The sequence below is a fragment of the Chrysemys picta genome, chromosome 6 (genome assembly GCF_011386835.1).
Source record: "Chrysemys picta bellii isolate R12L10 chromosome 6, ASM1138683v2, whole genome shotgun sequence".
In the NCBI taxonomy this organism is placed as follows: domain Eukaryota; kingdom Metazoa; phylum Chordata; order Testudines; family Emydidae; genus Chrysemys; species Chrysemys picta.
Genome location: NC_088796.1, coordinates 106,725,973 through 107,014,330, shown reverse-complemented (window position 1 = coordinate 107,014,330; position 288,358 = coordinate 106,725,973). Strand labels below are relative to the sequence as shown.

At 42.0% G+C, this 288,358-nt stretch overlaps 2 protein-coding genes and 2 long non-coding RNA genes across 17 annotated transcripts; 3 read left to right on the top strand and 1 right to left on the bottom strand.

Annotated features, from left to right (window-relative positions):
• The first annotated feature begins 45,071 nt into the window (after positions 1-45,071).
• TYRP1 (tyrosinase related protein 1) lies at positions 45,072-130,086 on the top strand. 6 transcript variants are annotated; one of them, XM_065549565.1, is made up of 8 exons: positions 45,072-45,545; positions 112,278-112,742; positions 115,115-115,437; positions 117,713-117,917; positions 119,002-119,169; positions 123,934-124,113; positions 125,841-125,987; positions 126,571-130,086. In XM_065549565.1, the coding sequence occupies exons 2-8, from the start codon at positions 112,361-112,363 to the stop codon at positions 126,774-126,776; spliced, it is 1,611 nt and encodes a 536-aa protein (XP_065405637.1). In that variant the 5' UTR covers positions 45,072-45,545; positions 112,278-112,360; the 3' UTR covers positions 126,777-130,086. The 6 variants fall into 6 exon arrangements, with proteins under 6 accessions (XP_065405637.1, XP_065405635.1, XP_065405636.1 ...); XM_065549563.1 differs by lacking the exon at positions 45,072-45,545 and adding an exon at positions 50,409-50,859; XM_065549564.1 differs by lacking the exon at positions 45,072-45,545 and adding an exon at positions 50,409-50,879.
• Positions 130,087-132,411: 2,325 nt separating this feature from the next.
• LOC135972254 (uncharacterized) lies at positions 132,412-153,633 on the bottom strand. The gene is made up of 2 exons (XR_010588675.1): positions 153,499-153,633; positions 132,412-138,131 (listed from the first exon to the last, which is right to left on the bottom strand). It is a non-coding gene; the product is annotated as an uncharacterized LOC135972254 (long non-coding RNA).
• On the top strand, positions 151,504-185,280 carry LURAP1L (leucine rich adaptor protein 1 like). Its single transcript, XM_005295198.4, has 2 exons — positions 151,504-157,381; positions 184,551-185,280. Exons 1-2 carry the CDS (start codon positions 157,148-157,150, stop codon positions 184,926-184,928), a joined length of 612 nt encoding a protein of 203 aa, XP_005295255.2. The 5' UTR covers positions 151,504-157,147; the 3' UTR covers positions 184,929-185,280.
• Positions 185,281-210,621: 25,341 nt separating this feature from the next.
• LOC101947216 (uncharacterized) lies at positions 210,622-281,217 on the top strand. 9 transcript variants are annotated; one of them, XR_010588669.1, is made up of 7 exons: positions 210,622-210,752; positions 250,456-250,570; positions 269,230-269,283; positions 269,801-269,865; positions 271,525-271,610; positions 277,647-277,740; positions 278,201-281,217. It is a non-coding gene; the product is annotated as an uncharacterized LOC101947216 (long non-coding RNA). The 9 variants fall into 9 exon arrangements; XR_010588670.1 differs by lacking the exon at positions 210,622-210,752 and adding an exon at positions 229,849-229,945; XR_010588666.1 differs by lacking the exon at positions 210,622-210,752 and adding an exon at positions 240,612-240,709.
• The last annotated feature ends 7,141 nt before the right edge of the window (positions 281,218-288,358 follow it).

The window sequence follows — 288,358 nt, the reverse complement described above, 5'->3', positions numbered from 1 at the left end:
CAGTCAATAGGTTCCAGTGCATAGGCAGAAATTGAGATTGAGTTTCACCTGCTTATAACTCCCAAAACTACTGATTTGGAAGAAGGGGGGGGGGGAAAGAATTCTAATGTATTTTTATTTATGGTTGATCCCTTACTTAGAACATTTAAGGAAATGAAGCCTGTAAAATATTAATAAAACATTTCAATAAATGGAGAAATACACTCTGTACATGGCGATTAAAGGCCTGTTTTCACTTTCATCCTGTTTTTCTCTCCAGTTGTTAAAGAGATGACAGAAACAGCAGCTGCAAAAAAAAGAGAGAGGTAGCAAATCTTTTTCACAAATATACAATTTAAAACTGGACAGACATATTGATATCAAGCAAAAAGATGAAAGGGTCAGTTAAACAAAGACATTCAAATAAAGGAAATATGAGAAGGAAACAAAAGGGGAATGTAATCCACAAACAATTTTCAAAAGCAATGTTAACCAGGAAAAGAACAGTTAGTAATAAACCTGATTGTATTTAGAATCTTTCATACAACCATATTTCATTATATTATAATTTTTTTACATATTTAGGGCCAGACTGTGCCAATATTATTCACATTGAGCAATAGATTACTCCTCACATGATCCAGTTCATTTAAATGAGTCAATTTGAGATGTACAATACTACTAACGAGGCAGTATGGCAGAATCCAGGATGAAATCTTTCCCAATGAAGTCATGGGAGTCTTGTCATTGGTTTTTAATAGGGCCCAGATTTTACTCAAGTCTTTAATATTAGAGTTACAGTAATATATTATGATAATTTTGAATAAAGTTGGTCTTTTTTTGGATGACTGAACTGTTTTCCCATTGCAAAATAGGGTTTAGTTAAAAATGAAATTTATCATGGGGAAAATGTCATTTTTGAAGCGTTTTTTCTTTATTTTTGATGGAAAATGTCTCAGTTGTAGGGTTTTTTTTAGTTTTCAAAAAACAACTTTTTTTTAAAGTTCTGAATTTTCTTTTTTGCCCCCCACTTCACCCCTCCCCCCCCCAGTTTTTTCCTTTTTCTCTTTGTCCCTGAGTGAAATGAAAAAAAAAATCCAGGGATTTTTTTTCCATATTTTCCTTTCCCCATTTCCCTTTTTCCACTTTGTAACTTTCAATATTTCTCCAACTTTCAAAATGTTACAAAAGGGAAAAAGGAAAACTGAAACACTAACTTTGCCACTCTGTAAATTTTCCGAAGTTGGAGAAATGTTGAAGTTACAAAAGAGGGAGGAGAGGAAACAGGAAAAGAAAATGTGAAAATAAGAACAAATCAAAACTACCACCAAAAAAAAAAAAAAAAACAGACATCATCATCTAGAATGAGGGGGAGAAAGAGGGGTAAAACAAGGTTGAATTTCAAATTATTTTGGTTTTCAAAAAAATAACTGATATACAAAAAATTCATTTCAAATTCAAACAAAAATTTCAATTCAAATCTAACTGACAAAATTTTGTTTTGAAATTTGCCAAGGAAAATATTTAAAAAATCATGAATTAAAATGTTTAATTCTAATTTTTTTGGGGGGGGTGGCAAAAGAACAGGTTTTACAACCCCCTCTAATTTTGAGTAAGCTGGCCTGATATTCCTTTCATTTACACTAAGTAAATGAGAAATAATTCAGGTAAAGGAAGATCTCCCTCTTTTTCCTCAGGTATAAATGACTGCACAAGATGCAAGGAATCATTAGGATCTGAGGCCCAATACATTCATTTTGGTTTCATTTATTTTCATCTTTTCTGGTGGCAGCTTTTTGACATCTACGGGACATCTAGTGACAGATATTCTTATCTAAGTTTGTGTGTTATAGACAGGTTGTGAGGAGGCATAGCCTTGGGCAGCAAGGAGATAATTTCAGGAGACAGATTATAAATTTTCAAAAATTCTTTATCAGTCTCCAGTTCCAATATTTACTGGAATAAACAGAATATTTTTTTCTTACTCCTTTTAACCAGAGATTTGAATTGATTATGAAAGATTGTAAGCTCTATGGGGTAGGGACTATCTCTTATTGTGTGTATGTACAACACCTAGCACAATGATGTCCTCATCTCTAGGCACTACTGTAATACTACTATACTAATAATAATAATCGATAAAGTTCCAGGGCCTGATAGTCCCCTCAGTGATAATATACCAGTACAAGTCTTAGATTCAGTGGAGTTACTCCTGATTTATACTGGCACAACTGAGTAGCAAATCAAGCCTTTGTTTTTAAGTACAGCTGGTCAGAATTCAAAATTTCCTGAGGAATGGAAATTCTGACACTTTAAGATTTCCTCTTGTCCCATATAGGAATGAAAAAAGCCAGAACTTTGACTTGCCCTTTGAAATTTTGTTTTGGAAATATTGAAATGACTTTTCAAAATGTTTCATTTAGACAAAGTTGAAGTGCTTTGTTTCAACTTCATTGTGTTGGCTTTAATTTAGTAATATAATGTCAACATGATAAAGTCAAACAAGAAACTTTGATTTCATCAAAAGAAATGTTTGAATAATTATTCATTAAAAATTACAGTAAAGTCAATAGGTTCCCACAAAATGTATGTTTAGTCAAATTACCATTTTCTGAGGGAAAATTGTTGCAATGGAAAACTTTTTGACCAGCTCTATATCTAGATAATAAAGTAACTATTTAGGTACTGCATTTCATGCTTAAGTGTCCAGCAGTACATACAGGAGGAATCAAATCTTTTTGAATGAACAGTGGATACTGTTAAAAACCCAACATTTATTGATCTAGAGCAGGGGTGGGCAAACTTTTTGGTTTGAGGGCCGCATCGGGTTTCGTAAATTGTATGGAGGGCCGGTTAGGGGACGGGGTCGTGGCCTAGCTCCCACCTCCTATCTCTCCTATCTGCACCCCCCCCAGGTCTCCTGCCCCATCCACACAGCCCCCGCTCCCTGTCCCCTGACCGCCCCCGGACCCCCACCATCCTATCCAACCCCTCCTCTCATTCCTGACAGCCCCCCCCCGGGATGCTTCCCCATCCAACCACCCCTTCTCCCTGTCCCCTGACTGCCCATGTCCCCATTCAACCCCCTGTTCTTCCCCAACCATCCTGACCCCTATCCACACCCCCACCCCCTGACCACTCCCCAAACTCCCCTGCCCTCTAGCCAACCCCCCCTGCTCTGTGCCCCCTTACTGCGCTGCCTGGAGCACCAGTGGCTAGCAGCACTACAGCCGCACTGCACGGCTGGAGACAGGCCATGCTGCCACCGCCCCCACTCAGCACAGAGACTGGGTCAGGCCAGGAGCTGCCCTAGGAGCTCACAGCCCCGCCACCCAGAGCATTGCACCGGTGGCGGAGTGAGCGAGCTGAGGCTGCGGGGGAGGGGGAACAGCAGGGGAGGGGCCAGGGGCTCAGGGGCTGGGAAGGATGGTCCCACGGGCTGTAGTTTGCCCACCTCTGATCTAGAGACACTGTGGAGTGGCATATGTTGAGTTTTAGTGATGCCCATACGGTATATGTGACATCTCTAAGGGAAGGTCTTTACTGCAGAGTTAAGTTAGGCTAACTCAAAAGTGTAGATAACTCATGTCAAGTGAAAGCAACCCCAGTGTGAAATAACCCTGGAGTTGCTCTGCCTACACTGGTGCTGTACTCACTCATGTGTGGCACTTAGGCCTGGGATATCCCCCCAGAAATCTCTTTGTGCTGCAGTGAGCTGAGCTACGCTATTAAATCTTTACCAATGAATTGTGGGAGAACTCATCTGTGCTTTCTGGGCACACAAGGGGGATTGTGGAAAGGCACTAATGGTGCTCAAATGGAGCTAGTCTGCATCCCTACTGTGGAGTAGTTGTTAAAAACGAATAAGTTGTGCTCTCACCAGCTGTAGCCTACGACCCTTTCTCAGGCCAGCTACCTCAAGTTACAAGCACTACCACACTCAAGTTAAGGATTTTTGGGTGGATGGGAGTTCATTTAGGAGCAATAATTGAGCTATAACTTGAATTAACTTAGCACCGAAGACAAGTCAAGCTGACCCATAGTTCTGATTAATGTACTACAAGTAAAGATATTGGGCCACAGACTCAGCCCCAAGTCTGGCCCCTTTGCCATAAAGGGGCAGCTGAGGGTGCCCTGTGACTCTCAAGTGGTGTACAGCTGACTATGCCAGTCCTCTCATCTCCATCCAGGGGGCATGTCAAGGGCATGATAAACATAGGGCAGTGTGCAGTGGTTTCTATAGAAGATACAGTTGGTACATTTTAGAACTTAGAGAAGTCCCTCCTCTACTCCCATGCAGCTGAGGATTGAGCCCATTTTTTTTAAAGAGCTATACATATAAATTAAATTAGTGAAACAGAAGCGTAAGGTAGGCATTCACATATCTAATCAGAGAACGTATGTATATCAAAGAGCATGCTGGCTAGTGATCTCAGGAGTATGAGATCGAATTGTTTCATGAAGTTAATGCTCTCATTTTGTGTTCTTAAAGACCCTGATGTTAGGATTAGAGTGCAGCAGACTTGGAAAAGGATTAGCCTTGATCAATACTACCAGAGCATGGGGAAGATTGGTTCAGTGATTAATTTCATGTTAGGCTCATGGGAACAAAACAGCTGAGTACATTTGTCTCCATAATCCCTTTTCCCAAACGTAATTACAAATGGAATTGATCAACTTATGTGTTTCTAGTGAAGCAGAAGTAGACCTATTAGAATTGCTGGGTATATAATAACTTAGTACAGATCATCAGTTCTCAGTGTAGAGGGAACAGGATATTAGAATCCTGTTTTAAAAGAAAACATGATTTTTCCCCTTAAGCTTCTCCTTAACCGTCATCTTGGACAACTTGATAGTTTCTAAAATATTTATATCTGTCATTTAACAAGTATAGTCAATAGCAATAAAATGTCAAGTTGTATTGATAGAGTTAAGAGGAAGGAGTTAAACAGTTACACTTTTGATAGGCTCAGCCTCAGTCAGTCTACCAGTGAACAGGATTTTGTTTTTAATGTGGATATACATGTGATATAACAGTGTAGCCAGTCACCTTGCAAGAACATAACAAAAGTTGTAACTATTTGAGTTGTGTTAATTACCTAGCTCTGGAAGGAAAACAACAGACAAAGTCTAACCTATTGTTTACAATGACGCAGACCTTGACCACTTCCCAACAGGATTGCAATTCAGAAACCTAGCAGATGTTGGCAGCAGCACCAAATCCAATGATTACTTTCCCCAGCAGGAGTCAAACTGGCATTGAAAAGTAAAGGTTAGCACACCAGCTCTATTACTTGCACACTAGGCCACTACCCAGGACATTTTGAGGCCATGGGTTTTGCACAACTTGGAGAAAAAGTTGCTGTAGAAACTACAATGGAAAACAAAAATATTAAAGACAAAAGGCTGCATTCTGCCCTCAGTTTAATCCAGAGTTGCTCCACTGTCTTTGGAGAATCTATTCTGGATGTATCTTGGTGTAACTGAAGGAAGAATCTGATTCTAAAAGTTAAAATGACAGCAAGACAAAGAATCCTATTTCCCCCCCCTTCCTCCCCCCCCCCCCCCCCGATTATTCTCCTTTCTTTGCTTATGAGTGGAGCTGACTTGATTCATGAATGTATTCAGTGACAGCACTGAATCTGGAGAAAGTCTAATGCCACTAATGAAAGGGTGTTGAGTGACCACGAGTGGAGTGACTTATCTGTTACATTCATAGACCCTCAAAAGCTTGTGTCATGACTCCATGACACACAAAGACGTGTTTGTATGTATTCAACACACAGGACAGTTTGCAGGAGAACTATCGGCTGAGGGCACAACTCAGTGAGATCAGAGGAACTTCCACTTGGGAGACAGTCCTTTTTAGTATATGTTGGATAACAGACCACCTCAAAATTTAATTGGATCACCATTGAGTCAATGCCTTTACCTCACCAGTGTCCAAAGGACCTATTATTAACATAGTGCAAGGTCTCTGTAGCAAAGCATGAATTTTTTATTCACTGTTTTTCCAGGAAACTGTCCCCCTTTCTCACAGACAAGAAGTTAGCTACCTTTTCCTCACCTCCAAGTTGCACTGTTCCAGCTCTCTACCTCAGGCTGAATGCAAGAACCATGAAAAAGAATGAAGATAGGTCTTAGTGCATAGAGCAAGCATCTCAAAAGCAACAATGTCACACTTGTGCTTTGCAAACTCCACTGGCTCTTCGTCACAGAGAACAGATTTCAGAGTCCTGCTTTTAATCCTTGATAGATAGGACCCTAGCTACTTCAGGGACTGCTTCACCTTCTGCAATTTCCCAAAATTGCAGATGTTCCATCAGGACACGGAGCAGGAAAGACCCATATTTTGACTGTCTGGTTCTTTGGGCAGGATATTTTCAGTAGTAGGACTCTGACTTTGCAAGAAAAGATTAGATTAAGTCCAGACTTGGAAAAAATGTTTAGATCTACATCTAAAGATACCTTTTCTAGACAGATTCCTAGGAAGAGCAGGCTTGGATAAAAATAAAGCCAGCCATAATTTAATTCAATCACCCCTATATTCTGCAGAACAGAAATAATTAATACATTTTCCCATAAATTCTTATAATTTTGCTCTGATTAGATACAGAGATGATGGGTACTTCTAGGGCACTTAAGATCGATAATCTTGCTGGGTTTCTACTGATCTAACTAAAGTTCCTGGAAGGAGATCTTGTTCTAATGACTTATTTATTAACATTTATACTAAAAATATGAAAAGAAGGTTTAAAACACGCCTTTTCAAAGCTTTAAATGTTTTTAAGCAAAGTATATTAAAAAATATGAAAAGAAGGTTTAAAACACCCCTTTTCAAAGCTTTAAATGTTTTTAAGCAAAGTATATTAAAAATATGGTTGTACAAACAAGGATAAAGCCGGTAATATCTCCTCTATCACAAGACCAGAAACTGAACAATCAAAAATGAAAATTAAACATAAGCAATATCAACCATCCCACCCACATGTACCAGTCCTCAGTACACTCCTCCCATCCAAAAACCCAGTAATAGATGGTCTTTGCAACACTTGCAAACTCCAATGGGAAGCCAGTAGGCAGCCTGTGCAGATGCATGATGACTTATACCCATGGTGAGATACAGATCTTAATGAGTGGGCTGCTATATTCTGCACTAGATTCACTTTCTGAATGGATTTAATGATTTAATTTAATTTGTTACTATTGTGGGACATAAGCATCTCCTTCACCTCATCCGGCTCAGCATTTCCCCCTCTGGTAGTGTTGGGGAGGAGCTGGAGTAAATCAGTCCCAGTCCAGAGCATTTTTATTCTTCACTCGGATTTATTTTTTTGATATTTTTTATACAGTGGGTCTCAGGGTAAGCTCAAGCTGTACTCTTCAGCCAAACAGAAGAAACAAACATAGCACAAAAGTCTCCCTGGGGGACTGCCTTGTGATGCTGGTTTCTGAGTGCCACTCCTTTCCAAACACTCCATTAGTTTGGTTGCTTCCTCCATAGGGAGGAGAACAGCCATCCACTCAGGAGCAGCCTCTTGTCTATGCTACCACTACCCTAGCTGTAGCTTGCCTCTCATCTCTCCTCCTCTCGTTCTCTCTCTCTCTCTCTCTCACCAGAAGAGAGGGGGTGTGTTGTTTTTTTTTAAAGGTCACAGGCAGCCCTTAATTGCACTCCGGTGTACTCAGTCATGACCTGAGGAAACCTCTTTTCAGCTCACAGAGAAAAGGGTCTTTACCATTCTAGGGCTGATATACCTGTCTTTTACCACTCTCTTGTAGCTGTCTGGCCTGACTTAGTTGCAATATGTATATATATTAAAAAAAAATGTATGCCTACAAGTATCTGATAATTAAATGGAACATCATAAACTAGCCAAAGAAAAACACAATTTTATGAAGACATTACAGTTAGACCTGATTAATTAAGATATCTGGCCACTATAATCGCACCACTGGAAGAAGAGACCAATCTTACGCTTTCTAGGGATAACGCAATGATTGATAATCTTGATATTTTTTCCTTTTCTGAATCCAGGCAAAACTGGCTCTGTATACTTCTTTTTTTTTTTAACAACCTTGAAATACTGAGTAGAATCTAAACCGAGTGAAGAAAGAGTGAGATTATTTGAAATCTCTCTGGAACTTGGAAACTTTGTTACTCTGAAATACTCAGTTTGCCTTCTAAAATGGGTTGTTTACAAAAGGGAAAAAAAGAGGGCATTCTTCTTGTATTCTTGTATTTCCATCTGCACCTTGAAGAGAAAGAAATCTGTTTCCAACTAAAGGAAGAAGATTAACTCTTTGATCTATATTGGATGAAAGGCAAATTGTCTGGTTCTAGTTTTCTGGTTTGGAGATCAAGTTTGATTTGTATAAGCAGATAAAACATCTATTGCCCACCCAAATTAGTCAAATCTGTGAGATCTCTCTAACCAGGCCCTACAACCCTTCCCCACAACTTTAACTCACTCTACACAATCCCCTCCCTCCAACAGCCACAGATTCTTCTACCTAGTGTGATGTCTTCTCAGAGGAGGAGAGCAGGATCTGCTGTCTAGAGAAGGTACAAAGCCCTCGACCTTCCAGCCTCCAGCGTTGTAGGGCTCTTCTTTTGGGATGACCAGAAGCCTGCCCCTTATGCTGTAGTTGGGTCTGTATAGGCGATAGTCTGATACCATTTCATCAAAATCTATAGTGATAATATATAGCACTTATAATGTTCAGAGTTATACAGATATTAACTAATCTCAGTTCACTCAGATCGTATCTTTCTGACAGAACTGAATAGCCTATTCACTGCTCTGAGTTATTGTTACAGTAAACCCCCCATTGGATCCCACTCTTCTGCCATTTAATGTGACATACAAGGAGAGCTCACTCCAGGGTGCACAATTAGCTTCACTGCAAAGCTGGATAGCTTTGCTGGCCAGTGGAGAGTGGGGATAAGGTAGGGCCCAGACCACAGCTCTACCTCATCTGCATTTGAGGTGGGTAGTGTCCTAAGTAGCAGTTGTAGGATGAAAAGGGGGGAGGGTTAGTTTGTTACAGATTGTTGTAATAAGCCATAAGTGCATTGTCTTTATCAAAACCATGATTTTAGTATCCAGAAAAGTTATGAATTTAAGTTCCCAGACTTATTTTTTGAAAGTGTTGTGCAGGTTTCTTTTGCAGATGAGGACTCAGAGGTCAGATATGGAGTGACCGTTTTGTGAAAAGTGTTCTCTCACGGTGATAGGGTGTTTTTGTCTTTTATCATTTTTCTGTGTGAGTGCATTTGAGAAAACTGAAGTTAATTGCACTGACTTTCATCTGATTTTCATGTTTGTAATAAACACTGATAAATTCCTGGAGAATTTTAAACAAAATCAAAATTGAAACCAAAGGGCCTTAGCCATAAACCTCTAAAAATCACCATTTGCACATGCTCAGTGGAAGTTTGTTAGAGACTGGCATTAAATTCTCCAAAGATTCTGTCTGCATTGAGAATTCCTTTAGCCCAGGACAACAAGCACTTATTAGGGCTTTTGCTGCAATTGATCTTCCTGGCTACCATTGTGGCACTAGACACCAGAATTGAGAGCATCTCTCACCTGTGAGCACTTGAGAGCATAGAGAAGAAGGGGGAAATGGCCTGACTTGAATGCAGAGAAGTGCAGAGAGGGACAGGGCAAGCCAGGTGTTCAGGGAATGAATCCAGATTATGGATTAATAAAGCTATTAGCTATAGGACCCCTGCCACATTTCTTGCAAATGTTGGGAAAACATATTGTCAATAAGGCAGGGGACTGAAAAAAGAGCAAGTACAGGCTCATGATTAAGGCAGTTGAATGCTGCTCTGGAGAATTTGATTCTATCACAGCATTCCTATGTGATTCTAGGTAGACCACTTAAACCAAACTTTTCAGAGGTGGTTGCCAATTGGGTGTTCCTCATTTTCTGGGTGCCTGACTTGAGCTACTTGGTGTCTGATTTGCAGAAGCACTGAGCACTCACACCTGCAACTGAAGTCAGTGGGAGCTGGGCTTTGTATATGCAAAATATTACATACATTTTAAGTACTCTAAAAGAATTAGAACCTAGGTGTTAGGTTGCAAAATCCAAAACTAGTGGATACTCCTGACAATTCTGGCCTCAGTTCCTCATTTGTAAAATGAGAATAGTAATACATCTTACATCTCAGAGGGGTGTTGTGAAGATACATTCATTAATGTGTGTGAAACACTCCGATACTGTGGAGATGAGCACCACAGTAAAACCAATGAGGATATTAATAATTTTGTAATCAGTGCAAGATTTGGATGATGTGTAGGAAATAAGGCCTGGGGCCACACATTTAGTGATGAGGATAAAAGAAATACTGAACAGGTACCTCTTCAGTAAGCACCATCTACCCTGTGCACTGAATGAGGCAGGGTTCCTGGGGAAAGTAGTATGGGATCATGTAATTCAAGACCATATTATAATGCAGGGGTCGGCAACGTTCGGCACGCGGCTCGCCAGGGTAAGCACCCTGGCGGGCCGGGCCAGTTTTATTTACCTGTTGACGCGGCAGGTTCGGCCGATCGCCGCCCCCACTGGCCGCGGTTCGCTGTCCCAGGCCAATGGGGGCGGCAAGAAGCGGCGCGGGCGAGCAATGTGCTGGCTGCGGCTTCTAGCCACCCCATTGGCCTGGGACAGCGAACCACGGCCAGTGGGGGCGGTGATCGGCCGAACCTGCCGCGTCAACAGGTAAATTAAACTGGCCCGGCCCGCCAGGGTGCTTACCCAGGCGAGCCGCGTGCCGAACGTTGCCGACCCCTGTTATAATGCATACACACAAAGAGACATAAGTAAGGTTGCAAAGGCAATCTTAATTCTGGCTTTTGAGTGCTTGACTTTGCAACCCTGACATTCTCTTAATGTAGGGTGGGCTTGGGATTTTTGGGTTTTTTTTGGGGTGGTGGGGTTACTTTTTTTTTTAGTACGTACTATATATTTAATTTCATACATTTACACAGCAATGAAACTCATGGCACATTTGTTAAAGGACAGAGGGTTGTTTATTTTTTCTATTGTACTTATGTACAGACCCTTCAATTGCTTTGTATGGAAAGCAATGCTTGCTGTATACATATTTTTTGCCTTAATATTGATGAAATAGTAGTGAAATTTTAATTGCTACCATCCTCATTCACTTTCCCCACTTTGACATGCTTTCAGTGTGTGCTTATTATCTGACACACAAAAAAAACCCTTTAAAAGGATACTTTTTATTTCTACCCAAACAGCCTGAAAATAACAGTGCCAAATGGTAATGTAAGCCCAAGAAATAATCAACATTTCAATTCTGAGTTCCTGATAACTTTGCCAACAAGGCTCCCAACACATCAGAATGAAAATATTCAAGTGAAAGCACTTTGTGCAGCTAAAACAAATTGCTTTATATATTTGTTAAGCTTTTGTCATCTTTAATTCTTGTGGTCAAATGTTTTTCTCCAGCACACAGTCACACTCTGTTTTGACAAGCTGCCTAGCAGGTGCTTTCTCCATTCCAGGGATAATTATTTCAGCTAGGATTTCATTGTAACTGAAATACAGCAGATTTTCTCCTTTTCTGCTCTGTGTGTTTGTGTGTGTGTGTGTGTGTGTGTGTGTTCTACTTTCTCAAAGAGACACTGAAGTGAAAATTTGTAGAAGTTTCTTTTCATTAGCAAAATGTGACCTTACAGTAGGTGAACCAGATGAAAAGAAAACCCAAATATGGAGGAAAACACATGCAGCAGACTCTAGCTGGAACAGAGCTAGTCACCTGATCTTTCTCTATTAAATTATCTCAAAAAGTTATATAGCATTCAGCATCCCTCTTCTGTGACACTCATACATGCAGATTAAGGACCTGCTCCAAAGCTCCTTGAAGTCTGAAGAATGACTCCCATAAATTTCAATGGATGTTGGATAGTCCCAAATTGCTTTAAGTAGTCTCTTTATATGTAAGCAGAGTCAGGATGAGCTCTACCCTGACATCTGGTGGTGAATTATGGCGAGTGTGGAAAAGAACTCCAGGGGCTGATCTTGTTTGTATAGGCACACCCACCTGCCTGGCATGAGACAACAGCAACTGATAGTGGTTACTTTGGATGGGGTGGGATCCCCAGTTTCTCTGTTATTGGGGCAGGAGGAATAAAGTGATACTCTGATTAGGTGAATCAAAGAAAATTAAACTGTTTTATGACAGAGGGTCTCACTATCACCTAAGTAGCTCTCGCTAGACAAGGGACATGGGTTCCACAACCCAGTGAATTGAGAGAGGAGGGGGACAGGTATTTGTATCTGATGGTATGGGCCCCACCTTTGAGGGCCTGAAACACCCATTGCACCATCTCCTCTCTCCACTGTTGAATGTCAGAGCTAACTTTGATTCCATTAAGAGTCTAATTACAGGCTGCTGAGCTGAATTCACTTTGGGCCAATGGTGCACCAGCACTGGGGCTCCCCTGCTATGAGTTGAAATCACAAAAGAGCTAAAGTTATTAAGAGCTGAGATCACTAAGTGCTGTGTTAACTAGTGGGGGAGCCTGAAGCTATGTTGCTAAGCGGCTGGCGGAGCAGTTTGTGGGGATGGCTGGAGAAGCGGCGGGGAACCTTGCGGGGATGGTTGGAGTGGCCCAAGGAACGATGAGCAGAGCCGTTTGTCAGGGCGGCTGGAGTGGCTCACAGGTCGGTGACCAGAGCGGAGTAGCTCGTAGAGCAGAGCAGTTCATGGGACGGCAGGAAGTGGACTGGCTTGTGGTGAAGGCTGCGGCAGAACCCCACGGAGAGACGGCCAGTCAGTCTCGAATCACGTAAGGTGCCCCTTAACACCCTGCATGCCCCCTTTTACTCTGGGGCTGCACTGACCAGGGACAGAGACTTTGGGGATTGTTGGACTTTGGGGACTCTGGGTGATTTTTGGGTCGCTGGATTCAAGAACCAAAGGGAAAGGACACGGCCCAATTTGCTGGGGTGGGTCTTTTGCTCATGGTTTGTTATGAATCCTGTTTGTGGTGTTTTTCCAATTTAATGCTGATGTCGTTTACCTCATGTTGTTAAACACTTTCTGCTACACTCAGACTCCGTGCTTCTGAGAGGGGAAGTATTGCCTCTTAGTGGCGCCCAGGGGGTGGTATGTAATTGTCCCAGGTCACTGGGTCGGGGCTCAAACCGGTTTTGCATTGTGTTATTGAAATGGAACCCCTAGATATAGAACCCGGCCCTTGTTGCTGCCAACTTAGATGGGCAGAAGGGTTACATATATAATGGCTCTATGTTGTTTAAAGGCCTCAATTCAGCCTACTTCCATTTGTCTGTGCACAGTTTTGCACATGCTGACCCAAAGTTTTATGCACTTTTTGAGTTCTGACACCTGCAAGTATATTGGAACCATTCGAGCAGCCATCTACTGGAAGTAAATGACCCCACATAGAAATGATAGTGCTAGAAGAGTGCAAGTGCACATATCTGTGCATTCACAAGTGGATGCTGAGTTGATGCCCCTTTGGCCCAAACATTTCTTTCATCATGCAATGCTTTAAAAGCATAGTATAGATAGCGTCACAAAGCAATGGCAGTCTTTTCAGAACTCAGGAGTTCTTGAGAGAGCTCTCTTCCTGTACAGCTACCACAACTCTCACTGTCTGGAAGCCAGAAGTTAGTTCTGCCCCCTTTCTCAACTCTCCGGGGGAGAAAGGCAGTTGAGTCTCATGCCAGTCCTTAGCATCTCTACAGAGATGGTCACAAAAGGTGCCCAATGTAGTGTTACATTGTATGTTTGAAAGCTGCCAGCTGAGAATGACAGTGTATAGGCAACTGTACAGCCATCAGAAGGAAGCAACAGTTGGTCACTGGTGAGCTGGATTTGAAGCAGTGACCTAGAGAAATAAACTCTACTATTTTTATTAAGCCTCATCATAATATATGTATTTACCCCAAAAAGAAAGTAGTTGACATACAGAATCTGTTAGAGAAGTTTGTCAGTAAACGTATCCAGTAGGTTAATGCTGATGGGCGAATAGAGAAAAATTAAAAACATAAAATTATCATTGGCATGTATTGCAAGACACCAAAGGCTGATTTCAGTCACTTTTGTAGATTATACTCTTCTACTGCTGCTTCGTTTCCATCTTTAAAAGGTCCTTGCTCTCTCTCTCTCTTTTTTTTTTTTTATACCTAGTTTAAAGTCAGACTAGACTGTTCCTTTGTTGGATTAAGCAAACTTTGAATTAAATCTGCCTTCTGTCTAGGCTACAGTTCAGTTAGCCACTGTGTAAATTATTTTTGAATTCATGAATGGAAATCAGGACATACTGTCACTGTATTATCTTCTTTACTTTAAGGACATGGCTATAAGCTGGTTATTTAGGAACTCCAGTGAGTAGATCTGACAACACTATAATTGATTGAGATAATAAAAACCTTACAAAAAAGCAGGAATCACTTTTGGGGAGAATTTACCTTTTCTGAAGGGTTTTGCTAGTATGCTAAGTTGGCAACTGTGCTTTTCATGACATAACTGAACAAGAGATATACAATCTCTTTCAGAGCATATAGTTACAAAAGATTAAGATGTTAGGCTGCAGGCTACAACAAATTGAACATATTGAATTTTGATTGCCGCCTAATGCTATCATAGGACTGTTCTGTTGCATTAAAAGTAAAAACAACCTTAGGACTGTACAAAATGTTGAATAAATTCAACAAAAGAGGTCCATTGTAGCTGTGGGTATTTTATTATTTTTCAACCTGGACAAATAATTCACCGTGCAAATGCAAACAATTATTTTATATTATAGATCACTAGACATACTGACCTAACCCTGGGAAACAGCACACAGCTGGAGTAAGAGGTTGTATGATAGTGAACTTCTTTTTGGTGCTGAGTGCAAGAAATCCTCTCTCCTGGCCATGGATCAGTTTTGAGTCATGGCTGTGACGTTGTGCAGTCTATATGGTTTTATAAAAACTTGATAATAAGTCAATATAATGTAACTGAGATAGTTTTAGAGAAAATACGGTAATAAGTGAATGTAAGTAACTGGGATATGCCTCATGCAAAAGGTCTCTTGTAAGGTATCATTACAAAGCTTATAATCTACTGAGTGTGATCATCTGATTTGTATAAATGTACCACTCTTGTATCTAAAACTAGAAATATAAAATGTAACTCTGAGGGCCTATTGTAATTGTGTAAAGTGTGGACCATTAATGATGGTTTGGAATCTTGATGACTCCCATTGTCTGCAGATGGCTGTATTTACCTGTGAGTCTTCCTGTATATGTGTGTGCTGGCAAGTGAGTAATGAAGTCTTGCAGTGACATGTGATCATGTCACCTGAACTGGAATCCATCTTTAACCTGGTGCTTTTCCAGTGAGGGGGGGTGGAAACCCAGAGAGACAAAGAGTTCCCGCCTTATGCAAAAGATATATAAAGGGGGGGAAGAGAAGAGAGAAAAGGAGAAGCCATCATGAAGAATCCCCTAGCTACCACCTGAGCTGCAACAAGAGCTGTACCAGGGGAAAGAATTGTGCCCAGGCTTGGAAGGTGTCCAGTCTGAGAAAAACTTACTGAAACATCTCTGAGGGTGAGATTATCTGTATTTAGTTTGATTAGGCATAGATTTGCGCATTTTATTTTATTTTGCTTGGTGACTTACTTTGTTCTGTCTGTTACTACTTTGAACCACTTAAATCCTACTTTCTGTATTTAATAAAATCACTTTCTATTTAGTAATTCACTCAGAGTATGTATTAATACCTGGGGGAGCAAACAACTGTGCATATCTCTCTATCAGTGTTATAGAGGGTGAACAATTTATGAGTTTGCCCTGCATAAGCTTTATACAGGGTAAAACAGATTTATTTGGGTTTAGACCCCATTGGGAGTTGAGCATCTGAGTGCTAAAGACAAGCGCACTTCTGTACGCTGTTTTCAGGTAACTTGCAGCTTTGGGACAGGAGATTCAGACCCTGGATCTGTGTCTGGAGCCAGACGGGAGTGTCTGGCTCAGCAAGACAGGGTGCTGGAGTCCTGAGCTGGCAGGGAAAGCAGAAGCAGGGGTAGTCTTTGCACATCGGGTGGCAGCTCCCAAGGGGGTTTCTGTGATCCAACCCGTCACAATGGCATTGTGCTCAGTTATATATACTGTAGTATTATTATTTATTTATTTATTTATTATTTATTTTATTATATTAGGTTTGTGTATGTCAGCATCATCAGCCTGGCAAATCCCAAAGGGAGACTGGCCTCCTTGCAGATTGAGTGCCACCTGATCGATTTCTAGGTAGGCTGGATATTCAATTTATGTCCATCAGCAGCAATCTTATTGTGCCACCAAAGCTTTTGGGCCCCAGACATGTAGCAACATTCCTTAGTCATTAGACACTCACTAGCATTCATTGATTTTTCCATTAAAGCCACTGAAACTAAACCAGTCCTGATGGAGGTGGTTGCTATGTTCACATACCCCCATTTCTAATTTTGTCCTGCAACTTACTATGGAGCAGCTGATGAAGATGACAAGAACTGAAAATGTTAATCCAGTGTTCTTCAGCCTTCCCCAATGCCCATGTTTCACTTCCATGCAATAAAATTGGTATAACCATGATTCTATCCATCTGCCGCTTTGCGGCAAGCTTGATGTCATGACATCCCCACAAAAGCCACTAAGGAGGTCAAATTAAGGCAGCAGCTGCTGATAGGAGTGTTCATATCTTTCAAGCATCCTCCAGCACCATCCATGATGCTGCCGAAATATTTGACAGTTTCCACTTGCTCAGTGCTCCATCTGGACAGGTTAATACTGAGCTGGTTGTAAACTGGAGCTGGATGCTTGATGGTAAAGGCCAGTGGCTTAATTTTAGCCAAAGGAATAATTAGAGCAATGCACGCGCCTTCTTTCTTGACCAGATCAACCATCAGCTGCAGTGATTCTCCGAACTGTAGTTGAGATCTTGAAGGAGACTGGTGTTCAGCTCAACACCACCGACAGCTGCCTTCTCAAGCATATCCATCAACCCATCAATGCAGATATTGAAAACTGATGGTGACAGAATGGAAAAACAGGTGCGTTTCTAGCTCTCATGGTTGTGAATAAAAGCTGGAAAACATGAACTGAGTGTAACTATTGCAGTGATATTGCCAGAGTCTTCAGGCAAACTGAGACAATAGCTCTGGGAAGTGTGAAATGCACCTTGTATTGCTCTGGGGTCCCCACTGATATTTGCCCAACAAGGCTGTGTGTGGCAGGAGGAGAACAGCACAGCAGGTTCTACTCTCTCACCCAAGATTCACCTCAGCTGCTGAGCTAAGTACAAGGGGGCCCCCTCCCTGGAAGTCCTTCTCTGGCTTAGGGAGGGAACCCTTGCAGGCCAGGGGGCAGAACCACAGGGCAGTCCACATCATGGTGTGCCTAGGTGACCAAATGGCTTTATTCCAGCCCTACTCATAATAATTAGATCCCAGTTGTTGAAGGGAAAATTTCCCTGAGATCAGTATTTCTTGTTCTCTGACAATTTTTGGAAAGAGGACAGGTGAGGTGGGAGCTGAACGAACTGCTATTCTGTTCACTGGCAGGAAGTGGGGGAGGCAGTGAAGCAGGCCCTGATCAACTGGACTTTTCACTGGCTGGATGTCTCCACTTCCTCTCCCTGTGAAAAATATAGCAGCTCAACCCATTCCGTCCTCATTCTTCCCCTATCTAAAAACCCTAAGATACTTCTCCACTTCTTGGAGGGAAGGGATGTGGTAGGGGACCAGAACTACAGCAGCAACAAGGACCTCTTTGGGGAAGCAGCAATGATGCCATATTGAAAGCTAGGGCCTTGCAGTGGGGATGGGGCCACCACCAGAAATGGACTGGGGATAGCCATCATCCCTCCCTTTTTCAACCCTTCTCTGCACTCTTTCTAGTGCTCTTCAAGAAGCCTGGGTATGAACCCTGTCCACAAATTCCAAAGACCAACATGAGCCGTTCAGGGCAATGTCCATGTCCCTTCCTCCCTGCCCTTAGCGTATGTGTAACAGATTACAAAATTGGTTAAATTAATTACCACAGTGAGAAACTGTCTTAAAAGTAGATTTGAAACTTAAAAAAATCATTTTAATCTTTCCATAATAGTTCAACGGACAACAAAATATGGGTGTTCCATCTTTTGACTACTTGTCACACATTCCAATTACTTTGTGTCACACACTGGTGATTTTGAAGGTTGAAAGGTATACGCTTAACATTTGCCCCGATATGTGGGCTTGGCCAAACTATTCTTGACACAAGGTGTGGAGGTAAAGGTGGCTTTACTCCAAGCTATCTATAACCCCAAGGAGCCCTTCTAGTAAATGGGAATTGACAGATCCCAGAGACACTCTGGTCATGCAGCCATTGTCATATAGGGAATGACTGGGAAAGGGGCAAGAAAGGGTAACGTAAGTGCACCACATCAGCTCGGACTCTATGTAAGGCTCTACATCACCTGGGATTCCTCCTACAATGGGCTACTCATCACATAGCTGGTTTTACAGCTCTAAGTGACAAACGGACTATAGTCCAGGAGAGAATCTTACTCTTTATTTCTAATAAAAGTCAAAACATTTTCCTTGAGTTTCTCATTTCCTCACAATGCTCAATTACTCTCACTAAAACTTGTTTGAGAGCTGTTTTAAAACAAACTCTCAAAAATGTTTTTTACTGATTTTATTCCCTTCAATTCCAAATTTGTCAAAGTCTTAATATTTTTAAAATGTTAACCTGTTCTATTTTTTGATATCTTGTTCAGTACTTGGCATCTTCAATTCTTCTCTTGCCTATTGACAGATTTACCTGAATGCCATTGTAATTAGTGTCATGGGAACTTTGCTGTTTCTTGTACATACATACAAGCTTTCTACAACCCTTCTTATTCACTTTGTCCAAGTTCTCACTCTGTGAAGTTTAGGTTGAGTTTCAGGTTCTAATGAACTCCAAAAATGTAGTAATACTCAGTCATGACAGTGCAGTTTTGCCTGGTTTCAGGTTTAAACTGGGTGAAACCATCCAATTTCTTTGCTTTCTAAAACCATAGATCAGGCCTATTTCATTTACAACACAGCCAGGTGTAATTAAAACTCCCCCCTGATTCACTAAATACAATAGATTCTGGTCCAGTTTGGAGTTTACAATTAAATTCAAATCTGAAGAAATCATCTCAGGATTGAGGTTTCACTAGAAGTCAATACAATTTCTAATGGAAGTAATGACAGGTTTCAGAGTAGCAGCCGTGTTAGTCTGTATCCACAAGTACTCCAGTTCTTCTTTTTAATGGAAGTAAGAGTTTGGAAGGATCCTAAATATAGAGCAGGTTAAGGTTTACTTTGTGTAGTGAGTGACATAAGACAACTTTGTTTTTCTGTTCATCTTTAAAACTTTTGTTCACTCAGTAATAAATTATGGTACAATTTCATCCTACACAAAGGATTTTTTTTAAAGTGGCTTATATGCTATAGGAACATAATGTAGGTCCTGACCCCACTGTTTTGCTAAGCTGCACCATTCTCATTAACGTGAACACACATCTTGATGTTCTACACAACATCCATTCATCCATAGATTTTACCCATTTTTTTCTTCAGTGAATTTTTGTCTTGGTTTTTGTTACATTTATTCACAGTTGACCCAGTGTTTTAGATGCTGTACAAGAGTCAAAAATCCTAGACATCCCAGGGATTTGAATGACTAGTATAATGCCTGTGTAAAAGATGAGAAACAGAAGGATATTGTTGAACCTATAAAAAGGATGGCATTTTGCCTGGCTCTGAGAAGCCCTGTTCAATATTGAAGTTTTGCAGCTTTCAATCCTTTGATTTGTGAGCAAGAGTGTATCACATCTTGACCATTATGGAACCATAAAAGTCCCCTATCACTTCCCATCCCATTTTATTTTAGAAAAAAGTTAACTCTTTACCTGTTCTACTTTTTTCTGGGGATTGGACATTTTTCAGTATCCTGAAGGGAAGTTTTATGGGAAAGAATCTATTTTTGTCAAATATTTCTAAAGACATTTATACAACAGCTGTCATCTCAAAGCATCCTAAAAACATTTATGGCCAAGATTTCAAAACTGGTAGCCTGAAGTTAGCCTCTTAAGCACAAATTTAGGCACCTAAATAAGGCATCTGGTTTTCGGAGGTACTGGGCATTCTAAAATTTCTGTTGATGTCAGCATTTCAGAGAAACCGCACTCCAGCAAAGCACATAAGCATATAAATATCTTTAAGCTTGTGAAAAGACCCATATCCAGCAATGAGATTGCTTGCTGCCTAGAATAGTCTTCAGGAAGCATTTTAAGTTGTTAGCAGCAGTCATTAGCTTTCAATAGTGCCAAAATATACTAGGCTCTAACTGTGGAAGGCACATGCTCTACCTACCACAAGAGCATCTCTTTAGGACTACAAACTAGAGATGGGATTTTCAGAATCACTCAATACATCTGTCACATAGCGCCTCTGTTGCTACCCAGTGAACTGCACTGCCTGCCTGGTTCAGATAGTTTCATAGTCACAAACATACACCAGGTTATCTTTCACCAAGGTGTGTATTTATTCCTTTCTTAGATAGTACCACCATACAATGCAGGTGTACAGCAAGGATAGGTTTCCCTACAGTCCTGGGCACTAATAGCTACACTTAGAAATCCAATACATTTGGATTTAGGTGCCTTAGTACCAGCTGGGGGACCCATTTTGGAACAGAAGAAACTCAGGCACTCATGTTTGAGAACTCGAAATTGGGGCTCAAGTGTTTTGCTCCTTAGGTGTTTTTGGTTTTTTTTTTTTTTTTAACTGTAACTAGTCTAATGAATCTGTTCAGCTAGGTTGCTTTGAAAACCAACCCTTCTGTATAGCAGTTGCTTGTGTATTGAATACACTCAACTGGGAAACACCTATAACTCCTTTGAAATATTACTCCATGCATCAAGGAATGAGCTTGGGCAGGATATATATTTTTAAGGCCTTTCCTCCCCAAAATGGGAGCAGACAGTCCAGATGACACAATGAAGTGCTGCATAGTGTTGTGCCTGTCTTCTAGTTCAAATCAGAGCTGTAGTGAGCTGTTCAGGCAGGCACAAAGACTCTGATGAGCAAGGCCTTCCAAAATTGTAAGTTCACTGTTATTCCAGGATAAGATTCCCCCAGCTGCCTGTGTGGTCATTGGAAAGTCTATAAAATACACAGCTAGTGGGAAATCCAAAATATTACAAGCAGAAGAGCCTGTAAGCTGTAGCCCTTATTTTAGCTCAGTAAGGACCTCAGGACTTGGTTCATATAAGCGAGGTATAGAAAGGTGAGGGGAAAATACATGCCAGGTGGTTGAATCTTGTGCTCTGGTTTTATCTCCAGTAGCAATGCTTGTTGGGGTCATTACACATCCTGGCATTAGAATTTATAAATCATGCAAAAGGAAAAATATATTTGCAACTGCAGTTTTTCTTGTACACAAGTGGGGGCCTGGTTGAGATCCTTTTTAAGATGTAACCCCCACAATTCAGTTCAATGTGTCAAACAATTAGGAAAACTCCCAAATCTTACCTTGGATTTTAGGTTGGACAAATGGAAAATTTCAGCTCTAGATCTTTCTCTCTCTCTCTCTCTCTCTCTCTCTCTCACACACACACAAGTTCCAGGGCTGTTTTATTGTGGGCTTTGGTTTAGGCCCATTTCCAATACTGGGCACTTGACACTTTCATATTATTGAGAGAGAAAAAACAATTATTTGTTTTGTCAAGGATCCGTCTGAAACTAAGGCCTGGTCTACACTACGAGTTTAGGTCGAATTTAGCAGCGTTAAATCGAATTAAGCCTGGACACGTTCTTACGGCTAAGTCCCTTTTTTCGACTTAAAGGGCCCTTTAAATCGGTTTCTTTACTCCACCTCCAATGAGGGGATTAGCGATAAAATCGGCCTTAGCGGGTTGGAATTGGGGTAGTGTGAACGGAATTCGACGTTAATGGCCTCCGGGAGCTTTCCCACAGTGCTTCATTGTGACCGCTCTGGACAGCACTCTCAACTCAGATGCACTGACCAGGTAGACAGGAAAAGCCCTGTGAACGTTTGAATTTCATTTCCTGTTTGCCCAGCGTGGAGAGCACAGGTGACCACGCAGAGCTCATCAGCACAGGTAACCATGATGGAGTCCCAGGATCACAAAAGAGCTCCAGAATGGACAGAACGGGAGGTACGGGATCTGCTCACCATATGGGGAGATGAATCAGTGCTAGCTGAACTCCGTACCAGTAAACGAAATGCCAAAATATTAGAAAAGGTCTCAAAGGCCATGAAGGACAAAGGCCATAACAGGGATGCACAGCAGTGCCGTGTGAAGATTAAGGAGCTAAGGCAAGACTACCACAAAGCCAGAGAGGCAAACGGAAGGTCCGGGGCAGAGCTGCAAACATGCCGCTTCTATGCGGAGCTGCATGCCATGCTAGGGCGTGCAGCCACCACTACCCCAACCGTGTGCTTTGACTCCTTCAATGGAGAAACATACACAGGGAAGAGGGTTCGGGGTACGAGGAAGATGAGGATGAAGATAATGTAGATAGCTCACAGCAGCAAGGAAGTGGAGAAACCGGTTTCCCCAACAGCCAGGATATGTTTATCACCCTGGACCTGGAACCAGTAATCCCCGAACTCACCCAAGGCGTGCTCCTAGATGCTGAGGGCACACAGGGGACCTCTGGTGAGTGTACCTTTGTAAATATTACACATGGTTTAAAAGCAAGCGTGTTTAATGATTAATGATTAATTTGCCCTGGCAATCGCGGCCAGTACAGCTACTTGAAAAGTCTGTTAATATGTATGGGGATGGAGCGGAAATCCTCCAGGGACATCTCCAGAAAGCTCTCCTTCATGTACTCCAAAAGCCTTGCAAAAGGTTTCTGGGGAGGGCTGCCTTATCCCGTTCACCATGGTGGGACACTTTACCACGCCAGGCCAGTAACACGTAGTCTGGAATCATTGCATAACAAAGCATGGCAGCGTATGGTCCCGGTGTTTGCTGGCATGCAGACAACATCCATTCCTTATCGCTCTTCGTTATCCTCAGGAGAGTGATATCATTCACGGTCACCTGGTTGAAATGGGGCAATTTTATTAAGGGGACATTCAGAGGTGCCCGTTCCTGCTCTGCTGAACAGAAATGTTCCCCGCTGTTAGCCACGCGGTGGGGGGAGGGGTGAAGTGATCATCCCAGAGAATTGGGTGTGTGGGGGAGGGGAGTTAGTTGGGTTTGTGATGCACGTTAACCCAGAAACCGCAGCCCCTCCTTTTACATTGCAAACCCATTTTAAATGGCCAACCCAACGGGAAATGAAGGCGCTACTGTTTGAAACCATTCCCACATGTTAAGGAGGTTAAAAAAGCCAAAAGACTGTGGCTTACCATGGCTGCCTGCAAGCCGAAATCTGTTGCCTGGCACTGCGTGAGTGATCTCTCACACCAAACCGGCAGGCCCTCAATATAAGAGGAAAAATGCGACCTTGTAACGAAAGCACATGTGCTGTGTAATGTGAACAGCAAAAATTAACTTGAAAGAGTGTACCCATTGTTCTCTAAAATGTGTCTTTTTTTAACCACCTCTCCCTTCTCCTCCACCAGCTGCAAATGTTTCTCCTTCACAGAGGCTAGTGAAGATTAGAAGGAGAAAACGGCGGACTCAGGATGATATGTTCTCGGAGCTCCAGATGTCCTCCCACGCTGACAGAGCACAGCAGAATGCGTGGAGGCAATCAATGTCAGACTACAGAAAAGCACAATATGAATGAGAGGAGAGGTGGCAGGCTGAATCGCGGGATGAACAGAGCAAGTGGTGGGCTGAAGATGATAGGTGGCGTCAGCTTGCAGACAGGCAAGAGTCGATGCTCCGGCTGCTGGAGCATCAAACTGATATGCTCCAGCATATGGTTGAGCTGCAGGAAAGGCAGCAGGAGCAGAGACCGCCGCTACAGCTCCTGTGTAACCAACAGCCCTCCTCCCCAAGTTCCATAGCCTCCTCACCCAGATGCCCAAGAACACGGTGGGGGGGCCTCCGGCCACCCAGTCACTCCACCCCAGATGATTGCCCGAGCATCAGAAGGCTGGCCTTCAATAAGAGTTGAAGTTTTAAACTGCAGTGTGTCCTTTTCCTTCCCTCCTCCCCCACCCATCCCGGTCTACCTTGGCAATTATCCCCCTAGTTGTGTGATGAATTAATAAAGAATGCATGAATGTGAAGTAACAATGACTTTATTGCCTCTGCAGGCGGTGCTCAAGGGGGGGGGTTGGTTTACAGGGAAGTAGAGTGAACTGGGTTGGGGGGGGGACGGAGGGTTCATCAAGGAGAAACAAACAGAAGTTTCACACCGTAGCCTGGCCAGTCACAAAACTCATTTTCAAAGCTTCTCTGATGCGCACCGCGCCCTGCTGTGCTCTTCTAACCGCCCTGGTGTCTGGCTGCGCGTAATCATCGGCCAGGCGATTTGCCTCAACCTTCCACCCCGCCATAAATGTCTCCCCCTTACTCTCACAGATATTGTGGAGCGCACAGCAAGCAGCAATAACAATGGGGATATTCTTTTCGCTGAGGTCTGAGCGAGTCAGTAAGCTGCACCAGCGCGCTTTTAAACATCCAAATGCACATTCCATCACCATTTGGCACTTGCTCAGCCTGTAGTTGAACAGGTCCTGAGTACTGTCCAGGCTGCCTGTGTACGGCTTCATGAGCCATGGCATTAAGGGGTAGGCTGGGTCCCCAAGGATAACTATAGGCATTTCAACATCCCCAACTGTTATTTTCTGGTCCGGGAAGAAAGTCCCTTCCTCCAGCTTTCAAAACAGACCAGAGTGCCTGAAGACGCGAGCATCATGTACCTTTTCTGGCCATCCCATGTTGATGTTGGTGAAACGTCCCTTGTGATCCACCAGGACTTGCAGCAACATTGAAAAGTACCCCTTGCGGTTTATGTACTCGGTGGCTTGGTGCTCCGGTGACAAGATAGGGATATGGGTTCCGTCTATCGCCCCACCACAGTTTGGGAATCCCATTGCAGCAAAGCCATCCACTATGGCCTGCACGTTTCCCAGAGTCACTACCCTTGATATCACCAGGTCTTTGATTGCCCTGGCAACTTGGATCACAGCAGCCCCCACAGTAGATTTGCCCACTCCAAATTGATTCCTGACTGACCGGTAGCTGTCTGGCGTTGCAAGCTTCCACAGGGCTATCGCCACTTGCTTCTCAACTGTGAGGGCTGCTCTCATCCTGGTATTCTGGCGCTTCAGGGCAGGGGAAAGCAAGTCACAAAGTTCCATGAAAGTGCCCTTACGCATGCGAAAGTTTCGCAGCCACTGGGAATCGTCCCACACCTGCAACACGATGTGGTCCCACCAGTCTGTGCTTGTTTCCTGGGCCCAGAATCGGCATTCCACGGCATGAACCTGCCCCAGTAACACCATGATTTGCACATTGCTGGGGCCTATGCCTTGTGAGAGGTCTATGTCCATGTCAATTTCCTCATCACTCTCGTCGCCGTGCTGCAATCGCCTCCTCGTCTGGTCCTGGTTTTGCTTTGGCATGTCCTGGCTCTGCATATACTCCAGGACAATGCGCGTGGTGTTCATAGTGCTCATAATTGCCGCGGTGATCTGAGCGGGCTCCATGATCCCAGGGCTATGGCGTCTGGTCTGAAAAAAGGCACGAAACTAGTATCTGACGGAGGGAGGGAGGGAGGGGCGAGTGACGACATGGTGTACAGGTACAGGGAATTAAAATCAACAAAGGTGGCTGTGCCTCAGGGAGAAACACAAACAACTGTCACACAGAATGGCCCCCCTAAAGATTGAACTCAAAACCCTGGGTTTAGCAGACCGTTGATTTCACGGAGGGGGGGGGAAGCAAATGAATACAGAACAAATCTATTTTTTACATCTTAAACTGGCAGACGACGGTGCAGCATGACTGATAGCCCTCGGCATCTTCTGGGTGCTTGGCAGAAAATACTGGGTGCTTGGCAGAAAATAGCATTCTACGACTGATAGTCATCATCATCATTGGGAAGTCAGTACGACAACGACGGATACCAGTCGTAATATACCATCTTCTACCAAAAGGCAAGGGGCTGCTGCTGTGTAACAATGCAGCCCCACGTCTGCCAGCACCCAGATCGCCGATGAAGGCTACCAGTCATACTGCACCGTCTACTGCCAAAAGGCAATTAGCTGCTGCTGCTGTGTAGCAATGCAGTAGCACGTCTGCCGGCACCCAGATGACATATGGTGAAAGTGAGCTGAGCTGAGCGGGCTCCATGCTTGGCGTGGTATGTTGTCTGCACAGGTAACCCAGGTAAAAAGGCGCGAATTGATTGTCTGCCGTTGCTCTGATGGAGGGAGAGGGGCCTGATGATATGTACCCAGAACCCCCCGCGACACTGTTTTGCATCATTCAGGCATTGGGATCTCAACCCAGAATTCCAATGGGCAGCGGAGACTGCAGGAACTGTGGGATAGCTACCCATAGTGCAATGCTCTGGAAGTCAACACTAGCCTCGGTACTGTGGACGCGGTCCGCCAACTTAATGCACTTAGAGCATTTTATGTAGGGACACACACAATCGGCTGTATACAACCAATTTCTATAAAACCGCCTTCTATAAATTCGACCTAATTTCGTAGTGTAGACATACCCTTAATAAACTAGAGGGGATGCCTCCTGACTGTTGTTCAATAGAAGAAATTGGTTGCTAAAACATTTGTCTCGTTAGATAGCATTCATATTACCTGATATATCAATAAATCACCCAGATTATGAAATAGACACTTTTACCAATATGTCATGAACATTTGTGAATTGCTTTTAGTGTTTTAGGGCCTGACCCAAAGTCAACGGAAAGACTTTAGGGGTATTATTCCTTTTTTCCCTCCAGTTATGTTTTCTGAAGCTGGCATGTTCCTGCTCTTTGTGATCCAGCTGTGATGATAATACTTTCCCATCTCACAAGAATGTTGAGAGACTTTATTAATAAATGATTTTAAAGAGCTTTGAGAATCTTGGATGAAAGGTGCTGTATTCATATAAGTAGTAATATATATGTTTTTCACAGTACAAAATGAGACCTTGTAAAAGACAAAACCATGGAAGGTTATATTTGAGAGAAAGAGAATAATGAAATTTGAAGGCTTGCTGTCCTTAGCACAGAGTCATGTAAGTTTGATTTCAGTAACATATGAGAAGACACTAAACATTAACATGGAAAAACCACTATGTGTAAAGAGTAAAGAATATTTGGTATATACATGCATGTGTGTACACAGTAGATGTAATGTGGCAGATAAAATCTATTCCAGAAGTATTCGTGCTGCTTTGATACTATATGAACTGGCTGCCTCTAATGCAGGATTAATGAATAGATTCATAGATTTTTTTCTTTTCTTTTTTTTTAAAGCCTGAAGAAACCATTAGACCATCTAGTCTGGCCTCCTGTATAATACAGGCCATAACATTTCACAGAGGTTTTCCTGCATTGAACGGAAGAACTTGTGTTTGGCTAATGCATACATTTCAGAAAGGCATGCAGTCCTGATATGAAGACAAAGAGAGATCAAGAATCCACTGTTTGATCCAGTGGTTAAACACCCTCACTTTTAAAGTTGTGCATCTTCTTTCCAATTGGAATGTGTCTGGCTTCAATTTCCAGCCATTTGGTTCTTGTTATGCCTTTCTCTGGTAGATTACAGAGCCCTTTATTATTCAGTATTTTCTCCCCATGAAGGTACTTATATAATTGCATCACCTCTTAATTTTTTTTTTATTTTTTTTTGGACACACTAAACAGATTGAGCTCTTTAAGTCCCTTAAGAAATTTTCTCCAGTCCTTGCCTCATTTTGTGGCTTTTTTATGCACTCTTTTCAATATTTCAAAATGTTGACACCAGAACTGGACACAGTATTTTAGTATGTCTTACCAATGCCATATGCAATACCACCTCCCCGCACTTTCTCACTACTCCCCTGTTTATTCAGCCAAGGAGTTCATTAACCCTTTTGCTTCTGCGTTGCATTAAGAGTTCATGCTGAGTTGCTTGTCCACTATGACCCCTAAGTCCTTTTCAGAGTCACTGTTGTCCAGGATATAGTACCCCTTTCTGTATTTATGGCCTAAATTCTTTTTTTCATATATATATATATAATAATATAATGACCTTGCATTAAGCTGTATGAAAATGCATTTTATTTGAATGAGACAATTTCACCAATCTAGGTCACTCTGTATCAAGGCTCAATCCTCATCATTATTTGCCACTCTACCAATCTTTGTGTCATCAGCAAATTTTGTCATCAATGATTTTACACTTACTTCCAGATCATTGATAAAAATATTGAATAGCATCAGCCCTACTTCCAGTCCCAATAGAACTCCACTAAAAACACCCCCATTCAATGATAATGTTGAGCTCTGTCAATTAGCCAGTTCTTAATCCATTTAACATGTTCTTTATTGATACTGTATTAATCAGATAATTGATATTAAATCAAATGCCTTACAAAAGCCTATTGTATCTATGCAGTAACGTTCATCAACCTAATTTGTAATCTCATTAAAAATTAAATCAGGTTTGTTTGACAAGACCTATTTTCTATAAATCCATGTTGTCTGGCATTAATTATATTTCCATGCTTTAATTCTGTATTAGATTTTCCATTATTTTGCCTGGAATTGATATCAGATTAGCTGACCTATAATTACCCAGGTCATCCCACTGCCACATTTTTTTAATATTAGCACAACATTAGCACTCTTCTAATGTTCCCAGCATTCCATGATTTATTAAAACATAACATCAGGAGGCCAGAGATCTCCTCAGCCAATTCTTTTCAGACTCTTGTGTGCAAATTATCCAGGCCTGCTGATTTAAACATATTTATCCCTAGTAATGGCTGTTTGATAGCCTCCTTAGTTACTAATGGACTGGAAAGTAGTTCATCATTTGATGTGAATACATCATCCTGCTTCTTCCCAAATACAGAACACACACATTTTTTTTCTGCCTTTTCTGAATGACTATTAATAATTTTACTGTCTCCATCTAGTAATGGACATATACCAGTGATGGGATTTCTTTTGCTCTTGATGTATTTAAACTTTTTCTAATTGCCCTGAGCCCCGCTAGCCATGGATTTTTCCACAGATGCCCGTAGCTTCAGGAAATTAGCCCTGATTGGGGCTGTTTGCCTTTATTAAATGTAATGAGGTAAAGATCACTGGTCCCTAGGCAACCACAAGCTTTGAAACTTTAGTAGCAGAGAGAGAGACACACACACCAACAACAACTGATTGGGGCTGTCCTCTGTTTGCCCTTAATGAATGTAATCAGGTCAAGATCACTGGTCCCTAGGCAACCACAAACTTCCAGTCCAGGGATCAGTCATCACAAATAGACTTACCTCATGTTGGATGCAACACCTTTGTGTTAATACCTAATTATGATTCAGTATATCCTTACATACATGCCAGCTATCAAATATATTTGGTATTTTAATAGCCAGATGGGATGTCCCTGGGTTTATGTTTACTGTTTTAACACAAAGCTTCTAACCTCTGTTTTGCATACCTTTCTGTGACTTCAGTTTTCCTTGATCAGATATAAATCAAATGTGCAGTTTCTCATATATACAAGATGTACAACAAAATTCACATACCACCAATAACACCATTGTTTAAAACTAGGAAGAGGGGAGTTTCTTATAGCCAACTTTTAATCTATGAGGCCTGGGACTTTTTAGTTAGCTAATTAGTTATCATTTGTGGTATAAACTTTGATTCAAATATTGCCCATCAATAAGGATAATGAACTATAAAAGAGCTTAGTCTTCCTGTGAATGTGTGGGTCAGCCTGTGAAGAATGGCTACAAGGGCCCTAAAGAGTTGGGTGGTCTTGTCACCTGAAACATTACCTAGGACTTCTTGTAACTTTCCACTGTAAGAGAAGAGGGGTCAAACTAGGAAACAAAGGATTCCCGCCTTATGCAAATCCTATTTAAGAGTGGGGAGTGAGGTAATCCAGGTTGTCAGAGCTCCCCTGCTACCCTACCCAAGATGACTGTTGGGAGAAAGAACTAGGCTCAGGCTAGAAGGGCATCTGGCCTGTGAAGAACATTATTAGAACCACATTTAGGGTGAGAACTCACATTTTAACCAGTTTCTTTAGTGTATTAAACTTAGTTGGTGTGCTATGTTTTATTTTCTTAGTAATCTGCCTTGTTCTGTCTGCTACCTCCTTGACTAATTAAAGTACACCTGTTATAGTTAATAAATTTATTTCTGGTTTATAATACAACCCAACTTATGTGATTTCTAACTGGGGTGGCAAGAAATTGTACGTTCCCTCTTCCACATTGAGGGAAGAGGCAAATGTAATATCTTTGGGTCTGTACTCCAAGGAAGGTGGACATCTGAGTGCTGGAGCAAGTCCCTTAAGCTGAGTCTTCCCAGAGCTGATCTGAAGCTGGGTGTGGCCCTGCCAGTGTGTATGTTAGAGGAGGTTTTAAGAGCCTGGCTCAGCAAGACAGGTAAAAGGGGGGGTCAAGCTGGCAGAACAGGTAGACTTAGTGGTATCTCAGCACATCAGGTGACTTCTAAGGGGTCCAAACCGTCACAGTTGTAACTGGAAAAACTTTTGTAGCAAACTGTGTGAGTTAAATTTTGGGAGGTATCTAGAACTCTAAGCAGACACTAAAAAAATCACCAAAAAATGAATAAAATAAGACACAACTTAAGCTTCTGAGAGCACAGTTTTTTTCCTCGTTCAGTATGTACTGAACTTTGAACATAGTTACAAAACCCAGATCACATGGAGACTTCTTACAAAATAAAGGTTCAATATAAAACAAAAAGCAGCACAGCGTCATACACTGGGAAGGGTAAATAAGAGTTTGAGTATAAAACTAATATTATATTATGCAACCAAGAGAGGGTTGGTATACAATTTAGCGAGTGACCTTATCATGTTGGTGGCTGTTCTGTAAATAATAGGTCTACTCCTGATTTTGCTGATGAGAATGTCAAAATTCCAGTTTACTTCACTGAGAACCGGATTTGGCCCATTGTGCTTGTGCCACAATATGTCCAGTGAAATGAGGCTTTGCTACTTACCAAGGGTTTGATTCTTGTTCTCCGCTGTGACTTGTAAATGAGGCACAGCCAGAACCTTGGGCTTTTTTATTTCTAGGGGGATAAGATGCCTTTTTATCTTTGTCTTTTGCAAAAATGTATTTTAGTAATTGAGTGGCCATTTTGTTGCAGTCATTTATAATTGGTTAAATTAAGGAAATTTCATATTATATAGTTAAAGGATGGCGATTCCTCGTCTGGTCTGTTTGCAGTGTATTAGCTTGTTTTTGTTTGCTTGCTTGAATTGAGAAGAAGATTGTAATTCTTTGAGTATGGGCATTTGGGGGCATTCTTCTCCATAAAGAGGGCTGAGTTCAAAGACTACGACATAGGCCCCAGGCCTCCTCTTGTAACTCTTGACTAGAAGTAACTTGTAGGCAGACAGAACTCTAGGTCTGATAGTCATCTTTATGCTTGCAGTTCCAACACCTGATGCAATAAGACTCCTCACATTTATAAAGTTACATACATTTGTATAGGATCATAATGCATAGAAAGCCAAATTAAGGTTGCATGGACAACATTAATTCTGGTATTTCCTAACTTTGGAGTGCTTGACTCTGTAAGCTTAACATTCATACTGGTTTTTGCATGTAATTTAAAAAATACAGGAGGCTGGGGGGAGAAAGTATATACTTAAGATGTCCTAGCTCTTCTGCACAGGCTTACTTTTAACTAGAGAAATGTGTTTTGGAGACAGATTCACAACCAGTGACAATCAAGATAGTTCCAGTGACTTAAATGGAGTTACACTGATTTGCACCAGTGGAGAATCTGGCCCTATACTTTTTTAGGACTAGATCTTGTTCCCACTAAAGTCAATGAAGCAGAATCATTCCCTTGTTGTTTAAAATGGAATTACCCTTGAAAAATATCATGGGCTTAAATGACAGAGAAACAATATTTGTGAAGTTGAACTAATTTTGCAATTCCCTCCCTACCCCCCCCCAATGAGAAGTTTCTAAAATCAACCCCATCAATTTAAAACATCAACTTTTCTTATTTAACAACATCTTAAGCATGCAACCTTATATTACTTATCAGTGTTCTTCAATTAAAAAAAAGTTAGTAACTTTCAGTTTATAAAGGAGCAATGAACAGAAAATATCAACTAATTCCATATGCTAAATATTAGAATTGTTGACTGAAAGTTTTTGAGCAGAAAATAACATTTCTAAGTAAGAGGCTGTGAAATTTTGCAGTATTATTTTCACACCTAAAGTGTTGTTTTGTTCATGCAGAGGCAGCAATGAATTGGAAAACAGAGACAACAAAAACTTACACTTTTTTTTTTTATTTTAAGCCTTAAGCTAATTTACCACACTGAGTGATTAATGTTTTAATCAGGATTCCGAAGTTTCAGAATTAATCACTTCATCAACTGATTATAGCATATTTAAGGGAGGTAAAATTGTTACAAATAAAAAATGTTTCAGTGATCATGAAATAGAACTGAGATAAATAACTTTGCAGTAAGTTTGGTTTCTAAGGGCAAAATTTTACCAATTAGTTGATTCTTATCTTTAATTACCCATTTTCTGCATTTGATCAGGGTTAGCACAGTGTTGACTAAACTGACTATCACAAACAACTATGCTTAGAGTGCAGACTGGGTTTGTGGGAGGGATTTGCAGCTGAGCACTTTAGAAACACTTGATCACTGCTTACCATATATCAAAACATCTCTCTGGGGCTAGACTTGAATACATCCTTTTTCAGCTAGCAGAGCCGGAAAAGATTATTTGGGGGGGGATATCTTCCAGGACTATCCCCTGCACCATTCCCTCTAACATATTGCCCCATCTACTCCACTGTGCAAAGAAAGTGCATCCCCACTTCTATTCCTTTTGCCTAATCACCCTCAAGACTAGAAATCTTTTCCCTAATGCCTGCATTTCCTTCCCTTAGCTTCAGGCTTCCTGTCCTTCAATCTTCAGAGACAGTGAATATTTGTTTTCCTTAATTTGCAGTGTTACCTTGAAAATAGTTATAGACTGTGATCACGTTCTCCACGCAAACCCTGAGTTTTCTCTTTTCTTGTCAACATAAATCCTTTTGTATTTTCTATTGAATTTTTCTATTTTTTTTCTGAAGAAGTGGGACCGCTAAACCCTGAGGATGGAGTGGAGGTTAAGGATAATCTAGGCATGGCCCAATATCTAAACAAATACTTTGCCTCAGTCTTTAATGAGGAGCTTAGGGATAATGGTAGGATGACAAATAGGAATGAGGATATGGAGGTAGATATTACCACATCCGAGGTAGAAGCCAAATTCGAACAGTTTAATGGGACGAAATCAGGGGGCCCAGAAATCTTAATCCAAGAATATTAAAGGAACTGGCACATGAAATTACAAGCCCATTAGCAAGAATTTTTAAAGAATCTGTAAATTCAGGGGTTGTACTGTATGACTGGAGAATTGCTAACATAGTTCCTATCTTTAAGAAAGGGGAAAAAAAGTGATCTGGGCAACTACACGCCTGTCAGTTTGACATCTGTAGTATGCAAGGTCTTGGAAAAAATTTTGAAGGAAAAAGTAGTCAAGGACATTGAGGTCAATGGTAATTGGGACAAAATACAACATGGTTTTACAAAAGGTAGATCGTGCCAAACCAGCCTGATCTCCTTCTTTGAGAAGATAACAGATTTTTTTAGACAAAGGAAATGCAGTGGATCTAATTTACCTCGATTTCAGTTAAGCATTTGATATGGTTCCACATGGGGAATTATTAGCTAAATTGGAAAAGATGGGGATCAATATGAAAGTTGGATAAGGAACTAATTAAAGGGGAGACTACAACGGGTCGTACTGAAAGGTGAATTGTCAGGCTGGAGGGAGGTTACTAGTGGAGTTCCTCAGGGATCGGGTTTGGGATCAATCTTATTTAATCTTTTTATTACTGACCTTGGTACAAAAAGTGGGAATGTGCTAATAAAGACACAATGCTGGGAGGTATTGCCAATACAGAGAAGGACCAGGATATCATACAGGAAGATATGGATGGCCTTGTAAACTGGAGTAATAGTAACAGGATGAAATTTAATAGTGAAAAGTGCAAGGTCATGCATTTAGTGATTAATAATAACATGAACTATTGTTTTAAGCTGGGGAGGCATCAGTTGGAAGTAAGAGAGGAGGAGAAGGACCTCGGAGTATTGGTTGATCACAGGATGACTATGAGCTGCCAATGTGATATGGCCATGAAAAAAGCTAATGCGGTCTTGGGATGCATCAGGCGAGGTATTTCCAGTAGAGATAAGGAGGTGTTAGTACCGTTATACAAGGCACTGGTGAGACCTCATCTGGAATACTGTGTGCAGTTTTGGTCTCCCATGTTTAAGAAGGATGAATTCAAACTGGAACAGGTTCAGAGAAGGGCTACTAGGATGATCCGAGGAATGGAAAACCTGTCATATGAAAGGAGACTCAAAGAGCTTGGCTTGTTTAACCTAAGCAAAAGAAAGCTGAGGGGAGATATGATTGCTCTCTATAAATATATCAGAGGAATACATTCCAGGGAGGAAGAGGAATTATTTAAGCTCAGTACCAATGTGGACACAAGAACAGATGGATATAAACTGGCTATCAGGAAGTTTAGACTTGAAATTAGATGAAGGTTTCTAACCATCAGAGGAGTGAAGTTCTGGAACAGCCTTCCAAGGGGAGTAGTGGGGGCAAAAGACATATCTAGCTTCAAGGCTAAACTTGATAAGTTTATGGAGGGGATGGTATAATGGGATAGCCTAATTTTGGCAATTAATTGGTGTTTGTCTACTGGCAGTAAATATGCCCAATGGCTTGTGATGGGATGTTAGATGGGATGGGATCTGAGTTACTATAGATAATTCTTTCCTGGGTGTCTGGCTGGTGAGTCATGCCCACATGCTCAGGGTTTAGCTGATCACCATATTTGGGGTCGGGAAGGAATTTTCCCCCAGGGCAGATTGGCAGAAGCCCTAGGGGGTTTTCCCCTTCCTCTGCAGCGTGGGGCACGGGTCACTTGCTGGAAGATTCTCTGCACCTTGACGTCTTTAAATCATGATTTGAGGACTTCAATGGTTCAGACACAGGTTTGATACAGGAGTGGGTGGGTGAGATTCTGTGGCCTGCATTGTGCAGGTGGTCAGACTAGATGGTCCCTTCTGACCTTAAAGTCTATGATTCTATGATACTATATGTTCCATTCTATGTATCTGATGAAGTGGGTTTTAACCCATGAAAGCTTATCCTCAAATAAATTTGTTAGTCTCTAAGGTGCCACAAGTACTCCTGTTCTTTCTGCAGATACAGACTAACACGGCTGCTACCCTGAAAGTTGCCAAACTGTTTCCATTATAAATCTCTGTCCTCTCAATCCTACAATTTTACTAAACATTTAACATTTGGGGTGAAATGTCCCATGCTTGATCTCTTCTGGGAGGTGGTAGTTTTTTGTTTGTTTGTTTGCTTTTGTTTTTTTTAAATGAGGAAGAAAGGAAGAAATACATATTTTCCTATTTTAAGAAATTATAATTATACGGTTTTATGACATAGCTACCGCAAAATGAAACAAAACTCTTAAATTTTACATTTGGCGCTGGTATTAGAACTAACTGAGGTCTAATGTTTTTACTTTTGTTTATTCCTGTGGTTTTTAGAAAGGCGTTCTGAACAAGGACCTCATTCAAAGCCCCTTGAAGTCAATGAGTCTTTCTGCTGTCACCACTGAGGTTTGGATCAGACCCCACCTACACCAAGTGCGCAGTTAAATACACATCCTCCTTGTATGCAAGTAATATAAGATAGCAATGCAAACAGTGCTACCAGCATCTCCAAAAGAAGCAAAGTGTGAAATTGGGGCAGTGCCCCATCCCCTTCATGCCAGCCAACAGAGATGGGCCAACGCAGAGGAGAGTGCATGCTGCATTCCTTCAAAGAATATGACAGAGGTCCATCTGGACTAAGCTTCCCTGGCGCTACTGTATCATTGATAGACAGTCTTCTGTGTCCAGTGCACCTCTGCTTCCTTCTGCTGTGGGGCAGTGACTGTACATTTATGCTTTTTAGTCAGTACATAGCACTCATCTGTCACCACAGAAAGTGGAGAGATTTCTCTGGCAGGAGAGGGGAAATTTATACTTACTAAAAAACCACATCTGAAAAGAGCCTAAAAGAGCTTCTCAAAGGAAGCCATGAAGGACTATTGGGCTTAAATTTCTTTTTGTTCTTTAAGATTCAAACATCCATCTCAGGGTTAAAAAATAAATGGAATTCCAGAAAGGACACTGGAGCGGAAACAGAGATAGCAATGCAGTGTTTGTAAAATCTGTATTTTAGTTATTGGCTCCATTGAGTTGGCAGAGGCACCCATGATTGTCAGACAAGTCATTTACTTGACAGGAGGCATAGCCACAGTGAGTGTCAGGCAGAAAAATCAGAGTTAATGGCCCACCATGAAATTTTAGTTTCAAAACAGAATTAATACTGTCAGCACAAGTGATGTGAGGTGCATGCATACCCAGTGTCTCAAAAGAGATTCTCCCTATTGTGTCTAGGAAATAGAAATAATCTAAATTCATATTGTTTGCACAAAGACCAGGTTAGTAAACAAACAAGCAGAAAAAGGGAAAAATTTAATTAGGTGAACAGATAATGGGCCAGAGCCTGGGCTGTGACCAAAGGAATTCTTAGCATAGCTCAGGAGGAAGAATGCAAAGGTAGATTTAAATCACCTTTGCACTCCTCCAGTCTTGGGCCAGCTGTGTGATGGTCCAGTCTCTTGCATTAATTAGAACCACCTGAAGGATCAGGGATCTGGAGCCAGGGATCAGATGGGTATAAGTAAGCCCCATACATATATTTTATTGCTTCTGCTAGTTGCCAGGAAAGGGGGTAATATAGGAGTTATTACACTGGTTCTATGCTATTTGGGGATTTCCTATGCATAGGGATTACTTCAGATTTTAGGGTAGTTTTGTGTTGTGGAGTGGTGCAAAGTTGTCCTGATGAACTGGTGAATCTGCCCTACTGTATTAAATATGAGGTAGACTGAGTTATCTTTCGTTACTTGAAAATGTATCTAAAGTTCTGGAAATGTTGTAAAGTTCAGCCCAAGGTCTACATCTGAATCTTGACTTCTAGCAGGCCAATCTCCCATTTTCACCCCCCAAAAAAGGGAGTGGGTATCTGAACACCCTCTGATTTTGGTGAAGAACAGTTCCAGATCTGGATTCACACTTAGTGGCTCAAATAGGGTTACCATATCTCATAAATAAAAAAAGAGGACCCTCCACGGGCCATGGCCCCGCCCCTTTCCCCCACCCCTAGCCCCGCCCCAACTCCGCCCCTTCCCCCACCCTAACTCCGCCCCCTCCTCCCTCCCACTCCCAGCCAGGGGGAAAGGGCTGCCCCAGTGCTACCAGCTTCACGGTTTGCCGGGCAGCCCCCAGACCCTGCGCCCCCGGCCGGCGCTTCCCCAGTGCAGCTGGAGCCTGGGAGGGGAAGCGCCCAGCCAGGGGCGCAGGGTCTGGAGGCTGCCCAGCAAACCGTGAAGCTGGTAGCGCTCGGGCTTTGGGCAGCCCCTATGCCTCCGGACCCTGCGCCCCCAGCCGGGCACTTCCCCTCCGGGGCTCCGGCGGCTCTGCGTAACTTACACTGTATAAGTTACACAGAGCCGAAGAGGAGCAGAGCCCCCGCAGCTGGAGGCTCTGCTCCTCTTAGGCTCTAAGAGCCGGGCTGCCCCAGCGCTACCGGCTTCGGGGCAGCCCCCGTGCCTCCGGACCCTGCGCCGCCGGAGCCCGGGAGGGGAAGTGCCCGGCTGGGGGCACAGGGTCCGGAGGCAAGGGGGCTGCCTGAAGCCGGTAGCTCTCGGGCAGCCCGGTTCTTAAACAGAGCCTCTGTGTCAGTTACACACAGCCCAGGGGGCTGGAGGCTTTGCTCCTCTTTGGCTCTGTGTAACTGACACTGGGTCAGTTACACAGAGCCCCGGGGGCTGGAGGCTCCAGCCGCCCCCGCTCTGTTTAAGAGCCGGGCTGCCCGAGCGCTACCAGCTTCGGGCAGCCCCGTGCCTCCAGACCCTGCGCCGCCGGAGCCCGGGAGGGGAAGTGCCCGGCTGGGGGCGCAGGATCTGGAGGCACAGGGCTGCCCGAAGCCGGTAGCGCTCGGGCAGCCCGGCTCTTAAACAGAGCAGGGGCGGCTGGAGCCTCCAGCCGCCGGGGCTGTGTGTAACTGACACAGTGTCAGTTACACAGAGCCCCAGCCGCTGGAGGCTCTGTTTAAGAGCCGGGCTGCCCCAGAGCTACCGGCTTCGGGCAGCCCCGTGCCTGGAGACTCTGCGCCCCCAGCCGGGCACTTCCCCTCCCGGGCTCCGGCGGCGCAGGGTCTGGAGGCACGGGGCTGCCCGAAGCCGGTAGCGCTTGGGCAGCCCGGCTCTTAAACAGAGCGGGGGCGGCTGGAGCCTCCAGCCGCCGGGGCTGTGTGTAACTGACATAGTGTCAGTTACACAGAGCCGCAGCCGCTGGAGGCTCTGTTTAAGAACCGGGCTGCCCGAGAGCTACCGGCTTCGGGCAGCCCCCTTGCCTCCAGACCCTGCGCCCCCAGCCGGGCACTTCCCCTCCCGGGCTCCGGCGGCGCAGGGTCTGGAGGCACGGGGCTGCCCGAAGCCGGTAGCGTTCAGGCAGCCCGGCTCTTAAACAGAGCCGCCATTTTCCCGGACATGTTCGGCTTTTTGGCAATTCCCCCCGGACGGGGGTTTGACTGCCGAAAAGCCGGACATGTCCGGGGAAAAAGAGGACGTATGGTAACCCTAGGCTCAAAGCTATCGCTGCTTGAAGAGAGAATTGACGAGGGTGGGAGGGGGTAAAAATTGCTTCCATTTGAGTCTTGTTTGAAGTAGGTGAATAATAGTTGCATGCCCCAGGGCTTACAAACCAACAAATGCAACTGAATTCAGCCTCGTGTAATTTAGAGAATATTTCCTTGGTAGGCAACAGTGTTAGTCATTCATAGGTTTGCATTTACATGCTGTTTATTTTAATCTCTTCACTTGTCTTTACTCCCCAGCATTCATAAAATACCCACTTTTAGTCTAGAGCTACTGTGTGGTATTCATATATAGCATACATTGGAATTTAGGCATTCATTCACTTATTTCTTCAAGATGCTCTTGACTAAATAGAAAAAGGAGAGCTAAATTACTTGGTGATTGAAAAGCAGTTGCTAACCCATCAAGAAAGCTGTCAAGAGATTACACCATTATTTTCAAGGATAGAGAGAGAGGATGATCTTAATCCCTTGAAAGAGCTGAACCAAATGACTGTCAAAGCAATAAAGTAAATTCTGAACGGTGAATGCCTCCAATACTGTATCATTTTGAGTTGCTGCTTTTTGTTTTTATTTTGAGCAAATATGCTGATCAGTGTGAGTCTTCTGGTTCATACAGAGCACTAAAACTGGTGTGAGGTCTCTTTCTGATCTATAAAGCTTTCACAGTACACAGTCATTTGCTAATTAAAAGACTTATCAATTCCAGTTGACTCATGCCCCAATACAGGTGAAGATGAAATATTTGGGGAGCATTTTCCAACATCACTGAGGTGTGTTTTGTTTTGTTTTTTAAGCTGTGATAACAAAAGTCCTGTGGTTTCTGCCACCTTACCATCAAGAACTTGCAAAAATGTCAGTGATCATTAGGGGTGTCCTTTTCAAAAAGACATATTTATGTTTTTGTGGGTTCAGTTTGCACACATAGAACTTGCACCCACACTTTATATGTGCAGTTAAATTGGGGATTCAGAGCTGAGTATTTGTTGCACCAGTGCAGAAAAATGTGCAGGAGTTTTCCTAGTAAAAAAAAGCTTATAAGGAATTGTTTAAGGCCATACCATTTCAGGCCATAGACTGGTTGTACCCCTTAGATCAAAGTTCATATTTGGAAATGGGGATCAGTATTTTCATTAAAAATGGAATTCACCTGTGTAGCCTATGCACCACTTAAGCCCATTAACCCCTGAAAATAGTCGTTGCATTGGTCTTCGGCACAGGAATGAATTTTATCACCAATGCAATATCCTTGTAAACTGGAAAGGAGTGAGAGACGCCCCAGGGGAAGAGTGATGGTGGGGCCAGTAGATGCTCCGCTATGTGAATCCACCCACCATTCTATTAAGGGTCCCCAGTCTGGGGATGAGGATTTCTTCCCCCACAGAGATTCCAAGCTGCCAGGATCTGGGCCAAAGTGTTTAACACTTTAAGAACTATAAAAATGTTTAAAATGTGGTTCTTAACCTGCTTAGTGTCTCTCACCTTCAGTCCTTCGATGTGGATTTCAAAACCTGCCCTCTGCCATACTGTACTATGCAAGCTATAGGCCCCAATCAACTGTCATTAAAGTCAATGGATGAGGCCCAGATGAAAGTGGTTAATAAATAAATAAATAAAAATCTTTAATAGAAACTATGGTGGAGCTGGTAGCAATGCCATAGTTGAAGTTCTGTTATGTATAAATGGATTGACAATATTTTCCAGCACTCTCATCAGTGGTACTGTGCATGAGCCAGCATAGAACATGGAATTTGCTGCTGGTATAGACCAATATGAAATCACTATAGCCCTGGAGCAAGCAGGGGAAGAGGTATGATTCAAAGTTTGCTGGACTCTCAGTGGCTCTCAGGGTAGCTTCTGGGATGGTCCAGCCAGGACCGACTCTGGCTTTTTTGCCGCCCTAGGCAGAAAAGCCACGAGCCGCCTCCCCCCTCCCCCCCCCCAACGCGGCAGGGGAGGGCGGAGAGCCCGGCTGGGGCTCTCCGCTCTCCCCGGCGGCCAGAGCGCCGGGGGGAGGGCGGAGAGCCCCCAGTGGCCAGAGCGCCGGGAGCAGGGTGGAGAGCCCAGCCGGGGCTCTCCGCTCTCCCCGGCAGCCAGAGTGCTGGGGGGAGGGCGGCAAGCCCGCCGCGGCTCTCCGCTCTCCCCGACTGGCTGGTGCGCCCGGCCAGGGCCCCGCTCTCCCCGACCGGCCGGAGCGCTGTGGGGAGGGCGGCGAGCCTGGCCGGGGCCCACTCTCCCCGACCAGCCGGAGCGCCGGGGGGAGGGCGGCGAGCCCAGTCACGGTCCCACTCTCGGGCCGGAGCGCCCCGCCGCACCGCCCCCCTCCAGGCGCCGCCCCAAGCACATGCTTGGTGGGCGGGTGCCTGGAGCTGGCCCTGGGTCCAGCAGGACCGTATCTAAAGTAACAATCTAGCCCTTACTGTTTCTTTGCCTGTATTCTATTTTAAAATTATCTTGAGACTATTCTGAGCACCTTTTGCAGCATGATTTTGTTTTTTGGTCGGAGGTTAATTTTCTGTTATTCCTGCAACTAATATTTTTACCTTTTATGTCTTCACTTGGCCACTTTGTCTTCTCGTTAGATATTGTGTACCTTTGGTGACTAGAGATAGTATCCGATCCTAGGATTCTCAGATAACATCTTTCTCTTTTTCTTTCTACTTCCTCTTTTCCTCCCACCCGCTCCCTTCAGGTCCAATTCAACCTCACAGTAGTATATGCACTGCTCTCTTCTCTCTCGCTTTTATCAACTCACTGCTTTATGTCACTAGGCTTCTTAAAATTTCTTCTTCTTCTTCATGGCTGACAGCGGTGCAAAGTAAAAATAAAAAAAGGTCAACTGCCCTTGGGAAAAAGTTTTTCTAAGAGAGCAGAAGAAGTTCTATTTAAACTTTTTAGGACACCCCTGAAGAAAGCAAGCCCTTTAAATAAAGTTATCCAAAAAGTCAGGACTTTTGCCTCTTGTAATATTCTCCTTTCTCTGAACACAGAAGTGTCTTTGAAACTAAAAGTTTTTTGTAGTCCCAACTCTCTCTAATGTGCGTGGGTAATACCCAACATTTGCCATTGGCAGACATGGCAAAGTGAAGATAATCTACGCTAAGGGCTTGATCCAACAAACATATGCTTAATTTTGATCAGGTGAGCAGTCCCACTGAAGTCAATGCAGTTTCTACTGCAAGCAATGGGACTATTCAAATGCTTAAAATTAAATGCATGCTTAGGTGTTTGTAGAACTGGGTCTTAAATCTGATGATTTGCATCACTAAAATAATAATTAATTAATTAATGTTTGTTTATTCATAACATTTTAGTGATCTCTAGGGAACTAATTCTGCACTCGTGCAACAAATCTCCCATTAGCTTCAGTGGGAGGATCCTTTGCACTAGGAAGTCCAAAGTGAGCCATTTGTATTACTTTCTTGATTTCTCCTCCCCACCTCCATTTTCCCAAGCACCATTCTATGGTTGAAAGACCAGGGAATAAGCACAGAAGTGAAACTAATGACTGAGATTAATCTATCTGGACAAATGCAGCACCATGACATCAACTGTCCTAAATTTGTAATGTCCATGTTCAAGATGTGAGATTAAAGATCTAAAATAGAACTCTGGGGCCTTTAGGGATTCCAAGGCCACTGCCATGAAATTTTTACTTTCAGATGTAAATTTTAATTGTCTCTAAAAGTCGTATCTTGTAAATAGGCTAGTTTCTGAAAATCTGCTGCTTTCTGAATAGTAGCTCTTGTATTTCAATTGAAACTAAATGGGACTGAGCTTATTACTCCTATTCTGAAAGGTCATTCTGTGAAATGACTATATTTGTGACTATATTAGAAAATAAATCATTTAAAGCCATCCTATGGATGGCTCCTGGCTTGAATGTCTTAGAACCTGCTGTATGACTATGAACAAAGCAAAGAAGCCTGCTTATTTCAAACTGGTCTAAAGCTGCCACCTTCTGGTAAGTAACTGGTACTTTTTGTTAACCAATGTTTGCTGCATGATAGCATTTATAGGCTGCTTTCTATCCTTGATCATTGCTTAGAACGCTGACATATGCCAAAGCTGTACGTAGAGGGTAACATACATTCTTGCTCTTACTGTTGGAGAATGAAAACAGTATCGATACAACAGACACACATCCAAGAAATGGGATCTCGACTGCCAGGAGCCTTTGGGTTGGATTCCTTACTCGGTGCTTGTCGGCCTGGCATGCATACTCTCTCTTCTTGGACTACATCTTTTTCTGGTTGTTTATACGGTGCTGTCCTTCCCATTGCTTCCGGGCCACACCAGGACTTTCTGTTCCTCTGAGGGACTATGTGACATTCTCTGTGTGCTTTCAGGGTCCTCTACCAGCTGTCACTATGCAGTTAGTGAACAATATATCAAATCCACAGGACATTCCCTACCAATCTTAAAACAACAGAGCGACTAACTGGCAAACCAAGTCAGACTTTTCAAAGGATGCTCTGAATTGCCTAAACAATTTCTATCATGCAAATAGCTGCTATAGGTTCAGAGCAGCAATTTGCTTTAGATAAGCCTACAAAATTTCATAGGGTGATCAGAAACCTTTACAAACCTAATGAGGTCATTGTTTTCCATGCCTCCTCCCAACCCAATCATATAGTTACCACCTCACGCTCTCTTTCTTGGTAGTTAGCAGGAGCAGGCGCAATCCCTGGAATGGTGACACAGGCAAAGGCCAGTAACAGTAGAACATATATTACTGGAATGTGGGACAGAGGCAGCTCCCTGTCTGCTGCTGGGTTTGCTGACTACAAACTATTTTCACTTTTCTTGAGGAGGAACCACTCTCTCACCTGACCTTCCTCTTAGGGTTACTTCTCGAGTCCTTCGCCTCTGGCAGGAGCTGTCTGTGGACATACCACATGCACAGACCCAGCCAGCACCGTACCTCACTTACAATATTCTTCCTTCCTATCCCACCTCCCTGTGCCCTAGCAGCTTCTTTCCTTTTTCTGCCCACAAATAAAGGGGCCAGCATGTCCATTTGGGAGTGTATTAGGCTCTTGCTGGCTTGTTTATTCAAATAAATCTGGCCTGTTAGGGAGCTTCCTGGAATGCATCATCCTTCACCCTAGGAAATGCCTAAAACTCACACTTAAAAATCGGAAAATGACTGGCTCAGGATAAATATGATGAGTGTCCACTATAAATTTCAAGGAAGTATTAAAACGAGATCTGGCATGAGAGTGAACAACACTGAGTTCCCCTAACAAATACAGAAAACACTACCACCTCATTGTCTTGCTGCAGGAGAGGCGGGATTCCAAAACTCCAGAACTGTCAGAATCTCACTGGGGGTTAAGGTGCATTTGTGGGAACGTTTTCAACTGAAGAGGTTTGGGATGATTTATATTTTACATATAAGCTCATCGCTGATGTCTGGAAGGAGTGGCCATAAAGCTATGAAATGTGTCAATAAAAGATCAACTATTTTCTCCTCTCTCATCCACATACCATTAATCTTTGTCTTCTGGCTTTAGAATAAGAAACATTCTGATTCTAATGGGCACAGGATCAGTGACAAGCTCCCACTGACAGCAGAAGTGCAGAATTAAACCCTTAGGGTATAGCAGCGATTGCTCTGGCTTTATTCCTCTGGTGTTCTCTGCGACACTGTGCAGGAGGCAAGCCTGGCAGCCCTGATTCACGTCTTGCTCAGACAGATTTTACATTGGTGACTTCCCTGGAGTTACTCCAGGTTTATACCAGTACAGATGAGATTGGAATTAGACCCTCTGGCTCTGGAAGTTCCTACTGTGTCTCCACAACCACTCAACACTGGCAGTGGCTTAGCTGCTATCTATCCCTATTAATGTATAGACTATAATTCAGTAAAGTCTTATGAAAAGGTATTATATAAATCAATACATTTGTGTAGTGGGGTGAACACCTGCTCTGGCCCTGGAGGGGTTGGAAAAGCCCTGCAGAGGGCTGGGGCTGGGCAAGGTAAAACCCTGGCTGATTGGGGGAAGTGGCTGCAGATGGGCCATGCCCCAATCAGGCCACAGCTGGCCTGTATAAAAAGGCTGTGAGCCAGGAGCTTAAGGAGTCTCTCTTTGCCTTCAGAGGGAGAAGGGTCCGGCTGCAGCAAGCTTGAGACAGAGTACCTGAGTGGAGCAGGGCTGGGGAGCCCTAGCCTGGAAAGCCCCAGGCTGTGGCCTAGTAGAAGGCCAAGGGGTACTGGGGGTTGCAGAGGGCAGCCCAGGGCTAGGCCAAGGCAGCAGGTCTAAACCCTCCTTGCCTGTGATGAGTGGCCTATACTGCAGTCTAGCCCAGGGAGTGGGGGCTAGTTGGTGACTGGCAGTGGCCTTATTCTGAGGTGAGGTAGGGATAGTGTGGGGGGGTTTCCCTGGGGAGGGGAGACCCTAGTATTGAGGGGTACTGCCAGGGGGGCAGCACCCCAGATACAAGGGCACCAGGGTCCAGGAGGGATGTGGGGGGGCCAGAGGACAGGCAGATCACCAGCCTGCAGGGGGTGCTCCAGGATGCTGGAAGAGCTACTTCCCAAAAGTCACCAGCAGGAGACGCCGCAGGGGTGAGTCTGCTCCTCTACAATTTGTAATAAGGATAATCAACCAGACCCGTATACCCACCAGTACTCACAGACATACTATGCTGTCATTTCACAGAGTTGTGGTATATTGTAGTATACCTGTGTGCATTTTGTAGCTCTTCACATGAATATCCCTGTGTTCCATTGATTTCCAAGCCTCTTTCTCTATGTTCAGATGCAGGAGAAACTAATTTCAGTGCCAGTCTTTGCTAAATACAACAGGACCCTGGGACATTTTGCTACAAGACTTAAGAAAAAGCTCATCTGAAATGCACTGTATGCCTAATCACACACACAGAAAAAATAGTCATTGGGTGCATTTTCCAGAGGCTAAAATGTTTCCCCTGAAAAACTTTTAATAACTGTGCGGCAGGGGGTCTGGGTGCAGGAGTGGTGCAGCATGGGGCTCAGGGCAGGGGGTTGGGATGCAGGAGGGGTGTGGGGGTGAGGCAGGGGGTTGGGGTGCAGGAGGGGTGTGGGGGTGAGGCAGGGGGTTGGGGTGCAGGAGGGGTGCAGTGTGGGGGTGAGGCAGGGGGTTGGGGTGCAGGAGGGGTGCAGCATGGGGCTCAGGGCAGGGGGTTGGGATGCAGGAGGGGTGCGGGGGTGAGGCAGGGGGTTGGGGTGCAGGAGGGGTGTGGGGGTGAGGCAGGGGGTTGGGGTGCAGGAGGGATGTGGCATGGGGCTCAGGGCAGGGGGTTCAGCTGCAGGAGGGGTTCGGGGGGGCAGGATCTGGCCCGGCGCGTACCGGGAGCAGGGCAGGCTCCCTGCCTGCCTGCCCCCGCACTGCTCTGGGAAGAGGCTGGAAGGGGGGGCAGAGAGGCTGTGTGTTGCTTCAGGCACTGCCCCCAGCAGCACCCATTGGCCGCGGTTCCCTGTTCCTGGCCAATTGGAGCTGCTGGGGGCGGTGCCTGAAGTAACACACAGCCCCTCTGCCCCCCCCTTCCCCACGTTCCAGCCATTTCCCAGAGTGTTGTGGGGACAGGGCAGGCAGGCAGGGAGCCTGCCCTGCCCCCGGTACACGTCCGGTCGGAGCCGCTCTAGGTAAACACTGGGGGAGGGTGGGGGGGCCGCGAGGGGCTCACAGGCCGCAGAAAATAGCCCCGCGGGTCACGTGTTTGAGACCCCTGTACTAATATAAAGCTAAAATGAGAGGAGAATCAAGTCCTATATTTTTCTACCAAGGACTGAATACCATTTGCAATAAATCTCTCTATTGGGCAATTTAACTTTTTCAATGCCAGAGAAGTCTGTAGGGATGTTTTCAGGTAAAGGGAAAACTGCTGAGTGAAGAACTATCCAGAGCAAGCTCAGAAGACAGCAGTGGACAAAAGCTAAATAAAGAAGAGAGTCAGTGGATGGAAAAAAACTCTGGGAATGGGAGAAGTTGAAGTGAAAGGCTTGGCAGATACACTGAGGTTCATCAAGACCTGCAGCATATAAACTTTAATTTAAAATTATGATTCTAAATTATTTTCCAAAACTGAACCAAAAGTCAGCTGATGCTGTGCTAAGTCTGTTGCAGACAAGATCCTGAAACAGTATCTCAGCGTGATACCCTATTTTCTCACAATATCCCCATAATGCTCAGAATATTTGCTGCTCTGTCTGTGGCTATAGCTACTGGGGAATAATTTTTCCCCATTCTTGATTACCTGAAAACTGACCATCCACAATGGCCAAGAACTACTGGAATGGAAAGGGCTAACTGTGATGTTTCTTTACTGTGATTTGACCCAACTCACTTATAAAAAAAAAATAGCAAATACACATGAAAGCTTGATAAGACAGACAGGATCACAAAGCATTGGAAAGCATGCACTTCACTCTTGTCAAGATGCAGCTAAGTTGCACAACTAACTTACATGAAGTTATTAATTTTCATATTCATGCCACCCATTACAGAATCCTTGATCTGCTGCTGGGAAGATTTGTCACTGTGCATGTCTCTCTTAGCTTTAGAATCTACATAAAGAGAGGGGAAAGAAAACAGGAAAGAGGAATCTTCTTTGCGTGGTGGACAGAGCAGAATACGTAAGAAAAGTTAATGTATCTAATTTTCATTTCTCGTTGCATGTGAATCCATACTTTTTAAAAACGTGGCAGATCCAATTCACATCAACAGGAAGGAGGCTCAGGCCCATTAATATTTTCTCAAACATTATGGCCGAATAAGGATATTCTAGATCAACACAGTAGATGCAATAGGAGCTTTTACTCTCTTCAAGAGCTGGATAACCCACTGGCATGGATTTTGGCCACCTATAAAAAACAGCTTCTAGTTTATGAACGGTGCTCACAATATAAAGTTCCCTTTTGCAATATACATTAACTCACCTGGAAAAATGGTATTGTAATGAGGGTAAGCAATCCTTTTGGATTTGAGCCATATATAACAATGTGATGGTGCACTTCTTTCTTCAGATAATCAATAACAGGGAAAATGGTATCAGTCGGTAAAACCTCTGAGAATGAGCCACAACACAATGTTGAGGAGATAAAGACGTATAATTTTGCTGACAGCCATTTTTCAGTTATTTGATGCATATCGGTTTCCAGTTCCCTTATCTTTATTTTGAATGGTCTTCTAAAGTAGCTTGCGCTGACTCTCTTCCACATCACAAATATTATTGGGTATTTAATGCTGTTTCTTGCTGTTTCTGGCAGGAAGGAAAACAGGTTCAAATCAGGGATATTTGAAATACTTCATGAGGCATATCAACCAGACAGATTCCATTCTTTTCTCCCTATTTGTTACTTTCTAACACTACAAAAAGAATAAAAAAGTAATCTCTCCAAAGCCAGTAGAATAAATGACATGTATACTGCTATGAGTAAAACAAAAACAAACACTACATTTATGCACAGCACCTAGCATATGGGTGCCTGAACACACTTGGCATCTCTGGGCAGGGGCAAGTTTAGATTTGGGATAAGAAGCTAAATCCCTACACAGTGGTTCCAATCTGAGTTTTAGGTTTGGACCCATGTCTGATTGGCTTTCAGTACATTTTGATTCAGAATAGCTGATTGGAAAATGGTTTTCCCTGATGGAAAATTTTAACTTTTCATTAAAAAAAATAAAACCCAACATTTTTCAGGGTTTTTTTTTTCGATTTAAAAAATCAATTTTCTGTGAAAAGCAGATTTTTTCATGACAATAATTGTTTTGTTGAAAACCCATTTGTCTACTGAAAAATAAGTTTAGATGGAAAAATTTTAACCAGCCCTAAAAGTAAGCAAGTTACTTCATGGGGGTATTTAATATAGCTGATGATAAATTTTCTGACAGATTGTTTTTCCATTGGAAAATAGTGATTCATCGAAAGCAAAACATTTTGCAGAAACATAAAATCATAGGAATGTAAGGTTGGAAGAGACCTTCAGAGGTCATCTAATCCAGCCCCCTGTGCTGAGGCAGGACCAAGTAAACGTAAGCCATCCCTGGCAGGTGTTTGTTTAACCTGTTCTTAAAAACCTGCAATGATAGGGATTCCACAACCTCCTTTGATAACCTATTCCAGTACTTTAACAATTGTAACTTTTTGACTGATTTAGAGTGCAAATTGCATGAGTTACTAACCACAGTTCCTTTACTCAGGCAGCTACATAAGATTATAATTAAAGATGAGATTGGTGAGACACACATAGAAACATAAAATCTTTATTAGTATTTAGATACAAACAAGTTGCATTGGAGTTACAGTCAAGTAAGAAGAACAAGATAAATACAGCACTATAACACCTGTATTGCACACAGTTGTAACCTTATGGGGACCATCAGAAGTGAAGATGAAGACAAAATTTCCTATGAAACAGAACATCCAGCTCCCACCCAAATCTAGTAGTTAGCAATGATGAGTGGATGGGGAAGTGTCAGAAAGTTTAGTGTGATCTCCCAAAGGTTCAGCTTCTTCTCTGATCTTTAGCAGAACTGCAGCTCCCCTAAGGTCTGCACAACTGGATTGGAAAGTTTACTCCAGCAGGCTTTCTTTCAAGGTTTCTGGTACTTCCCTCTTTTTGTCAGCATCAGAAATATTAGAAGAGATGATTATATGTGCTTCCATTTCATTCTGAATAGGAACCAGAGTTCAAAAGTGCATAAAATAAAGGAATGAGTGGAATTGACCAACTTTTAAAAATAGCTTACCCAGGTGATGGAAAAGTGGCTTGAGGGCTGCATTCATTGGATTTGTTTATATTCTTTATTTATTTACTGCAGGGACTGGGTTTTGTCTATGTGTGGGAGAGTAATGAAAGCCATTAGTAGACCAAACACATTGTATAAAGTACAACTCAAATGCATATCCAATTTTCTGTCTCAATACACATCAAATTAATTTAAATATGTTTTTATTAAAGTTCACATTTTCTTGGTACATATCAAGTGGAATAAAGTTGGCAATATGTCATAATAGAGAGCTAACTAATCTGCTGGTCATGTGGATGTACAAGACAGAGCAGAATAATTCTTCAGTTCTTTATCTGGGTGAACCTGAATAAGAAAAATATACTACGGAATAATCAGTGACATTAATTACTACAAATGGCCTCTGAGCATTTCCTCTTCCAAGCTACATCATAGATAAGAATGTGTGCAGTATTTACCCATCCTCCACTGCTTCACTGATCATATGTTCTAAGATGCTTTCTTGTATATATTGGTTTTTCTTAAATCTTTTCTTTGTATGTGTAGTGGGGCAGCTGCCCCACTCCGATAGGCAGGGGTTAAAAGCAGCCAAGCTAGGCTGATTGGGGAAGCAGCCACAGCTGTGGCCAGCTCAATCAGGGCCCAGCTGGCCCTTATAAGAGGACTGGGGGCCAGAAGCTGCATGAGTCTCACTCTAGTCCTAGAGTGGGAAGGGCTAGCTGCCTGAGAGGAAGGTGCCTGAAGTAGAGCAGTGTTGGGGAAAGGGCAAAGGGGAGCTAGGGAGCTCTAGCCTGGTAAACCCCCAGGCTACAGGCCCTGGTGAAGTCCTACAGCGGTACTGGGGCTGCAGAGATACAGCCAGGGATAGGCAAAGGCAGCAGGTCCTAACCCCTTGCCAATGATGAATGGCTATTACAGACTGCAGTTTGCCTCAGTGCATGGGGGATAGATGATGACTGGCAGTAGCCACTGAGGCAAGGTGGGGTTAGAGTAAGGGGGTACTGCTGGGGGAAGAACCCCAAGGTGAAGGGCATTGGGGTCTGGGACGGACATGGAGCCAGCGGCAGGTGAGACACCAGCCTGCAGGGGTTGCTCCCTATGCTGGAAAAGAGCCAATTCCCTGGATGACCAGCAGGAGGTGCTGTGCCAGTGAGTCTCACCCTGCTACAGTATGTTTTTTAATTTATTGCTAAATGCCAATTCACTTCTCCTTTCTATGATCAGTAAACATTGATAATTAATGAATGAAGCTATTAAGAGTGGTAGGGAATCAGCATTTCACAGGAGCAGGCTCTATGAATTGCAGAATCATGAACAACTACTGGATTTCAGTGGATTACAGTTTTTGCTTTTGTAATTTGCATATGAGCCCTCAAGTAATTTTACTCCAATTACAATAGGCTTTTCCCAGCTTGAGCAGAGATGGTGGGTCAGATCCTCCCATGGTGTTTATCCGCATAGCATCATTGACTCTAGTATGCTACTTACCACCAGCTTAGGGTCTTGCACTGTGTCTTATTCCAGATCTTTTGCAAAAAGAACATTTAGCTGTCGTGTCTGGAGGACAGCACTGTATGTAACATTGCTAATATATTAAACACCTGCAATAATCCAGAACTATGGCACCAAAGAAGGATGGAATAGGAACTTTATTTCCTTGTCTTTATTGGTGGGTATCAGGACCTCATTAGTTTTAGGAAGCATTTTATGTTTCAAGGAGATACAACCAGCAATAATTACTGTACAAAGTTGACTTTAATAAAGCTTTCATAAATGCCTTTGGACCCTAATGATACACCAAAAACCCAGTACATTTATAACTTGCATAGCTGCTGGTCTCTGTGGCCTGTCTAGTTGTACTTATAACATCTGACCTGGGTGGAGGGTTGGGGGGGGGGGGTGTTTTTTTTTTTTTTTTTTTAACACTTTAACCAAGGCTGCCATAAGCTATAGAATCTCTTCTGGGAAAAAAATAAACATCCATAATTACTGTTGGCTTCTATTACGCTAAACTCTTCCACCCAGCAGTTGACTCGAATAGCCAGCCTAGACACTGGGCAAATATGTCAGGGAGAGAGACCGGAGTAGAACTTTGCAGAATTTTTGCTTTCCATCTCCATGCAGTGGACAATAGGAAGTTCTGCCCAGCTACATATCCCTTGACCTGTCAATGGCAAGCCTTTCACCTACTTATGTCCCATCCTGTGTGCAGCCACACAGGGAGCTGTTCAGTGCAAGGGATGCAAACATGCTGCATGAACTCCACATCTAGCCTCTCCTCTGCCTGTAGAACCTCTACAGCTTGATTTTAGCTTTAGTGTGGTTAATGAGAAAATTAAGACTTGTGTTAGCCCTATTAGGGGCGCCTGTAGTGCTGGCCACAATGGACTGTTACAGTGGTGTGGTAGTCAATATCTTGCTGCCCTGTATCAATTGTACTTGTCATATAAATATTGAAAAATGTAAAAGTGCATTTTGGTTATTGTTGCTGTTTGGTGGCATTTTGTTATGCTATAGAACAATTACTCTGGAAATACCTATTTGCATGATAATGGACCACTTTCTTCCAGGCAGTGTCTAAAAACAATCAAAAAGGCTACTGAATTTTTATGCAAAACACCTGCTTGCAGCTTTCCCTTAAATCAAATCATTTGGTGGAATCTGGGAGAACCTTTTAGTACCTTAAAAGCTTTTATACATTGGAATATGACTGTCTAAAAACTAACCTGATGTAAAGCAGAGGAGAGACACCTGTCTCACAACAAAAACAAACCATGGCTGGCACGAGGAAGAAGTACCTTGTATTTTTTGTAGGGATTCCAAGGTTGATGGGACAGGGCACTCCACAGCAAGTTACTGACTTTATAAATGTCTCAGGTACAGATCAGAGGGAAGCTTGATATGTGAAGAGGGAGAAGGGGCAGGAAGGGGACATCCAAACCTTTCCTTATTAGGAAATGTTATTGACCTTGATGAGAGATGCCTTCCTCTCTCCCCCTGTCCCCTGCTTGGTAGCCCTATTTCCTGACTGCAGACCTATGAAGTAGTAATGGGATTTTATGTGCCCAGGCTCCTTTCCATTCCTTGTTCAGCACTGTTGCCTGATCTCATGTCTCTGCTTGAAAAGGCAGTTCTGTCTGTAGGTATACAGCTCTGACCTCTGACAAACAAAGTGTGCGACAAAGTTTAAAAATAGCAATGAAAGGAAGACATTAAGAATTGTTACTTCAGAGACATGCTCTGATGTGAGAGGGGATTCACAAGCTTTTATACTCTGAAACTTAAAGGGAGGCATGTGGTGATGGGGGGGAGAAATGACTACACTTTCAATACAGGAGTCCTCCCTGTGAAGAATTCTATTGGTTTAGTCTGCAGAATAATAAAGTTATGGTAATTGATTAAGAATTGGCATTGCAATATCATTAACATTGTGGTGACCTTTCAGATCATTAACAGTAACGTGAAGTATGAACTCCTGCACTCTAAATATCAGTTAAACTGGAATGTTGCTGTGTTAATGTTTGTTAATTCAGCTGTGCATGGATGGCTCTTTTACAGACAAATGAAATGAAAGGTCCAAGTGTGGGGTTGTCTGGGTTTGAGAGTCTTATCCTGACTGTATCTACATCAGTAGTTCATAACACATATGGCACTGGAACTGTTCATCATAACAGTATTGAAGTAACATTAGATTCTATGTATAATATAGTCATTCTGGATCACTTCTTTAGTTTCTACTCTGATTTTTAAAAATAGCTCATTGGTTTAATCTGTATTTCAACATCTATGCAAATTTGGGACAATGCTTACACTGCTACTTTTATTTATTTTATTTATTAGCATTACTTTTCCTGTGCAGTCAGCACAGAGTTTTACTTATCAGGTTACATTGTTCCTAGGAAAAAGGTCAAACATTTTAATATTTTAGTCCTATGATTACCTCTGAGATTTAGATTCATACTGATATGATAAAAAGGTTATTGGGGATGGAAAATATACATGAAATTGTTTATCGCCAAGGTAAATGTCTTGAATTCAGTTAAACTGTTCTCACATTCAGTTCTCCTATTAAGATTTGTTCTTCTGCTGAAGTAGATTACAAAGTGTTCATTAAACTGCATAGGCTTCTATTGTCCGTTACAAGCAATTTTTGAGTGTAATGTTAATGCGACTAAATCTCTGGTTTTCATACCATATAAAGCAGATGGTTTCATTTAATTTAGAATATTTGAGCTCAGCGCAGTTCTTCGAGGGACCTTACACAGCTAATGTGTATGTCCATGGAAGAATGCAATTGACAGCAGAAATGGAATTGGCCCCTGATTCCTAAATTTCCTGAAGATTACAGAATAACAGCCAAATTCTTCCCTGTTGGTAATCCATTTTACAAACATTTTGTAGTCTCCACCATAGCTTACGATATGCCTTGAAATGACACACAGATGAGGTACACCATTGTTTGCTCTTGTATCATAAATTCTGTGTTGTTGTGATCATACCGTTTCTTAAATTTAAACTGACACTATGCTTCTCAACCCATTGGCATACACATGGAGTGAAATCCTGGCTCTGCTGAAGTCAACAGCAAAACTGCCATTGACTTCAGTGGGGCCAGGATTTCACCCTTGGAGTTTTGTGCAATCTTCTGTAATCTTTACTGACTTACATTGTTATTTTGGCCAATAAAGTCTCTTCTCGCCATCCACTTCATCTTCCACATAGTCAATTAACTAAGAGCTTATATGCTTCCCTGCCCATACACGCCCATGAAGTACTATAAGCAGGAATTTAAATAAACATCCCTTGTGTGACTGACCTTTAAATTGATTTAGTAAATTAATCCCTTCTAGTCCACAATGCAACTGGAGAGCTCCAGAAGCCATAATGCTTTCTGGTGCCCCTCCACACTAAGGTCCCAACTCAGCAAGGCATTTAAGCATATGCTTAACTCATTCCCTTTTTATCAAAACACTTAAACACCATGATTAACTTCAGTACCTGGAAAGATAATTGAGCAAATAATTAATCAATTTGCAAACATCTAGAAGATTAGATGATGCAGTAGAACCTCTGAGTTATGAACACCTCAGGAATGGAGGTTGTTCATAATTCTAAAATGTTCATAACCCTAAACAAAACATTGTGATTGTTCTTTTAAAAGTTTACAACTGCACATTCACTTTACAGCTCTGAAACTTTACTATGCAGAAGAAAAATGCTGCTTTTGACCATCTTAATTTAAATGAAACAAGTACAGAAACAGTTTCCTTACCTTGTCAATCTTTTTTTTTTTAAATAGTTTACGTTTAACACAGTAGTGTATGTGCTTTTTTTCTCTGCTGCTACCTCATTTGGAACCAGAAGTACACAATCAGGTGTGTGGTTGACTAGTTAGTTTGCAACTCTGGTGTTCGAAACTCTGAGGTTCTACTGTAAGTAACAGTCAGCATGGATTTGCCAAGAATATATCATGTCAAACCAACCTAATAGCTTTCTTGAAAGAGTAACAAGCCTTGTGGCTGGGGGGAAGCAGTAGATGTGGTATATCTTAACTTTTAGTAAGGCTTTTGATACTGTCTTGCATGACCTTCTCCTAAACAAATTGGGGAACTAGAACCTAGATGGAGCTACTATAAGGTGGGTGCATAACTGGTTGGAAAACTGTTCCCAGAGAGAAGTTATCAGTGGTTCACAGTTCAGCTGGAAGGGTACATCAAAGAGGGTCAAGCAGGTATCAGTTCTGGGTCCAGTTCTGATCAATATGTTCATCAATGACTTAGATAATGGCATAGAGAGTACACTTATAAAGTTTGTGGATGATACCAAGCTGCTTTGGAGGATAGGATTAAAATTCAAAATGATCTGGACAAACTGGAGAAATGGTCTGAAGAAAATGGGGTGAAATTCACTAAGGACAAATGCCAAGTACTCCACTTATGAAGGAACAATCAGTTGCGCACATACACGAAATGACTGCTTAGGAGTACTTCAGAAAGAGATGTGGGGGTCATAGTGAATCACAAGATAAATCTGAGTCAACAGTGTGACACTGTTGCGCGCGCGCAAAAAAAAAAGCAACCATTCTTCTGGGATGTATTAGCAGGAATGTTGTAAGCAAGACACAAGAAGTAATTCTTCCACTCTACTCTGCACTGATTAGGCCTTAAGTGGAGTATTGTGTCCAGTTCTGGGTGCCACATTTCAGGAAAGATGTGGACAAATTGGAGAAAATCCAGAGAAGAGCAAAAAAAATGATTAAAGGTCTAGAAAACAAGACCTATGAGGGAAGATTGAAAAACATTGGTTTGTTTAGTCTGGATAGTCTTCAAGCACATAAAAGGTTGTCACAAGGAGGGGGGAGAAAAATTGTTCTCCTTAACCTCTGAGGATAGGACAAGAAGCAATGGCTGTAAATTGCAGCATGGGTAACTTAGGTTAGACATTAGGAAAAACTCCCTAAATACCAGGGTAGTTAAGCACTGGAATAAATTGTCTAGGGAGGCTGTGGAATCTCCATCATTTGAGATTTTTAAGAGCAGGTTAGATAAACACCTGTCAGGGATGGTCTAGATAATACTTATTCCTGCCATGAGTGCAGGGCCCTGGACTAGATGACCGATAAATGGCTGTAACAAATGGGACAACACGAGTGCTTTCACTTAAAGCTAAACTTCGTCTCAAGCACTTACACACATCAGCAACAGATTAGTAAAACACCCCCAACCCTCGATAATTACTGAAGCTGAGTGGGGCTCTCAAGTGGCACAGCGGTCCATCTGCCGGTGGGGAACACAAGATGCATCCAGAGGGAGAGTACCACTACCTCCAACTTTTTCCCCTTATTTATACATTAGTAGTACAATGACATGTCACTTAAAGAAAACTTGTTAAGCAAGCAGTTTCGAAGGTCAAGCAAGAGGTTTCCTTCTGGTCATCTATTAACCAGTTCTCTTCTCCCCTTTCTTCTCCCCCCCCCTCTGAGTTTGCATGCCTTGAGGCCCCTAAAATGCATGTATCAGCAATTTCAACACAATTCTGATTAGGAAGGATGCATGGTCAAGCTGCCCTTTCTGTGGAACCCGAAGCCCCCGCCCCCCTGCCTTGGTTAAGCTGAGGCTTCTGCATGGCCAAATTATGGCCTGCTGACATGACTGCTTTTAGCAATAATGGTTTCAGGCACTTTACTTGTATGCCAAAATCTCCCCATACAGGGGTTGGGGTGCGGGGTGGCGCTTACCTGGGGAAGGGGGGAAGTTACCCAGCTCCCAACAGCACGTCCCTGCAGCTCCTCCTAGGTGGAGAGGCCAGGGGGCTCTATATGCTGCTCACGCCTACTGCCACTGCGGCTTCCATTGGCTGCAGTTCCTAGCCAATGGGAGCTGTGGAGCCGGCTACCCCTCCCCCTAGGAGCTGCAGGGATATGCCAGTGGGAGCTGGGTAGGGAGCCTGCTAGCCCTGCCAACCATCTCCCCTCCTCCCCACAGCACCAGCAGGGTTCCTGGGCTGTGCGCTGCCGCCCACCCCCACCCAGCACCCACAATGCCCACCCTCCCCCTGCCCCAGAGCACCTGTGGCCCCCTGGCCCAAGTTTTAGTTAGGGGTATATAGTAAAAGTCATAGACAAGTCACGGGCTATGAATTTTTGTTTACTGCCCATGACCTGTCCATGACTTTTACTAAAAATATCTGACTAAAACATAGCCTTATTTATAGTTGATGTCCTAGAGATACAGTCCCTAGACAAGTTACTGTGAGAAATAAGCTTATTGATTTAAGCAGAAAAGTTTTTCAGCATGCTTTTCACGTTGTTGAGCAAAATCTTTCACTTGAGGGAACTCTTCTTCACAAAAACAACTTGGCTTTTTGTGAGCCACCAACCCCAAAAGGAAGAAAGACAAACGGTAGGATTCAGAAGGGGGACTTAGGCTGGGTGTTGCAGCACCTAACTTTTAGGTGCCTGTCACAAAGTGGAATTCACAGCCATGAGTTAGGTGCCCAAGCTCCTTATACACTGCATGGGGAGCAATAGGTTCCTGAAAAAAGGATTCACAGAAGCCAGCATGATGAGCAGGGAAACGCCTCAAGGAGAAGCGTGTAGCCTAAAGCTCACCCTTCAAAGGAAGTTAGGTGCCTAACTGTGGGAAGAAGGGAAGCACCTCCTGTGACGGGTTGGATCACAGAAACCCCCTTGGGAGCTGCCACCTAACATACCAAGACTACTTCTATTCCTGTTTTCCCTGCTGACTCCAGACTCCAGCACCCTGTCTTGCTGAGCCAGACACTCCCGTTTGCTCCAACACAGAGCCAGGGTCTGAATTACTTGCCCCAAAGCTGCAGGTTTACCTGAAAACAGCTCACCGAAGTATGCTTGTCTTTAGCACTCAGATGCCCACTCCCAATGGGATCTAAACCACAATAAATCAGTTTTACCCTGTATAAAGCTTATGCAGAGTAAACTCATAAATTGTTTGCCCTCTATAACACTGATAGAGAGATATGCACAGTTGTTTGCTCCCCCAGGTATTAATACATACTCTGAGTTAATTACTAAGCAGAAAGTGATTTTATTAAATACACAAAGTAGGATATAAGTGGTTCCAAGTAGTAACAGACAGAACAAAGTAAGTCACCAAGTAAAATAAAATGCGCAAATCTATGTCTAATCAAACTAAATACAGATAAGATCTTCACCAGTTCCAGAATGCTCCCTTTTACAGGCTAATCTCCTTTTAGCCTGGGTCCAGCAATCCCTCACACCCCTTGTAGTTACTGTCCTTTATTCCAGTTTCCTTCACATATCCTGGGGGGTGGTGGAGAGGCTCCTTCTTTAGCCAGCTCAAGACCAAAATGGAGGGGTCTCCCACGGGTTTAAATAGACTTTCTCCTGTGGTGGAGACCCTCCTCACAATCTTTACAGGCCGAAGCCATTGTCCACATGGTATCTTGTATGTCTCCAGTAAGACTTCTTATGTGGATTGGAGCATTCCAAGATGCATTGTTCCCCAAGTGCTTCCTGATCAGGTACTTAACCTTGCAAATTCCTTCCTAGGGAAACTGACCAAATGCCTCACAAAGCTTACTTAGAAACCAAGCAAGTATACAGCCCATATTCTTAACCTCAAGTAGAAAATGATATATGTGTACAAATAGGATGAATAGATATAGTAGACCATAACCTTTACAGAACAGCACAAAACATATTCCAGTTATGTCATACATACATTTATAAGCACACCCCCCCCCATAAAGCCTTATGGGGTACATTGTCACACCTCCCTCCATTCTGGATTCACAGCCATAAGCCACCTCCTGTAGTTCAGTACCTAAGCCAGGTCAGCCCTTTTTCAAGAAAAAAAACAAGGAGGTCGTGCCCTCGGCACCTAAGAGCCCAATAATTAAAGTACTCCCCGAGGCTGTGGGAGACCAAGGTTCAAATCCCCACTCTGTCTGAGAGGAGCAAGGACATGAACTTGGGTTTCCCCACATCTAAGGAGTGTGCCCTAACAACTGGGCTATTGGATATAAGAGGACGACATCACCTCCAGCTGGGTTTTGTGCAGAGCCTGATCCGATTGCTGTGCTCTAAGTCAGCCTCTGAGCACGGACATCAGATCAGGCCCCTCAGAGCAAGATAAGGGGGAATGCCAGCTTTGTGACTCCAGCTGGGGCTTAGGCATTATTTGGGCACTAAGCTGTTTGGTGGTGTAGGGGCTTTTCACATGCCTACTGACAGAAACTGCTGAAAGTGGTAGTTAGGAGCATAAATACCCTTTTTATATTCCATCCACAGTGTTCTCAAGAACATGCCTTTCAGTCAGAGACATGAAGACTGTTGCCCAGGTGTTTAAAGATAGGAAAATTACCTTGTTTACTTTTAAGAATATTTGGGATCCATTTATAGCCCAGCTAACAAAGTCACTGAACACTTTGACAATCTTGCCATTGCTCCACGTACCCCCTTAATTTGCCTTTGTGTTCTTTAAGGTATATTGTATAGATTATTGTGAATATCAATAAAGCTACAAATCACCAAATACATAAAGGTGATAGATATAGAAATGGTTCATGAAATGAATGGAATATAATCTGAAGGTGCCATCACATCCCTCACAAACCCATTTTTTAACCTTTATGGGTTTGCTGATAGTAGTGATGGGTGAATCTCAAAAAGTTTGCTTCCAATAAGCATCCAGAAGCTCCTATGCTCTTCCAGAGATGATCTTGGATCTGCAACATCAAGCTCAAATTCTCAGAACAACAAACTTGCTCATTTTATATATATATATATATATATATAGTGCTTTCAGAGAGGTATGCAATGCTGTGAGAGACTAACAGGGGAAACCACAGCTTTAAAAATAAATCAAAAAAGCAGATCACCAATCACAAATATTCTAGAATCACAGGCAAGATTTTGAGAAACCATTTAATACAAATGAAAGGAAAGAGCCAAAAAAGGCTAAATCATGCTGTCAGTGTTTTTTCAGCAGAACTCCCTTTTGAGAGCAGAGGGAAGTTCTGTTAAAAAATTGATGGTATGATATTGTCTTTGATAAAGGAATTAGAGGTATCATAGGTTTAAGAAGCTGGTTTATCCTTGATCAATGGAAAGGCATGTGATCTAGTAAGAGTCCCTGCTGCATTTTTCATGGTTTTTATAGAAGTACCACAAGTAAAAGATTTCCTGAGAAAAGGTTAAATCACAGTAGTTCTTACCAACCAATTCTTACTTGTTCAAGGTATATATTTTGGGTATTTCATTAGAAATAAATGCAAACCATTTCATGAAACATGCAACATGTGTTTAGTATTTGAAACTTTATTTCCCAAGAGGATGAATAATCTCTCTCTCTCATTTTAAATCTGAACACATCCTAGAGTTGACAAGCAGTTGTGTAAGCTAATGCTATACACTGAATATTGACATCTCTCCTGGTAGAGATGGATAAGTCCTTCATGTCAAATAATGTAGTTAAAGAAGTTTATGCATTTTTTTCTCTCTCCTTGTATAGTATATACAAACAGATTAAATTTTACAAATGAAGAGCAATATGTGAAAACATCCAAAATCACTTTACACAAAGACCATCCAGTCAGTGATTGTTTGCAAGCAACTCACTTCAACTATGTCTTTGACTATTAACTATTTGTAGTGTGTGAACGGTCACTCAAGTCACATGGCACAATTTCATCTTCCTCATTTAATGATTGAATCTTTTGTAAACAGGAGGCGGGAAATCCAAGAGATGTGAATGTGAAGAAGACAGAGGTTCTGCAATGAGTTCCACACAGTCAGGCCGACTTGCCTATAGCAAGCCTCACTGAAGTCAATGGGGCTTCATCAGGGGTGTAGCAATCTGCTTTGCTTGGAGCTCATTGTAAGGTTAGGGCCCCAGTGGATCTTACTGACACAGATCTCCATGTGAACCCACATTCCCATTTGGCAGACACATTTGCAAACAAAAGAATCGCTCATACAGATGCTTGTAGAAAATAAATAAGCTCGTTTGGGCAGGGACTGCCTTTATATTCTGTGTTTGTATACTTCTTAGCACAATGGGGTCCTGGTCCATGACTGGGGCCCCTTCGTGCTACCACAATACATATAATAATAGCAATTAATAAAGAATAAGAAGAGTTGTGAATCAGGCTGGTTGAAACATTGCCATCAAAATTGTTTTTGATGGTGTGACTATTATGAATTCTGTGTGATATTAAAAATTCTCTGAATGGATCTGTATCATACTATAAACTATATTTTGAGTATAAGGCTGGTCTTTACCTTCCTATTCTTTTTTCTTTTCTTTTCTTTTCTTTTGACAGCCATCTTGAACTAGAATTCTATAGAAATGCTGGCACAGGGCTAGCGATAGAATTGTTAGTCTTTGATCAGCCATCCAAATTACAAAGAGGTGGCTGCTGCCCAGGGCAAAACAGCTTTCCAAGTCTTAAATCAGAGGGAAGGCTGCCTTGGCAATGAAGTCACCTTGGAGGGGTTTCTGGTCACCTCCTGAGGCTGATGAGAGAATTACCTGATTGAGGAGCTGAGCTATTTGGGGCCATTTTTCTGCAAGCTCAAAAGGCGGGAGAATCAACCCAACATGCAGAGGGTATTCTGCTTAGTTTCCTGCACACAAGTGGTTCCCAAAGGGAGGAGTGATCTAGTGAGTGGCATTGCATTTAGAATATTTGCTGTTTTCTAAATGATCTGTACTCCCTTTTGCTTTATCTGCTATAGTAATGGTATGTAAACTCTGGGTAACATGTGTGTATATGTTTCATGTCTTACACTTACTGTAGGCAATCTGAGAGTAAAATGGTAACCCAGAAAACTTTGGGTGCAGTTTCATGAGAGGATGTGTTTAAATTTGGGGGTGTCTGGTGGGTTGGTAATGTGCCCAGGGGCTAGGCAACTAGACAGTGGGGTCCAGCACTCGGGGTGGGTGTGAGGGTGTGGTTAGGTACCACGACACTGGGGCAGTGTCTGGCCTGAACTCTGATCAGGCACCATAACCTTAAAACACCCAGGACCCAGCCACTTGCTTCTCTTACAGCAGTCTAGTGAGTGGCCACAAGGGGACAACTGGGGTTTCAATTAAATGACATTTTTCATAGAAAGTGCTTTCTGGAAAAAAAAAAAAACTTTACTGAAAATCAAAAATTTGGGTTTTTTTCTGGAAATGCTTTGATTTGGAGTTTGCTGATGGAAAGTCAAAATTTCCCATTGAAAATTTTGGCAATTTTATTTTTAATTTTCTCAATTTTCCACAGGGAAAAAATAATTGTGCTACTAGCACCACCAAAAGGCTAGATTGGGCACTCTTGCTCCTACTGAGTAGAATTACACTCCACAAATTGACCCTCTGACTTGTGTATCTACTTGTGGAGTGAGGTGATATGCAACATAAGCAAGGTATCAGAATTTAGTCCTAAGTGAATTAGTTGTTCTTATCTGACCAAATACTTGTGAATGTTGTTCATAGTATCCATCCAGATCGATCTGTGGCCATGTCATTGATCCAGAAAATTTAGTGTCACAGGGTGACTGGCCTCTTTAAGTGAAGCAGGTCCAGCTCCCCTGATGACTAGTCAGGTGCACCCAGGTTCAGCCTAAAGAAGGATGAGGTGACACCTCAGATAGAGGATGAGAAGATAAAGGAAGAGAGGCAGTTGGCAGTGAGAATTGCAGAATAGCAGTTTCATAAAGGGGCAGGGAGAGGACCCCAAGGGAAGGCCCTGAAGTGAGCTGCAGCAAGGGAGTTAGCTACTGTAGTGGCAATGTGGACCAGGAAGAGAATGGCTTGGAAGCTGCTAGAAACCCTTCGGAAAGAAAGTAGTCCAAGGATCACTCTGGAGTTGAAGGATCTAATTTTGGTTGGCTGTTTCATTGTGAAGGAACTCTAAGGGTCTTTGCCCATAAAAAAGAATCATAGGACTGGAAGGGACCTCAAGAGGTCATCTAGTCCAGTCCCCTGCACTCATGGCTGAACTAAGTATTATGTAGACCGGGGTGGGCAAACTTTTTGGCCCAAGGGCCACATTGGGGTTGCAAAACTGTATGGAAGGCTGGGTAGGGAAAACTGTGCCTCACCAAACAGCCTGGCCCCAACCCCCTATCTGTCCCCTTCCACTTCTTGCCCCCCTCAGAATCCTCAGCCCATCCAACCCCCCCCCCAGCTCCTTGTCCCCTAACTGCCCCCTCCCAGGACCTCCTACCCCTAACCGCCCCCAGTTCCGTGACTGCCCCGACCCCATCCACACCCCTGCCCCCTGACATGCCCCATGGGACCCCACACCTATCCAACCCCCCCCATTCCCCATCTCCTGACCCCTATCCACACCCCGACCCCCTGACAGCCCCCCTGGAACCTCACACCAATCCAACTCCCACCCCCTGACGGGCCCCCCAGGACTCTCACGCTTATTCAACTCCCCCTGTTCCCCATTCTCTGACCACCCCCCAGAACCTCTGCCCCATCCAACCACTCCCTGCCCCTTATCCAACCCTCCCTGCTCCCTGTCCTCTGACTGCCCCCTGGGACCATCACCCCTTATCCAAGCCCCCAGCCCTCTTACCATGCCGCTCAGAGCAGCATGTCTGGCAACCATGCCACCCGGCTGGCGCCAGACATGCTGCTGCTCTGCAGGAGCGCGCCGCTCCGTTAGCCAGAGCGCTGCCCGTGAGGCAGTGTGGCTGCGGGGGAGGGGAGACATCAGGGGAGAGGAGAGGCTGGGATCTCAAGGGCTGGGCAGGACGGTCCTGCGGGCCGGATGTGGCCTGCAGGCCATAGTTTGCCCACTTCTGCTGTAGACCATTCCTGACAGGTGTTCGTCTAACCTGCTCTTAAAAATCTCAAGTGATGGAGATTCCACTACCTTCCTATGAAATTTATTCCAGTGCTTAACCACCCTGATAGGAAGTTTTTCCTAATATCCAACCTACATTACCCTTGCTGCAGCTTAAGCCCTTTGCTTCTTGTCCTGTCCTCAGAGGTTAAGAAGAACAATTTTTCTCCCTCCTCCCTGTAACAACCTTTTATGTACTTGAAAACTGTTATGTCCCCTCTCAGTCTTCTCTCTTCCAGACTAACCAAACCCATTTTTTTCAATCTTCCCTCATAGGTCATGTTTTCTAGACCTTTAATCATTTCTGTTGTTGTTCTGTGGACTTTCTCCAATTTGTCCACATCTTTACTGAAATGTGGTGCCCAGAACTGGACACAATACTTCAGTTGAGGCCTAATCAGCGCGGAGTAGAGTGGAAGAATTACTTCTCGTCTGTCTTATAACACTCCTGCTACAGGGAGTCAAGTACCTGAAATATCTAATGCAGAGAAGTAAGGGTTGACTGCAGACTTGAAGTTAAGACATGAAAGTTTGCTTTAAGACTGTAGGACAACAGTAATAAATAAATGGGCAATTTGTATGCGACAAGGTATCAGTACAGTAATTGCCGAGATCTTTGTGGAGGAGAGAATAGCTGTGATCTGTTGGGCCATGTTTGGCCAGCAGAGGGAGCTTGCAGAGAGCACCATCAGTGACAGTCAAAGCTTGTATAAGAGCTGAATAGGACCTTGAGTGATTATGTATGTCAGCTTTCATAGATCCACAGCATCTCTTAGTTTCTTTCCCATTAACAGATCTCTCACTATTTTCTTCATTCTAGTCACTAACGAATTCAATCATTATGATAATAGTGCATTTCCTGTAAAAGAAAATCTTTAACACATCACTTTTTACTGTATTGGGGCTGAAGATGTTGAACTAACAGTGACAGCTGATTTAGGAGGAAGGAAATTATGGGAAAGAGGCTGCTGGAAATTAAACTGATAGGAGCCTCCTAAAATCTTTATCAGGCAGAATGGAGGGTAAGACACAAAGGGGAAAAGAGTTGTGGCTTGTGCAAAAAACTGTTTGCTTTTTTCTAGGCGATCAGAAATCCAATTTTGGCCAAAAAAGGTCATGTATCTAATAGTGTAAGGCAAAGGTACTTCTTGCAACAGTAAATTAAACATCCATATATGTTCTATATTCACAGTGCAAGAGAGTTTGATTCCTTGTACTACAGTAAGCAACATTACTGGGATAGCTGATAAACTTAGATTAATTAGGCTGAGTGCAACATGTAGATGGCAATGTAAGATTGCAAAGTGACTGACTCACATGAAACTAAGCAGGAGGACTAATTAAAGGCTTCATTGGACTTTCATCCATTTTGTGAAATAGAAGTTTGGCAAGAAATGTTCAGCTATTGAGAAATAGTTGTACAAGACTGTTTTGTAATTCTGGGCCCAATTCTGCCTTTAAATATGAACTATCAGCTACCATTATTTCAGTGGGAGTTATAGGTATATTTGAAGCAAAAATAGTCTAGTCACTTCTCTAAATGTTTTTTCATTGTTTTTATATTTAAATGTCTATTGCTTTTAAACAGTGATAGAAAACAATACATACATATAATATAAACTCTGGGCAAGCCACAAACAAATTAATACTATTCAAAAGTGCTGGCCTGATATACCCTGCCTCCCCACAGCACCTCTCTGCCAATTTCATGTACCTCTCACTTGCCAATCTGTCTTTCCATGGGAGACAAGATACACTTTTGTGTCATGAGAAATTGTTCAGTTTTTTCATTCATCTCATAAATAAGATATGCAAATGAAGCAATTCTACCCTGTCAATTTACTAGATTTATAAAAGTGACATACTAAAGCAATTCCACTTGCTAAGGAGCCATCTTTTTCCGAAACAAAGGTAACTGCAGTCTTTTTTTTTTTTTAAACGTGTAGTCCCATAGAATTTTTTTTTTAAAAGTAGTAAATTTTTGCTCTACTGGTACCTTATTTCATACAATTTCTGGACATTTATAAAACTGTGCCAAAAATATTTGAAATGAAGATATTGTAAAATAATATGTCAAATAACCACCATGATAGCTGAAGTGCTCTTTTATATGTATTCTATTTGCATTCCTTTTTGAACCCCGAGTGGGAGATCTTGAGTTCCAATAGGACAGTATAATTTGGTGGAGTGCAGGGCACTGCAAATTTCTGTGAATTCAAATGATGTTAAGTTTGTCAAACAGAAAATACATTTTCATTTATCCTGTCCTAATATTGTTCTCACACACAACACATTGGTGTTGGGGACTAACAACCTGAGTCAGTAAGTTACTTAAGCATGTGCCTAACTTCAAGCATGTGAGTAGTCCCATTGACTACAACTTCAGGAACATGAACATTGCTTCTTTAAGAGATGGAATGTTCAAATACCCTTCAAGAGTACAAAGCAAGTGACAGAAGTAATTGACTTGCTGAATTGAATCATTAATAAAAGTGTAACAAAGTTAAAAGAGCTGCAGCTGGAGAAAGACAGGGATAGTAAAGTGCACAAAGAGACAAGGGCAGACCGCTTCAGAGTATTTTTGAGGTCCAGATCATACAAACTCAGGGTAAAGATTAGAGGCCCAGCACACAATGCTTGGGGTAAATTCAAGACTTTCTTGTTTACACGGACTTTTAATTCCTCCTTGCTCTATGCCCCCTAGTTGGCTCTCAAACCTTCACAACTAACACCACACTCGGGCAGAAACACACTTTCGGGGAGGGATAGCTCAGTGGTTTGAGCATTGGCCTACTAAACCCAGGGTTGTGAGTTCAATCCTTGAGGGGGCAATTTAGGGTTCGGGGCAAAAATCTGCCTGGGGATTGGACTAGATGACCTTCTGAGGTCCCTTCCAACCCCGATATTCTATGATTTGAAGAAATCCTCATTCCCCCATACAGGGAACATAGCAGGTGCATGGCTGAAACACCCAAGTTATGACCAATTAGCTAACTAGTTATTGCCAACTGGTGTAAGTTACACCAGGCTCTTTCACCAGCTTCTGAACAACCCCAACTCTGCTGTGTCAGTTTCCACTTTGTAGTATGCAGTGCCCACTGAGAGCAGCAGAGAATCTGGCCCACCAAATGCTGTATAAGTGCTAAAGGTTACTGGGGAGAGAGAATGTGTGTAAACTACATGATATCACAGCCAGAAAGGCTAGTAAGATTGTGCCCCAAGAGAAGAAATTAAGTGTCTAGTATGTAAAGAAGATCAAGGCCTGAAAATGTTTACTGGGACTGAAGAAATATGGAGGAAAAATTGAATGCCAAGATACACTAGTGATAAATGGACTATATCAGAGAACAAAGTTCTACAGTATCTCAAAGCGGTGAAATACCTGTCAAAGTAGTACTAAGAATGAACAGGGAGGAAGTCAGATACAGCGTCTGTCTCACCTAGTTTCAGTTAGTGACACAGAAAATACAATACTATGGAAATTCTGATCAGTAAAGTGATCATTAGAAACTCTGAGTTGTTTGTGTAAATGCAAGACAGCGAGAGGAGCATTAAGGATGGCAAATGGCTGAGGAACTTGTCTCAGAGATGACCTCAAGAAAGATATGTAATACAGAAGAGGGGAGTAGATCATAAAGGTGCATCCACAGAACATTTAATGACTTATGTACATGCGCCTACTCATGAATTCAAGTTAATACTTGGCCACTGTGATTGCTATTCATAAAAAATGGCTACTAACATGTTTTTAGATGTGGTGTTCATGTCCATTCCAATGTAAGTGAGTGCTTGCACCAGAGCTGACCTGACACATATCACTGGGGGAAAAACTTTCTGATGGCAGTGTTCCCGTGAGCACACAACTACATTGGACTGGACATGAGCAAGCACTCGAAGAAGAACTGTTATTTCAGCAGTATGAGCAGCTAACTATTCAGTCCTATAAATGAAGAATTAATTGCATGAGTCTTATTAACTGCAATGGGAGTCATGCAGCTAAATCACCACACATCATACAGAATGTTATTTACCCCTAATATTACCATTGAACATGCAATTAATGAATATTTTCACTTCCATCATAAATTTAATATAGCTGCAGCAGAGAAACCAGAATCTGTTCATCGCTCTTTCTCAGCTTGACTTCTACAGTTTTTGGCTAACTAATCTGTTAAAATTTACTTTAACTACAGTAAGTTACAGCTCATTAACAGCTTGGACTGTGACCATACAAAACAAATTACATATGTGTTTTGAAGTCAATCAGACTACTCACATAGGTTGCCTACCCCTGAGCTATTCAATAAGCTGTTATATCCTCACTGTTAATGTGTGGCTCTAGAGTTTTACTGCACACTATGCAAACCCTCTCTGAAGACAAAATTATTAAGACAATTTCCTCATGAGCTCTTTTTTCTGGTGCTCATCAGTACAATATCTGAGTGCTTCACATATATTTATTAATTTGTCTTCACAACATCTCTGTAAATGAAGGGCTGGCACCATCATTTTATAGATGGGAGCTAAGGCACACAATATTGAAGGTTAGAAGCTTCCACTAATTTTGGATGCCCAATTTGAGACAACTAGAACTTGATGTTTCAGGGTATTTAACATTATGTAGTACTTTATATGTTTAAAGCACAGCTCCAATTGACTTCAGTTGCAGCTGTGAGTATTCAACACTTGTGCACATCAGACCCCATTGTCTCAAGTTGAGTACCTAAAAATAAGGAATACACAATTAGTGACCGCCTGTGAAAAGTTTGGTTTAGGTGACTTGCTCAGCATCACACAGGAACTCTTGTTGCCGAGGCAGGGATAGAATCCAATTTTCCAGAGCAAGTTTCAATTACCTATACCATTCTTTCTGTTCCTTCCATTCCCCCTTTCATTCACTACACACCTTCCAATTTTTGCAACATGTGAGGCAGGTTCCTCCTGTGGACAACAGCTTCCTTTACTACACAGCCCTGATTTATCTCTAGAGCAGCTCCATCCTGTGCACTAAATGAGGCAGCAGTCCTGGGGACAAAATAGCATGAGGTCATGTAATTAAAGACTGTCCTAATGATATACACAAGGGAGCTGAATTACGAGTGCACAGGCAACCTTAATTATGGCATTTCCTAATTTTTGAGTGATTGACTTGGGAACTTTAACTGTTATTTATTTGTATTTTTTCTGAGAGTAATTTCCCAGTTCTTTAAAAGAAACAAATTGAAGAAACATACATCAGTATAGCATGATATTAATCCCCATGTGGTTCATCAGCAGGGTTGGAACCTTTAGGTCCACTGCACAAACTTCGCTGCCTGAGGTAATAGAGGAACTGATAGCAATAGTAGGTTGTCATCCTCTTTGTGAGCATCACTAGTAGAGGATGAAACATACTTTCTCAGTAGGTTTCACAGGTATTTTCTGACAGCAGAGAAATGGTGAGATTCAGGAATCCGGAATCCTATTCCAGGTTCTGGAGGGGAGTATGCTCTAGTGGACTCTTCTGCTCACCCCCCTGCCCCCTCCCTTTTTTTTTTTTTTTTTTGCCCTGTCCCTTCCAACTTGACCTTGTCCCAGTCTCCATTCATCAGGATTCAGATCCCAGTACCCCACATTCCAGCCCCAACTCCTTTTTCTGAGTCTCCTTGCCAAGCTAGTCACAGTTCTACCCTCCTGGCTCTTTGTCTGAATTGTCTCCTCCACCCAAATTGCTGAGTACTAGTCTCCCTTCCCAAGATCCTCATCCAGTCTTAGTCCCCCAACCCATTCCTAGCTCCTTGGCAGATCTCTCTTTCTACCCTGTTTCCCCTCTCACTGGTTCCTAGGCCTGGGTTCATTATCCAAATAGTTTATCTCCCCTTTTCCCCAGCTTCTCAACTGGTCTTGGTCTACCCACCCCTTCTTTCCCCCACCCCCAAGTCAACTGACTCTCAGTCCAATCCCTGTTTTCACCAGCTCCCAGTCCCAGCTGCCCCTCTCCCCCAGCTCCCACTTCCAGTGTCACCAGACTCCTTGTTACAATCTACTCTTTTCCATTCCCCTGGCCTGTGGTGTGGTTTATTGTTTGGGGGGAGGGGTATTTTTATTTTTTGTCTGCTCTAGCTTCAAATCAGAAGGCTCCTTTATGCTGCAGGGGGGTCATTGGAAGCACAGGAGAGATGAGATTACTGCTCTGTTTCAATGGAGTTTTTAGCTGCTAAAACTAAAGTTTCTTTTGAGCATGTGTGAACTGCCTCTTTTTTTTTCTTTTTTCTTTTTTTAACTGGCTCATAAATTGGCCAAATGTGGGTGGATTTTCACAGGGATGGAAAAAGCCAAATTTCAAGTCTTTACTCCAAAGCATGGAAGTGCTAGAGCTTTTCAAATCAAAGGTCACCAGAATTATTTAAACATTGGCAAACCACTCTCTCTTTATGGCTTAGTCAGTTACTCTTTTTGTTTTGTGTGAGTCTCTTGCACAGCAGAGCAAAAGAGTAAAATGACTTCTAAAACAGGAGAATGTGAATAAAAATGCAAATATGGGCAGGGGGACTCAGGGGCAGCTTTAGTACTTGAAAATAGCTTTAATCTTTTTCATCTACTAGATTCTAAGTTTGATGGTGTCCCTCTAATGCTGCCTCCTACATACTAGAGATGGGGAAAGAATTAAGATACTAGCTATCCATAAGCACAAGCCAAATATCCACAGATAATCAAATAACTTGGCACTAAAATAGTGCAGGTTAGGTAAATTGAATTTGGAGTACCCAGTTGTATAAATACAGTTATGTCCCTCTAAGAATTGTCAGATCAAAAGGCAATATCTGCTAAGAGTCTTTATTGTCCACTTCTCTACTGTCCATGCATGGCACTAGTTATGTGTTTCAATAACTTCCTTTGATTTCAGCTCTGTGGCTCTAATTCAGAGATGGGCAAACAACGGCCCGTGGGCCACATCCGGCCCGTGGGACCATCCTCCCCGGCCCTTGAGATCCCAGCCAGGGAGGCTAACCCACGGCCTCTCCCCTGCTGTCTCCCCTCCCCTGCAGCCATGCCGGCAGCACTCTGGCCAGCGGAGCAACGCGCTCCTGCAGAGCAGACTGGCACTGTGTCTGGCTCTGGCCGGGTGGTGCAGTTGTCAGACATGCTGCTCTGAGCGGCATGGTAAGAGGGCCGGGGGGTTGATGATAAGGGGCAGGGAGCAGGGGGCGTTTGGATGGGGCAGAGGTTCTTGGGGGCGGTTAGGGGATGGGGAATAGGGGGAGTTGGATAAGCATGTGGTCCCAGGGGGCCTGTCAGGGGACAGAGGTGTGGATAGGGGTCGGGGTAGTCCTGGGAGCAGGGGAGTTGGATAGGGGGTGAGGTCCCGGGGGCAGTTAGGGATGGGGGCTCCCAGGAGGGGGCAGTTAGGGGACAAGAAGCCGGGGGGTTGGATGGGTCAGAGGTTCTGAGGGGGGCAGTCGGGGCAGGAAGTGGGAGGGGGTGCATAGGGGGTGGGGGTCAGGCTATTTGGTAAGGCACAGCCTTCCCTACCCACCCCTCCATACAGTTTTGCAACCCCAATGTGGCCCGCGGGCCAAAAAGTTTGCCCACCCCTGCTCTAATTTGTACATAGTGTTCAGCATCCTATTTCTCCCTGAACATCAACATGCAAAAGCAAATGTATAGCAATCAAGAGCTTTTAAATAGCAATCACAAACAAATTATACAGCTGATTTTAAATTCACACGTTTAATTTAATTGATGATGCAAGACAGTAAACTAGACAGCCAGGTACAAAGCAACAGATAGACTAGGGAACTGGGATGGGGATGAGAGATTTGCATGAATATGAAATACAAATAGGACAAGTATCATGGTGGGTGAAGATGATTTGTTTCACCAGAAATGCAGTAATAGGTGGATATGAATGTCACTGTAATTGAAAGAATGTCCAAAATCACTGTCTGTCCATTAATAGTAGATAGCCAGAGGGGCCTAAAAAGAACTTGCAATGAACTTGCATTTGTACAGTGAAATTTTTGAAACTTGCACTGTTTTGTTGAGAAATAAGCCCTATGAATAATACACCAAAACCCCTGCACTTCCTGGAGCCATTGCCCATAACGAGTCTTGAAACCTTTATAAATTAGTGATTTGTTTGGAATTTTTTTTGTATTGATTTTGATAGACAGTCAAACTCCATTACCTACTTCCCAGGAATGTTGTAAGGCTTAATTAGTTCATGTGTGTAAACTGCCTATGTGAATAGGTACTATAGAAATGAAAGCATTATTGTCAAACTTTTTAGAAGTTTGTGTTCTAGGAGCTGTACAGAATCTTTACCAGGGAGTTCTCCCATTGTTAACGGTGAAGCCAAGATGGATTTTACAACAGATGCACACATCTACCTGTGAACTTATAAATAAATAAACTGTAATTCAATACTGTGCTGAAGTACACTGGATTTACAAAAACTAATATTCACTTAGAAACTCCTTCAGTACTCATGGAGACCTCTAATGATGAGAAATTGTAGGCTATTCTTTTAGTGAACATATGGGATTTTTTAAAGTAGTAATTTAGAACTGCTATATCGACATTTTATAACCTTATGGATTTTTAATTTGAAAATGTAAGTTGTAATCTTTTACAACTGGCTAGCTGTATGAGTGATTTATCATCCCTGTTTTTTGTGCATTTCATTAAATACAACGACCATGTTAATTTAGAAAAAGAAATGCAATTCCTGGCTTATGTGGGATTTTACAGTTGGAGAGAAATAGTGTACAGTGAATTTCTTTTGTCAGTTTAAGCCTAAATTTTTGCTTTGCTATAAGCCCTGTATACAGGATAAGTGCATTGTTGCACTGACCCAGGAGCAGCCCAGGAAGCAGATTTGACTCTGAGTCTCAATGTGGTCCATCGCCTACTCTGAGAGGAGACATATCCTGCAGCATTCTCCTACCTGGTTCAACCTAAATCCCATTCTCTCTCCCCCCTCCCCACTGCCTGTCCCCTGTTCAGAAGGGGACATAGTGTGATTGTAGCTTTAGTTTTCCCTACTATGCTGCTAACCACAATGACTTATACCCCTTCCAATAACACTCACTAAATATTTAGGAGTAGATTTTTGACCCACAAGTGCAAAACAGCTGGAAAGCATCTTAAGCGTTTAGCTGGGGATTGCCCCAGCGTATGGACATTGACAGATGGTGCAGGGCCAACACTATGGGTTGTATAGGAGCCACTCCTGAAGAACAGGTGGCCTGAGAAATGGGCATGGATAGGTAGCTGATACATATGGCTGATCCCTAGCAGCTGAAACTGCCCCTTGGGCCTGGGCATCGGGCAGTAAGGTAGAGTAGTGTTTCAAGTACAACAGGAGGGGGTGGCTGAAATATTTTTTGAGGGAAGTTTTGTGCTGGAGAATGCTCATTTGATGGAATTAAAACAGATATAGTTATTGTTACAAATACTGTGTGTAGACCAGCCCTTGGAGTAGAGATGAAAATTGTGCTGAAGATAGTGGATAATCCATCAAATGAAGCTACCACCAGGATAAATCAGAAGTAATTCCACTGAAGGCCCCTGTGAGGCCAAGTGCAGGGCCATCCCTTTCTCCTCACCTTGTTTTCTGGACATTGTGCACAACATTGTTTAAAGTTAATGGTACCCATTGATTTCACACTCTACTCCCAGACAGTGTAAGCTGGCAAAAAAAGGAGTGAGAATTTTCAGATATTGTATTCACGTATCACTTGGCTGTTCATTTGCTAAGGGTTTACAAATGCTTCATCAATTAACAAGCCTACTATCTAGTTTAAAAAATGGCATGGGACGGAGAGGAGAGAGAACAAATCTAAAAAAGTAGACCTTGAGATGGGAATTAATAATTCATACCTCACTGACTGCACATTCTAAGAAAGTTAATCTTTAAAGGAAAGTTATACTAAAGACAGTTGAATTAAAGTTACCCAGTTGTTCCCAAGGGCAACAAAACCCATTATTTCCCCCATGCATACAATATGTTGAGGATGTTAGATTGTTTGCTATGGAGAAAGAATAGATACAATATTCTCTAAGAGAGCAGTATAAAATGATGCAAGTTTGCCCAGCCTGATAAGATTAGGTGAAATTCAGCTTCAGCCCTGTGTAGAGGACCAGCTGAATGTCTAGATGCCACTAATGTGCCACGTAAGCCCTCAAAATAGTGGCACGTAAGCCTTATGCTGGGCTTTTGCACAAGGGTGAATTTTATGCATAATGAATAAAGATCTCAGTTCAGGTCACATGGTCAGTCTCTGTTATGCCTTGTCTACACTAGACTTCTTTAGGGAAACCTCCCACTGTTGCATTGCCATAGGTACCTCTCCAGTGGTGGGTGCACTAGTGCAGACAGCACTCAGATGGGTCTCTGTTTTCATTGTGGTGTCTTCCAGACCTGCTCTGAGGCTGTATCTTTACTGTCAAAAAAGGTGTTTTTTTACAGTCGACACTCTAGCCCCAGCTGGGGTTTATGTATCTCAATTAGCTATCTTGCGGTAAGCTACAGTGCCTTGTCTACATTAGGATTTTACAGCAAGAAAGCAAAAAGCTTTGTCTTCTCTAGAATTTTACCTTGTTAATTGATTTACCTAATAAATGAAGAACACGCTTCTTCCTAGTGAAGAAAAGGTCACCAAAGCCTTGAGGGAAATGTCACCCTACGTACCGTAGTTCCATTCATCCTAGGTTTTTAAGAGTGTCAGTGTGGTAACTAGGACATGCCAGTACCCAAGATTTGCTGGCTATAAAAGTGAACTGCAGAGAATAGACCTATTGAGACCCCTACTGCAGCATGCTGATCAGTCATGTTGTGTAGAAGTTTTGCCATGGATTTTCTGTTTTTAATTATTTCATCCACATCCTCTAGCAATTACCATGTTAACATAGTGATTAACCTTAATCCCATCTTTATAGGTATAGCTTCCTTCATCTTCTCCCTTTCTTTAGACTTTTATATGTACTTTTCTTACAGCAGGTGAAGATTTGTATGATCACCTAAGAGTAGATTTGTTTTCCAACTTGCCTAATTTTGAATAAATCATAGGGCAAGGATAATAAATAAAAAGTGACATTATAGTACATAACTATGTTTCAGTAGAATAAAAGGCTTCTGGTACAAGAGAAATGAATTATAATATTTCAAGAAAAAAAAACTTCAATTTCAGTTCATAACTTGGTGAGTATTCATAGCATTCCAACAATTTACAACACTTAACATGTTTATAGTAATTTATATCTTCATGCTCCCTTACCCAAGTAGACCCTCCAGCTCTCTCCCCCGGAAATGCAGATTTACATTTTCAGTACAAAAACCTGAAGCACATTTGAAATAGGGCCCCTGCATATAGTATGCTAAGGAACTGAGCTCTAATCTCGCAGAACTCAAGATATCCATAGAAAAAGAACACTTACAGATGACCGAGGTAGTAGACTTGTGGGTAGTAGTCGAGAGAGGCAGATAGGCACCACATGAAGTCCCACTCCTGTGCACCTCCGTGGCAGTGAGCTTTTCATCCTCATTTCAAGGCCACATAGCAGTCTGACAAAAAAAAAGTATGGTCCCAGAGAAAAATGATCCCTCCATCATTAAAGGGCAGTTACTTCCAAAGGCCATAAAACAAGGTATAAAAAAACTCACAGTTAAATTAACATTACCCATACAAGACTCTTCACAAGTTTATTGGATTCTTTCTTGTTTAACCAGAAGCAGAATTGAGAATATTCCTGAATATATAGATTACATTAATAGAAAAAGTTAAAGAAAAATAAAGCAAGATAGTTATGACAATAATAAAGTTAAACCTATACATTTAACATGAAATATTTCAAGTTTGTATCAAGTAGTGATAATCAGATCTTGTTAATTCATTTCACAAATTCTTATCCCAAAATGGTGATTATAGCAAAATGTATCTCTCTTGATCAGAAGAACATTAACTACCAGTACTAATGTGATGAATCTTTTAATACAGGGCATTATTCAATAATCAACTGGCTGAAGTATTTTCTACAGTTATTACACTTTAAAAAGCTTGGTAGGGCTTAAGCTTTAAGGGATCCCTAAGCTCTCTGTGGTCTGCAGAGATGCTAAACTCTTGAAGGTCCCTAGGAATACATTAATTATGCATAGCCCTCTTCATCCCAGTTTGGAATTAGAATAGTAAAAGATAAGGTACCAGCTAGGCCTTAGTACCCCATCGAGCTTAAAATAAAAGAAAAACCTCACAACTTTCAAACATCAACCCTGAATTAACTATCACACCAATCAAATTGCACTGCACAGGCAACCTCAACTTTGCCTACTAAATTGCATCTAATAATGTACACATAGAAAAAAAGACCAACATTCAACAATTCATAATTAATGTACCTATTTTCATATTATACCTTAAACAATTCCAACATACTGCACTTCTACACCAACAACACTGAGAGCTAACATTTGACAGAAATGCCTACATAAAACTTCTTCAGCATTATCCCTGAGCCTTCATCTAAACTATTCAATATAAAAAACCACAAACACCAATATCACCTAGATCAATTGTACAACTATCAAAAATACTCTAACAAAATGGGTGCAAAGTTAAAATTAAATGTGTGGTTTAGTTTGGTTGGTGTGACAGTAAAGGCAGAGTAGGTTCTTGAAAGGTGAGAAGTAAGGGCATACCAAACTGCTAGTTTCCAGGAACCTTTGCTTTTTGTTTGCTTGTTTTTACAAATGTTTGATTAGGAACTTTTTAAAAAAAAATAGGTTATCAAGAGTAAGTGTAAACAAGTCTTTCAACCTCAAACTTCCTTTCAAGAAAATATTTTTTTAACAGACTACAAATTCATGCCTTTTCTTCAGTTACAATTTTGCATTCCCAGTAGAAAATAGTTACCACAAATATCAAGTTATGATTGTGCAGCACTGTATTTAGGGCCTTTGTCTTATGGATTCAAATCTATTCCACAGTACCTAATGAGAAACTCATTAATAAAACCCAAAGTACATATTACCTACTTGGGTGACTTAATGCTTAAAGTCACATAGGCAGGAACACATTTTCTGTTTTAGATAAAACCAGGTAGTCAGAGGTAAAGAAACATTTAAAATATTTTGTAACTCATCAAGATCAAATTACATGTTGATGCAAGTTCGCTAGTTCTGTTGATAGTCTCTAACTGGCCATCATCTCAAGATAGGTAGAAACTTAATTCAGTTTCTTGTGACATTATAGCTATAGCACTTTCTGGTATCAAAAGTGGGTTCTTATGGGCTGAGAAAGGAGAAGAGTTAATAACAAGCCTTCTGGTCACAGGTTTTTCAAATGGCCTCTTCAGAGTGCAACCATGAATCTCCATTCCTTTACACAATATCCAAATGGTTCTTCAACTTTTAACGCCTTAATGTAGCAAACAGACACAAGTGAAAATGACTTATTGTAAACATAAAGCCAAATCCCCAATTAATAACCTAAAAATCACTATGAAGGAATAAGATTACACTTTATAAATGAAAACAAAGATATGTCCTACTTTTCTATCAGAACATATAATGCACAAAGCATGCTTTATAGGCTGATTACTAAAGGATTTTTTCTTGAGATGCCCATACATGCATCTTTTCTAAGTTGCCGGCCAATGGGAGCTGCAGAGCCAGCACTTGGAGCGGGGCAGGTACATAGTCACTGATGAGACTTGGACTCTACTAACAGGGTACTCATTCTGACCAGTTGGCTAAATTAGCATCATGGCGAGAGACAAAAGGGCAAAGACTCAAACCTTAGTACCAGGGAGGTCATGCTGGTCAAGGTAGCGAAGGTGTCAATATGTGCCCTAAACAGACAGGCTCTGGACATGCACACTAATTACAGGTTTGTCATGTTGATTAGACTGCCAACAGAGACCTGAGCTCTTATTACAGGGAGGTTAGACAGCTCAGGGTTCCAAAGAGCTCAATATCCCCCATAAGTGGCGGGAAGGTGACTTGCACCCTAATTAGAGGGTAGTCATTCTTGCTAGTCAGCTATGAGAGCATAACATCAGGAGGCCAAGAGGGCTGACCTGAACCCTCATTACAGGGCTGTCACACTGCTCAAAGAGACCAGTAGCCCCACCGGTAGGGTGACCAGATGTTCCGATTTTATAGGAACATTCCCGATTTTTGGGTCTTTTTCTTATATAGGCTCCTATTATCCCCACCCCCGTCCCGATTTTTCACACTTGCTGTCTGGTCACCCTACCCACCAGAAGCAAGAGGAATGCCACTCCACTCTAATTCCAGGGCAGTTTCTCTGACGAGCTGAAGAAAAGGGCAGAGACTTCAACCCAATTTACAGGGTGATCATGCAGAGCATGGTACCAAACTGGCCCCACGCCCTCATTACCAGGAGAGACGTGACCTGCACCCTATTTATGGGGTGGTCACACCAGCTAGACTGCCAATGGGCCATCATGCCAAAAGGGCAAAGACTTGAACCCAAACTACGGGGAGGTGGCAGTACCAATGGCGCTAAGCTAGAGTTCTAAATCCCTTCTAAAGGAGAGGGATTGCACCTGCACCTGAATTACAGGGTATTCTATTCAGCATAGCCGGCTACAAGGACCCAGTGCCATGAGACTATAGGGCAGAGATCTTACCCTGAATTATTGGGAGGCCACACAGCTCAAGGTACAAAAGGCCTCAATCTATCCCATACAAGAGAGAGGCTTGTGACATGAATCCTCGTTACAGGGTCGTCACGCTGACTAGACTGCCAAGAGGGCAGAGACCTTACCCCGAATTACAGGAAGGTCACACTGCTCAGGGTTCCAAGAGCTCAATATCCCACATAAGCTGCAGGACAGTGACTTGCACCATAATTACAGGGTAATCACTCTCACTGGCCAGTAGAAGGAGCGTAATGCCCAGAGCTAAAAGAGCACAACTTTAACCCACAGAGTACAGCTATGTGACCCAAGTCCTAATTACAGGGTGCTCACTCTGTCCAGAGTCCCATTCCTTCTCCTCCATCTTCAGTGACTTGTTTTTCTCTGATGTGCTCCCCATTTCTTCGATGCTTCCTCCTTCTTGTCTATTTGTTTTGGGAGTTCCTGGAGCAGAGAAAGTGTGTGTGAGAGAGTTAAGAGAGCCGTAAGACATAACTGAGCTGACTTCATATCCCCAACACAAACTGAGAATAAACCAGAGAACCAGCATTGTATTTCCTGGGTTTTCAGACAACCTGGAACTCACTCCAAGATAGTTCTCACCCCACTACCTTACCCATAGCTACCCCCTACCTCAGCACACCCCACCTTAGCTAAAGTCCCCCAACCCAAGCCCCACCTCAGCCAGATCCCCATCTCTATTCCACTCTCCAGCCTAAGCACTTCCTGCCTCTGCCATAGCCCAGTTTCTCTCTCACTTCCTGCCTCAGCATGATCTGGATCTCTATCTCATTCTCCATCTCGGCCACCTTCCCTCACCTGCTACCTCAGCCCTTCCCAACTGTCTTAGCTGGCTCTGCCATCCCAAGCCTCTGAGCTTCCCCCCTCAGCCTGAACCCCCATCTCTCTCACCCCCTCACCTCAGCACTTCCCACTTTAGTCTGAACCCTTGTCTCCCACCACCTGCCTCTGTGCTTCCTGCCTCAACCTGAGCCCGTAACTCTCCCCATGTCTTCATGCTTACCTCAGCAGCCTGAATCCTCTTCTCTCTCTTACCCCTACCTCATCACTTCCCACCTCCACCTGGGCCAGGTATTCCTTTCACACACCCCACCTCAGCCCCCTTATCTCAACCCCAACTCAGTGCTTCCAGCCTCTGCCTGAGCCTCCCATCTCTCACCCCCTATTGCAGTGCATCCTGCCTCGGCCTGAGCCGGTATCTCTCTCACCCCTCACCTCAATTGCCATCTTTCATCCCCTGCCTCAGAGCTTCCTCCTTCAACCCGAACACCCGTCTCTCAACCCTTGCCTCCAAACTTCCCGCCAGATCCCCCCCCATCTCTCACTCCCATCTCAGCACTTCCTGCCTCAGCCTGAGCCCCCCAGTCCCTCCCCCCCACCCCACCCCAATCTGAGCCCAGTGTCCCTCCAAGCCCTTCCACAGTCCCTTTCTCTGACACGCCACCTCAGCATTTCCCACCTCAACCTGAGCCACCTTTCCCTCACCCCCCACCTCAGCCTGAACTAGGTATCTCTCTCATCCCCCTCCTCAGCTGCTATCTCTCATCCCCTGCCTCAGAGCTTCCCATCCTCAGCTACTGCCACCTGCCATTGAGACCCACCCCCAGCTCGTTCATGTTCCTGCATCCTTCTAAGACCTGCCCTTGGCTCGTGCCTTTTCCATGTTCCCCCTCTAAGCCACTCCCCTGGCTCGTGCCTGCTCCATGCCTCCCTCTAAGCCCTGCCCCGGACTTATGCCTGTTCAGTGTATCCCTCTAATTAAGAGAGACAGGGCCATTGAAGAGAAACTAAATGAATTAAGGAGCACAAGACCATTGCAGAAAAGCTATCTGAATTCTTTGCAGCGATCATCACTGCAGAGGATGGGAGGGAGATTTCTACCTCTGAGCTACTTTTGTTGCCAAAAAAAAAAAAAATCTTAGGAACTGTCCCAGACTGAGATGTCAATAAAGAAGGTTTTGGAACAAACTGATAAATTAAGAAGTAATAAGTACCACAACCAGAAGGTATTCTGAAGGAAATCAAATATGAAATTATAAAACTAACTGTGTTATGTGATCTATTGATTAAATCAGCTTCTATACCAAATAACTGATGGTTAGCTAACATGACACCAATTTTTTAAAAAATGAATTGAATTAAATGGCCAGTTATTGCAAATTGGATAATCCACTTTGAAAGTGGATTAAGTTCATTTTAGAATGAGTTAATGCAGAATAAGTGGTGTGGATGCATCTGTATTTTGCAATGACTTGGTAGTAATCCAACCGCTATCCCATGCTACATTGCATCACACCAAGACTGACCTATTTATCTACCCATGTGTCCTCTAGTGTTCTGAGGTCATCTTGACTGGATGTGTCCTCCTTATTTTAAGCTGCCCAGGATCTTTCCCATTTACTATTGCAAATTTCTGGAGTTGCATATGTCAGCATTATATCACTGTTATAGCAGCCATGCCTTGTGCATCTGAATGGAGTCATGTAAAAGTCACAGACTTCTCACCATCTGGGGAGAGGAGATGTTGCAGGCATGCCTTAACATCAGCCACTGTGATCAGCAAATACACACATTTCTGAGCAAATGACTGAGAGGGGTCACTCCAAGTACACTGCTCAATGCCACAGCAAAGGCAAAGAGCTCCATCAGCCTTGTAGCAAATAAAACCTCTGACAGCATTCCAACTACCTGTCCCCATTTCAAAATGTTGGACAGGATTCTTCCTCAGAGGCCAACACCAAACCCTGTTTCACTGTGAACACCCATATACCATCTGGGCCTGTTTTGTTTTTTTCTATTATATTTTTTTTAATGTATCAGTTTGCTCCAGCATCTCTTCTTTTGACCTCTCACTCCCTGACAATACCTCATCTTCATTATAAGAAAAGAGTAGGTCTCGAGTAGGAATCTCCGCAGTATCAGCAATGTCCTCCTCTTCCTTAATTCCGCCATTTTACTTACACACACACACACACACACACACACACACACACACACACCCCTGGTACTATCCTCTTCTTCTGGAACAAACTACATTGTTCATTTTGCTGGTAAATGAATTTAATTTTAATTATTTAGGACCGATTAATACATTATAAAATACATGTTCTAAAATTAGTGTAGTCTTGGTAATATAGAAAACCTCACTGCAGCACTCTTACTGTTATTTTATTCTTTGGAGAACTGTGGCGAGACTGCAGGTCTTTAGGTATGAAATGAAAAGTGAACAGATTAGTGAACTGTGAATAAATCACTTTGTTCTGTGATGGAAGTTTATCTACATAATATTAGTAAGATAATCCTATTTAAAAGTACAGACTTTGTGTGGGAGCATATTTGAGAGCTTCATTTTTACCAAAGGCTGTCAAAAATACATCACATATTCAGGTTAGTGAATAAGTCAAAATCATTATTGCCAGTTGCCAGCAGTCTGGTGATTTTTCCACCCATGGTTAACAAAAATGTAACTTATTTCAATTATTATTACAGTTATACCTATCCCCTGCCCTAGATGCATTATACAATTTAAAACAAATGTTTTTCATATCAACTAAACCTCAAATAAAAAGACTCCTAAAAAGTTATTCCCTATCCCCAGATATAATTTGCTTACAAGTTATCCTAAGACTCTGAGTCCTGGGATTTTTCTGGTAGACAAAGAAATTAGTTGACCATAGTGTTGCTTCTGCTTATGCCAGGCATGGAGCCCATACTCCAGAGATATTGTCAGCTCTAGGCTATCTTTGGGTTTTATTTTATCATTTTTTTCCAAGCTCAGAAAACAGGATATTCAAAGGTTTAAGCTGATGACATTCACATCATATGAGCCAAACACACTATTGCTTTCATCCACTTACAACTCATGATTTTCTTACATGTAGTGTATTTGTATTGCTGTACATCACTTGATCATTAACCAACAAAATCAGATCTTCAGTACAGTCACGAGAGACTTTCTATTGTGCTTTATGCTCTACCAGCATCCAATTATTAAAATTTCCTATGTCTTTTCCTTTCCCCCGTAATTAATTGGGGAGGCTTGTTATTTTTTTTCCTGTTCCATTGAAAATGCATTAGCCATGAATAAGGCTTCCTAAAGTGAAAAAAAAATTAAAAAAAAGAAAAGACAAAAACCTATGTATCCTTAGTGCTAGACACATCATCAGTACACTTTCTGTTCAGCACACAGGAATTATTTGGATAAATTTCATTGTTTTAATTAAGATTTTTGCACATGTAGTATAGTATATAGAAAACAAATAAATCTTTGCACTTTTGGGGCCTGATTTTCAGAGTTGCTGTGCACCTCTGACTAGAGTTGCTCAGAAACATTTTAGGGAAATGTGTTTTCATTGTAACATGCTGTTTCACCAAAGCTGAAATGTTTTGCAGAAATATATCTGTTTCAACAAAGTTTTTGAAAAGGAAGGTTTCTTGGATCCAGGTGCTCTCTGGTAACTTCTGTCCACACAGAGAGAGAGAGAGATATCCAAATCAAAAGCCTGACCTTCTTGGTCTGAAAACTGATGTTTTGACATATTTCCATTTTTCATGTCAAAGTTTTTTTTCCATTCCACTGAGGGGAAAAAAACAAAATTTGAAATATCCAAAGGCATTGTAAATAGAATTGGTTTCTCATTGTAAGCCATATCTTCTTTTTCAGACCACAAATCATCCTCATAGCTTTTCTCATAAACTTTTCCCAATGTTTTTAATATCCTTTTTAAAATGTGGACACTAGAACTGGACATAGTAGTCCATTCATGGTCTCACCAATATCATATATAGAGACATCACTTCTCTACTCCTGCTTGATATTCTTCTGTAATATTCAAATATCATGTTAGCCCTTCTTACCACAGTATCACACTGGGTGCTCTTGTTGAATTGGTTATCTTTAATGACCCTGAAGTCCTCTTCAGACTGATAGCTTTCCAGAATACAGATCCCCTGTCCTGTTAGTGTGACCTACATTATTTATTCCTAGATGTTGACTCTACATTTGGCTATATTAAAACATACATTGGCTGATTGCTCCCAGATTATCAAATGAACCAGTTTGGTCTGTATCAATGACCTGCCCTTTTTGTTGATTACCACTTCACTAATCTTTGTGCTATCTTTGTTATCAGAAATGATTTTATATTTTCTTTCAGATCATTTATGAACATGTTGGATAGCATTGGTCCTAGAACTAATATTGCAGAACTCTATTAAAAGTACACTGACTAATTGATAATTCCCCATAATTTACCAGATCCACACACCCATGACTTTTGGAAAAATTTGAAATCTAGATTTGAACTTTGTAGCTGGCCCCTATCTCTACATTGTATTGAACCAAAACTCCAGATCAAAATACCTCACACTTTTGATATAGATCAGATCCAAAGTCTGAGACTCAAGATCTCCTTTAGTTTTGGGGAGAGAGAGAATGAACAGCACATAACAAATCTATTCGGGAAGGGGGAACACTGTAGCAAGACTCCTTTCCTGAGTTTGTTATTTTAACAGCAATGATTAACCGTTATGATCATATCAGAAGCACATGATATGGATTTTTCTTTTCTCCTCAGAGCTCAGTGATTTGTTTTAATGAAATACATAGTGTTGATTGCCATATGAGATATAAATTGTGCAACTAGATTTTTGAAATATATATCACAGAAATCTGAGACTAAGGACCAGCTGGAAAGACACTTTGAAAGGGAAGTGCGGGATCCTCCTGATATAGGAGACATGTTGGGTAGGAAAAAGGGTGTGTTGGGGCAGCAGGGTGTGGGGCTTCAGTGCACAGTTCCTCCCCTGATTGCTACCCAATGAAATAGTGTATGGGACTCCTGCAGCCAGTGTAATTTTTGAGATTATATATATATATATATATATATATATATATATATTGCTTTCAAATATATAACATCACATATTAATTTGAAAAGAAGAGTTTCTTAAACATTCTTTGTACGATGAAAGCACAATATTTCTTTTCTATTCAGCAGGTATAGTACCTGACATTTTTTCCACTTAAGTTGTGGTAAATGTAGGTTAAAGAAATCTGATGGCTTCTACCACTTAACTTTCACCTCTCCTGTCTCTGTCTATCTGGTTGGAAAAGGTTTGTGAACTTAGCTTTCATATGATGAAGCCCATATTGTTTTTTATTATTTATATTACAGTATAAATTCCCTCAGTATAGAAACGGCAGACGATTGCTGCAGGCTGTCCTCTGATGACCCCTCCACCAACCCCTGGTTAAGGAGTGTGATGTGGTAGGGCTGCAGTAGGTAGTAGCTCTTAGAGGTGCAGTATAGCCTCTCACTTGTAAGTAGGGCTAGCAGGAAATGTTTCTGACAAAACTATTTTTCAACAGAAAATAGTTTTTGAGTAATTATTTTTGCACCCCCCCCCCAAATCTGCCTTCCATAGAAAACTTTGATGTTTTGATTTTTCACACGCTCAGTTTATTATTTGTTCTTTGGCTGAAAACTGATTTCTTGACCAGATCTGAATATGTATGTATGTATGTATGTATACACGTATACACATACATTTTTACCAAAAACTGAAACATTTGAAAAGTTGTAGTAAGGTGCCTCATATCCCCATTCTCTTTATAGGTAAGTTCCTCTATGACAGTGGTTCCCAAACTTTTCAGCATCATGCCCCCCACCTCTCCTTTACCATCATCCAAACCCCCTGATCCTAATCCCCTGACACCCCCCCAGAACCCCACTTCCTATCCAACCCTGCCTGCTCCTTGTCTCCTGACTGCCCTGACCCCTATCCACATACTCCATCCTCTAACAGGCCCCTCCAGGACTCCCACGCCTATCCAACCCTTCCCTGCTCCCTGACTGCCCCGACCCATATCCACACTCCTGCCCCCTGACAGGCCCCCTGGGACTCCCACACCTATCCAACCTCCCCTGCTCCCTGACTCCTGACCGCCCCATCCAATCACTCCCTGTCCCCTGACTGCCCCCTGGGACCTTCTGCACCTTATCCAACCCCTCCTCCTCCCGCTCCCTTACCAGGCTGCTCAGAGCGGCAGGACTGGCTTATTGGAAAGCCTGGGAGGTGGGCGGGCGCAAGCCACGCTGCCCGCATGGCTGCAGGGGAGGGGGGACAGGGGCTAGCCTCCCTGGCCGGGAGCTCAAGGGCTGGGCAGCCTTGTGCCCCCTTGGAATTTCTTCGCACCCCCCAGTTTGGGAACCAGTGCTCTATGATCTCCTATGATGCATCATGGCCATTGACTCCCATGGTGCACTTCAGTTTCTCAGTAATAGGGGAGGCCATGGTGCATCATGGGAATTGTGATACAGCTAGGAAGACCAGTCCCAGAAAGCAGAATGGAGGCATGAGACACCTAAACTATAAATAGCATTTCTGCACTGAAGGTTTTCAATTTCTTGTTGAAATTTTCCATGTGAAAAATAATAAAAACTTCAACCAACTGTACCATATATTTAATGTATTATTTATTATATTATAATAATAATTAATACAAATAAAACAAAAACCAGTTGACAGCTGTTACTCAACATAGACATAATACCTTCTAGAAACCAGAAAAGCTATCTTAAGAGTTGAATAGAGATATGAAGGGGGTGATAGTCTTACAGATGTGCTCAAGGAGGGAGGTCAGTACATGTATAAGGGTAATACACGTGTAAGGATATGTCTTAATTGCAACTGTGAATGTGCTTCCCAGCATGGATAGACAAACAGATGCTAGTTCTGCTCAAGCTAGCAAGCTAGAAATAGCCGGGTAGTTGTGGCAGCTTGGGCTACCTGCCTGACTATGTACTAAGGTGGCTAGCCCAAGCCACTTCCCATGCTGCTATGCTACACTGCTATTTTTACTGTGCTCGCTTGAGCAGACCTAGCACATGTCTGTCTACCTGTGGTGGGACATGCACTTCCAACTGTTGTGGAAATGTACCATAAGAGGCACCATGGAAGCAGGTGGAGAGATGTTTGTGTGAGAAGGAAGTGTAAATACAATGCATCTCCAATAACCTTTCCTCCCATTAGAGCTAATTAAGTCCTCATATACTACTGGTCCACCATCAGTAAACAGACTATTAATCTTATTTGTCCAAATCCTGAAGCCTTTATTGAATTTCTCGTTTGAGGTAAAAACTTCCCTTAAGTCAATGTGGATAAGGTACTGTACTCTGAGGACTTCAATATATGGCCCATACATTACCAAAGTTTTGAACTGAAAGTGAAAATCTTTTCTTCCTATTTGGTCTTTTGTGTTTACATTTTACTTTGCTTTTTAATTAGGGACCTGTTTCATTAAAGAATATTGTACAGCACTGAAGCCAAAATAAATATGTTGTTTGGCATCTCAGTGAGACTGTGACTGACCTACATTATTCTGCGCCAGAAAATTGCCTAGAGGGATATAAATGGCACTCAAGCACAGGACATGAAGACATGCCGAAATTATAAAATGGCTACTGAGAACAATAAAAGGATGAAACTCTCTCTAAATAAATTCAGAATATGAGGAGCCAGGGGGTGATCCTACACTGGTCGATAATGTGAACGTTTTAGAAATTTGGAAAATGCCATACAAAACACACATCATCAGATGGTTCATATTGAATTACGCATGCTACACTTTAAGTCAGATACAGATTTGAGCTCAAAATATGCTGGGAAATGTAATTGCTTTTACATTTTTTTAAGGTGGCTGGAAGAAATGGGGGTCCTCACTCAGGAAAACATCCTTAGTCAGGAAGGACACAAGTTTGTGAGGTAATATTTTCTAAAGTGCCTAAGGGACCGTTGTTGGGTTTTATTAATTATTTCAGTGGGAGTTATGCACCTAAATATCTTCCACAAATTTAATCCTAAGTGATTTAGAAGCATAAATCCCATTTTTTAAGAGTGACATCACTGCTTAGGTGCCTAAATCTCATTGAAATTCAGTTGTAAACAATTTGCCCATTTCTAAATGCCATGAAATTCTAGTGCTAAAATCCTTCCTACAGTACAGTACACCTGTATATGACTGAAGTATAAGACTCCTGGGACTAGACTCTTAGCTAGTTTAAAACTGCATAACTTCGTTGAATTAATGGAGTTATACTGTTTTACCTCATCTGAGGATCAGAAATTAAACATCCTTGTTTCTTCTGGTATACTTAACAAGAAATCCATCTTTTTGCTTCTGGGAGGGATGATGTGCTTGAGTAGGGTGATCAATGTTTCCTATTGAACTCATGGTCTTGCTGTACTGACAAATCCTCTGTAGTTAGATCACAGTATTGCTGTTAATCCACCACATTGGCCCAATTTTTGCTTCTGCAGAATAATATATATATTATTGATGTTGAATATGTTTGTGTGTGTGTCTATATATCCAATGGCTGCTCTTTGAAAACTAAACATTTTTATGTGATCAGTACTGCCTCTTTGTAAATACAAATTTTTTAATCTTTTAATGTTGCACTAAAAACTGTACACTGGAACTTTTAAGTAAAATCTTTTTTTTCTTGTTTCTGTGAAGAATGAGTATATTTATAAACTGATTGTAGCATTCACATGTTTGACATCTTATAAACAAAATATTTCCTGACCGCATTGTAAACACAGACCAGAGAAATGAGATCCAGATCTGAGTCTTTCCAGGTTGGGAATATTTGCATCCATGACTTTGGTTCAGGCTTATCTCTGTTTTTAAAATAAAGGCTACTCTCTAGCCTCTCTATGCGATACATATTTATTAGACCATTACCTTCAGCATCTCTGAAAACCAGACCATCAGTGTCCTTTAGGGAAAACAAAATTGCGTGCTTTACAGATTGAAATGCCAATTAAAGCAGTCTCAAATAATAAGCAGCCTGGCTCAGAATCAGTTTTCCAGTTATGAAATGATATTAGTAGCTGCTGCTTAGTTTAATAAACTCACTTATGAAAATGATGTGATCTTGTAATAAGAAATGCAATAATGATTTTGATTTCAAGTACCTTTGTCATCAAAAAATGTGTGGCTCTATTTGATAGCATTTATTTTCAGTGACAAAAGAATATTTCACATTTTTCCTATTTTCTGTACTGTATGTAAACTCCTCCATGAGATAAACTCATGACTGGTGTCACAGCCTGCCCTTAGTTATTTTAATACCTACAGGAATTCTGATCTCCTAATCTACTCATCACATGACTAGAAAGAACTCAAACATCTGATTTTTACAGTGAATACATCTCACTTACTGCCAGTGATCACTACATCAGAGAAAATGATGTTAGTATTCATACAGAGGGCCAGGAGTGCAGGGTGGGGAAACAGCAGTTTGAATTCTAAAGCTGTCTTAAATACTTAAGAAAAGAAAGCCCTGAAATACTTACAGAAAAAAAGCAAAGCTCCCTTTGTTTTTTCTAAATCAAGCTAAAGTGCTACATATTCTTAAGGCTGTAAAGAAAAAAAGATAAGCATTTACTAGTTATTTTAGATTATAAAATTATATCATTACTATTTTATAGTACTCTAATTTAAGTTATATAGATTTTGTATAGTGTATGTAGAGAATAAACAAACATTTTCCTGGTTTGATTGTTGAAAAAGCCAAGTCTAATTAAAAACAATGAGGAGTCTTTGTGGCACCTTAGAGACTAACAAATTTATGTGGGCATATGCTTTCGTGGGCTAAAACCCACTTCATCAGATGCATGGAGTGGAAAATAAAGTAGGGATGGATAAATACACAGCACATGAAAAGATGGGAGTTGCCTTATCAAGTCGGGGGGTCAGTGCTAACGAGCCAATTCAGTTAAGGTGGATGTGGCCTGTTCTCAACAGTTGACAAGAAGGAGTGAATACCACCACGAAAGTGATTTTCCCTCCCTTGGTATTCACCCTTCTTGTCCACTGTCGAGAATAGGCAAGAGGAGTGTGACATTGATCTCTCCACACGTAGTAGCTATGACACAAGATTGCTTATGGCATTCATGGAGGTGTTGACCACAGTGGAATGCCGCTTTTGGGCTCAGGAAACAAGCACTGAGTAGTGGGATCACATTGTCATACACATCTGGGATGATGACCAGTGACTGCAGAACTTTTGGATGAGGAAAGCCACATTCCTGGGACTGTGTGATGAGCTCGCCCCAGCCCTGCGGCACAAGGACATGATAATGAGAGCTGCCCTGCTGCTGGAGAAGCCCATAGCGATTGCACTGTGGAAGCTGGCTACTCTAGACTGCTACCGATTGGTTGCTAACCAGTTCGGAGTGGGAAAGTTGACCGTTGGACTGCTGTTGAAGGAAGTGTGCAGGGCCATTAATTGCATCCTGCTGCAAAAGACTGTGACTCTGGACAACGTGCATGACATTGTGGATGGCTTTGCACAAATGGGCTTCCCTAACTGCGGAGGGGCGATAGAGGGCACGCTTATTCCAATTCTAGCACCAGACCACCTAGCCACCGAGTACAATAATCAGAAGGGGTATTTCTCTATGGTTCTCCAGGTATTTTTAGATCACCATGGGCGTTTCACAGACATTAACACAGGCTTGTCCAGAAAGGTGCATGACGCGCGCATCTATCAGAAGAGTGGCCTGTTCAGGAAGCTGCAAGCAGGGGCTTTCTTCCCGGACCAGAAGATTACCATAGGGGAAAATGCCCATTGTGATCCTGGGAGACCCGGTCTACCCCTTAATGCCGTGGCTTATGAAACCATACACAGGGCTCCTTGACAGCAGCAAGGAGAGTTTCAACAACAGGCTGAGCAAGTGCAGAATGACTGTTGAGTGTGCTTTTGGCCGTTTAAAGGCCCTCTGGCACTGCCTATATGGGAAGCTGAACCTGGTCGATGACAATATTCCTATGCTTATAGCCCTGTGCTGTACACTCCATAATATTTGTGAAGGGAAGGGTGAAAACTTCACTCAGAGCTGGACCGCAGAGGCTCAGTGCCTGGAGTTTGAACAGCCAGAGGCCAGGGGTATTAGAGGGGTGCAGTGCGGAGCCATAAGGATCAGGGATGCCTTGAGGCAGCAATTTGAAGCTGAAAGCCACTAATATTTGTTGCTATGCTCAGGAGTGCAGTGCTTGTAATGCTAGGAGGTGATTGTGATTGGTGCAGATGATGCACTATGAAGGTTTAAGAAAATTGCCTGTTGCTCTGCAGGGCTCTGTTTGCTTTCAATTAATAGAATAAAGATTGCTTTCAAACCAACACAATTCTTTTATTAAAAACAACAACAACAACAACAACAAAATACACATCAGCACTGAAGGGGATGAAGGAAGGGAAGGTCCCAGGAGGAGGTGGGGTCCAGCGACAGTTAAAGATTTGTGTATGTCCAGGGATCATATCCAACCTTCTCCTTTGTAGAACAGTCCAGAGGGTACTATACTTCAGCAGGGCTAAACTGCAGTGGGACGGGTGTTGAGTGCTGTGGGTACTGGGAGTCTGCAGTGCTGGACTGTGACGGGGAGGAGTGGAATGCCACGGGTACAGACTGCAGCCAGGAGGTTGATAAGAGTGTGTTGCCAGTGTCTGGGGGGGTGCATGGGAAAGAGTTTTGCGACAGCAGCTGCAGGGGAGGGTAGGCGCAGAGCTGCTTGGTTTACAGTGGTAGTATCGCCTGGAGCATGTCTGCTTGGTGCTCCATAACATTTAAGAGCCGCTCTGTGGCTTCATTCTGGTGTGTCGCATTCTCCTTTCGGTCCCTCTCCTTGATGTCCCACCACTCCTTCAATTCCTGTTTTTCAGCCACGGAGTGAATCATCACCTGACACAGAAAGTCCTCCTCAGTTCTTCATGGCCGTTTTCTAATTCTGCACAGCCATTCAGCCGGTGATAACAAAGAGGGAGGCTGGGCTCCCAAGGTCATTTCTGTGAAGCCAAAACATAACATTTTACAGAAGCAATATTGTTTGCAACACACAACACTGATTAAGTGATTTAAAATACAGCCACTATTCACATACCTGTCACTAACTGGCTGAGCAAGCACACATGAGCCACAGGACCCCAAAATGATGAGTAGCCACAGGGCAGGGGACATCAGTGTTCCCGGACCCTACTGTACACTGGGCACGTGATTCTTGGGGAGAGCCAGCACTATGGGGGGACCTGATAATCATTCCTGTCTCCACATTTTCCACAGGCCATGTTCATCATGGAAGATATCTCTCTGCTGAGGGTGATCAGGGAATTAAGGGAGGGTCTTCTCCAAGACTGCATCTTCTGCCCTGGCCCTTATGCAGCTCGCCTGTGTGCAGCAAGGGTATCTCCCCCCTCCCCGACCCCTCTCGTCCCCATGATGGCAGAGTGGCACGGGAAAGTTACCCTTAAAGGGGCAAGAAACAAAGCAGCTCTGCCAAAAAACCTGCGGCAGCAGATTGCCCAGTATCTCCATGAGAGTTTCTTAGAGATCTGAGGCAGATTCCTGTGAAGTGACGGAGTTAATCAACACCCTGTTCCTCCACGAAGACTAGGCATGTGGTGCTATGCACATCATACAGGCACAAGCCTGCTTTCTGCAACCTTTCTGCCCCCAACAACTTGCTTCAGAGATATACCAAATCAAATCCACTTACCAGGGACCTCCTCTCCTGTTTGCGCTTCATCAAGATCCGACAGCTGTGACTGGCTAGCCTCCTCCAGGGTAGAGAAAAGCTCCTGGCTGCATGCATCTCTGACCTTTGAGTCGTCCTCTGCCTCTGAACCCCCAACCCCCTCCACATCTTCGTCCAAGATTTCCTCCTCATGGCTCGGTCCATTCTTGACTGGCACGAGAGCCACCGAAGTATCCACAGTGGCCTTTGCAGTGGAGTTGAGGTCACCACCGAGTATCATGTCTAGCTCTTTGTAGAACCAGCAGCTCATGGGCACAGCACCGGAGTGGCAGTTTGCCTCCTGCACCTTGTGATAGGTGTTCTGCAGCTCCTTCACTTTGACCCTGCACTGCAGTGTGTCTCAGTCATGGCCCTTTCTGTCATGCATCGTGAAATCTGTCCATAGGTATCACAATTCCTACGGCTGGCACACAGCTGGGACTAGACAGCCTCCTCTCCCCAAATGCTGATGAGGTCCAGCAGCTCGGCATTGCTTTAAGTGGGGGATCGCCTGGTGCATGGAGTAGGCATGGCCACCTGGAAAGATGCACTGAGACCACTGCATTCATAACCAAGCAAACAGGAAAGGGACTTTCAAAATTCCAAAGGAATTTATGGGGTGGGGGATGACGGTAGAGAAGAGACAGGGCAGTAAAGTTCAAATCGATGACCAGAGAGGCAAGAACAGGCATTGTGGGACACCTCCCGGAGGCCAATCACAGTGCTGTAATCGATTAGGGTGTCTACACTGGCACCGTGGCGCTGTACCCCCGGTGCAGAAAGCTGTACGCCTCTCGTTGGGGTGGTTTTTTTACAGCACTGCAACTGCACAGTTTCTGTGCACAAGTGACTTGGCAGTGTGTGCACCTCAAAAGTTACAATGCAGAAAGCTGCTTTACTGCGCAGAAATGTGCCAAGGTAGACAAGGCCCAGGTCTTAATGTCCCTACCTGAGGAGTTAGACACGTTGAAAAGACAATCTTAAATTATTTGTAAATGATATAATAAATCCATTGAAATTATCTCATTTTTGCTTCTGCCTTACTTTAATACTATGCACTGAAATCAATGAATGTTTTGTTTGCATTAGAATTATGAGATAAGGCCCAAAAGGTCACCATTTTTCAATTGGATCCTTTTTAATCGTTAATATGTTGCATATGACTCAGAACAAAACTAAGAATTGTCCAAAGGAATTTGCTTCTGGGTTGAATTACAGACATTTTTTTTAATAGTCAAATAATGGATAACAGGGTCTATTAGATGGGGCTAGACAGGAGTCATAGAATATCAGGGTTGGAAGGGACCTCAGGAGGTCATCTAGTCCAACCCCTTGCTCAAAGCAGGACCAACCCTCAACTAAATCATCCCAGCCAGGGCTTTGTCAAGCCTGACCTTAAAAACCTCTAAGGAAGGAGATTCCACCACCTCCCTAGGTAACCTATCCCAGTGCTTCACCACCCTCCTAGTGAAAAACTTTTTCCTAATATCCAACCTAAATCTCCCCCACTGCAACTTGAGACCATTACTCCTTGTTCTGTCACCTGGTACCACTGAGAACAGTCTAGATCCGTCCTTTTTGGAACCCCCTTTCAGGTAGTTGAAAGCAGCTATCAAATCCCTCCTCATTCTTCTTTTCTGCAGACTAAACAATCCCAGTTCCCTCAGCCTCTCCTCATAAGTCACGTGCTCCAGCCCCCTAATCATTTTGGTTGCCCTCCGCTGGACTCTTTCCAATTTTTCCACATCCTCCTTGTAGTATGGGGCCCAAAACTAGACACAGTACTCCAGATGAGGCCTCACCAATGTCGAATAGAGGGGAATGATCATGTCCCTCAATCTGCTGGCAATGCCCCTACTTATACAGCCCAAAATGCTGTTCGCCTTCTTGGCAACAAGGACACACTGTTAACTCACATCCAGCATGTGGTCCACTGTAACCCCTAGGTCCTTCTCTGCAGAACTGCTGCCTAGGCATTCAGTCCTTAGTCTGTAGCAGTGCATGAGATTCTTCTGTCCTAAGTGCAGGACTCTGCACTTGTCCTTGTTGAACCTCATCAGATTTCTTTTGGCTCAATCCTCTAATTTGTCTTGGTCCCTCTGTATCCTATCCCTACCCTCCAGTGTATCTACCACTCCTCCCAGTTTAGTGTTATCTGCAAACTTACTGAGGGTGCAGTCCATGCCATCCTCCAGATCATTAATGAAGATATTGAACAAAACTGACCCCAGGACCGACCCTTGGGGCACTCCGCTTGATACTGGCTGGAACTAGACATGGAGCCATTGATCACTACCCGCTGAGCCCGACGATCTAGCCAGCTTTCTATCCACCTTATAGTCCATTCATCCAGCCCATACTTCTTTAACTTGCCGGCGAGAATACTGTGGGAGACCGTATCAAAAGCTTTGCTAAAGTCAAGGAATAACACGTCCACTGCTTTTTCCTCATCCACAGAGCCAGTTATCTCATCATAGAAGGCAATTAGGTTAGTCAGGCATGACTTGCCCTTGGTGAATCCATGCTGACTGTTCCTGATCACTTTCCTCTCCTCTAAGTGCTTCAGAATTGTTCCTTGAGGACCTGCTGCATGATTTTTCCAGGGACTGAGGTGAGGCTGACTGGCCTGTAGTTCCCCGGGTCCTCCTCCTTCGCTTTTTTAAAGATGGGCACCACATTAGTCTTTTTCCAGTCATCCGGGACCTCCCCTTATTGCCAGGAGTTTTCAAAGATACTGGCCAATGGCTCTGCAATCACATCCGCCAACTCCTTTAGCACCCTCGGATGCAGCGCATCCAGCCCCATGGACTTGTGCTCATCCAGCTTTTCTAAATAGTCCTGAACCACTTCTTTCTCCACAGAGGGCTGGTCACTTCCTCCCCATGCTGTGCTGCCCAGTGCAGAAGTCTGGGAGCAGACCTTGTTCGTGAAGACAGAGGCAAAAAAAGCATTGAGTACAATAGCTTTTGCCACATCCTCTGTCACTAGTTTGCCTCCCTCATTCAGTAAGGGGCCCACACTTTCCTTGACCTTCTTCTTGTTGCTAGCATACCTGAAGAAACCCTTCTTGTTACTCTTAATATCTCTTGCTAGCTGCAACTCCAAGTGTGATTTGGCCTTCTTGATTTCACTCTTGCATGCCTGAGCAATATTTTTATACTCCTCTCTGGTCATTTGTCCAATCTTCCACTTCTTGTAAGCTTCTTTTTTGTGTTTAAGATCAGTAAGGATTTCACTGTTAAGCCAAGTGGTCGCCTGCCATATTTACTATTCTTTCTACACATCGGGATGGTTTGTTCCTGCAACCTCAATAAGGATTCTTTAAAATACAGCCAGCTCTCCTGGACTCCTTTCCCCCTCATGTTATTCTCCCAGGAGATCCTGCCCATCAGTTCCCTGAGGGAGTCAAAGTCTGCTTTTCTGAAGTCCAGGGTCTGTATTTTGCTGCTCTCCTTTCTTCCTTGTGTCAGGATCTTGAACTCTACCATCTCATGGTCGCTGCCTCCCAGGTTCCCATCTACTTTTGCTTCCCCTACTAATTCTTCCCTGTTTGTGAGCAGCAGGTCAAGAAGAGCTCTGCCCCTAGTTGGTTCCTCCAGCACTTGCACCAGGTATCCCCTATACTTTCCAAAAACTTCCTGGCTTGTCTGTGCACCACTGAATTGCTCTCCCAGCAGATACCAGGGTGATTGAAGTCTCCCATGAGAACCAGGGCCTGTAATCTAGTAACTTTTGTTAGTTGCCAGAAGCCTCGTCCACCTCATCCCCCTGGTCTGGTGGTCTATAGTAGACTTCCACCATGACATCCCCCTTGCTCACACTTCTAAACTTAATCCAGAGACTCTCAGGTTTTTCTGCAGTTTCATACCAGTGCTCTGAGCAGTCATACTGCTCTCTTACATACAATGCAATCCCCCACCTTTTCTGTCCTTCCTGTCCTTCCTGAACAGTTTATATCCATCCATGACAGTACTCCAGTCCTGTGAGTTATTCCAATCACATCATAATTCCTTGACTGTGCCAGGACTTCCAGTTCTCCCTGCTTGTTTCCCAGGCTTCTTGCATTTATGTATAGGACTTAAGATAACTTGCTGATCGTCCTGCTTTCTCAGTATGAGGCAGGAGTCCTCCCCTCTTGTGCTCTCCTGCTCGTGCTTCTTCCAGGTATCCCACTTCCCCACTTACCTCAGGGCTTTGGTCTCCTTCCCCCAGTAAACTTAGTTTAAAGCCCTCCTCACTAGGTTAGCCAGCCTGCTTGTGAAGATGCTCTTCCCTCTCTTCGTTAGGTGGAGCCCGTCTCTGCCTAGCACTTCTCCTTCTTGGAACACCATCCCATGATCAAAGAATCCAAAGCCTTCTCTCAGACACCACCTGCATAGCCATTTATTGTCTCCGGGTAGAGACCGATTCGACGGTCTCTACCCGGGCCTTTTCCTTCCACAGGGAGGATGGACGAGAACACCACTTGCGCCTCAAACTCCTTTATCCTTCCTCCCAGAGCCACGTAGTCTGCAGTGATCCGCCCAAGGTCATTCTTGGCAGTATCATTGGTGCCCACATGGAGAAGCAGGAAGGGGTAGCGATCTGAGGGCTTGATGAGTCTCGGCAGTCTCTCCATCACGTCGTGAATCCTAGCTCCTGGCAAGTAGCACACTTCAGTTTTCCTGGTCAGGATGGCAAATAGATGACTCAGTCCCCCTGGGGAGGGAGCCTCCGACCACCACCACCCGCCTCCTTCTCCCCCATCCCTACAACAGTGCATCTCATGCCTTCCAATCGGTCTCCTTCTGCTCCCTTCCCTCAGATATATCATCTAGTCTACTCTCTGCATTAGTACCTATGGAGAGAACATGAAAATAGTTGCTCATCTGTATCTGCATTGCTGGTACATGGACACTCCTATTTCTTCTTCTTCTGGAGGTCACATGCTGCCAATTTTCTTTTGTGCAGCCTGCTCTGATTCTTCAGAATGTTGTGCCCGTAGAAGCATATCCTGACATCTTTCCAGGAAATCTTCATTTTCTCTTATGCAACGTGGGGTTGATACTTGTTTCTCCAGACCTTGAACTTTCTCTTCCAATATGGAGACCAGCTTGCACTTTGTACAGACAAAGTCGTTTCTGTCCTGTGGAAGAAAGACAAACGTGGCACATCCTGTGCAGGTCACAAGAGCTGATCGCTCACCATCCATATCACCTTCTTTCTAAGAGCTTCCTCAGCTGTTGCAGCAACTACTCAGAGGAGCCTGCAAGTTGAATGCCTCAGTGGGCTCTCCCCAGGTGAACTCCCAGTCAAACTCCCTCTGTTAGCCTCTCCGCTGTTCACTGCTCAGCTGGTTCACAGCTGACTGTCTTTTTATAACAGGCCCACTCAAGCCCCACCTGGAACAAAGCACTCCCAATTCACACTTTTCAAACAATCAAGCACACAGTCAAACTGACAAACTGTCCCTGCAACAGACACCCAGCTACTCACCAACACAGCCCCCCTAATGCTGGAGTCAGGAGATTTGGTTCCTATTCTTTGCTCTGGTATTGACCAGCTATGTGAACTCAAACAAGTCAGTTAATTCTCTGTCTCTCTCACTTTCCTCCTCTGTAAAATGTGTGATTCCCTCTCAAGAAGAAAAAAAAGGCAAGAAAGCAGTAAAACACCTGAGGATATAGATGCTCTTAGCAACATGCATAGAAGGTTGACAGATTTAGGGTATGTTTATGCTTGAGCTGGAGGTATAATTTCCAGTTTGGATAGATGTACATGCACTATCTCGGATCAAGCTAGTGTGCTAAAAATAGCAATTTAGCTGTGGTGGTGTGGGTGGCAAGACAGGCTAGCCCATCGTGCTGCTATGGCTTCACTATTTTTAATGTGCTAGCTCAGTCAAAGTTAGTGCATGTAAATCTGCCTGATCTGGAAATTACATGTACAACTTGGGTGTAGACATACCCTGTGGCTCTTTCAGACTAAATATAGAAACAAGTTCTAGTGTTGGGACTAGTAAAGGACAGCTCCCATATGTTTTACCTCTCTAAACTGCTTGCTGAGATCCTACGTGATGTTTTGGTTGTACCGTTTCTAGCTGTGTTTCTTTAGAAGGTCAGATGTGGCTACTATGTGCCCATGTAAAACATTATGCCCAGAGCCTTGCAGAGGTCCTTCTGCTAATCCAATCCATGGTGTTGTTTTAGCAAACAGTTAAGGTTAATGAAACAATTGTTGCTGTTTTATCATTTGTGGACTAAAAATCTAGACCAGATGCTCAACTGTTGCACATGAGCTGAGGACCCACCCCAGAGTCCTTAAATGCTGCTTGCCTCACTTGCAGCAGATCTGCATTGGCTTCACTGTATTTAGGGAATTCTATAGTCTTAGAAGTTAAGGAGACCTTTCTCCTGTGTGAATAGCAGGCAAAAGACAACTGATATTGCTGTCACTTTTGTACTTAAGTAATGCTTTTTTTTTCTCTAAGTACTGTATTTTGCCATGACAGCCATTAATTGGAAGGATATGCAAGATTAGGGGTTTTAAAAGAAACTGACTAGGTAAAAATTTGAAAGCTTGGATAAATGATTTATTTACTGCTTGTTTTACCAGTCTGTCCTTCTCAATGAGAGCTTTCATTTGTTGTTTCTTTGACCCCTTGAAAAAGTGGCAAGATTACACAGACATTTTGGTAAAATGTGTGTTATTTATTTTTCCTTTTAAAGAAACAAGTTAAACATTTAACTTTATTACACTTGCCAAGTCAATAATTCCTATACAGGATAAGACTTGATCGCAGAACAAACAAGGACTCACATAGAAGTCGGTAAGAGACACAAATCTAGTTTTCTGTTCTCTTTCTTTCTAATCCACAATGGATGAAATTCACCCCTCTTCAAAGCACCAGCAGAAGGTCAATGAAACCTTAAGTCCTCACTCTATTAAATATCCTTTTAATAGTACAGTTTGTTCACAGTATATTTTAATCAATGGGTAAGAGTATCTTGGTCATTGACCATATTTTCTTTAATCCGGTGTATAGTTCTTTTGAGACAGGCAAATGAGGAAATCTCATTTACTTATTCTCTTATAGATGCTGATATCTTTAGGACAGTAAGACAAGATCTATTTTCCTTGTGTCTTTAAGGTGACTCAAATTTATTACTATTGTTAATATTTTGGAAAATAAAGGATAATTTTTAATTTTGGTTGGGGACCAACTATTTTGTGTTGCATGTGAACATTTTCTCCTCTCTATTTGCCTTCACTACTTCACCAGTACATATTTCCTAGGTTGTTGCATGAAGGCTTCTTATACATTTGAATTTCAGCATGCATATTTTCCTGTGGAGGATGGCTGATCTCAGCACCATCCTGAAAGAAACCAATATGATACATTTTCAAAATCAACTGGCAATCTGATGGCAGTCAGCAAAGTAGTTTACTTAAGCAAATATATATAACAAGGATAAATAAATTTTAAAATGAAATAAGAAATTCATCCAAGTTCACTGACTTCTTTCAAAAAGTGATGAAAAGTTCCAAGGAACTTCAAAATTAAAGGGAATAAAAAACACTTAAATCTGAAAATTTTGTTAACTACTATTAATTAAATAATTAAATGAATTAAATAAAAGTAGCTACTCGTGGCTTATTCTGCTCCTATCAAAGTCAATAATAAAACCCACAATAAGATGAATGGTAGGATGGCTGAATGGCTTTAACTGTTACTGTATTTGACTTTTTGGTGACATTTTTAAGGTGGCCATACTGTATATGAAGACTACATTTATTTCAGCAAAATGGAACAAAACCTGAACACTACATTAATCAGAAAACATCAGTCATGTATAAGATTTAAGTGAGCTCCTATTCCAGTCATATTCTCCAAAAGTTATCATAAAGGCTTCAAGTGAACAGTGATCATTATATGGAATCTTAGAGGGTGATTGTGACATGCCAATAAGTCTCCGTCTCTCAGGATATGACAACTATTGCTTTTCATGGTATTTGGAGGCCAATCTGTGACTTTTGAGAAGAGACCAATATTCATGGCCTTTGGAGGACCGTATTTGTAGAGAAGTCAAAATGCATTGTCACAATTTGCTAAAAAGTGAGATCACCCTAGTATTTGACTGCATCTTATCAGACTTTCTAGAATCCACAGTAGGCACAGCTAAGTGTGTTCTGCCTGATCTTTTTCATGTACTTAAACCCTCAGCTGGTTTAAGATTTCCTGAGAAAATGATGATTGTTTCTGTTCAAAAATGTTTCATTGTGTTGCCATCATTAACTATCTGCAAAATGGAAGATGAGTTAAAACTTTATTTAAAAATATATATTTTGTTTTTAAAGATGACCAAAGCAGTATAGTAAAAATACATAGCCAGTAACTGGACAATTCAGAAAGTGGAAGAATTGAAAATATATGCTTACATTGTTTGATTTAATACCTTTAGTTTTAAATATGATGCTAGGATATTATTACCAGTTTTATAAGGGAAACAGACTATTATTTGTTTGTAGATTTGTTAGACTATTACTAACGTATGAGTTGAAGATATGGATACACTCCAGATGTCATTTGGGAGGTAATTTCCATGGGTGTGCTTCAACGTTTTAAACATAGTATCTAACCTCGATGTGATGAAAGACTGGTGAAATTTTCAGAGTTGCTGAGCACAACAATTCCCACTGATTTCAATTAGAGTTTGAAACACTGTACCTTTATAAGAATGAATAGCTAAATAGCAACGCCTCAAAACAAATTGGGAAAGCTGATTTTAGTAGTGCAGGATCAAACCCAAAAGGCACTAATACACACACACCCCTATATAAAAAATTCTAGCCTTTTGATATATGCCTTGTTGCGGTGTGGGTGGAGTGGAAAGAAGTTTGCCCTACGACACTGTAGGTTAGAGTAAGGCACGTTGTAAGGCACACACCTTCTACAGTTCCAAATAGGAGTTGCCTGTACTCCCTATTATACCACCCCATATGTGCAAGGTCCCTTGTGTCCATGTGAATTGCCACTTTAGGACCAATGAGCATGTGGTGAGTTAGCCAAGCCCTTCCTCTCTGCACTCCAGAAAGTTTGAGAAGTGCATACTGCCCTGCTGTCTTTGCCGCTTCCTGGAGAAGTGCCATTCACCTTCTCTCCCCTGCCATACATGCACATAACAAAGAGCCAGATTTACTAGAAGTGTGTCTAGTTGATCTATGGCAGCTTTTGCTTCCTTTATCATGTGCTGCAAATGAAGTCACATTCCATCAACAGTCACTTACAATTGAAATTCGTGACTCCATGCACATTGTCTGAAGCTCTCTGTCAGTTCATGAGAAAAGTTACCTTTTTATGCTGTGGACGCTCTAGCCAATGTTTGTGCTTATGTAAGTTAAGTATTTGTGTAAAACACTGCTCTCTCACAATGTGCAAATACCATCCAGAGGCAATGGTGACATCTGTTGTTTTGGAACCATTTCAAACTTCTAGACAAGTGCCACTTAATTTACACCTCTCTGCTACATTCTTCTAGGTCTCATTCAGCCCTCTGTAAACAACCATTTGTCACCTATATTGCATCATTCTGAAGATCCAGATCTATCTCAAGGCACTAACAGAGCACTTGGTGAAAGTAATAAACTCGTTTAAGTGACCAAAGTCTTTATCTGCAGAGAAGGTGAACTCTTTAACCAAAATTCCTGCACTTAACCTTGCAGACGTTGTCCTGGGAACAATGTTGTCTCTTGATCATACTCAACATCATGACACACAATTTGAATGGTTTGAAAATAATATTTCTTCAGAAACAAGAGAAACTTCAGGTAATTATTTACTGACAAGACATCATCAATATTATACAAATTTAAAAACAAGAGACTCAAACTCCCAATGCTTTCAATGGAAGCAGTATCAGACACATTGTATAAAGATTGACCGAAAACTGCTGTTTTGTATTGTTATTTCTGCACCCTTTCCAGTTGAATTCTGTTAGATCAGTACTGTAAATAAAACAAAATCAGATGATTAATTAGCTATTGTTTAAAAACTGAAGTCCATTTAATTTAGTACCTCTTCTACTGGAGTATACAAAAGTAAGACATTTTTATCTTTTTCTTAGTTTTTTATTATTTGAGGGGGCATTCTTATCTCACTGAAGTTAACAGGAGTTTTGTCATCCCCTTCAGTATGGGCAGAATTAGGCCCTTTATGAGGTAAGAGTTTAAAATCAGTTTGATGGGGAAAAGCCAACAATCAATGCTGCTGTATGTCTGGAAGGAGAGTTCATTGAATACAGAAGTGACTGACCAGAGCTAGTTAAATTTACACTGGGCCAGATTCAATCCTCTTATTCATGTTGAATAGTATTATATCTAAATAGTCCCACTGAAGCCTTACGGAGCAAGGAGCTACTCAGCCCAAGTGAGTATACCAACCCAAGGAGAGGGGGAAACATGGTGCGGTGTGAACCTCTCCAAGCAATATAAAAACCTTAAAAAAAAAAGATCCACACTAGAAATTGAGAAAAAGCATTGTGGACAGAAGAGCCTTTTTGTTCTTAAACTTGGGACTGGTATTTCTGATTCTGAGAGGTAGAGTTCTTTATTTAGCTTTTCCCCCCTGGAATAAAAAGGGAAAAAACAATGATGATGTACAATAACATAATAAAGAATAAAGTTGGAAATTATTGAAATTTCTGGAAAAGCAGCTATTTTTATATATTACTTTTTTCAGCAGAATAAATGAACCTGTTTAAATCAGAACAACTCAAAAGATTAACCTAGATTTTAATAACCCAGATCTTCATAAGGTCTAAAGCACCATAGCTCCAATGGGAACTCCATCTCTTATTGAAGTCAATGGATCTTTGCCAGTTTACAGTATCTGAGACTGGTCCCCTCACTTTAAAATTAAAGCAAATTAGATTTTTATGGCTCACGATAGTGGAAAGGGTGCAGTTGCACCCACCAATTTAGTAGGAAGTAGGTTTGCCAAAAGCATGGGGTTCAGATGTGTGCACTATGGAGAAATGAGACTTTTATAACCGAGTTGTGAGTACACAGCTTTGTGATTTGGGTATTTAACATCGATAAGGTTTGAAACATGTATCAACACCATTGTGTGTGCTGAACTGAATAACTGGTTTCTGACCGTGACTTCTCCATGTGTTATATTTTCAAAGCAAGGAACAGAGTTTTATTAATGTCAGTGTTTTTATTTCTATGCCAAGTTATAACTACTTGGAGTGCTTCTGCATTCACAGGGTCTGCTAATGAGACTCCAGTGTTTACACGAGTTGTCCATGTTTCAAGAGCAATCTCTGCAGCAGTCTTTCTAGTCCTAAAGGCTGTTGTTTTAACTATGTATTGCTTAGTATGTGCTAGAAAGAGAGAAATGAAGTAAACTATATATTTTGTATGCACTTTTACCTATGCTTGCACATTTTACAGTAAAAGGAGATGCACGCAGTTCTGTATTTCTTTTCTTGTTTACTGCCTTGGTTTGAAAAACCAATGTACCAAATAAAGTGAACAAGAAATGCCAAAGAAGTTAAAAATGTACAGCAGTGTCAAGTAAATTGGGATACATATCTATAATTAAGACCCAGCCCACTAGAATTAATGAAGACTAAAAAAGATAGTCTGCCTGCAGGGGCAAATTTGTTTCACCAACTACTCAGCACAAGTAGAGCTAATAAAGATCTATTTCCTGATGATGACCTTTAATGAGCCCTTAGGCTACAGCTTCACAGCAACAAGACAGACATGGGAATATATCCTTACAATCATATGCCTTTCCATGTATTCTGGGATGGATGTTCTCATATTCTAAATGTATAGCTATGTGAATTACATCTCCATTCAGACTGTATAGATTATAAACTTACTTCCAAGAATTGAAACTTTTGCAAAGGCTTCTGGGAGGCAGGGATTTCCAAAGGAATTAGGAGTCAAGTAGCCACTGAAAGTCAAAGGGAATTGGACACCCAACTCCCTTAGGCCCCTTTGAAAATCCTAGCGCCAATTCCCAAATTCTAGACATAAAGCTTTTGTCATTGAGCAGTGACATTATATGATGGAATTTCACACTCTGTAGCTGCATCCTGATTCTTCAAGAAATGACTGTTTACGAATGGTGCTGGCATGTGCTGTATGTTAGCACAGGTACATGTTGCTGACAAAAAGAACAGCAAGGTTTAGGTTGGTAGTGGGGGATGATCCTGGAGCTGAGAGAAAGAGGTTGGGAGGGAAGAGCTTCTGAAAAGACACAAACAAGTTAACAAGAGGCTCCAACAGAGTCACTGTCTCCTGATGTGGTCTTTCAAGGGGTCTCTGCTTCTCCTGACTGGCCCTACTTTGTTTGTTCTCAGGTCAGTTCCTGGACCTTCACTGCCAATTAAATCTATCAGCTGTTCAATTTTAGGGCTTGTGGTCTTCTTGGCTGCAGAGTTTTGTAACCATGCTGGTCCCAGGATATTAGACAAGGTGTATGAAGTAATCTGATAGAGATGGAGCCTGACTGGTGCAGGGCTGTCACCCCTTTGCTATCCCAGGTCTTTCTAACACCTCTTCCATCTCTGTATTCTCTCCTGTAGAGCAGGTCTTGTTTTCTTTATCGGTTGCAGCTGTGGGTGCCTGGTTCTATGATTGGTAGCTCTGGCATCTGTTTGAGGTGTTAGCAAGCTGCTTGCTTGTAAACAGGAGAGGCTCTTCTGCCTCCTCTGTCTATGCTCAGTATTGGGGTTTTAGACCCCTTTACAGCCTCTTAATGATCTAATTTATATTGGTTTTATACACCATGGGCCAAATCCTCAACTGATGTAAATTGGTATAGGTCCACTGATTTCAGTGGACATGGGCTGAGGATCTGGTCCTGTAACTCTTATTTCAGCTGTCACTCTTAACTATGGTGTTAATGAGATGAGAATCAGGCCCTGTTTAGGGAAGGAGGGAGCCTGAGGTCCCAGGTCTACAGGAGTGAAAGATGGGATAAAGATTCAGAATGGCCAGTTAAACATACACCCAATATGGTTTGGAAGCAAAAAGAAGAGTTTCTGGAGCCTTTCAGAGATAGAAAGTGGAGAAACAACCTGGGTTCAAAAGAAAGGTCTTATGATCTTGAGGAACACAGAGAAAGACTTTAGAATATCAAGATGGAGTACTGAAAGTACAAGCAGAAGGAGGAATGAGGTCAAAAGAAGAAAAAGAAAGATGGAAGTAATCAAACAGAAAAAAGGCAGAGATGAAGAAAAGTGAAGCAGAAACAGCACTCTAGCAAATAGCTTCACATCAGGGAAGAAGTGCCAATTTTTATAAAATCAAACAACAACAACAAAATCACAGGATCCATAACCTCAGTGACTAGCATATTTCCCTAATGGCATAGAAGCATGTGACAGGAGATTATACAATTATGCTGTCAAGTACTGGCATCGATGAATACAAGCCATTGTGTTGCATGCGAAAAACTCCTTCTGTGTTGTGAATAGCCAGAGGTGTCAATTTTTTTTCTTGGTTTCCACAGTTCATGTGAAATGCCTTCAAAAGTACCTAAAAAAAAAAAAAGTGGAAACAGAGAATAAGGGAGTGTTATGAGCTTTTAAAATATTGGGACTGTCAAAATGGGAGCCTGAAACACATTTGTAAATGCATATGACACATTAAAGTCATTTGAAAACCTCTTATGGCTGTCACTGGCTTGTCTGTGCCTTAAATCCCTGTACCAGCATTTCAGGAAACTGCTCCTTTTGAAACTCAAAAGCAATGCTGTTTCTGGAAATGGCCTTTCATTGCTTCAGGAACAGATGGGTCACTAATCATGGTAAGCTTTGGTAACAGGAAATTATCAAATTGTTCTGAAGTTTGGTTCATTTCACAAACACCCAGAAGTTTTTTCCATCCTACAGTATACAAATTTAGTTTGAAAAATAGGCTTGATTCTTGGGGGGACAGCCTTGCTCGTGATATTTCATCACTTTCCGTTCCAGGCCTGGCAAGAAAGCAGGTAAGCAAAACTTAAAAAAAAAAAAAAAATATGCAGAATCAATGACATGTTTCTAAACCAAAAAGGTACTGGGGAAAGTACTGAATGGCACACTTGCTGCCACCCTGGCTTCTCCAGACATCTGAGACCTAGTTTGTTCAGCCTTCCTGAGATTATTACACTGCTTCCTGAAAGTAAAGCTCCTTGGCCTCCAGTAATACATACTGTACTTTAAATACTGAAGGAAACCATTTTCAAGTTATTTACATCCAAATATTTGACCAAAACTAAAGTTGTTACAATCAGAGACATTATTCTAGGTTAATGTTTTTTAAACTTCGTACAGTCACCAAGATGTCCTTTAAAATCTTTTAAAAGGAAAATAAAAAGCATAAAAAGAAAAAGGGCCCCAAATTGCCCAAGCTTCACACCAGAAGCCCCAAGCCAGAAACTCTATATCCCAAAGAATGAGCGGCACTAGCTCCGAAGGCACCATAGCTGGTGGTTTGGGAGGCTGCATCACAGCCATGCAGGAGCAACAGGCATGCAACCAGAAGATTTCTATGCTGATCTGTATTGGCATAAACCAGGGTTGCCCTCTTACCAGCAAAAACCCTTAGATAGGGTGACAAGGCAACACCAATGCCATCTACTTTTTCCTGGGGTGAATTGCCAAGTAACCACAGGAAGAAGTCATGCATCCTTCCACCTCTTTTCTTATCTAATGCAGTAGCAGCCTCTGAATCAGCCTAGGATGCTCATGCTCCCAGAGACTTACCCATGGGCTTCTTATTAATGAAGACAATGATAAAAAATCATGTCCAGGGTTTGAACATGGGTGACACTTTGTATGTTAACTTTATGAGGAAAAATTTGATTAATGTGTTCATTAAGGACCACACATAAAACTCCAGCAAAACAACTTGGATCACCTCTACCCTTCCCCTCCCCCCCCCCCCCCCATCTATTGTAACTGAGAACAGCAAAGACAGCGAAACAGGAGAAACAATCAATGATGAATCCAATGACAATATGCTTCTAAAAGAGGAGGATCAATTTAATCAGTGAGTCAGCTACTTTTGAATTGAGGCCCAAAATCCATGTGTGAAAATACATGCACAAGTGCATGCCCCAAGTGTATTCCTACACTTGAATGATGTTAGCTTATTCTTTCAAGATGTTGAGCACCCACATCTCCCTTAGTCTTCCATTTGATTTCACCCAATTCTCTTGACCACCTATTTAAGTCAATGGGCACTGTGCAGGTGATCAGCACCTGTGACAAGTGGGACACCAATGACTGCATATACAAATGACTAGTTAGACATCTAGATAGTCATTTGTGCCCACTAACATGGGATTTGAATGAGGAGGTGCAATAGCTACTTGGACAGATGGACATTCAGCTGTTGTGCACAAACTTATATATGTGTACAAGCCATGGGCTAGTTCAATCATGAATTAATAGGCTTTCAGTAGGAATTAGCAGGAAATATTATGGCCTGTGTTATGCAGGAGGTTAGACCAGCTGATCAAAGTGGTACTTTTGGCCTTAAAGCCTTATAACCTGGGCTTCTCTTTTGCAAAATGAAGTGGCCCATTACGTGTCTTTCTACCACAGAATGGTTAGGGATGGTTTTCCCCAAAGTGCTGAGCGCCCACAGCTTCCACTGGTTTTCCCCAAAGTGCTGAGCGCCCACAGCTTCCACTGACTTCAGCTGAAGTTCTGGGTACTCCACGTGAGCAGTAGGCCAAGCAGGCAAGTTTTATGGGTCATCCTACTTTGGCTAACCCCCTAGATGAGCCTTCTGCTCTGGAGGGATAGTTCATAGATTCATTAGAGAACAGACTTTTTATTCTGGCTTTGCTTGCTTGATCAGATTGAAGCATCCCCAAAGTGCTACCAGAAAAATCTTATAAGGTAGCTATGCAGGGACTTCATTGATGAATTTATAGATTTTCCTTGTTAGCTCTGTGTGTGCATATTTTTACTTGCTTGATTTGTTTACATAGTCCAAGTTCTTTCTGTAAATATTTAGGCTTCTAACTACTATGAGACTGGCAATGATTTTTTTTTTTTTAAAGAAGATCCAATTCTTCAATCTTTAGACAGGCAAAACTTCCCTTTAAATCTATGGAGAAAAGGACTAATCAGTTTTATAAGTGTTACTGATATTTTCTATAAATCTACATGCAAATTTTCTCAAACTTCATAATGGCAAGAACATATTGTTCTAGGATCCTCTGCATTGGTTTGGCCTCTTACAGAGAGTGGGAAAGCTGTGAAATTTGGATCTAGATATTGATCTGAACTTCCCAAAAAGTTTGAGGTGGGATGTGGTATTCTAATTTGGAAGAATAAGACAAAAAAGGAGATAGAGTGGATGTTTAAGGCCTTAACTAATATAAATCATAATAGCACCAATTGTTTCACTGGAGCTACCTTAATTTACACCAATTGAGGATTTGACTCCTGGTTTTCAAACCTTGAGAAGCTCAAGACTGTGTGCCACAAGTATAATCCAGTTAGCACAGTTGCACTTTGAAATCAAGTATTCATGATCCCAAATTGCCAATTGAACATCTCACTGGCCCTTTGGGTATGCTAATACTCAAGTTACATATGTGGATAGTAACTGTCTTCTATAAAGTATCACAACATTCTAGGCACTGTGTCAACAAGAAGACTGATAACTCCGTATGAAAGTTAGGCATATGCAATCTTATTTTAGCATAGCCTTATGCTTCTCCAGCTTTAAAAACTAAAACTCTCAATAAATTAGGGTAATTATCAAAGGGTAACATTGTCAAAAGCACTTCTACAATTTAGGAGTCCAAGTGACTTAGGCACTTAGCAAATGTCACCTTATGACAAGGTCATAGACAGCTAATTGACTAGATAATTGATAAAATGTATCTGGAACATCAACTTTCATTATTATCCAAACACAAATAGGACTAGATGTATTTTCATAACATCTTTCAGGAGTTCAGGCAAAAGGCAGCTGATAGGTAACTGTGTGTGTTTTAGAGTAGCAGCTGTGTTTAGTCTGGATCCACAAAAAGAACAGGAGTACTTGTGGCACCTTAGAGACTAACAAATTGATTTGAGCATAAGCTTTCGTGGGCTACAGCCCACTTCTTCAGATGCATAGAATGGAACATATATTGAGGACATATATATACCAACTCTGAGAGGCCAATTTTCTCTTACTTAATTGGCCTCTCAGAGTTGGTAAGACAGAGAACTTTCACCTTTTCATGCTCTCTGTATGTGTGTATATATATATCTCCTGTGACAAAGTTCCTCCTCTATCTTGGTGGGTCCTGCGCTTATTGGCAGATTTTCTTGCCTCAGAGATTCACCATGTGGGTTGGGGAACAGCCCAGAGACCTTCCCCTCTGGAAGAACACACAGTCCAGGTCAATTGGGAGGTTTGGGGGAACCCAGGCCCACCCTCTACTCCAGGTTCCAGCCCAGGGCCCTGTGGACTGCAGCTGTCTATAGTGCCTCCTGTAATAGCTGCATGACAGCTACAACTCCCTGGGCTACTTCCCCATGGCCTCCTCCAATCACTTTCCTTATTCTCACCACAGGACCTTCCTCCTGGTGTCTGATAACACTTGTGCTCCTCAGTCCTCCAGCAGCACACCCTCTCACTCTCAGCTCCTTGTGCCTCTTGCTCCCAGCTCCTCAGACTTACACAACAAACTGAAGTGAGCTCCTTTTTAAAACCCAGGTGCCCTGATTAGCCTGTCTTAATTGATTCTAGCAGCTTCTTAATTGGCTCCAGGTATCCTAATTAGCCTGCCTGCCTTAACTGGTTCTAGCAGGTTCCTGATTACTCTAGTACACCCCTGCTCTGGTCACTCAGGGAACAGAAAACTACTCATCCAGTGACCAGTATATTTGCTCTCTACCAGACTCCTGTACCCCACTGGTCTGGGTCTGTCACACTCCTCAATATATGTTCCATTCTATGCATCCAAAGAAGTGGGCTGTAGCCCATGAAAGCTTATGCTCAAATAAATTTGTTAGTCTCTAAGGTGCCACAAATACTCCTGTTCTTTTTGTGTGTGTTTTGTGTGTGCCACAGAATGCAGCTCTGCTACAATCTCTGTATCAGGTCCACAGGGGGGAGATTTGGGAGCATGAAATGGACATAAATCCACTGATCAAAATCCACATGTGGAGGAGCTGTAGAAAAGCTCTGCCTTGTGCCTGCCAGCATAGGGGGAAGACACTTTCAGCCAAAATACCTAAAGTAGTACTTCTGTGCACTCTTTTTGGGGAGCAAGATTTAGGATTTCAGGAGTTAGAGTTGCAGGATTGACTGCAAAAAAAAAGCAGATAGATTAGAAGGGAGAAGACAGGGAGTGGACAAGGTGAAAAAGGAGAGAACATAACGGAAGCCCTTCTAATGTTAGCACCCATTGGCCCTGGTCTGCTGCAAACGGCAGAATTCAGAGGAGCACTTGAGGGTCACAGTTAGTTGAGTCAGAGTTCATGGGTCTTAACTGGGTCATATGACTCATAGGTTGTAAGGCACATTGGGATTATCGACATTTACCTAGTAGTGGTAGGAACAATAATTTCAGTAAATGAGCTCTCATCTTGAGACTTGCATATGCACAGGAGGGAAGGAAGGATAGGGAAGCAATATCTGCTATATACCAGGTATACCTTTGAAATGTTTCCCAAAAAATATTACATGTTATCTTGATGCCATTTGCCACTTTTCCTGTCAGAACTTCCCCTCTTCCTGACAACAGGGATGGGTGAGGAGGGGGTTCAGGAGAGAGTGGGTGACTGAGTAAAGTCAGTTTTGGTCAACGGGAAATTTATAGAAGGATCTCAGGATATGTCCCATGCTGGCAGGAGCGATCTTGAAGCAACTTTAGCATATAGCTTATTTTCAACAGATGAGATACGTTGTGACTGATTACTCAAAATTCCATAAAATTGAGCTATGAGAGTTCTCTATCCATCAACAATCAGAGACATGCTAGGTTGAGTTATGGGTCACTTCTTGCTACTTGACTGAACCTAACCTGAGGCTGAGATCATGGTGCTGCATTGAGTGGCAATGATGGGATTTCACAGGAAGGGGAGTATTACCCTAGAAAAAGTGGCTCTTTCTTCCTTACAGTGGGACCATGGTGGCTCAGCAGGTTAATGATTAGCTGAACATGGACTATTTGCTTGTGTGAAATTATAGCCTTTTGCTGTGTAAGTAACAGCTGTGTCCTTTGTTGTGGCCTGCCCTTTAAAATGTCATTCTTAGCATTTAAAGGAATACCATTACACATAAGCTTTCTCCGTTTTCTTTGTCTAAAGAATAGTCTGTTTTCAAAGAACCTTCCTTAAAAATAAAAGCCTCTACTGTTGCTCTGTTTTGATTTCAATTACTTGCCTCTGACCTTTGCTAAAACATGTAAAATCACAAGGAGATCAGCGTGAAAGAAATCATATGCTGTTGAAATACTTAAAGCCTGGGGAAACTCATTGAAGTAGAAACAGATTAGAATGAGAGAGAGGGACAGGCCAAGCCAAGTTCTGTTGGCAGAGCCAGGATTAACAAGCAGACAGAAACAGTTTAGTTCAGGGTAGGAGCAACTGTAGAACACATTAAGACAAAACAGGAGCTCAGAAAAGAGGTGCTCAGAGAGACTGCAAAAAGGTACAAGGCGGTTGGTTTGATAGCTTATTAATTGCAGACTTTTCAATGGAGCAGACAGTAAGAGCAGGGAAATACTAAATGCAGAACAAGAGAGTTAGATCAGTTTAATTCAGAAAAGGTGGAGGTAAGTTAAAGACCACTAGAAATGCTTGGATTGAAGATGCTAATCCTTAGCATTATTTAGTGATAGTGAAAGAATATCTGTCTGGAAGAAGTGCAATGAGAATTAGGGTTTGGGAAGCACTTTCAAGTCTGTGAGTGGAGGATCTGAGACTGAGGGGATAGTGTGGAGTTTTGTATCACTTTATCTCCTCCCTCTCTCTCTTTCCTTCAGTGTCACTTGCGCTTCACAAGACAGAAGAGAACAGGGTGTGCTGGCTGCTGGCTTCTTCTTGCCACCTCTCCTGGATTATTATTATGCAGCATTCCATGCTGTTGCGCTTCTTCTTGCCACTGCTCCTTACCCTGCTCAGCCAAGCAAGAGCTCAGTTCCCCCGCCAATGTGCTACGGTTGATGCCTTGAGAAGTGGCGAGTGTTGTCCGGATTTTTCTCCGGTGTTCGGGCCTGGTACTGATCGCTGTGGTTCATCTTCAGGAAGGGGTCAGTGTGTACCAGTGATAGCAGACTCACGGCCCCACGGCCCACAGTACATGCATGACGGCCAAGATGACCGCGAACAGTGGCCCTTACGCTTCTTCAACCGAACCTGCAGCTGCAATGGTAACTTCTCTGGCTATGACTGTGGGTCCTGCCGACCTGGCTGGAGTGGAGCTGCCTGTAACCAGCAGATCCGCACAGGTAAGGGTATCAAAAATAGAGAAGAGACTCTGCTGGTCACCAGTGCTAAGTGTAAAGTGTATTTGGCTTCCTATCGCCTTTAAATAGTAAACTATCCCTGCCACCCAATTTAGAAATCTAGATTGCAACAGGACTGTTAAGCTGGGTTGTCAATTCAGCCAATAATGCCTTGGATTGTCAGAAGTGCTGAACACCCAGAAATCCCAATGGAAGAAGCAGGTGCTCAGCACTTCTGAAAATCAGGCCCTAAATATATTGATAGTCACAGGCAGTGTGAAATGTATAGGTGAGTAAGAATGGAGAGATAATTCAGTAATATTTTCTCTTATTTAACTTTCTAAACTATGTACATACTTTTAAGGTTTAAAAATCATTAGTCATTGGATTTTTTTTAATGTTTAAATTGCTGGATTCTCTAAAAATATATGTGTGAGTGACCATAAACAAGAGTTGCTACCTAGACACCATGAATGACTCTATCTAGAGTGGGTGAGATGTGATAGATCTGTAATATAAGTAAGCAGTGGCTATTGCAAAAAAAGCAACTGACTTTATTTTCACCATAAAAGTAATGTTAAATACTCTGTACACTCCAAAACAAAGGTTAAAATAAGGATTACAAATTGAAAATCTTTACAATTAAATTCCTGAGAGCAAGCTTAACTAAAAGACAAGAGACCCAAAAATCTTATTCAAACTCTATGCCTGAACAGGCAACCTGAAAACAAAATGCTCATTAATCAGGGCTTGCTGAAGACAATGGAGTTACATCAACTTATACTAGCTGATCTGGCTCTGGCCCTTTACCAACTACTGAAAGTGACAAGAAACAGAAAAAGAAACTTTTAACAGGCCCACACAGACCTCATGAAATAAACATGAGTTTATAGAATTGTAAAATTAACTGCTGTAAGATCAGTTTAAAAACAGTTATTAGTTACAGTTTGCACATCCATAATTGATACCACAAATAATTTTAAACTATGGGTTGATACAATAATATATTTTGAATTATATATTTTTGTTGGCTCCAAAATATCTATTATAGTTTGTTGGAGCAAACATTTTGAAATACAAATAATGTAGTGCATGTAACTAAATACAGTACCATGTCTAAACATTTCTAAAGAGTATATTTCTGGTATCTTTGTGTTAGTGTGTATGTGTGGTATTTATATATAGATAGATAGATACGCCTCTACCCCGATATAACGCTATCCTCGGGAGCCAAAAAATCTTACTGCAGTATAGGTGAAACCGCCTTATATCGAACTTGCTTTGATCCACCGGAGCGCGCAGCTCCGCCCCCCTGGAGCGCTGCTTTACTGCGTTAGATCCAAATTCATGTTATATCGGGTTGCGTTATTATCGGGGTAGAGGTGTGTGTATATATATATATTAGTATGTGTGACAGTGTTTAGGGTTTTAGTTAAACTCACAAGAATCAAAATCACACTTTTCTGGATATGAAGTTACTGGGAGAAGTCCACTGAAGACTAAGAGAAAACTCTCATTGACTTCAGTGGGGGCAGGATTTCATCCACTGTGTCCACCACTGACTGTGTATAGAAATGTAGTTGTTTTAGAATTCAGGATAGTTGTGATAACTAAAATGGGTGGCTGTTTCTGGAAATTAGAGGAACTTTTATCTGTGACTCAAGAGGTAACTTGACCTCTTTCCACCAGTAAATGGTGAAATTCTTCTCAGCAGAGATATAATCCAAGTTTTTGCTTCTCAAGCTCCTGCATTTTGCGGCAAAGATTCAACCAAAGTGATGGGCTTTTTAAAATGTTATAATAGAATATGAGGAGGCAAAACTTTATAATGTAAAGGCTGGTATATAGCACTCTCTTATTCATGTTAAAGCAATACCATGAAAAATTATGTGTACTGGATTTACCTTTGAAGTGTGTCTGACAAAGAACTCACCCTTAAATATCTAGCTGTTATCAACTCTAAAAACAAACAAACAATAATAATAATAATAATTAATAAAAAGTAATGACAGGTTTCAGAGTAGCAGCCGTGTTAGTCTGTATCCGCAAAAAGAACAGGAGTACTTGTTAGTCTCTAAGGTGCCACAAGTACTCCTGTTCTTTTTAATAAAAAGTAAGTATGTGATAACTCTTCCAAAAGCATTAACTCAATCTTTTTTCCACCATATGCATTCATCCTAGTCATGGGTCAGATTCTCCTGCCCTTTCTCATGTTGAGTAGCACCTTACCTCCAAAGTGACCCCAATTAAAACAACCAGGCTGCCTGAGGAAAAAGGTATTACTTATAGTGAGTAAGGACAATAGAATCTGACCTTGTGAAATGAGATGTGGGTATTCACTACCTTTATAACAGATTTCTGTTTAATCTTTAAAGTTAGGAGGAACCTTCTGGACCTGAGTGCGAAGGAAAGGAATGATTTTGTCAATGCCTTACACCAAGCCAAGGCTACAATACATCCTGATATTGTCATAGCCACCAGGAGACATGAGGAGATATTGGGACCTGATGGCAACACACCACAATTTGAAAATGTGTCCATTTATAACTACTTTGTGTGGTCCCATTATTACTCTGTCAGAAAGACTTTCCTTGGTGCAGGGCAGCAAAGTTTTGGAGGAGTGGATTTCTCTCATGAAGGACCGGCCTTTCTCACTTGGCATAGGTATCATCTACTGCAACTGGAGAGAGACATGCAGGTGAAGTTTGCCTTAATATTGAAATTGCTTTTGTTCATGTTCCATGCTGTCCAGTTAAAGAGCAGACTGTCTTCCCCCATATTCCAATGCAGAGAGATGCATTGCAGATCTTTCTAGCTGATTTCCATTACTCAATTTCAATTCCAGTATTATCAGACATATTAACATCATTTGATGGGTTTTAGGTTGCTAGGAGCATATAAAAAGTAGAAACACTATTTCAAATATAGCAGTCTAAAAACTATAAAATTTGTCTCAAAGCTTCCTTTAAAAAACAGCAGTATTCCCTATACATTTCCTTTTAAATTCTGTAATTTATGCAATAAAGGCAATTGTTAATGATGCTTCTAAATCGTTGGGCCTGATTCTTGACTCACACTAGTCAAAAGCAGGAATAATTCCAACAAAATCAATGGATTTGCAGTGTGAGATCAGAATCAACTCCTAGGCTTGTGATTAGCTCAAACATCTAGAGAAAAGAGCAAATCAGGAGATCCTATTATATATATCAGTGGTTCTCCATCTTCTTCATTCTGTGGACCACTTCATAAGAGAGAGAAAGATCTGTTTATGGACAATTGCTCATCCCAGTGACTCAGTTCCCCGCTGCTTAATTTGCAAAATGTTTCAATATGAGGAAGAAAATCCATGGTTCACTGTTTGTCCATGGAAAGAATATGAGCACCATAGATATCCAGAATCACATTAAGAATATAGGGAGTATATAGATGTCTAACCCCCAGTTCTCTTCACGTTTTTAATTTATGATTGCCTGTCTTATTAAAATTCCTGAGTGAAAAAATACACATATGAGAAAAACATAATTTCTTAAAATCCAGGGTGGGAAATAATCAAATTGAGTTTTCTGTGAGCAGTTCACAGGTGATTAAATGAACGCACATGGCAGTATGTGCTTTACATTTTGTCTTTGATTTCTAGCAAAATATTTGGTTGACTAGCTGTAGGTAATTCTGTCTTGTGTAGTTGATTGCAGATCTCTGAAGCCCTCACATAATGTTCTTGGGTTCATCAGAATGGAAGGACAGGAGGAAATAGACTAAAAGCTTCAACATTCCTTGTGTACATTCCAATCCCCAAATCCTATGTGTTATGTATCAGTAAGAACGGATTTATAGTACATGTGATAAATGAGGGAAATGTTGCCAAAATAGACAGATGTTTGAAGTAATTTAACTATCAATCCACAAACTAAACATTAATGACTAACTTGGAGATCATTATTAGTCAGGTAATGACTGACTACTGGCAATTCCTACCTGAAGTGGAATAGAGCATCTCATCAGTAAAGACCCCCTATTTTTAAAAAATAAAGGTAAAGGGGAAGAAAGAATAAATTAAGATAAATTAAGCCCCCAGAAAGGCTAAACCCACTTTGAAACCAGAAATTCCCCTGAAGTCAGTAAGATTCCTGCATATGGAATCCTTGAAAAATCCTAGTCCTTAATGAGTTAATAAACTAATCTAATATAGGTTAGTAAAGTAGGTTATTAGTGAAGTTAATTTGATGGTAATTGTGTCCTAGTGAATTTCACAATTGCCCATCTCTAATCAGAAATGGAACTGAATCGCAAACATTTAAAGAACAAACCTCTTATCGTCTTTCCCACTACTCTTTAGTCCTGTAGTTCACTGAAGGCAACTTGCTTATATGTTTGCTTTGCTTGTCAAAAGCCAGTGCTATCAAGTTTGATTATCCTTAAATATATTTAATATTAAAATAGAATTATTTGGAAAAAATAGGATAGCAGTAATGTCTTATGGTTCTTAGTACAGATAATATGACTGCTTTCTAAAATACTTCAGGAAAGCATCAGGTTACGGATCAAATTAGATAACATATGCAGTGCTATTAATGAGAAAATTCAGTGACTCAGTACAACAATTTGACTCTGAATGCTATCAAAGGCCCAAAGATAATAAACTGAGAAATTAAGGGAAAATGTTTTTCTTTATTCTCTTTCAGTTATGGTAATCCTAGGGGTTACCTGTAACAACAGCAGGTAAACATTTTTTGGACACGAGTGCTGGGTTGGGGTTTTTTTTTTTTTTAAGTTGATCAAACGTAGCGCTTTGATTTTGCTAACGGGGATATGTAGGATGGGATTCTCCAAAGCATCTATATCAGTTTGGATAACAAGTCTCATTGAGATTCAGTGGTGCCAGTGCTCTTAACTCACTTTGGAAAATCCCTCTCATTATGGATATTACATTGTTCCAGTGAAGGCCCATATTAACATAGTGTTCCCGTGGTTAGGAGATGCTACAGGATCCCACTTTTGCACTTCCCTATTGGAATTTTGCTACTGGTGGAAACACCTGTGATATTTGCACAGATGACTTGATGGGCGCTCGAAGCAATTTTGATGTCTCTCTTATAAGTCAGAACTCCATCTTCTCCCAGTGGCGTGTGCTCTGTGAAAACCTAGAAGACTATGATACCTTGGGAACCATTTGTAACAGTAAGTTTGTCTGCTGCCAGTTTTTTGAGCAAACAGTCCTATAATAGTAAATAATCACAATCCTTTGCTTTTCAAATGCACTTTCCATCAGAGGATTGCAGAGAGTTTTACAAACATTAATGAATTAAGTCTCTCAGCACCCCTCTGAAGTAGGAAAGGGTTTGTCTCCCAATTTCACAGATGAGCAAACTGAGGCACAGAGGGGTTAAGCAGCTGCTCTGGAAACTTGTTCAAACCAGGGGAAACAGAAGAATTCATTCTGAACCTAGTCCTCTTACTCCCTTTCTTATGTGTTAGCCACAAGTATATCATTCCCGGAAGAACAATTAATACTGTTATATGCATTTTGTTACCTTTGGCGCCTGAATGTGGTAGCGTCCATCTAGTTATTCCTTAGCTTTGGATATCTTCCAACTCACACGAACAACCACGTTCATAACACCTATATTTAAAGGGGAGAACACATAACACTGTACCCAAGTGTGGGTTGCCAGTGGCAGGGACTGAACCTCAGATCTCTTGGTCTTAATACATGAACCTCTACTGCCTGACATTTAAAAAAAAGGCATTTGCTTAGCCAAGACTGCAGCCCGCTCATCAACTTCTCTCTGTGGCCAAGCCACCACTCGAGGGGGACAGAGCACCACACTGCGTGGTTTACAAGCACACTGAGCAAGATCATTGATTCCTGGCCCAGCCCCTTTGTTCAAAGGAATCAGAAATCTACTTATTAGGCTGCTGAAGATTCCTAAACACCTGCTCCCAGACCTGATGAAGTAAGGGGGATTTCAGGAGCAGGAAAGGGGTGTGAATGGAATGTGTTACACTCCAACTATCCCCAGCCCTAAAGAGCCATTGCAGCGTGTATAGGTGAGAGCAACACTGAATGCGCTAACATACACCGGTCCTCGACCTCCCACAGGACCAGGGGGCACATCGGTGGCTTTGAATAGTCTTTGCTGTCTCCCCAAATTGGATCCTGAATCAGGTCAAGTTTAGCCCATCCCAAAGATCTGGCCCACTGTTCCGCCAGAATGTTGCTTCATGCTTTATCGTGCCTTTCTTTCTTCTCCCAAACCCCCAGGCACAGAAGGTGGTCCAATTCGAAGGAATCCTGCTGGAAATGTTGCCAGGCCAATGGTTCAGCGTCTCCCAGAACCACAGGATGTTGCTCTTTGTTTAGAAGTTGGTTTGTTTGATACTCCTCCTTTCTATTCCAATTCAACAGACAGTTTCCGTAATACAGTAGAAGGCAAGTATCACAACTAAAAGTGCCCGGAACCAAAACAAAATGGGTGAGGGGACTAGCCCATCCCACTCACCAGTTTTCCCTGCAGTAGTGAATAGAAGTATTGGCTCTGGAATGGGACACTGGCCATTTAAATTGTTTTACTTTTGTTAGCTTAGTGTAGTGAATAACTGTCACAAATTTATGGCTGATCCCTGAAGAATACCAGACTCTGTCTGGCACCTGTATGTATGTGCAAGGGAGCCTCACCTTTCCTTTGAGCCCCTGCACAGATACAAAGAGAGTCCCTGCACTCAGGAGACACAAAAGCTTTGTGGAGCCAGTGCTGCTGATGGTGCTGGCTGTTGTGATATAAATTGGTCAATCGGTGGGAGGATCCAGGGTCATGACCTTTCCCCCTGATTTTAATAGCCAGTAGAGTTGGCCAGGCATGGAAGAAAATGGACACTACTCCCTCTTCAAGGTTGACACAGTTGCTATACTCCTTGGAAACTCCAGGAGGCATTTTGCCCCAGAAAACTCCCAGAGTTCCCAGTGGGCCTGGGTGGAAATTAGGGTAGAGTGAGACCTGAGTAAGTACTAGGATCCCTCTTTTGCACTTCCCTATTGGAATTTTGTCAAATGATGAAAAAAATTAATCATGATTAATCACGCAATTTAAAAAATTAATTGCAATTAATCACATGATTAATCACACTGTTAAACAATAATAAAATACCATTTATTTAAATATTTTTGGATGTTTTCTACATTGTCAAATGCAAAATATTCAATTACAACACAGAACACAGTGTACAGTGCTCACTTTATATTTTTGATTACGAATATTTCTGTTATAAAAAACAAAAGAAATAATATTTTTCAATTCACCTCAAACAAGTAGTGTAATACAATCTCTATCATGAAAGTTGAACTTACAAATGTAGAATTATGAACAAAAGAATTACTGCATTCAGAAATAAAACAATGTAAAACTTTAGAGCCTACAAGTCCACTCAGTCCTACTTCTTGTTCAGTCAGTCACTCAGACAAATGCCTGTTCTCACTTTCAAGTGACCTTGTAAATAAGAAGCAGGCACCAGTATCTCCTGTAAATGTAAACAAACTTGTTTGTCTTAGCAATTGGCTGAACAAGAAGTAGGACTGAGTGGATTTGTAGGCTCTAAAGTTTTGCATTGTTTTGTTTTTGAGTTCAGTTACGTAACAAAAAAAAATCTAAATTTGTATGTTGCCCTTTCACGATAAAGAGATTGCACTAGAGTACTTGTATGAGGTGAACTGAAAAATACTATTTATTTTATCATTTTTACAATGTAAATATTTTTAATAAACATAATAATATAAAGTGAGCACTGTACACTTTGTATTCTGTGTTGTAATTGAAATCAATATATTTTAAAATGTAGAAAAATATCCAACATATTTAATAAATTTAAATTGGTATTATATTATATTATATTATATTTATATTATATTGTTTAACAGTGGGATTAAAACTGATTAATTTTTTTAATCACAATTAATTTTTTGAGTTAATCGCGAGTTAACTGCAATTAATCGACAGCCCGAGTAAAGACTTCAGAATTTGATCCTTGATTAAAATGATCTTCACACCTTGGATAGATGGAAGTGGCCTGTACATTTCTTGCATAAATCATAGGTTGGTAAATACAGAGGGCCAGATCCTTGGTCCTGGCTCCAGCCACTTGTACTGTCTCAGAACTGGAAAACTGTCCTAATGGGGCAGCCAAGGATTCCCCATTGGGTGGCATAAAGCTGGTGTAGCTGGCTCTACACTACCCACTCTCACTCTTCACCCTTTCCTTTAGGATGTGTGTGAGGCCACAAAGGGCGAGGAGCCTATAGGCAGTTCTAAATTATGTTGGGAGTCGTTTTGGCCCCCATTGGCCAGGACTGGAGGGAGATGGGAAAGTAGCTTAAAGCCCCATTTCCCTCCCCACACTCACTGGTGTGCTGAATATAAACTTGGTGTAGCAGAAGAGCTGGCCCTGAGTATAGCTCTGCTACTACCAGCTTGCAATTGTGAAAGGGTGGCCCTTCTCGCCTGTGGAATAATGAGGCAGTGTTGGCACCCATCTAGTAAGGATACCCCAATGGTTACATCTGCTCAATACATTTACTCTGGTAGCTGAGTCAGCAAAGCTATGGAATAAATCTTTTAATATTACATTATGTAAGCGGGGGATGGTCCCGCTATTGTGGGGAACTTTCCTGGCTTATGCACTACCCCAGTGAAGTGGGCTAGCGAAAGGATCTGAGTCCTCACTCCCACTTCCTCTACCCAGAGGCCTCCCTGCCCTTGAGGACTCCCCTTCCACTCTCCTGTCTGGCAGAGTTCTCGTAAACCCCGACAAGGCTGGGTCCAGGATTCCTGGGGGGCTCGACCCCCAACCCTGCTGTGGTCACCCAGGACAGGGGCTAGGGTGTCCCCACTCCGGGGTACTCTCTCTGCACTGGGCACCTCCCTGACCCACTGATCATTTCATACAATTTAAAGCAAATACAAGTTGTTTAACTAACAATTAATTTTAAAAAAGAATAAGGAAAAATGGTAAAGGTTAAAGGAAAACACATCACCCCGCTCTGTGGCAGGGAACATTACAAACAGTGTCTCTGGAATGTCAGGGCAGTTCACAGTCTGTTCCTTGTAGGTCCCAGGCTCCTTCTCAGGCCCTGGCTGTGCTGCAGAGACACTGCGGGTTGGACACTTGCTCTGGCGGTGGCCACACGCTCTCAGGCTCTAGGTGGCAGGACCCTTTTTCCCAGTGTCGCCCCTGCCCGGTCAGGGTTATGATCCCCCTCCAAGTCTGGCCGGCAGAGCCTCTTGGCTGAGGCGTCTCCCTCTGCTGGGCCCACTGCCCAGGGTCCTCCTCCTCTCTCCAGCTGCTCAACGCACTCAGCTCCGGACTGCTCCAGCCCCAGCCCCAGCTCCACTCGGCCTCAGCATGGATGCTGCTGTTGCTGCTCTGCCTTCAGCTCCCTGGGCTGCTTGTCTGGCCCCTGTGGCTCTGGTTGCTGCAGCTTTGCTCCCAGGGCAGGTCTGCTCTCTCTGGGCTGTGCTCTGGCTTTGGGGCTGCAGCCCTGCTCCCAGCAGCTTAGCTTGGGCCCCTGCTCTCTCCTTAGCTCGGCCCCACTCTGTCTGACCCAGGCAATTCCAGTTCACACATGGAGGACGGGACCCCTCTGGCCTCCTGACTCTCTGATTAGCCTGCCCGCCCTGTCAATCAGGCTGATCTGGAGCATTGGCCTCTCCCCATTGTTCCTGGGGACTGTCAATCTCAGGCTCCTGATTTGCCATCGACCCTTCCTCTTTTAGTGCTGGGAGCTAGCCAACCAAAACACCCCCACTGAATGTTAGTAAGGGGGCAACAGTCCCCTTACATATAGAACATCAAGGCCTTAGTCATAGACCAGAACCCCTGTGTGCTTGGTGCTGTGCAGACACAGAAAATGATGGTAGGATAAAATGGAGGCTGATGCACAGGATAAACAAGTGAACAGATCAATCATTAGAGCCCTGCACAGATACAAAACTTGTATCCACATCTGATCTGCAAACATGGTCTTCAGATATCTGCATACACACCTGCATCCATGTTTGTGGATATCTGCAGATATAAAATGGATATCCACAGATTTGCAGAGCTCTATCAATTGTTACCCCAACTGGGGCATATAAACTGGCCTCTATCTTAACTCTACAAATCAAATTCAGAGTGAAATTTTCATTCTGAAGCACCTAAATTGCATATACAAAAAAGGATTTGGGCATGTACATCTGAAAATTGGACCCATGTGCTTTAGTCTCTGCTCAGCTTAACTCTTCTTCTTTGTAAAACTCCAAAGAACTCCAGGCTAGTAACCATGATAGGTTACCAAACAGTTAACTTCCAAATAATGGGTCAGATCCTCAGCTGGGGTGAATTGTTTTAGCTCAGTTAACTCCAGTGAAGCTATGCCATTTTACAACCCTGAGGATCTGGCGCACTGCGTTTATCTTGAAGAATACATCACTGGAATCTGGGTGAACATGTGAAGTGATTGAGAGTTGTGGATGCTCAGCATCTCTGGAAAAACTGGCCACCACTAGCTAGTACCTAATGGATTTGGAGACCTATTTTTATACACCCAAGTTTGAAAAAATTGCCCCAGATTTATAAATTGGAGGAATTTTCATGATGATTTAAACCCTCCGACACCACATTTTTCAGCTGTTAAGTGCTAATGATGCTAGAGGAAATCTTAGACCACTACTCCAGAAGGTGGTTTTCCAAAGTCAGCGTGTTGGCAGTCAATGTGTAAAAGACATGTGGAAAGCTGAAGTAACAGCTAGCCCATTTCAATACATGGTAGCATCGTCACACTTGTGTCAGCAGATAGTGGCTGCATTGATGGTTTCAATTATGTCCAGAGCCATTTAGAACTGAAAACTATAGCTTCAGTGGCATGCTAGCAAATGATTTATTGTTGCCACTGTTGTGCTAAATCCCAGTTTGCTCCCGTGACACGCAGAAGCAAGCTCATTCCACGCTCACAGCATTCTTTTGCAAAGATTATTTTGGTCTGAAAATGACATACTTTTGGGGTGTAGCAGCCACGTATTTAACATATCAATAGGTAGAGAAGGAGCAAGTCAACTATATTAAAACAAGGCAACAGAGAAAATAGCATCCAGCCTAGATTGCTGCTTCGGAACAAGTTTTTCACTAGGATTTTCACTGTGTTCCTCTTTATTTATATACACAGGATACAGCGATCCTTCAGGGAAATATGATCCGGCAGTTCGCAGCCTTCATAATTTGGCTCATCTGTTTTTGAATGGAACAGGGGGACAAACTCATTTATCTCCAAACGACCCTATTTTTGTCTTCTTGCACACATTTACTGACGCTCTTTTTGATGAATGGCTGAGGAGACATAATCCTGGTGAGATGCATGTGTTTGTTATTTTACGAGCTTAGCAAAGTTGCTACCCATTCAGAATAGGTCGGCTGGATCTTGGTGGACAGTGAGTACCCTCTGCAGTTAGGATATGAAGGTGGAAGAAATGTCAGCATTGGCCTGCTAAACCCAGAGTTGAGAATTCAATCCTTGAGGGGGCCACTTAGGGATCTGGGGCAAAATCAGTACTTGGTCCTGCTAGTGAAGGCAGGGGGCTGGACTCAATGATCTTTCAGGGTTCCTTCCAGTTCTAGGAGATAGGATATCTTTATTTATTTATTTTTATTTTATTTAACAACATTGGGATCTTTTTAGTAAAAGCTGCTCATTAAGGAGGGAATCCTACCCCACATCGAGCCTCCACCCTTTAAGTGTGTGGAGGAATGTGGCTGGGGTAGGTCACGCACAGGTCAGGCAAGAAACTTTTGCAAATACGTTGTATCTCAGAGAATGCAGGCAGATGAATCATGGAATCTACTGAAGCCTCAGGTTCCACAATCATTCTGTGGCCTGGGATGGAGAATTTCTTCTTGTCTGCCCAAAGAATACCTCAGTGCACAGCCCAGCTATTCATTTTGAGTTACATTGTGATCTGCTGTCTCATGGATGTTCAAGAAAGACACATCCTTCATAACTCAATCGCCGCGCCTGCTCCCTTCAGGAAGCAAAGGAGCCAGAAAGGGGTAGGAATAAAGTAGGCAAGACTGGGGCCAGTGAAACAAGAGACAAATCTGTGCCACTCTAATGGACAGTGCAGAGGGCATTCACCCCCATCTACACAAAATAGGAGATTGTGCTTCACTTGGGGCAATGCAGCCTTCCACTACTTCTTACACAGGAATCTGTTGCAACCACACAACAGAGCCCTTTTTGTGCTGCTTCCCAAGGAGGGAGAAAGAATTTTTCATACGTGTTTTGAGGGAAGTTATTCTACATCTTGATGGTACAGAGTGGTTACATAATTTACCCCAAGATTTTGTAGCATTTCCCATGACATCTCTAATAAGGAAAAAAACCTGCTCCAACTATAAAAACTGACTCCAACTGACCCTTTTTTAACATGACTAGGTAGATCACACACTGCTATCCCCTAATGCAGCAAGTGACAAATTCAAGGCCCCAGCCACTTAAATTCGGCACAAGACCATGCAGTTACTGTGATATAACAGCTAACCTTTCAAAATCTTACAGTGACATTCATCGTTCATAGTAACATCAAATGGCATAACAGAACTGTTCATTACTGTAGTAAAAGGACTAGATCATGGCCCCAGAGATCCATCTATATGCTCATATCTCTTCTTGTACACGGGAAGAGATCGATCATTAGTTCCGTAAACGTAGGCCTACACTTTCAGAAGAGATTAGCGATTTGGGGTCCCAACTTGAGACATTTTAAAGGGTCTGACTTTAAAGCCAGAGCTGAGCAGCCACCTTCTGAAAATCAGACCATGTCTCAAGTCGGGACCCAAAATCACTAGTCACTTCTGAAAATGCACGTTTGAATAATACTTTGTTTCATGCAGTTCTTCAGTCTCTTCAAATGTAACTTTTTGATCTCTGGTGCCACTGTAAAATAAAGGAAGGGTGCCTTAAATATTTTGTCCTCTCTGCCTGTTTTTAGACAAGTGTTCTCAGAATGCCCTGAATAGAATTTGAATCACTTTCATTTTTATTTATTTATTAAAATGAAACCTTGTTTTCCAATTTAGATATTTCAATATACCCACTGGAGAATGCCCCTATTGGACATAACCGGCAGTATAACATGGTGCCATTCTGGCCCCCAGTTACCAATAATGAGATGTTTGTTACTGCACCAGAAAACCTGGGATACAGTTATGACGTTCAATGGCCAAGTAAGTAGTTAAAAGCTTCACTTTACTCTCATTGTGTCATCCTCTCTTCATTTTGTGCGTGTATGTGGGTCATTTAGCAAAATTGGTTTCAAATTTCAGAAATTTTAATTTGACACCATTTCAAAAGATTGTTTACCTGTCCAAAGTTGGCTTTTAAAGGACTCATATTTGGACTATTGTACCATACTATTATACCCTGTGCATGCAATTAATCATAAACAGAGATGGGCCTGAACCAAAGATCTCAATTTGGACATCCCCAAGCTTTGAGGAAGTTCTGATCCAGAGCCAAACTTTAGCCCTGATCCACACACAAGTAAACCTTTATGCCTGTGTGGAATTCTAGTAAGGTCAGTTGGTTCTGCATGGGCTCATGGGTCTGCCTATATAAATCAGATTGCAAAAAAAATGTCTTTGTAGCTCGGGCCCATCTTAAGTCTGTAATGAAAGACACTGAAGTGGACCTAACCTTAAGCATTTTGTTAAATAATGATGGAGATTGAGATTTGATCTAATTTTCAGCTGTATCTCTTGAGGCTTAACTTTTTTTTCTCTGTTTGTCTTCTTGCTTCCTTTCCACTAGGCCGGGCTCTGCAGGTCACAGAGATCATAACTATTGCAATAGTGACTGCATTGATTCTGGTTGCAATTATTTTTGCTGGTGCTACATGTATTGTGCACGCTAGGAAAAACAAGGATGAATTGCATCAGCCTCTTCTCACTGACCAGTATGAGCGGTATTCAGATGATTATGATAGCATACCAACCCCAAGCCAGTCTATGGTTTGAAGAGATGGGGTTTTTTTACCTGCATCTAACAGAATCTGTTTCTTCTGCTGTATTTTATAAATGCCAATAATGGATCTGCCCTAAAATAAAGCACAAAAAGTGTCAATTGTATTGATATATATGCTTCAACTCCAATCTCCTCTTTCATCACACTCCAGGACCAGTATATCACCTCTGAAATACCAAGTGCTTATCTTGATAGACCCTCACTAATTTCCCAACCCTCACCTTATAGCCTCCCTTATCCATATTCCTGAATAGGTGCAGTGATTTTCTAAATTGTCCAGTACCAGTAACTGGGAGTAACAACTTGCCTTTCCTGTATTCTGTGTGGAAGCCTTTTCATGGGTGTACCTGAATGAATGTAGGGCCTGATTCTGCCATTCTTAGTCATATTGAATACTAACTTACTTCACAAGTCAACCCCCTTAGCTGACTGGAGTAAGGCAGTGTGGTCCAATGGATATGGCCCTGAACTAGGACTTAGGAGACCTGAAATCTCTTTCCAGCTCTACCAGTGACATGTTGAGTAATCTTAGGCATCATATTTTGCTTCTTTGTGGTTCATTTTCTCCACTATAAAATGGAGATAACGATTCTTCCTGTGTAAAGTTCTTTGAGTTCTATGACTAAAAGGAAATCATAGCTTGGTATTATTATTAGGAGAAATAAGGGTAGCAGAATCAGGTTTTAAAAATAGAATTGCTTTAGTTATTAAGGGAGAGATTTTCAAACGCAGAAGGAGAGCTTAGGTGCCTAACTCCCATTTGTGCCTTTGAAACTCTCCCTTTAACTTTTGGCATTAAAATCATGTCTGTTATCTTAATGGCTAATTCTTACATATGCTAATGGATTTTAACATTTGAATTCTCGCCTGCTAAATTGATGGAAGGGATGAAAATCAGTTTTGGTTAACAATGGTTTGAGTTAACTTACATCTCTGGAGTGCCAATTACATCATTCTCTGAGCTTTAATTAGAGGTGGTCAAAAAATTTCCAACCATTTTTTTTTCATTTGAAATGTAGTTTTATTAAAATCAGTGGGAAAATGGCTATTTTTTTTTACTACTTTTATGATTGTTCCAAAGTGACACTTCGAAAGAAAATATTTTCATTCGAACTCAAATGTTTAGCTTCAGGCTGCCAATTTGAAACTAAATGTTTCTTTTCAAGCTGACACTTTGACTTAAAATCTTATTAAAATGTCAATTTAAAACAAAAATTTTGGGCTCATATGTACAGTTCATTTTAACATTTCTTTTTGAAAATATTGGAAGGAATCAGTGGGAAAATGGCCAGAAAATCCCCTCTACTGTGCAGGATGGAGGAGAGTAAAGTAGCAGAACTCAAGCTAACATGAATCTCAGCCTGTGAAGACTTCCCTGCAGAGTTTGAGATATCCAGTCTGTTGTGGGTCACGCTGGGTGCCCCCTCCATAGGCTGCAAAACACTGGCCTCATGGGACGAGGCCTCTGACCTACCTAAGTGACAGATCAAAGAGTAATTTTTTACCTTCTGTGGGTTTGTCCAAGGACGGTTGAGAGATTCCCTAGCTCCTAATTCATTACATTATATTATGATGTATATAATCTTAGGAAGAAAAAATTTAAAAAGGGTGTGAGAAAGGTTTTGACTTTGAGCCCTGCATGTTTATTACAGCTAGTTAAATATCACATAGGAACAGAACCTGGGGTCCTGATCCTTTGGGACCTTTGAAAATCATCAGGAGAGTTTCCATTGACTTCAGTGGTTATTCCTGTTGAGCTAGGGAACTGCACATATACATAGCTGCAATATGGTGAATGAGATGCCCCTAATATAAGGGACAGAACTGGTTATAGGATTCCCAACTATAGTTTTTATTCCTTGGTGCCATTTTCTAGCTATTATCATTAATGAAACATTCACTGGTCCTTGATTCTGAATGGTTAATGATAGGTATCAATAGGCATCATATGGTTATGTTGTGTTATAGAAGCTTTACTTAGTAAAGAATTATTCTTTCTTCATCTGAATTAGTTCATTCCTCTTTACTGTATACATAATAATGGAAATATCAATCTTATTTTCTGTGGAGTAAACAAGCAGCATCTGAATGAAACACATCATCCTCCAGTCTTACTGCTCCATGTACCAATCATACTATTGCTGTAACTTCTGTTATAACATTGATCTTTGTAAGTCTGATTTTTTCGTTGCATTTAATTGATGAAGCTTATCCTTATTTTAAGACAATTTAAAAGCAGAATGAAGTTCTGGGGATGAAATATATCACTCTCTGTTCTGATTGTAGTATCAGGCATTGCATGGGAAAACTTCATAGAATAAAAAGCTTTAATGCCAACTGTTTAGTTTGAGTTGAACCAAGAAAAATAGAAATTACATTTTATTTTCTAAAGGCATATGCAGGGGGAAAATGTTTGTTTGTATTACAGTAGCACCCAAGGCTTCCAGAGAGAATGCTGACTCCATTATTCAAGGGGCTGTACAAGCATATAAGCAGATATGATTGCCACAGAGAGTCTGCAGTATAATTAAAGACAAGGCACAGAAGAGAGTGCAACAAATTGAAAAGAAAGGAAGATAACAATAAGATCATGGTGGGCCTATAGTCGAGATGCTTATTTCAAATGAAGCACAAAACTCTAAAAGCCTTCACTAAATATTTTTCTTTATTATACAAAAATCCCCTCCTCTGCCAAAACACACACACAGCAGTCATATTTTTTGTTCAGAAAAGAAATCAATTGTATAATTTGAGTGAACAGAAAGCAGAGAAGTATCATCTTTCAAATAATTTAATCCCCATTTCATTTTGGTCCTGAACTGACCTCTATGACAATCAGGTCAATACCTAACTGTTCATATGTGTATTGGGTATCTCAGAGAACTGTTCTTTCAATCATTTTCAGATTTAAGCTGCCATTACATAATTAAGGTCCTTAAATATATATATTTAACTTATTACCACAAGATGGCATTTTTGAGCACATTTCAGCTTGTTTTCTTCTAACACAATGAATCATTGAAGATGTTCAAGTGGTGTGCAGTTTATTTCCTCTTCAATTATCTACTGAAGTTTTTTCAACTTTCAAATAGAGGGAATATAATTTTTCATTCTGAGACGAGGAAAAGGGCTTTCTAATTTGCATTGCTGGATTTCCAAATCCTATTGTTCAGTGATTCTTTTTTCTTTCTGGGGGCACTGTTTGTATGATAAATTGTTTGTTCTGGTTCATCTGTTCTTTCTTTATTAAAAACTAGAATTCCTTAAACCAGTAATAAATATTTTTTAAATGTGTAGTAAATATTCTTTTTAGTCCCTGTTTCATCTGTAATCACCAGTCCACCAATGTAAAGACAATTAATTTCATAGGGATAGCAAAAATAAAATCTTAAACTTGGTTTTAAATAAAGTAAATAGTAAGAGGCAGTAAATTAGTGTAATGATTTATTTTTATCCCAGAATCTAAGAGTCAGAAGGAGACGTCCTGATATTAGAGATTTATGATCTGAAGTTTTCTTATTAATGTTATAGCTTCTAATACTTCCACTTAGCAGCATCAGAAGATAAATCAGCAGCTATAGTAGCAACTGCAGCATCTTCTGGGTAAAATATTGCTCCTTCTATATATTAAGAATTAAGATGCTTGACATCACAGACAATAGGATGAAGTGGCTGGATATCCAAGACATTCTATTTAATTCTATCAGAAACTGGGGAACCAGGTCTTGAATTTGGGCTCTTGCTGCGCTTTGATATGGTGGTTTGGTTTGAGCTTCCAGATACCTGAAGACAGCCAGGTGTACAGCAACCCCAGGGACTGTTCTAAATTACCCAGCCTGGGAAGCTCCCTGGAGAGCCACCCAGCCACACACAATAGTTGGAACACTGTATGTTCTGGACATACCTCTTTCTGCTCCCAGCCTACCCTGTTCTGCCCTTTACATTGGGATGTCTGAGGGATATATCTATACCATTGAGGAATCATTCTTGTGCCAAAAGTAAGAATAAACCAAGGAAAGGAATAAAGAAAGCTCAAAACATTATACAAACCATAACTGTACAGTGGATATTTGTTAACTGAAACATCAGGAGATGTTGCTGCAGGCTAAAATTACAAAAAGAAATTCAGAAAACAGACTTAACCATGTTTGATTCATTCATATTTTCTGAATAAAGATTTTTATTCACATATCCTATCATCAATCCAATGAGTGTTACAGAGCTATCGCTTTAACTCGTTCTACAAATATTTCCTTTCATGGGGATTATTTGCTTTCTTAGCTTTATTCATTTACATTTTCATGGACATTAAGATGTCCTTCTGGAAGAAAATGTTAATGACTAACAACCACTATGGAAAAATAGAGGAAATCAGTAGGCATAAATGTTCACTGTGGCTTTTACTCTCTAGATGTCAATGCAATAGTAGAAGGTACAAAGCCCATGTCATATCAGTTATGAAAGTTGAGGTTGAATTAAAATGAATGTAAAGGAGTAAAGTCACTTATGAATATATGTAAAGATAGGTCCAAAATTTGTTCTCAGTTACACCACTGGCTATATGGAATGACTACAAGGAAGTCTGGTTTCTATGGGCTGAGCTGTGCTTTCCTGGCTACATTCTGCATCCCAGAGCATCTGTGGAGCACAGATACTACTTAAGAAGGCACAGCATGTGGTCCTTTCTGAGGCTAGTAAGCTCTACTAGACAGTGATGAGAGGAGATAGGACCATGGTACAACTTCTTCCTAGACCCTTTTGGAAAGGCTAGCAGGTGTGAGGGCACAACCACAAGCTGTCTTTGTGGGAGTGCAATGGCTTTTATGGCATCTTGGTGGCTACAGCCCTCTATAGGGGATAAGAAGAGAAGACACCTTTAAATATGCATGTACCAGCTGGCCACAATCTTGCCTGATAAGGGAACACTAACAATGCCATGTAACTGATCTGACCAACCAAAATCAAGCAACACTGCTTGGTTTTAAAATACATGTGACCAGTCTATACACTGAAAACTCTGAGAAAGATATTAGCCAAATAAATTTGAATAATAAATAAATTCTGAGAAATAAGATATGCTTACAGACCCTCTACTATCAGGAAAAGGAGGTAAAATCATTAAGTTAATTATTGCTAGTTCTTCAATCAGGCAAAATTCACCCCTATGCAGAATTTAAAAGCACAAAGTCTTATCTCCATTTGAGTACTCAAAAGATAATTTGAAAAGGCCTTACATTATTGATTGCATGGGCTTCATGCATGCCTTCTGCACAGGGGTGAATTTCACCTATACTTTGTGGAAAGTTTTTATAAAACCTTTTTTTCTGACAAAAATCATCATAACAAAGATTTTTCCATGAAAATTTTCATTTGACAGAATGTTTCTAGTTTGCATTAAAAAAAATTAAAACTTAACTTTTGCTAGTGGAAGTTAGAAAAGGAAAAGGGGGAAGGAAAGCAAAAATGAGAAAGATGGAAACCCCCAAATTGATTTTTTTTCTTTTGCAGAAAATTTTGAAAATACCAGATGTGACCCAGCTCTTACGTGGCCCTTACCCTCTCCCATGTTTTGCTGGCTCTCTGATTCAAACTATCCATTCCTCAATATCTCTACATTCATTTGTCTTGTTTCTTTTAGGAGGTAGTCTCTCATAAAAGATCTTCTCTCCAAAATATCCATACCATGGCAATCCTGCTTTAATTGTCTGAGCCCTACACATTCAATGTCTTGACATCATCCCCACCTGCAGATAAAGAATGTTGCTGTTTTTCTGAAAGGTTTTCAAACATATACTACATGTTCACACACCGAGGGAAGATTTAATGACCTCTTCGCTCCCTTTTCTAAAATCTCAGGGAAAAGCTATGAAAACGAGAGGGCAAGGTGATGTGGGTACTCTTTGATCCATAACTGTTGAAGAAAGTCCAGAGAACTCTAGATGACACCCACATCATTCTAAGTCTGCATCTGATTTTGGGTCTTCATTCTGTAAGGGACTGAGCTCTCATGAGAGGGTCTGAGTGCCCTTAACTCCTAATGATATCAATGGGGTTTGAGGGCACTCAACACCATGAAGACTCAAATCCTTTATTTATTCTGATGCCTGTTCAGATAGGTGTCATAACCCCAATTGCCACAGGATGGCAGTATTTCAGAGCATTACTACTATATCTGAACAAGCACCCAATACACAAGGATTCTACTATTTTACAACACTTTTTGTGTGTATTTATTTTATGTACTTATTGCATTTTGTAAATGACAGTGTTTGAAACCCCCTTTTAGGCTTACAAATTTTTTGTTTTCTGCAGCCATATTTTCCTGACTGTCAGGGGATTTAAGCACGGAAACAGATTTGGCAAACAATGATGTTTTGTCCCTCCCCACCCCTTTCAATTGCTTGTGCACCAACAGTAAGAGGTTTGTTTTCTCAGCTAACTTGTGCTGCCTCCACAGAAGCAGAGCACAAATACTTCAGGTCCTACGTAAAGATATGTTATTGCTTTGTTGCTGTTTTAATTTCCCAGGTACAGATAGCATGGCCAAGAAAACAAGAGAGAAGATATTATCAATCACCAAATAAAAGGAGTTTTAAATGAAGTATAATCTGAACCTAAACTTTTTGTCCGCATCCCCTTTCTTGAGAACCCCAGAGAAGTCCCTCTATGGGTTCATTGTAGGGATACATTTTGGGGGAGTGGGACTAGGGGTGGGAGAGGGAGGAGCTATTGTACAGAGAATCTTTCCCTCCACAGATGCAGATATTTGAATGAGTCTCTATGCTTAAATTAATACATTTTCAATCCACATTCAATCTGCTTCTGAACCTGCACCTCTTTTAGAGAGGAAGATTTTGTACTTCTAAAATGACCATATTTTCCAATACACTGTCACTTTCTTAAGAGCCACAAAATAGTCATAGAACAGACAAGGGTGCATGTTTTTAAAAAAAGTCACTACTGCCAGCTTCTGACTCAACAGAGTCAGTCTGAGTGGAGGATTTTTCCAATAATTTAGTGTTCTGAATGTATGTATCATGAAACACTACGTATAGTTATGTTCACCTTGAGCAAAAGAACAGCTTTGATAGAGTCTACACTCATTCCATGTTTCTCTTCACTCCAAACATGGTTCATCACACTGAATATATTCATTCCACTGCAGCCACAGCACTATTTGTTCCTGGTTAATACAGAGCAAATTCTATTCAGTGTAGCAATACATTTCAAACAAACTGTGATAAGATGTATACCCCGCCCCCGGCTGTAACAGGGTAAATGTGGACTCCTCCCTGAGAATCCAATAACTGTTGCACCTGGAGGGCGATCCAGGCCTAATTAAAGATTAAGCTCAGGTGGAGATGAATTAGATGGCGCTATAAAGGCAGGAAGTGCGCACACAGAGAGTGCTTTAGGGAGAGAAGGAAGACTTTAGTAGTTACTCCCTTAGTAGTAGGGCATGAAGGAACTGGTAGGAGTTAATCTAGAGAGAGTTATGATGACTGAACATCCTAAAGCAGGCACTAGGGAGAAGCTCTGAGTAGTGTTGCTTATTACAGGAATCTGGAAAAATGTGGGGGTGGGGGGAGGTCTGAAAAAAGGCTGTAGTAGGAAGAAGTCTAGGGAGTCAGCAGCCACGAGTCTGAGGGAGCAGACCGTGGCTGCTAGTTACTGTATCCCTGGACTGGAGTGGAACCTGGTGCAATGAGAGGGCTGGAGCTCCACTACTAGCTGTTGAGGAAGGTGGTGTGAGGCTTCTCAGAAGTGGACAAGGATAACTGAAAGCCCTGAGCAAAGGAGTGCAAGGACCATAGAACCCAGAGTTGATGGCCAAAGACTGAATGTAAGAAGAGGGATTTTGGGTTGCAATTCTTACCCTGGAAGAGGTAAAATAAAACATGACCTGACTGGAGGGCTGACAAGCATGAAGTGGCAATGCACCACAGGACAAGAGTAACTGTGAGCTGGGGGTGCTAGAGTAAAAGAGCCTGCTATGCCATACTCAGCTATAAGGGTGTGTGCTAGTCCAACCTTCCACAGAACCATTTGTAGTTACTGCAAAAAAAAAAAAAGTTTTGAATAATGACATGAAAAACAGATTTTTTTTTCTGGGTGTTTTGAAGGAAATAAATAGGACACTAAGACATCTGAAAACAGGATTGTACTGGTCAAAAGGGGTATATACTGGATAACGGATTACACATGTGCCTGAAGTATGTAAAACATTATCATAGAAGTGTAGGACTGGAAGGGACCTCAAGAGGTCATTAGTCCAGTCTCCTAAACTCAAAGCAGACTTAAGTAATGACTAGACCATTCCTGACAGGTGTTTGTCTAACCAGTTCTTTAAAACCGCCAGTGACTGAGATTCCACAACTTCTTTAGGCAATCTGTTCCCGTGCTTAACTCCCCTGACAGGAAGCTTTTCCTAATATCCAACCTAAACCTCCCTTGCTGCAATTTAAGCCCATTGCTTCTTGTCCTGTCCTCAGAGGTTCAGGAAAACAATTTACAAATGCAGAAGTAATATCTCTATTCCTACTTGATATTCCCCTATATGTATTCAGTGATAGCATTAACCCTTTTGGCCACAGCATTACACTGGGGAATTCATGTTCAGCTGTTTATCCACCATGACCACCAATCTTCTTGAGAATCTGTTTCCCAGGATAAAGTCTCCCGACCTGTAACTATGGTCTACATTTTTTCCCCAAAGTATATATAAATTTACATTTAGCAGTATTAAAACCAAGTATTTTTTTGCTTGAATCCATCTTACTGAATGATCCAGATCACTCTGTATCAGTGACCTGTCCTCTTCATTATGTACCACTACCCCAATCTTTGTCATCTGTGAACTTTATCAGTAGTGATTTTGTTTTATTCCAGCTCATTGATAAAAAAGTTCAATAACAGAGCCAGAATCAAACCCTGCAGGACCCCACTAGAGCTGTTGTGTTTCAGTGACTATTCCCAATTTATAATTACATTTTGAGACCTGTCAGTTAGCCAGCTAATTTTTAATCTGTTTAAGGTGTGCCATGTTAATTTTGTATACTTTTAATCAAACTGTTGAGTGGAACCAAGTCAAATGCCTTCCCGAAGTCAAAATGTATTAATCAACACTATTGCCTTTATCAATCAAATTTGTAATCTCAACAAAAAGATCCTTTGACAGGCTCTAGTTTCCATAAACACATGTTGATAGGTATCAATTACATTATTCTCCTTTAATTCTTTATTAGTCAAGTCACGTATCAGCCGTTCCATTCTTTTTGCTCAGGATCAATGTCAGGCTGACAGATCTAACGTTAGCTGGGTCATGTGCCCTTTTTTCAATATAGGTATAACATTAGCTTTCTTACCTGGGATCAGGGTTTGCATCGGCAGAAGGCCCCAGGCTACAATTTGTGATGACGTTTGCAGAGGGCCTTGGGCAAAGATTAGGATTGAGGTTAGGGTTGGGACCACCCAGGGAGGCCTGAGGCTAGGGGTTGGTCCTAACCCTAAATGTAGCCTGTGACCGATAGGCATTAGTTTCATGGGAGGTGTCATAACAGTGACAGTGTTTTCACTATTTGTGTTTACAGAGTAATAATATTCAGAATTAGATCCACATTTAGGACCAAATTGAACATCGTTTGTTAATGAGCATATTTCTATTGACTTCCATGGGCTCTGGATTGTGCCCTTATTTTATTTATCCATACTAACCTAACTTTACTACGTTGTAAAATGTTGTGCAACTAGGCTAAAAACACACATTACCTCAGCCAAATTCAAATGCTGTACTTGCCTCAATTAGTGAAAAATCCTATCAGAATGCCTACTGATTCTCCTGCACCCTAGCTTATAAATTTGTTAGCGAGCATACATTTGTTTTTGATGGTGTAGTTTGGTTTTTTTAAAAGGATGCTCCATTGTCTTGTTCCATCTGTAGTACTTTCCAATTAAAATACATTTTAATGGTCTGAAGGATGTAGAGATATTTAAAATGTGAAGGTATTTCCACTCTTCTCAGCGCTAGAATAATTATGCTGGGGAGGGAAGGCATTTCTGGCAATAATTAAACATTTTCTTTTTGTATTCCTTTCAAAAATATCAAAGCTGTCTGTAATAAATGAGCCTTCCACACCTGGCAGTTCTGATAACACAGTTCACCTTCCATAATGAATAGGAACAGCCTTCAACACCACTCTCACAGTACCACAAGACAGATGTCAACACTTTACATCAGTAAAGAGGTATACACACATCCCACCTCAATTGTGACATGGTTAGGCCTGTCTGTGCAATTCTGCTACTGTAGTGAGTAAACATTCTACTTTGTACCCTTTGTTGAATGAACAAAAGCTATTGAAGATTTAGCTGGTGGGCAAGGGGAAAGGGGTGAGAGGTTGCAAGGCACCACTTTCTGTAAGAGCTAGTCAAACCTTTTAACAGCAGGACAAAAAGCAGAGCAAAGTCATGACCTCTACACATACAGACACTTCCCTTTCCTCCCCCAGGCAGCAGAAATGGAGGTCCATGGAGAGAAGCACTATATCCTCTCAAGAGTTGTAGCAGTGAATGTGCGCTCCCTGTTCAGGAGAGCCCAGAAGTCTTGTGCTTTGAATTTTGGAGATCCTGCTGGAGTCGTTAGAGTCTGTCCTACACTCAGTGCAGGCCAGTGCCAATGATGCCCACCTGCGGCTTTGTCTTTCATACAAATTTATTCACAGCACTCTCTTCAGGGCTGGTTTAACAGCTAGTAGCCTATGCTAGGTGTGAGCATTGCTTTCCCATTTTTGAAAAAAAAAAAAACTTTTCCTGCTAGCAAATTGAAAATCCTTGGCTGTACTGTACATATAACATGCTGTTGTTAATGTAAGGGAAACCTGTAACACAAATCTTTGAATGAAATCCTGCTTCTCAAAAGACTATTGCAATGTACTGGTCATTGCTCATATGTGTATTTCTGCCCTTGACTGGACAGAGCACCAAACCTGCTCTAGCATATGTAGGTATGTTGCTCTCTGGTGGCTGAATTCAGTGGAGTTAACCGAGGATGAACCTGACCCACTGTCATAAAGAAAAAATATATAGCAGCTCCCTTCATTCATTTGCATTTATAATGCAAGTGAATAAAATACGGGGGTTATTTTTAGATTTAGGAAGACATTTGAAAGAGGATATACAACAACCTTCTGAAGTGTCATAAGCTCTGCTGTTAGTTAATATGAAAGGATTCTTTAAGCTTTGCCCTGTGGAATTATGGTGTGTAAGGAGATAAATGCTACTCTTTTTCACGTCAGATCTTCTAGCTGTTTCTTGCCTGTGCAGTTGTGTTCAAGTTCCTGAAATTAAATCTAAAAGGAACAAAAATAACGGTATAAATTATTTCCCCATTAAAACCTATAACAAGAATATGGCTCAGCACACAAACATGCAGCTTTTGGAAAGTCTAAACACCTCTGCATTGTTAAGGGACAAATATTGTCCCTAAAGCAAAGACCAAGTAAAAGTGCATTTTGCAACATGGGTGCTTTGTCATGGATGGTAGGGGCCAAAGCCCCCCCCCACCAGGCTGCAGCACGGCAGAGAGACACTAGTTTGTCTTTTGTGGTCTCTGTGTCCCACCCATCACTACCCCCACATCTCTCTATCGCCACCAGGTGGTTCCATGAAATCATTGATCCCATTTGCCATGCCATTCCCCTCTGCTAGCTCATACCTCCCACCCCACTGCCAAAGCTTGGCATGTGGCACCTGGTCCAGAGGCCCCGTGTACAACTTCTCTGAACCCTGACCTTCCATGCAAAGAGGAGTTATGATGCTTCCGCTATACTCAGAACTTTCCATGGTCCTTGCATAGGCCAGAGGACTTGGCCCTCAATAACTACTACATGTAAAGGGAACCAACAACTAACTCTGGGATATCTTTTTGAGATAACTGCAAATGACATGCCTTGATGATAACTACAAATAGCAATGTACCCAAACTGGGTTTTATTTTGAAATCTAAAACAGATTGATCCTAATATTCTTCAGTGTTGATGACTACAAGCACTTTGATGTATTGTGGAGCAAGGGTTATCTTTCAGCAGAATGTGTCCTCTTCCTTTGCATTTTTTTGAATGTGATACTATCGTGAAATAAATACCACACCCACACTGCTGGGATAGCAAAAAACTGAGAATATGCAGTTTGATCCCTGTGCTGTAACTGTAACTAAAAGTATACCCTTTCACATTACACTTTCATGTGATGCAAAAGTTTCAGGAATGCTGAATACCTTTTATGGTGCCAGTGAGTAGTGAAGCATCACAATTGGTTTACAAAGCCAGAAAGTCTCCTCTGTCCAGCCAAGCTTAACCAGAAGAAACTTGAATGACTTTAAAAGTAAGTCATGTGTTCATTATGAATCAGTGCAATAAATGGAATCATACACTACTCTGGATTGGCATCGCTGTATGTGCTATTATTGTGGCCATTCTATGCATTAATTATCTCACTTCCCATGCCTTCTCTCTTCATCTCTTACTCCAGAGTTAATTTAACTAGTTTGCTACCCACTCCTAAGTACACATACTGCATTCCCAGAGAAATCCCTAGCAAAGCATTTCTATCCAGCCCTTAAACGAAAGCTAAAGGCATAAAGAACTAGATTCACACAGGAACTTAGACATGGCAATACTCAGTGTCACCATGACAATATTTTAGGTGAGTAGAAAATCACTGGGATTCACAAAACCTGAGTTCAGCACCTGGGCTCCCTACCCATTGAATGAGGAGAGGTAGGCACCTAAGAGATGGATTCACAAAAGACAGCACATTAGGTGCTCCTCACCTAAAATGGCCAATGGCAGATGCCAAGCCAAGGGATGTGTGCTAAGCCTCACTCCTCCCATGGAGATAGGACTCCCTGTCTTGTGTGTATGGCATCTTCAGAGCAACATTCTAGAGATGCAGTTGTAGGTCCATAAGCCATTTCCAAGCCTCCTCTGTGATGTTGTGGATATCATCCAGTTTACCTTTGAATTCATACTTGGGGCACTGAGTTATGATATTTGATGGTTTGGATGTTCTCACCACAGTTGCACAAAGGGGATTCTTTGATTTTCCACTTGTGCGTCAAGTAGCCACATCTTCCATGTTTTTTTCGGATGCAGTTCAATGCGGTCCAAGGTATGTGTGGAAGGTTGAAGTGTGGAAGGGAGAGTGGCTTGTTGGATCAGAAAGAATGTGCTTGTTTGGAACAGTGGATGAGATCCAGACACTTTGCCATTCCCTGGCCAGATCCAGAGACATGGGATGGCCATGTGTGATCCATAGTGGGTTTTCTCAGTTTCAGGCATTGTTGGGGTATGTTATCCATGCCATGGGGTATGTTACCTGCCAGATGGGAAGTTCTGGTTAATCCTTGGCACACTTAAAAGTTCTCATACTGTGGCTATATCTTAATGGATAGCTGAAGGTTCGATATTTACTAATAAAGAAAGACACTTTAGAGGTATTGATTTTAAAGTTCCCGTGATGATTCGCATGGTCTGATTCAGCTGCCTACCCACGAGCTGGGTATGGGAGCTTCTTGTCCACATCGGGGCACAGTACTCTGCAACTGAGTACAGCAGGGCGAAGGCGGATGGTCATATCACCGGGGCAGTTGATCCCCAACTTGTTCCCACTAACTCTTGAACAATGTTGATGTGAGTCTTCACTGTAGAGGCTTGAGGTGGTCATGAAAGGTCAACGTGAGGTCAAGAATGACACCCAGGTATGTTGGCCTTGGTTCATCAAGCACAGTTTCACCACAAAACTCGACAGTGCTTTGCGCAATTCTATTGTCAAGGTGGAAAATAGAGACAATCAATTTGCTTCTCAGGCCCAGTTCACTCATTGCTAAGAATTAAGAATTTAATCCTTTCTTCCCTTACTTAATTCAGAGGCCATACCATAATTCTGTCTTGCCTTAAAGCAGTTTCCATCTCTAACTGGATGAGTGTCTAAGTCTGGGATGGAGGGAGGTGCTTCCCTCTGTGTGGGATTCTTAGATGAAATCCTTCTCTTGGGATTAGGTGCCTATGCTGTTTTAGCAAGAAGCTGGAGGGGGGAAGACTGATCCTCAAAATTTTAGCCTCGTAGTTAAGCTACTCACCTGGAATGTGAAAGACCATGGTTCAGGTCCCCAGTCCAGATCACGGGGGAGAAGGGATTCAAACTAGGATTTGCCACTTCCAGGTGTGTGCCCTAAGCATGAAGCTACAGTCATTCTCATTCTTTCTCTCTGGCCCAATGATTCTTTTCATTATTCATGCACAGTAGAATACACTCAACAGGAGAGATTGAGGGAGCCCCATAGCCCAGTTAGAGCACCCTCCAGAGCCACCCTCCAGGTGGCAGATCACTGTTCAAATCCCTTCTCCCTGTCAGATGGAGATGGGATTTGAACCAGGGATCTCCCACAGCCCAGGTGCATACCCTAACTACTAATGCTATAATTTGTGAGGGAAGCTGTCCTCCTCCCCCCAACCACCCACCCCAGCTCTTTTGTAGAAACTTGCCTATAGGGGCTTGATCTGGTAGGTGTCTGGATGACTGGTATATGGCTGTAGTGCACATGCACAGAGGCAGAAAAATGGGAGCCTAAAGAACTTTTACTGCAAAATTTAAGGCATGAATGACCTTAGGCAACTATAGAGTTTGACAGTGGTTGAGTGGGGATTTTGTCAATCCCAGTGGGGTCTGAGTCTGGGATTTAGGTGCCTACAGTAATAGTTAGGTGCATAAATTCTCTTATGAATTTAGCCCACTGTGCATATCCTTGAACTTCTGTAGCCCAATAGGCCAGATTGTGCCTGGCCACTACATGTGGTTCCTATGGTCTCAGTCTCCTCCACTCTAGCCAGAGAAGCTGGTTAGCCATTGGTGGGAGCACACTCTCTAGCCTCCAAAAGTGTAGTGCCGTGGGCATAGTCCCAGGACTCTGCAGGCTGAGAAGCTCTGGAAGTTTTGTCCACAATGTGAGCTGGCGCCTAACTGGCACAATTTGGCCACAGAAATACATAAGCTTATTAATGATAAAACACCACAGGGGGTTTTATTTGCATAAATATATATATTGCATATATAAACTGCTTCCAAACATGAGGAACAACGAGTCAACCAGATGGCCTGGAAATTTCTAAGAGCAGGCCCGGGATCTGGACTAATACTGGGATCTATACAAGAGTAATCCATGCTCCAAAGGTGTAATATAATTGGGCTCACAAGAAAGCCAGGAGGAGTATCAGTCATAGCATTAAAACACCCTTTGGGCCCACTTAGCACATTCCGATGACAGCATCCTCAGCCAAAACTGTGCAGCTCATCATCCAGTTACAGACGGAAACTGCTTCATGGCAAGATAGAATGATGGAGCAGCCACTGAATTAAGTCAGGGAAGAGAGCATTACATTCCTAGGGATGGTTGAACTGGGCTTGATGAAATAAGAACCAACCCAAGTCTTCCCCACAAACTTGTGGGAAAAAATCTTTCATTGGAGTTTGGAAAACGTATGTTAGCTTTTTCTGTTCCTTGTTGTTTTTCATTTTTTCATACTGCTGCACTTTTATATTTCACTCACTTTTGGAAGCAGCTAGAACAGAACAGCATCAGTATTTGCAGCCTAATCAAAAGTAGGAAGTCTTACATGACAATTTGTTTTCATGTGATTTAATTTTGCAGAACCTATGGAAGAAATTCATTCCTGGCATAACTATACTGCAATTGATGGCATTGAGACCGGAGGTGAATTTGACTCAGTAGATTTGGAGAGCTTGAATATGCATGTGAAGTTTTGGGTGCTTATCCAGACTAGGAAGGAGCAAACAGAGGTAGTGTTTGAAATATGTTAGACTTATGAGTTATAGTATATCAACTGCCATGTACAATACATACACTTAGCATGCAATTCTGTTGCTTAACATCAACATTATGGACCTATATATAATGAACATTTTACTAGCTACAATTCATTGACGCTTAATCAATCAGGGATTGGTCCTGCTTTGAGCAGGAAGTTGGACTAGATGACCTCCCGAGGTCCCTTCCAACCCTGATATTCTATGATTCTATGATTTTTTTAGTGTAGTTATGATTTAGCTTCTCTATTTAATACCTATATTTTTGCACAGATTAAAGTAAGCAGGTTCTTTGTTCAAATGCTGGTGACTAGACGGCAGTTCCCTTTTTGTTATGGTACACTATAGTCTGTAGTGTATCAACAAGTTATTCCCCACTTACAAAAACAACCTTACAAAAAGACTATAGCCTAATAGTTATGAAACTCAAATGTGCAGCACTTTGGAATTTTTTAATTAAGCTCATTAGTCGATCTTAGTTCTCATTAATTTATACCAGAAGTATGGCCAAGCCATGACATCCAGATATAGATCTGGACTCCCTTAGACTTCAAAGACTTTGAAACCAATTTTCTGGTTCAGATCCATTATCTAAAGATGGGCTTGAACTGGTCTGGAGTCCGGATCAGAACTTCCCCATTGTTAAGGAGTTTGAATGTAGTGTTCTGTTGTTGGCATTTTTGTTATTTAGCCTTAAGCTCAGGTTGTGGCTTTTCAGCTTCCTTCTGTTCTGTGGCTTTATTATTGTTGGAGCTGGAATCAACGCCTATTATTAAAGTTTCCTGACACTTCCCATTATAAAATACTGTTTTCAGTTGCTTATAACTTTGTGATACTTTAATCCTTTGGACTGATATTTTCAAGATCAGGTGTCTGCCTCAGGTTGAACTTTTCTGGAAAATTTCAGCTAAAATGGTTCAGCGATTTCCAGGAGAGGCTAGAAGAAAATACATTGTTTTGCCCATGTTTAAAAAAAAAGGGGGGTGGAGACCTTTTCTTTGAAATTTTCCAATGCTCCTATGCTTTGGAGGAGGGACTCAACATTTGGCAAGGGATAGCTTTTGTGCTAGGGATGTGCCTTTTGCTGTCCCCATGAAAATCTGCCCAAGTTTGGCCAAGTTCTAAGCCTTTGAAAAAGTGTAGCTCATATTTTTAATAGAACTTCTTTGATTTTTAGTAACTAAAATCTCCAAAGATTCTATCTTCACTGAGCATGCTCAAGCCTCTCCCACTGGAGACTAGACAGCGCATGCACCATTCCATAGGGCAACTGTGCATACTCCATCCTCTCACAGCTCCAACCAGTGATTGGACTGTACATGTGCCATCTCTACAGAACAACTGAGCATGCTCCAACTGAGAGCTACTGGGACAAAGCCAGACTTTTTCCTTAATGGCTCCTCCCAGTTGCTCTGTGCCAGGGATGGGCACTGGAACTGAGAACAGGGAGTCTGCATTTCCTGTGCTCTTAATGATCTCCTGCTGGCACTGGGATAGCATGGAGGATTTGGGGGTTGGGAAGGGGAGGAAGAGAGGAAATTGGGACTTGCTTAGTAAGGAGCTACTGGGCAGGGAAGGATTTAACTAGTTGGAAAATAAGACTGGGAGCTGGTGAGCGAAAAAATGAGGGAAGGATTAGTAACCAGGCAGCTGGGGGAGAAAAAAAGATATTGAGATCAGATCAGGAGCTGGGGAAAGGGAGGAGAATGTGAACTGGCTGGGCAAAGAGACTGGGACAAGGAGCCAGGGAGGGGGTTGGTGGAGACTGAAATTGGATGAGGAACCGGGAGAGGAAGATTAGGACTGGGAGCCAGTGGAAGAGAGAGACAGTTTGGATGAGGAGACCTGGGATGAGAAGCCTGAGGAGTGGAGACTGGAATGAGGTACACAAGGAAAAAGGGATTGGAATAAGGAGCCAAGGTTGGGGAAGAGGCAGGACTGGGATGTGGATAGGTTGAAAGAGATGGGGCAGATGGGATCAAACTTGGGTGGAAACAAATAATATCTGATCATGAAATTAGACTGTATCATAATATATGTGCACAGGACAGTCAAATTAAAGTTATACAAAGTATGTTAATTTTGGAGTTTCCTAATTTTTGAGGGCTTGACTTTGCAACCTTAATAATATTCTTTTAAGAGGTTTTTGTGTGCGTAATATGATCAGAACATATGTCTCCTACAAAAATAAGCCATATACAGTAGTAAGACTTACAGGACTAAATTCTGCACTTATACTTCATGCAAACCCAGTGACTACAATTAAAGAGTAACAGGCAAAAGGAGAAAAGATATGTTTTGAGTTAAGATTTGAAATGAGATGGAGAGTCAGTGATACAGTATAGGGTTTTTATTGTTTTTGTAATGCAGTGTTACCCTTTGTTAGTTAACTGTACAGCTCGAAAGATTCATTCTCTTGCAACCTGTGTTCTGGGCTATCACAAACATGGTCAGCCCAGATCCTTCTTAGCCAAATACATATACTGTAAATATTTCTGCCATGTGAATGGCAGCACCACTCCCACACAGCATCACACAACAAAGATGCTGCGTAGTGATAATGCATTGTTTTGCAGGCCACAAGCCACCGGTGCAATGTTTTTGAAATCTGATTTAGGGCCTGTTTACATATGGAAGTTATTCCAGAATAAGGCAGGGTATGAATTTAAAGTGTAATAGCTATTGCAGAATAACTTTGTGTGGACCCTTCTATTCTGGAATAAAAATGCCTTTTTCTGGTTTAGTGTAATCCACTTCCATAGAATAAAGCTCTCTTAATACTGTATAAGAGTGTCCATCCATGGAGGTATTCTGGAATAGCTATTCCTGAGTAACTTCATGCATAGAGAACCCTTACACTCTATTGCATGTGGCTGCACAGAGCCTAAACTACAGCATCACTACAAGAGAAAGGGGAAATAAGTGTGCACCACCTCAAGAGGTGATAACAATAAAGAATTCAGGGCAAGTCCACACAATTGTTACTTTATTGTTGTTTTCTTTGTTCTCTTTCCCCTACCTCATAAAAGTGTGATGTGGTTCACAGAGGAAACTGGACAATGGAGATACAGAACAGAGATCTTTGCTATGCTGCCAATATGCAGGCTTTCATCTGCCATTACAGTAATAGATCTCTCCTCTGATCTAGGGACATGCCATCATTTAATTACTTTCCAACTGATTCTTTCTCAGTAGTCTCTCCCCCCCAACCCCGCCACATGTTTGTGACTGGGTTAGTCAGTCTCTTTATGGGTAGTACAGCCTAGGGGTCAGCCCACCTCTGTCCCATAGTGTAGCCCTTTAAGATTTTGTGTATAGGTTGGATAATGAAAGTACCCAGGGAAATAGGAGATACTGGTAGAGAGGAAGTGGTCCTAGGAATAAGTAGTGTTGGGAGGGTTGAGGGGGGGTACTCTTTCTTTAAGGATCTGGATCCAGAAGTCTTTCAGAATGGTGGGGCCGTGCTCCCCACTCTCCCAGCTAATTGGGATAAGGTTTGGGAAGCAGACCAGCATCTATACCTCCTCTGTCTTCATAGTAAGGGATATACTAGCAGGAGAAGATCTGCCTGCTGAACTTTCCACACCTAAAAGTGAGAGGGCTGGTTTGGGGGAAAGGCCCAGGTGGAAGAGAGGCTGGCTGAGGGCCTGTAGTTGGCCTGAATTAGAACCCAGTTCTAAGAGGCCTGGGTGAGAGGAAGCTCCCCAGTAGCCATCTGAGAAGAAGCCATACTAGGAAACCAAACTACAGAGTAGGAGTGGTGGGTCTGCAGTCCTATGCGAGATGGTGAGTGTGCCCTGTTTCAATGTTGTTAAGAGACGTCTCGGCATGTTCATTGAAGATCACTGCAATAAAAAACTTCTTATAGAGAATAAGCAGTGGTGCTTCTGTTTCCTGCTTTGCATACCATACTCCCTGACTTGCCATACAATTTTATATTGAAAGCAATAGTTGTACTGTACATGCTGGAGAAGGAGCGGTCTTGGCACCTGAGTAGGGTGCATTTGGGGCTTTTGATACCAAGGAAAGTGTGGGTTTTGGCTCCCAGAAGGTGTTTGAGCCTTCTGGCAATGTGAAGGGGAAATATCTCCTACAACTATCTCCATTATGGGAAGGGATGAGGTGACTTAATATCTTTTAGGGGTATGCTCTTCTCTTCCCCTAGTAAATTTTAACAGCAATCAGGTGCTTCACTGCCTCCACCCCATATCCGCCATATTATGCTGCCCCTATCTATAAGAACTTTAGATGGATGTCTTTACTAATGAGATAATTAGAGAAACAGTTAATGTTAAAATGTATTCAAATAAGTTTGAATAAACATCCAATTAAGATGAAGATGTATTTAACCCTCTTTAGAGCTATTGTTTCTAGATTATTACACTTTGTTAGGTTACACTTTGACAATACACTTTCCAAGTCTGGCCTATCATGAGGGCTGCAATATTAAATGAAAGCTTACATTTTGATCCATACTTGAACCTATGGCAGGGCTTCTTGCAGCTGCTTCAAGGGAAGGTGCTACTGGCCACTGTCAGATGGGATACGAGACTACATTGATCACTGTCCCAATCCGATATGTCAATTCCTATGTTCTTAATTCCACAGCAAGGGGTGGTTTTTGTTTCTTGTTTTTTCTAAGAAACTCCTTAGCCATGGAACCGAGGAATCCACTGGACTAGAGTACTACTATCCCCACTTCTGCAGAGAGAAAAGCTGTCAGGAAGGTATTACTGTGACTCACTTTGTCATTAGGCAATCAGTGTAAGAAGTGGGATTACAAGCCAGGGTTTCCTAGCTCCTAGGGCTGTGCTCAGACCTCACTGAAATATGCTGACAACAGCCTTTTTAAACCTCCATAGCTTTATTTCAAAAGCAAGTTTATTCACAGAAGGCAAAGGTACAAGTCCTCAATAAAGTGCAGCTAGATTGCTAGTTTAAAACAGTTGAGTTTACAAGGGGATGACCCATAGGATCCCAAACTATGTAGCTCTCCCTCCCTTCCCCCAGCCCCCTCACGCTTTAATAAAAAAAGTCATTTTGGCTTCATCCTGTACTCCTACTCCTTAGTGTGAGGCTCAGATTTTGGGGCACTACCATGCCTCACCATTATTTTTATTGTTATGGTGAGGCCCCAGCCAAGATTAGGGCACCAGTGTGTTAGACACTATACAAGCAGTGAAAGGCAGTTCCCACTCTCAAGGGCTTGCAATCTAAATAGACAAAAGAATTGATATTCTTCCCATTTTAGGGATGAGGAACTGAGGCACAGGGGATTAAGTAATTTGCCAGAGGCCATGCAAAGAGTCTGTGGCAGAGCCAGAAATTGAACCTAGGTTTTCTGAAGCCCCATTCAATACCTTAACCACAAGACCATCATTGCTCCCTTACTTTCCCATTATACTTTTTAGACTAGTTCATCTTATTTCTTCCCTTCCTGTTCCACCTCAGGAGGAATGTCCACAGGCATCTCTCCAGTTTCAGCCTGACATTTGTGTGGTGCTCAGTGCAAATTGCCATTGTATGGATTTTCTTCTAGTGATGTAGAAAAACTAGCACACTAGAAATGTTCCATGCGGTGGTGCCATTGGGAGAACAATGCTGAGTAAAATTCAGTGGGGTGCGTATGGACACTAAAAACACTGATGATGCTTGACTCTTCATCCCACAGCCAGTCCTCATGAGGAGTGAATAATATGGGGTCTCCTTGGGAGCCAAAGCATGAGTGGCATGACAAAATTATGTATTCTAAATAGGAAGGGGGTGGGGAGGAATGTGAGAGAAGCAGTGGCCTCACAGGGAGGGGGAATCAGGACGAAAGCCTCCTTGTGGGAGGTGAGGAGGACTGAAGAAGTTGAACTTCCCCAGGTAAATCTCACCCTTCCTCTGCGAACCCATTAGACCAGCAATGGATGAACACAATTAATAGTTATCCTGTTAGCAGCTGCTGCTCCCTTATCACCTAACCTCCCCCAGGACTCCCTGAATTTTATACTGAAAGTGCTAGATCCCAGCCTCAGGCCTGCTCTACACTTAAAAACTGTTGCTGGCACAGCTATGTCAGTGAGCAGTGTGAAAAAAAACATAGCCTAACTGACATTAGGGTGACCAGATGTCCCGATTTTATAGGGACAGTCCCGATTTTGGGGTCTTTTTCTTATATAGGCTCCTATTACCCCCCCATCCCCCGTCCCAATTTTTCACACTTGCTGTCTGGTCACCCTAACTGACATAGCTGAGCTGCAAACGCTTCGACTGTATAAATGTGTGTACAGTAAAGTCCTTTTGCCAATATAGCCTTGTTAGGGGGGAACTAGTATAAGTAATACCAGCAAAAGAACTCTTGTCAATATAAGCTGTACCTCCACTGAGAAGGTTTGCTAATATAGCTGCACTGGCAACCCCTTGTGAGTCTAGGCCAGGCCTCAGTCTATACAACATCATTGACTGACGCACGGTGTCCTAGGAGACTCATACACATTTCTTCATAATCTTCCAGGTGTTTATATTAAAGTTCATCCGCAGGTTCTTTTATTCAGTGTATTTCCATTGCAAAGACTGGTTGTGTCCTTTTATTACAGAGGTAGGACCAGAGCCCAGTTTACATGAGCAGTGTCCCTGATTTTTGGGTTGGGCTATAAGTACTGAATAAACCAGAAGAGCAGGCAGCAGCAACAGGGGCAGGTGCATAGCAGCAGTGGTTGGGTATCTGGAAAAAAAGACTAACATATAAGGCAGAGTACTGCAGTCCTTACTTACAGTGAGTAATATTTATTCATATGTGTAGTCTCTCTGAAGTCAGAGGGACTACTGGTGTGAGTTAGTATTACTCACTGGGAGTATTCTGCACCACTGGGCCTCTTCTATATACGTGTAGATTTTGATTGTTGTAAAATATTGCCAGCACCTACTGTCTGCCATTCCCACCTTCTCCTTTCACAAACTAACCTAACAAAATAAAACTCTGTTTGAATATGTTCCTCTTTTGTTCTCTCCATCTAGCCTGTGGCAGTGAGCTAGGGAAATGATGCGATCAAGCACTTTCAGAAAGCACTTCTGATGCCATGTGTCAGAAGTGACAGAAATACGATACTCTCTCTGCTGACGCATGCTTCACAGTGTACAGGGCTATGGGCATGGAAAAATACAGTGGACCAGTATTTCAACTGCTGTGATGACAGCAGTTATGCTTGAGCTCTAGGTGCATTTCATGACTGAGTTGTGCAAAACTTCACAGTTCTCTTTACTGTATGGATGAAAGAGAGCCTACTGTCTGGTGAATTATCTCTTCCTGTCCCTAATATGAGTGTCTCTGACCCAAAATAGAGAACAACAGAGAACAGAATAACAAAAACCCCTTGGGCAAGCAGGAATTTTGTCATATCCAAGAGCTTGAGAGAGTAATATGGTTGTCTTGATCACGTGATTGCTAATGGCTTGATTCTACCCAACCCACCTTACTCAGGTTCAGTAGTTTCTTATTCCTAGAGTATCTTCATTCATTTAATGGGGCTGTGCAAATTAGACACTATGAAACATGAGTAAGGGTGATAATCTGGCCTCAAGAATTAGCTGCCCAAGTAGCCTCCATAATTTAAACTGCCTCTCCCGTCTCTGGTCATTACTGGTAGCTGGTTTGGGTAAACAGGTAATGTTGCCATCGTCTGCCAGAAGCTTTAATGGGAGTATTTATCAGTGAGGTGTCTACCTGAATATAGGCCTCTTTTCTGCTCCACCCTGTTTTACTGTACCTGAAACTTCTTAAATATTCCCCTAATGTTTAAAGAGAAGATTAAAGGCCCAGTCCTGTTGCCTTTACTGTCATTGGCAGACCCTTTTACTTTAAAGATATTACTTGTGTCAGGATTATTGCCTTAAATAGGAATTGCAGGATCTGTCAGGACCTAGGTTACTGAAAGTTCAGATGTTTCAAGTTATTCATCACTCAGACTCCATGTGTCTGTCCCTACTCACTGAGTACAAACAATGTGAGTATATTTCTCCTCATTCAGTGTCTCTAACTTGTATTTCAAGAAGAGTACACTTATGTAATCAGGAATAGCTTCGTCATAAAAAAAACAAAAAAACCCCAAAGCTATTCTGTTACATCATGAAACTTAATCCTTACAAAACACAGAGTGCCTTCCCAAAAGTCAACAAACCTTTTTTTAAATCCCTACGCATACACAATTCAGGATGATGTAATGCCGGGTTAAATAGCAACTAAAATCTTTCTTTTAAGGAATCTTTGACCCCAATGCCATAGGAATCCATCTGGAACTGAAAACCAGATTAAGGCAACAGAAAGACTTCTGAGGATTTGTGTACCTGCTGGCACTATATCAGGATATTCTTCCAGCCCCATTAGTACAGACAAGAACCAATGAAGATTTAATTTAACTAGGAACAGTTGGCTCAATATGATTAAGCATTCAAAATGCACACTGAAGGCCAAATCTTGCAGTCTTTAGGGCCTGATCCAAAGCTCAATGAAGTCAGACAGTCTTTATATTGACTTCAGTTGGCTTTGGACCAGTCCCTTAGTCATCATTATACGGAGAAAACTCCCATTGACCTCAATAGGAGTATTGCCTCACTGGACTAAGGCAGGGCCTGATCTTACAAACCCTCTTTGCATGGAACTCTACCTGACTTCAACAAGAGTGCTTCACAGGAGGATTTGTGCTATCAAGTCCTTCATGTGTAAGGGTCCAATCTTGCAAACATTCCCACTTGGAGTAACATATTGAGTAGTAAATGGGATTACTCACTAGGTCCTACCTGTCGCCAGTAGGAAGTGTTTGCAAGTTCAGCCTCCAAGATTGTTTTAGATTTTTTTTTTTTAATTATTGGATTTCACTGGTGATAGAAACTTAGAATAACTGGAATTCTCATACTGCTATTAACATTTTGATAGTATGGTATGTTATTTATTATACAAATTAAAGTCTTTTGCAGAAAATTTCATTTCATTGCTATTGTGCTATATTGGGGGTGAGGTGGGGTTCTTTTTGCCATTCATTTGCTGTAATCCTATTTCAATCCCCTCTTACTTAACAACCCTCTTCTGTGCAAAGTCTGCTGGGAGTGTGTGAATAATCAGAACAAAACTTATCTGTGCTCCACTGTCAGTAATTGTCCTCCTCTTAGTCTAATGACTTGTACCCATACATCTCCTGCAAGATTAGCTTGAGCAATCATTTAAGAGCCAAAGTTGAAGATAACCCCCTTAATTTGTTGCTAGTTCTCTTAAGGGATGAAGAGTTGTGAGTTTGCTAAATTATGTGTCTTGAAACATTTTAAATCACTTTGACAATGTGATCTGTGAAAATCCAGGTCTCAATTATATAAAGGGACTAGCAGCCTCATGATGTCTTTGTTTACAACTATGCTATCCTCTGTGACAAAGCCAATATCATGTTCCAGATCTGGGTAGGCTGCTAGGGCACCAAAGAAAACCATGGAGTAGAACAGCTTATTATAACTCCAGTACACTTAAAATAATTAGCGAAGGGATCATATGTTAGAGTGGTTGGTTCTGTTCATGGTGGTACCGCTTTGTATGGTAATGCAGGGAAACTTCCTGCTCCCAGCCACTCACTCCTCAGACCCAGTACAGACCGAAGCCCAGAAATGATGCTCATGCAGTGCTCAGCCATGCAAGGTGTTGAGCATTCCTGTGAGGTACTGAGTGCCCTCAACTCCCACTTTCTTCAATAAGCGTTGAAAGGACTCCGCACTTTGCAGGATTGTTGTCTGAGACTTTGGGGTGGGGACAGTGCTATGTGTCATTCAACAACAATCCCTTTGCCAAACAAGGAGTGGCACTGACAGGCTCTGAAAAAAGTCTTGTTAGTTCTACCTGTAGCAAGAAAAATGGTGACTGCAAAGTGAGGCCCCAGAGGCCTGATCCTAAGCCCATTGAAGCTAATGGGAGTCTCTTCAGTTAGTTCACTGGGTTTGGGATTAGGCCTCAAGTGTGGATGGTTCAAAGCCAGGGGAGCAGAAGAGGGTGGACAAAATGGACCAATCCAGTAGTGTCTGAAAATAGCATAGAGGAACCTCTCATGGGAAAAATATAACACAGATACTTTTTTAAATGTAGTAAAAATGCATCCCTAGCCTGCATGTATTATTGTTCCTTGTTTAAGGAATAAACTATTTTCTTGTGAGGCTTTTTTCTTTTACCAGATCAGATTGTCATACAGATTTGGGAGAACATCCATTTTACAATAATGGGCCTAATTCTGTTATTACTTGCATCAGAGTAGTTAAGGAGTAACTCCATTGACTTCTGTGAAGTTATTCTGATCTCCCACAGGTTTTACATCAGTGTAAGGCCCATTATAATTTGAAAAACTCCCCCACATTTCCTTAATCGTGTTTATGTATATATGAATGACACTTTAGATTATTAAAACTGAAAATCTTTAATAACTAATTTACTTTTATTTATGTGGCTTGTTTACTTTCTGCATTTCACTCAGTTTGGACAATGAAAAGAGATGGTTTCACTTTTATCAATTGGCAGCAGTGTTTGAAAGGCAAACTTGTACAGGAATGTTTATTTGTTTCTGTCTTTCCTAAACTGCTTAATTTGGAATTGACAAAAGTTTGTGAATATTTATATTGATCCTAGGTTTGTTTAAAAACTTACTACCTTGGAACCTAAATATGGAGGCAAATTTAAAGCAAACCAACTGTCAATTTTTAAGATTTGATTTTTCTTGTATTATCTGAGAACAGGTTGAATGTGATGCTGAAGCATGATATCCTTTGCAGTGTCATGTGTGAAGCCAATTTTGACCGTCAGGATGGCAATGGATTTTTTACCTTCAGTCCATTTGGTATGATGTCCATCTGTTTGCATTTGGAGAGGAAGATGATGTCTGTCTGTATCTGTGCGTGGTCTCCTCCTGACGGTCGAAATGACAGACTGGACCTCTACATAGAGTGCTTCCGCAGACGTGCACAGGCTGAAATTGTGGACAAACAACATCACTTGTCCCATAACCTCAGCCGTACAGAACGCAATGCCATCCACAGCCTCAGAAACAACTCTGACATTAACATCAAAGGGACTGACAAAGGAGGTGCTGTAGTCATAATGAACAGGTTGGATTATGAACAGGAGGCTGCCAGGCAACTCTCCAAGACCACATTCTACAGGCCACTATCCTCTGATCCCATTGAGGAATACCAAAAGAAACTACACCATCTGCTCAAGAAATTCCCAGCTACAGTACGGGAACAAATCTACATGGACACACCCCCAGAACCCCGACCAGGGGTATTCTATCTGCTACCCAAGATCCATAAACCCGGAAACCCTGGGTGCCCCATCATCTCAGGCACTGGCACTCTCACAGCAGGATTATCTGGCTATTTGGACTCTCTCCTCAGACCCTACGCGACCAGCACTCCCAGCTATCTTCGAGACACCACCGACTTCCTGAGGAAACTAAAATGCATTGGTGTTCTTCCTGAAAACACCATCCTGGCCACCATGGATGTAGAAGCACTTTACACCAATATTCCACATGAGGATGGACTACAAGTTGTCAGGAACAGTCAGGGACTATGCTGATGAGGCCACAGCACGCCTGGTGGCTGAGCTTTGTGACTTTGTCCTCACCCACAACCACTTCAGATTTGGGGACAACTTATACCTTCAAGTCAGTGGCACCGTTATGGGTACCTGCATGGCCCCACAGTATGCCAACATTTTTATGGCTGACTTAGAACAACGCTTCCTCAGCTCTCGTCCCCTAGTGCCCCCTCCTCTATGTGCGCTACATTGATGACATCTTCATCATATGGACCCACGGAAAGGAGGCCCTTGAAGAATTCCACCTGGACTTCAACAATTTCCACCCACCAACCTCAGCCTAGACGAGTCCACACAAGAGATCCACTTCCTGGACACTACAGTGCAAATAAGTGATGGTCACATAAACACCACCCTATACTGGAAACCTACTGACCGCTATACGTACCTACATGCCTCCAGCTTCCATCCAAGACACATCACATGATCCATTGTCTACAGCCAAGCCCCAAGATAGAACCGAATTTGCTCCAATATCTCAGACAGAGACAAACACCTACAAGATCTTTATCAAGCATTCGTAAAACTACAATACCCACCTGGGGAAGTGAGGAAACAGATTGACAGAGCAAGACAGGTACCCAGAAATCACCTACTACAGGACAGGCCCAACAAGGACAATAACAGAACACCACTGGCCATCACATACAGCCCCCAGCTAAAACCTCTCCAGCGCATTATCCACGATCTACAACCTATCCTGGAAAATGATCCCTCACTCTCACAGACCTTGGGAGGCAGGCCAGTCCTCGCTTACAGACAACCCCCCAACCTGAAGCAAATACTCACCAGCAACTACACACCACACCACAGAAACACCAACCCAGGAACCAATCCCTGTAGCAAACCTCGTTGCCTACTCTGTCCCCATATCTACTCTGGCGACACCATCAGAGGACTCAACCACATCAGACACACTATCAAGGGCTCATTCACCTGCACATCCACTAATGTTATATATGCCATCATGTGCCAGCAATGTCCCTCTGCTATGTACATTGGCCAAACCGGACAGTCCCTCTGCAAAAGAACAAATGGACACAAATTGGACATCAGGAATGGTAACATACATAAGCCAGTAAGTGAACACTTCAATCTCCCTGGTCATTCTATTACAGATTTAAAAGTCACTATCATTGAACAAAAAAACTTCAGAAACAGACTTCAAAGAGAAACAGCAGAACTAAAATTCATTTGCAAATTTAACACCATTAATCTGGGCTTGAATAGGGACTGGGAGTGGCTGGCTCATTACAGAAGCAGCTTTTCCTCTCCTGGAATTGACACCTCCTCATCTATATTGGGAGTGGACTACATTCACCCTGATTGAATTGGCCCTGTCAACACTGGTTCTCCACTTGGAAGTAACTCCCTGCTCTCCATGTGTCAGTATATAATGCCTGCATCTGTAACTTTCACTCTATGCATCTGAAGAAGTGAGGTTTTTACCCACGAAAGCTTATGCCCAAATAAATCTGTTAGTCTTTAAGGTGCCACCAGTCACCTTATATTAATTTCATCTAGATTGCATTTCCCTAGCTTGTTTGTTGGAGTGTTGTGGATCTGTGTCCAAAAGCCTTTCTAAATCAAGGTACTTGTGTGCTGCTATACCTAGCAGCAAAGAGCAAAGTGGCATTGCCACTCTTGCTGAGCCCCAAATTTGACTGACCTTCTTTTTCTTTTGTTCAAAGTTCATGTGATTGTCAACTTTTGCATGCTTCTGTTTTTTTCTTTAAAGGCAATTCAGTGTCTGTAATCCTGCACATATGAGCAGCTGTATGATTTAAAAAATCCTAGTGTATATAAACATGAATAACTATATACCACGTTTATATACACATACACCTGCACACATCAATAACAGATTTCAGTTTCCAGTGATTTTTTATGAACAATGGAGAGTTCTTTAATGTCCCTTTACTTTGAACTTCCTTGCTTTCATTAGCTCCTGTCAGAACCTTAAGGACTTTGTCCTCTGAATATAATATGTGCTAAGTATTTCAACAGCGGAGACATGAAATGAATGCACAAAAATCTAGTTTGTGCCCCCTTCACTATTTTAGTCTAAAAGCGACAGCATGAATGCATCATTAAGTGACTGGACTGGGCAATCAGAGTGAGTCTCTTCTCTGTGCATTACGGTACAAGGGTTGGCCCTCATCTGGTCCACCTGCCACTGGGGTTTAAAGTTTCAGCCCATCGGGAAATACAATGACTTGGATCAAACTGCCTGGAGGGAAAGCCTGATTATATCAGGGAAGTGGATAAACAGTAGCTATATTGGGAGACCACGGAGAGACATCTCCGTAGGCGCGCACATGACAGGCTGTAAGCTGCTCAGCGTGTCTCCTAGAAGCCCAGGACACTAGGAAGCAGCAGACACATGACTACATGGGGAGAGAAAAAACAGCCAGGAGTCTGCTGTATCTGGTCTTGACTCCTTCCAGAAGGACAGATCCTATGCAATGAACAGCCCGGCGCAATTCACCAGCTAACGCCACAAAAGCAGCAAGCATAAGGAGGAAGGGAGCAGCCTCTCTGCTGGGCAAATCGGTTTTTTGTTTTTTTGTTTTTTTGCTTCCGAAACAATTTCTTGCTTTGCGGCTGGTGACAGCGTGCGCGCCGGGGACAAGGGGAGGGCGAGAGACAAAAGTGGTTTGCAAATCAAACAATGCTGCGGGCGACCAGCTACTCCTCATGTCTCCTGCCAGTCACCTGTCTGGCTTGTCCGCCCCTCGCGGTGCTGCTGCGGTGGATCACAGAGACGCTGCTGGCATGGAGAGGTTGGTGAGCCCGGGCCACTGCGGCTAGTGCTGGCTCGTCCGCTGCGCCTTGCACCGCCCTCAGTCCGGAAAGCCTCGCTGCGGACCAGCCATGGAAGAGGGCCCCCTGCCAGACCTGCGAGACATCGAGCTGAAGCTGGGGCGCAAAGTGCCCGAGAGCCTGGCGCGCTCCCTGCGCGGGGAGGAGCCCGCTGCCCGGGACCGGAGCGGCGGAGGGGGCAGCGGCTTCTGCCCTGCTTCAGCCCCTGGGGCCTCCCGGCTCAGCAGCAGCGCCAGTGCCCTGGCGAGACTGGAGACCAAACTTCACCTCCTCAAGCAGGAGATGGTGAGTCTGGCACCGCGCCCGGGGGTGCGCGCCGCGCACAGCGGGAGGGGGAGCGGACGGCTGGAGCCCTCTTCACCCTGCTGCTGCAGCTCCGCGTCCGCCCCGCGTCTCTCTGCCCCGTGCGAGCGGCTGGCAAACTAACCCGCGCTGCCCACCCTGGACTTTGCTCGGTCACCATTCCCTTTTCGGCAGCCCTCTGCCAGTGCCTGCGAGAGTGCGCAGTGTGCGAGGGGGGCACTCAGTGTCCCCTTCCTCACCTCTGCTGCCAAGCGGGGAGAGAGATCCGTGTGGAATCGCTGTATTGCACACGGATGGGTGGCGCTGTGAGTGGATTATGGACGGCGCTAAATAATGCGTGTTCCCTTGGTGGCCCCCGACATACTTTACAGTTAAGATTTAACTAACTGACAACTCATGTCCCTGCCCTGTTGCCCCTTCAATTCTCGTAAACAAATACAATCTGGTATGATCTACTCCACGTACTTTGCTGAACCTCCCCACCCCCCAATAGTATTTCCTGGTAGGGAGAAGTGCTGCTGATCTCTAGGCCCCTGTGCAATTAATTTCCATCACTGCCCACCCACACAAAACCAATTCTGGAAACAACCCTGTTCTGGCTAGGCCAAAGGAGAGCGCTAAATACATTCCCCACTTCCTTTCTAGAAAGGGAGCCACTAATATCTTTCCATTGGAATATTTAGCAAGGTCTAGCCACTCCCTTTACACACTTCATTGCTGGTTTCCTAATTCTATGTGAATATGGCCCCTTATGGAACCATAGCGATAGACTCAAGGTGCTCATCTATTTAGTTTAACAAAAAAAAAAGGTTAAGGGTTGACTTGATTACAGTCTATAAGTACCTATATGCAGAACAGATATTTAATAATGGGTTCTTCCATCTAGCACAGACCAGTATAACCCAATCCAATGGCTGGAAGTTGAAACTAGTGGCAATAAGGCATACATTTTTAAAGGTGGGAGTAATTAATCATTGGAACAATGCACCAAGGGATGTGGGTTCTCCATCACTGATGATTCTTGACTCAAGATAAGCTTTTTTTCCTCTCAAAGATATGCTCTAGGAATTATTTTGGGAAAGTTCTATGGCCTGTGCTGTACAGATCAGACTAGGTGACCACAGTGATCCCATCTGGCTTTAGAATCTAGGAAAAGATCATATATAACAAAAGTTGCTATAATCCATGCACAGTCAAAGCAACTCCTACCTCCATGCTGTGATCACAATTGCATAATGTCACCAAAGTGGCAGTGAGCAGGTTGCTCACCTGCTAAAGAGGCTTTCCATCTGCATGACTTTCGGGATATATGTACCTCATACTGTTAGCTGGCAGAATGAAGAAAACTGACAGCCAGTGGTATTTAGCTAGATTTTACTCCTCCAAATGATAACTTCTGATGTCTAGGATATGATAGCATATTGTTAAACATTTAAGATAATGCCCTGGATTCAATGTATTGTAAATCTATACAAATACTCCATTTTAATATGACTTATACTTTTCAAAAAGGATGTGAAGTCTTTAATCCTAAAAATTGTCCTGCCATCAGTCATTCAGTTTATAAGACTAAACTTCCAAGATCTGTTTATTTCTAAATTGAGTATACTGGAATCTCTGTATGCTTCCTTAAAAAACACCATTTATAATTTGGCAGAGTGGCTGTTTGTCTGTGGTCTGCCATTGGACCATGCAATATTCATATTTTAACTCAACTCTTATTCAAATGGTCCAGCTATATTACGCTAGGTGTTGTGTACTGGGTTAAGTCTGTTTTTCTTTAGAAGACCAACTCTGTTAAGCGAGTGATTTTTTTTTTTTAAGTAAAAATGCAGGTTTCACTTAAAATAGGCTGTCCCACCATGACATTCACAGTGAGGACCTAGTGAGCAGCATGCCTTATCGCTAGTAGCCAGATTCTGATCTCTGTTACAGCAATGTAAGTGCAGAGTAACTCAGAAGAGTGTAGACAGCCAGTATTAAGGGAACCTGGCTTTACCGGCATATGAAAATACAGGTCTGTCGCATCTTACGCGCATTTAACATGCGCGATTTCAGCTTTACGCAGTTGGCAAAAACAACTTAATGTAATTTTGACTATACGCGGTTTTCGCTTTACGCGCTAACCGCAGAACAGAACCCCCACGTAAGATGAGACTCGCCTGTAGTACCAATAAATTTTGTAGTAACTCTCTATAGCACTTCTCAGAGAGCTTTTAATGTAATCTCTGTAGTAGCCGATAGTGTGGTGTGATATGAAGGCTTTGCGGGCTCTCATTTGGGATGAGCTGCATAAATAACTTGGGGCTCTGCTACTCATGAGCAAGACTACGTTTCAGTCATGCGTATTTTTAGTCATGGGCAGTAAACAAAAATTCATGGCCCTGTGACCAGTCCATGACTTGTACTATATACCCCTGACTAAATCTTGGGGGGGGGGGCGACCTGTGGGTGCCGCATGTGCTCGGGGGGGGGGGGGGGGGCTATGGCCGGGGGGTGCTGTAGGTGAAGCAGCTTGTGACCCCCGCTGGTGCTAGGGGGATGGGGAGGGGGGCAGTGGTGAGCAGCCCAGGACCCCTCCTGGTGCTGGGGCGGCGTGGCAGGGCTGGCAGGCTCCCTACCTGGCTCCTCGCGGCTCCCCCCAGGCAGAGGCATGGCCAGATGGCTCTGCGCACTGTCTCCGCCCCAAATGCTAGCTCTGCAGCTTTCGTTGACCATGAACCATGGCCAACGGGAGCTGCGGGGGCGGTGCCTATGGGTAGAGGCAGTACGTGGAGCTAGGAGTTGAGGGATGTTGCTGCTTCTGGGGAACCCCCTGAGGTAAGCACCGCCCAGAGCCCTCACCCCCTCCTGGACCCCAACTCCCAGCCCTGAGCATCCTCCCACACCAAAACTCCTGCTGCTGCTGAGGGAGAGGGGCATGGTGGCCCAAGATTGTCCCAGCAGTGAGCAGTGCAGCTGGCCCAAGGGATGCCCAAGATGCTCAGGCGGCCCCTGGGCCAGCCACACTGGCCACTGCAGAAATCACAAAGGTGATGGAAAGTCACGGAATCCATGGCTTCCGTGACCTCCATGACAAACTCGCAGCCTTACCCTTACTCATGGGTAACATCCCAGTCTCAAACTTACGCTGATACTACTTTTATAATACACCACATTGTATGCTTTTTGTATGTAGTACACATGGATGGGGGTGGGATGGAAGGAAGAATCTGGTTTGGGGAGGAAAAAACAAGTTGAATTTTCAACTAAGATGTCTATTTTGTAGCCTGACAACCTAAATTTTAAGAATGGCCATTTCATATCTAGAGCTATCACTCTTGTTTTCATACCGGATTGAATATAGTTTATACAAAGTATTCGCCTAAACCAGTCTTGATACTTACTGTATGATACTCTATGAAGGTAATGGTGTCAGATTTGTTATGTGGCACTTCAAGATGCAAGCCAAAGTTTCAGTCTAGAACAGCACAGTTATGGAGTGATGCATGTGCTGTGTTAGAGCAAGATAAAGTGATGAGTAGGTTACAGAGAACAGAGGAAACTAATTTGCATTAGTGAGTGCTGGTGCATGGCTATGAAAATACTCCTGCCTAGTAGCATGAATAGGGCCAGATGGGGGGGGGGATACAATGTGACCATCCCCTTCCCCTCCTCCCCTGTCATACAGGGATGCTGGAAGAGTTTGTATAATGGGAGTGCTGAGAGCCATTGAAACAAACTGTAAATCCTGTAAATAATGGAAACCACTTCAAGCCAGGGGGTGCAGCAGGAACCCCTAGTTCCAGCACCTATTCTCAGGGCCGGCTCCAGCATTTCTGCCGCCCCAAGCAAAAACAAAACAAAACAAAACAAAAAAAAAGCCGCGATCCTGATTGGCGGCGGCAATTTGAAAAAAAAAAAAAAAAGTTCAGCAGCAGATCCTTCGCTCCTAGAGGGAGTGAGGGACCTGCCGCCCCCGAATTGCCGCAGGTGCCGCCCCTCTCTCTTGGCCGCCCCAAGCACCTGCTTGTTAAGCTGGTGCCTGGAGCCGGCCCTGCCTATTCTGTCACAAATATACACAGGGTTCTCCTTCTCTAACCCCGCTGCTTGTCCACTGACCCCCATCCAATCCCCTCCCCTCTCTTGTGCTCTCTCTCTTGTGCCTGCTCTCATTCCCTCTAATTCTTCTGCTTCACCTCTCACTCTCCTGACTCTTTCCCCTCACAATACAAACATGCTTTAATCTCTCCCTTAAAAAAAAATAAAGATTGACCCCTCTTGCCTCTTCTGTTACTGCCCATCACCCCTTCATCTCTACATTCATTGAATATGCTGTCTGCAATCATTGTCAGGAGTTCCTCTCCTCCAGTTCCATCCTGGACTCTCTCCAATCCAGGGCCATAGCATCCACTGAAGCCACTCTCACCGAAGTCTGTAATGACTGTTTCCTAGCCAAAGTCAGAACCCTGTCAGCTGCCTTTGACACAATTGACCATGCTCCTCTTCTTGAAATTTTGGCCTCCCTTGCCTTCCATGACTGTCCTCTCTTTGTTCTTCTCCAACCTCTCTAATCATGCCTTCAGTGTTGTGGCATACTGGCATGAAATGGCCCATTTACGTCCCTGTATAATGTCTCCTTGGAGGCTCTCTGTAGTTTTGTATAAAGCATATTGAATTCTAAGATTATTCTTATAAGGTAACATAAAAAGAGAACTTTCCTTGTTACATTGCTGGTTCAAATCCATCCCAAGTCAGTACTAAACAAAGTTATTACAATCGCTGATCAGTGGCTTCTGGTGATCTCAGTCCCCTTCTTAGTAAACCAGTGTAATCTTTGTAAATTGATTATTGTTGACACTCTAGGAAAAGTGGCCAAGGATTGGTTAAGGCCATGGGCAAAGAGTTGTTTTCTCACACACTAGAGGTAGCCTGTGCTGATCAGAGTTGAGGCACATTGGTGAGAGTGTGAGGAAGCTTGCATTACTGATGTCCATGAGTCACCTGCTCTGTTAATTGGAGGGCTTTGATCTCCAGGACTGTGAAGACTTTTCCCTCTACGTCATTCATTAAAAGAAAATATTGTTTAGGGAACATCCATCACCACAGTAGGAATCCATGTACTCTATACACAAATGATCTAGGGGGTAAATGAAAGGATCTGTGTTCAGGAGATCAAAATGAAGGGCAGAGCCAGGCACAAAATACTAACTTGGCACCTTTTAACTCTTGATTATTCAGCCTTCTTTCCCTTCAAATATAGCCTCAATAGCAGTATACTGCAGGAAATCATAGCCTGGATTCATTCCCAGGCCCTAACTGCTATTGTAAACAATTATAAAATATTGTTATCCTCAAAAGCCTTGTTTCTCTTCTCACAGTAATCACACCTAATTAACCAGGGAAAACATTATCTTAAAACACGCGAGAGGAGTAAAAATAAGCAAAGAGATTCTTAGTGGAAGCAAGAATCAACTTTCTTGTATCTTAGAAGCAAAACAGAAAAAAAAAATAGGCCAGACAGGATGAGGAGTATTTTGCCTTGGCTGTGTCTGCAGCATTTATCAGTAAAAGAATGGCATCCTTTTTAATTTTTCAGGGGAACACTACAGAGGCAGTAAGCCCAGCCTTTTTTGGATAAGACAAGGCAGACTAGTAGTGTTGGGAGTGTATATTGCACTTAACAGTGGTCTCTTGTGTCTTATTTAAGGATGACATTTTTAAGCTTAGCCCAGGCAACCCTGGATGTCCAAGATGCAGTGCGTTTTGGAAGGAAGGGATAAAGAAGTGGAAAGAATTTTGTGGTTGCCCAGTAAACTATTTGAGTTGTAGAAAAGTACAGACAGGGGGAGGGGACACATTCAGAAGTGGTGTGTAAGACCTTACAGGAGTTAGATGCATAACCTATGTACATGTGTGCCCAGCTACTAAGTGGGTTCTAGACCACTGGTAGTGTATACAGACCACAGTTTGAGATGCTCTCTTCTAGTTTATTCTTTTTTAAATTATGAGGTTAATTGCAATGGTGGAAGATCTAGATAAAGTTTCAAAGTCAAAATGAAACAGAGCTGTTAGTCTTGCCACCTGCTGGAATTCAGTAGGCGAATATATTCATTTTCATAACCTAGCCCTTCTTGCTCCTGGAGTTCCATCGCCTTTCCTTCTCCTGTTTTCTGTCAGGTTGAGAAGCTAAGATAAGATAAAGAAAGTTGGGGGCGGGGCAGCTTTAACTTTCCTGTTACATCTTTGTATTAGTTGCTTTACTTTTCCCATCTGGTATATTAATTACACCAACTTTAGTGTCTCTTATTGTCATACTAAGTGGGACAAAGTTAGGGTCTGTCTAATGAGTAAAAAAGTGGTACTTTTAAAAATTGAGCTAGCATGAGTTGAAACACCCTGATCACCTAATTATGGACACAGTCTAGCCCCTTTACAATGGTGTTTGCTAATTAGAACTTTCATTGTCTTCAGTGGAGATATGGCCCAGCATGTGTGCACAGCATCACAAAGCTAAGAGCTGATTTTCTATTAAATTGGTTATTAGAATTTTTTGGTTAAAATTTGACTGTAGGTAAAATAGCCAACTGAAGCAGTCTCAGGTCTGGGTCGAGCAACCTCAATGAGTTGTTGTTAATTATTTGTATGCAGTGTTATTGTAGCCATGTTAGTCCCAGGATATCAGAGAGACAAAATGAGGTAATATGTTTTTTATTGGACGAACTTTTGTTGCTGAGAGAGAGAAGCTTTTGAGCTTACACAGAACTTTTCTTCAGTTCTGCAGTGTTGTAGCTGTGCTGGTCGGAAAATATTAGTCTTGAGACAAGGGGGGGTGAGGCAGTATCTTTTATTAGACCAACTTCTGTAGGTGAGAGAGACAAGCTTCCGGTTCTGAAGAATAGCTCTATATAAGCTCGAAAGCTTGTCTGTCACCAACTGAAGTTGGTCCAATAAAAAAATACTACTCACTCACCTTGTCTTAGTAATTATTTGTATTACAGGGAGATGGAACAGAGGTGAAGTAACTTGCCCAAGGTCACTGACAGAGCCAGGTCACTGACAGAGCCAGGAATGGAATCATAGGCCTCTTGATTCCCAGACCAGCACCTTATTGCTAGCCCATACTGTCTCCATTGTGTCTGGGTCTTCTTTGCCAGCAGGAATGTAGCTGTGATGAGGAGCTTGTAGTCTTGAGGTGGAAAGTATGTAGGTTCAGGGAACAAGTATAGAGATCCTCACATCTGACAAAGATGCACAGAACACTCCACAGGGAAAACATTATTTCATATATAACAGGGTTTCTCAAACAGGGGTCGCCGCTTGTGTAGGGAAAGCCCCTGGCGGGCTGAGCTGGTTTGTTTACCTGCCCCGTCTGCAGGTCCAGCCGATCACGGCACCCACTGGCTGCAGTTTGCTGCTCCGGCCAACGGAGCTGCTGGAAGCGGCGTGGGCCGCTTCCAGCAGCTCCCATTGGCCCAGAGCAGCGATCCGTGGCCAGTGGGAGCCGCGATCGGCAGGACCTGCAGACGGGTCAGGTAAACAAACCGGCCCGGCCCGCCAGGGGCTTTTCCTGAACAAGCGGCAACCCCTGTTTGAGAAACCCTGATATATACATACCCTATTTGTTGTACCACATAGTCAATTTCCTCACCCCTACCACTTATAAGACTACTGCTGCCTCCAAAACTCTATTAAAGAACAATATGAACAAGCATTCCTGAAATCCACTTGCATACCCAAACCTCTCAGCCTGCTTCCAGCCCTTAGACCAGCTGTTCTCAGAACCACTGCCTTAGCCAATAGCATCACTATGAAAAATTTGAGGTAGAAATGCTTCTAGATACTGATATTGAAATGAGTACATCAAGCACTTCACCATGCTTTGAATTCTGGTTGTACTCCCAAAGAAAGTAGCTTCTGAACTGGATTGGAGATTCCCTCAGCGTTTTGTTTCAAACAATTTACATAGATCAAGACGTGACTTTCTTCCATGATAATTATTGACTGTTGTATGTAATTATACTGTGTGGAGGAAGTATTTTGGCATCAGAGCTGTTTTAATCCCTCATTGCTATCAGTCCCATGGTCATTCAAAGGAATGTTATACTGTGCACAAAATGTATTATCCTCCGATCTCTAAAGCTTGTGCATGAATCCCAAAGGCTTTTATCAAATCCCAAATGAGGTCACAAAATAAATAGACTTTCAATTTATTGAGGAAATTTGCCTACAGCATAGATGCAGAATTTGGTCAGGATGGATATGATTGACACAGCTGGGATAAAAATGCAACTATCCTGAAACTCAAAATATATAATAAATGTGATGGGTTGAAGGAATGAACTATGTCACTAAGTTATTTTTAAATATAGTAACTCAGATGGATATAAAATGAGGAAGTCTTCATCTAACCCTCACAAAATTTGTTTTAGGTCCTAGACTCTTCAGCCTTTAGCTGGTTTCCAGGTGACAAGCATGCACACTCTTAATCATCATGGGAATGCTCATTAGTCACATAAGTAGCTCTTTACCACCTAAAGGAGAGAGAGGGGGGAATCTTCATCTGTTCTGTAGCAAGTGGGATAATAGAAGAAGGAATGTGGTCCTGCAAGAGTAAGGAAGGCAGAGGGGCTGAGGCAGAGATGGTAAAATGTATTTAGGTACCTAATTTCCAGCTCCATGCCAACTCAGCTGCATATTGGTGGGTGGAGCCAAAACTCCACCTATTCTTCACTAACTCCCCACATACCTGTGGACTTAAACATGTGAATCATGCTGTGAATCATGCCTCAGTTTGGATTAATACTAGTTTTATATTTAGTTTCCCAGGCTTTTTAATTAAGACCTCCAAAGCCATTTGGTTACTACAGTGTAAGTGTACTAAAGATAGCCCAGCAGCTCTCTATCCAGCAGAGTTTATAAGCTTTAGTTTTGTTGTTGTTTGTTTAATGTTTAAGTCTTGAATGAAATTTTAAAAACTGGCTGTATTGGAATCTTCTAGCCTGAGCTATTTTTGAGTTTTAGGAGGTATAAAATTTCTGATTAGAACATATAGGAAAATAGTTGGGGCTTTTGTTTTTTGCCTCAAGCTCAAATGATATAGAAGTGGCTTGATTAATCTCACTCTAAGGTCAGGTGAACCACTTAACAAACTTTTGTCAGCATAGCTATGTTAATCAGTTGGGTGTGAGAAAGTGTGTTTTGTGACTGACGTAGACAGCAAAAGCCTCTAGTGTAGATGCAGTTATACAAGCAAAACTGTGCTTTTCCTTGTATAGATTATTTCTCTGGGTGGGGCTTTAACAGTAAAGTACAGTTTTGCTGATAGGAGCTGTCTCTGCACTAGGAGCACTTTGCTGGTGTACTATACCAGTATAGCTAAAGCACTCCTAGTATAGACCTGGCCTAGTAGCTTTTTCATCACCATGGGTTATTAATTATTAGTTTTGGTAAAGGTGTGAGCAAATAAAAAAGGAATGCAAATGGAAGATGAAAATCGACTCTACGTATAGTGGAACAATATAGGGCACCTGCCTGGAGAATGGGAAGACTGCACTAGTAACTTAAAACATAAAGATCTTGGTGGTCTTGCAACAAGCGAAAAGCAGTGGCAAACAAAGCTGGAACCATCAGAGTGTAAGAAGGAGCTAGAAGAATGTATGGAAAAAGTCAGGATCAGGTATGCAGGAGACTGGATTTCTAGGGACCAACTGGTGTGGAGCATTACTTACAGACACTAGCACGTCGGTGTGGACACTGCCTATGCCACGAGGGTATACTGTAAACCAGGGGTCCGCAACCTTTCAGAAGTGGTGTGCCAAGTCTTCATTTATTCACTCTAATTTAAGGTTTCGCGTGCCAGTAATATATTTTAATGTTTTTAGAAGGTCTCTTTCTATAAGTCTATAATATATAACTAAATGATTGTTGTATGTAAAGTAAATAAGGCTTTTAAAATGTTTAAGAAGCTTCATTTAAAATTAAATTAAAATGCAGAGCGGACCGGACCGGTGGCCAGGACCCGGGCAGTGTGAGTGCCACTGAAAATCAGCTCGCGTGCCGCCTTCGGTATGCATGCCATAGGTTGCCTACCCCTGCTGTAAACACTGTATCAAGTTAATTTATAGTTCCATTAACAGAGCTATTAAATACCAACTGAAAACCAATTGTCTCTCTCACTAACAGAAGTTGGTCCAATAAAAGATACACCTCTACCCAGATATAACATGAATTCAGATATAACACGGTAAAGCAGCGCTCCGGGGGGTGGGGCCGCGCACTCCGGCGAATCAAAGCAAGTTCGATATAACACGGTTTCACCTATTACACAGTAAGATTTTTTGGCTCCCGAGGACAGCGTTATATTGGGGTAGAGGTGTATTACCTCACCACTTTGTCTGACTGAATTCATGACTAAATTGAGTCCTGAGGGTTGTCATTTTTAACTTCATCCTGCATAGTTACTAGTGCCAATCTACATCAGCACATATATATATATATATATATATATATATATATACTCACACAAAAATTTCAGAATACTGAATAGTTAATGAAGGTCTAGGCTATAGAGTCTTCTTTATTATTAGAACTGGCCAGAAATTTTCAAAAAGTATTAAATTTTGACCCCAAAGACAGGGGGAGGGAATCACAAATGGAAAGAGAAATTATGAACACTTTTCAACTAAATCTAATTACCTTTATCAGTGGGCCAAATCTCAAAGTCTTTACTCAGTCCTTACTCCAGCAAAACTCCTGTTGCCATAAGGAAGTATTTTGCCTGAATAAGGGCAAAAGAATTATCTGTCATTATTGTATTACATATACATTTTTAAGATACACAAGCATGGAAACAATTTTTTATTAGCAATAGCTTGCTAAAAAGTTTTTGTGGGTTTTTTGTTTGCTTTTTTGTTTTAAACACAGTTGTACGAAAAAAACATTCCTGCATTTTGATTCCTGGACAGAGACTGCATCAATAGTGTCAAGTGACTAGAAAAACCAGTAATATAAGAAGGGGGGGGGAGGGGGCAGGGAGTCAAGCATTTTTATGTAAACAGTATTAGGATCTGCGTCAGTTTGCTAGCTACTCAGAAAACAAACAAAAAGTGGTAGTTAAAGTGCACTCTGGGAAGAGAATAGCGCAGATTAACAAATACATTTGGAAGATAGCCTGGTGGAGGCCTATTCACAACCTTTGTCTCCTCCTCCATCTGATTTTTGTGTATCTAGTGTGATTATTTCTCTGTTTTAATTACTGTTCTAATGCAGTCCACCATCTTCATAAGATGAAGCCAACTGATGTGTGTGCTGAGAGCAAGGCGTGGGTGATGACAAAATGATAACGTGTTCTTTTGTAGTTTGGGATTATGGAAGGAGCAAATCCAGCAACTCCCTCCATGGTCAGAGAGGTCTTCCTAATAACTGGATCTGTATTGTTCAGCTACACAGGAAAAGGGTGCACAGCCCATGGGGTCTCCTTGGATAGCAGCACAAAATGGGCAGGTGGAATTGGGGCTGGAGTGAGACCAGAAGAACTGCTGCAAGAATCCTCCAGTCCTCCAAATTCATGGCAGGGGGTGCATTGCACATGCAGAGGGCTACTTCAGCCACCAGAGTGAAGCAGCCTCCCTAGAGTGACTATGTAGCTTGCTTCTTGGCCTAGTGGGGAGAATTCCAGCTTCCAGTGGAAATATTTAGCACACAACAGACTATTTGGCGTGCGTCCCTGGAATTGGTACTATGTGCATAGTAAATATTTCAGGTAAAAGAGAAATTGTAAGGAATGCAGGAGTGAAAAGGGAAGCCTTTTTTGTGTACTGGCAAGAGAAGAGTAGAATCAGTGCATGTAAATAACGCAAAACTTCACACCCCATTTTCCATCAAATCTAGAAGGTGTTGTCCGTGCTTTCATAGGCTTTGTCTACACTACACAGCTTTTAGTGACACGGCCATGTCGACACGGCTGTGTCGCTAAAAGTCAGGCAGTATAAACGCTGTTTTTCGGCACTTTTGCCGACAAAATACTTCCATCCCCTATGAGCAGGGTTCGTGTTGTAGACAGGACGGCGCTCCTGCCGACAACAAGCCGTTTACACTGCCACTTGCCACAGCAAAACTTTTGTCTTCCACAGGTGTATAAAGAACCCCTCTCCCCCAAAAAGACAAAAGTTTTGTTGTTCAATTGGCAGTGTAGATAAAGCCTTAGTGTTTAGCTATAAAAGCAGTTCACTAGTCCCTGGAATGGAGACATGGCTGCTGCCTCAGTATCCCTCCCACTCCCTCCCTTCCCCGAGTCAACAATGGCTTTCCCTGACTGGTACAGTGTTTTGGGATTCTGCCCTACAGCTGAATGCAACAAGAGTCTTAGAGCAAAACAAAAAATCCAAACAGAAGTCATTCCTTCTCCCTACCTTTTTTAGCCTACCCTGTGATTTCCAGGCATCCTTCACAGCATTATATCTCCAATTATGTTGCTGTTCCATGCTGAACCAGGACCAGGCCATGCTTTCCTTGTACCCTGTTTTATAAAAGGCTACTGCTTGGGGGTAAGATTGTCCAATAAAGGGACAGTACACCTTGTGACATTTGCTAAGATAGGGGCATAGTTGGGCAAGCTGGCTGTGGCATATTCCAGGTAAGAAGGTGTCATGCTGATGGATTAGCAGAAGCAATCAGAGAATATAGACAGGTTGATATCTATATCCTATGTGCTCATCTTGTGCCCTAAAAGTTAGCAAACTAATTACGTCAGGATCTTTGACTGATGCTATCTCCCAGGAGATGTCATTGGCCAGTAATGTGTGTGTATTTGGGTTTCTTTTTTTTTTTTTTTTAATCTGTGCTTGGCACAATGATTGTGACAGTGTTTCACTGATGTAGAGTTTGTCTAGAAAGTCATGCTTCTGTGTCCTCCAGAATGGATTACTTTAATGAGCTCTGGGATACCTGTGAAGAGCACTCAAAAGCTACAACTAGTGTAGAATTCAGCAGCTCTCTTGGTTCATGGTGTTGGTCTAGGCAGCATTTTGCATCAGCCTGTCAAAACTAAACTAGCTTTCCACTTGATTTTGAGTGCAATTAAAAGTGAAGACACTGACCAAAGGACCCATATGTCCTTTGGCTGCTGGCTGTTTGAGAGTGAAAGAGGTGATCTGTGCTCAACCACATCAGCTGAGATCAACTAAGGTGCTTAGAAATGTCTTCAGATCAGGAAATTCATTTCCCCTTTGTGTCTGGAAGAGCCAAAGTTTACTAATACTCATGGCATGGAGCAAAGCCCATGAAACACACGTGACATGGACAATAAGCTGGTAGAGTGATGAGTAGCACTGGATTGGGGAAATTTTGTCCCATGGAAAAATGTAAAGAAAAATGGGAAAAAAAATGTTTCTGCTGAAAAAAGTAAAACTTAAAAGCCAAAAGCTTTTGGCTTTCAACTGAAAAATTTGTCGTTACTTAAAAAAAAAAAAAAAAACTTCGAATTTGAAAAGTTGCCTGACTCCCTCTCTCTTTATGAAACACAAATACCTTAATCAAAAACTAGCACAGTCTAATGCAATATATTAATATTTCAAATGGATGGCAAACACCCAATAGGAACTTTTTGGAACGTCAGATCCTGATTTGAATTTTGCATCTCACATGCATCTTTTTAATTAGTTTTAGTGTGAAATCAAATATACTTCTACCCCGATGTAATGCGACCCGATATAACACTAATTTGGATATAATGTGGTAAAGCAGTGCTCCAGGGGAGGAGGGTGACTGCGCACTCTGGCGGATCAAAGTCAGTTCGATATAATGCGGTTTCACCTATAACATGGTAAGATTTTTTGGCTCCCGAGGACAGCGTTATATCGGGCTAGAGGGGTATGAACAGACTAGTACTTCAGAAAGTTGAGATTTGGATCCAATTCCAGAACATAACTTTTGGACTCTGAAGTGGATATTATATTATACTCTTTTAAAATAAAAACAAATATATATATAAAAAAATTGCCTTAGTTTGAGTTACTTTTGCCTAAATGGAACACTGCGGTGTTTCATGGTGACATCTAAGCAACAGCTTTATATTTGTATAAAATCATACTGCATACTAAAGATGCTCTTTCAATTTTTGTTCTTTTGCACTCTTAAGTTTTTGACTGTACACCGTGTTTGGATCTAAACCCATTAGATTAAGAGGGATCAGCAGAACAGGAATCATCGCTTACTTAGCAAACTCAGAAGTGAGCAAATGTTTTCCCATTCAGGCACCCAGTACTACACTATAGTACATACTGTCTACTCAGAGTCATAATTAAACAGGGTTATGTCAAGACAGGCATGGCTAATGCAGAGACTTAACTGTGCTCTATTTGAAATTCAGCGAAGAAAACGACTTATGTTATTGAGCCAGGATGCCATCTGACGGAGAGGGAGGGGGAGAGGTGAAGCTGTGTGTTGCTGCTGAGCCAGATGTCCAGAGCATATGATAATAACTCTATCCTGTACCATCTGCTCTAACACTTGCTGACACCAGCAGCCATTTCTTGCCACTGGCTGTTGACCTAAATGTTTGCACTTGTATTATCATGTCTGCCAACATATTTGGGCTCACATCATCAACTTTCTGAACATTTTGTTTAACCCCCATGTGATGTGAGACATATTTGTAACCTCAAAAGTTGTTTTTATAAACAGCAGCATCTGCATATTTAAAGGGGTTTAGAAAAATCTGGGCTACCATAAGTCAGGACAGCTCTGAGGCTTTCCATTCCACTCACCTCCATACACTATTGTTTCCCTAGAACATAAAAAAGAAGCATTTAAGTCTCTTCTAGGTGCAGTGGTCCTTCTGGTGCCATATGCTAGACATCTGTCTTTATCAGGCTTAATTCTGGGTCTTGCAGTATTTGAAGTGATGAATTAGCCCTTACTTTATGGTAATATCCATGTGTGTTCAACCTTTTACACAGGACTTAATTTCCACTATTGTAGAATGCATGGAAAAAATAGCCAAGATTACCTGACTCTCCTAGTGGTTTGCATTGCTCACTGTTAGGCTATTGAACAGAAGATGAATATACCAGTCTGATACAGCATAACTGTCATAGGCGTAGTGAGGTTTTTTTTCCTGTTCTTATTTCTTCCTCTCGCACAATAGAGAATTGTCAGAATCCTTGAGTCATGTGTGTTTTAGTTGTCATATCTAACTTCAAGATAGAGAACACTGTTTGAGGAGGTATAGCACAGAATTATTTTTCTGTGGACTACAATGGTTCATTTTGTGAGTAGCACAAATATTGCTAAATAATTGGCAAAGAGAACAGCAGATTGTAGTAAAATAACACAAATAAATAAAGTGTAAGTTAAAAGGGAGAAGAGACCTTGAGAAACTAAGATGATGGCAGCACAACTTGACTGTGAGTGTTTCTTTTCTGTCGAATCAGAAGTGGGTCACTTAATGAACAAAGTTTTACATTTGTTTGTGTTTCTGTAGCATATTAAGACAACTATAAATCATTAGTAGTCTCATCTTTTGTACTAAAACCAGAAGTAATTATGCTAATAAAATATTCATGCTTAAAACTATTTTGCAGACACCAACAAAAATGTTTTGGGACCCGTCTGTGGGATGATTTGAGCACTTAAGAACACTTAATCGAGCAAGTTGCTTTGCCTGCTTAGTGTAAAAGTAGTCAGTCTGACCTGCCATGCACACTTCCTCATTAAAAATGACAGGTGTTGGTTCTGTGCCATTTTCAAGTGCTCTGTTTCCTTATTCTGCCTTTAAGTGGGTTTCTGCTTGCAGTTTTAAAAAGAAATCTCTCAATAAACTGAAGCTAACGCATTTGCTGTCTCTCTCTCTCTCCTGTTTAAAGGCCACTCTTAGGAAAGTTTCATTATGTTGCTACAACGTGTTACAAAAGTCCTAAAGAAACATTTGTTGTGAGCTTTGAATGTATAGTTTCTCTTGAACTGCAGCAAACTGAAAGGAGATCATCGCAAGGCTGTGGTCTCCCTCTAAACCAGCAAGGTCAAGGGCTCAGACAGCTTTAATGACTGCTCATTTTAAAAGAGCTGCGACTTAGAACTGATTGTGATATATGCTGGGTAACATCACCTAACATTGTTTAGGGTACTTTGGAGGCTTGAAAGAAAAGAGGTATTAAAAGGCAAGAAATGGAAGCTGCTAACTCCCTTTTTTTCTCCCAATATTTTCTTAAGTTATTTTTTCACCATAATCATTCTTGCTACATGAAAAGAAGGTAATAAAAAAATGCAAGGATTATGTGCTTCTCCGATTTGCCAAAATATTTTAAATATGAGTAATTATAAATGTTGTTTAAAAGTACAGTTGATAATGTACAATGCCCAAGAGATTAGCAGCTCCAACTCCCACCCATCTTTCACTAAAAATGTAATTTGTATGAACTACAGCCCTCAAAAATGAGATAAGGTCCATTGTCAATCTAAAAAACTCAAGGCGATAAGGAAATACAAAATACTGTTAGCCATGCAACATAACAAAGATCAGGTCAGAAGCCAAGAAGAAAGAAATGCAAAATGTATCTAAATCACCACCAATTTAAGTTTTAGTGGGGAAGGTTGGTTTTCACTGGAAGAGAAGCCAGGAAACATTCTGTTCGCACCTCTGGCAGAGAATTCTTGTGTGATCTTGGGAAGATCACAAAGGGGAGCATTTTCAAGCTTAAGGGTGCAAGGTTAGGCACCTACATTTGTATATTGGCACCTAAATAATGGGCTGATATTTTTAAAAAGGAAGTGTGCTCCTGAAAATCTAGATCTCTGATTTTGGTGCATCAGTATGAATTTAGGCCCATAAACAAACACTAAGACCTCGATTAAGCAAGGTCCCATTAAAGTCAATGAGACTACTGATGTGCTCAAGTGGCCTGGAGTTCCAGGAGCTCCTCTGAAAATCAGGTATCAGAGGGGTCGCTGTGCTAGTCTGAATCTGTAAAAAGCAACAGAGGGTCCTGTGGCACCTTTAAGACTAACTGAAAATCAGGTTGCTCATGTACCTGGTACCCTAACTTAAGGGACTAACTTTCATGCTTAAACATCTCCATGCCTCCTTTTTCATAAGTAATAAAAGGGATAATAATATTTCTCTACCTGACATGAGCATTATGAGGCTAAATTAATTAAAGATAGTTTCAGATCCTCAGATGTAATAGACTATACAAATGCAAGATAATATTAATAGCAGCACTCAGCATTCTGAGGGGAAAGGGGAGAAACTCAGCTGACTATATTATGTAGTGAGATATTAGTAATAGAATCAAAGTTGGATCATAATAGTGAAAGGTATGTAAGGCCTCCTACACTATAAGCTGTACAGGATGTGGTGGTTGTGTTTGTACAGCACCTAGCACAATGGGGAGCCTCTCCTGACCGGCACCTCTGGACACTATTGTAGTATAAATATTAAACAATTGCTCACAGAGTCCATTCACCTACAAGTGCAGGATTTAGTGCCATGCTTGTGGTTGTCACTTTGTAAACGAAGAATGCTGGTTTCATGATTTATTGGCCAAATTCATCCTTGTTCTAAACAAATGTAACTCCAGTGACTTCATCAGAATTGTACTCACATACACGGGGTCTGAATTTGAGTCTATTAATTTCTGTAGATTTCAATTTGTGATATACATAGTCTGCCAAGCACTGGCTTATGTGTTGCTGTTGGTGGGTTCGATATGCTGTCTGTGGTTGGTCTTTTAGCTGGTCAGATCACATATTTTCAAACAGCGTATATTGCTTAGGTGTAGATGATTTCTTCCATTATCCAGAAGAGAGGGCAAATTAATGAACTAAACTACACTAAATTGCTACCACATGAGAATTTTTGTAGTGGAAAAATTAATATCAGGAAAAACAGAGTATGCTTAATTGTTTTTGCTAGGAAATGGAGAGGACTCATAAAGCTCAGAGTAAGGTAACTTTTTCAATGTTGATTTATTGTTAAAATATTTTTTTAAAAGGCTTGGCAAACTTGAAATATATTGAGATTCAATTCCAAGGAAAGCAGGGCTAACCCAGTAGAAAAAATAAAGAGGGAGATATCCATAGATGGTGCCAGCAAATTGTTCAATATGGATAACAAAGGAACTAGAACAATTAGGGTAAGAAAGTTGAGACGCTCATATTTTACACCCACCACAAAAGAAAAAATATGAAAGGAAAACTACCATAACTAATTCTAATACTTTAGCTGAGGGGCGGTGGGATAGCTCAGTGGTTTGAGCATTGGCCTACTAAACCCAGGGTTTTGAGTTCAATCCTTGAAGGGGCCACTTAGGGATCTGGGGCAAAATCAGTACTTGGTCTTGCTAGTGAAGGCAGGGGACTAGACTCAATGACCTTTCAAGATCCCTTCCAGTTCTAGGAAATAAGATATCTCCATTAATTTACATTTTTAACTACAGTGGTTGCATTTAAAATGTTGCTTCTATTTTGAAAGATTCTGCTGGTTTGAGATTCTCTGTATATAAAATGGGAAATGTCATTCGAACTGGGACTATTTCTCAAAATGGAAGAAAGTTGCATCTGTGTCCAGTTTACCTACCCTCTGCCCACTAATCCTTCTCCCCAGAACTACTTCTCACACTCCAACCCTTTGATCTGCTTTTAACCAACCACCATGTTTTGCTAATCTTTCCCTTCCCCCTCCACAAAATGTGGGATGTCTCTCCAAAATTATAAGGGACAGGACTGGTACTGTTCAGCTGTAGGCCAGCGATGGGTTTCCTCCCCCTATATCCCCACAAAGTTTCCCAACACTCGCCTGATTTACTTGGGATGCACTCCGGGCAGAGGATTTGGCTTTAGGGCAACATGGTGTCACACTTCCTTGCCCATCTCCTGTTTTATATACTTGCCATCCACACTATAGGGCACACACAATAAAGCCAAGTGTTGTGAAATTTAAAGTTAAACACATTATTTGTAATTAAAGTACACTTATAGCTACCATTAATACTGCTGTAACTCTGCTCTTGGCAAAGAGGGTCACATCGCTTCATCAACTAATACAAAGGAGTGGTAGAATATTGAAAAAGGTCAAAAATATTTCTAAGGATTTAGTAATACCATGTATAGAAGGGAATTTGTAGTTTGCCATATTCAGAAAACCATAGGCTAAGCATTGATTGCCAATGGCCTTTTCTAGCAGCTGTAGACATTATGAGCTTGATTTTAAAACTGATATAATCAGAATCAATCCCTAACTCACTGTAGCTCACTTTCCAGCAGAAATAGTTTTCTTCTATACACCCTTTAAAATATATATATTCTCATTGTTCTGCAAAGAAAGGTTTTCTTCAATCTTATATGTGAGTGGCTTAAACTGAAAATGGAAGGGAGTCACCAGATTGTTTGCGGATACAGACTAACACGGCTGCTACTCTGAAACCAGATTGTTTGTTTGTTTCATAATTTTGTGTCTCTCCCTCCAACTCATATATCTGTTTTGATGTTGGCTGATTGTTTACAGTTATCTAGGAGAGCATTTGAAGAGCCTTCCTTGCGGATGACGTCAAATTAAGTGACAGGTCATAAGTGCCAGCCTATAGCCCTTGTTGCACGCTATAGAGGAGGACAAGACAACAACTATTTGCCAGAAAACTGGTACCCACTCATCTGAATTTTTCCCAGCCCGTGCTATGCAGTGCTGTTAACTCATCAGAGCAGCTGTAGAAGCTTTTCTAAAGTAGTTTTAGATATGAATCCAATCTGTTCAGTTTGTCTCTGTGAAATGCATCTGTTACAGCGTTGTAATAAATGGAGCTGTCAAACATGATGGGATTATATTTCCTTTAGTCGCATTAATTGAATCTTCGTTCATTTTATTTGTTTACCATTATAGTTACATTGGCTAAAACCACATGACTGCATACAAACTAATGTGATTATGTCTGGACTAAAGTAGATATAAGTGGCAAGAATGCCACAGGTAGCACTCTGTTATCTGATGAAAAAAACCCCATTGAGGAAAGAAAGTATTGTGTGGGCCACCTTTTGTGTTTGCTTTGGGAAAAGTACAACCTTGATATGAGCCACATGGGAGTAAGTGATGGTTTGTAGGGAGAGTGTGCAAGTCAGCAAGAATGCAAAGAATTGCTACTAAGTAGGCTGTTCTGCACAAATGCTGAAGCTATGGATGTAATTATGGCAACAATGGGCTTCCTGTTAACTAGTTTTGAAATACATAAATCTTCTAATTTATCAAGAAGAAACCATTACATCAGTAACTTTATTGATGTTCGTGTTGTTTGGCACTGTATTTAACTAGCCTTCAGGGAAATTCCTGTTTCCTAAATTTGCTCAGTTTCAACAAGCTTGCATTACATATGGGGGGTGATTTGCTATTGTCACAATAGCAGCCCAGTAGTCTAGGCAGATGTCTTGCAGTGATTTATTGGTGGGAGCGGAGGAGACTGCTTAGGCAGGAGGGCTGGGAAATCATGAATCTCTGATTTCAAAACATCACATAAAAATAATGATGGGTGGAAAATATGATTAAAGTTGTGATTGGCAATATTGCCTTGCAGAGTCCCAGATCCATTAACTTAATAATGCTTGTGATACTGCCATGAGGATAATTCTAAAGTCATTCTAAGATGGGAGAGGGCGGGGAGGAGTGCATAAGAGTTAAACAGGCTCTGAAATTCAGGGATATAAGATCTAGAGAAGCTTTTGAAATGTCTGTTGTACTAGCAGAACAAGGATTTATTGAAAGAGGGGGGTTTTGAGGTAATATAACTTAGTATATTTTGAAGGATTTGCAATTAAAAATATGTACGGAAAAATCAAGTCCAGAAAGTAGCCTTGCAAAAATAAGATAAAGCATTCAATTCCTCAGAGTATGGATTCCTTTCCAGGCAATTGTAGATTAACAATGGTGATGCGATATTCCTGTACTGAAATTATGAATTTGGAGAACAAGGTAAAATGCCTGTTGCCTGGCATGACAGATTTTATTCATTTTCTTTTTTATTTCTTAGTTGAATGAAACTCTATTTTAAATATGGACATTTACAGACAGTAGTGTATATATCATTTCAGAATTAACCTTCACAAAAATTGACATGTTAACTCATATGGAGGAAACACATTTACAGTTATAAAAAATGTACATTTTCACTAAATTTCTTAATATTTTAAATATATACATTTATTGACCTATTTGTTAAACTATACTAAACTCAATGGGACAAACATAATTTATATAGCGAGACAATATTATCAATGTACTAATATTTTATACATTTTCCTTTATTTGATTTTAGTAGATTTTATCAGTTGCATGGGATTCTTATGGCTATTATATTTTATGAACTATGGCCCTGGTGCCCACATGAATAGTTCACTTGAAATCAGTGGGACTATTCACATGCGAGTGTAATATTAAACACATGCATATGTTTCCAGAATCAAGGATCTGTATGACTGTAAATATACTGTAAATCTTCTATCTGCAGTATGCAATGATTGGGATTCTCAGAAGCATTCACCTCAGCCTAACTCTGTTCCCACTGAAGCTGATGGGAATGATCAGCTTCAATGGGCCCAGAGTAAGGCCAATGCTGAGTGCTTCTGAAAACCCCACTTTACATTTATGTACCAAACAATATATATTTTAGTATGGCAAAATGTAATATGGCATCTAGGAACAATGTAGGTCACGCTTACACAATGTGTGGGACTATTCTGGGAAACAGTGATTCTGAAATAGATTTGGGGAATCATGGTGGATAATCAGCTGAACATGAGTTCCTAGTGCAGTGCTGTGGCCGAAAGGGTTAATGCAATCCTTGGATGCATAAAAAACAGGGGAGTCTCATGTAGGAGTAGACAGGTTATTTTACCTGTGTTCTTGGCATTGGTATAACTGCTGCTGGAATACTATCTCCAGTTCTGGTGCCCACAGTTTAAGAAGGATGTTGATAAACTGGAGAGGGTTCAGAGAAGAGCTATGAGAAAAGTTTAGAAAACCAGGAGTCATAGACTCAAGGAGCTCAGTCTATTTAGCTTAACAAAGAGAAAATTAAGGGGTAACTTGATTATAGTCTGTAAGTACTTCCCTGGAGAACAAATATTTAATAATGGCTTCTTCAGTCTAACACTGAAAGTTATAACATGATCCAATGGCAGGAGTGAAGCTAGACAAATTCAGAGTGGAAACAAGATGTAAATTTTTAACAGTAAGAGTAACTAACTATTTGAACAGTTTACCAAGAGTTGTGGTGAATTCTCCATGGGCAATTTTTAAATCAAGATTGGATGTTTTTTCTAAAAGTTATGCTCTGGGAATTATTTTGGCAAAGTTCTATGGCCTGTAGGACTTATACAAGAGATTGGACTAGATGATCACAATGGTTCCTTCTGGCCTTGGAATCTAGGAATAAATTTTAATTTATCTATTTACTTATATGGCCCTATTCACTGTAAAATCTGAGCATTGCCCAGGTATTAAGGAATATATCTTCCCAACATGTAAGGAAATTCTCTATTTTCTGCATTTTACAGAAAGCCAAGTTACCTAAATTCTAAGGTCACAAGGAAGTTTGTTGCACAATCAAAGACTGAAACCAGATCCTCAGAGTCTATCTGTGCTTTAACCACAAGAGTCCTCTGACAAAGGCCCATGGGTTCCAGCTAGAAAAGGGTTCACTGTTCTGTAACAGCAAAGCCTTACCAGCCTGGCAAATTCATTACACCTATGACATCACGCCCATGGTATTTATCCATAAATGATGTCATGTGAGGTCTCTAAATAAAATCTTAGGTCATATTGATCCCCATAACTGTTGTGAGGTGTATGTACAGAAGGTATTTAAGGAGATGCATAAATAAATCTGTGTCCAAGGCAGAGCTGACAAACAGATTTCAGGTCAAAGGATGTTCATTCACCTGTCTCTATGGGTATGTCTACACTACGGGATTAATCCGAATTTATATAATTCGAATTTTGGAAACAGATTGTATAAAGTCGAATGTATGCGGCCACAGTACAGACAGTTTGATAAGAAGTGTGAGAATACTTACGAGGGGAGATAGATTCAATGTTTGTAATGGCTGTACTAGGCTATCTTGATTATCACTTCAAAAGTTTTTTTCTCTTACTTAATTGGCCTCTCAGAGTTGGTAAGACAACTCCCACCTGTTCATGCTCTCTGTATGTGTGTATATATATATCTCCTCAATATATGTTCCACTCTATATGCATCCGAAGAAGTGGGCTGTAGCCCATAAAAGCTTATGCTCTAATAAATTTGTTAGTCTCTAAGGTGCCACAAGTACTCCTGTTCTTTTTGCGGATACAGACTAACACGGCTGCTACTCTGAAACCTAGACAGAAGGTTAGCTTGTTAACTTAACACACTTTCTCGAGATTAAATTTATGATTTTGGTTTATATGTAACCCTTCTGCTTCCATTATCCCTACTCACTTGAATCTTTGAATCTTTGTTCTTTGTTAATAAACTTACTGTTTTAACTTTAAACATATGTAAATGCTGTAATATTGAACAAGAAGCTGATCCTAAATTAAAGCATCCATGCTGTTGTGTACACTGTTCCTTTTGGGGACAGCTGACCTAGTAATTCTGTGAGTGTTCATGGATAAAGGGCTGAATACTACAGGGGCTTGAATACAAAGAGGCTTGGGCACTGAGGTACACCTGTTAACCTGCAAGGCAAAGAAAGAGATGGCATAGCCGAGAGAAGAGAGTTTGTGTGGCTGGGAAGGGCTGGCAGTGTCAGGGGAATGCTCCCTCTTGCTGGAGGCAGGGTGGTAACAAGGTGACTCTCAGTCCTAGGCATCCTGAGAACCATCAAAGCCTCACAAAACTTTCACAGATAACATGAAATGAGGTGATTTTATATGTAGAATATTTTTACATTATATGAAGAGAATTTTAAAATATAGCTTAAGAATGTATGTTTCTTTACAAGGGAAAAACTGACTTTTTGCAAGGGAAGTACTATTCATTACATCGGAGTGGGCAAACGTTTTGGCCCAAGGGCCACATCTGGGTACAGAAATTATATGGCAGGTCATGAATGCTCCCGAAATTGGGCGGTAGGGTGTGGGAGGGGGTGAGGGTTCCAGCTGGGGATGTGGGCTCTGTGATGGGGCCAGAAATGAGGAGTTGAAGGTGCGGGAGGGGGCTCCAGGCTGGGGCAGGGGGTTGAGGTGCGGGGTAAGGCTGGGGATGAGGGGCTTGGGGTGCAGGAAGGGGCTCAGGGCTGACGTAGGTGGTTGGGGCACAGGAGGAGGTCAAGGAGCTCCTGGAAGCAACGGCATGTCTCTCCTCCAGCTCCTACACGGCGGCACGGCCAGGCAGCTCTGTGCACTGCCCTGTCCACAGGCGCTGCCCCCGCACCTCCTGGAAGCAGCAGCATGTCCCCCCTCCAGCTCCTACATGGAGGTGCGGCATTGGCCAGGCAGCTGTTCGCCAGCCGCTGCCCCTGCAGCTCCCATTGGCCGCAGTTCCTAGCCAATAGGAGCTGTGGGGGTGGCGCTTGGGGTGGGAGCAGCTTGTGCAGAGCCCCCTGGCTGCCCCTACGTGTAGGAGCTGGAGGGGGGACATGTCACTGCTTCTAGGAGCCACGCGGAGCCACAGCATATGCGGAGCAAGCTCCTGACCCCGCTCTCCGGCTGGAGCACCAGAACAGGGCAAGCCCTAGACCCTGCTCTCCAGCGGGAGCTTGAGGGCCAGATTAAAATGTCTGACAGACTAGATGCAGCCCATGGGCTGTAGTTTGCCCCCCCTTGCATTACATTAATACAGGAATTGGGAGAAACTGAGGACTTCTGTACTTTGCACAAACCAATTATTTCAATCTTATCCAGACACTGAGGCCAAAAATCAGGATACAGATATTTTTACTTAACTCTACCTCCAGACATCTTTCTTATACTGGGCTGGAGACAGGGTCTCTATGATAGCTCTAACTCCAAGTACATACATTTTAGGGAAGCAGAGAATCACCTCACTGGTTTATATAGATTGTGATTAGTAGCATTTTAAAACCACCGTCCTCTCATTTTGTACTGATGTAAATAACTACAAAGGGTGTAAGGCAATGGAAAATTTGGCCCACCCGAGGATTGCTTTGCACATAGGCATCCCTGAAATTGGCAGCCTACCCTTGTGGTGCAACCTGAACTCTTGCTGTCATATTTGATATTTCCAGGAACTGTTACTATCAGATACTGTTGCCCCTCCACCTGACCTGCCACGAATATCATTACTTATGAGTATAGGCCAACTTCATGGTATCATCTGGGAAATACCAGTTAGAGGAAGTTAGGAAAGACAGTTCTGATAATGTCAGGTGCCCATGAATTTAGACTTTAGAATTTAGACAAAAGTCTTGTTGGCCTCTCTGACCCTCATATTCAATGTATCTGTTTCATGTGACAACTGTGGTTTTATTATTTCCAAGTGAAGAAAAATCTTGCAGTTCTTGGCAACCCTGATTCTGGTTCTGATCAATCCTGGCAAAGAATATATTTTTGTTTTTAACAACCCCTCCCATGGTAAGACAACAAACACCTGTGCTACATCATAATTCTCTGGATTGCTCAAATTCCCACATTCAAACAATAATTGTAACTTTTAATTGGGCTTTAAGGAAACAGAAACTAAATGTTGATATTCCCACTGAAATGTACCACTACAGCAGTCCATTGTGCTGGAGCCACAGACATTTCAATAGTTTGTGCCAACCAATACAGTTAAATTGTTGTCAGAGCATAGATAAGATGCCATGCCGGCTTTTTATTTACTTTATTTAAATCCATCACTAGTGAGCTGCTGGATAAATAAGCTTCACCTGACCTGATTTTAAAAATAATCTGCAATGCCAGCAATTTAATTATTTTACTTTCAGTTAATTATTAGGCATTGTGCGTGTGTGTGTGTGTGTGTGTGTGTTATGGTAGTGCCTAGAGGCCCCAACCATGGTTGGGGCACCATTGTGCTAGGCACTGTACATACATGTAGTAAGATCCAAAAGGTGGGAGGGGAAACTGAAGGACAAAGAGGAAAAATAACTTCAAGCTCCAAAGTCACAAAGCAGTTCAGTGGCAGAGCCAGGAATTAGAACCTGAATTCTTGACCCACCGGCAGTGCCCTATCCAATGAGTGATACTGCCTCTTTTTCGGTGATAAGTTTCATAGACAGAGGAAACTTTGCTCAATTTTTGTTCCCCCTCCTGCTTTACTTGGCAAAGCTGTTTAGTTCCATTCTCTTGCAGCCACCAAAACTTACAACTCTATTTAAAACTTGTTTGGCTGCTTGTAAGTCACAGAACAGTACTGTCTTTGGCGTATATATGTGTTTCTGTGCATGTCTAGTGGCAGTCACTGAGATTACATAATTAATTTAGGATTCGCATCCCACTAAGCCAGCTTTTTAACTGAAATATTGATACTGAAACTTGCAACCTGACCTCAGATATGCTTTGAGTGTCAATGTACTGCAAGCCTTCCTCACAACTTATGCACAGTTGAGGACTTAGTCAACTCTCAGTTACAGTACCAATAAGAAAGGCTCTGGATAAATAGAGTGCAGGAGAATGCAAGTTTTGTACATATAATAAGTGGCCTACATTTAGTGTGTTTATAGGTAAAAGGTTGAATTTATGTCCAGTTTTTTTGAAACACGAAGGAAATGAAGACACACTCAAAAATACCATTCCTTTAAATGTTAGCGACACTTCCAATAACATTTCACCAGTATTCTGATGAGTCCTGTGGTGGACTAATTTAAAAATGAAGTAAGATTAGTTTCTATTAAATGTCTATAAGGGCTAACTCCCCCTGAAGTAAATGGAAAGGATCTCATCGCCTTCAGCTGGAGTTGGATTGGGCCCTATATTATTGTATAGCCCAGGACAATTAGAAAGTGCAAAGGTACTGATTGTAAGTATGTTATTGTGGAATATTGACATGGAATAATATCTCTCAAAAGTTAGTATTCACTATTGCTTTATTAAAAATATCAAATCCAGATTTCAAGCATGAAATCTGCTATCATTTACTTTTTAGCTCTCCTTTTGGTCACAGCCTGCTATTGTTTAAATTGATTTCACACCCATTTGTTTAAAAAATACAATAACATTGATTTTTGTTGCTGTTTTACCATGTAGGTTAATCTCCGAGCCACTGACGTCAGGCTCATGCGCCAGCTGCTCATCATCAATGAAAGCATTGAATCAATAAAGTGGGTGATTGAAGAGAAGGGAGCCATCATCAGCAGAGGTAGCAGTTTGAGTGGCAGCCTTTGCAGCTTGCTGGAAAGTCAGGAGACCTCCCTGCAAGGCAGCTATAACAGTTTACAAGACTGTAGTGATGGCCTGGATGGAATATCAGTGGGGAGTTATCTGGACACTTTGGCGGATGATGTCCCAGGTCACCACACACCTTCAGATATGGAACAGTTCACTGATACTTCTATTCTAGAGGATTCACAGACCCTGCACAAGCATCCCAAAATTGAGTCTGATGAATACTACTGTTTTGGTTAATAAAAAGAAGTTCCAGAGGGACATGAGTGCACTTGTATTTATCTTCTTTCTTTGCTGCTATTTTATTTTGTGTGCAAAAGAAAAAATCCCTTTTTAAAGGAAAATTTACTTTGAATCCACTTTAGAATTTTGCTGTTGCTTCTAACTTTCCTCATTCTGGGTGGTTTGTTTGCTTTTTTCCCTTTTCTTTATCTTAATTTATTGCTGTGGTTTTGGGTTTTGTTTTATAATCCCATATTTACAACTTTAAAAAAGATGAAGGAAATAAGCTTTTATCTTCAAAACAAGACATCAGGGATTGAAAGTACCAGTTTATATTTGTTTGACAATAAAACACCTACTGATACCTGTAGTTTGTAGTTAATCTTCTTTAGTAACTAATAGTCTTGCTTTCCAAAAAGGCATTATTTTAACTGAAGGAGTTTGCGCTTTCTAGTTCTCCGGTCTTTGGCCTTGAATCTGCTAACACCTATGCAAGAGATTAACTTTACTCATGAGAGTAGCCACATTTCACTATATCACAGGGTGCATGTTCCTTCTGATAAGGACTGGGACTAATCCCCTGAAACAAGGTAGCTGCCTCTCAGTGGAGCCTAGTTGAGTACACCTGGGACTAATTCTGTTGGCGCTATCAGTCCCAGCTGGGGTATGGCTCGGAGCATTTTGCAAGAAGAGGCATTCAAGAGAGTAAAGGAGGTTCTTTGCAGGCTCTCCTTGGGGTCTGAGAGGCAGAACTGCCTGGAGTAGAAGTTTAGTCAGGGGTGGCTGGAAATTGTTGCCAGAATCTCCTGGAGAAGATAGAAGCCAAGGTGGGGTGGGTTATAATTGTTTGGCATGAGTTTAACCTTGGAATAAGAAGCTCCTCATTTCCCAGGGGACTTCAGGGGAGGTGGGAATCTAGTTGTCCAGCATAAGGAATAGGAGTGGCACGAGGCTTTTAAGAGTCCATATGAACAACCAGCAATAAGAAGTCATGTGAGATCATTTTAAGTTGTGTCTTCCTCAGTGGTTTGAGCATTGGCCTGCTAAACCCAGGGTTGTGAGTTCAAACCTTGAGGGGGCCACTTAGAGATCTGGGGCAAAAATCAGTACTTGGTCCTGCTAGTGAAGGCAGGGGGCTGGACTCGATGACCTTTCAGGGTCCCTTCCAGTTCTATGAGATAGGTATATCTCCATTACAGAACTTTCTGTGAGCCTGTAAACTAATAAGGAAATCCCAACTGGGGGCTTTCCCCTCAAAAAAGTGGTTTCTCTAGGGCTTTGTGAGACCTGAGTCCATACATGCTGCAGAGGGACATTAGGAGGCCTCGATCCTTTACCGAATACAGTAGGACTTCTTACATGAGTAAAGCTAAACATACGCATAAGGGTGTTTGTTTTAATTTACAGCAGAGATATATCAATAAGTGACCAGGATGAGAAACTTTCCTCTTTGTCAGCCCATGACTGCATAATAAAATGGCAATGGATAATTCCTGTCATAAAGTTGAATGCTGCTAGTACATTGTAATCCACAAAAATCATGCTGGAAGTAGTGGGCATCTGAAGTTGCCCACAAATATCCATTTGCAGGAGACTCCCATGCTATAGATGCCACTGGTTTGTTTCCAGCAGGACTATCAATAACCCTTTGAGGAATATAGAAGACTAAATTAATTCTTCTGATACATGCTCGGACAGTAGACTTTTTATGTGTAGGGGGTTATGGCTGGAGAAACCCCTGAAGGAATCCTAATCTTCAGGCCCTTAACACTAGCCAAGTGACCCGATTTAGGGAGTGAAAATCTTCAGAAAATACACTGGAATTTACATATATTTCCATAATGTAAATAGGTCATTCCACACAGTAAGCATGTTTGGGGTGGGTAAGTATTAGGATAAAAGACCTCCAAAGAGAACTTAGATGTTTGAGGAAATGGTGTTGATGAGTCAGTATGTCGTTCTTTTCACTTTGAGACAACACTAAACTGGTACCTCAGTTAAGAGATGCTGTGATGTTGGAGGTTTCCTTTTTTAGATTAAGTGTAAGCGTTAAATTCTCAGTTGGTGATGTCAATGGTACTATACGAGTTTAAACCTGCTGAAAATTTTCCCCCTTATATGTAAAACCAGTAGCTGAAAGCCCATACTGTCTCACAGGTGTAAGTCATAAAACAAAACACACACACACACAATTTTGTTTTGTTTAAAGGCCAAAAATGGTTGAGAACTTAAAAATTAGATAGTAACAGACCACAAATCCATGATGATTGAATCTGATACTCCAAAGAAAAAAAGCTCTCCATTATGCTTGTAGCTATTTCTATCCCTCCACTCAACAGATATTCTAAACTTCAACATAAGGTTTGGGTTTAGCCTTTATTCAGACAAACTCACATTACCTTCAGTAAAACACTATCTACGGGGGTATCTGGGCTGTTTTCCTTTCTTGCAGCTTTAGTCTATTGGGGCCTGGGTACTCAGAGCCCTGCTATCTAGCTTGCTTTTGGAGGGGGCTGTTCTTCTGTATTTTTTCAGAGTAGCAGCCGTGTTAGTCTGTATCCGCAAAAAGAAGAACAGGAGGACTTGTGGCACCTTAGAGACTAACAAATTTGTTAGTCTCTAAGGTGCCACAAGTCCTCCTGTTCTTCTTTCTTCTGTATTTTGTCTGTCTTCCTTGCTTTCTATGGAGTACATACACTCCAATACGATTTGCTGCAGGGTTCTAAATCAACTTTCTCAACTCAGGAAAAACATGTGGGCATCGTTGCGAGAGCAGTGAGAGAGTGTAGATACATATTTACACACTTAAATATGGATGCAGGAGCCTAACTTTAGGCATCCATTTTTTTAAAACTCTTGGACTATATAATTCAATTGCTATAAAATATAGCAATTGCCCTGCTTGATGATACCAAAGGTCCATCTAATATACCTATTGCTCACAGTGGCCAATCCCAGCCAGACTAGGTAGTTAAAGGAACATGAAGTAGGCAGTTAAGGGATAAGCAGCCCTCTCCTAACCCTGATTAGTTAGTTTGCTCTGAAGCTTGAGAACTTAGATCCTTTCCCAAACTCTTGTTTATTTTTTCAATATTTACTATTATAATTCTGCTTATTCTTGTTATCCTTGTCCAGTCCTTTTTTAATTGATGCTGAGGCCTTGGCCTCAATGATATCTTACAGGTTCCACAGGCTAATTGTGTTGGGTGGAGAAAAAAATTCCTTTTTAACAATTTGACATTTTCCACCTAAAATCAACCTTTTTTTAATGCCTAGAAAATTAGTTTCCCTGAACTCATAGGCATTTAGTGAATTCTGGTGACACGTTTACAGTCTGTGACTTGTTCTAAAAGAGTGATTCCATAAGGACATAAGAATGGGCATATTGGGTCAGACCAAAGGTCCATCTAGCCTATATCCTGTCTTCCATCAATGGCCAATGCCAGGTGCCCCAGACAAATGAACGGAACAGGTAATCATCAAGTGATCCATCCCTTGTCGCCCATTTCCAGCTTCTGGCAAACAGGCTAGGCATACAATCCCTGCCCATCCGGGCTAATAGTCATTGATGGACCTCAAGTATCAGGGGGTAGCCGTGTTAGCCTGTATCTACAAAAACAACAAGGAGTCTGGTGGCACCTTAAAGACTAACAGATTTATTTGGGCATAAGCTTTTGTGGGTAAAAACCTCACTTCTTCAGATGCATAGAGGAAGTGAGGTTTTTACTCATGAAAGCTTATGCCCAAATAAATCTGTTAGTCTTTAAGGTGCCACCAGACTCCTTGTTGTTATTGATGGACCTATCCTCCATGAATTTATCTAGCCCTTTTTTTGAACCCTGTTATAGTCTTGGCCTTCACAATATCCTCTGGCAAAGAGTTCCACAGGTTGACTGTGTGTTGTATGAAGAAATACTGCCTTTTGTTTGTTTTAAACCTGCTGCCTATTAATTTCATTTGGTGACCCCTAGTTCTTGTGTTATGAGAAGGAGTAAATAACACTTCCTTATTTCCATTCTCCACACCAGTCATGATTTTATAGACCTCTATCATATCCCCCCCTTAGTCATCTCTTTTCCAAGCTGAAAAGTACCAATCTTATTCATCTCGCCTCATACAGAAGCTGGTCCATACCCCTAATCATTTTTGTTGCCCTTTTCTGAACCTTTTCCAATTCCAATATATCTTTTTTGAGATGGGACAACCACATCTGCCTGCAGTATTCAAGATGTGGGAGTACCATAGATTTATATAGAAGCAATATGATATTTTCTGACTTATTATCTATCTCTTTCTTAATTATTCCCAACGTTCTGTTGGCTTTTTTGATTCTCGCTGCACATTGAGAGGATGTTTTCACAGAACTATCCACAAATTTGTCATTACTGGTGAAAAAAAACATTTGCCACTCTTTCATTCACATTGCTGTTTGCAATAGGGAGATCCTTTTTGCCCTCACTTTTTGAGAGAATCCAGAGCCACAGCTCTGCAGACATATAATGAGAATTTTAGAAGAAAAATGAAAACTAAATACAAACTGGAAGGTTCCCAGCTTTCCAAAGCTCTTTTATCCATCTGTGTGCAGAATGGACAGAAGGAGAGGAGAGATCCTTATTAAATTGTTTCAGAATCATTAAGAAAATTGATTTTATCCTTCTCAAATATAAAAAGAGTATTATTTAGCTGGATTTACTTGTAAGAAGCAGAGGATGAACAATGTGCATTTCAGGGTCAGCATATGTAGTAAGAGAAATCTATGTCAATGATTGTTCACTAGTATTAAGCCTCACATTTTGCCTGTGCTCTTATTACCAATAAAGCCATTTAAAACTCTAAAGGAGGAAATTAATGTTTTTCCTGTTTAATGCTGGTTCCCCTATTAAAATACAAGCATTTACTTTGTAATGATCATTCTCAAGGGCTGAATTCAATACAGAGATTCAATCAGAAAGCATTGGGAGAAAACACATTCATTCTCTTGATTAAACTGAGATACAGTATGGTGCAGCAGCCAAAAATCAAGATTCTGCTCTGCCATTTTAACCTATAGACTGGATGGGCAGAGATCCATGGCAACAAGAAACCAGGGGAAACCATGCAGCAGTGAAGAGAATTGAAAGGGGTAAAGAGATTATTTTTTCATAAAATGTTTTCCTTTTATTATTGAGCTGGCATAACTATATATGTTGTTGTGCCTCACTGGATGGCTGTCTAATCACTTGGATCAAGATAATGGGGTGGAAGAATAGTTCAAACCAGACAAATTCAAGTTAGAAATTTTTAAGTGAGAGTGATTAGCCATTGGGAATAAACGACCAACAAAAGTGGTGTATTGTTTAAAAGCCAAAAATAGTTGAGAACTTAAAAATTAGATAGTAACAGACCACAAATCCATGATGATTGAATCTGATACTCCAAAGAAAAAAAGCTCTCCATTATGCTTGTAGCTATTTCTATCACTCAACAGATATTCTAGACTTCAACATAATGTTTGGGTTTAGCCTTTGTTCAGACATACTCACATTGCCTTCAGTAAAACACTATCTACTGGGGTATCTGGGCTATTTGCCTTTCTTACAGCTTTAGTCTTTAGGGGCCTGGGTACTCAGTGCCCTGCTATCTAGCTTGCTTTTGGAGGGGGACTGTTCTTCTGTATTTTGTCTGTGTCCCTTGCTTTCTATGGAGTACATACACTCCAATAAGATTGTTTGTTTTAGTTTTAGTTTTAGTTTTGTGACTGTGTGTTCTCCGTCCTTGGAAAAACTCCTTTCATAAATTCTAAGTATTCAGAGAACGTCTACAAAAATAATAAAAGTCAAGAAGGCCTGAATTACGAGGAAAGATTCAAATAATTACATGATTGTCTAAACAAGGAATACATGGAGGCATAGTATTGTCCACAAGTAAATGCAAGGTATAAACACCAGGCACAGACGAAAAAATTAAACAGACTAAAGGAAACGTTAGACTAAATATCAGGAAAGTTTTTCCCAAATGTGAGATCTCTAGTCTAGGGAATTGTTTCCCAAAGAAAGTTGTCAGTACTTTATGACTAGACTGGATGAGGCACTTGAAATTATACTGCATAGTACAGAACAATCCTGTAGGGAAATGATAGGATCCCCTAATAGGTCCTGTCTGTCTCTCATTTCTATGATTCTTTGTTATGGCAAACCTGTTTTACAAGGGCAAATATGCACATGGTGTGCAGAAACTGATTTCGTTTTAGGCAATTTTTATAAATGTTTCCAGCATTTTTCTATAAAAACTTTGCTGAAGAGGGAACTCTCAAATTACTTCTCATGAACACTAGAGCTTGGGAGGTAGGGGAAGGCACACTTCCACCAGAGAGGAAAAGTCACATTTTTAATAGTTTTTGTCAAAAAAACAAAATGTTGTGGTTTCACTTAGAATTCCATCAGCTTTCCATTCAAACAAATGTATTTTTCACAAGAGAATATATCTTTTTAGTGAAAATACTCAATTTAGACTAGGGCACTTTCAATATTTTCCATCATTTTCAGCAGGGAAAAATTTGCTGTTGACCAAATTTGAGACTTAATCTCATTGACTTTAAGGTCAGAAGGGACCATCATGATCATCTAGTCTGACCCTCATTGACTTTAAGGTCAGAAGGGACCATTTTGATCATCTAGTCTGACCTCCTGCATGTTGCAGGCCACAGAACCTCATCCACCCACTCCATTCATCCACCTTACATAGAGCCATTTAAAGACTTCAAGTTACAGAGAATCCACCATTTATACTAGTTTAAACCTGCAAGTGATCCAGGCCCCATGCTGCAGATAAAGGCAAAACCCCCCACAGTCTCTGCCATTCTGATGTGGGGGGAAATTCCTTCTGAACCCCAAATATGGTGATCCGTTAGACGCTGAGCATGTGGGCAAGACCCACCAGCCAAACACCTGGGAAAGAATCCTCTGTAGTAACTCAGAGCCCTCCCTGTCTAGTGTCCCATCAGCAGCCACTGGAGATATTTGCTGCCAGCAGTTGCAGATTGGCTACATGCCATTGTAGGCAGTCTCGTCATACCATCCCCTCCATAAACTTATGAAGCTCAATCTTGAAGCCAATTAGGTTTTTTGCCCCCACTGCTCCCCTTGGAAGGCTGTTCCAGAATTCACTCCTCTGATGTGTTAGAAACCTTTATCTAATTTTAAGCCGAAACTTGTTGATGGCCAGTTTATATCCATTTGTTCCTGTGTCCACATTGGCAGCTAACTTCTATTTATCTCGCTAATAGAGAGCAATCATATCTCCCTCAGCCTTCTTTTGGTTAGGCTAAACAAGCCAAGCTGTTTGAATCTCCTCTCAATAAGGTAGGTTTTCCATTCCTCAGATCATCCTAGTAGCTTTTCTCTGCACCTGGTCCAGTCTGAATTCATCTTTCTTAAAAATGGGAGACCAGAACTGCACACACGTCTTATGAACACTTGTGAAGTCAATGGGAGTTTTGCTATTGACTTAAATAGGAATTGATAAGGATCTTAATGGAGGACACTTAAAGGCTGACTGATGTTCTTAGGGCTTGTCTACACGGTCAGCTAGTGCACACCAAGCAATGGTATGAATATACAGTGCACTAACTTGCCATGCATTAACTTGCTTTGTGGACCCTGCAACTGTGCACCAAAAGTTCTGTAGTATGCTTTTATGCACTTCTCTTTGAAGTGTATCAGAACATACTGTGGAGCTTTTAGTTTATGGTGGCTGGATCTACGTGGCAAGTTAGTGTGCATGCAGCAAGCTAGTGAACTGTAGATTCACACCCTGGATTGCTGTGCTCTAATTTTCTATGTAGAGAAGCCCTCTGGTTCTTTTAATCCGCCACTTCCTTATGGTGGCAGATAAAGTCTTGAGGAAAAAGAATAAACAATGTATCTCCCATTATGGCATTAAAATAGTGTACCAGCTGTGAAATAAGCAGACTTGAAGGCATTTGTTTTCCCATTATCCTTTGGGTCTTGGTAATAGAGCTAATGAGCTAATAAAGGGCTGTGGATTTTTGTTTTGCTTTGTTTTGTTTTGTTTTGTTTTGTTTAAATAAAGCCACAACTATGATTTGGCATGGAAGTGGCGTGCCTTGATGTTACAGTCACTGCTAAATGTAATGAAGGTGCTAAGTTCAGACTTTGTCTTCTTGGATTTAGTTTTTGGCACTAGGCCAAGGTGAACATAGCATTCTTCAACTATGGAGGAAATCCTAAAATATTAACTTGCCTTCTTGAATGTCCCCTAGAGTTATGCTGAAATGACTTCAAGGAAAATAGAGAGCTGGCACTGTCATCCACCCCCTCATAGATGTAAATAATGGATAAAGAGTAATTACTGCCTGGATAGATTTATCGTATTACAATTAAAAAGTTCATTTCATAGTAGTAAAACAGGCCAGTGAAGGAGAGCTCTTAATAAAAGGGGTGAAATAAAGTTACATGTGACCAGACACATTCATTCCTACTATCTCTCCAAGAAGTAGAAAAAGGCTAGGTGGCCAAAAAAAAGGGGGCCTGCAGGGGACACATGTACTACCTCCTAAAAGAAATAAGAAATTATAATAGTAGTGATTTCTAATTCAGGAACAGAACTTCCTCCGATTCTGATTTATGCGGGAGTAAAACCTCAAATGTACAGCAGAGTTTGGGGTGTGAGTTAAAATCCCCAATTACATTAATAGATTTTAAAGACAGAAGGGACCATTATAATTATCTACTCTGATCTCCTGGCCATAAAACTTCATCAACCAATTCCTGAAGTGAGCCCAATAACTTGTAGATGAATTACAGCATATCTCTGAGAAAGACTTCCTGTTTTAGTTTAAACTCTTCCAGTGATCAAGCATCTACCACATTTCTTGGCAAGCTATTCCAATGGTTAATTGCCCTCACCATTAAAAATTTGCACTTTATTCCCAACTCGAATGTTTCTAGCATCAACTTCTGGCATTTAGATTTTGTTATGCCTCAGTCTGTTACATCAAAGAGCCCTCTGAATGTCCTCATCTAGAAATGTCCTCTTTGCAATGTGCTGCTTCTGCTGGGATTCCCTACGGGTACATTTTGTCATTGCAGGAATAATTGCTCTGATTTGTCATCCATTAAATAATAAAGAACAAGACTGCTTTTCACTGACTTCAAACCTTTCTGTCAAGTATCTCAAAGCACGTTTCAAAGGGGAGTAAATAGTATTTCCCCCATTTTACAGATCAGAAAACAAAAGAATAAAGAGTGTCATTGATTTGTGCATGGTCATAAAGCAAGTCAGAGGAGGAATAGAGAATGGAAAACAGCTCTCCCTATTCCTAATCCTTTCCTCTAACTATGTTGCTTTTACTTTCCTCTTCTATAATATGTAATAGGGCATACAAGCCCCATACTAGACAAGAAGGGGTTAAGGTGCTGCTCTAGGCCCAGCCTTGCCTTACCCTGCCCTGCCATACCTACAAGACATGCACAAGCTGGAGGAGGAGTTAAAATAGATGCAAAAAAAGCTCACTTGTGGGCTGACCAGGGAAGAGAACAGACCTTCAACCCCCAGCTCCTGAGGAAAGGGCTAAGGGAATACAGGATCTTCCCTGACACCTGCCAGAAGGGAAGGGAATGGAGACCCTGATTCTGATATGCCCTGAGAAGGAGGTATTCCCCTCTCTTGCTAACTCAGTTAGTTGGTGCTAATTTCACTTGCTTTTTCGTTTCTTGACTACCCTGGAAGGGGAGGCCTATGGAAGTGACCGGGCCGGAGGGCCAAGTCACTGGAAGAGGCAGCCTGCTACAGAGGCAGAGCAACCAGCAGCAGCAGACTCGGTAGAGAGAAAGCTGACTCATCCTGCCTGGCCATGAGGAGGTGCCAGTGGTGAGCTGACCTCATCACAGATGATTTCCAGAAATGACAGATGGAAAACGTTGACTTTACTTCCAAGACTAGATCAATGTACTATACACGATCTAGTCTGTTTTCCAAGCTACTGCAATTCTTTCTTTGAAAAACATCCCAGAATAGGGTTGTGTATATCAAAGACAAGGACTGACAGATACTATGAAAAATGCTGGGAACTAGCCAGCAACTGAATTATCTCCAGTGTAGAGGTTCACAAAAGAAGTTATTCAGGGAGAAAACCACTCACTAACCTCCATATCTGAAAAGTGGGTGCTTCAAAGACTCCACCAAGATGATCCAGGCAAGATAGTTTGTGGAACATTTAAACTGATAAGGTTCAGAAAACCACAACATGTATCTCTGACCTAGGTGACAGGCCACGTATTGATCTGAGGCTGAGTCTTTATGGGCTACAAAAGCTATGAAAGGGTATACACTTGACTAGGACATCCAGGAAATATATATCCTCCAATTCTCTAGCACACTGTTTCTGGCCTGTTATAGAACAGGTCCTTTGTCTTTGAAAGACTATCTTGTTATCTCACAAATGAAAAGCTTCTGGAGAAAAGGAACACAAAGAGATAGGAGTCCCATGCTTTCCTTAAAACTGAGGTGTCAGGCAAAGTTTCTAAATGGCATCAGTTTTTCCAGCTTTTAAAAGATGGGGTGGGGCTATTTGTAGGCTTGAGGATTCATACCATTTCTAGCCTCTCAAAAAGGAGAACTGGTTAATGGAACGAGGTGAAGAGCATCTGAAATGTCAGTAGTTTAATAATTAATGTTTGCCTCACAAACTTGTATCCCATGTAACCCAGTTTAATCTGTAGGAGTACCATGGGTTGATTTTGTAATTTTAGGTTTCGTAGCTGGAAAAGGATCAGGCTAGTATTTTTATGTTACCAAAGTAAATGAAAAGTGTTCTTAACACACAAAACTAAATTTCCAGCAAACATGAGATCAGTAGGAAACATCCGTCACCTTTTTATAGAAAGAAACTTCTCTTTAAAAGAAATGTTCCGGGTTACTGCAAATATGTCTTTCTCAAAATACTTATGAGCTTACTATAGCAACAGAGAACATAAGGACATCCTCCCTCAAAATAAATAGGCACTTTTCACCAATGTAGATTAAAAAAAGAGAGATTAATGTTGACTGCACTTAACCTTTCCTTCAGACATGCATTAGGATTTGGCTGGCAATTATAAACATCTTCAAAATAAAAAACCCTCTCTTTTTCTGAATTTTCTACATGATGAGCTAATGTTAATATGCTAAAAGTCCCTTGTGGAACCAATGGGAGCAGGTTTTGCAAAAAAATAGCATAAAAAGCAAAGAATTTACACTTTAATGTTGGCCTTTCAGTTGTATTTTTGTTTCATTTTATTGGCTATGTACTGGAAGGAAGTTTTCAAAAGGAAAATACCTTTTAGTTGCTGTAAAGGCACCACACTACATGAATAGCTGAACAGAGAAAACTGGAGATAATCCATCATAAAATAAAGTATTCCAAGATTGGCTGAAAGTTTCATTCTGATATTCCTAAGTGATTTTTAATTCCTTCTGTTTTTTTAGCGACATTAATGCTGACATGCAGCACCAGATTCCAGCTCTGGTAACTGAAGTCCTCTATTTATCCACAGATTAGCTACAGCATGGACAGAATTAGTGCAAGCTTCTCAACAATGTCCTGTTAATGTGGCTCAAACCCAGAGCCATAGAAAGATGAGTGTCATTTCATTTGCTTCCAACCCCATTCAGGATCTAATCAAATGCCCATCCAAGTAAATGGAAAAATATCCGTTGACTTTAATGGGTTTCAGATAAGGCTCTTAATCCCCATCTTCAATGATATAGTTGCAAACTTGCTCCAGTTGGGGTCATGGTTTACTGACTGTTAACTACTGAGACTTCCAGCTGATTTCATACAGGTCACCAAATTGCTATGGGTTGACAACTTTTTCTTACTACTTATGCTTACTACTGATCTAGTTCAGACAGAGCTGAACTAGTTATCTAGGATAAAAGGCTGAATAACCTAGTAAAATCACATGAACTATCCAATTCCTCTGATTTTTAATTCTTATATATATCCAGATAATGGTAGTGGCATTGAAAAATATATAGTTATGTAACTGTTGTATATAACCCAGCACGTAAATCTGTTTCTGTACCAGATGACTGGAGGATAGGTAATGTGATACCAACTTTCGAAAAAGGCTCCAGAGACAATCCTGGTAATTACAGGCTGGTAAGCCTAACTTTAGTACCAGGCAAATTGGTTGACACCAGAAACTTCTATGCTCAAACTCTGTTCACTATTTTTTTTTAACATCATCTTAATAACATTTTTAAATCTGAAAGAACAGAATTATCGGACATGTAGATGAACATGATTTGTTGGGGAAGAGTCAAATATGGATGTTGTAACGGGAAACCATGCCTCACATTTTTTGAAGGGGTCAGCAAACATCTGGACAAGAGTGTGCCATCAGATATAGTGTACTTGGACTTTCAGAAAGCCTTTGACAAAGTCCCTCACCAAAGCCTCTTAAGCAAAGAAAGCAGTCAGGGGATAAGAGGGAAGTCCTCTCATGGATCTGTAACTGGTTAAAAGACAACAACAAAAAATGGGTAAAAATAATGGTCAATTTTCAGAATGAAGATTGGTAAATAGTGATGTCTCCCCAGGGATCTGTACTGGGACCATTGCTGTTCAATATGTTCATAAATGATCTGAGAAAAGGGGTAAACAGTGAGGTGCTAAAATTTGCACACAACACAAAATTACTCAAGACAGACTGTGAAGAGTTACAAAGGGATTTCACAAAACTGGGTGAAGGGGCAAAAAAATGTCAGATGAAATTCAGTGTTGATACATGCAAAGTAATACACATTGGAAAACCTAATTCCAGCTATACAGAGAAAATGATGGGATCTAAATTAGCTGTCACCATTCAAGAAAGAGCTCTTAGAGTGATTGTGGATAGTTCTCTGAAAACATCCACTCAGTGTGCCCTGGCAGTCAAAAAAAGCTACCAGAATGTTAGGAACCATTAGGAAATGGACAGATAATAAGACAGAAAATATCCTAATGCTACTATATCAATCATAGTATGCCCACACCTGGAATACTACGTGCAGTTCTGGTCGCCCCGCCTCAAGAAAAGATATATTAGAATTGGAAAAAGTACAGAGAAAGACAAAAAAGGATTAAGGGAAAAGAACAGCTTCCATATGAGGAGAGATTAAAAAGACTTGGACTTGTCATCCTGGAAAAGAGACGACTAAGCAGGGATATGGTAGAGGGTCTATAAAATCATGACACATAGAGAAAATGAATATGGAAGTGTTATTTACTCCTTCACATAACACAAGAACCAGGGGTCACCCAATGAAATTAATAGACAGCAGGCTTAAAATCAACATAAGGAAGTACTTCTTCATGCAACACACAATCAACCTGTGAAACTCCTTGCCAGGGGATGTTTTGAAGGCCAAAACTATAATGGTGTTAAAAAAAAGAATTAGATTAGTTCACGGAGGATAGATTTATCAGTGGCTATCAGCCAACATGGTCAGGGATGAAGCTCCATGCATCAGCCTCTGACTGCCAGAAGCTGGAAGTGGACGACAGGGGATGGATCACCTGATGATTGATTTTTCTGTTCATTCTCTCTGGGGCACCTGGCATTGGCCACTGTCAGAAGACAGGGTACTGTGCTAGATAGACCATTGGTCTGACTCAGAATGGCCGTTCTTATATTCTTATAGCCAATTAATATATTACAAAGTGTTTGAACTTCAAACCAAGGGAGTGTGCAGAACAAGATGTGAGGAGGGACTGGGAGAAAGAAACTGTGTGTGTCTTGTGTGCTGGAAATATCGAGGTATTAGCTAAAAATATTTTGGTCATCTGGGGTTATCTGGGGATTCCTCACTAGGAGTTCCATCCAGTAGAGAGCTGCATTTCACTTTTATTTGTTTTGTTTTTAATTTTAAATGTTTACAAATATTCTGATACTTTTTATGTCCTAGGGAAGTAGATGCAGAGCAGAGCACATGAACTACAATTCTGCCTGGCCCCCTACATGGGCCGGGCAGAATCTAGTCCTTTATTAGGGGTTTCCTTGTGCTCTGTAGTTTCCCTTTCTCACCCCACTTCTTCAGTGTGGTAGCCATGCACTGATCTGATGTCCTAGTGAGGGTAGCAGCCTTTTGGAATTCTAACCTACAGATACCATTAAACCCACTGACTGGTCTGCTGCTTTCTATTGGACTCTTGCTTCTAACTCTGTGAATTACTCCTTCAAGTTAATTAATCTTTTCACCTTTAACTGAGTACCGCACATACTTTCTTATTGCAATCCTATCTATCATGTGCACACCCACTTGTACGTTTTGTAAGAAAAACCCCATGTGGCAAAGGACATAAAAATATTTTACAACATGAAAACTATGGGATCTGTGTGGTAACACTGACAAAAGTACAGAGAAAGAACATGCCAAAAATAGAGATCCTCTGCAGTGATGCCTGTTAAACTTTATTAATGCCCTGTACAAACATCAGAAGCCATTCCTATAGCTTTCTGTTCCAAAAAGTTTAACTGAAGAACAAAATGATGACCTTCATGGATTCCTTTTTGTCAAAATTCTTTTTACAATTCAAATATCTCCTGACAGCTCTCATTTTATTACCAAGGCCTATGCCTTTATGCGGAATGGGGTTTGAAATGGTTTAGCTCAGTAGTTTTCAAACTTTTTTTCTGGTGACCCAATTGAAGAAAATTGTTGATGCTTGTGACCCAATGGAGCTGGGGATGAGGGGTTTGGGATGTGGGAATGGCTCAGGGCTGGGGAATAGAGTTGGAGTGCAGGAGTGAAGGCTGCGGGGCAGGGATGCGAATGAGGTGTTCAGATGTGGGAGGGGGCTGGGATGCTGGAGGGGGTGAGGGCTCTGGGCTGGGGGTGCAAGCCCTGGGGTGGGGTTGAGAGGTTTGGGGGGGCAAGAGGGGGCTCTGAGTTTGGGAAAGGCTCAGGGCTGGGGCAGGAGGTTGGGACTTAACTCTGGTGGCTCCCGGTCAGCGGCGCAGCCAGGGTTCAGAGGCAGGCTTCCCGCCTGTACTGGAACCACAGACTGCGCTGCGCCCAGAGCCGCCACAACCCAGTACCTTACATTCCATGACCCAGTACTTGCAAACCACTGGTTTAGCTGGTGGATTTGTGATACTACAGCACTATTCATAGCAGTTTCTTCTCTCTAGTTTCAGCTCTCATCTGGCTCTCTTTTTGTTTCGCCATTCCGATTCTTGAATTTCTTCTCCTTCTACTGCCTTCTTTCTCAACCATCCTCTAGTGGCAGCTACAGTTTGTGGGAGAATCTTTAGAGACCACAGATCTGGCCTATGCAGAAGCTGAGAGGAGTATAGTCACAAATGGAGAGAAAACAGGATTGGACCCTGCTAGTCTTTGATTGGGCATGTCAGAAAAGGTGCAAAAGATACACAACCATAGTGGAAATGTAACCTAGCACAGAATGTGCATTAAAGGTCCCGCTTTGTCTTACAGCCGCAGGCAGACAGCCTTGGCTTGTTAGCTCAAGTTATAGTAGTTCATGCTCTGGAGGTCCCTACTTCAATTCCCCATATATCAGCCAAATGTTGAGACATAACTGTAGCTTTTTCTTTACATTACCCATAGGGGATAAAAGGATTCATTTGTTTTTAATTGACTCTTCCTGATATTCAAGGAAGCAATTCTCTGAAACCTAAAAAAATCCTCCTGGAATTCATAAGGCAGCTAGCTACATACCAAATCATGATTTTTAAAATTAATTTTCAAAATATTTAACAGCATATGCATTCCAAGGAACCCCCCTTTTAGCACAATACATTGTATCATGGGAGTTTATGAAAAACATCAAGGAAGAGAAGAATCTAACCAACCATGACATTCATCCTCAAACTCTAAAAGTCATGTTGGACTGTGTATCAAAAATAATGCTGATGTGTCAATGAGATACTGTTGGAAGGAAAGCAAGGGGTCACATGGAAATAGGCTAGTAGTAATTGGGGATAAAGTTTCACAATCTGCCCACATTGCCAGATCACAAGGCCTGACCAAGGCTACCAGAGTGAAGGGGAAAAGTGCAACAGAGAACCACAGTGCACCTCTCGAAGCATTTGAGAACTTGACCCTGCAAACACTTAAGGCTGTGAATAACTTTGATTACAATGTTTACGTTATGCATCAGCATTAATCTGCTACTTAACTGCAGCATATGGTAAATAGAGAAAAAAAACCTTGTGCTTTCCTTTTGGACCAGATCACTGTCCAGATGGCTTTTGGGGATGGGGTGACATTTTGCTATTTAGATACTTACACAGCATCTGAGCATCCACAGATATTTCAGGAGTCTTGAAAAAGCTAAGCAACACAGTTTGATCATGTTTGACATTTGATCAATAGAAGAAAAAACATTAGGGGAAAAATGATTGAATATGTTTGTGTAAGCAGAGTCAGGATGAGCTCTACCCTGACATCTGGTGGTGAATTATGGTGAGTGTGGAAAAGAACTCCAGGGGCTGATCTTGTTTGCATAGGCACACCCACCCGCCTGGCATGAGACAACAGCAACTGATAGTGGTTACTTTGAATGGGGTGGAATCCCCAGTTTCTCTGTTATTGGGGCAGGAAGAATAAAGTGTTGTTACCCAGATTATGTGAATCAAGGACAATGAAACTGTTTTATGACAGAGTGTCTCACCATCACCTAAGTAGCACTCGCTAGACAAGGGACATGGGTTCCACAACCCAGTGAATGGAGAGAGGATGGGGACAGGTATTTGTATCTGATGGTATGCCCCTCCCCCACCTTTGAGGGCTTGAAACACTAATTGCACCACCTTCTCTCTCCACTGTTGAACGTCAGATCTAACTTTGATTCCATTAGGAGTCTAGTTATAGGCTGCTGAGCTGAATTCACTTTGGGCCAATGGTGCACCAGCATTGGGGTTCCCCCACTATAAGCTGAAATCACAAAAGAGCTAAAGTTATTAAGAGCTGAGATCACTGAGTGCTGTATTAATTAGTGGGGGAGTCTGAAGCTATATTGCTAAGCGGCTGGTGGAGCAGTTTGCGGAGATGGCTGGAGGAGCAGCAAGCGGCGTGAAGCCTTGCAGGGACGATTGGAGTGGCCCAAGGAACAGTGAGCAGAGCTGTTTGTGGGGACGGCTGGAGCAGCTCACAGGTCGGGGAGCGGAGCAGCTCGTAGAGCAGCGCAGTTCGTGGGACGGCAGGAAGTGGACTGGCTCGTGGTGAAGACTGCGGCGGAACCCCACGGAGAGGCGGCCAGCCGGCCTCAGATCACGTAAGGTGCCCCTTAACACCCTGCGTGCCCCCCTTTTACTCTGGGGCTGCACTGACGAGGGACAGAGACTTTGGGGGTTGTTGGACTTTTGGGACTTTGGGTGGTTGCTGGACCCAAGAGACTTTGGGGGTGTTGGACTTTGGGGACTCGGGGTGATTTTTGGGTTGCTGGATTCAAGAACCAAAGGGAAAGGACACAGCCCAATTTGCTGGGGTGGGTCTTTTGCTCATGGTTTGTGTTATGAATCCTGTTTGTGGTGTTTTTCCAATTTAATGCTGATGTCGTTTACCTCATGTTATTAAACATTTTCTGCTACACTCAGACTCCGTGCTTGCGAGAGGGGAAGTATTGCCTCTTAGAGGCACCCAGGGGGTGGTATGTAATTGTCCCAGGTCACTGGGTGGGGGTTCGAGCCGGTTTTGCATTGCGTTATTGAAACGGAACCGCTAGATACAGAACCCGGCCCTTGTTGCTGCCAACTTAGATGGGCAGAAGGGTTACATTTGAATAAGGAATAAGATCCATATCCTGTAGCCCTACAGAAGTCAATAGGGCTCCACGTAGGTGCAAGTGTCTGACTCCTCAGACCAGCTTGCAGAATCAGGGCTTAAACCATGATTTGCCCATGGATATTCCACTGGCAAAAAAAGTGGCTGAATTCCTTATTTATATTTTTTCATTCCAAATTATTTCATTGTAAATTATTCACTCTGCACTATCTATGGCTGGTATGTTTTTTGTTTTTATTTTAATGTGAATTTAAAATTGTGCATAACATTAAGTGTTTGATTTCTTTATTTAAGACTCACTCTGGGGACTATCATGTGCTTATGTACCCTGATGAACTGGACACATAATCAACTGCCACAGAAATCCATCAGAATAATACAGAAGTGAATACAGACTATTTAACAAAGGAAATTTGTCATTTGTGTTTCCTTTGTCTTTTCCTTTTAAGGCCCACATCTTATTCAGTTTGTCCAGTTAACAATGATCTTATGGTTCTTTAAAATTATTTATTTCAAACTAGAATTCCAGTTTTTTCCTGTGGACAAATTAACCATTCCCTAATTCATTAGATATTGTTAAAACTAGTCCTTTAAATGACATCGTTTAATTTTTTTTGATTCCACAAAGAGAAAAATTTAAGGAGTGTTCCTAATCACCATTTATGCCTCTTCTATTCATGAGTGTTATGATTAATCAAGGAGAGAACGGCTCTTTCCCTTGGGAATACAGTGCCCTTTGTTTTCTTGCTATTTGCTATCACACGATTTTCTCAGCAGAGTAATCTTAAAAATATTTTGACGATGGGGATGGGGGAGGAGAAGTGCAATTAAAATACTACTTTGCCTTTTCCACAGAGAAGCTATGTTCCAAACGGTGACATAATCCCTAGGACAAATATGGCTTTCAGTGTGCCACCCACCACCCCATAGCCTGAAGTAATGTAAATATTTGCTTCAGTCTGTGAAGCCTGTTGCTGGTATTCAACATGCTGGTATTAGCATGGAGATTTCAAGAATGAATCAGAGTGTTGTGCTGGGAAGCTACTAACTACTGTTATACTTTATGGAAAACACCATTTCCCCTTCAGCTGCTCACTGTCAGACAAGGCAGATTAAAAAAGGCAGATTAAAAAGGAAGAGTCTTTACTTTAAGACTTCAGATTCCGATCTTATCACTTCTGCTTTTCAGTACTTCAGCTCAAGTTATTTTGGCATCTAAAGCAAGCCTGATGGTGAGCGTAAGGTTCTTCTAACAGGACTACAGGGTGAATCAATCAAGAGCCTGTCTGATTAATTGGACCATTTGCAGAGAGGGGAAGAGACAAAATGACTGTACAAATCTAGAACAATCGGACTTTTTTCAAGGAGTTGAAATCTAGAATGTAATTTTGGGCTCTGCTTGAGGGTAATATATATCTTAGCATTTTCCTTCTGGTGTAGAGAATACAAACCTCATAGAGGAATGTAGTTACTTCGTTGAACTGAAACACACGAGAAAGCAAGGAGTCAATATTAGGAGAATGCTTCCTATTAACGGACTAGGGGACTGGTATTACCTCAGGATCCGCTACTGTGGATCCTTGTGGCCATGTGGAGCCCTGCTGAAAGATTCCAAACTGGTGCTTTATGTTGGGCAATGGAGAGGGTTCATGGAAGCTCCTTTTTGGGTGATAGCTCGGGTTGGTTCTCTTTTAATATGAACCATGCTTGGTCTAGGAAATCAAACACGGTCCTCACCTGTGTGATTTACATATTCTCAACCAGTTGCAGTACTAGTCTGCCAAGGTCATTCCTGAATCTAGGATGGTCACATTATACTGAAATGTGATACTCTTTTGCTTTTACAAGGGTAACTTACCTTCTCACTGCAGTTCTAACCTCACATATGTCAAACAAGGAAACTTTGTTCCTCCTCAGTTCAAGCTCTGTGTAATGGGGCTAACCCAATTCTTGTTTCTGAGGTTTCTACACTAGCAAGACATTGACATAAAGGCCCTATAATGAAGAAATATACTATTGTCTTTCTCAACAATATTGATATTTAGATATTGTGTGCAATATTGGGATATTTAGAATGTGTGCAACAACTCAGACAAATGCTGGCCTCAAATCCCTGTGCCCAGCTCCCACAGATGCCAGTGCAGTCAGAGCAAGCATGCATAAAAGAGCAAGAACAAAAATGCCATTTCTAGTTTTAAAGTTGCTAGGAGACAAAACGGGATATGATATCCTTCTTCTTCAATACAATGTTATGACAGACAGATAGCAGCCCTGTGTTATGATAGGAATGTTCAGAGGGCATGCACTGCTTAGTATGCCATGTCATCATGCTGAACAATCATTTCCAATGTAAGGATTAACTAGTGCCCTGGTATGGCACAAAGGGCTCAATGATCTATGCTGGGTGTAATTTCCCATGGGATATCTCAGGAATTACTTACTTGTACCAATCCAAAGGTGATTCTTTTGATCTGATACACATGATTATTGACCAGGTAGAGGACCGAGAGTGGCTGAAGAAATGTACAATACACAGAAGAAATTGTATGAGCACACGCATCCCTGAACAATGTGCAATTCATTCCCTTCATTAATGCTCCTTTTTCCCTTCAGGCAAATTACCAGTGTATGATAATAAAGGGTTTCAGTCAGACACTTTTGAGCACTTCGACACATTGTTGGACAGATGCCATGTTCTCGGAAATAAACGTGTGGCTTTTTTTGCAGAGTGTTCTCACAAGCAGGCCTGGAAAGGGAACATACGCTTCCATCAGTGCCAGATTATCTGATGCAAAACTTCAGAGGCTATTGGCATGAGCTTGAGACAGGAGGGGGCTGTTTTGTGAGAAAGGTAAGGAGCTGGGGAGGAAAAAAGACAATGTAATTCAGCCAACTGCAGTAGGTGCTGCTGGTTCAGTGTCAGTTTCAGATAGAAATCCAAAAGGGAAAACCAAAGGGATAGTGTAGTAACACTGATGAAAAGAGGGAAGTATCAAGACAGTGACTCACATTTATTCATCCTGAAACATCTCACGTTTTTTGTTCTGATGGATCCCAAAGCACTTCACACTGGGCTGCGTTGTGACTCAGATTCTACTCTGGAGCACAATCTTCTACTCCGGGCCCATTATGCTGGGGAGGTTAGGGGGAAGAGAGAATTAAATTGGAACCCTTACCAGGGCACAGGAAACTCCCCTTCCCCTCCTGCTGACACCCACAGCCAACCTCTGCCATCCCACTTGCTTTCAGACAGGGAAGCATCTGAGGAAAAACCCCTGCATTCCTTACTGCCCCCCACAGCTGCAATCCTAACATTAACATGGCCATGTAGGGGAAAGGGTGGGGACTCCCTTCTACCCCTTCTCCCCCACTTTGGCATAATAGACCAGAGCACAATCTTTTCCTTAGGTATGAAGTGGCCATTACTGAGACCCATCACCTCTGCCTCATACTTGCTTTATATAACTGGGTAAGCTAAATGAGGTGGAAGACCTTCCCACTGGGGTACACTAATACAATACAGCCATGACTCAAAAGCTGGTCTTATTTTTGTTCCCGTTGAACCAGTCTAACCACCATCGTAGTCATACATTAGTGTTCGATAGAACTACAGTTTCAACAGTATCATTACAGCACTTTGAGTCATCTCTCTGGTACACTCATCTTTGAGCGTGTTTGAACGGAACAGGGAACTGGGCGATTTTATCTGAACATTTTTGTTTTTGTTTTACTTTAACCATGGCTATAAATGATGATATAACAACAACCAAGAGGAGGAAGTCAAAGTCTAGCCATATTGCTCTGATAATTCCAACATTCAGTAACAAGTTTACTATTTTAGGGCTGTTGATTAATCGTAGTTAGCTCATGCAATTAACTCCAAAAAATTACACCTCTACCCAATATAATGCTGTCCTCGGGAGCCAAAAAATCTTACCGTGTTATAGGTGAAACCGCGTTATATTGAACTTGCTTTGATCCGCCGGAATGCACAGCCCCACCCACCCCTGGAGCGCTGCTATACCACATTATATCTGAATTCGTGTTATATTGGGTCGCGTTATATTGGGGTAGAGGTGTAATTGTGATTAATCGCAGTTTTAATCGCACTGTTAAACAATAGAATACCAACTGAAATTTATTAAATTTTTTGAGATGTTTTCCACATTTTAAAATATATTTATTTCAATTACAACACAGAATAGAAAGAGTACAGTGCTCACTTTATATTTTTTATTACAAATATTTGCACTGTAAAAATGACAAACAAAGAAATGGTACTTTTCAATTCACCTCATACAAGTATTGTAGTGCAATCTCTTTATTGTGAAAGTGGAACTTACAAATGTAGATTTCTTTTGTTACATAACTGCATTCCATAACAAAACAATGTAAAATTTTCAGGTGACGTAAACAAGTGGGCAGCATTATCTCCTGCAAATGTAAAAAAACTTGCTTGTTTGAGCGACTGGCTGAACAAAAAGTAGGACTGAGTAAACTTGTAGGCCTTAAAGTTTTACACTGTTTTATTTTTGAATGCAGTTATTTTTTGTACATAATTCTACCTTTGTAAGTTCAACTTTCATGATAAAGAGATTGCACTATAGTAGTTTATTAGGTGAATTGAACTATAGTATTTCTTTTGTTTTTTACACTGCAAATATTTGTAATAAAAAATAAATATAAAGTGAGCATTGTACACTTTGTATTCTGTGTTGTAATTGAAATCAATATATTTGAAAATGTAGAAAATATCCAAACATATTTAAATAAATGGTATTCTATTATTATTTAACAGCCCTATTTATTATTATTCTATTTGTATTTCAGTAGCACCACCAACTCAGCCTTGGGCGCCCATTGTGCTAGCATTATACACACATAGTAAAGACAGTCCATACTTTGAAGAGTTTAAACTAAACAAAGGGTGGGAGACAGCAAGTATTAGAACCCCATTTTAGATATGGAGAACTGAGGCAAAAAGAGATTAAGTAACATGCCGAAGGTAACACAGGAAATCTGAGTCAAAGACAGAAATTGAATCCAGATCTCCTGGATTCTGGGTGAGTGCCTTAACCATAAGGACAGGTTTCAGAGTAGCAGCCATGTTAGGGGTTTTTTCACTTCAGCAGGTGGGTATTGTAGTCAGATTGACAGAGCCAGACGAGTACCCAGGAGTCACCTCCTACAAGACAGGCCCAACAAAGAAAATAACAGAACACCACTAGCTGTCACCTTCAGCCCCCAACTAAAACCTCTCCAGCGCATCATCAAAGATCAACAACCTATCCTGAAAGATGATCCCTCACTCTCACAGATCTTGGGAGACAGACCTGTCCTCGCTTACAGACAACCCCCCAACCTGAAGCAAATACTCACCAGCAACCACACATCACTGAACAGAGACACTGACCCAGGAACCTATCCTTGCAACAAAGCCCGATGCCAACTCTGTCCACATATCTATTCAAGTGACATCATCATAGGACCTAATCACATCAGCCATACCATCAGGGGCTCATTCACCTGCACATCTACCAATGTGATATATGCCATCATGTGCCAGCAATGCCCCTCTGCCATGTACATTGGCCAAACCGGACAGTCTCTATGCAAAAGAATTAATGGACACAAATCTGACATCAGGAATCATAATACTCAAAAAACAGTGGGAAAACACTTTAACCTGCCTGGTCATTCAATGACAGACCTGTGGATGGCTATTTTACAACAGAAAAGCTTCAAAAACAGACTCCAACGAGAAACTGCTGAACTCAAATTGATATGCAAATTAGACACAATCAATTTAGGTTTGAATAAAGACTGGGAATGGCTGAGCCATTACAAACATTGAATCTATCTCCCCATGCAAGTACTCTCACACTTCTTATCAACCTGTCTGTACTGGGCTATCTTGATTATCACTTCAAAAGTTTTTTTTCTTGTACTTAATTGGCCTCTCAGAGTTGGTAAGACAACTTCCACCTGTTCATGCTCTCTGTATGTGTGTGTATATATATATATCTCTTCAATATATGTTCCATTCTATGCATCCGAAGAAGTGGGCTGTAGCCCATGAAAGCTTATGCTCAAATAAATTTGTTAGTCTCTAAGGTGCCACAAGTACTCCTGTTCCTTTAACCATAAGGCCATCTTTCCTCCCAATGAGTTGCTGCCTCTCTGCTTGAATGTGACTTGATGGTTTTCATCTCTCAAGGAAAAATCTAGTCCAGATGTTGAGTGAACTCATCTGAGTTGTTCTTAATAATCTATCCTTTCTGTTTATAAAACAATGTTAACAAGTTTGTTTATTTTTTGTCTGGTTGGGTCTTTTTGTTTGTTTTATTTTTTTAATGACTAAGCCAAGTAATTTCTTGGAGATTTAGCTTCCAAAGCTGTGTCATTTTTGGACAGCCAGATTGCTTTTATTCTATGAATAGGGCTTATTCACTATCTTTTTTTCAGCTGTGCAAAGTGGTTTTAGAAAAATGAATCATCCATTTGTTGGATCATGTTGTTTTGGTATTTAACTGTAAAATACAGACTTTCGTCTCCATTCTCTATTGCTCTATTTAAATATCATGGATAACAAAGGTTGCACCTCCCCTTTCATCTTTCATTTCAAGAAATGCCAGTCATTGACAATGAGAAACTTCCCCACATGCTTCTTGGGTTATTTTGCTTGGTCACATATGTAAATCTCAAGAACAGGAACTAAATTTGGTAAAATTAATCAGCACTCCTATGCTATAGTTTCAGGATCAGAAGTGGTGCCCAGTGGGTAGATTTCATCCAGCAGCAACTGGATGTCTTTGCTTTGTACTGAGCACTAAGAGGTTTCTTTCACCAGCATTAACTTAGTCTTACTCTCACTTGAACAAGAAGGAAGACTAGTTATATAATGTTTTATTTGTTCACTCCTAATCTCCTAGGGCTTGGTGAAGTTCAGTTGGGTGAATAAATTGACCCTTCCATTGGAATGCTGCTGGAGAGCTTTGAGTTCAGAAATTCAAACTTCCAAACAAATATTAAGAAGTTGGTTCACAGCCAGCCCCTGGCGAACGAGTTTGTTACCACCATTGCAAACTTGGCCCCTCTATTCTGCAAGGTACTTAAACACGTGCCTAACTTCAAGCATGTGAGTAGTCTCATTGACTTCAGGGGAACTATTCATGTGTCTTGCTGGCTTAGGAACTAAATCCTGTAAGGTTCCCATCTCATTAGGGAAGCCAGCAGCTATAGACACACAGTCATTACAAAAGAAACTTTGCTTCTTGAAACTGAAGCCTTTCTAAAGAGTCAATTGGTACATACAGTTCATTATTCTGAGGGTTGAAAAAAATGCTACACCATTAGAAATGCCTCTCAAATTAGTGAGTTAATGAAGTTACTATAACATTTTAAGAAAGGACTCTGCTTTTTCTCTTCACTTAGATGTCCTTTACAGGAAGCATTATGAAACATGCTCTCTGATGACGACTGATCTTATTTCAACTCCTTGATTAAAATTGTTACCATACTGTAGTTTGATAGACTTATGAGGGTTTTACTAATCAAGGGAAATGAACAACTGGTTTTCTAATAGGAACCAGTTTTGTTTTAAGACATCTGCGAATCTGGGTCAGTTATTCCAAGTCACTCCTGCTTAAAAAAAAAAATGTTGTAATTAAGCAAAGATATGTCAGACCAATCACTAAGGGGAAACTCAAAGATCATTTAGCTCTCATCAGCTACAGAAGACACCATTAATATTGCAGTACTTTATGGCACCTGTTCAACATGTTTGTCTTTATAAGTCTCTAGTTTCTTGTAAGCTTGCCAGATATCTTTAATGTAGCCCCATGGGAAAATGACCTATCAGTATTTTTTTTCCTGCATTTTCTCAGAATGAGATAAGGGACGTTCTTTGATCATACTAAGCAAAGATTGCACTCCTTGGTTTTCTAGCTCCAGGGCAGTCGTATGAGAGTGTCACTAGTCAATGATGTGTGTCAGCAGACTGGATGTTCTACATGAAGATACAATATGCAATGGTGATATCCAGGGGGATGCGTGGAGAGAGAAATGAGCATTGTAAGTAGTGAAAATTTAGTATGGGTGTCTCTAACTACAATCTGTATGGATGATACTATGAATGATTCCTATCGTGCTCTGTGGGTTTTTTAAATTCATATTCATTCTCCCTTCTCTCACTCTCCTAAATCTCAAACAGGTAGTGATTACAGTTGCACTGCAGATACAAATATTTTTCTGACTAAAGCTCCAATCTGATAATGTTCCACACTTGTCATCGTTGAGGTACAAAGAACAAAAGCCTCTTCCTTTTCCTTTTCTTCTAAGGAAATACAGGAGAGAGATCTCTCAAGGTGGCATCTAGTGAGATGTTGGAAATGCCAGGGAGAGGAAGAAAATGCAAGAGAGCATTACAATGCCTACACTAAAAAAACGGGTAAAATGTTGGAGAGGAACAAAATTCCTGGGGAGGATCATAACATAGCACAAGAGAAAAAGTTCAAAAACATCCTCCTCTTGTCTGTCCTTCAATGTTTTTTCTGCCTACCAAAGTGTGATTGGGGTGGGGGAAGGGAGCTTCCACTGTTCATTAAAAAGAAAGGAAAACAGGCCACTTGCCCCAGTCATCTTCATTATTTCACAAGGTCTGCTACACAGCAAAGGAGCTACTGATGGTTCAAAGGAAGGTTTCTTCTCATGACATGTGATGTCACTGATCGTTCTAAACGTATGAAGAGATACAAGGAATTTGGACAAATAGTTGGTATTTACAGTGAAAACTTGAGAATAAGCCCTTAACTACATTCTGTCAAAATGCTTGAGAGCTGAACTAATGCCCTGCTCCTGCCTACACTTATACACTTGCTTAGCTTCACTCATATGAGCAGTCCTATTGACTTCACTGGGACGATGCATGGGAGTGAAGCTAAGCACATGCATGATTGCAGTCAAGCTCTTTCTAATACAATTCCAGGATTACCACTCACTGTGTGTCACACTCTGAAGCCTAGGATGTCTATTGAGTCATGGTGAAGTAATAGAAGTAGCTACAAGCATAGTTGAGGCCTCTTTTTGTTCATAATATCACCAGGTTCAATTATCACTGGGATTCATGGTCTGTTACTGTCCAGTTTTTAGTTTCTCAGCCATTTTGACTTTATGAATTACATCTGTGCTGTTCACAGTGAGACTAAGGCATGTATCTATGCTATGACAAGAGTTCCTAGACCATTGTAATGTCAGAGTTAACGCAACCAGTCACCATTCTTACTCTACAGCTAATTTGCATGCAACAATTTCATTGGTTGTTTGAGGGAGATTGCACGGAGAGTGGATTACTTGGCTAATCTGCTGTATCCATATGACAGCACAGGCTTTCAATTACTAGTTTTAATATAAAGTCTATTGGTTATTCAATTAAAGTGATCCCAATCCTTTCCCTAAAAGAAATGAGTAACACCCTCTGAAGCTCATCTCTTTCAGGGATGATAACAGGAAATCAGGCACCTCCTATTTATTTCCCCCAACAATATTGAAGTTGCACCTGAACTGGAATGTGGAGAACCAATTCATTATCAGAACCACCAGGTTTGGGTCTTCAGGAAGGGAGAAGCTCAAAGCAATAAGAGAGGGTTGGGAGAAAGAAAGAGGATGGCTAGACTTTGGGAGCTCCTTCTGAGATGGGAATTTTGACAGTAGGCCAGGAGAGACACTGAGAAACCACATGGCTGGAAGCAACCACTACTGGAAGCCTTGATAAAAAAGGCAGGAATTGGATCTCCAGGGGGAAACCCTGTGAAATATTGCTCATGACCAGAGCTGAAAAGGACTTTGTAGAGCCAGAAATGGGCTGAAGAAAAGGGCAGAGGTGCAGGCTAAGATAGGAAGAAGTCCAGGAAAGCAGCAAGTGGTTGGAGGAAGCATACCTTGGCTGCTCACAACTGGTTCCCTGGACTGGAACCTAGAGAAGAAGGAGGGTCTGAGTTCCCCTACCAACCACAAAGGAGGTGGGAAACTCCCTGATACAAGGGGTGCAGACTAGTGGAAGCCCTGAAACAAGGAATATGAGGACCACTGGGTCCAAAGTCAGGGGTTCAAGATTATTGAACTATTTGTTGGTAGGATTTTGTTACTCCAAAAGGAGGGGAGTATACGTGAGCTGTGTGGAGGGCTGGGTCACAAGCAGATGCAGACAACTGCATTGCTGGAGTGGTTGCTTGGATCATCCTGTCCAAATTACTAAGCCATAAAAAGTGAGAGGATGCATGTGTAAAATTCAGCAAGGGACAAGAAACCTATCAAATAGGCCAAGGAACTAAAAGACAGGATGGCCACCTCAAAAGGAACCATTGAGTCTGACAATGTTGAAATGAAATGATTACAGTATAGAGCAGAGGTGGGCAAACTACGGCCCATGGGCCATATCCGGCCCACGAGACTGTCCTGCCTGGCCCCTGAGCTCCCGGCCGGGGAGTCTAGCCTCTGGCCCCTCCCCTGGTGTCCCCCTGCAGCCGCAGCACAGCGCACCACCAGCGCTCTGGCCAGCCACTCCTGTCGGGCAGCACAGGCAGCGTGGCTGGCTCCAGGTGGTGGGGCTGCAAGCTCCTGCTGCTCTGAGCAGCATGATAAGGGGATGGGGGTTGGGGGAGTTGGATAAGGGGCAGAGGGTCCCGGGGGACAGTCAGGGGACAGGGAGCAGGGGGCGGTTGGATGGGGCAGAGGTTCTGGGGGGGGCGGTCAGGGGACAGAGAACGGGGGGGTTGGATAGGTATGGGAATCCCGGGGGCGGTTAGGGGTGGGGGTCCCGGGAGGGGGTGGTCAGGGGACAAGGAGCAGGGGCGTGTTGGATGGGTTGGGAGTTCTGAGGGGGCCAGTCAGGGGGTGTGAAGTGGGAGGGAGTGGATAGGGGGCGGGGGTCAAGCTGTTTGGAGAGGCACAGCCTTCCCTACCCGGCCCTCCATACAGTTTCTCAATGCCAATGTGGCCTTCAGGCCAAAAAGTTTGTCCACCCCAATATAGAGTATGTCTCCATGGCAAAGTACATGTGTATGCTGAAGCTTTTGAGGCCATATCCCCTCTAGGCACTTGAGCCCAGCAAAATAAATGTGTTTGGAATGATTATCTGATCCAGCTATAGGCTTCAGAAAGAGCGAGGAGCATGGAGTGAGGTATTCATACTAAAATGAAAAATAAAGGTGAGGAGTTCTTCAGTTGATTTCCGTGTGCTTTGGATGAGACCCTAGATGTGGTACTTGTATTGACATGTACAGTACACTTGCAAATATTTGAATTCACAATTGCTTTACAGTGTGGCACTAGTCTGAAAACAAGCATGGTCAAATGGCCCCATTGGATTCCATGCTTAATTGTGTCTCCACAACTTATAGTTCAGAGCTGCTCTGCTTAAATGTATAAAGATATTTTGGTCCATGTGGTCACTGATGGTCAGCAATGTAAGTGTGTACAGAAACCTCAGGTCATGAGGATAATCAGGTTAAATAAGTTAGCAACTCAATTTGCTTGGTCAACAAAACTAAAAATGGGACAATCCTGCTCACAAAAATAATTTAAAATCTATCCAGTTTGTGTTCCCAGAATTATCTCCCTTAAATATACAATCTGATCTCTTTTAGTTGGCACTGAGAATTTGTTGCATACTAGAGTCCTTTTAGGTTTTGTTCTGCTCTTGTGGAGATACAATTATGATATGGGAGGGTCACACTAACTTACTCCATAGACAGTTTATAGCCTGACAGTGTTTTAGAGGACACCCTCTGAGTCTATGAGCTTTTCAATGTGACCGTTATATGGTTGACTGACTTCCTCGATCAACATAAACAGCTGAATATTGATGTCTTTTTCCAGTACTACAGTCTAGTGCTCAACTCTGACTTCCCTTGACTTTAATGAGAATTTTGCCTTTGACTTCAAAGAATTATGCTAAACCCAAAGGTCAACATTTTCAAACTTGTGTGTATCTAAAGCTAGGAAATTAAGTCCATGTTTAGGAACTAAAATAAGTAGCCCAGTTTTCCTAAGGTTCTGAGCAGCCAATTGGATTGATAGTGCACAACCCCATTAAAATCAGCCACTTTATCTAGGTCTTTTATATTTGAATTTAGGTTCTCTGTGGCTGGAGAGTTGCACCAAAGGGGCAACTGAGGATTCTCCTGAGGTAGGGGAACCCTCTGGTGGTGTAAAAGCAGAGTAAAGCAACTCTGGGTCAAGGATCTACTCATATCTTTATGTCTAGATGGAACCTTTCAGTTCATCCCTGTGTAAAGACAGCATGCTGTAGGCAACCCTGGGAAGGAATTGTGACTCAGAAAGTCATAATTCTTTCCCTGCTGGCACATTAAGAGGTTCTTCCAGTCTCTCCACTCCGGCAGTTACTAAAGATGAGCTAGTATTGTTGAGATTTGGTCAGCCAGATGACCCATATCTAGGATGGGTTTTATATCATAGGCATTAGGGCTTTACATTGAATAAACAGGCCTTTAATTTACTGGTCTAAATTATTACTATTAGAGGAGCTAAGACAGGAACGTACATTACTGCTTTCAAGTGTGAAGGTTAAACACAATACAACAAACTCACCCCTCATTTAACTCTATGGGCAACAGTTAAGATAGAAGAGAATGTGGCTATCCCTTGGGTATCAAGATCATAACAGGAAGAATTCACAGACAAAATGGGTTCTAAGGAAGGCTTTGAAGGATGAGGGGACAGAGGCCATTTGGAAGAGAAGAGGTGGGAGGTTATTTCAAGGATGGGGTAGCATGAAAACAGATGTAAAACTAGATCTCCTATGCATCCTATTTATCTCCCTTCTTAGCAATTGCATTCTTCAAATTCTTGTGGACTGTTATCTTATCCCCTCCTAGTAACTATTTAGCTAAACCAAAATACTTAGTTCCTTTAAGTTTTCCTCATAAATTAATCCCTCCAACCATATGTTTATGTATGCTGCTTTCTCTGAACTCCCTCCAACTTGTTGATATTTTTGGGCACTGAGATGCTCAGAACCATATGCAGTATCCTCAGTTTGGTCTCATTAGTGCTATCTAGACAAGGACTATCAGCTCTCTGGTTTTCAACCTTGTGCTTCTACATGCACAGCCTAAGTTTACCATGGCGTTTTTGTTGCCACATCCCTTTCCAAGTTCATATGTAATTTGTTATCTCTTATCTCCCCTGAGGAGTTGCATCCAAATCCCTGTCCTGTCGAATAGCTGTGTTTCTGGTTAGCTTTCCCCAGATGTATTAGCTTGCATATTTTCCAGGTTGAACTTCATTTTCTGATTGCCTCCCCATGGTTCTAACTCTTTGCAATTCTCTTCACTAGCCTTTGTTTACCACACTTCCAATAAGTCATCTTTAAATGTAGTTAATGCTCCATTTATCCCTCTTTACAGATCACTAATAAAGAAAGTGATCCTTTTTGGCCCTCGTGATGAGGATGTATAGACCTGCTGCTGCAACAGCCTCCAACAGGTCAATGAACCTACTCCCGCACCTGTGGCTAATTATTTTACCAGCAATAGTTGGGATAAAAGACTGCTGCACAGTTAGAGAAGACTGTCTACTAGCTGCAAATAAGGAAGAAATGGCACAAGGTGCTGGATCCACCAGAGAGAAAGACCTAGGAGAAATTTGTCTGTGAAAGTGGTCTGGAGACAGATGAAGGTAGGAAGTGGCCCAAGGAAACAGCAGTGATTCTGAGGGAGCAGACCTTTGCTGCTTATTACAAGTTCCCTGGCTGGGACCCAGAGCAGAGGGAAGGCCTAGTTGCACCTAAGGAAGGAGCTATAAAGCCCTCCTTATGCAAGGGTGACAGGTCTATTGAGCCCAGGATGGGGCTGAAGACCAGGCACACAGTCATTGGACTGTGTGTTTGGATTCTGTGTTACTATGGACAGGGTAGGGACTACACACAAGCTGGCTGGGGCAAAGTCTTGAAGGGGTAAACGACCACAGGCTTGGAGTGGCTGTCAAAGTAAATGCTGGAGTTGAAGAGGCATGTCTGGCCATGAGGAGGTACACCAGCTAGTGAGTGACCCTTCAACAACCACCTTCCCTTACTTTATAACATTCTAAATGACAAAGTGTCTTTGGTTGTCACTGGTCCTCCAAGTGACTTGAACATTGTAACAGATGGCAATGCCAAGCTATGTGGAATTAAGTGCAATTTCACTAGATGTTCTATCAAATGCTGCATTAAAATGCAGTTCTCAGTCAAGTCTCTATGGGGCCTCCTGCAAAGTCAGTCAGTTGGGTATGCCTGATGAAGCCCAATTCAGTTGTTTTTCTACCAAATTGCTCTGCCAGGACAGCTGGTGAGGTGAGAATTCTTATTATTTAATTTTATAGCAGTGGCACTTAAAGGTCCTGTACATATCCATTACCTTAAGTACTTATGTAGTGCCCATTATCATGGCATCTGAGCACCTCTCAACCTTGAATGTACTCATCCTCACAGCACCCTTGTGAGGAAGGGCAGTACTACCATTACCACTCTACGGACGGGGAGATAAGGCACACAGAAGCTAAGTGACTCAGGGCCTTGAATCAGGTCTTCTAGTCCCTGTACTAGCACCTGAGCACTGGACTATGATCCTTCTCTAATGGAGTCACAGTTCCTGCCCCCAAAGAGCTTACCTAAGGAATTCATCAGATCAATGGAGAGAATGGGAAAGCACTTTTATGAAGAGTTAGGGAAACTGTGGATGGATATTTCCTGCTAAACATGAAAGAACCTGCAGTGAACCCAGGCCATGATAAAGTGGGAAGGGAGATACTCATTTTTTAGGGGCTTGAAGTCATTCTCACTCCAGAGTTTTCAGCAGAAAGCAGCTCCTATTCTACATCTTATGGCACTAGAGCATGAACAGAAACAATCACTAGCACTTCAGTCCACTTCTGGTGGCATGCTATCTTCCTGGCCACAGGTTTCTTAGCATTGTGTGAACTGGCCCTGCTGAAGTAAAGAGGCTATATTTGTGACTAGTAAAATCAATGAAGTTACACAAGGGATCGATTTGCCCTCTAGATTTATTAAATGCACTTCACTGCCTTCATGCACTCTATAATCTATAATCAGTGTGCTGTTGGAGAAAGAGGCAGCTGCATGGCACAATCACCATGCTCTGAACCAGTCCGAGCAAGCATCAAAGAGTTTAATAACTGTTTTGTGCAAAACTTGTAGATCGGTAATAACAGTAGAAAGGACCATTGTTTTTAAGAATGAGGGTTGGTTGGTACAGCCTTTCTTGGAATATGAGAGCTCCAGCTTTATTAGCTAAAGGGCTGGACTGCACTTTCTCCATTACTGAATGGACTTGATCTAATAGGTAACTAAGATGTGAAGAGGAAATTTGTATTTTGAGATACTGTATCACAAAAAATATAGGTAAAACTCGCCAAAAGAAAAGTTACCCAGGATTGTTTACTCAGGAAGGAAACTACTTCATGGTGAAAGCCATTTGGTAAAAGAGAAGTGGATGATACTTCAAAATTAAAATGTATGGAAATGAAAGACCTCTTTTCGTTGGGTTTCAGCTAAGGATTATGATGGTGATTCTGCAGACCTCTTTTCATATGAAGAGCCCTTACTCACTTGAACCAGCCCCTCTTTGTTTACAATAGGTCCATTAATGACTATTAGTCAGGATGGGCAGGGATGGCTTCCCTAGCCTCTGTTTGCCAGAAGCTGGGAATGAGCAACAGGGACTGGATCACTTGATTATTACCTGTTCTGTTCATTCCCTCTGGGGCACCTGGCATTGGCCACTGTCGGATTACACGATACTGGGATAAATGGACCTTTGGTCTGGACCAGTATGGCCGTTCTTATGTTCTAGTGTGTAGGATGTGAATACAGGGGTGCTTTTGATTACGGATAGTTCTTTTCTCTTCAGAGTCAGGAGAATGGAAAGTAAAGAACAGGTTGAATTGTTGCTGTAATTCACGCAGTCATGTTTTGACCATGGTTGTTCAGTATGTTGATATTTCAGACTAAATGCTTTGTGCTTTCCACTATTGCATTTTTACCTGGACACTGACTGGAGAAGATGTTTGAATGAAAAATTGCCTGATATATTATTACTGACATACAATCCTTTTGTTTTCCCTGCTTGTTTTGGTGATAATAGGAACCCTAATGGGGCAGTCTTTGTTTCCAGATGAAGTGTGTGACCCATATACATTCAGTAAAGCTGTGATGTGAACAATCACCTTTTTTCCAGCTTATATGATCCTTGAATAATAGAAAACTTTTTCAAAGACTTAGTGAAAGCCTCAAAGAAACAGTCCCTGTGGTCATTTCCAGACTCAGAACTTACTTTTGAAGGCTTAGACAATGCAACAAAGTATGGTAACATCAGTGTCTGTTCTACAGAGACCCAGCACAAGGTCTATATACTTAAATACCACTTACACACTCTTTAAGAGCTTAAGAGAAATGTAAGTGGTACACGGACATAATATACCTAGACTTCCTTATGGCATTTGACTTAGTCCGCATGACATTCCAATACAAAAACTTAGCACTATAGAAAGTCTATGTGGATTAAATGGATTAAAACCTAGCTGTGACAGGTTGGATCACAGAAACTCCCTTGGGAGCTGCCACCTGATGGCCCAAGACTACCCCTGCTCCTATTTTCCCTGCCAGCTCAAGACTCCAGCACCCTGTCTTGCTGAGCCAGACACTCCCGTCTGCTCCAACAAAGACTCAGGGTCTGAATTACTTGCCCCAAAGCTTCAGGTTTACCTGAAAACAGCTCACAGAAGTGTGCTTGTCTTCAGCACTCAGATGCCCAACTCCCAATGGGGGTCTAAACCCAAATAAATCCATTTTACCCTGTATAAAGCTTATGCAGAGTAAACTCATAAATTGTTTGCCCTCTATAACACTGATAGAGAGATATGCACAGTTGTTTGCTCCCCCAGGTATTAATACATACTCTGAGTTAATTACTAAGTAAAAAGTGATTTTATTAAATACACAAAGTAGGATATAAGTGGTTCCAAGTAGTAACAGACAGAACAAAGTAAGTCACCAAGCAAAATAAAATAAAATGCACAAATCTATGTCTAATCAAACACTGAATACAGATAAGATCCTCACCAGTTCCAGAATGCTCCCTTTTACAGGCTAATCTCCTTTTAGCCTGGGTCCAGCAATCACTCACACCCCCTGTAGTTACTGTCCTTTGTTCCAGTTTCCTTCCAGTATTCTGGGGGTGGAGAGGCTCCTTCTTTAGCCAGCTGAAGACAAAATGGAGGGGTCTCCCACAGATTTAAATAGACTTTCTCTTGTGGGTGGAGACCCCCCTCCTCCCTCCTATGCAAAGTCCAGCTCCAAGATGGAGTTCTGGAGTCACCTGGGCAAGTCACATATCCCTGCATGATTCAGTCTCTACAGGCCGAAGCCATTGTCCACATGGTATCTTGTATGTCTCCAGGAAGACTTCTTACGTGGATTGGAGAATTCCAAGATGCATTGTTCCCCAAGTGCTTCCTGATCAGGTACTTAGCCTTGCGAATTCCTTCCTAAAGAAGCTGACCAAATGTCTCACAAAGCTTACTTAGAAACCAAGCAAGTATACAGCCCATATTCTTAACCTCAAGTAGAAAATGATATGTGTGTACAAATAGGATGAATAGATATAGTAGACCATAACCTTTACAGAGATATGTTACATCGCACAGGCAGCACAAAACATATTCCAGTTATGTCATACATACATTTATAAGCACACACACCTCTATTAAAACCTAGCTAACTGATCATTCATAAATTAACTGTATAAATGGGAAATCATCCCATGGGGGTGTGTCTAGTAGGATTCCACAGGGATCTGTTCTTGGACCAATGATACTCAGTATATTTTCTTCAAGATCATTGGCAAAAATCACTGCTGGTGAACCAATGCCACAAATTGGTTAAGTGGTAAATAATCGTGGGGACAGGTCAGTTATACCAAGCAAACTAGGTCAGTCTATAAGGTGGGCTAATTTGAACAACATGCATTTCAATATAGACAAATGCACAGTAATACATCTAGGAACAAAGAATGGAGGTCATGTTTATAAGATGGGCAACTATGTTCTGGAAAGCAGTGACACTGAAAAGGATTTTAGGGGTCATGATAGATAAACAATTGAATGAGCTTCCAGCACAATGTGGTAGCTAATAGGGCAAATGTGAACCTTTTGAGGTACATGGAGGAGAATATTAAGTAAGAGTAAGGAGGTGATATTATCTCTGAATAAAGCATTAGCAAGACCAATCCTGTATACTGTGTCCAGTTCTGTTGTTCACAGTTGAAAAAATATTGGAAAGGGCTCAGAGAAGAGATACAAGAATGATCCAGAGTCTTATAGTGAGACTTGAAAAGCTCAATCTATTTAATTAAGCTAAGAGAATGTTAAGAGGTGACTTGGTTTCAGTCTATCAGTACTGACTTGGGAAGAGAAAGCTTTAAGAAGAAAAAAGGAACAACAACAAAAACCAGTGGTTGGAAGCTGAAGCTAGACAAATTCAGACTAGAAATAAGGCACAATATTTTTAGCAGTGAGGGTAACTAACTATTGGAATAACTTACCTAGGAATGTGGTGGATTCACCATCATTTGAAATCTCTTTAAATCAAGATGGGATGTCTCTATTAAAGTTGAGCCCATAATTTCTGTTTGAGCTACAGCATAATGCAAAAATCATTGGGTGAAGTTCTGTGGTCTGTGCTATGTGCGAAGTCAGACCAGATAATCATAATGGTCCCTTCTGGCCTTACCTATAAATTTTACTTAGGGGTGAATTTCTTCATCTGTGAGTTGGGGCAATTTAAGATTGTTTGGTCAATTTATATAGAAAGTGTTTCATTGCTGCTGCTATGTTTTAGTGTATGTGGTAGAAGTACTACACTTCACAGGGAGGAGGTATGCATAGTAGGGTCTGGGGATTGAGTGAACACTGGCTGGAAAAAGAGCCTGGCTATCCCAATAGCACTGCTTCACCTCACTGGGTATCGCGCCAAAGGCCAAAAGGGCTTCACGGTTTGCAATGTGTTCATCTATTCTTGTTGACTGCAAAGTAACCCTGGGGAGTATGGAATAGATGCATTGCACCATGTTGCACTTCATCTTCAACTCTTTACCTAATACTTTCCTTCATCTGAGAGGGGATCAATTGGTCACATAACATAAAAAATACCCGATAATAAATAAATAGGTGACAAACTTCCCACAGGCAAATCATTTATTGTTTTGCTTGACACTTCTGGTTCTAAAAAATAGAAATGTCACTAGGTCAGATGTAGCCATGTTGGTCCCAGGCTATTGGAGACAAGGTGGTGAGGAATGTCTCTCTCACCCACAGAAGTTGGTCCAATAAAAGATAAGCTTTCAAGCTATACCGAGCTCTTCTTCAGGTCAGGTCAGATGGTCAGTGTATTAAGAGCAGGCAGGAGCCAGAATAGATTTACTCTAAGATAATCCTCTCTACCTTTTCCCTCTGCATGTCTACAGTGTGTATTGTGGCATGAGCTATTGTACTCCTGTGCAACAACAATCGCATAGTGAACTAATTACAATAACTGTCAGTGTCACCCACATTTGAGGGTGGCAATTAACAAGCGCTTGGTTATCAAAGTTCATCTCTCTTGCCTGTGGCCTTTTGAACATTCTGTAGCACATAGAATCATAGAATATCAGGGTTGGAAGGGACCTCAGGAGGTCATCTAGTCCAACCCCCTGCTCAAAAGCAGGACCAATTCCCAACTAAATCATCCCAGCCAGGCTTTGTCAAGCCTGACCTGAAGGTGGGGAAAAGCTTTCGAGTGGCAAGGGGAACATATTGATGGAGCTTTTGCTTCTAGAACATGGGTATTATAGCCATTTGGGCACTGGTTATCTCCAGAAGTTGATAATGGCATACCAGCTTTCACAACTACATTAGTCCAAGCTTAGTACTCATCCTTAGTGATGGAAAACTAAAAAAGGCTTTTTGATTTATTCAGTCCCTTTTCTGTGCCTAACTTGCTTGAACTAATAAAGAATGAATAGAAAAGACTGCTATGATATCGCTAGAGCCCTGCAATACTGTTCAGTGATTGTTACAAGGGATTTTAATTATTCCGTTTGAAGATTTATCCTCACCTTTCCTTGTGACTATCGCCTACAGTCTTACAAATTGGAGCCAGCTATTAGCAATAGTCACAGGTGACCTGACTTCAGTGGAAGCTACGGGTGTGCATCACCTCTGAAAAATGAAGCCATATGATAAAAATTACACCCTTTCGCCTAGGTTTTAATTTATTGTCTATTAAACTCCATAGGATAGTCAAAACCTATGGGGAAAGGTGTAATTCTCCATTAAATTCACTATATCTTGAGGATCACTTCTTTATCTCATGAAACTGAATAGGAATTTTTGACAAGGAGGTTGATTCAGACACATTTTAACTTGTATTTTTAATAAAATGCAAGCCTCAAATGAAAAATCTTGTTAGTCTCAATATGTGTATACTAGATACACTCAGAGCTTGAATATAAATCTATACAGTATCTTGTTTCTTTACACACATCTCACTTATAGATTATCACCAGGTAAAGGACTTGATTTCTCACTCACAACCACACAGTACTGACAACCCCAAGCATTTAAAATCATGAGTCAAACTCAAAATAATCATGAGACTCTTTAAAAATAGGATATTTAAAAAATCAGGTTTTTTATTTGCCATCTGGTTTTTGAGCCTTTAGGGTTCATGTCTTCAAGCTTTTCTCTCTAGCTGTAAGAGCCAGCAGCTTTCATTTGGAGAAAAGTTGAGATTTTAACGTATGAATAAGGACTTGGCTTCAAGAAAAGTACAGAATATCAGGAGAACCATGGAAAGAAATCATGATCTGATATAATTCAAGGTCCTAAGGAAAGGAGGACATGAGAACAGCAAAACAAGGTCAGTGGACTTCAGAAAGATGGTTTTCAACTAACTCAGATAAATAATAGGCAAGGTCCCAAGGAAAGACCAATTAGGAAGAAAAGGAGTCGAAAGTGGGCTGGCAGTTTCTAGAAGATATAATACTGGAGGCTCAATATCAAGCTATTCTGATGCAGAGGAAAGATAAGAACAGGAGGCCAATGTAACTGCACAAGGAGCTTTTTAGCTATCTAAAAACCAAAAGGGATACATACAGGGAATGGAAGGGGCGGTATGTCATCAAAGAAGTATACATGGGAATAGCACAAGCATGTAGGGACAACATTAGGAAAGCCATGGCAAAGAAAGAGCTGGCAAGGAATGTTACAGACAACCAGAAGGGTTTCTTCAAATATGTCAGACAAAAAAGAAAGATCAGGGATGATGTGGATCTACTGCTCAGTGGAGAAGGTGAGTTGGCAACAGAAGATGATAGGAAGGAGAACTGCTCAATGTCTACTTTGCTTCAGTTTTCTTACAAAAAATAACATGACTAGATGATGAGCAAAGGTATCATAGACCAGGGGTCGGCAACCTACGGCACGTGTGCCAAACACGGCACGCAAGCCGATTTTGAGTGGCACACTGGTGCCTGCCGCGGTCCCGGCCCCCAGCCCCACTCAGCCCCCCGCCCACTGCTCTCCCCTGCGGGGGCAGGAGGCAGAAGCTTGGTCCTGTGGCAGCCAAGCTTCCCCCCTCCCCCGCTTCTTCCCCCCAGCGTAGTGCTTTCCTGCCCCTCCTCCTCTCCTTCCCTGCACCAATCAGCTGATGGCCCTTGCAAGGGGGAGGGGGATGAGTGGCAGCATGCTCCCTGCTCCGTAGAGGAGGCAGAGAAGAGGTAGAGATGGGACCTTGGGGAAGGAGGTGGAACAGGGCATATGCCTTCCAGCCCCCTGCCATGAGACGCTCAGGGCAGGGGGCTGGGAGCACCCCCACGAGCCGAGCACCCCAGCCCTCTGCCCTAACCCCTGCACCCTTCCACACCCCCAGCCCTCTGCCCTGACCCCTGAACCCCCCACACCCCTACTGCCCTCTGACCTGACCCCTGAACCCCCCCACACCCAGCCTTCTGCCCTGCACCCCCACACATCCCCAAGCCCTCTGCCCTGACCCCTGAACCCCCACACACAACCAGCCTTCTGCCCTGCACCCCTACAGCCCCCATCCCTCTACCTTGACCCCTGAACCCTCCCCAGGTCTGGGGTCCCGGCTGCTGGCCCCTTGCCAGCCAGCATCCCGGCCATAGGCCCCGCTCAGCCCGCTGCCGGCCTGGGTGAACAGAACCCCAGGCTGGCAGCGGGCTGAGCAGGCTGGCGGCGTAAGATCAGCATTTTAATTTAATTTTAAATGAAGCTTCTTAAACATTTTGAAAACCTTGTTTACTTTACATACAACAATAGTTTAGTAATATAATATAGACTTATAGAGAGAGACCTTCTAAAAAATGTTAAAATGTATTACCGGCACGCAAAACCTTAAATTAAAGTGAATAAATGAAGACTCTGCACACCACTTCTGAAAGGTTGCCTACCCCTGTCATAGACAATCAAGGGGAAGGGATGCAGATCAGTATAAGTAAAGAACACATCAGATCTTCTAACCAATTTGAATGAATTAAAGTCAGTGGGGCGTGATGCTATTCACCCCAGGGTACTGAAGGAATTAGCTGAAGAAATCTTGTGGATGACAGAGGCCCTGGAAGACTGGAGAAGGGTTAGCTTAAAAAGGAGGAGCTGGGGAACTATAGACCAGTCAGCCTGACTTTGATACCTGGGAAGCTACTAGAGCAATGTATAAAACATTCAATTTGTGACTACCTGGAGGATGAACGGGTAATCACTGGCAACCAGCATGGATTTACTAAGAACAAATCATGCCAAACCAGTTTGATTTCCTCCTTTGACAGGGTAACTGGTTTGGAGGATAAGGAGAATGAGGTGAACATAATATACCTGGACTTCAGCAAGGCTTTTGACACAGTCCCACATGACATTCTGATAAGTAAGCTGGAGAAATGCGGGCTTGGCAGAACTACCATTAAGTGGATACATAACTGGTTAAAGAACTGCAAATGAGTAACTATTAATGGAATGATGTCAAATGGGAGGGAGGTCTCAAGTGAGGTTCCACAGGATCTGCTCTGGATCCCGTGTTTAACATCTTAACAACCTAGATGTAGGAATAGAGAGGGAGGTCCCGCCTTAGAGAAAATGGTGACCTGGGCAAACTTGTATTTTGGCGCCCTTTCTTTAAGTATAGCTGCACAGGACTGTCCCACTCCTTGAGTTTACTGGAGAAGTTTTTAAGTTATGGGAGGGACTGTGTGCACCTACAGCAGAGACCATTGCAAATGACACAGGCCGCCCATACACAGGCTTGCTGTAGCATCCAAGTCTCTGGCAACAGGCTGGAGACCCTGTGAAGTGCCAGGGTGATGGCAACACTGTGAGGTGCACAGCACACACTGGGTCTGTTTCCCTGATCTGCCAGGAACCTGTCCAGGGTGCCCTGCTGCTTCCGTTCCTCAGCACCACCCAACCTCGGACACTGCTGTGTGCCCCCAGGAGTGCTCTCCACTAGCCCAGGCATATCCCGTCTGCCCTGATCCATGGACATTCAGGGGCGGGTGAGTGTCTATCCTGGTGGGTGGGCTGCAGCAGGCAGCCAGGGGTGAGTGCAGGAGACACCGGGAAGACGCAGCTCCCTGCAGTGCTCTCCTAACCTCCTCCCAGCCTAGCACGGACTAGCACATGGCACTGCCCTGGGGGCAAGGCCAGCCCTCACCCCAGACCACCATGCAGGGCACTTCCCCCAGGGCTCCCGCATCTCACCCCCGGGGCAGACACTCCCCAGCCACAAGTTGCAATATGCTCCCTGCAACTTCAGCCCCTCCTCCAACTGGGAGCCAGCTCAACCCGCCCATCCTTTCCGCCAAGCTGGAATACCATGTGGGCCAAGAAAGCCACTCCCCAGTGGGGAGCAGAGCCCGTCAGGTGCCACCTCTTACCCTGCCACCAGCACCCTCTTGACATGGCGCCCTGGGCGGTCGCCCACTCATAAGCCCAGCCCTGAAAGTAGGGTTGCCAAGTTTGGTTGGATGTATTCCTGGAGATTTCATCACAACATAATCTTTAATTCCTGGAGTCTCCAGGCCAATCATGGAGGGTTGGCGACCCTACCTGATAGTCCATTTGCAGATGACACAAAGCTGGAGGGGATTGCCAACACTTTGAATTTTATCTCTATCCTCCAGAGGATCTTGATAAATTGGAGATCTGGGCTATAGATAACAAGAAATTCAACAAAGACACATATAAGGAAGAAAAACCAAATGCACAAATACAGAATGGGAGATAACTGGCTTGGCAGCAGCACTGAGAAGAATCTGGGAGTTGTGATGGATCACAACCTCAACATGAGTCAGCAATGTGATGCTGTTGCAAAAACAAGCAAATTAAATTTTAGGTTGCATTAACAGAGGCATAGCATGCAAGTCATGGGAGGTGATGGTACCACTCTACTCAACGCTAGTTAGGTCTCAGCTGGAGTACTGTGTCCAAATTTGGTCACCAATGTATAGAAAGGACATAGAGAAACTGAAAAGGATCCAGAGGAGAACAGAAATGATCAAAGGGATGGAATGCAAGCCATCTGAGCAAAGGTGGAAGGAACTGGGTATGTTTAGTTTGGAAAAGAGGAGATGCGGAGCAGGGGTGAGGAACAACATGATAGCAGTCTTCAAATACTTGAAACACTGCTATAAAAAAGATGAAGAAAAGTTGTTCTGTCTTGCCACAGAGGGCAGGACAAGAGGCAGTGGCAAACTACAGCATAGCAGATTTATATTAAATCTCGGGGAAAAACTTCTTAACTGTAAGTACAGTACAACAATGGAACAGAGAGGCCAGGGAGGTTGTGGAAGCTTTTTCACTGGGGATTTTCAATAGGAGGCTGGATAGCCATCTGTCTTGGATGGTTTAGACACAAATTCTACCTCTTGGTGGGGGTTAGATAGATGGTTCCTGTGACGGGATCCCCACGGTGTAGCCTGGGATTGTCGGACCCCTGTGCCCCCTTAACTCTCCAGCGTGGGCTGTCTCTCACAATGCTTTGCTAGTAACAAGCAGCAAATCCCTCCGGGTGCTGTTATCACTCAGCACAACTGCATGTGGAGCTCCACGTCCAGCTAGATTACATGAATGCTCCTAGAGCCACTCATGGATCACACAGAGTAAGGCACCAGCCAAATATCCCCAGCTCCCAGCCTTGTATCTCAAGAATATACCATTTTGCGCAGCTCAAGACGAGCAGTGCAAGTTTAATAATTGGTTCACCACTTCATTAATGGAAAGTGGATATACACCTTTCTTTATCCACTTTGTAAACCTGAGCAGATTTACCAAACACTTCAGGCAAACTCACTGGTAAAGATAAATAGTAAAACAAGTTTATTCACTAAAAAAGGTAGATTTTAAGTGATTATAAGTTTAAGATTACAAACCACTGAGCTATCCCTCCCCCTCAAACTTGTTTTTGTTTTAATTGAAACTAGTGAGCCTTGACTAGAGTGATTGGGGAAAATCTCTGCTTGGTTACCACAAGTGTGCATTGTTTGCGTCACATTGACGGAGAAGCAGACCGGGTATTAAACCCATATACTGGCCAGATTTGACCAGGGCAGGACAGCACTGCTCTGGGGTCCCAGGCTGGGAAGCTGGTGGTTAGAGAGCCTGCGTGTAACTGCAGCTGGGTGTGTCCCTACATGTGTGAATGTCGGTGAAAGAGCAGGCTGGGGGGCTTTGCACTTGTCACAGCAGTACAATGTGAGAGGGAGCCTGGGCTGATAGGTCGGGGGCTCAGTGGTACTCCAGTTCCAGGTGGCACCCAGGGGAACCCGTCACACGTACCTGTTCAGAAAGCCACTCAACTCTGTTTGTTTTCTGAGGCTGAGATAAATAGGATGAAATTGCTGAAACTCATGACCTGCCCTGAATAGGAGCCTCTGAAAAAGCTTCTGCCATGTACAGGCAGATTTTTATTTCAGTCTGTCCTCAATGTAGGTCATTTTGTGTAAAACTGGGAGGTCTTTGTTTAGTCTTAACCGCTTACACAATCTCCAGTGCTTGTTTGACCTCCAGGAGGATTTGTCATCTGTCTGTCATTCACCATTAAGATGTTTTAGTGTTTCAAAGTTAACAGTCCGTCTACTGTAGTCCTGAGAATAGGTGCTAAACCACCTGTCACTTACCATTCACCAGCCCTAAAAATCAGAGGACATGTACATCTTGACCAGAGATCTGACAGATTCTGGAAGCATATTTTCTACTAGAACTAAGGTGTTTTATTCAAATATCATTGGGGTGCTCATCTACCACTCTGATGGCTATTATATTCAAACACATTTGATAAATCATGTTCACATACATTAAGAATCATGCTCTGTTCTCTTCAACTAATATGTACAATTTTGTGGGAGGAAACTTACCACGAACCAGCATTTCATGTTAAGAACATCATATAATGGTACAAAACTACTGTATCATCACCAGTAAACTATTTGTTGCCCAAATGATGAGCCTTTTCTTTCTTCAAGACGCTTGGCAAATGTTTTTCCCTTTTTTATGATGCCTTGAGCAAGAAAACACTAAAATGGAGTCTCAAAAGCACCTGAGACATTTCAGAACAAAAGTCCTATTGAAAGTCAATGGGGCTTGTGCTTCTAAATCCTACCGATGCTTTTGAAAATCCCTATTCTCTATATTCCCAATATTAAGTGAAGGAATGTGGTCTTTTGAGACAGCATGCATAGTATACTAGTAGGATTTGGTCTAGTAGGGATATAGTCTAGGTGGATCAGTATTTTAGTAATGAGTGATAAAAAGATCAATAATTCTTCACTGGGTATTGTACAGCTTATGAATACGTGTACATTGCTTTGACATGTGCAACTGAAGTGCAAATTATTCTCGTTAATGGCCCATTTTCTTGGCTACAGGTAAGGAGCACTGTCATGGGCTGGCTGGCCCTTTGAGGCAAGCTAGGCTCAGCTTTTCTCATGACTTAGCAGCTATCCCTGAACCTGACTGATGAGAGGGCAATGTAATTCACCCTTGCAGCCAGCTGTAGTCATTAATGAGGCTTAATTAGACTTACCCTCAGATGTAGTGGTAAAGTAGGGAGACCATTACTTAAATAGAGCTGGGTACAGAGAAGAGGAAGAAATACTCTGGAAAGAGAAACAAGGGGTGTTCCCCTCCAGGAAGAGCCTGAGGTACCTACAGATTGTGGAGTAGGTTCTTATGGAAGAACCCTGAGTTAGGGCCTACAAGGAGCTGGGAGATCCCCAGAAGTAAAGTGTGGGGGTCCCTGGTGAAGGGAAGCAATTGCTGGGAATATTGCTAGAGAAAGCAATAGTTCAAGAGAATCTCTGTCAGGGACCAAGGAGAAGGGGCTAGGAAGAGGACTTCAGTCTGGCTGAGGGGCAGAAGAACTACATGTTTGGATACTGAACTTTAAATTGGAATTTAAGTTATCCCAGAAGGGGAATAAACTATGCTGTGGCTCAGCTCTCTGCCTAATTCATATAAGACCTGGAGAGGGAGTCAAGACACTGCTTGGGACTGGCTATTGCAGGGGCTGCTGGGGGGGGATATGAGGTGAAATTACTTGCAATGCTGCTTCCCAGAATGGGGTAGGGGCATGCCCCAGAGGTGAGGGCATGTGCTTAGAAGCACATAAAGAAACTGAGGAGAAGAGGAGCAAAGGTGTCCTTCCCTTCCACTCCCCTGCTCCCCAAGCTATCAGTGTGCTGGGCCATTCCTCCACAGTAACTTAATTATGCCAGATGCCAATGGCCCCAAGAGGCTGATATGACAGCTGTAGGTCAGTGAGGCATTGACCAAGACCGTTCCTTGATCGAGACCTCCACTCCAGTAGCAGGAGGGAGGTAGCATAGGAGCACCTACATTGGCTCTACACTGCTGGAAGATTTCCCCCCTCCCCACACACACTGAGGTGATCCTTCCATGACTGGCTATTGCAGGCTTCAGCACTAATGGCTGCAAATGGTATGGCATCAATCGCTGTGCTGCTTTCTGGAATCTGGGTCAGGGTTTTCTCAACCTTTTATGAGACTCGGCTTTAAACAAGAGGCTTAAGGCTAGTGGAGAGATCAATAAAAGCATGTACTAGTGCTTTGTTCTTTTCTTTACATGTCCAAGATTTCTCCCCACCTCTCTCTCGCTATATAACTAGCTTGGTCTCAGGCTCACTTTGTCAGCTCCCCCTGTCCCTCACCTGCCCCCAAAACATCCCTGCTGATAGCAAGATCCCAATACAGGGACGTGTTTCATTTCAGCAGCAACTCCAGCTCCCACACTCTGAAATATTTCTATTTCTTATCTCAGTGGCAAGATTTGCAGTGACTTGTGGTTTAAGCTTCCAGTTTGCTACAAGTCTAATAAATATAGACAGACTCATGATGAGGAGAGAGCTTACTGGACAAGCTTAACAGTGGTTCATCTGAGCTCACAGAAAGATCAGTTATTTTATTCAGCACAGGTTTTGCCCAAATAGTTGACTGATCAAGGAGCACAGAGTCACTCTGTGCTGTTCTCCCAGGAACAGCCATTGTCTGTCTACCCTGCATTCATCAATGCTCCATCTTCTCACCTTGGGAGAGAACTGAAGCAGGTAGTTTTATTCATAGAATACTGCTCTTCTCCTCAGCTCAGTATATAATGGCAGAGAAGTTATTTTGTGTTAGGACTGCTTTTTTTAAAACCACGTATTGCTCTATTTTGGAAAGCTACAGCAGAAAAGTAGGTCTCTCCATTGAACCTGAAGGCAGAGAGGCCATTCGGAATATTTGAGGAGGAAAATTTCATAGGCTAGGTTTTCAGTGCCAGAAAAAGCTACATTTTTTACATAGGGCAACTAATGTGAATTAACTATTCCACTGGGAAATCCCAGTGGAGACAAGGTACCTGGAGCCTTTACTGTGAGGAAGCTAGATGAGGTCAATACCGTACCCCATTTGTGGTTCACCTTGCATTGTTTACCTCATGGGAAAACTACAGGTGCCTTGTCCCCACCAGAGTTTTACAGTGAGCTAGTTAATGTGGGTTGGCTACCCTACTGTTAAAGCCCCCACGGCCACCTCTTTTATTAGTAGAAAATATTTATCTAACAAATGCTGAATCATGAAAATAAGGTTTATAAAAGAGTAACAAGTGGTATCCAACCTCATTTCTCTGCTTCCTGCACTTTCTTGTATTCTCCTTACAGGATAAGACCCAGCACATTTGGGAATGATCCAGATACTCTGCTGGTGTAAATTTGCAGAGCTCCATTCAAATCAATAGAGCTCTGCTGATTTAAACCAGAGTCGAGGGACTCCAAAGTTATGCCAATATTGAGTCCATGTAGTTATCCAGAATTACAACAGAAGAGAGAGACACCACAAATCACTCCTACGTGCAAGAAGCAAAACATGCCTGGAATCATTATTTAAATTAAGGAGATTTTACTTATGTTTTTTGGGCTCTATAATAGAAAACGAGTGTGTTCCTGCTCTGCTGCAGGCTATGCCAATTCTGAGAACAAAATGGCTGTTTAACTTTGTATATCAGGAGAGTTCTTAAACTGAAGTATACAGAAAAAAGGCAAAACACACGGCTGGATGTTTCTCCTTTCTTCCTCTTGGATGTCAGTGTTTTCTGAATGGGCATTTGCCATGTAGTTATCCATTAAAGCAGCAGACTTTCCCCAATCTTCCACTGAGGGGATCTAGAGAAGAAACTAAACTGCTTAGTAATCGTGATGGTAATAAAAGGATCTTCTGTGTGTCAAATAGTTTCAAAGGAGAGGACACTTGCTCACTCCCTTTGTGGTTATCTAGTTTTGTTCAGATTGCAAGATGACTGGCCAACTAGAAAGGCAGTGACTGTTCAGAAATGGCCAGGCCTCTACCCACTTATATGCAAAGTCTAATTAACCAAAACACTGTTCCCCAGTGCCAGAAATCCTGCTTTAAGTGTTTTGAATTGCTTTAATGTTCATCATTTTCAAGATCTGAAGTATGGATTTTTCTAACTTTTTTTAGGAATCATTTTGTTACATGTATCCCTAACTTTTTAACCGCCACAAGAGTGCTCAATTGCATCTGACTGCAATAGTTGAAGGAAATTAAGGTAACTTAGACACCATCAGTCTTCAGTTCCCTTATTCCAGGGTGGAACAATCTTGAATGCCCACCTGTATATTAAGCCTCATTTCCGAAGCTAATGTGATAACCTGAAAACCCAGACTTGTTCTCCAGGGGCATCTATCAGCATAACTCTTCTCTTCTCTTGTTTGTTTTGGCATCTCTAATTCTCAGGGATTAGTCTAAGCTTTGGGTAGCAAAGAGTTTTAATTAAAAATAGATTGAGTAGATCAGTGAACTGTAACAAAGTCCTTATGAACTAAGATACTGAACCTGAATAATGTCCCTTCCCATACTGATTTTCAACAGAAATATATTCACTGTTACCACCACTCTCTTCTGTTGCAGTTCTTTGCTTTCAGAGTACAGGTAATGCATCATCATTCATTACCTTTATTTTACATTTTATAATCATAACCCTCAGAATGCTTGAACTGTGCTCTTGGAGACTGATAGATTAGGATTCAAACTAACTTGGTTCCCCATCTAAAGGCAATTACATGCAGGGATGAAATAGCAAATAAGATATTCTAATACTTAGTGCTTAACATCTTTGTTGAAGGTTCATGCTGGAACCATTAAGTATAAACTCTGCAATATAGTGAATCACAAGGCAAACATGATTCTCTAGGTGATAATGACAATTGCAAGTCTCTGCCTACTTCTGCATAAGCACAGCTAAGGAGCAGAGCATTGTTTGGGGTAATAGTGTGCTGTGTCACAACAAGAGAACCTTCCAATAGGACTTTAAAGACAGAGCTCTCCAGACATCTCAGGGCAAGGGTTACAATCTGTCTGCCCACAAAGTTTTTGCTGCCCTTTCTGACCAGTCTACCCTCTGTTCCTCCCTACATTCATCTTCAGGCATAATTTCTTTCAGCAGACTCAAGAATTAAATGAAGAGGTGATTGTGGTAGAGTTGAAGATGACTCTCAATTCTATCCAAAATCAGTTAGTATCTTTTTAGACCTGCATTTCATTTTCAGCCTTAGAAATGTGCCTCTCTGGCTGGAGTTGGTCCTTGTTAGAAACATTTTTCAGGTGGGCTTTGACCCCCCCAATCCCTATTGCAAGTGCAATTTATGCCTGCTAGAAACATTGACTCACTTTTGTTTGTTTTTTCCTCCAAAAGGAGTTTTCTGTGTGTTTAAACCCAGATATATAATGGGTGCAGGATCTTAGTAGTTATCCATCTCATTACCTCAAAAGCACCCTTTGGAACTACTAAAATTTGTGTTTGTAAATGTCCCCTGCTTTTTTTTTTTCCTTTTCCCACCCACCAATTTGGCGGTCCCTCTTTTGCAGATATGAATTGAGCTTGCAAAAGGAAGATCAATAAACTTAGGATAAAAACTTGGAGATACCTCACAGTATTATTGCTCCCATCTGGCTGGGAAGAGGATATTGCCACCGAAGCTATGCAGCTATATATATTTTAGATGTGGTGGACTAGCATCAAACTATTGCCCCATGGTAACAATGCCTGTGTGTACAGCCTTCTGTGTGTGTTGTTTTTGTTTGTTTGTTTTGTTTGTTTTTTTTCCAAATGGGGGAACAACTGCTGTTAAGGATACATGGGGACTGTATATACTTAAATAAATAAAAGCACCACTACACTTGACGTAGTGCATTAACTGATATGCTTCTACTCCAAATCCATGAAGACTAAAATGTATGTCTGGAGGGGCATCAGGAGGCCATCTAGTCCATGCTGAGGCAGGATTAAATATACCTAAACCTAGAAAACAGACTTGAAAATACAATTTTTTTAGGATGATCTGACATTTGTTCTGCTTGAGTTTTAACAAACAGAAGTTCTTTGAGTAGAAATCTTTAATGTGGGGGCAGGGGAAAATGGAGGGAGGTTGGGGTTAATTGCCCGAAGGTACCATTACTCTCATTCAGTACTGCTGTCACCAGAACACAACATTTAAAACAAATCTTCAAAATACATAGTAGTATGGAAACTTAACTCTTTCAACTTTCCCTCCATTTCCATGACTTCTATAGCCCCTGCATATGGATTCTTTGCCAGCTATGCAACAGAATGGACAAACACTGTGCATTATAAACTTTGGGGACCTTGTTGGCCAGGGATTGTTTCTATTTAAAAAGCTGGCTACACCCAAATTCTAGTATAGGCCTACAATATAGCATTGCTTTCTACTGAAAGCAAGAGCTATTACAGGTTCAGACAAATGAGCCAGATGTGAAAATGAAGAATATAAACATAGTTCAGACATGCAGGGGGAGGAGATGGCGAAGAAACATTGTGTAAAGAAGCTGGAAATTGATGTTGGCCCTAACCATTAATGCTATAATGCACTAGCTGTATTTCAGAGTCAGTTTTGCTGCTTTGTACCTCTGCCAAGAGTCATTACCTCAATCCATTCTGTGTTTTGTCTCTTTTAATGATTACAGTACTGTGGAAAGCAAACCATCACTTATTTGTAAGCTTCAGCAAGGCAGTTAGCTCTACGATATTCAACCATTTACTTGGGAAACAGATGACTCTTCTGTCAGTATCCAGGTGGCTTTTGTTGTTGCTGTTAATGTTGTTGAACACATTAATGCCCCACCTCATCACATTACAGATCCTCAGGGCAGATCAAACATCCCATTACAAATCAAATAACTTCAGATATTTACCTGAAATACATTAGCTGTGAGCGCATCTTTTCATAGCAATATCACCTATCCCCTTGCAGATGTCTTTAGCATCCATAGAGAGCTACTCTACAGCAGTTTTGTGCATTTGCATTACCGTAATGCACTTCTAGCAAAGTCTGTAACCACCTTCTTGAGAAGGATTGTTACTGCTATTGATTCTATGCAATCATTAGTGGTCCTTCAGAACTTTTTGTGGCTGTCCTACAGCTGTTTCAAGAACCTGTAACAGGTGGCAGGATTCACCCTTTTAGAAGGCATTGGAAGCCTGCTGGGAGCTACCAGTTAACTAATGCTGTACCATGCCTGGACCAATCTGTCATAAGACTCCACCTTAAATGTAAAGGAATGGGGATGAGGGAATTCTGTGCACATTTTAAAGTTCTGCAAATTTTATTTGTCAAATAAATGTGGAGGCTCCAGCATGATATTAGGGAGCACAGGCCACTGGCTGCACAGAGGTTGGAAATCACTGTACAGCTCCCCCCCCGAGGGCACTCTCAGTAGCGAGGCTGAGCTCAATCCTGGCACAGTACAAGGATCAGGCCTATCCCAGAAACATCCCAGGGCCCTGCCACTCCATGCCAGGTGTGAGCAGGCAGGCTCAGCAAGGCAGGATCCAAGTGTGTAGGGGCTTAGTGTGGGGGGATCCAGGTGTGGGTGGAGAGGGCTCTGTGTGGGGCAATCTGGGTGTGGGTGGTTCAGTGGAGGATCTGGGTATGGGGGGATCTGGATGCACCAGGGCTTGTTGAGTGAGGTTCTGAGTGCAACAGTAATGGGACTCTGCAAAGGGGTCCAGGTGAAGGTAGTTGAGGTTCAGCAGGGGGGAGGTCTGGGTATCAGTGGATAGAGCTCAGCAGGGGGGTCTGGGTGTTGGGGAGCTTAGTGGGGGGTCCAGATGTTGAGGGAGTGGGGCTTAGAAGGGTGGGACTCCAAGTGCAGCTGGTTGGGGCTCAGTGGGGTTGGGCTCTGGGTACGGGTGGCTCGGGGGGCGGGATCCAGGTGCAGAGGGAGTGGGACTCATCGGAGGAGTTCTGAGTGCAGGGTGGGGTGAGGCCCAGCGGGAGGGTCTGTATGCATGGGGGTTGGGCAGATGGGCAAACAGCTTCCTGTATAGGGATCCCTCGACATGCAACTGAGGAGTGATGGGTTCAGGAAGTGGGGCGGGGGGAGGAGTTTGCAGAGCTTCCTGCAATTAGCTGAGAAATCTGGGGGTGGGTCTGACCTAGCCCTGGATGCCATACAGGAGAAGAGGAAGTCCTCCGCAGCCTGGCTGGGACTAGTAGCTGAGCTTGGTGCAGGGTAGGAGCCATCAGCCAGGTCTTCCCCAGTCCCATCCCCTGCCCCACAGTGATTTACCTCTCTGCCGGCTACCCTGGGCACCCAAAACATACTGTTGGGGAGGGTCACATGACTGCTCTTGTGGTTTCCCTTTGCTTCCCCATCAGCAAGTCATTTTTCTGTGTGGAAGCAAAGAAATATGCAGGGGACATCAATTCTGAGCATGCGCAGTGATGCAGAATTCCCCCAGGAGTAGGTGGTTAAGTTTCTGGTAGAGGGATTGTGGGCCAGATTCTTAAATATGTAGATCAGCATCTAGTGGGCTCCTGAAGACCATTAAATCTAGCTCTTTGCTTCTAGGACAGAATTAATCTGAGCAAAGGAATCCTGGAGCAACTGAGCCTGGTTTTCATTTGGATTACATTTTATTAATAAAGCCAGAAATCAAGTGGGGTAATACCTTAATATGAATGTGTAGTTTCTCTTTGGACTTGTGTGCAGACTCCATTCACTTAAAAGATTATATCTGCATAAGGGCCAAACCAACAGTAAACAAGGGTCAACATCTGGCACAGATGAGGGAAAGAGGACAAATACGGACAAGATTTTAAATGTAGCTTTTCTTTTTTGAGTGGGTCTTATATTTTTGTTTTAATCCAATGGATGAGGGTCTCTTCTCTTAAGAACATAAGAACAGCCATTCTGGTCCATCAAGCCCAGTATCCTGTCCTCTGACAATGGCCAATGGCAGGGGCCCGAAAGGGAATGAACAGACGGGTTATCATCAAGTGATCCATCCCCTGTCACCCAATCCCAGCTTCTGGCAAAGAGAGGCTAGGGACACCATTCCTGCCCATCCTGTCTAATAGCCATTGATGGACCTAACTTCCATGAATCTATCTAGCTCCCTTTTGAACCTCGTTATAGTATTGGGCTTCACATCACCCTCTGGCAAGGAGTTCCAGAGGTTGGCAGTGCGTTGCATGAAAAAATACTTTCTTGTGTTTGTTTTAAACCTGCTATCTATTAATTTCATTTGGTGGCCCCTTGTTCTTGTATTACGAGAAGGAGTAAATAACACTTCCTTATTTACTTTCTCTATACCACTCATGATTTTATAAACTTCTATCATATCCCCCCTTTAGTCGCCTCTTTTCCAAGCTGAAAAGCCCCAGTCTTATTAATCTCTCCTCATACGGAAGCCTTTCTATACCCCTAATAATTTGTGTTGCCCCTTTCTGAACCTTTTCCAATTCCAATATATCTTTTTTGAGATGAGGCAACCACATCTGCACGCAGTATTCAAGGTGTGGGCATACCATGAATTTATATAGAGGCAATATGATATTTTCTGTCTTATCTATCCCTTTCTTGATGATTCCGAACATTCTGTTCGCTTTTTTGACTGCCGCTGCACATTGAGTGGATGTTTTCAGAGAACTATCCACAATGACTCCAAGATCTTTCTTGAGTGGTAACAGCTAAATTAAAAAAAATAGGTGGCTGTAGGCAAATAGCTGTCATCTTGCCAGTAGGTATGGGAATAACACTCAGGCTTCCCATATGGTATGAAAAATTGCTAATTGCTATGGAAGACATGATCTGAGCATTTGTTACTGGTAAGTATCTCAAAAGGGGTTATACAAGGCCTCCCTTTACAGGTCATCTCCTCTGCTTTGCTCTTCTCCCTTCCCCATTCCACAAATTACTCTGTAAAGTAGGTGCTGCCTAAAGGGGCTGCTTTCGTGTGACAGTCTCCACTTTTTAGTGGACTACTGTGATGAGACTTTTGCCATAGCTCTTACTGTTCACATACCATTAATAGATTTGTAATGCTATCCATCCCATACCTTTCAGGAGCACTAAAATATTTTTTTTAAAGCGACATCTAGTACGCTAACACTGATATCACCTTTCATTTAACAACAATTTATATTGAGGTAGCTCCTACTAGCCAGCTCCAATTGGGAATGGACGTCCTGTTGTGCTAGGCACTGAGCGTATGTAGAAAACAGTACTCCCTGCACTGAGGAGATTCCAGTCAAATGTCTATGTATGCTTTGTTTTTCTTTTTAATTGTTCATATTCCTAATTCACCCAAATAATTTAGTGACTATTTCTCTAAAGCACCTCCACTTGAAGCTGTGCAAAGAGTTCCTCTTAGATAGGCTGCCTAATTCCATGGAGCTGTTGCATCTATAACTGGGGAAAAAATATTACTTTCTATTAGCATAAAATGGGTTCTTTCTTCATAGTAGGGTTGCCAAGGGTCTGGTTTTCGACCGGCGCACCCAGACGAAAAGGGATCCAGGCAGCTCCGTTAAAAGTCTGGTTAGCAGTGCAGCGGGGCTGAGACAGGTTCCCTGGCTCTGCGCAACTTCCAGAAGTGGCCGGCATGTCCCTGTTGGTGGCCCCTAGGTGGATGGGCGATCAGGGAAGCTCTGCGTGCTGCCCCTGCCCCCAGCGGGCCTGGGCAGGGCACAGAGCCACCTGGCCCCTCTACCTATGGGCTGCAGGGACATACTAGCAGCTTCCAGGAGCTGCGCAGAGCCAACCAGGAGCTGCCTGAGGTAAGTGCTGCCCATCTGGAGACCGCACGCCGATCCCCCTCCCGCACCCCAACCCCCTGCCCCAGGTTGAAACTTTCTCTCAGAGCCTGCACCCCAACCCCCTCCCCCAGCCTTTCACCCCCCTGCACCCTAACTCTGTCCCAGAGCCTGTACCCCTGCCCCAGCCCTGAGCCCTCTCCTCCACCCCAAACCCCTCATCCCTGGTCCCTCCCACACCCCAAGCCCCTACTACAGCCCTGAGCCCACTCCTGCATGCCGAACCCCTCGGCCTCAGCCCAGAGCCCCCTGCTTCACCCTGAACCCCTCATTTCTGGCCACACCCTGGAGCCTGCACCCCCAGCCTGAACCCTCCCACATCCCTGCCCCAGCCCAATGAGAGTGGAGGGAGAGCAAGCTACAGTGGGTGGGGTCTCAGGGAAGGGATGAGGCAGGGGTGTTCGGTTTTGTGTGATTAGAAAGTTGGCAACCCTACTTCATAGAAAAGTCTCACACTAACTGTCCACTCTGCTAGGCTGGAATTTTGCTAAGTGCACTGCAATGAATCTCCTTTCTAGTGAATCATGTGAATGGAAAACCTCTTGCTACATAAACGCTGCAATACCAGAAATGCCAACCGGGAAGAAGTTTATCCTTCTATAGTGTGTGTCTGACTGGTGTGTCAAAGTGATTAGTAGGTAGAAAGAAAACAGAGCTGTGTTGCTGCCAGTTGCCCAGCACAGAGTGGCGGGGGGGTTGGGGGGGAGAGGTGTGTAAAATAAATCCGAGTAAAAGGGATCTCTCTCCCTCTCTCTTTCCTTGGTACATTGCTTCTCAAACTGCAAATCTTCCTCGGATTAAGATGAAGGAGGCTAACTTGAGATGCCTCAAGTGTACGTGAAAGGAATCTAAACTTTTCCACACATGGGGAACAGTTTTGCAGCACATTCATGATGTACATATTACATAGTTGTTTTTCTAGCACTGTGATTTTTTTTTAAAGAGAAGCCTGGGTTTTATTAGGAGCCTTGGCTCAAAGTGTTGCATTTTAAAGCAATCTATGGTTTTCCTAATTATTAAAAGCTTGGGGTTGAAAGGCCAACTTTTAAGAGGGCTTCAGTAGCTAGGTTAAAAATGCAAATGTAAAATACCTGTGGTAGGGAAAAGGGAATAGACCAAGAAAGGAGTAAAGGGGGTAGCTAATTACACTTAATTGGGTCATCCTGGGAATGACTGATTAGAACAATTAATCTAGCCCTGTAGTGGGGGGTTGAGCAGTGTTTGGTTATTGCACCAGCTGAAATCTAGATGGAAGGAGAAGTTTAGGAGTTGTGAAGTAAGGGAATTTTCCTTCTCTTTGAAAAGCAATGAAATACTGGAATTTTGTAGCTGTGGACAGCTAAGACCTGACCCTGGAGTTGGGGGGGGGGGGAGTAGGCTACCTTATTTGGACTTGCAGCCTTGTAAAGGAGAGGAGATGTGGACTAGAATAACACTAGTGACAGGCCCAGGATCTTTGCCCTACAGTAAGTAGCAATGCAATTATATTTTTTTCAGTCTGGCAGCTAGTGCTATTGAAGACTCAAGGGTGAGGCCAGGTAAGGGCTGGACATGTGAGAAGCCAGTAATCCACTAGTATATAAATACATTGACTAAATCCCATGCATTAGTGTGAGTCCCATATTTTGTACAGTAATCTAAAATATGAACCTCTCCTTGTGTAATCCTTCCTAATCTCTATGTGTAATTTCTATCAATAAGCATACATATGTTGTATGTAAGTGTTTTCTCTAACTCACTTTCTGCACTCTTGCCTAACTAGTGTTTAAGGCACATAAAACATACTACAGAGGTGCACAATATATTCTGTGACAATTCTAAATATGGATAAAATTCAGTATGCTCAGAACATTCCTAATAGAATGCTACATGTCTTAATGCTAAACTCAGGATTCTAGGGACTCTTGTAATGTAGAATGTGCATGAAGGTCCTGGTGTTTACTTGTATCCCAACTACCTCAAAGTATTGCATCTAGAAACTTAAAGCCAAAAGGCTCATTAAAGAAAAGATGTCCATACCTGTTATACTAGAGCTTGCTTTCCATTGTACCTCAAAGTGTGAGGTTACTCCAAAGACATAACTGGGGGCCAAGTTGCAGGTTGTTAACCCTGATGTTGGTTCCTGATTTAATTTCTGTGCTGGAAGAACACTAGCAACTCATAGAATACTGAAGGTTTGTTACTCCCAACTACTAGACACATGAGCCAATAATGACAGGTAAATGCAAAAAGCTAATGTGTTGGATGGATGTACTATAAATCTCTTCCATCACTAAGTTCCATGCTTCTGAGATTTAAAAACTTTTTTCACAGAACAAATGTTAAAATCTGGTTTTATTCACAAATGCAGCACGTTTAATGCCACTTAACTTAAGCCTAGATTCCACTAGACTTCACATTTTTTTTCTCCCCAATAGGACTGTGTAAAGTAAAGTATTAGTCAATGTGAATAAGGGCAACAGATTCTAGTAGGAACGGCCAGTTGTTGCCTGGTTTTGAGTGTCGTTATGAAAGAGGGCTTCAGCTAAACTGTGCAAATATCTTATCTACAAAGAGATTTAGGCCTTGCAACATCTAACTTTTAGGTGTCTAGCCACCTAGCTGAATCAATAGGACCAGGGTTAAGTGCTTAGGCTCCTTGTACAATGCCTGGGGAGAGATAGTGTGCTAGCTTTGTGGATCCTGTTCCTACACATCTGAGTGGGGAACCACTGAAGTGAGTCAGTAGCAGATGCTAAGGAGAATGATCTGTCCTCAGCCCTGCTCCTCTCTGGAAGTTCAGTGCCTGTCCCTGCTTGGGATCTGCAGCTGGGAACCATCTCCTGAAATCAGATGCCTAAGCCATTTTGTAAGTATGCCTAATATCATGCAAAATGGCTGCAGGGGAAAAGGGGACATGGAGAAGGAGGACTACCTTCTAACCATCAGTCCAGTAGTTAGAGTTCTTGCCTGGCACATGGGAGACCCTCATGCAGCTCCCCTCTCTACCTGATGAAGATTTGCACAGGTGTCTTCCCCCTCCCCTCAGGTGAGTCCCCTACCACTGGACTACAGGTATTCTGACATGGATTCTTCTCTCCTGTTTGAAACTGTTCATTGTGAATAAATAACTAAATATACACTGGGCCAGAGATGGTGGGCGCCAAATTACAATTTTGCCCAGGGCACCATTTCCCCTAAGGTCAGCCCTGTGGAGCACTGTTTAGGTGACTAGAATTCAGACAGACCAGAACCCTGCATGGCTCTCCATGTGCCTGGACAATGCCTTTCACATCTACTACTTTTAGTTATATAGTGTCCTACTGCTTTCCCACTGCTGGAGCCTTTCCCCACTGCAGTGAGAGACTCTGGCAGGGTGAGGAAGCAGTGAAAGGCTCTGGCAACTCCCTGCCAAAGTCTTTCCCTCCTCCTCCTCTTCCCCTGGTCTCACTGCAACATGTAACTACACATACCCTGCATGCTGCCACCAGTGTGGACAAGGCCTAAGGTGCCTAAGTGACATTTATGATGACAATGTAGGCAGGGTGAATTTAGGTACCTATAGGGTTAGACAGCAGCTGAGCAGTACAAGCTTTCCCATGCTACCTTTCATGATTTTTTCTAACACAGTGCTGGAGAGACCAATTCTAGGGGTGAGAAACTCAAATCTATATATCTGTTCAGTGTTTGTCCTTTCTGTCAAGAATCTACCTGTTGTCATGATTGTGGGGGTGAGTGATATGGCCACAGGTCTACTAGAAAGTGACAACAGAGATCATCAACTCATTTTAAATCAGTCACCAAACAACTAGTAGATAATTACTCTCTTGGTCACCCTCAAACTACTAGATTCAAACAAGCTTCCTGCAGGTGAAAGTTCCTGTATAGCATTCAGCTGAGCCATCCACTCCTCAGCATTTCATGCCCCTGACTAGCTTTATCTTTGTAGAATACCATGAGAAAACTGGAAGATGGAGGGTAAAACAGCTGGAAATGTTGATCTATTCTTCTGATCAGTGGTTGGGAAGAACTACATTATTTAGGGTTTTAATTTGGCAGTCAGATGACTACAAATTTACAGGTCTTGACATTTTGCCTAGATTGGGTTAAATTGTGTAGCCCTTCCTGTTCCCATTACAATGTTTTCCATGACAATAAGTTAGCAAACTTTAATGGCTTCCTATGATATGACCTTTTCAGTAGGTTGTATTTTTGACTGAGCTTTTCCAGCTCTGCCCTATGCTTTACTGAGGCTATAAACAGAGCAGAAGGGACATGCAGCAGAACAAATGGCCAAGTGGAATATGTTTTGCTTTTTAAAGTGTTTTTTAATTTGATAGTACTACTGGATACCCAACACAGACAAACCTGCTTCCTATATTTCAATATGATCACTTCTCCTTCATGGAGAAGGGGGCTGAAATTGTGTTCTGTAGTTTAAAAAAAAAATGTATTCCAGAAATCCAGTGCACTGACTGGTGTGTATGTTTAGGTGCAGTAACCAGAAGCTCTTGCCTGTACATGCTGAAGATATTACAGTTGCATTTTACTACATAGCTGTCAAATTTAGTCAGTGAATTGCTATGAAGTAGGAGAGACTTATTCTGACAGAATACATTTAAAATGTTTTTTTAAATGAGTTTCTAATTTAGTAAATGACTAGATCACATGGCAGCGTAGTGGCACGCCTGCTTACAATCGGACTTTGAAATGCCTGTGGTGTTTTTTCTCAACTGGCCATGCTTCCCATCATTCCTCTGTGCCATCTGGGAAATAATCCACCATCAAATCAGAAAAACAATGTGTGCCACTTGAAGAGAGTCCAGGCCAGGGCCGGCTCCAGGCACCAGCTAAGGAAGCAGGTGCTTGGGGCGGCCAATAGCAAGGGGTGGCACGGCCGGGCCTTTGGCAGCGGGTCCCTCAGTCCCTCTTGGAATGAAGGACCTGCCGCCGAAGAGTGGAGCGATGCGGCGCGATCCCACTGCTGTGCCTTTTTTTGGTGTGTGTTTTTTTTCCTGCTTGGGGCAGCAGAAAACCTGGAGCCGGCCGTGGTCCAGACAGCGTTGCAATTCAGAAGCTTTTAAACTTGGTTCGAACTAGATACTAGTGACTAGCTACTACACCCTGGGTACATTAGAAAATTATACACAGTTAAAACCCATCTCTCTCTTCTCTAGTCTGTGCAGAGTCACTTTTGCCAGTGCGGAAACTGTGTACATGTTAGCACTGAAAGTCCTCAGATTTTTCAGGTAATTCTGATAGTCTGAAGAATTTGCCAAAAGCTGGAAGGTAGTTGAATATGCATGGTGGGGACAATTATAGAAACAGGGCTCAGAGGACTGCACCAGGTGCTCTAAACTAGGATTGATCAATCCTGGGCTTTCAGTGTTCTTCAGTAGTTGGTCTTGCTAACCTTTCTAGAATAATATTTACAGCAGTCCAATTAAAGAGCTAGTAAGGTCTACTTTTGACCAGAGATCCATTAATGATATTTGTGCCCTCTGCTTATCTGGTCATTTCTGCCAAAGACAGACTTTTTAGAAGGCTCAGGTTCAGTTTCTCCAATTTGAGGGATGAAGTATACATTCTTGCTCAGTTGTTCATCACAACCATCAGCTCTATTTGTTAATAGGGGAGCTCACCCATCTGAAGAATATATTTAATGTTGGAACATATTTATTTAAATTAGTGTCTGTGTAAATTAATAGAATATTGGTAACTGTTCTTACAAATTCATACAGTTGGTTGTCTGTTTAGATAGAACTCATGGTCACCTCATGATTTCTGAGGAAGAGGGAAAACCTCAGACCTTAGTTACAAATTAAGGGAAATTTCCCTTCGTAGTGTCTTAAGGCATGACCTTCAACTTTGAATAATTCAGGAGGAATTTGAGTCTGGATATGTCTTTCTTATTTCAACAGCTTTAGCTTTCCTTGGGGGAGGTGTGTGTGAGACTTCGTATTTTCTAAATATTTTCTTGAATGTGAGGGAGTGGAAAGTACAGATACTATTTCTGTTTTAAATAACAAAATGTCAGCTTTCCTCATCAGCACAGATATTTGGCAACTTCTAAATATCTATTTGAGACTGTCAAAGTAAGGAAGCCTCTTGACATTTTTTTCCAATACTAATGCTGCTATTGTGTGTTACACGTAGGTAATATGAAAGTAGAGAAAAATTCACTGGGTAGATTATACAATAAGAACAAAAATGATAGGAATAAAACACTACAAAACCCAAATTCAAGGGTCACAATTGTTAGAATTTTTGAACCCATCTTTCTCCTGTTTTCTGTTTGCATTCTGCTTCATGTATAAATCTAGAGCAGAGCATAGTGTTTAAAGGATTCCTGCATAATTAATCACAAGTAACTGAATGAGATGCAGAGTAAATGAAGAGAAACATTAAAGACTTTTTCAGGAGAAAATGTAATTCTGTCAAAGGAAACCTGCTGCATATTCAGCAAGCCTAGGTTTAGTTTTGGGAAGAGCTGAAGTCATTCTAAATTTAAAGTTTGTTCTATCTTTTGATTCATTCTTTGAGTCATTGCTACTGGGGAAGATTCAGGCCTCACTTGCAATGCAGAGCAGGCTTGGTCAACAAAATGAAGGCAACAAAGTGAAGGAATGAGGAAGCATTTAACCAAACTTTTCTGAACATCAAAAAGTGGTTTGAGTTCCAGATTGTAATTGTGATCTCTCCTTACTCTTCACTTAAGTAATCTCTCTATTCAACTTTTTAAAAATCTTTCCTTGTAAATCAGTTTCTCTAGACCTTGGTCAAATTTGTTGCTCTCCCACTTGTGAGTGTCACTTACATAATGAAGTGCCCAGAATTGAAAATTAAGATATCCATTAGTATGCTCCAGTTATATGCCTGAGAGATGTTTTTGCTTGGTTCTAATCTGATATATTTATGTATGGTGTAGTCATAGATAAATATCTATATTAGGTATGCCCACTATGTATAACTGGTGTACAATGGATGTCTACATACAGATATCAATTTCCACACCACTGTATGTAGTGAACATGTCCGCCTTTGTACTCTTATAATGCTATTATATAACCTCTTGCGAATGATCCTTTTCATGATCTATAAAGGACAGATGTTCACCAACTTTAATGTCCTAAAAGTGGCTATAAAATAGCTAGATGTATAACTTATGGACAAATGCATATTAGGATAAATGTACTATCAGTACAGAACTGTTATCACATTCCTCACAATCATATATTCCACTGTTCATGCAGTATGTGGCATCTAAGGCTCATTGGAAATAGTTTGGTATAATGTCCGCCTTCTATTCCTGTCTTGATTTTTTTTTTTTACTTTGAAATTGTGGGGTTTTTAAAAAATATTTTGTATTTTCAAAACCCAAACACAACTCTGCAGCTGTTTTGGAACCGAAGAGCTCTATTTATAGGATACTTTTTTCCAAGTAGAGTGGAAAGCTTTTGCATAACTGACAAACAGTGATAGTTTATATTCATTCCTTTTCTCCTGCAGTTCATTTATCACCTGAAGGAGATCTGTTGTGGAATATTCTGATTAATGGCTTGTCTGTTCTCTTGGAAGGTTGGAATCCAGCAGTAGACTGGGCTGCTTGCTCAATATCTTAGTGAAAACAAAGTAGTGCACTATATATTGCTTTGGAGTCTGTATACCTTGGGTGGCCTCATCTCACTGTGTACTTTTCTAAGAGAAAGATAACTTTAAATGTTAATTGGGTTTCCCTTCTCTGTAATTTCTGCCATTAGGATATTAGGTTCACACTTGCAACATTTTCCCTCTTCTTCCTAAATTGCTGCTTTTCCTTACTTACTTTTCTTGGTTTGAAGGTATCCCAATTAGAACTGATCAGCAATTTTTTTTAACAAACTTTTTTTTTATCAGAAAATCATTATCTCTTTGCTGGCATTTATTGGTTTAAACCAGCAGTTCTCAAACTGTGGATTGGGACTCCAAAGTGGGTTGTGACCCCATTTTAATGAGGTCGCCAAAGCTGCTGATAGATTTGCTGGGGCCCGAACCCCACCGCAAGGTAGGGTTGCCAGGTGTCTGGTTCTTGACCAGAATGCCCGCTCGAAAAGGGATCCTGGCAGCTCCAGTCAGCACTGCTGACCAGGCTGTTAAAAGTCCGGTCGGCAGTGCAGCGGGGGCTAAGGCAGGCTCCCTGGCTCTGTGAAGCTCCTGGAAGCAGCCAGCATGTCCCTGCGGCCGCTAGGTACAGGGCTATCAGGGAAGATCAGTGTGCCGCTCCATCCCCATCGCCAGTGCCGCAACTCCCATTGGTCAGGAACCATGGCCAATGGGAGCAGCGGGGGCGGTGCCTGCAGGCATAGGCAGCATGCACTGTGCAGAGCTGCCTGACCACACCTCCACCTAGAGGCCGGACATGCCACCTACTTCCAAGAACAGCATGGAGTCAGGGCAAGCAGGGAGCCTACCTTAGTTCCGCTGCACTGCCAACCAGGAGCCGTCTGAGGTAAGTGCTGCCTGGCCAGAACCCCCTGCCTCAGGTTGGAACCCCTCTCTCACACCCCAGCTCTGAGCCCCTCCTGGAGCCTGCACCCCTGCCCCAGCACTGAAACCTGTTCTGCATTCCAAACCTCTCATTCCTGACCCCACCCCAGAGCCCACACCCCCAGCCGGAGCCCACATCCCCTCCTGCACTGCAAACCCCTTGGCCTCAGCCTGCTCCCACGCTCCAAATCCCTCATCCCCGGCCTGAGCCCACTCCTGCACTCCAAATCCCTCACCTGTTCCCGCACCCCGCCCCAGCCTGGAGTCCCTTCCTGCATCCCAAACCTCTCATTTCTGGCCGCAGCCCGGAGCCTGCACCCCCAGTTAGAGCCCTAACCTTCTCCTGCACTCCAACCCCCTGTCCCAGCCCAGTGAAAGTGAGTGAGGGTGGGGAAGAGCGAGCGACTGAGGGAGTGGGGCTGGAGTGATTGGAGGGTGGGGCCTCAGAAGAGGTGGGGCTCAGAGAAGGGGCAGGGGAGGGGGTGGGGCCAGAGTGTTCAGTTTTGTGCAATTGGAAAGTTGGTAAACCTACTGCCGGGACTGAAGCCAAAGCCCGAGGGCTCCAGCCCTGGGTGGTAGGGCTAAGGATACAGCCTCCCCCCACCCCCGGAGTTGAAGCCCTTGGGCTTTGGCTCCCCCTCACCCCACTGCCCTGGGGGCTTGGGCTTTGGTCCTCCCTCCTGGGGTCGTGTAATAACTTTTGTCAGAAAGGGCTCGCGGTGCAATGAAGTTAGAGAAGCACTGGTTTAAATGAAACTTGTTTGTTTATTTGGTGCGGGGGGATGGGGTCAGGTCCAGGAAGGGATTTTTTGGGAGAATAGCCAAAAGTCTTATGGGTAGGACACTCACTTGGAGTGTGGGAGACTTAAGATAAAGTCCTTGGTCTGAGTCAGGCAGAGCAAGTGCCCTAACCACTTGTCTTTCAGTTATGCTTGGGGCATCAATCTCTTCTTTTTTGTGAAAAACAAACACTCTCTGAAGAAGAGGAGATACTTTTAAAACCATTAAAATGTTCACAGTACAGGAAAACTGTTTCCCACCTTGCTCTATTCCCAATACCACATAAATGTAACCCACATTACTCTTGTGCCCCTTCAGTCACTGGCTTACACATGAGGTTAGTGTGTGTGTGTGTGTGTGTGTGTGTCTGGTACAGATACTAGTTCGTAACCTTAATCCTTTAGCTCAAGCACTAGAGGCTCATTCTTTTAGTGCAAGAAGTCTTGGGCTCGAAGACTGTTTAAAGCTCTTCAACGAAGACCACGGTTGACAACTTTGCTCCTCTGGCACAACAGAATTCTCAACAATAACAACAAAGCTCATCTGTGCAGGAGCCAGACCCTTTTCTGGGGGGTGGTTTGAGATTGTGGAATGAACTCCTCCCCCAGGAACTCAGGGATTTTTGCCTTCTGTAACATATACGCATAGCAACAGGTACACTTACTGCATGCACACGACCCTACCCAAAACAACACTCCACTGCACATGCGTCTCCCTCTGGGGGGAGGATGAGAGAACAAACACCTGACCGATGTACAGTCTCGTTACTGAACGTACTACTGGAAGATGCTCAGATACTACAGTAATGAGCATGGTATAAACCCGTCTATAGAATAGAATCTAATCCCCAGTGATGACTGATGGCAAACAGTCAACACAAGTGGTCCGTACAGAGACTTGAACTGCTGTGAACCTCAGTCACTTGTGATGACCTTAGCAGGTGACGAATGTGAGCATCTGTCTCCTCTTCAGTGGCTGGTCCACATAACAGGTTAATGAGTCTGTTGCACCTGCCAGTCCTTTCACTTGAGCTGTACCCTAGTGCTGTTCTATCTTTGTCTTTCTTGCTGAAGTCTTAATTCCATATTAATTTGTATTACAGTAGAATCTATAGGTCTCAATTGAGATAGGACCCTTTCCCCCCCCCCCCCCCCTCCCCGCCCTTTGTGCTGGATGCTTTACATACACGGTAAGCTCTTCAGGTCATGGACTCTTTTTACACAGTCTAAGTAGTCCAGAGTGAGAGAGGTAAGTATTACTATCCCCCACTTGAGAGAGGAGGAACTGAGCTGCTGCGAGATTGCTACAGACTGTGAGACCTTGGGCAAGTCACAAAGTTAGTAACTGGATCCAGATCTCCTGAATCCAGGTCCAGTGCATTAACAGCAAAACTATCCTCCACCACATGTAGATAGCAAAAACCACCAGGAATGAGATTCACCTGGAATGATTCTTCACATGTATAATACTGGTAGGGTGCCCACCTGGGTGTGCAGTTAATCCCCCTTTCCTGGGGAGGGCTATTGCTGTCTGTCCTTCCTACAGAAACAGTCAGGAGGGGGCTGTGGTGAAGGGAAGTACTTCTGCTTCCTCCCATCTATATTCTAGTTCAGATGCTTGAGAAGAAAAGGAAGGTGTGCATGTGTGCTAGAAGTCCTGTGTACTTGCAAATCCACAGGAGGAGTGATATTAGAAAACAGTCTAGAGGTTTGAACTTTTTGTGTAATTTCTTTTCAGGCCTGGGTTTATAGAAGCAACACAGCACTTCAATACTCTCATGAAAGACTGATCCTGAGAAGTAGACTGGAAGCTTGAACAGCTGACTCGTTTTTCTTCTGCAAACTAATCAGAGGTAAACTGTTTGGCTCTTTACAGCATGAGGACTTTTTATAAGAGCACCTTTTGTGGTTAACCGGGTCCATGATCCACATCCCAGGGTGCTGACTACACTAGACTCTGTCACTTTCAGTAATCGTTTATTTCCTGGTGTTCTTGCTTTCATTTAGGCTTCAACTTAGTCTTCATAACTTCTATTTCTAAATGGCTTAGTGGCAGCTAGTGCACAAAATAACTCTGGGGGCTGCAGGTAACAAGCTATCTTTAAAAAAAAAAAAAGTTGTTTTCAGACCTAACCCTAACTTGATATGACTCCAACACAGTGCCATTTTTTGGCATAATCAAGAAAAAATAAACTTGTTTAGATTAAACCACTACAGTAATTCCAGGTAATTAGTAAAGCTCTTTCCCCCTGCTATCCTATTACCTCATAAAGTGTTGCCAAAGAGTTAATATTTCTTCAGTGGTTCCCTCTTGATTTATTTATATTTTCCAGATATGAGTAATAGGGTGTAGGAGTAATAGGTTATAAAATTGTTTTCCTTTCCACTTCAGTTGAATTTGTCCAGGCCATGTGAAATACCTTGAGGTTGTCTGTGTCACCTGATATGTAGTTCTTTACATCTCCGTCTTAGAAAAGCTATCTCAAACATCAACTAGAAGCAGTTGTATGGTGTGCCAGCATACAGTTACAGTGGTGCTTTATCCAGAAGGTATGCCTTGCATACCAGCTCAGGATGAAAAATGATCTGTATCTTTTACTGATTAAATCATGTGGTGATGTTGAATGTTCAAGAGCAAGCATCAATGGAATTAGAATGATCTAAAATTCCTTTTGAATGCATGAAAAAATAAAATCCTGTTCTGTATATTGGATTTGTGATAGCAGTAATAAGTTTGTTTAAAACAGCCCTGGTTTTGATTTGAAGGGAAAACTATTGTAGGGGTTACTTTTAAAACTGGAGTGTGCAAAGCACTCGAAAATATCCTTTAGGGAACATTTACACTGACAGGGAGGATGGACTATATGACTTAGTAGTTGTCCTCAATCTATTTTTTGTGATTTAGCTATAGTTAGTATATGCTAATATAACTTCAGACTTTGCCAGATCATATTTGTGTGCATGTGATATTGGCCTAAAAAGACACATTTTTTGCCTTCCTGTATGTTATGCAGTGATTTCTTAACAAATGTGAGACACTCAGAAATTGGTCCATGTTGGGCATATCTTCTTGGTTTAAAAGATGGAGAGCTGTAGTATTCTCATACAGCCCCTCCTGGTGGCTGTGATTTTTTAGAACTGCAGCATCATCAGACTCCTACAGAGCAGATATCATAAGACTTTAAAACCAGAAGGACCATCTTGATCATCTAGTCTGACCTCCTGCACATCGCAGGCTACAGAACTTCACCTGCCCACTCCTGTAATAGACCCCTAACTTCTGACTGAGTTACTGAAGTCCTCAAATCATGATTTAAAGACTTTGTTATGGAGAATCCACCATTTATACTAGTTTAAACATGCAAGTAACCCAAGCCCCATGCTGCAGAGGAAGAAAAAAAGTACTCAGGGTCCCTGCCAATCTGACCAGGGGGAAAATTCCTTTCTGACCCCAATATAGTGGTCAGTTGGCTCCTGACCACTTCAGCAGAAGTATGGTATGCATAAAATATGAACATATTTAACAGGCCTAGATTCTACTGTGACATTTATGTGGATGGCCCTTATGTTTGTAAGGAATCCTATTGACTTAATGAGATTCTGAGTGTGAGGACAAATGAATTCTTTTGCAGGATTTGGGGGGGAGGGGGATCTTTTTAATTTCTGCCCTTTTTCTATTTGCCATTCAAAGTTTGGATACTAATTCCTTGTTTGTATTTTATATAAGTTTAATGCAACGTTAGAGGCCAATCCTACAGAGCTATGGTCAGGAGATGGGTTGAATCAATGCATTTCCTATGTTCTATTTCCAGCCAGCTCTGGCTTCCTATTCTTTAGTACAATGACCTACAACAGACTATATGTTTCTGGGCAGATGTGACATTATATGGTTAAAATATGACCATGTAGATCATTGTTGCTACCATGGTTATATAATTGCAACAAATCTTGTACAAAGTATGTTATGTAAACTGTCAATGGAAAGGTAATGGTTTGCTGAATATAATCTTATTTGTATGCATGTATCAGTTTTAGATCTAAAGTTATGAATATTGACTGTAGGCCTGTGTTCGCTCCTGTGATCACACCCACAAGGCAGCTTACTTCTAGTGTAGCCCCTCAAAGGGCACTTAACTCTCACAATGGACTATAGTAGAGTCTTATTTCTATCTGATGGACCTTCCTGTGGATGTTCTAGCTAGAGTATGGGTAAAGGCTGCCCTGTCTCATCAAAGCATTCAAGGGCATGTGACTAGGTCATGTGATACTAAACTCCATCTTGTGTGCCTATATTTTTCCACAAATTGTGCTAAGGGCTTTGTTTGGAACAATGAAGTTTCCCTCCACATGGCAGAAGCTATAAAAGGCTCTGGAAACATCTTCATTTTTGCCTCTTTCCTGCTCTGATCTTTGGACTATGGACATATACTAATGGGAGCAGTCTAACCAAGAGACTGAGGACCTTCCAATTAATTGGGAGCAACCAGAGACTTAACCAGTTAGCAGTTTACACCATCACTGCTTTAAGCCTAATACAATTATTGTATGTGTTTGATTCTTTTAACCAATTTTAACTCTCACCTTTTTCTTTCTATGAATAAACCTTTAAATATTAGATACTAAAGGATTGGCTGTAAGCGTGTATTTGGGTAAGATCTGAAATATTCATTAACTTGGTGGTTAATGTGTCTGATCGTTTGGGATTGGTAGACCTTTTTATATGACGAACAAGATTTTCAGTAATCCCCATCCCTATATTTGACTTGGCTATCTGGGAAGAAGCCCAAGTCTGGGTTGCTTTTAAGGGAACTGTGTTTTGGCCAGTAAGGTATTGTAGAAGCTGTTTTGTTCCTGGCTTGGTGAAACTAAGTACTGGAATATCTGCCATCTTTTGGGGGACTGGCTGCCCCATTCTTTGCAGTTTCCCTAATTGAGCAAACTCAGTGTGGCCTCCCTGGGACCCTGGTCATAGCAGACCTGTGCCCTCTATGCTAGCTGAAGCATCACTAATTCCTCAGTTTAACCCAGTATCCACTAAACATTTCAGATTTTTAAGAACTTCATGTATATATTTTTTCTATTGTGTTTATTCTCAAATTTCCTAGGAAACAAGTTGCCTGGTAAAGTAGCTACTAAAACTGTCACTTTTAGTGCACATAATGCTGTTGTGGCAGTGATGGATTTGGTCACAAAACATGCTAAACTTCACCTGTAATACTTTTCTCTGCCAGATTTTGCCACCCTGATGCTAGATAGCAATTTACAGCCAGGGTTAAATAATCAGTGAAGCCCCGTGAGACTAAGGTACGCTGTCCTGCAATTTGGATAAGGGGATGTAGATAGCAGTGCACACCAAAGTGCTGTGCTGGGCTGTAACTCCCCAACATGGTTGTTGTGCAGGGGAACTTAAAGATCCCAAGTTCACAGTAATGGACTTCACACACCCTATAGTCCTACCTGTGAAGCAGTGTAGGCATAGCCTAAGGTTAGTGGAAGTGAGAAGCCCTGTCTCATAAGGCTGACTTATTCCCTTCACAGCATGGGAATAGCTTACTAGGGGCAACAGAGGTCAGGACCGCTGTTATCAAAACTTTCCATTTCAGTATTTGCTAATGTGACGCCACACCTGTGCCCACAGCGAGCAGGGCAACAAAAGGGATGTGTCTTCTTCCTGGTGCAGTTAGCTGACCTTTTCAAACCAGTAAAAAACTGAATGATGTAAATAGTTGTAAAAACAACTTATGTAAACTAACCCTTCAAGGGTTACCTTTGGGTGTTGAATGGATTGCCTGAAGTAAAGACTACAACGTGCCTCTAGTCTGTATGTTGGCAAGTGTGTTTATAGCAGCAACAAAAAGCCTTGAGGCTTTTGCAGCAGATAGTTACTGTAACTGGCTGAGCTCCTGTATGCTTCCTCAATCTCTTACCCAAAAGCACTCCCCATCTCTTGCTAGTTAAGAATGAAAAAACCTAGGAAAATATGCAAAAAAAATTGTGCTTCCTTCCCCACAGCTCCCTACCCCCACCCCAAGAAATTAATCAAAGTATTTGGTGTATATTGGAACAACCAGTTGAGTAATCAGCCCTAGGATAGGTTGGACAAATGAACATCTTGGGGGAAAGATAGTAGCTGAATTATTATGTGGAGACTTGAAAAGCTAATGCAAAGTGGCATATGTATGAGTAAGAAGCTGTGTCCCACCTCTTCAAAAATTGCCTGGCTCTGACTAGTGAAATGCATTTGGATCAATGGCTGGTTTCAACTAAGATCTGTGTACATGCCAAAGGATGGGATCCATCCTGTGACTCAGGCCTTGCCAACACTTGGGATGTGCCCCAAAGTGTGGTTGCAGTGGTGCAAACCCCAAGTGTAGACCAGGAAAGTGACTTGCATTGTAGATTTTATCCTGTTCCATTGTTTTTCCTTGCCTGAGGCTTTACACAAGTGCAACTTACACTAGGCTGAAACTGGGGCTAATTTCCAAGTGCAGGTATAAGCAGGGTCTGAATCAATGCTTCCCTGAGAGCTAGCTGAGAGGAGAAGAGACTGTGGGTGTGTGTTCTTGTAAATGTAGTTTGCTCCTGCTCTGTTTACATATTCATCAGGTACATCTTTGTCAAAGTGATCAACTTTGGTGTTGGATACAAATGACCTTGGTACTGAATGCAGGGGTAGTGAAATATGGTGACCAATATTATAATTATTGTAGGAGTACAGGAAAGCAGGACTTGCTTAACCTGTCCCAAATGAGGGGGGTCGCCCTCAGTGCAAAGAACCTCATTAAGCAGGGTCTCAAATGTCAGAGTCCTGTGAAAGTAAGAGGGGTGGGGGTAGGCATACCAGCCAGGAGGCTGCACATCCTCAAGGGTCCTCCCTAGACTGGTTTAATCTGTTCCTTACCAATGCTCAAAGAATAGAGCTAAACAGCTTCATTAGGAGCCTCTTTTGTTATTTTAATTGCTCAATCAGAGCTGAAACCAGTTCTGGTAGACCTGTGTTTCTGTCCAGAGCTAAAAATCACTGGTTGCTGAAATCAGAGAGTGGCTGGTGGGAGCAGTGAGCATGTGGCTGACAGAAGCTAGTGGCCGGGGGGCATGCCCCCCCTCACGTGCGCACACGTGTGCGGCGGGAGGAGAATTCATGCAGATGTACCTATGAACTCTGGGTCTGCACTGACCAGGCACAACTACTGTGAGTGGGGTGTTGGAAGGGGGCACACTACAAGAACTTGAGTGTTGGACTCAAGAACCTGAAGCAAAGGACGCTGCCCATTGTACTCTGGGGAGGGTGTCTTGCTCATGCTTTTTATATTTATGAATACTGCTTGTGCTATTACCTCAAATTAATGCTAGGTTACTTTTATTAAAGAAACTCTTTCTACTTCCAACTCTGTGCTTGCAAGAGGGGAAGAATTGCCTCTTAGAGGTGCCCAGGGGGTAGAGTGAAATTTTCCCAGGTTACTGGGTCGGGTCTTGAGCCGGTTCTGTTATATCATTGAAAAGAAACCCCCCAGATATTGAACCCAGCCCTTCTTGCTGCCCACTCCAACTGGCAGGTAAAGTCTGAGCATTGGTTAAAAATCAATGACTTGCAATCAGACATCAACTCAATAGACCTGTTCTATGATCTGTTAGCAGAGAATTTAGATAAATTATTCTAATGATGATGCCTTACAATTCCTTACTCACAGACCTGAGCTAATCCCTCCTGCTGTACTATAATGTCCTCTTTCGAGTTATTCCTCTAGAATAATTTCACAGATTCAGCTTCAAAAGTAACAAAAGGGGAAGAGATAATATAGCAAGTCTTAAGAACAAGTAATACTGGGAAGCCCTGTTAGGGCTTTAGGGGTTGCAGGTTTGGGGAGGGGTTGTTTGTATTAGCACTGACCTTTCATCTGTCTAACCAGAGTGAGTTGATTCATTATTGCTGTAATGAAATACCTCTGTAAAGGAGTCCTTAAGCTGAGAGGGAGGAAAAATCAATGCTGAATTTCTTTTGTGTGTCACAAGTCAACTGCTGCATAGTTGCAGTCCACTCACCGATCTTTTCATGGTGTGCTCCTCCACCACATATTTGACGGTCTGTTGCTGCCAGGGAGTAACACTGAAGATTTAGCTAAGCCAAATTTCTGCACTTTGGCAACCACTCTGGCCATTCCAGTCAGTAGCCTGTAACATGGACAGGGGTAAGAGGGCAGAGGCAGGGCCACAGCTGGGGGCGGGCTGGGAACAGAGACTCAGGCAGGGAGCCAGGCACAAGACCAGTGACCAGGAGTGGAGCTGGGTGGTACTACCCCTTGTCCCATGTGGGGGCTAGCCTGGGCCCTAGCTGCATTTTTCATTCCTCCACACCCCCCCGGGGCAGCGTGCCCCACGATTTGGGGACCTCTGGTATAAAGCCTAGTCCAGGATCTGTGTCCTAGGTGGATGGAAGTCAGGCCGATGAATTTCAAAAGCCCTGTCTATCCCAGAGTTGCTGCCACTCGAGAAGACATAGCTGTAGGCCCTGATATGCTGTTCTTAATCCAACATTGGCACTGGACTGGCAGCACTGGATGTGACTGCATGAACAGCTGTTGCAAAAGGATGTCGTAAAGTCTGTCATGAGAAGTCAGCAGGAACTGCAAGTGCAGGTGTTTCTCTTCAGGAGGCGGGCATATCTTGTGGGATGTTGCTTATTTGTACCTATTGGAACCATTGCATGTAGTAGGCTGGCTCGATCTGTCATGGCACTCAATGTCATCACTCTTAAAACTGCATCTTATTGAAGTTTTTGGGAGCGAGATCTAAGTTGACATGTATAAATTAGATGTTAGTAGTTGCCTTAGCCACACTAATGATACAGATGACAGTATTCAGCGCTGAATCAATGAGATGCATGTCCCAGCTTCTGCTCCTCACTGTTGCACAATATTCCACTGGAGCAAATATTAGTGCCAGGACTGAGGTTTGTAAAACATTTGCCTCTACTTCCCAGGAGGTTCTTGCTAGCTTCTGGGTCAAGGCAGTACAGAAGGTGATCTTTTTCTGTGTCTCTACATGGGACCAGTATGTTAGACTGTGATCCAGTTTGACTCCTAAATAAGTGATAACTGTCTGGAAAGTAAGTGGACAGTCTTCATCCTGGACTATAAAGAGGTGATTAGCCAGTCAACTGTTCCAATGGAAGGTAGTGGCCACTATCATAGATTCACTTACTTTGTCAGTGGAGGCTTAGATTAAGTGGCCAGAACATTTATGTTCTGGCTGAGTGACCCTTCAATATCACATAGATCATTACCAAATCAGTGAGACAGATGTCATCCATCTATACATACTTAGTTGTTGGTAGGTCATAAGTATACATGTGGAAAAAGAGGGGAGCTAGAATGGATCTTTGTGGGAGTCTGTTACAGAGATGCCTAAGTCAGATGACTTTGTCTCCGGTTTGTAAGTTGAAACTCTGATTTTTATCATCACTTCCATGGACTTACAAAGAATAGTCTGCAACAACTTGACAGTCAGCCCCAGGTGCCAGATGGTCTCATGTGCACCTGACAGACTTCCCCCTGCCATCTAAAAGGTGCCAACTTTTCTTGCCCTTCTCAAAGATATCTTGACTTACTTGATCTTGGGTACACTGTCATCATCTGAGGACAGCCTGAACAAAGGCCAGTGGTGGTTTGATAACCTTGTTGATGCCCATCAGAATCAGTCTCTCCATAAGCTTGTATGTGAGACACAGGAGAGAAATCGGTTGGTACCTCTTGGGGATCTTCCAGCGGTTTTGCTGGTTCCAGAATGGCTATAACCTTTGCCTTGCACCAGATTTTTGGGATGCAGTTGTGCTGGAAATATTGGTTGAGGGACCAAACCTGTAAGCTTTTGGGTTTAGGCAGGAATTCCATTTGAAAAAAACCAGGCTTGGAGCTTTTCCTGTTTTCATAAACATTATGGCCTGCTCCATCTCCATCTGAAAAAATAGCCATCATGTTTGAATCTACACTAGGAGCCTGCCACCACTCTGTGACCTATATATACATCCATGTGGCTGAAACTTATAAAGTTCTGCATATGGTCATTAGCCACCAGCTTAGATGTAATAGCATTTGCGGTGACTGGAAACCTCTTTTTGATGAGGCGGGAATCTCCAGAAAGTTTTAGTGGTCTGCTGTGCTTTCCAGATAGAATGAATACTGTCCATCTCTGGGACAGTCTCTATCGATCATGCCTGGTCTGATACAGCAGTCGAAATGTTGCTTGATTTTATTAACAGCCCCCTGTTTGTTACTAGCAGATTTGAACTCCGGGTAGAGCTTGATGACCACATGGAGATATACTGTCAGCAATAGCTTCTAGAGATTGATTTCATAGCAACTGCCTGAACTAAATCACAGTTTGGTAGGAGTCCTTTTATATTTGGAAATGTCCAGTCCAATTCCACCAGCTCACTGACAGATGTCTTTAGTTCTGCTTGAAAGACCTTCCATCAAGCATACAGAGTAGAATTTTTGGAAAGCTGTTTGATAGCCACAGGCCCAGAGTGATCAAGATGGCCAATACTGAGACTTCAGGAAAGCTTCAAGCACCCGCTGGCAGCAGTTTCTCAAAAGATGACAAGGTGATATTAGGCGAAGAGTCGGTTGTCTATTGGCTACTGTGAAAGCCTGGTGTTTCTTTGGGTCATGGGAGTTGTAAATCAGTGACTGATGCCCACTTTGATAAACCTCTGTCCGGGTATTGCATCTATTGTAGGGACCTTCAATTCCCACCACCTCAACTGGAGAAGAGTCTGGGAAAGTGAGCAGAATGAAGGTTTGCCCTGAACTGATGATGGCTTGTAGACATCGATCAGCATATGCTCACTCACCTTTACTGCTTGCCATTCTATGATGTAATTGGGCCCACATGTTTCTATAGTGACAGCAGACAGCTCTTCTCTAACATAAAATCCCTTCCCATAGGGCTAGTGATGGTGATAAGCTATGACAGCATAGCCTAGAACTAAAAGTTGTGCATCCATGGTGGGAGTGTGTCTTCTGAAGCAAGATTACATGTCCTTCAAGGCTACTAACTAGGTGGAGGAGGATATCCATTTTCATTGTCTTGTATTCCCTTTTGATATTGAAATGCAGCATCTCGAGAACTGACCCCAGTTCTTGAGTTTGTGGTGCTGGCCCTGAAAGGGGCCCCATTGGAGGACCACTGAATATTGCTTAGAAGGTGAGCCTGTGTTCTGCATGCACTCTACTTTTGTTTTACTTTCCACTAGTCATGAATAATGCCATAAGAAGGTAATCTTTTGGAGGGGACATGTCTACTGCTGAACAGCGAAGTTAATAACTAGGACTAGACACTAACAATTTTGATTTTTTTTTTTCTGCTGTAAGACCTGTATATCTTAGATTTGGTAGCCAACACAAAATGTTCACTCTTGCTGTGGAAGTAGTACACTTAATATTGTAAACCATAGGCTCAGACCAGAAAAATCCTCAGAATCTGGAGGTTTCAACATCCTCCCTCTTCCGAATACCTTGTTCTGTGTGTCTTCCTGGAAATGGCCCTGTACCATAAGAGACTTAGGTTTGCAATGCCTATTCAGATCTTGAAGTGAGAGGCTGTAAGCAGTGGAAACTCTTTCCAGAAACTGGAATCCCCACAGCATGTGGTCTGTAGTCAGTGCACTTTTCTTTTTGAGCTGTACATGTCCCTCAAGTAATCTCCTGAGGGATTAAGCAAATACAGAATCTGGTCAGCATTTCTGACTTTTTAAAAAACAAACAAAAACAATGTCTTTAGTTTAAGGACTGGTAATCTGGTCATTTGAAGGGAATGACTCACTCTTTCACAATGAAGTAACTGATCTAATTACTTTGTTGCTTTGATAATGACATTTTGTTGGGGAGGTTTTAAGGCCTTTATCCCTTATAGTTCAAGGATAGGTCTAATTCCCAGTGTGGTGTAAAGCCTCAGAAAGGAGGCTTGATACTTGGAGTGGCTTCTCCCCTCTCCTTGCTTGGGTTGGGTTCTGAGATCTTTTATCTGATACCTGGTGCCTTCACCCAAGGGGGTTCCTCACTGTTTCAGAGATACAAGGGTTGCCGTCCCTTGGCCATCACAGGATTCCCTTCCACTCCAAGACCATAATTTTCAGTATAGTTATGTTATTTCTTAATTACCTGTGTACGCATCTTGTGATGACAAATACTGGTAAACTACAAGCTTTCAATAGGGCCCTCACATGCTACCCTTTATGGCTAAACACCATGGAAGTAGTGAGTTAGGCCTGAGACAGGAGTTGCTTATAAAGAGCAGTGAACCCTTTGCCAGCTAGCACCAGTCACACTTACAATACTTGAAATTACTAGATGTTAGGTTTTTAATCTGGAGGACACATCAATGACTTACACTGAAATCATCTTATTCACATTTCAGTCAGAAGCAAGTTTTTCGCACTTGATATCTTATCTGACTGAAATGTGAATAAGATGATTTCAGTGTAAATCATTGATGTGTCCTCCAGATTAAAAACCTAACTTTAAGAAGTAACAAAGTACTTTGTCTCCAACATATTTTCCCCTAATTGCTGCTAATGGTATAGTTTGGATCTGCCAAAATGGGAGGGGGACAGAGAAGCATGTCAGAGTTGCAACAAGCTTTCAAGCTTTCAGAATGACTTAGCTTCATTTGGCACATCTTGTGGATGTATGATGACAATAACACAGGTTGCACAGAGAGGGGAAGGGAGTGTCCTAAGTCTGAAAGGGGTGGGTGAAATGTATGGGGAAGGGAGACTGAAAATTCTGATATCAGGGTATTTAGGGTGCATGCTGTTTTTCACACCAGGAGTGAGCATGCGGGTCTGAGGTATTTGCATAATATGATGGGTATCTGAAGCCACTGCTATCAATGGAGTATGTGACCCCAATAAGTCCTCAATCTGAGTTGCTTGTAGCACCCGAAACTCCCACTGACTTCTGTGGGGAATTCTGGATATCCACAGAATGCGGAGTCAAGCCCAGTAGGTAAGACGGAGAAAAGGTTTTCATGAGTATATTCAGTCTTATTTTAGAACACACATTTTAGTAACCTATTTAATACATGTAATTATGTCTGCAGAGAGAACAGCTTTAGAAATAGGAGGCAGAATATAAGAGCAACACAGAAAAGGAGAACTGTCCTCAGCAAGAGCTCCTGTAATAAGGCTCCTCATGGCTGACAGTCATTTAGCTGATCTTTCCCTTGTTTGGTGTTGGCAACTACAATGTTACAGACCAAACTACTTGAAAATGAAATTTATCAGCTGTATACAAAGCCTATCAATAGAGCTAGATCTAAACATTTCTTCAGGCACAAACTAAATTCAGTTTTAACTCCATTCTTAACAGGGTGTAGAAGATGGGACATTTTTATTCCCCCCGGATGAATTACTAAGTGGATTTTCCATTTAAGAGCCACAATTGAATAGTGTTGATCACTGTCTCTGTGGCTAGTACATCTTTCTCTAGGTTTTACAAGGATTTTGCAAAGGATTTGTGCATGCGGATGGTATATTTCTTTTGTGCAAGATATTATTTAGTAAAGGAAACATAAAGGTGGTTTCGTTACCTTTTTGCACATTAAAATATAATCACTATCTTAAATCTATTGCTGATGGCTACATTCTTTAAGAACTGGGACCAGGGAATTGGGCCAGATGAAAGCTTGTAATATCTGGAACAATTTGGTTTCCATAGTATCCCCTAAATTTATAACCTATTTTGTGCCTGGAATAATTATCCCTGGCAGGCTGAAGTGGGGACTGAGGAGTGGGCTAAAGTTTAATTCTGGGACCTTTGTATAATGTAGGCATTACTTAAAACTTCATCTTTCTTGAAGGAAGATCTTGAAGTTCTATATGTTTGAGCTTTTATAAATTGGAGGTGTGCTCATGATAATTGACTGATACCCTGGCCTGGTTACCAGATTCCCTGAGACTACTATTCTGAGCTAGAAGGTAAGATGCAACTACTGAATCACCAATACTGCAGAGAAAAGATTCAATATGAGCTGTATTTAATTTTCTTCCCTGAAGTTTGCAACGCTAGTTCAATTCTAGGGTCAACTTATTAAAAAAGATCTTTTGAACAGCTGTTTGACTGAGATCTTTTCCTAGATTATTAAGATTAAAGCTGCACACTCTTGTGAATGCTGGCCAATACATTCTTCGTTGCAAGATCATGGCCAAGTGGCTGGTAGGCTTCTTCTGTGTTAGAAACTTAAATATTAGGTTATCAGTGAGCAGGGGGGAGAGGGGTCTAAAAATATTAAATAGCTCGCTGTGATTTCATTGAACAGATTTTTTTCCAAATTGTCAGTGCTAGCTCTCTGAGCCTTTATACTTGTCTATAGGTTTGGATTCAGCAGCATTCATAAGTACTGTATCTTTCACTGAGTGCTAAGAGTCTAAGCTCTGTTATACTTCCTAGCAGTAAAAAACTCCTATAATATCTGCTGGTGAGGAAGAAGCTACAAAGTGAAAGCAACAAGATTTTAGCCAGAAGAAGCTGATCCATATGCAGGCTATTCCTTACTCCTCCTGATAGTAGTACTTCTAGGCAAAACGAGAAGAGTCCTCTGCATGAAGGATAAGACCCATTGGAGGACTGTTTTGGACTATCATGGAAATCTTGAAACTTAGGTGGCTGAAGCTAGGCAGTAAAAGGGATTTAGGTGCCTAACTTCAGGCCCACCGACTTTATGGGTTGGCCCTTTGTGAGCAACCAAATAGAAAACAGGCAAAACAATATACGTGAGCCTGCCTTCCCACTCGGAAGGAACAGTTTCTTCTATCCCATTCTCATCCTTCTTGGCTGCTTCTAGATTGTATTTACTATCTTGAGCTATGAGCACAAAAGAAACCTTCTATCCAGTCTGTTAGTGCAGACTTCACTTGTATGATCATTGAGTCACCTACTTGCAATTTAATATGGCAAAGTGGCAAGAGTCTGCTTGAGTGATTACATTCAATCAGTCAACCCAGGATAAAAAATGGGAAATGAAGGGCATGATTGTTGCTGTTAGGGGCAAGTGGATCTCCTTGGGAATTATTTCAGAGATCAGATGTTTATGCCCATAAGCAGTTTCACTCTCAGGTGAAATGCTACTAATAGTTGTGCCTATTTTTAGGCATGTGTTCCAGACATGAAGGGATGAGGCTCAATTATACTCTAGAGGAAGCTGGTGGAGAATTGCAAAAATATTCATATTAATATTTCATTTCATTTAGATCTCTCCTTGGGCTACATGGGCTTGAGTTTGGTAACCTTGGTAACCAGCACAGTGCATTTATTTTGTTTAAATAAGGTTAGATTTACAGAGAGCAGGTGGCCTTGCAATGTCTAGTGATTTCTGTCACACTACAGCACAAAGCAGTTATTCATTGTACAGGACATATGTCGTCCAATTCAAAGTGAGTCATCAGCTATATTTATCAGGCCATATGGTGACCTTCCTGAGTGATTATTTTCTCACCCTTAGCCCATGATCACCTAAGATGTGGCAATAGCAGTAGTTTTTAATGTTACCTGTTACATGTAACATGAACACTTTCTGGGACAAATCAATTAAACAGGTGAAAAGTGTGTAAAGTAAGCAGAATCAGAGGCCTTCTAAGATTGCAGAACACTTTCCATTATGAGCCTCTGTTCACCAAAATATAATATACTTGATCAAGCTGAAACTTCCCATGTCTCAGAAAGTGGGTGTGTTTCAGCAAAAAAAATGTTTGGTTATTTCTGAGAACAAGATTAGAGGAAAAATTCAGGAGTTTTGTCAATATATTAAACTTTTTTTCAACCAATTCTGAAGAACTTTAGTACCTCCGTGTTTTAGAGAATGGACTTGAAATTTGGCAGGGAATAGTGTAGAAGCCAGGAATATGGCTTTTGTGTTTGCATTAAAAAATCCACCTGGAGCTGGCAGTTATAAGCCTCTGAAAAATACTACTTGCAAATGGTCAGAGCTTGTTAGGGACTTAAGTTTAAAAATTTCTGAACATGTTCCCAGTCCCACAGAGCTTCCTAACATCCTGGCTGCACTGAGCATCCTCCTGGACACAGAAATGGAGCTCCAGACAGGGAGATGATTCAACAGTTGTACTGCATAAGGGGAAGACAGTCTGTCAACAAACTAGGGACTTTCACTCTCTGTGTTGCCAAGGCTAGAAATGTTATCAGCCTGTTAAATAAAGGGGGGGGCGGGGACACACATCCCTTTTCATTGCACAGTGAGAGTGCAAAGTATTCAGGCTCTGGAGAGGGGGAACAGCAGTATGCCTCCTAAAAACTATTACCTCTGGACCAAAAAAAATCTAGCCAGAGCTTTACTCCTTAATCATCCCCCAAAACATTTTAAAATTATTCTAATGGGGGTGGGGGTAGGGGAAAGCCACGTCAGGTTTGGTTTTTGTCTTGTTCAATAGAAATGAATCTGAATTAGATAGCTTTGCCTGTATGAAATGAATTCTGTATGCTAAGCTCAAAAGGGGTCAGGAGAATGCATATAAGCTAGGGGGAGACATGTCTGCTAATAAAAGCTCAGGTGGAGGGAGTGAGCAAATAAACAAACAGATTTGTATAAGTACAGAAAATTATACTGTTTTGCTACAATAAAAGTAAAAGTGGAAGTAGAATAGCAGAATAATTTTATAACTGTAATGGATTTAAAATTGAGCTGATTATTCAACTCTGGAGTTGAATGTAATACCAGAATTCAGCTATTAATCTGAATCTAACGTTTTTCCATTTGAAAAATGCACCATACGTGACTGTATTATGGAAAAAGTTTGTCATTAATTTTACTGAAAAAATGATCTGATTGGAGAAAAGAGAGCTTGTTCTGGAAGGTGGACTTCAAGGAACTTAAACGCATTCACAGATGTCTTTTTGCAAAGCAATTTTATCAGTTTTTTCATTGATGCTGTTAAATAATTGGGTATTGATCACATTAGCACGAATTCTACCTCCTAATACTGTTTTAGCAGTTGACTGAATGGGAAAAGGAAGTCAATTTTTCTTACTAAGCTAGATATTTAAGAAACAGAACATAATCTTATTTAAATTGGAGTGAATAAGGGGGGGGGTAACTTTTTTCCCATAATTGTATTGTATTCTACATCTGTATATTTTCTACAAAACTCATGCATTAGTGTTCAGTTTTAAAAAGCACAGCAACAGCTCCGAGTTCAGTCCCGTGGAAGATGATGGTCAGAATTCCCAGGGACCGATCTAGCAAGGGCAGCCAGAATGGAAACTTCCAAATACGGTCTCTCCAGTGCACCATGACCTTTTCCTAGGACAGCTAGCTCTAGACGTTATATGGTGATTCAGTCACTATATGAAATCTCATGATGTGGACACTTAGACTGGAAACTAGGACTAAGACCAGACAATCAGCTCATCACACACCGGTCATATGGCAACAACTCCTGGTTTTTCACTCCCTTGAAAGTCATATTGGAACTGTGAAGGATTCCAATCATGTTATGAATGCCCAGATCCCATTATCCATGCTAAAAAGATTTAAGATAAATAATTGTTAGAGAGAGGGTGGTAAGCTAGTTCTTAAGATTCCTCTTGACATTCAATAAAACTTAGGAAAACTAATAAGTGGGGAGCTGTAGTTTAAGAAACTGTATTGTATGCCCTTTCCCTGTGTATTCTGTCCTCTATACATTGCATCACACTGAACAACAATTTGTAGGGTTAGGATTTTTGTTTTACTTTTCTGGGGCCCTTCTTTCATAAACTGTCCACAACGACTGTCTCAAATGTATTCATTGTTCAGAATTATTCAACAAGGCCTAGATTTTTAGAGATATTTAGGTGTTCCTCTGCACAGCTCCTCTACAAATTTGGGCCCAATTACTTCATGAAAACATAGTTCAGAATATGCTTCATAAACTGCTTGCCAGAGCATTGCTTCATGTATCCGAGGCACACAATTTGTAATGTGAATTATTTATATCAGAAGCACAGATACCATGCTGGATATAGGTTATCTTTCCATTCCCTGACTAGTTGAGCACCACTTTAGTTCACAGTAGGGGAAAGACAAGGGGCCTGATTCTCCATATGTCACAATCCTGTAATTATATTAAGTGTAATGGGGGCAAAAATACAGAGCCTGAAAAACAGGTAGAAGAAATTACTCCTTTGTGAATCTGTAAAACTGTACTAATATCACTTAGCTACTGGCATAAAGCTTTGGACATCTTAAATCCTGTATGTTTTCAGAAGTTAGTCACTCTGGATTTGAGGAGTATGTGTGCCCCAGAATATGAGTAAGCCAATTGCAACCATATGATGTGCATTCAGCTGCCATGAATTAATTAAATAGAATACCACATAGTTAAGGGTTAACTTGAATAAAATAGGGCTTCTCGTGGCAAGACCAAAACGAGCTGCAAGTTTGCAGACTCTGCTAATCAGAATGGAAGGAGGGGAGAGAGAGTCAACACATTGAGACTGAAAGGAAATAAATGGGTGAGAACCTATGAATTTGGGTGCCTTTGATATGGAAGCTTATTATGACTAAGATTTTTAGGAGACGTGATGGCATAGTAAGGGTCACTGTAATTTATGTAATTTGTAAAAGTTAGCTATAAAAGGATTAGATAAGAGTGGAGCAGTCCTCTGCAGCTATGCTGAGAGACTTTTTTTCTGACACCTTTTCTCCCTGGAGAGTAAGCAACTGGTCATTGTGGACCTGCGGTCAATTACTCAATACTGTCCTGGTATTTGGGATGTTCTAAACCTATTGCTTGTGTCTGTGCTTGAATTTAATAAACTGTAGTTTTAGATAAGAGCATGCTTATTTGCATTAATCTTTTATCAGCTGGAGCATTGTGTTCCCATTGATTTATTCTTGACACAGCCTGTCATGAAACAGTTAAGTTACTACTGCTGTGGGTTCTGAAAACCCTAGGTAACAGTTACTTGTAGAAAATACTTACGCTTTTTCTACAGAAAACCTCTAAACCTCAGTTTCTCTAAGTGACTTGTTTAAAGAGTACAGCAGTCTAGTGGATTAGGACTGGACTGGGAGTTGGAGGCATCTTGTTCGGACGCTGATTTCCTGTCTAAGCCTCTGGTTCCCCATTTGTAAGATGGAAATAATATATACCAACAGTGTTAGGAGGCCTAACTAATGTTTGTAACCCCAAAGTAAATGATGGGTGGGAACAGAACTCAAACTTTTTGTCCCAGTCCTATGCTAATTCTTCTAGTCCACAGAGGTGACTTTTCAACAAACTCTTCACTTGTGAAAGGGTCACCTTGACATTTTGGTTTGTGCTTTGTTTGCAGTCTCTTTGCTACAACAAACTTGCTCTTGAAATTTCACAGAAATAGAAATTGTTTAATTATAGGCACTACTATATTAGCAATAAATTTACAGCAATTGTATTGCCTTTGGTCAGCAGCACATAATCTTAATTGTGGTTAGCATAGGACAAAAGAATCAGTACCCAGAGCAAACCAATCTCATCCACTTCAAGGTAAATTGTGGAGTTCCTAGTTATACAGTGTAAATCTGGAGTAACATCATTGGAGTTACTGCAGATTTATAGCAGTGTAACAAAGCGGAATTTGGTCTATCTACCACATTTGTTTGGAGGGGATGGGGCGAGCACATTTCCAGACCCTTGAACTGACAAAATGTTTTTGTGTTTTTTTGTGGTTTTTTTGTTTGTTTGTTTTTTCTGTTCCCTTCACACACCTCCCAGATGCACTCCATAACTGGCAGAATGCCAAGTAATGTCTGCTAAGAATACAAATAAAGCATCTGGAAGAACTGACTTCTTACTTGGCTATACCTGCCAACACATTGGGTTTGCATCCAATTTGGAATAAAGCCTGATGCCTTTTAAAGCTTGGCTTCCAATGAGAGAATGCGTTTTTCCCCCCTATAAACACTCCGATTCATCATGGTAACCTCCATGTCAAGGCATGCATCTTTACTTTTTTTTTTTTTTCATGCTGTTATAAAATAATTTCCACACCTGGACTACTTTCTGCAGTAACCATCTGCTAAATCTAGAAAATTGATTTAGACTTGTCAGAAAGGTCTAGAGGGATGTTGTGGCGCACATGGAAAAGAGTGTGGCTGTGGAATACTTGAAGTATGTAGTAAGGTTAGGGCTCTCGTCCCTTCTATTGTTCCCCTTACCTTGTAAGTCGTCCTCAGCACATTTTGGGTTCAGTTTGTAACATACCATTTTACAACCTCTCCAGAGGCCTCAGGTAGCTCAGCTTGCATCTTCCTCTGTAATTGGGTCTCTTGAAGGATTGCTTATTTCCATTTCCAGTTGCACCCTCTGACAGCCATATTTTCCTTTTAAAATTCTATACTGTGCTTCCAATGCATTCCCAAGCTCTTACTGACATCAGAATGGTTAGGTGCAGACTGAATAAAGAATTGTCCCATGTGAGCTGCCACTTGACAGATCTCTGATTCATGCTCCCTCATACTAATTCCCTCTTCTCTTTAGGATGCTGGACACTCCAATGCCTCTCATTAAAATGAAGTGGGTCCACTTTACAAGGTACATTCATTACAATCACCTTCATTTGTGTGGTGTACCTTTCTGAAGACCTATCCATTTCTATCTTTCTATAAGAAATAGACTGCTGTAAGGGAGTCCCCTAATCATTATTCCTTCTCAGATCTACGTAGATATTGTGTAGCTGTATCTATGCAGTTCTCCAATAAGTACAGCACTGATGTACTAAGCACATAACTGATAGTCTAATGATGATCAGGTTTAACTGAAAGTATTCAGGAATATACAATATTTCCAACCCAAACACTGAAAAATCATGCGTCAGGACTCCAAAATCATGAGTTGCTTAAAAATATGGGGTTTTTTTTAATGATAAAATGTGGGTTGGTTTTTATCTTCATTTAGTTTGAGCCTTTTAGGGTGAACTTGCTTCATACTGCCAAGCTTTTCATCACACCCATGAAGTCTAGGAACTGACTTTTTTAATGAAAGGTGAGATTCTCATTCAATCTCTTGTTGTTGTTGTTGTGTGTTTTTGTTTTTTTTTGTTTTTAAGCAGCTGAGACTTTAAGAAAAGCACCAAATATCATGAGTTGGCAACCCTGAGAATAGCATGCACTTGAAGTAGGTGCAAGATTTTTTTTTATTATCTTTAAACAAAAAGGTTGCATTTATATTTTGGAATTACTGGTGAGAACAATATTCATTTTGTGGTCAGAGTTAAAGGTGTTGACAATATATGCAGTATTTATTGCTTACATGTGGTATAAGACTTATGTACTTAACTACTTGTTTCCTGCCTGAGATCTTGGGTTTTGTAAATGATGGGATGGGTATGTAGATTGTTGTTTACTCACCAGTCGCTATTGATTTAAAATGCAATAATTTGTCTTTGGAACTTCCCTGGGTTTTCTCCCTCCCCTCCCCCAGCAGAGATTAGCAGGAGGGTTGTTCTGGAACTAAATGAAAAATAGTTTTGGAGGTGGATGATTAACTTATTCTTTGTATCCCTATTTTTTTCACATCAGTTACATTGAGAGTCATGTTTAGTTTTCAAATAGTGATAATTCCATAAATACTTGACTATTCCTGCCTGTCTCAAACTGCCTCTTGCATAAGCCAATGTTAAAACCAATCTGTTTCCAACTTTTTGGGGTAAAGTGATTTTTTGGGTAGGAAGGATACTAAAAGTCATTAGGCACTAACTACCAAAAAGAATCCATAAAGGAACCATTTAATTTTTTTTAACCTCAAAAAGTAGTCCTTTTTTCCAGATTTTTTTTTTTTTAAATTGTCAATGAAACTTACCCTTTGAATGTAAAAGCATAATGTGTGAGTGTGTTTAGTTAGTTACACTGTTGGGAACTTCATGAGGTATGCAGAAAGGAGGCCACTCCTGCAGTCTGTAGGAGATCCCAGGCTTGAGCAATTGATTCTTCTTGCAAGGCCCAGAACCCAATTTTACTGTGCCCGCAATTTTAACTTTCATGCACCTAGCCAGTCATACCACTGATCTCTTAAGATTCCGTGGAGATATTATGAAGACTAGTGAGTTCATGGGGCTTACACACAGTACCTTGCTCCTTTAGAATGCACTTGGTATGTCCTGAAGGCCTGGGGAATCCTTACATTAACTTCAGTGGAAAGATCATTAGGGATCTGATTGCCATTGACTTCAGTGGACACAAAGCTACCATTTCTCTGAAACTTTTGAAGCAAGAATTAAGCTTCAATAGTCTTCCTAGTCTTAGGAAAGTATAAGAAAAAGATATCCTAGTTCAAAAGAATAATAGTAATAAAACAGGGTTAAACACTCAATCTCATAGGTAAAGTCTTCTAGTTTTAAAAGCTTGTTGCTTGTCAACAAGCATGATCTGTCTTGAAGATGAACTTTCGCATTCAACTGAAAACTATAGGTTACGCTAATGTAACTTCTTTTTCTCCATTGCTCTTTCCTTACTGGGGAATTATATCTGCTGTCAGTCACTAAATAAAAAAAGGCAGTGGCTTCTGGCAACACATCCTTTTCCCTATTTTCTACTTAGCTTATCATACCAGGGAAAAGTGTATGTGTTTTTTGGGTTTTTTGTTTGTTTGTTTTTTATACAAGTGCTCTTTTGACTGCATTAAAAATAAAATTCTTCAACAAAATTCTTGGCTTGCTTCAAGAGACTGTATTGATTGGTGGTATTTTACTCGGCCACTGAATTTAAAAAACACGTAGTATGATGAATAGGTTTGGAGGAGAGCAGAACTCATTGTACTCTCCATTTGTTGTTCCAGTTAACACTTGTGGCTGGATGAGGGAAGTATCCATTTCATCATAAGAGCAAATGAGTCATGCAGATGCTATTGCGTTTTGGAGCACGGTGAGAGGACATACATCTTTTCTGAGAGCTGCCATATGCTTTTCTGTCTTATGTGGATGAGAAATAAATAGCTGTGGACATTCCCTTCCAACAATACCTTGAGAGTGCACTTGTATTTAAAGTTACAATGCTCTATTCCCCATAAACCGACTTCGATGTTCATTGAAATGGAGAGAGGGCTAAGGTGAAGATGCACTATCTGCATTTCATCATCACTTTAGGCTCCATTCTGTGTGTCACAGTGGCCTTATTTCAGCATGTATCTACGTTTTAAGCACGAGTAGTCCTGTTTAAATCAATGGGACTACTCGCATGCCTAGGAACCTAAGATCAGGGCCAGTACGTATTTGTCATGTTTCAGCATGTGCTATTAAAATGTGTTGAAAACCCCTACTAATAACCTAAACTGTCTATTTACAAATCTAAAGGATTGATTAACCTAAATAGGAATTAATTTTTCTTCTATAGATTTTGAATGGCTTTTAAAATTAAAAAGCCAGCATCTGCATTACTGACCCTCTGCAATAAGACAGAAGAGCAAGATGAAAGATGCACATTTTAAAAATCTTTTAAATCCACAAGTTTACTTATCTCTGCACAAATCCTGCTGAAACATCTGTCTCCTACTTCAATAAATCTTTGGACACAATCTCAACTTTGGAAAAGTGCATATAAAAATGTGTACAGCTTATTTGAAATCAGTTCAAACTAAATACCAACAATCCAATGAGTTGGATATATGTCATCTTAGAAATATTCAAGTATTAAAATGTGTACAACCCTAAGGATACATACACAGTCCTTGTCCTTATGCCAGATATTTGACTGTCCCACTGAGCTGATATCATTGTCTATTATTCAAACAAATATTGTGTCATTGTTTCCTTGTATTCCCCCATCTTTCTGTTTTATACTTTAAAAATATCCCTGCCAGAAAGAGTTAAATTGTATTCTGTTAGTACAGCAGAGACCTTGGTACATGACTGGGACTCCTATGTGCTACAGTAATAAAAATAATAAAGAATTTATCACTGAACCACAAAACATCCAGCATAATTTATAATCAACTTGGAAAGCAGACATGAGTTCTGGGACATCTTAAAAAAACATTTTATCCAGTGAATCTCTTCCCGTTTTCCACGTCTTCCAAGTCTGTCTGCTTAGAGCCAGGTGTGTGTGTGTGTGTGTGTGTGTGTGTTTTTGTGCTATCTGCGGGGCCGGCTCTAGGCACCAGGCACCCAAGCACATGCTTGGGGCGGCACCTGGTAAGGGGTGGCGGGGGGAGCGCGGCGTGGCATTCTGTAGGGGGGGGCGCTCCGGCGGCGTGGCGCGGCGCTGGGTGGGCGGGCTCCGGTTGCGCGGGGCTCGGTGAGGGGGCGGTGCGGCGCTGGAAGGGGGTTCCGGCGGTGCTCACTGGGGGGGCGGGGGCGGGCTCCGGCAGCGCGGGGCTTGGCGCTTGGGGGGGGGGGTTGCGGCGCGGGAGGGGGGTTCCGGCGGCGCTTGGCGGGGGCGGGGGGGGGTTGCGGCGCGGGGCTTGGCGCTCGGGGGGGGGGGTTTCCGGCGGCGCTCGGTGCAGGGGGGGGCGGACTCCGGTTGCGCAGGTCTCGGCGAGGGGGCGGCACGGGCGCGGCACTGGAAGGGGGTTCTGGCGGTGCTCGGCGGGGGCAGGCTCCGGCAGCGCGGTGCTCGGGAGGCGGGGGGGGTGCGGCGCGGGCGCGGCGCTGGAGGGGGGGGTTCCGGTGGCACTTGGCAGGGGGCGGGCTCCGGCGCCGGGGGGGGGGGTTCCGGCGGCGCTCGGTGCAGGGGGGGGGGTTCCGGCGGCGCTCGGTGCAGGGGGGGGCGGGCTCCGGTGCGTGGCGCTCGGCTGGGGGGGGTGGCGCGGCGCTCGGCTGGGGGCGGCACTTTTTTTTGCTGCTTGGGGCAGCAAAAAAGCTAGAGCCGGCCCTGGGTATCTGAAGTATGCATACTCATACTAGCGCTCATTAAGCGAGCTTGCTAAAAACAGTGCAGCGGTGGTCTGGCTAGTCACCCTGTATAACCCCACCTGCACCCCAAGGGTGCATATTTTGGGCAGCTAACTTGTGCCCTCTCTTGTCGCTGCCCGTGCTACCCTGGCTACATTACAATTTCTAGCCCACTAATTCTCATTGAGCTAGCATGCGAATATCTACATGAGCTGGGAATCATGCCCCTAGCTCCAAGTGAAGGCATAACCTATGTGTCATGGCAACTTTCCTTCAGCTAGGGAGTTCTCTGGTATGGTAATTAAATCGAACAGAAGGGACTCTCAAAATTATGCAGCGTGGGTTCCCAGGCTCCTCTGCTTGGGGAGTGAGGTGTTTTTTTTGACATTTTGTTTCTCTAACTCCTATTCCCAGTCCCTTTTGTGGTAGGGAGTACTGACAATAGAGCTAATAAAGGGGTATAATATGTACGAACATCTGTCTCTTAGGTTTTTCTGTAGTGCTTATCACTGTAGCATTTAGTACATGACTTATTGTAAAGCAGTGGTTCTCAAACTGGGGGTCGGGACCCCTCAGGGGGTCCCGAGGTTATTACGGGGGGGGGTTACGAGCGGTCAGCCTCCACCCCAAACCCTGCTTTGCCTCCAGCATTTATAATGATGTTAAATATATAAAAAAGTGTTTTTAATTTATAAGGGGGGGGTCGCACTCAGAGGCTTGCTGTGTGAAAGGGGTCACCAGTACAAAAGTTTGAGAACATTTATAGAACACTTTGTGTTCCCGCACACACACTTTTTGGAGAGGCTGCAAATAGTTAGAATGGACTGTCTTTCAGCAGGTTTAATAAATAGATACAGCTTAACCATTACCTTCTGAACCAATTTAGAATTGGCTAGAAAAGGAAAACCAAAATGCGTTTGGGTGGGTGGGTGTGTGTGTTTGTGTTTTTTTTAAGTAAGGGATTTCCAAAAACATGCAGTTTTGGGACAACCAATATAGAATCTTTCCTCCCGGAAGGCTTTTGTCAATTTCACTTTCAGCCTGCCTGGAGAACACAAAGCTGACAAGACGTCCCCAGGCAGATAGCCAATCAGCCAGCTGTCATTTTGATTTTTCTGCAAATTTGATTTTTTTTCTTGTGTTTTAAAAAAAGGGCATTTTCCATCAGCAGATTATTCTGATGGAAAATTTCCAACCACCTGTATTGAAGACACAAAATAACTAACTGAAACAATTCCATTTGTTATTCCATAGTGCACTGGTGGCCTGAAATCTTCCACAATGCAATGCTTCAGAGAGCTGAGTGAGGAATGAAGGGGTAGATATCCAAAAGACATTGCAACTGAAATGATTTAAGGCAGTACTAGTGTAGACAGAGGGCAGAACTTAAACTGTTACTGCATGACTAGTGTGTGTGGATGCATGTGTGTGTTTTCCCTCTGTGTGCTGCCCCAGCCCTGCTGGCCTGGCAGACTTCAAGCAAACAACCCAATGACCACAAGATCCGTTAAGGGATGAAGGCACCCAGCCAGGTTTATTGCCAACAAAGCACACTACTAGTATCCCTACTAGACTCTACCAGACCACTAATACTTGTATGCCTGTAACAATGGACCCTCTCAGTGAATGGTGGGACTTTCCATTCCTCACTAGGCTAGACAAAGATACTCCCTCTGAGATAAATCTTTATACCCTGATACAAACAAGTTAGTACTGCTCCTCTGATATAGTTAGTTAACTAATGACCTCAGGGGGCAGTATCAACCATCCTCTTGTATCTGTTGGTTCAATCAAAACATCTCTATTATGTACTGTCATTCTAACCTTGTCTTTTAGGCGGGATCAGTGTGTTTCTGTTATCCTTGGGGAATGTTTTTGTACCATCCTTGATATCGGGATGTTCTGGTACCACTTGGTATCGGGATGTGTTTGCGTGAGCATTCTGTGATGAGCACTTCTTAGGAATGTGTATTTGTGCAATATCAGCCCTGTTCTTGCCAAATTCTGTGAGCAGGTCCTGCCTCACACCAGGCCGCTGATACAAGGGTTTATGTCTCAGGCTCTCTTTCTACTACATTGTGCATCAATTGAAATGTTAGTAATTGAGCCAGTTCAAGCGCAGACTGTTCAGGTCTGTAATATAGCTGAGCATGCATGTTTAAGTCTCAGTGCCTAGGAGCCGTGCACACCTGTGAGGTTGTAGTAGTAATTCAGTGATGTATTTAATTTTCCATGGGTGAGACCTACAGAGAAATAGGTTCATTTCAGGCCATCTCAAAGTTTTCCATGCACTGTTTTAAAAATCTGATCTCAATTCTCCTGGACTCCTTGAAGGTTTTCCCCCATCACTGGTAATTGGTAGTACTTTTCCAACTTGCTGCCTTTTTTTTTTTTTTTTTTGTATGCAGCCTATCGGATGGAAGACAGCAGCTAGCCAACAGGTCTCAAATCCTGAGATCATGCAACTTGTTGTTGTTGTTCAGAGGACAGAATTTTTTGAATGTGTTTTTATCCTTTGATTTGACAAGGGGACAGCATTCCAAATGTCTCTAAGCTAAAGAGAGCCTCCATAATGAAGAATGGAAAGTAATAAACTCTTTTCTCTGTTGCAAATCACTAAGCAATTAATATCTTTCAAATTTAGGCTTCATAAGCAAGGAGGGAGATCAGGAGACTAATTTATAATCCAGATGATGGCATAATTTTAATACAAAAATGTAGTTTGCTTGTTGGAAAGAGGCCTGGCTTCAGTTTCTAATCTTTTTATATTCTTTTAAAAAAACGTATTTTCCCTCTGCACCAGGACTTATCTGGTAAAACATTTTAAAGGTTTCTGTTTCCAAGATATGGTTGTCAGTTTTCTATATGAGATTTGCAGTGCAGCTTTAAGGAAAATTTGACGCACTTTTTTGGAGCAGGAATGAAAGCTGAGTTTTCCTTATGTGTCTACATTTTTTTGGAAATATGACATAAGTGAAATAGAACACACATTATTCCCAGTGCTATCTGGACTGATGATTATGGCTTCTGTCCGGTCTGACATAAATCTGTTTAAGTTACTAAAATTAGAAACAACCATGTTTTCCAAGGCCCAGATTTTTAAAGAATTCATCTTGCTGCGCTGAGAGCAGCTATGCCTAACTGATATAGGAGCCTAAATCTCAAGTGCTTAAATCCATTGTGAAAATGAGGCTTTGGCTCCTAAATTAGGCATTGCTGCTCTCAGCACAGCAACACTGGGGACCAGATTTTCAAAAAAAGGTATTTAAGTGCCCTAGTAGACATAATCAAGTGATAGGAATGAAAAATCTACTCCAAGGTGCCAGTTCCAGGATGATGAATTATTTTTAAAAGTGTGTGTATATCTATCTCAGAAATGGATTTGGCCCTCAAGCCTGTTCTCTACTGGGGTAAATTGGTATAGTGCCATAGACTTTTATGGAGCTATACCAATTTACCTCAGCTGAGGATCTAGCCCTTAAACAATACTGTAGCCCATATAATATATATGTTGTCCTCATTTAGTTTTCCATATGCCAAGTGCACACCGTGTATACAGTGGTGCAGTGTTTTTAGGTATGTAGGCAGTATTCAAAACTCTCATTTCAGGCTATGAACTGACCTGCTTACTTCTCTCTAGACATAGAGGTGCCTGGAAAATTCACTGCACCTCTATTAAATATCAGCCTTTTAGAACGAAGTGTTGCTGGGAAAGGGGGTGAGAGATGCTCTTGTATTGGGCTTCAACTGCTGATGCAGATAGTCCTATGCCAGTAAAAATGAATACAATTGTTTGCAATAAGGATAGGAATTATGGTCCAAATGCTGAAAGACTTTGTTTTCACTTCGTTTTAGGGGTAAACTTCACCCTCTTTTTGTGCACTTAAGTGGTGCATGGGCCTTGTATTGGTCCACTGCACAGGTGGGATTTCACGCTTATCCACACAATGTCCATTGGCACAAATAGGAATAAAAGCACTGAAAGATGTAAAATTTGGCTGTAAGCAAACGTATCTTTTTAATCCAAAAGTTGGATATGATTGTGAGCTCCCTCTCTCTCTCTCTTGTCTAGGTACATTTGTGCTCCTTATGGCCGTCCTGAGCACCTACTGTATGTGTGATACAAATCTGAAGACGTTTGCCAAATCTCCTGGTCCCAGGCAATAGTGAGTACCTGGTATGCAAAGATGAGAAAAAATATTTGGATGAGGGTTATCTGATATGTTGTAACAATATTTTTATGTGCTGAACTCAGGGGTGAGTTCACCCCCCAAAGCAGGGCATGTTATAGTTTCACATCACATGAGTTCTGGATGAGGGCGGCTTTAATCTCTGCCAGAAGCTCAATAGGACCCTAGCTGACACAGGTTGCCATGGCAATGTGCTGAATTGCCACATCCTTCCCCTAGATGGCCCCTCACTAAGAACACACAACCTCTTCTCACCTAAACTCCCAAGCTCTGCACCACCACAATCCCCTGCAGGCAGACTTTCTTCTGCTGAGATGTACCTTATGTGAACTTGGTTCATAAACTTGACACTGCTGCAATTCTGAGCTTCCTAACGTTGTAACTTCCACATTCCCAGCGTAGGTTACTCACCAGATAAAATGTCTTTATTTTACAGGTGGAAAATTATCTGCATAATAAACCAGCAAGAAACCTCTTTGCAAATTCTGCAGTGTTATCTCCAGTAGGGATGGTATGATTTCCTCTTAGTGGCTCTCTCTTGCAATGGGCTTCACACTTAGAAACACTGCTTTACACCATGGCAATGTGTGAGAGAAATACCTGAGGCTTGTATTAACCCGGTTTATGTCTGAGAACGCTTGTCATTCATTCACCCTGCTGAAAGCTTTGAAGTTAACTTTTTGTTTTAATTTACAATATATCTTTGATTGTTTTTGATACAACAGTACCAGCTAAATAAACATGGACTGAAAATTCTGCTTTGAAATAGGGCTCTCTAAAAATGGCATTACCAGCAGACGTTCCTGAAACAACTTAGATCAATTGTGCTGCATTTACACATGAAAAGATTTTTGTTTTTTCTAACATCAAGCCCTGTAAACTCAGCCTGGACTCTAAGAGTTAAGTTGGGTTCTCATTTTTGTGGATCATTGCTAGTAATGAAGGTTTTGCAAACCAAATTAGTCCCTCTGTAATACCAATGCAATCCCTTTTACCCTCATTGGTCATAAGGAATTATGTTAATGCATAAGGTGGAGTAGAATTCCCTCCCCCCCTCCCCCCCATGAATTCTTACAGAAATAAATACCAGTAAAAACTTATGCAAAGTGAGTAGATTTGAGGAAGGTGGTGTCATTTTTAGACAGCCATTTTGCAAAATAGAATAATTTTGTTAAGCTGCCTCTATCGGAGAGTTGATCTAAAATGGGGATTTGTGGCTCTCAATATGCTGTTTCTCCAGCCAAAATCTGCCAAGCACAAGGACGTTGGTGTGGGAGGAGAGGGCCTGGTGTGTTATGCTAAAGAGTAAAACTGTAAATATGTAATGCCCAATGCAAACAGCTGTTGCCTTGGTGACCAGACAAACTCAAACTGACACCATGAGACATTATTAGATTCCTTTCCAGGGTACATGTGAGCTTGCTTGGCAGTTATCCTATCGGAGGGGGGGCACCATGTGGAGTAAGATGGGAACCTGCACATCCATTGCTTGTGGAAGTGGCTGCCCAGCAAACAAACTACTGCAAACCAGCATGCCTACTGCCTTGCAAACTCAGGAAACAATCCCAAGGTGGCCAAAGTTATAGGGTTTTGTGTGAAATTAAGATTTCATTGTAATTTCTAACTCAAAACCAAGATATTGGGGGGAGAGGACTCCTCCCGCAGTTTATCTTCCTGTCAAAGTAAATCCATCCTGCATAAATGTTCAGGATGTTAGTGTCAAATACTGTGCATGGGTTTTTAAATTGGCAAGATAATTTTATGGTAAATAAAGGTTTAAAAAAAGAAAAAAAACTTGGACTGAAGGGAAAGAAGCTTATCATAAGCCTCCTGCCCCACACCATGCAGACTTTCATATCAGATACTAGCCACTGCTGGATGCCAGATACTAGACATAATGGACCAATGATAGGATTTGACATATTGTATCAAATGTTCCTGTCCAATGAGGTAATGGCATGAAATTGCATGTGCATAATTTCCTTCAAAATGACCTCTTTTTCCAGTTGATTATTAGTTCTTCTAATACTCCTTCCTCATTACTAATAGATCCCCGCTGACATAGATTGTTTGTTCTGGCATGGATTCTATTATCAGAGAGCCAATTGCTTTAATATTCTATTACAACTTATGTTCACTTACATAAGGCTTGATTAACCAAACGTGTATAAATGTTAAGCTGTCTGAAAGACAAAATTAGAGCTAATGCGTTTGGAAAACCACTGCTGTGAGGAGAGTGCTTCATAAAAATACTAACGTTTTTTTCTTTTGAAAGCTCTTCACGTGTGCGACACTGAAGAAAGCTTTGGGAAAGCCGTTGTTCCACTGCTCCAAAAAGCACATTTTAGAGCAAACAAAGTTCTCCCATCCAGCAAAAGTGGTGTGGAAAATAAGTTTTGCAAAAAGAAACATTTTCCCCCTCTCATAGTTCAGACCTTCTACAAACCTTCATCTTCCCCAATGTTCCATTAGCATTTTCAACAATCTAAAGTTGCTAAAAACTGCTGAAAAAGGAGGGCTTCAATTTTCAAAATAGTGCATGAAAAATATAAAATCTCAGTGCATTTTGTGGCATGAATGCAAACTTCATTGAAGTTAGACAAAACTAAGCTTCAGCTTAGCACAACATATTGCCTATCCACATTTTCCAACACCTCCCAGGTTTTGCAAGGTAAAAATTAATTTTTAAGTAACTCTCTCCTCTACTCCCCACTCTCCCCTCATTATTTATAAAGCAGCTATTGCTTCTCTAGCTATGTCTACACTGCACGTGACTTTCAGCAGTGTGTAGAATATGTGTAGCTACACACGGCATTGAAAAGCAAGCTGTGTCCTCGTGGTGTGTAGCTAACGTGTCAGTGAAAGGTTCTGGCAGGCAACAAGGAAAAGCTGAGCCTTTTCTCAGCAGCTCCCTCTTGACAGAGCCTTTCTCCTCAGCTGGAGTCAGCTCTTACATCAAGACAGAGACCTATGTAGTACTCCGATACCTACCCACCCCCTTTACGTGTGTCTTTACTCTACTTGCCGAAGCTGTATCTTGCTGGCACCACTGCTACTTAAACCTGCCTACATCCGCTACACACCATCGAAAGAAGCGTGCAGTGTAGGTGTAGCCTATAGGTACTTACATATCACAAACAATTCAAAATGTTTATAGGTATTACGTAGGCATCTATATAAATTAAAAAAAAGGCATTTGAACATTGAGCTGGATCCACTCTAGTTTTACTGGGGAGGAGGGTGGGTCTGACCAGCTGCTCAACCTAGAAGATGGACATCTGCTAAAGGGCCTCAAAGATTCTGGAACCCATATTGCTTATTGAAAGAAATATGCTTTAGTATCTGTGTCTCTTATAGACATTTTATTTAAAACTTTCAACTACAATAAAATCAAGAAAACAAAGTTATTAACTAAGAAAATGCTAACTTTAAAATAAAACATTTCTTTCAGTACTGGAGTAGAGTTAAATTATAAAATAAGTACCAAAAATAACACTTGTCTACAGTTCTTGAAAAGTTGTCTGCTTCAGAGAGAAAATGTGCTATTTATTATGTATTATTTATTATGCTATTTATTTACCAAAAATTATGGGTGACACTCTCAGGTCTTTCAGGACATTTAAACATAGAGAATGCTTTAAAGAATTCCTTTATACGATGATTTAGGGCTGTATGGATCTGGGAAACTCTTTTGGGTACCTTCCCTGTCTGGACTATGCTGGTGAGCTCACACACCTATATGCACATACACACTTTCATCCTAAAAATAAAGAAAATGGAGTGTCTCCCTGTGACATTTTTGATGCTCACCTAGACTAGTTGGTGGTTCTGTCACCATCTGCCCTGTAACTTTAGGGGGCCTTTGTGCCTTTGCAGATATGGTTCAGAGCCCTGACACCAATAGCCAGTCCACAAACAGAAGTTCACCTGGTTCTCACTAGCCTAGTTACTTCTTGCAGGGTGATACCAAGAGCCCTTCCATGCTGAAGTCTCCCCAAATACATCTTCCCTGAATTCTTAACTACCGGTCACTTGGACTGTTCCCCTCTGATTTGTCTAACACACACGAAACCAGCCTCCCCTGAAACCAGCTCACATGGGCATAGGTACTCCACATAGTTTTGCATATCAGAGACCTGCTTGCATGAAAATAAACAAAAAGGTTGTTTAATAGAAAAACCACAGATTCAAAGATGAAATAATCACGGAGAGAGAACCTGTACAAGTTGCACAGGAAATAAACATAAAGATGAAACTCGGGTCTTACACTTGCATACTAGACAAAATCTCTTTTCTAGTACAGGTTACCTATTGCCTTATAAACAGTTTCTCAGCATCGCCCTTAGCTAGAGGAGGGATCCAGTGGTCATGGACAGTATCCAACCTCGAGACTGTCCCTTAGATTCTGGTTAAAAACCATCTGTGTCAGGCCTGCTTTTAAAAGGCTTTTGCCTTTTTATTTTCCTTCCTTCCCTCTTCTCTGTTTAGGGCGACTCATGATTATTTCAAGTGGGGAAATTCTGTCTTGATGGGAGAGCGAGGGTGGTTTTTTTTAGTTGTCTCAATATCTTTCCATTAATTCTAATTGTTTGTCATTGTTTTTTCCTGGGCTAAACCTTGGATAGTTGTTTCATGTCAACAAAGAGCTTGGGAGATGCCCCTCCATGCCTGACTGCTCAAGGCCCTGCTATGAGGCGTAGCAAAGATTGAGCCCATTTTCTAGATACACAAATACATAACTACAGTCTGTATTCATATCTAGGGTGACCAGACAGCAAATGTGAAAAATTGGGATGGGGTGGGGGGTAATAGCAGCCTATATAAGAAAAAGACCCTAAAATGGGGACTGTCCCTATAAAATCGGGACATCTGGTCACCCTATTCATATCTCAATGACCGTCAAGATCAAAACATTACTTGCTTTCCTAAAAGACCTTACTCAATATATTTTTATAGTACAACAGCATTGTAAGCAATTGATTGATTTAATTGCTCATTTTAGGTATTTAAACTTTCTGTTCTCCCCTGGTGCTGTCTGGACCCTGACTGTCGCACTGGGAATTCTGCTAGCCTACTCTTTCTTGCAAAACTTCCCTAAAAGGCCTTTGGGAAAACCCAGTATGAGGCTTACCCTGGAGCCATGTAACTCAGTCCAATCAAGTTTGATTTCAGTCATAGTTTGCAGGTATCAGTTTGGAAACGTCCCATTTAAACCAGCAATTTGTTACTTTTAAAGCACATCAAGATGCAACCCATTTAAAATATACAGTTGTATATTTATATAAGGTCCATATGCCCATACAAGCTCTTCTCCTCACAGAAGCCATTTCAGTTCTTCATCCAGATTCTGAACACAGTATTCATTCTCAAACCTCTGTAGGTTCATTCATCAGATGTCATTGAACGTGCTATCAGGATTTCTTCTACTCTGTAATTTTTAGGGACTGCTGCAGCAAAGAAGTGTGTTTTACAGTATGACCTCGAAGTGCACCAGGATCCAGGGGAATAGGAGGAGAAGGAGGATTTATTTATATTGTGGTAATGCCTATAGGCCCCAGTCAGTGATTGCTACTCCATTTTGTGAGGCATAGTACCAGTGAGTAAAACAAAATAGTCAGTCTCTGCCTCAGAGTTCATAGTCTATAATTAAGAAAGGTGCAACAGGTGGCCAAACAAACAATTTTGTGTGGGATGGGAGACCAATAGAAATTAAGAACAGGTATATTTGCATAAATTAGTAGTCTGTGTGGGCTCCAGGCTAGCCAATGATCTAAGGATGTGATTTGCAGGCACCACAGCAGAAGAAGGTTTTGAGGAGGGATTTAAAAGAAGATAAAGATGGTGGCTCTATGAATTTCAACTGTGTAAGAATCACTAGAGGAGAAACAAGGGAAGTGTTTGCAGGGAAACAAATGGGAGAACAAGGCTGGAGTCATTAGCAGACCGGGGGTGGGATTGACATTGCAATAAGAAATTCAATTTGGTATGGAGGGTGGCGGTAAATAGTTAAGGCCCATAAAACTGCTTAAAAATAAAACACAACCAAAAAAAATACTTGTCTTTGATGTAGCGAAGAACTTGTTATACACAAATAAAGGTCAGAAAAATGAGCCAGGAAGAGGAGCCAAAAGATTTTGAATAGACTTGAGGGAGGGGTTCAAGGATATTCCTGAGTCTTGAGTTTGCTGCTGTCTCTCTAACTCCCACAAGTCTGTATCTAGTTTTTAATAACATAGTGTACTGCATATCATAACTACCATGAACTGTTCCTGAAGGAGAAGCAGTCTGAGGTAATATGGGCCTAGCTCAATGAAGGCTTTGTATTATTTGCTCTTACAGTAGCACCTACAATGTGCTAAGCATTGTCCACCCACACATGGGAATTCAGAGTACAGCACTAGCTCATGTTTTAAGAATTCTCCAGTGAGTTGGGTTCAGATAACATTTTATGAACATATACGTTGAGATCCAGTCTTACTGCCTAACAGCTCAGGAATCAATGGTTCAGTCAGCTGCTCCTGTCACTCAGAACATAGGGAAAACCTTAAAGGTACAATTACTCACTATGGCCCTGATCTAACTCCCATTAAAATCAAATAGTGTTTATTGAAGCAGGCACCTAGGAAGCAGGCATTCTAGGCCCTGATTCAGCAAAGCATTAAGGTCAATGGGGTTTAAGTATTTGCTTAAATGCTAGGCTGAGTAGAAATGTTTTGCTCAATTGGGACCCTAGGTACAGTTGCAACACTGGCTTTTTAGTGAGTGGGGTCAAAGATTTAGTTAACCATATCTGCAAACTGATTAGGCCTTGATCCTGATTTCAGCCCAGGTTTTACCCACTGTAACTCCAGTGATTTAAATGGAATTACTCCTGATTTTCTTACTGTGAAATAAGAATACAGACTTGATAATTAGCAGGATAAAGTATAGCCATCTCCTTTGTTTTTATTTTTCATCATTCATTTTCAAACCTTTAGAGCCCCTAGTTCTAGTGACAGCCATTTGATTCACAATGAGTAATAACCAGAGTAAAAATATGGTATTCTACCAATAAGTATTTGTAAATGGCTATTTTTCCTGCTTACCTTATTGCAAAAATCCCATCGCTAACAAGGATCCCATTAAAATGTCTGAAATACAAATGTAGAGGTATGCTAAAACCTAAAGTCAGTTTGCACATTACAGTATTACTCTTTCCAAAAGAAAATATTCTGCACCTCATTCTGCTCCCATTTATTCTGGAGTAAATCCAGAATAACTCCACTGGCTTCCATGGAGCTGCTTTGGATCTACATTAGTGTCAGTGATATCAGATTCTGTCTCTCTGGGGAGATTTTAAGACATGTTCATAAGTTTCAAACATTGAGTTTATGTGACACGAACCTCAATGTTTTTCGCAGGTGGTGTGTATCTTTATTTTATTATCTTTGATGATGGATTTCCAACTGACATGCCAACTAATTTTCTGAATCTCTCTCTTATGATAGTGTTTAAATAACTCTAATCATTAAGGTCCAACTCCTTTTCTCAAGATGCAGCCCGTGCGCTGGGAGCATTTGCGAAACCTGGCAGGGCACTAATGCTCAGCAGCACAAGAGCCTGTCTGGGGTAGTTACTATAGTCTCAGGGTTGTAGTTGCTGTGTGGGTTTATCATAGAATATCAGGGTTGGAAGGGACCTTAGGAGGTTATCTAGTCCCAACCCCCTGCTCCAAGCAGGACCAATCCCCAGACAGATTTTTGCCCCAGATCCCTAAATGATCCCCTCAAGGGTTGAACTCACAACCCTGGGTTTAGCAGACCAATGCTCAAATCACTGAGCTATCCTTCCCTCCCCATGAGGGGCTTCCATGAGGGGTTTTGGCCAGTGGATCCACAGAGTCAGAAATCCATCAGCTAAAGCATAACTCTAGCCTATGGCACTGGGAACCTGTTGACCTTGCTCTCTGGGTGCGTGGGGGGTATGTAGAATAGCTGCACAGGCTTCCTGCACAGGCTCCTTACCCTCTCCAGGCCCGCACTACAATGACTTCACCACAGTCAAGGGCCCTGTATATTCTTATTTGGGCCAAAGGAAAAATCCCCCTGAACAGCGTGCTGGGAATGTGTACCTGACAAGGATTCCTTCCAACAAATTCTTTTCTAACTGTGCAAGAAGAATAATTCTCCCCTTTGATTTGAAGAGTGTTTCCAAGACTTCACAACATCTGTTTTCAGTCTAAAATGTGAGGGGCTTTTTTTTTTTTTAAATATTAAAATCCCAGCTTTCCTTAGGTTTATGCCAGTAACGGTTATCTACAGTGGGAGGCTTGTGAATGTTGATTTTAAAAAAGTCCAATATTCTTCTAATTTTGGAGCATCTGTAGTCACTAAAATAAAATGACAAGAAAATGTATCATAAATTGATATAAATTAGAGAGGGAAAAGACCAAATTCATCCCTGGTGCAAGTTGCTGATGTCAGGCGCTCAGTAACTGAACTAACGAGCGTGGTATAAAGCTTAGATAAATTAGGTGGCTGTAGAGTACTGCACTAAGGATGAATTTAACCATTTAGGTGTAGCCCATTGCACTGCCAGTGCAAGATTGTTTGTTTCCTTCTGAGAACAAGCTCATGTGGAACCACATCATACATCCTGGAGTTCAGGGAAGCGCTCCCATTGCGCTACCCTTTAGGAGGGTGCATCATATGCTCTCCTCCATGGTTAGCCAGCTCCACAGGTCAGCTAATGGAGAGGGCAGAATAGCAGCTCTGCCGACTTTTGACTCCTTTAGGGATGCCTTGCACCCCAAGGCATGCTGGGAGGGGAGCAATCACTGTGCTGGGTAAAGCACAGGGACTGCTAGGGAGGCTGGTTCAGGCTCATTACACCTTATCACACCCATGCAAAGGCCAGCTATGATCTAGACCTAGAAAATAAGCAAGATCCTGGAATTGTAGCAGAAACATGCTGATTAAACAAATAAATAACTACACACACAAAAAAGCATGAGAAAAATGAGCTATACCTCACCTCGTCACTCTTATAAATAAGCTTTTCTTTGGTTCCCCTCACTGTAGTATCTCACAAATATTAATGAATTTACCCTCCCAACACCCCTGTGAGTCAGGGAAGCATTGTTGTCCCCATGTTAGAGGTGAAGAACCAAGCGAGTGAGATTAAGGGCTTGTCTACACTAAAAATGCTACAGCGGTACAGCTGCTGTGCCACCGTATAGATTGTGTACGCTACCTATTCCAATGGGAGAGGCCCTCCCATCAGCATAGTTAATCCACCTCCCCAAGAGGCGGTAGGTAGGTCGACGGAAGAAGCACTATCTACATGGGGACTTTGGTCAGCTCAACAATGCCATTTGGGGGGTGAATCTTTCCCACCCTGACTGACTTTGTTAAACTGATCTAATTTTCTAGTATAGACCAGGCTTAAGTGACTTAGACAAGAATGTAAGAGGTCGCTAATGAAGCCAAGGTTTGAGCTCAAAGTTTGAGTCTTTTCCCCAATGCTTTCAGCACAAGGCCATCCTTCCTTGACTGCCCCAGTTTGGTTACAATGATCCACAGCTGAATCTGGTTCTTCTGCTTACAATAAGTGAGTAATATTTTACCTGGGTGTGACACTCTGTATCTCAGGGAAATGCCCTGCACCACCATGTTCATCCTTAGAATACAATTGTGTGGTATCCAATGCAAAGTTTGTCATGTCGGGTGTCTTCGGAAGGCTCATGATGCACTGAGCATTGTTGTTATAGTAATGTTATAGGTTGTAATTTCATGTGTATATAGTTATGAGGCTGAAAATGTGTCCTCATGGCTTAAAACAAGCCCTGGCAAAACTCTCCAAGAGCAGAAGGGCAGTTCACACCTCATCAGGGCATGTATGGGACAAACCCAGCCCAGACTCACAGGAACAAAGGACACTGGCCTAGCAAGCAACAAAGGATCTGTTGGACTCTTGAGTGAGTCACCCCACTTTCCTTGGTCAGTCAGGGACTATAATGAGGTAATGCTCACCCGACCCTGAAAGGGGAGGGCAAAGCCAAGAGAAAAGAAAGAACATGATAACAGGGAGAGACATTTGCCATGCTTTTCCTCTCTCTTCCACCTCCATCTATAGACATCCACCAAGCGACTGAAGGGCTGATTAAAGGGGAGAGCAGGGCAACCAGCCAGCCTGTGGTGAGAACATTGAAAATGTTAAGATCAGCTTAGAATGCATTTTGCTTTTATTTCATTTGACTAAATCCGACTTCTTGTGCTTTGACTTATAATCACTTAACATCTTTCTTTTGTAGTTAATAAATGTGTTTGTTTATTCTACCTGAAGCAGTGCGCTTGGTTTGAAGCATGTCAGAGACTCCCCTGGGGATAAGAAGCCTGGTACATATCAATTTCTTTGTTAAATTGACAAACTCATAGAAGCTTGCAGAATCCACCGGCATAACTGGACACTGCAAGATGGAGGTTCCTAGGGTTGTGTCTGGGACCGGAGATATTGGCTAGTATCATTCAGTTGCACAATCCAAGCAGTTTACATGCCAGAGGCTGTGTGATAACAGCCCAGGAGTGGGGGTTCTCACAGCAGAGCAGGGTAAGGC

Excerpts from the sequence above, each read along its gene's own strand:
- TYRP1 (XM_065549563.1), top strand. The coding sequence starts at position 50,835 with ATGACCAGCAGGAGGTGCTGTGCCA. Across the intron at positions 50,860-112,277 it reads CAGCAGGAGGTGCTGTGCCA|TGTCACTTGCGCTTCACAAG; the intron begins GTGAGTCTCACC and ends TCTTTCCTTCAG. Across the intron at positions 117,918-119,001 it reads CTTGGGAACCATTTGTAACA|GCACAGAAGGTGGTCCAATT; the intron begins GTAAGTTTGTCT and ends CCAAACCCCCAG.
- LURAP1L (XM_005295198.4), top strand. The coding sequence starts at position 157,148 with ATGGAAGAGGGCCCCCTGCCAGACCTGCGAGACATCGAGCTGAAGCTG. Across the intron at positions 157,382-184,550 it reads ACCTCCTCAAGCAGGAGATG|GTTAATCTCCGAGCCACTGA; the intron begins GTGAGTCTGGCA and ends TTTACCATGTAG.